This window comes from Bombina bombina, chromosome 8 (assembly GCF_027579735.1).
Source record: "Bombina bombina isolate aBomBom1 chromosome 8, aBomBom1.pri, whole genome shotgun sequence".
Taxonomy (NCBI): domain Eukaryota; kingdom Metazoa; phylum Chordata; class Amphibia; order Anura; family Bombinatoridae; genus Bombina; species Bombina bombina.
In genome coordinates, this window is record NC_069506.1 from 20726995 (window position 1) to 20996994 (window position 270000).

The 270000-nt window shown below is 38.5% G+C and overlaps 5 protein-coding genes across 5 annotated transcripts in view; 3 read left to right on the forward strand and 2 right to left on the reverse strand.

Annotated features, from left to right (window-relative positions):
- The first annotated feature begins 5884 nt into the window (after nt 1–5884).
- Nucleotides 5885–46328, forward strand: LOC128638773 (high affinity cGMP-specific 3',5'-cyclic phosphodiesterase 9A-like). Its single transcript, XM_053690910.1, has 14 exons — nt 5885–5909; nt 10552–10606; nt 11800–11870; nt 13382–13466; nt 13947–14028; nt 17524–17598; nt 19002–19088; nt 20955–21059; nt 30800–30882; nt 32913–33069; nt 34265–34378; nt 35087–35191; nt 44769–44897; nt 46173–46328. Exons 1-14 carry the CDS (start codon nt 5885–5887, stop codon nt 46326–46328), a joined length of 1329 nt encoding a protein of 442 aa, XP_053546885.1.
- A 35870-nt stretch (nt 46329–82198) lies between these two features.
- On the reverse strand, nt 82199–224450 carry LOC128638774 (uncharacterized). Its single transcript, XM_053690911.1, has 13 exons — nt 224188–224450; nt 193155–193312; nt 190605–190685; nt 188974–189075; nt 187378–188431; nt 177475–177486; nt 145547–145966; nt 103089–105757; nt 85721–85821; nt 85201–85305; nt 84819–84945; nt 84183–84296; nt 82199–83780 (listed from the first exon to the last, which is right to left on the reverse strand). Exons 2-13 carry the CDS (start codon nt 193198–193200, stop codon nt 82420–82422), a joined length of 6192 nt encoding a protein of 2063 aa, XP_053546886.1. The 5' UTR covers nt 193201–193312; nt 224188–224450; the 3' UTR covers nt 82199–82419.
- LOC128638301 (zinc finger protein OZF-like) lies at nt 116525–160401 on the forward strand. Its single transcript, XM_053690181.1, has 7 exons — nt 116525–116569; nt 139005–139106; nt 140315–140431; nt 142792–142851; nt 146072–146219; nt 157647–157742; nt 158607–160401. Exons 2-7 carry the CDS (start codon nt 139023–139025, stop codon nt 159521–159523), a joined length of 1422 nt encoding a protein of 473 aa, XP_053546156.1. The 5' UTR covers nt 116525–116569; nt 139005–139022; the 3' UTR covers nt 159524–160401.
- Nucleotides 224451–236969: 12519 nt separating the features above from the next.
- On the forward strand, nt 236970–238672 carry LOC128638775 (gastrula zinc finger protein XlCGF67.1-like). Its single transcript, XM_053690912.1, has 2 exons — nt 236970–237020; nt 237983–238672. Exons 1-2 carry the CDS (start codon nt 236970–236972, stop codon nt 238670–238672), a joined length of 741 nt encoding a protein of 246 aa, XP_053546887.1.
- Nucleotides 238673–254469: 15797 nt separating this feature from the next.
- ASPDH (aspartate dehydrogenase domain containing) overlaps nt 254470–270000 on the reverse strand; it is a 39138-nt gene continuing 23607 nt past the window's right edge. Inside the window, exons 4-8 of the mRNA XM_053689842.1 lie at nt 269333–269417; nt 263625–263774; nt 259480–259706; nt 255617–255774; nt 254470–254671 (exon numbers count right to left, since the gene is read on the reverse strand). Coding sequence (XP_053545817.1) covers nt 254634–254671; nt 255617–255774; nt 259480–259706; nt 263625–263774; nt 269333–269417 — 658 coding nt within the window. The 3' untranslated portion in view covers nt 254470–254633. The remainder of the gene's footprint in view (nt 254672–255616; nt 255775–259479; nt 259707–263624; nt 263775–269332; nt 269418–270000) is intronic.

Consider the following 270000-nt stretch of genomic DNA (forward strand, 5'->3'; position numbering starts at 1 on the left):
TTTAATGCTGATTTTAGTGTCACTTGTGCAATAGTATAGTAATAAAATGCTCTATATGAGTAATATACGTTTAATACTGATGTTATTGTCACTTGTGCAATAGTATAGCAATAAAATACTCTATATGAGTAATATACGTTTAATACTGATGTTATTGTCACTTGTGCAATAGTATAGCAATAAAATACTCTATATGAGTAATATACGTTTAATACTGATGTTAGTGTCACTTGTGCAATAGTATAGTAATAAAATACTCTATATGAGTAATATACGTTTAATACTGATGTTATTGTCACTTGTGCAATAGTATAGTAATAAAATACTCTATATGAGTAATATACGTTTAATACTGATGTTAGTGTCACTTTTGCAATAGTATAGTAATAAAATGCTCTCTAGCATTTTCTGTTTTTTGCACTTTTACTTTACTTTCCTTTAATTCTTGCAAAGCGGCAACCGCAATAGAAGTTTTTGTTTGTTTTGTTAACATTTCAGTGTCTGCATGTTATATACACCGTATTTACTTCTGTTGTAGCAAGAGAAGCTAGAGGTATAAATACGCCACAAAATGCTGTTTTATTTGTTTAACAATTTACTAATGAAATCTTGTTCTTTCAGGTTATTTTTAGTAAAAACAGCCGTTCTGCTGAGATAAAAGAGCTTCTCTGTGCATCTGCCGGTTTACCATGGTACTGTGACACTTCATTACTATTTATTTATTCAGAGAACTTACACCGCTGTGCTGTAGCTGTTTAGCTCTGATATAATACAGAATCACAGGTCATGTGCACGCTAAACAAAATGCTTGTTTTATTTTAATATTAATAAAGGCGGTAGCTTAAAAAAAATATGAAGAAAAAACAAAACTATGTGAAACTGCTTATTGACAATAGGATCTAAGCGATTGTAACGGCAAATTAAACAGCTCTCGCTTTTGCATAACAATTGTCCTTTGTCTCACGCTGAAGGACAAAACACAATTTTTATATAAAAACAAGGCGTTTGATTTCCTTGTAATGCAGAAACATGGGGGAAATAAAGACGGGAGAATCTGTTTATCACAGAGGTAGCCACGTGCACACTTTTCTCAGAAGCACATTTTCTAATGTAATTATATTAGAAAAATTAGTTTATGTTCCTCTAAACTTTTCATCTTTGATTTAATCAGCAACACCCTTTAAACAGTGTTCTGTGATTGCTGTTGTATAAAAGGCTTAGACTATATAGCCACACATAGAATAAAAAAGTCCTATGTGATCTGTTACTTGCAGCAAATTATAATTTTAAATGAGACCTATTAGGTTAAGTTTCTGAGTTATTACACTACTTAATTATTTACACAAATGTATGTTGATTAACAAAGCCGGTCATTTTTATCCTGTGTGCAATGTCCGAAACTTCCGATAGAAACTGTAGCAACACTAACAACAGTATCCTATGACCATTGGTACAATGCTGTGTTACTTGTATTACTGTCTCTAGTAACAGTATCCTATGACCATTGGTACAATGCTGTGTTACTTGTATTACTGTCTCTAGTAACAGTATCCTATGACCATTGGTACAATGCTGTGGTACTTGTATTACTGTCTCTAGTAACAGTATCCTATGACCATTAGTACAATGCTGTGGTACTTGTATTACTGTCACTAGTAACAGTATCCTATGACCATTGGTACAATGCTGTGTTACTTGTATTACTGTCTCTAGTAACAGTATCCTATGACCATTGGTACAATGCTGTGTTACTTGTATTACTGTCTCTAGTAACAGTATCCTATGACCATTGGTACAATGCTGTGGTACTTGTATTACTGTCTCTAGTAACAGTATCCTATGACCATTAGTACAATGCTGTGGTACTTGTATTACTGTCACTAGTAACAGTATCCTATGACCATTGGTACAATGCTGTGTTACTTGTATTACTGTCTCTAGTAACAGTATCCTATGACTATTGGTACAATGCTGTGTTACTTGTATTATTGTCTCTAGTAACAATATCTTATGACCATTGGTACAATACTGTGTTGCTTGTATTACTGTCACTAGTAACAATATCTTATGACCATTGGTACAATGCTGTGTTACTTGTATTACTGTCACAAGTAACAGTATCCTATGACCATTAGTACAATGCTGTGGTACTTGTATTACTGTCACTAGTAACAGTATCCTATGACCATTGGTACAATGCTGTGTTACTTGTATTACTGTCTCTAGTAACAGTATCCTATGACTATTGGTACAATGCTGTGTTACTTGTATTACTGTCTCTAGTAACAATATCTTATGACCATTGGTACAATACTGTGTTACTTGTATTACTGTCACTAGTAACAGTATTGTATGACCATTGGTACAATGCTGTGGTACTTGTATTACTGTCACTAGTAACAGTATCCTATTATCATTGGTACAATGCTGTGTTACTTGTATTACTGTCTCTAGTAACAATATCCTATGACCATTGGTACAATACTGTGTTACTTGTATTACTGTCTCTAGTAACAATATCCTATGACCATTGGTACAATGCTGTGTTACTTGTATTACTGTCTCTAGTAACAATATCCTATGACCATTGGTACAATGCTGTGTTACTTGTATTGCTGTCTCTAGTAACAATATCCTATGACCATTGGTACAATGCTGTGTTACTTGTATTACTGTCTCTAGTAACAGTATCCTATGACTATTGGTACAATGCTGTGTTACTTGTATTACTGTCTCTAGTAACAATATCTTATGACCATTGGTACAATACTGTGTTACTTGTATTACTGTCACTAGTAACAGTATTGTATGACCATTGGTACAATGCTGTGGTACTTGTATTACTGTCACTAGTAACAGTATCCTATTATCATTGGTACAGTGCTGTGGTACTTGTATTACTATCACTAGTAACAGTATCCTATGACCATTGGTACAATACTGTGGTACTTGTATTACTGTCACTAACAACAGTATCCTATGACCATTGGTACAATGATGTGGTACTTGTATTACTGTCACTAGTAACATTATCCTATGACCATTGGTACAATACTGTGGTACTTGTATTACTGTCACTAACAACAGTATCCTATGACCATTGGTACAATGATGTGGTACTTGTATTACTGTCACAAGTAACAGTATCCTATTACCATTAGTACAATACTGTGGTACTTGTATTACTGTCACAAGTAACAGTATCCTATGACCATTAGTACAATGCTGTGGTACTTGTATTACTGTCACTAGTAACAGTATCCTATGACCATTGGTACAATGCTGTGGTACTTGTATTACTGTCACTAACAACAGTATCCTATGACCATTGGTACAATGCTGTGGTACTTGTATTACTGTCACTAGTAACAGTATCCTTTGACCATTGGTACAATGCTGTGGTACTTGTGCTACTGTCACTAGTAACAATATCCTATGGCCATTGGCACAATGCTGTGGTACTTGTATTACTGTTACTAACAACAGTATCATATGACCATTGATACAATGCTATGGTACTTGTATTACTGTCACTAACAACAGTATCATATGGCCATTGGTACAATGCTGTGGTACTTGTATTACTGTCACTAACAACAGTATCCTATGACATATGGTACAATGCTGTGGTACTTGTATTACTGTCACTAACAACAGTATCCTATGACATATGGTACAATGCTGTGGTACTTGTATTACTGTTACTAACAACAGTATCATATAACCATTGGTACAATGCTATGGTACTTGTATTACTGTCACTAACAACAGTATCATATGGCCATTGGTACAATGCTGTGGTACTTGTATTACTGTCACTAACAACAGTATCCTATGACATATGGTACAATGCTGTGGTACGTATATTACTGTCACTAGTAACAATATCCTATGACATATGGTACAATGCTGTGGTACGTATATTACTGTCACTAGTAACAATATCCTATGACCATTGGTACAATACTGTGTTACTTGTATTACTGTCACTAGTAACAGTATCTTATGACTATTGGTACAATGCTATGGTACTTGTATTACTTGTGTTTACTATATAGGTGATATAAAAGAGTATAAACCCTATACACAACACCTCTTATATTGTAGTAAGCAAGTAAGTAATTCAAATCACTTATCATCTATATGACAGTACCTTAGGCTCTAAAAAAAAAGACAGTGGCACCCCTGTCTTAGCATCAAAATTGTATAATGGAGCTGCCCCTTTTACATTTGAGAAGGCATCTATCAGGTATTTGATATAGCAATGGCAAACTTATAATAGAACTATAATCACAAGAAACATAATCATAGGGGTTGGTATGGCTGATTAATTACCCACAAACTCAAAGATAACTGTAATACCCCTCTTTTAAAAGAAGAGATATCTCAATTTCAACTGAGTGTGCCACTCCAAATACCAATTGATTGTCATAACAATAACCTTACAAAAATTCAATTTTGAGAGGAGGGTTTGGGTCTCTAAAAATCCCTAAATTTCTATCAGTTAATTTGAAACACCAAGAACAAAACTAAAACTAATGAAATATGTTATATATTATGTTATATTTCCATCACTATTTACATTTTTTTTCTCTCTATAAGGCAATCATCTATTATGCTCATGGACCAAAATGGCACCATGCACGCCTGCGATCCAACAGTTCCCATGAACTCAAAAAGGTAAATTCTGATTTTTGGAGTATTACATTAAAATATAAAATGCGCATCTAATATTAGATTGTTACACATGTATCATAGAGCAAGACAGAAGAGGTTATAGAGGCTATAAATGTCACAGTGTTATTGGGCATTTGTGTTGTAATGTAAACTCATGATATAAGATTACAGCCTAAGATCATTTTATTTATTACTATTGTTACAGAGGAAACTCTAGAACTTACATATATTAGAGGAAAAACATCCTGCAGAGATGCATTCACATAGCCAGGAGAATGAATAAAAGAGGCCCATGGATAGAGATTATGGTGTTCCATGGGCACAGTCAGGGTGGCCGTTGGCACAGTTGCTAGTGCTCTGTTGGAAGTGTTGGATATTCCATAAGTGGAGCTGGCAGCCCAGAGGATTTACTGGGCAGTTTTATATTATTATATATAGACTCATTTCTGGTGTTCCATGAGCACAGTCAGGGTGGCTGTTGGAACAGTTGCTAGTGCCCTATGGGAAGTGTTGGATATTCCATAAGCGGAGCTGGCAGCCCAGAGGATTTACTGGACAGTTTTATATTATTATATATTGACTCATTTCTGGTGTTCCATGGGCACAGTCAGGGTGGCTGTTGGAACAGTTGCTAGTGCCCTATGGGAAGTGTTGGATATTCCATAAGTGGAGCTGGCAGCCCAGAGGATTTACTGGGCAGTTTTATATTATTATATATTGACTCATTTCTGGTGTTCCATGGGCACAGTCAGGGTGGCTGTTGGCACAGTTGCTAGTGCCCTATGGGAAGTGTTGGATATTCCATAAGCGGAGCTGGCAGCCCAGAGGATTTACTGGGCAGTTTTATATTATTATATATTGACTCATTTCTGGTGTTCCATGGGCACAGTCAGGGTGGCTGTTGGAACAGTTGCTAGTGCCCTATGGGAAGTGTTGGATATTCCATAAGTTGAGCTGGCAGCCCAGAGGATTTACTGGGCAGTTTTATATTATTATATATTGACTCATTTCTGGTGTTCCATGGGCACAGTCAGGGTGGCTGTTGGCACAGTTGCTAGTGCCCTATGGGAAGTGTTGGATATTCCATAAGCGGAGCTGGCAGCCCAAAGGATTTACTGGGCAGTTCAGGGGTGTGGCTAAGTGGAGTGCTTGTTCATCCCTGTAAAGCTGGCATTAATAAGAAAAAAAAAATCAACACAAAATGAGCATGACCATAACAAGGATAGGTTGTGGTAAGTTGCCAAATTGGTTGCAATTCAAATTATTATTATTTTTTCACAAATATTTTTTATTATATACAATTACAGTTTTTATAAATTTGTCTTTTTTTTTTTCTAATATAAAGAAGCGTGTAGAGAAACAGCACACACCATCAAGAGAATACCCTGGTGCTCTGCTATGTAGAATTGTATAATCAATGTTAAGAAACCTTACGCCCAGCAAACTGCGTCTCAAGGCTCCGAAAGCACGCAATGCAAACAGGGAATTTTAAACAAACAGCTTTTTTTTGTTTGCATTGTCTGCTTTGGGAGCTTTGAGATGCAGTTTGCTGAGCGTAAGGTTTCTTAACATTGATTATATATATAAACAAAAAACACAAATCCAGCGAACTCCCATCCAAAAAAATGAGGATTTAATGCATGAGGTACACTCAAAATATATAAGGGGTAAAAATATTAAGAAATAATGAGCAAAAACGCTATGGCTCAAAGCTCCTCCCAGTCTTACGCGTTTCGGCTGTAGGAAAAAGCCTTAATCATATACCATACTGCAATATCCGGTACTCACCTTTTTAATACCATCAGGGCTCCATAAGGATTAGCAGCTGTGAGTAATAGCGTATCAATATATCACTGAAAAATCTGTCATGTGACATCAACATGTGATTAGAGAATAACGATTCTTATGAATATGCTCAAACAAAATAAATAATAACATAAATACATGCGAACACTCACAGAGAAAGAAGAAAAAAACACTATTTAAATCCCTATATAAGCAATAGACTGTAATCCTGTAGGGAACCAATTATAATCCCCAGGATAGAAAATAATATAAAAATGTTATAAATATAAGTTAAATATACTATAATAAGCTGTAACAATATGGAATTAGTGAATTTGTAGTACTCTGCATGTGATCTGCAAGGTGATGATCAAGAACTCCACTAAATAAAACGAATGCAGAAACCCTTAATAGAAGAAAATTGTTATTGTATGATATAAATTGTATATTTCTAGATATCTGCAATTGGGAGAGTGCAGGCCCTGATACATTCCAAACACGCATATAAATAATATATTTGCCAACATTCATGTTGGATTGGTGTAGGTGACCCTAAACAATATATGTGATCAGAAATTGCACTATCCACATATAGTTCGTTAGAGTTTCCAGTGATTAATGATATCACCAGATGCATTAAAGCCTTGTGGACGTCTAGTCCGCAGAGTAAAAATCCAGAAGGATTCTCTGTGAAAAAGCTGTAGGGTTTTATCTCCTCCCCTGGGGGCATTCATATTAGTTTCGATCACCTGCCATTTGAATGTTTTGACTATTTTATTGTGGACCGTTAGTAAGTGATGTACCAAGTCAGAGACATCAATATCTTTATCAATATTATTAAGATGTTCTCTGATTCGTGACCTCCCCTCACGTGTGGTACATACTGCATATTGCAGTCAGTACATTCTATCAAGTAGATAGCATAATTGGTCCGACAATTGGTACAGCCCTTTGGGTGACTTTCAATTGGAACCTGTTGGTGACACTGGTATGGCTGCAAGCAATGCAGCCAGAGAAGTGGCACTTAAAGTGACCCTTAACTGTTAGCCAACTGCTCCCACTTGAAGTGGCTTTCTTTAACATACTGGTTGCCAAGATATTGCCTAAAGTGCGGCCTTTTCTAGAGACATAATTGCAGCCTTCTGAGACCAAGTTTTTGAGACTATCTTCTCCTGTCAAAACGGGAAGGTGTTTGTCTATGATACTACAAATTTCTGAAAACTGAGAACTAAAGGTAGTAATGAAGCTTGGTTTCAGACTATCAAAGTTACTGTTAGGATAAACCTTAGTTTGTTGAAGCATCGTCTCCCTATCCATTCTTTCCACTTCTAAATAAGCTCTCTTAATTCTTCTGGAGTGATAACCTCTATCCTGGAGTTGTTTCTTAAGGATATTTGCTTCTTTCTGGAATATATATATATATATATAATCTTCTTGTGCATTGGTAACAATGTATATGGAGTTTTACGGGGTAAAGGCAAGCGGGGATACTTGCCTAGATGTGCTAATTGTCTGTGCAATCATTTCTATTGAGATATATATATATTAAACAAAAAATTACAAAATTATTAAAACTGTAATTTCATCTCATAAAAATATTTTATATTATTATATATAGACTCAGATCCACTTTATCAGTTGAAACTTTTTAAAAATGTATGGCCTCAAATTGAATGCCATTAATATGAACTTGACCAAACAGTTTTGTTAAGTCTCCTCTTTTAGCTTTGAGGTTGGCAAATTATATATGTAGAGCCTAGAGAGGTACTGATTGGTGCATATGTGCAGAGGACCAACTTGCCTGTTAACAAAGCTGCCGCACTACATCATATTGACCAATCAGCAGCTAAGATTGGCATGTGGGGGTGCGTGTGATAGGTGCCATTCTCTATGTTGAAAAAAAAGCTTAAGCTTTTAAACTTATATTGATACGTGAGATACAAGGTATATAGTGACTGCAGAGCCTCAGCATATTATTACCATGTATATCCTTTTAACTCTATGAAAATAATTAAAATCAACATCCATGTGATTTTTGTATTTGTCTCGCTGGTTTCAGTTCTCCATATCGTCTAATCCTTCAATTAACATCTCAAAGATCAGGTAATCTCTTCAGTAAATTTAATTGCATTATTTTTTATTTTTTTTAAATGTGCCTGAGATAAGATATTAGCACTAAGATGCAAAACTGTTGTAATTTACAAGCTTGTGTATGTTAAAGGGACAGTCTAGTTAAAATGAAACTTTCATGATTCAGATAGAACATTCAATTTAAACAACTTTCCAATTTACTTTTATCATCAAATTTGCTTTGTTCCCTAGGTGATATTTTTGAAAGCTAAACCTAGGTAGTCTCAAATTGATTTCTAAACCGTTGAAAACCACCTCTTAGCTCAGAGCATTTTGAAAGTGTTTCACAGTTAGACAGTACTAGTTCATGTGTGTCATATCGATAGCATTGTGCTCACTCCAATGGAATTATTTAGGAGTCTGCACTGATTGGCTAAACATGTCTGTCAAAAGCACTGAGATAAGAGGGCAGTCAGCAGAGGCTTAGATACAAGGTAATCACAGCAGTAAAAAGTGTATAAATATAACTGTGTTGGTTGTGCAAAACTTTGGACTGGGTAATAAAGGGATTATCTATCTTTTTAAACAATAAAAATTCTGATGTAGATTGTCCCTTTAAAGGTTCATCAAATACATTAGAATTTCATTGTAAAGAAATGCATAATAAAAAGAAAGACGACACAAAAAGTGATTACTCAATGTCAAATAAGAAGTGTTTTTTTTCTGACAATTTTCAGAAAGTTCCATTTTCCTTCCCATTGCATCATGTGACAGCCATCAGTCAATCACAAACACATGTGTGTGTATATACTGTGAATTCTTGCACATGCTCAGTAGGAGCTGGTGCTGCAGAAAGTGTGGATATAAAAAGATTGTGCACATTCTGATAATGGAACTGAACTGGAAAGCTGTTTAAAACCATGTGCTATATCTGAATCATGAAAGTTTAATTTTGACTTAATTCTTTCTTTAACAGGGCATGGAAGTTAAAAGTTCAAGTATCATGATTCCGATTGTACAAATTTAACAACATTTCCAATGTTTTTCTCTTATCAAATGTACATATTCCTCTAGGTATTGTTTGTTACAACTTAGCTCTTTGTTAGTACAGCATACTGAGGTAGGCCCAAGATTTTGCATCTCAGTATAAAAGTTTATATTGGAAAGATAACAAGCTTTAGTTTGTTAGATCATGTGATTTTAACACTAGAGACCCTACAATGCTATGTGTTTAACCCACCAAAAGGAGGGGTACCTCTGTAACCCAGCTCCATGACTGACCGGCTGTTTCAACTCAGCCCAGCTGAGTGCTAATTTAACGCAAAGGGGTTAAGCACATAGCATTGAAGGGTCGCTAGTGTTAAAATTCCATGCTCTAAGGAACTAGATCCTGTAAGTTTCCCACCAAAATGGCCCTTTAGTTTTGCCTTTCATGTTAATTTAACTAATACATATTACTCATGTTTTCAGTATAAAAAAGCCTTATCACCTCATTCAAAAGCTAATCATCATTATACACTTTATAGTTAAATTCACATTGTTAAAGGGATATGAAACCCAAAACTTTTCTTTTATGATTCAGATAGAGCTTGTGATTTTAAACAACTTTCTAATTTACTTCTATTATCAATTTTGTTACTTCCTTTGGTATCTTTTGTTGAAAAGCAGGGACATATGCTTTGGAGACGGACCATTGATGCTATCCATTTGCAATAGCACTAGGTGGAACTATGTCCTGCCGTGTAGTACTCCAGATGGCTACCTAGGTATCTCTTCATCTCGGATTAACATGGGGACAAAGCAAGTTTGATAATAGAACTAAATTAGAAACTTTTTTTTAAAATGGTTTGTTCTATCTGAATCATAAAATACATATTTTTGGGTTGCATATCCCTTTAATATGATTCAATGTTGTTAATTTTGCTATTAATGGGACCTTCAGGCTGTACTCACAATGTATGAATCATGATTTTTGGAACGTTAATGTCTTTTTTTCCAACGTGTAAATTCTATTTCCAGAAAAAGAAGACTTTTTTCAAAATATACTTTCACGAGTTACTGAAGAATTTTCAAGGTATTTAAAAAAAATAAAAAAAATAAGACTTTTACATTTGTGCTCATTTAAATAATAATAATCATGTAGGAATACAATACTTATAATCTGAAAATAATTCTGAAAACTTGTTAACAGCTGTTTTAAAATATTATTGTATCTTCTTTTATTTATATGTACAGTGTAATATATAAATACATTATACTGTAAGAGACCTGTCATTTCTATCATCAATGCACTAGAGAGCCAACTGGTTATTGGTGGCTATACACATATGCCCCTCGTCATTGGCTCACCAGATGAGTTCAGTTAGCTCTTAGTAGTGCATTGCTACTCTGGAGTTGACTTTAATTATGTGTTTAATCCATTTGCAAGGGTACAACACACAGTTAAAAGCAAGTAACAGAGCATTTTATTATTGCACTAACGCACTTAAAGGGACATTAAACACTTTGAGATGGTAATATAAAATCATATATAAAGTCTGCAATATACTTTAATTATTTATTTTGTCCCCTTTTTCTCTAATCCCATTCTGAAATTGTAAGCGTTTCAGTTCCTGTTAACAATTGAAGTGCAGAACACTGTTATATTCCACACAGCCATTGGCTGCACACTCTAGTGACCTATTTATAACTGTCTCTAATTGGCCACAGCAGAGAATGTAACCTAAGTTACAACATGGCAGCTCCCATTGTTTTATAGACACTAAAATGTTATGCTTATTTTGTCAATATTTAAACAGCTAATGAAACTTTATAAAATACATCTACATGTTATTCTCAGACTTATCTTTTGTTTGAATACATCATTCTATGTAGCATTTGTTTAGTGTTTTATGCCCCTTTAAGCATGCTATTTTTACGTTTGTATGTCCCTTTAATTATGCTGCAAATTGCCTGACCCTGATTGCTTAGAGCAGGGCATAAGGCCACTTACAGTCCTAATTGGTTATTATCATGGGATATAACATATGTAGCTCAGACAATTTGCGTCATTATGCGGCATACAGAGGTTACAGAAGTCTCTTATTGACCTCTCTAGGATAAGAGCAATTGTTACAGTAAAAACAAGGTATTTTATAGCAAAATAAATCATCATCCTCTATTGCAATGTTTTTGTTTTCAGTTTCATTCATGAATTCATTTATAGGGAATTAAATTTGGAGTTTTAAAGCACAAACTAAATAGCTGAAATCTAAGTTTTCCCCACAGAGCGTTCCGTATTAGTGAACTCAAGAGAGAGGTTCTGGAAAGGCTGACTGCATTGGAAAGAAGACTTGAAGGTGCGTTTGATTGCTTTTAATTAGCCTGGTATCCATGCGCGCATAGCATTGCAACAAATTCTACCCCAGCTCAAGCTTATCACAAAATTAATCTACAAATATACCCAGAATTCAAATGAAAATTTTATAAAAAAAAAAAAAAAAAGGTTAAAGGGACATTCCAGCCAAAATTGGTATCCACATGGATTGAATAGAAGCTTTTTTGTAATATACATGTACTAGCAAAATGCTTCTAATAAAAGCTATAGCTGTTACAAATGTGTATTTAAGTATGCACCGTGCACCAGCATTTTAAATACAGCACTTATTCAGAGTACCTAAGGTGCTTGTACCATCTGGTAATGACTCAATTTGTTAATTGCTTACATAATAAAATCCCCACTGGTGCTTGGAGTAGCTGCAGTATTTAAAATGAAAGTGCACTGAGAATATCTAGCTATGCTTCACGTGCACATGCAGAGAAAAAGTACAGTACATTGCAAATATGTTTCCATTCAAAGATGTAATTCATCTATGTGTATTTAACTTTTGACTGGAATGTCCCTTTAATCTAAAATAGTATGTACTGCATGTCTGGATTTTCAATATAAAACGGTGTACATTTTTTTTTCTTCTAATTTAATAAAAAATAAAACACAAATACAATAACAAGACTAGGAAATAAAAAAGCACCATTATTGTGGCTATGTCAGATTTTGCTAAACAATGACAGCAAGAACACATTTAAAACTGTTATTTTGTGCATAGATGTTTTGCAGTGCAGTGTTTAATCATGTGTAGCATAAAGGGGCAGGTACCCCTCTAAGATTTTGCTTCTAAACATAAGCACCTACGTCAGTCACTTTATTGGTCACAATATGTCACTATGTATAAAATGATGGCCATGTACTGTATATACAACAAGCTGCTACTGATAGTTTTAAGTTTGCAGCATTTTATTGATATATAATTTATTTATATAAAATTGTGCACACGTGCGTAGTTGCTGTATATGTTATGCAGATATAAAAAGTTGACTTTAATGTCCCTTTAATTAAAGGGAAATAAAAATACTATAAGAAAATGCTCTTATGCATTAGAGCATTTTTTTTTGCTCTGCTATTGCTTGACCATATCTATGTATTTAATTCCCGCAAGGCATTTAAAGACACAGTTAAACTCAGTTCCGGAGAAGCAATGCACTACTGGTCTGACACTGAACATGCCGCTGAGCTAATAAAACACAGCATGAGAATATTATTTTATTAGAAAGTGCAGATATGAGTAAACCACTTTATTTTATTATATATATGTTGTGTTTTTTTTATACTTACACTTTACGCAAGGTCTTCACTCATGCTAACTCGACAAGTGCAAATTTTACTTTCAACTAGTAATACGTGCGCAAGTTAGCGCGATTGCTATATTGCTTATCGTGACTCGCACAAAAAATAGCACACCACTTGTATTCTAGTCCAAAGTGTGCTAATCCATTATTTATTCTTATTTAATTCCTTGTTTTCATTTTTCAGTTGAAGGTCAGAAAGTCATTGAAATAGACAAATTTAAAAAAGACTTGAAGAAACTTCGAGATGATATGGATACAAAAAGCAGCAGGTTAGATGTAGAAGAATAAAAGTTATGTGAATTTAATTTACTTACTGTATTTTCTTTATTTAGTTCATCTTAGGTATTTGAAGAAAATAATCTTTTACATTCGTATTTCCTCACTCTTGTGACAGGCTCTGCTCTATATAATGTGTATTCAGCATTTATTTAGTGTTTGTTTATAATTAATACAACATGGTGCAGAGATATATCCATAAGACTTGGACTGTGCACTAAATTTAATAGAGCTACAATTGTATCATTCATGGGAAACAGTAGTTAGTAAACAGCATTTAATACAAAGTGTTGTTTGATAGTTTTAATACTAAAAAATACTTTCTACCCAAAAATGTAGCTTACCAGTTGTTTACAGTCTTTTCATTAGAGAGGCTCTTTTTTCTATCCTTATATTTCATCATATGAAACAAGTAAAATGCTATATTATAAGTTTAATGTAAAGGAAACTAAAAGAAAATACTTTTTTTTTAGGCTCAACTGCCCTTGTAAATATTACTACTCAAATGAAATGATAAACGTGAATCCACGTAGAGATGTCCCAACATATCCAAAGGTAAGAAGGAGAATAACAAAAGTTGTTTTGGATCTATGTGCGTGATTGTATATCGTGTGTATAGTGTGTGTGTATATAAATAAATATATATATATATATAAACATAGTAACATAGTAGATAAGGTTGAAAAAAAGACAGAAGTCCATAGAGTTCAACCTATACAAATCTAAAATACTTACAAAAAGCTCCAGTTAAGCTTAAATAACCCCACTAAAAGATGACCCATTTAATACTAGCAATCATATCCATGAATTTTGTTTATAAACAGAAATGTATCCAGACTATTTTTAAATGTATCTAGGGTATTGGCATTCACTACCTCTTTCGTAATGAGTTCCACAATGTGTATGTATATATATATATATATATATATATATATACATACACACTGTATAGTGTAGTATGTTTGGGTGTACACTGTGTATGTGTGTATATTGTGTCTGTGTGTGTGTATATGTATATATAGTGGCAGTTATCTATCGCCCCCCTGGACCAACCTCCCAATTCCTTGACAACTTTGCTGCCTGGCTTCCTCACTTTCTCTCTACAAATACACCTACCCTAATTCTGGGGGACTTCAACATCCCTATTGACAACCCATCTGCCCCTGCTGCCTCTAAACTTCGTTCACTCACTAACTCCTTCGGCCTCTCACAATCCACCCTATTCCCTACCCACCGTGATGGATACTCGATTGATCTGGTATTCTCCTATCTATGCTCTCTCTCTGATGTTGCCTGTCGACCATTTCCCATCTCTGACCACCATCTGCTCACCTTTAATCCCAATATAGATGCTAAACCTACTTCCCCCTCTCGCCCCCGCACCAGTAGAAATCTGCACACTGTGGACCCTCCCCAACTCTCCAATCTTATTAATATACCCCTCTCCCACACGTCCACGATATCCTGCCCTGACCTTGCTATAACCCACTATAACAATACTCTCTCTGCTGCTCTTGACACTCTCGCTCCGCCCCAACTTCGCAAAGCCCCACGTCGTCAGCTCCAGCCCTGGCACTCCCAACAAACACGCTACCTACAAAAAATGCTCACGCACTGCTGAACGTGCCTGGAGGAAATCCCGCTCTGAACCTGATTTCCTGCACTAAAAGTTCACTCTTTACTCTTACACCTCTGCCCTTTGCTTAGCTAAGCAAACATACTTCTCTTCTCTTATATCCACTCACTCTTCAAACCCTAAAAGACTCTTCTCCATCTTCAACTCTCTTCTCTACCCACCTGCACCACCCCCCTCATCTGCATTCAGTGCTCAAAACCTTGCTGACTATTTTTTCAATAAAACACTTGCCATCCGAAGAAACATCCCAACACAAACCTGCAATCTCTCAACTTCACTCCCAGTCACCCCCTCTGCCACTCTCTGCACCCTCCTCCCAACCACTGAGAGCGAAGTGGCTTCCCTTTTTTCTTCCTCTCACCTCACTACCTGTCCACTTGACCCTATTCCTTCACATCTAATTCCCCCTCTGTCTCCCACCCTCACTCCGGCTCTTACTCACATATTCAACCTATCCCTTTCTACCCGCTCATTCCCTGCCTCCTTCAAACATGCAAAGGTCACCACCATCCTCAAAAAACCCTCCCTTGACCCTAACTCCCCTGCAAACTACCGCCCCATATCACTGCTCCCGCTAGATTCAAAATTACTTGAAAAACTAGTTTTCGATCGCCTAAACCAATTCCTGTCCTCCAACTCATTGCTCGACCCCCTGCAATCTGGCTTCCGTCCCCAACACTCAACTGAGACTGCCCTCACCAAGGTTACTAACAATCTCCTTTCTGCTAAAAACAAAGGCTGCTGCTCTATACTCATTTTACTGGACCTCTCTGCTGCTTTTGACACTGTTGACCATCCCCTTCTCCTACAGACTCTCGGCTCTCTTGGGGTCTGTGACACTGCCCTCTCCTGGATTCACTCTTATCTCTCTAACAGATCCTTCTCCGTCTCTTCTGCTGGTGACTCCTCCTCTCTTTTGCCTCTGTCTGTTGGAGTACCTCAAGGCTCTGTCCTGGGTCCTCTACTCTTCTCTATTTACACTTCTTCACTGGGTAAACTTATCAACAGCTATGGCTTCAGCTATCATCTCTATGCTGACGATACCCAGATCTACCTTTCCACCCCTGCACTCTCTCCTTCTGTCAATTCTCACATCAGCGACTGCTTATCTGGCATTTCCTCCTGGATGGCCTCTCACCACCTAAGTATAAACATGTCCAAGACCGAACTACTTCTAATTCCCCCCCCCCCCCCCTCTAACTCTACTCCAGTTTCTAATTTTTCCATCACTGTTGGCGACATCACTATCTCCCCATTACCCCAAGTCCGCTGCCTTGGAGTCATGCTTGAATCAAATCTGTCCTTAATTTCCCAGATCCAATTGCTCTCTTCATCCTGCCACAACCACCTACGCAATATCTCCAAAATTCGTCCGTTTCTAAGTGCGACTTGACTACTGTAACAACTTACTAACTGGCCTCCCTCTCTCCCGCCTCTCTCTCTCCCCTCCAATCCATCCTTAATGCATCTGCCAGACTAATCCACCTCTCTCGAAGCTCTGTTTCTGCTGCACCTCTCTGTGAGTCCCTTCACTGGCTTCCCATTCACAACAGAGTTAAATTCAAAATTCTCACCCTGACCTACAAAGCCCTCACCAATGCTACCCTACCTGTCCTCACTTATCAACAAATACACTCCTGCCCGTCCCCTAAGATCCAACAATGACCTGCTCCTTGCGTCCTCTACCATCACCTCCTCTCATGCTAGACTACAGGACCTCTCTCGGGCGGCACCAACCCTCTGGAACGCACTTCCTCGTGCTGTCAGACTTGACCCTAACCTCTCCTCCTTTAAACGTTCCCTAAAGACCTTTCTGTTCAGGGAAGCTTATCACCCGACTTATTAACAAACTAACTTCACTTAACTAACAGCTGCCCTCTATCTCCTCACTAATATCATTCTCACCTTTGCAGTCCCCACCTCCTGTTTCCGATCCTCCTACCCCTCTAGATTGTAAGTTCCCACGGGAATAGGGACCCTAAATCCCCCTGTTTTTGTCTGTAAAATGTTGTCGTATTGTTTCTCCATTGTACTGTTATCCTTGTACCCATGGGCAGAGCTGCGGAATCTGTTGGCGCTTTATAAATAAAGAATAATAATAATATATATATATATAGTATATATATAGTGTTGCATGTATATGTGTGTGTTATCAGCCAATGAGCTTCAATACCATGGACCAGTTGTGTACAGTTTGTACTTCCAGTTAGTTTAAAAACAAAACAAAATAAACAGCTTTAATTGCAACTTGTTCATGGACAAATATAAATTGTAATACAATTGGTGCTTTTTCATGTGCATGATAGAAAATTACTGAGCTAACGTAAATGGTTTGTAGCTCTTATGTAAGATGTTCGGTAACAGTACCCTTGTCTGACTGTGATATAGTGTGAATGTGAGCCGTCTCTTTGCAGTACACTCTGTCCTCTGAGACCATAGAGGCACTAAAGAAACCCACGTTTGATGTCTGGCATTGGGAACATAATGAGGTAAAACTGAATAAAACCGGCTCTTTCATATGTAAAGCTTTATGTTTTGTTCTACTATCATTTTGTTTTCATCTCTGTGTATTCTTTGTAGAAGTGTCAGTCTCTGCTCTGCACCTGTAGCAATGTAATGGCTCCTGGCTGTGTAAGGAAAAGGAATAAACAGTTTATGGGACATGAAGCCAATCAGATAGGGCAGCAATTTTAAGACAAAATTAAATTTACGTCTGTTATCAACTATGCTCTGTTCTCTTATTGAAAAGCATACCTAGGTAGACTCAGGAGAAGCAATACACTACTGGGAGCTAGCTGCTGATTGGTGGCTACACATATATGCCTGTTGACATGTCATTGGTTCACCAGATATGTTCACCATAGGTTCCGGTAGTGCAGTTATATCCAAGCAACAGTGCAATAAGCAAATCCTTTAGCACATTAGTTACAGTTAAAGGCAGCTCCAACGTAGCAATACACTACTGGGAGCTAGCTGAACACATCTGGTAAGCGAATGGCACGATACAAATGTGTGTAACCACCAATCACCAGCTAGCTCCCAGTATTATAGGATATGTAAACAAAGTCAGTTTGATAGCAGAAGTGCCTTAAATAAAATGTCAGGCTCTGAATCTGGGGTATAGTGATTACATAAAGACAAAAACAAATAGGTAAATTATGCAATACTATTGTTAAATGTCCCCCTCCAAGATCTTTTCCTAGCCTTTATTACCCCCCTCCAACTCTAGGATCCCCCTGTACCTCCTTCTCTCTCCTCCCCCTCCCTCCTTCCACCTCCCTGCCGCTCTTAGCATAAATTTATCCTGTAGTGTAGCAGTCCCACCTGTTCCCGCTCCCCCTCCAGCAATGGACCGCCCACCCTCCTCCCTCCTAACCCTTCCACGCCACCAATGATCGGCACCACCGCTGCCTGATGCAGAGAGGGACACAGAGTGCTTCAGTACCTCTGCAAAACTATTTCTGCACTGCCCCACTCGTGGGCATGCAGAATCAGCATGATCTTGCTACTTTTAGCGAGATTGCGGCAGAGAAAGGCCGCCGTCCTCGCATTTGTCTCGCACAGTCTCTACTGTACATCGGCGCTGGTCGTTAAGTGGTTAAGGCCAGGTATGTTTGTCTTGCGCAGTCTCTACTGCGCATGACTGCATCGGACAAACATACTTGGCCTTTTATTATATAGGATTTAGACACCTTGTTTGTGTAGAAGTCACACTCAATAGTTTACTGATTTATCAACCGTACATGAAAGGGGTTCACTTTTTTTTTACACTGTACTAGTTTAATCCATCTACAAATAAACCACCAAACTTCTATTTGAGATAAAATGAGAGACATTTAATAGAAATAACTATATTTCTGCTTAAGAAAAAAATCATATTTCCTGTTCATAGATGCTAAGCTGTTTGGAATACATGTATCATGATCTTGGGCTTGTTCAAGAATTCAATATGAACCCGATTATTTTAAAACGTTGGTTGGTAAGTATACAAGTTGGTTGGTAAGTATACAAGTTGATTGGTAAGTATACAAGTTGGTTGGTAAGTATACAAGTTGATTGGTAAGTATACAAGTTGGTTGGTAAGTATACAAGTTGGTTGGTTGGTAAGTATATACACTAAGAAATATTTTGGCTGTGGTTTTGTGTGTTTGTGGCAGATATTTTCTTCTTAAAGGAATATATCTATTTTTTTATGTAGACTGACATATATGGGCTCTGTTTATCAATCTGCTTATACAATTTTGGAGGCCTTCGCTGCAGCTGATAGTTAAGACTTCTGCTTCTGAACCTTTACATCAACTCTTAGCTGGCGGATTAAAATCACCCCGGAGCCCGGACATGTTTGCCTGGGGTGATTGACAGCCCCTGCTCTTGCACCATTGGGTTAGCGTGAGCAGGGGGCGGGAGGCGGCATTGCATGAGCAGACACTTGTTCAGTGTTACATGCAGGCAGCGTATTGCTGCCCGCTTTCTGTGATCCCGGGCGGACAAGTTCGCGGAAAACCCTGTCTGTTTGGCCTTTGTTAAATTGGCTCCATAGTATCAGTAGTTAAATACTTCAGTGCAAATTACCAATATACACAATAAATGTTTTAAAAGCAATTAAAATTATTGCTATCTTAATGATCTGCTAAACTACTTTAAAACCCTGTTGTCTTTAGCTTATCTCCCTTAAAGGGACAGTGTACTGATGGCAAATGACTGATTTTTAAATAGTAGCAAATGTTAATCAGTCTGAGTCTGCTTTTAAAATTCTGTGTCCTTAATACTACAAATTAGTATTGAACAGCTGCATGCAGCACATAACTTGCTGTCGGAAATTCATACAGAGGCACAGAGACATGTTGGTTACCATAGCAAATGCAACACCTGTCTTCTGTTCTTGGACCACATTGGTGTGTGCATGCCTGTGTACTAACTTGCACATGCGCTCATAGCTACATACGCATGAGTCCACAGCAGCACATGCCTATATGGTTTGAATGTACACTTGGATTAGTTACAGGACATGCATACTCTGCCTGCTTGCTCAGCCCATATTAAAGGGCAGATGTGCATCACCTGATGAAAAGTCTTATACTGGGGGACTTAGTGGTAAATATTTATATAGTTATAAACTATATCATTGTATGATTATCTGTGCATTGTATTATTAGTTTCATTATGTTGTTTGTGCAGCTTTATTTCATCTGAGCACACTGTCTCTTTAATTGTGACCAATTAGGACTGGCTGTAAATGTGTTTTCCTACTGCTCAAAGCAATCACATAGCTGATTTAGGCAATTTGCAGCATTTTAAAGAAATTAACTTTTTAGCCAAAAAGGAAATGAGGTACAAGGCACAGTTTTTACAAAAAAAGCACGTGGTACTTAAAGGGACATTACAGCCAAAATTGGATTTCACATGGGTGCATTTCAGTTTTGAATAGAAGCATTTTTGTAATATACAGGTATTAGCAACAATGCTTCTAATAAAAGTTGTAGCCATTTCAAAACACCATGCACCAGCATTTTAAACACAGCACTCACTCAGAGAGCCTAAAGTGCTTGTAGCATCTGTTAATGACTCAATTTGTTAATTGCTGACATGACACAAGCCCCACTGGCACTCTGAGCAGCTGCAGTATTTAAAATGCTGGTGCACTGAGAATATCTAGCTGTGCTTCACATGCACGTGCAGAGAAAAATGCTAACACTAAAACAGTGATAACTTTTACTAGAAGCATTTTTGCTAATACATGTGTATTGCAAATAATATGTGCATGCAGGGTTTTTGCTGATTGGTCGAGTCTTTTGAAATGTAAATATTGGGAAAGATGAGTTGATGTAATTTTACTTTTTCTCAGTTAAGCATCCAGGAGAATTACCGCACCAACCCCTTCCACAACTTTCGTCACTGCTTCTGTGTGGCGCAGATGATGTACGGAATGATTCACCTCTGCAATCTGCAGGTTTGACAATATATATTAGTATAGCAGACTATGGGATATAGTATACTACTCTCAGTGATTATATATTAGTATAGCAGACTTTGGGATATAGTATACTACTCTCAGTGAGTATATATTAGTATAGCAGACTATGGGATATAGTATACTACTCTCAGTGAGTATATATTAGCATAGCAGACTATGGGATATATACATTACCGAGCTACTACTCTCAGTATATATTAGTATAGCAGACTATGGGATATAGTATACTACTCTCAGTATATATTAGTATAGCAGACTATGGGATGTAGTATACTACTCTCAGTACAGTATATATTAGTATAGCAGACTATGGGATATATACATTACCGAGCTACTACTCTCAGTATATATTAGTATAGCAGACTATGGGATATAGTATACTACTCTCAGTATATATTAGTATAGCAGACTATGGGATATAGTATACTACTCTCAGTATATATTAGTATAGCAGACTATGGGATGTAGTATACTACTCTCAGTATATATTAGTATAGCAGACTATGGGATATAGTATACTACTCTCAGTATATATTAGTATAGCAGACTATGGGATATAGTACACTACTCTCAGTATATATTAGTATAGCAGACTATGGGATATAGTATACTACTCTCAGTATATATTAGTATAGCAGACTATGGGATATAGTATACTACTCTCAGTATATATTAGTATAGCAGACTATGGGATATAGTACACTACTCTCAGTATATATTAGTATAGCAGACTATGGGATATAGTATACTACTCTCAGTACAGTATATATTAGTATAGCAGACTATGGGATATATACATTACCGAGCTACTACTCTCAGTATATATTAGTATAGCAGACTATGGGATATAGTATACTACTCTCATTATATATTAGTATAGCAGACTATGGGATATAGTACACTACTCTCAGTATATATTAGTATAGCAGACTATGGGATATAGTACACTACTCTCAGTATATATTAGTATAGCAGACTATGGGATATAGTACACTACTCTCAGTATATATTAGTATAGCAGACTATGGGATATAGTATACTACTCTCAGTATATATTAGTATAGCAGACTATGGGATATAGTATACTACTCTCAGTATATATTAATATAGCAGACTATGGGATATAGTATACTACTCTCAGTATATATTAGTATAGCAGACTATGGGATATAGTATACTACTCTCAGTATATATTAGTATAGCAGACTATGGGATATAGTATACTACTCTCAGTATATATTAGTATAGCAGACTATGGGATATAGTATACTACTCTCAGTATATATTAGTATAGCAGACTATGGGATATAGTATACTACTCTCAGTATATATTAGTATAGCAGACTATGGGATATAGTATACTACTCTCAGTATATATTAGTATAGCAGACTATGGGATATAGTATACTACTCTCAGTATATATTAGTATAGCAGACTATGGGATATAGTATACTACTCTCAGTATATATTAGTATAGCAGACTATGGGATATAGTATACTACTCTCAGTATATATTAGTATAGCAGACTATGGGATGTAGTACACTACTCTCAGTATATATTAGTATAGCAGACTATGGGATGTAGTATACTACTCTCAGTATATATTAGTATAGCAGACTATGGGATATAGTATACTACTCTCAGTATATATTAGTATAGCAGACTATGGGATATAGTATACTACTCTCAGTATATATTAGTATAGCAGACTATGGGATATAGTATACTACTCTCAGTATATATTAGTATAGCAGACTATGGGATATAGTATACTACTCTCAGTATATATTAGTATAGCAGACTATGGGATGTAGTATACTACTCTCAGTATATATTAGTATAGCAGACTATGGGATGTAGTATACTACTCTCAGTATATATTAGTATAGCAGACTATGGGATATAGTATACTACTCTCAGTATATATTAGTATAGCAGACTATGGGATATAGTATACTATTCTCAGTATATATTAGTATAGCAGACTATGGGATATAGTATACTACTCTCAGTATATATTAGTATAGCAGACTATGGGATATAGTATACTACTCTCAGTATATATTAGTATAGCAGACTATGGGATATAGTACACTACTCTCAGTATATATTAATATAGCAGACTATGGGATATAGTACACTACTCTCAGTATATATTAGTATAGCAGACTATGGGATGTAGTACACTACTCTCAGTATATATTAGTATAGCAGACTATGGGATGTAGTATACTACTCTCAGTATATATTAGTATAGCAGACTATGGGATATAGTATACTACTCTCAGTATATATTAGTATAGCAGACTATGGGATATAGTATACTACTCTCAGTATATATTAGTATAGCAGACTATGGGATATAGTATACTACTCTCAGTATATATTAGTATAGCAGACTATGGGATATAGTATACTACTCTCAGTATATATTAGTATAGCAGACTATGGGATATAGTACACTACTCTCAGTATATATTAGTATAGAAGACTATGGGATATAGTACACTACTCTCAGTATATATTAGTATAGCAGACTATGGGATATAGTACACTACTCTCAGTATATATTAGTATAGCAGACTATGGGATATAGTATACTACTCTCAGTATATATTAGTATAGCAGACTATGGGATGTAGTATACTACTCTCAGTATATATTAGTATAGCAGACTATGGGATATAGTACACTACTCTCAGTATATATTAGTATAGCAGACTATTGGATGTAGTATACTACTCTCAGTATATATTAGTATAGCAGACTATGGGATATAGTATACTACTCTCAGTATATATTAGTATAGCAGACTATGGGATATAGTATACTACTCTCAGTATATATTAGTATAGCAGACTATGGGATATAGTACACTACTCTCAGTATATATTAGTATAGCAGACTATGGGATATAGTATACTACTCTCAGTATATATTAGTATAGCAGACTATGGGATATAGTATACTACTCTCAGTATATATTAGTATAGCAGACTATGGGATGTAGTATACTACTCTCAGTATATATTAGTATAGCAGACTATGGGATATAGTATACTACTCTCAGTATATATTAGTATAGCAGACTATGGGATATAGTATACTACTCTCAGTATATATTAGTATAGCAGACTATGGGATATAGTACACTACTCTCAGTATATATTAGTATAGCAGACTATGGGATATAGTACACTACTCTCAGTATATATTAGTATAGCAGACTATGGGATATAGTACACTACTCTCAGTATATGTTAGTATAGCAGACTATGGGATTTAGTATACTACTCTCAGTATATATTAGTATAGCAGACTATGGGATGTAGTATACTACTCTCAGTATATATTAGTATAGCAGACTATGGGATATAGTACACTACTCTCAGTATATATTAGTATAGCAGACTATTGGATGTAGTATACTATTCTCAGTATATATTAGTATAGCAGACTATGGGATATAGTATACTACTCTCAGTATATATTAGTATAGCAGACTATGGGATATAGTATACTACTCTCAGTATATATTAGTATAGCAGACTATGGGATATAGTATACTACTCTCAGTATATCTTAGTATAGCAGACTATGGGATATAGTATACTACTCTCAGTATATATTAGTATAGCAGACTATGGGATATAGTATACTACTCTCAGTATATATTAGTATAGCAGACTATGGGATATAGTATACTACTCTCAGTATATATTAGTATAGCAGACTATGGGATATAGTATACTACTCTCAGTATATATTAGTATAGCAGACTATGGGATATAGTATACTAATCTCAGTATATATTAGTATAGCAGACTATGGGATGTAGTATACTACTCTCAGTATATATTAGTATAGCAGACTATTGGATGTAGTATACTACTCTCAGTATATATTAGTATAGCATACTATGGGATATAGTATACTACTCTCAGTATATATTAGTATAGCAGACTATGGGATATAGTATACTACTCTCAGTATATATTAGTATAGCAGACTATGGGATATAGTATACTACTCTCAGTATATATTAGTATAGCAGACCAGTGGCGTAGCGTGGGGGGGGCCACAGGGGCGGTTGCCCCGGGCGCAAAATTCTGGGGGGCGCAAAATGCTTGGCTCCCAGCCTCCCCAGTCCCCACCATCTCAAGACAGTAGACAGTCACAGTCCCACTCCCAGCGGCGCTACAGGGAGGCTAAAAAATCTGACAGGCGCCTGCGCCCAGCCGTTCTGTCTCTCAAGTGAACTGTCTACTACTCTGAAGTCAAGACGTGCTGTGTAATGATTTAATTATCATAATTTTATGAGTGTAATCCTATCCGACCATTACCTGCTGCTAGACTAGTGTTTATGCCACTAGTTAGCACGGTCCACTCCCACTCCCAGCGCACAAGTCAGGAGGGAGGAAGAAGTCAGAGCAGCAGAGCCAGAGTGGAGTCAGACTGACTAGTACGCCGCGCCCGCAATGATAAGGTAAGTAGTGTCAACAGAAATTACCAAACTCATCACCGGGACCGTATCAGAACCAGACCACCAGTGCCACTGCCAGCCAGAATTATAATTAAATTATTATAGCCCCTGTTTTTGCCAGGGCCCTGGGGAATAGGGATTGGAAATGGCAACGCACGCAAAATGCAGCTTAGCCTCTACCGTTACCCAGGTGACGTCGCAGGGCCAGCCAGCCAAGTTCCAAAGGACCCAGAGTCACTCTGAGCCAGCCAGCCAAATTCCAACTTCCAAAGGACCCAGAGTCTGAGCCAGCCAGCATGCCAGAGTGTGAGAGTGATCTATGCTGCTTTAAAGTGAAAGCTGGTTATTTTATTTCAAATTCATTTTTAACCTGGGTAAAATAAAACATACAAGATGTAAATGATCTACATCTTGTATGTTTACCCAGGTTAAAAATGAATTAAAAAAAAATAACTGGCTTTCACTTTAAAGCAGCATAGATCACTCTCACACTCTGGCATGCTGGCTCAGATGTATTTAAAAATTAAATCCCATGTTTAAATATTAAACCATAAAAAATTTAATTGTTAAGTTATATAATGTACTTACTTAATGTATATAATAAAGTAATGGTTGCCTTCAACCATATTGAATCCTAATTTTTAAGGATGAATGTAGAGTTTAGAATTCTATATATATATATAGTATGTATTTTTGTTGTTAAAATAAAGCTTTGTTTGTTTTAAAACAAAAACCTGTCTCCTAAGTTGTTGAGCTGTCTCCTATATTCAAAGCAAATTTGCCAATCCCTACTGTACTGGTGGAAGAGACTCAGTCAGTGCTAATGGATTAGGGGGGCGCAATTCTTGCCTTGCCCTGGGCGCTGAGAAGCCACGCTACGCCACTGTAGCAGACTATGGGATATAGTATACTAATCTCAGTATATACAGGGAGTGCAGAATTATTAGTCAAGTTGTATTTTTGAGGATTAATTTTATTATTGAACAACAACCATGTTCTCAATGAACCCAAAAAACTCATTAATATCAAAGCTGAATAGTTTTGGAAGTAGTTTTTAGTTTGTTTTTAGTTTTAGCTATTTTAGGGGGATATCTGTGTGTGCAGGTGACTATTACTGTGCATAATTATTAGGCAACTTAACAAAAAAACAAATATATACCCATTTCAATTATTTATTTTTACCAGTGAAACCAATATAACATCTCAACATTCACAAATATACATTTCTGACATTCAAAAACAAAACAAAAACAAATCAGTGACCAATATAGCCACCTTTCTTTGCAAGGACACTCAAAAGCCTGCCATCCATGGATTCTGTCAGTGTTTTGATCTGTTCACCATCAACATTGCGTGCAGCAGCAACCACAGCCTCCCAGACACTGTTCAGAGAGGTGTACTGTTTTCCCTCCTTGTAAATCTCACATTTGATGATGGACCACAGGTTCTCAATGGGGTTCAGATCAGGTGAACAAGGAGGCCATGTCATTAGATTTTCTTCTTTTATACCCTTTCTTTCCAGCCACGCTGTGGAGTACTTAGACGCGTGTGATGGAGCATTGTCCTGCATGAAAATCATGTTTTTCTTGAAGGATGCAGACTTCTTCCTGTACCACTGCTTGAAGAAGGTGTCTTCCAGAAACTGGCAGTAGGACTGGGAGTTGAGCTTGACTCCATCCTCAACCCGAAAAGGCCCCACAAGCTCATCTTTGATGATACCAGCCAAAACCAGTACTCCACCTCCACCTTGCTGGCGTCTGAGTCGGACTGGAGCTCTCTGCCCTTTACCAATCCAGCCACGGGCCCATCCATCTGGCCCATCAAGACTCACTCTCATTTCATCAGTCCATAAAACCTTAGAAAAATCAGTCCTGAGATATTTCTTGGCCCAGTCTTGACGTTTCAGCTTGTGTGTCTTGTTCAGTGGTGGTCGTCTTTCAGCCTTTCTTACCTTGGCCATGTCTCTGAGTATTGCACACCTTGTGCTTTTGGGCACTCCAGTGATGTTGCAGCTCTGAAATATGGCCAAACTGGTGGCAAGTGGCATCTTGACTTTTCTCAGTTCATGGGCAGTTATTTTGCGCCTTGGTTTTTCCACACGCTTCTTGCGACCCTGTTGACTATTTTGAATGAAACGCTTGATTGTTCGATGATCACGCTTCAGAAGCTTTGCAATTTTAAGAGTGCTGCATCCCTCTGCAAGATATCTCACTATTTTTTACTTTTCTGAGCCTGTCAAGTCCTTCTTTTGACCCATTTTGCCAAAGGAAAGGAAGTTGCCTAATAATTATGCACACCTGATATAGGGTGTTGATGTCATTAGACCACACCCCTTCTCATTACAGAGATGCACATCACCTAATATGCTTAATTGGTAGTAGGCTTTCGAGCCTATACAGCTTGGTGTAAGACAACATGCATAAAGAGGATGATGTGGTCAAAATACTCATTTGCCTAATAATTCTGCACTCCCTGTATTAGTATAGCAGACTATGGGATATAGTATACTACTCTCAGTATATATTAGTATAGCAGACTATGGGATATAGTATACTATTCTCAGTATATATTAGTATAGCAGACTATGGGATATAGTATACTTATCTCAGTATATATTAGTATAGCAGACTATGGGATATAGTAAGTATACTACTCTCAGTATATATTAGTATAGCAAACTATGGAATGTAGTATACTACTCTCAGTATATATTAGTATAGCAGACTATGGGATGTAGTATACTACTCTCAGTATATATTAGTATAGCAGACTATGGGATATAGTATACTACTCTCAGTATATATTAGTATAGCAGACTATGGGATATAGTATACTACTCTCAGTATATATTAGTATAGCAGACTATGGGATGTAGTATACTACTTGCAGTTTATATTAGTATAGCAGACTATGGGATGTAGTATACTACTCTCAGTATATATTAGTATAGCAGACTATGGGATGTAGTATACTACTCTCAGTATATATTAGTATAGCAGACTATGGGATATAGTAAGTATACTACTCTCAGTATATATTAGTATAGCAGACTATGGAATATAGTATACTACTCTCAGTATATATTAGTATAGCAGACTATGGGATGTATACATTACCGAGCTACTACTCTCAGTATATATTAGTATAGCAGACTATGGGATGTATACATTACTGAGCTACTACTCTCAGTATATATTAGTATAGCAGACTATGGGATGTAGTATACATTACCGAGCTACTACTCTCAGTATATATTAGTATAGCAAACTATGAGATATGTACATTACCAAGCTACTACTCTCAATATATATTAGTATAGCAGACTATGGGATGTAGTATACATTACCGAGCTACTACTCTCAGTATATATTAGTATAGCAGACTATGGGATGTATACATTACCGAGCTACAACTCTCAGTATATATTAGTATAGCAGACTATGGGATGTAGTATACATTACCGAGCTACTACTTTCAGTATATATTAGTATAGCAGACTATGGGATGTATACATTACCGAGCTACTACTCTCAGTATATATTAGTATAGCAGACTATGGGATGTATACATTACCGAGCTACTACTCTCAGTATATATTAGTATAGCAGACTATGGGATGTATACATTACCGAGCTACTACTCTCAGTATATGTTAGTGTAGCAAACTATGAGATGTGTACATTACCGAGCTACTACTCTCAGTATATATTAGTATAGCAGACTATGGGATGTATACATTACCGAGCTACTACTCTCAGTATATATTAGTATAGCAGACTATGGGATGTATACATTACCGAGCTACTACTCTCAGTATATATTAGTATAGCAGACTATGGGATGTATACATTACCGAGCTACTACTCTCAGTATATGTTAGTGTAGCAAACTATGAGATGTGTACATTACCGAGCTACTACTCTCAGTATATATTAGTATAGCAGACTATGGGATGTAGTATACATTACAGAGCTACTACTCTCAGTATATATTAGTATAGCAGACTATGGGATGTATACATTACCGAGCTACTACTCTCAGTATATATTAGTATAGCAGACTATGGGATGTAGTATACATTACCAAGCTACTACTCTCAGTATATATTAGTATAGCAGACTATGGGATGCATATATTACCGGAGCCACTACTCTCAGTATATATTAGTATAGCAGACTATGGGATGCATATATTACCGGAGCCACTACTCTCAGTATATATTAGTATAGCAGACTATGGGATGTATACATTACCGGAGCCACTACTCTCAGTATATATTAGTATAGCAGACTATGGGATGTATACATTACCGAGCTACTACTCTCAGTATATATTAGTATAGCAGACTATGGGATGTATACATTACCGAGCTATTACTCTCAGTATATATTAGTATAGCAGACTATGGGATGCATATATTACCGGAGCCACTACTCTCAGTATATATTAGTATAGCAGACTATGGGATGTATACATTACCGAGCTACTACTCTCAGTATATATTAGTATAGCAGACTATGGGATGCATATATTACCGGAGCTACTACTCACAGTATATATTTTTATATATATATATATATTTATTATGACAGCTTTGAGGTTTACCAAGATGTGTTGCGCTGGCTTTGTGAAAAACAATTTACAATGGCATTATATAGATTGATTTTGTTTTCTAAGTTCCCCTTAAAGGTACATTAAAGGAATATGAAACCCAACATTTTTCTTTTGTGATTCAGACAGAATATACAATTTTAAAAAAGATTCCAATTTACTTTGATCATCAAATTTGCTTTGTTCCCATGATATTCTGTGTTGAAGAGCTTCCTAGGTAGGCATGTGGAGCACTACATGACAGGAAATAGTGCTGCCCTCTAGTTCTCTTGTAAATAGAGAACATTCTTACAAAACTGTTATAATATAGTGCTGCAGAAATAAGCCAGTTCCTTAGCATATGCTCCTGCTTTTCAACAAAATATACCAAGAGAGCGAAGACAAATTGATAATACAAGTAAATTAGAAAGTTGTTTAAAATTGTATGCTGTATCTGAATCATGAAAGAAAACAATTTGGGTTTTGTATCCCTTTAATGTTATTTTTTGAATGTGAAAGGTATATATGAGCAGTTAAGCACTGTAATGATATAACAACAAGTCATTTTTGCACTAGAATATCCCTTTAAGTAAGTCATGGTAAATCTGCAGGTAAAACACGTGTATTTCATTTTACACAGGATCAAATAAGCCTGATTGATTTAGGAGTTCTCATGACTTCTGCTGTGTGTCATGATCTGGACCACCCTGGATATAACAACACGTGAGTAAATTACCCCCATAAGCCTCCATTACAGTATTCCAATCCAATTATAGTAGCTGTGCACTTGTATGCAAAAATAATAATAATAATAAAAAAATACTTTCTCCAAAGCAGTAATGTTAGTTACTTAAAGGGACATGATACCCAAATGTTGAAGTACATAAAAGGGATGCAGCATAGCTGTAAAAAGCTGACTAGAAAATATCACCTGAACATCTCTATGTAAAAAAGGGAAGATTTTACATCAAAATGTCCTCAGTAGCCACATCCCATTGTAAAGGGTCTTTAACCAGCCAATCAAGATGCTAGTCCCAGGACTTGCAAGGAAGAATGTTATTTCCCTCCTCAGTTTAAGGAAGTTTACTATAAAATCATGTGAAATCTTGTGAAATCACAGTAAAGTGTGAACGCAGCATTGGTGAAGCTGATTGGCTGTTTTTTTCAACATGCAGCTGACAGTTGCTGAAGGATAACTGTTCACAGAGCACTTATATTGTAAGCTGAAAACATTTCAAGGCAAAATATCTTCCTTTTTTACATAGAGATGTTCATGTGATATTTTCTTGTCAGCTTTTTACAGTTATGGAAGCCGCTTCCAGCCTCAGTCTCGCCTAAAACCCGCAATATTAACTTCCTGAGGATGTATCTTCCCAGGAGAGACGTGATGAGCTCTTTTGATGATTTCTTAGGAAAGAGAACCAGGAATAGTGCGATATCAGGATGGATGTGAATAAACAGTGTATTTATTTTGTTCCTCCACCCAACAACCTGATACTTAAAGGATTACTTTCTGTTATAATTTTTAAGCTAAACAACTAACATATTAAAGTTAATAAACATTAATTAAAACCTACTGACCTATATTTTCTCCAAAACGAAGTTTCATAACGTTCTAAAAGTTATATCTTTTATTCGCCGATGATGTCACATTATCCTGCCCACTATTTTCAGCACTGCATGTTCAAAATACTTAAACCAATAACTTTGTGTTTAAAGCGCCATTTTGAAACCTAGGTATTGTAAACGGATTGGTACAGAGCAAAGGATACCCACGGAGTGGGTTTGGAAAACAATTAAATTTGCAGACAAGATTTCTGATATACGGTAGAGATATGTTAATGAAATGCTATTGATAAAAAGCGTATTTGGGGTAGTTAGTTAGTAACAGGCATAGAAAATATTTACTTACAGTGGCCCTTTAAAGTTTAGGATTAAAGGAACTCAAATTTTAAAATCAGTTAAACTTTCATTAAAGGTTAAAATGCTCTACGCATTTTGATGGTAACATCAGCCTTTTTCAAAAGCAGAATATAAAATTACTAACAAACAAGATGAATCCTTGCATAAATACACATTTTATTCACATCCATTCTGTGAGTATTTTCCTTTAAGTAGTATAGGATGATACTGCATTATTCCTGGTATTCTTTCCAAATAAATATTCAAATAACTCATCACTTCTTATTCTGGCACCACCATACTTCATCAGGAGGTTAGAGAACTTGTAGGCATTGGCCAACTGGTATTTTGTGTACAGGACCATGATGGGAGTCTTGGGCCTTGGCTGGGTTGTGTCGGGGACTAGGCAGTTCTTGGGCGTGGCATGGAAGGTAGTGGGCCACGCCTCTCAACCTTTTACTATCCAATAGGATCTGGGATGGTCTGTTTTTTAATATATTTTGAGTAATTTTTAATTAACAAAATCTTTGCAATCATAACGTAACTTTTTGGTTATCATAATGAAAAGAACTACACATTTAGTAGTTTTAAAATTTGACTTGAGCAATATATATATATTTTTTATTAAATATATTGTCAATGGAAACCGAAGAATTTCTTTGGTGGTATGAATGGTTTCTTCTAGTTTATGTATATGATATATGTCTAAAGAGATCAATAAAGTACAACACATACCAGTATTATTGTGAGCATTTCTTATAAAAAAAAAAAACTTTTGTGTACAAATAAATACATGTTTCTCAATATTTTAATCTTTTGTTTATACTTTTAATTTTGGTTTTGCATGTTAGGTATCAGATCAATGCCCACACCGAGCTTGCAATCCGGTACAACGATATCTCTCCTTTGGAAAACCATCACTGTGCCATCGCCTTTCAGATTCTCGCTCAGCCTGAGAACAACATTTTCTCAAATGTCAGCCCTGAGCTCTTCAAACAGATCAGACAGGTGATGATATATAAGGCTGAACAGAGTCTGCTGACTTTATAGAGAAGTAGCGCGATTCACAATTTTAGATTTTTTTGTTCAAGTCCACTAGTCACTCAAAAATGTTTTGTAATTGCGTTTTTTTAAAAGAACATGAAGATGAAATGATTCTTGTTTAAAATGTTTTATTAATCCTGTGGAGTTATTTATGAGTCAGCACTGATTGGCTAAAATGCATATATGTCAAAAGAACTGAAATAAGTGGGCAGTCTGCAGAGGCTTAGATACAAGGTAATCACAGAGGTAAAAAAAGTGTGTTGATTATGCAAAACTGGGCAATGGGTATTAAAGGGATTATCTATCTTTTTAAACAATCAACATTCTGGAGTAGACTGTCCCTTTAAGGAAACATATAAACAAACTCCTGTACATCAACCAATAACTGGACAGCATTTAGGTACAGAATGCACACTACAAATTTCAGTTAAAAAGCAGGCAAAATAAATAATGAAAGTGCATTGAGAATATTTTTAATCATGCATAAAGGGACACTAAACCCAAATGTTTTCTTTCATGATTCAGATACAGCAGCAAGTTTAAGCAACTTTCTAATTTACTTCTATTATCAATTTTTCTTCGTTCTCTTGCTACCTTTATTTAAAAAGCAGGAATGTGATGCATAGGAGCCGGCCCATTTATGGTTGAGAACCTGGGTTATGCTTGCTTATTGGTGGGTAAATGTAAGCCTCCAATAAGCAAGCGCTATCCATGGTGCTGAACCTAAAATGGGCTGGCTGCTAAGATTTACATTCCTGCTTTTAAAATAAAGATAGCAAGAGAATGAAGACAAATTGATAATAGGAATAAATTAGAAAATTGCTTAAAATTTCATGCTCTATCTGAATCGTGAAAAAAATTGGGTTCAGTGTCCCTTAATGTAGCATTTTATGGGGAATGAAATTATGATTTGAATGTACCATTAATAAAACAAGTTGTATTGTTATAACTATTATCTTCATGCGCCAACAGATTATACAGCGGATACAGGTGTGTACAATAAAGGCAAAACAAAGACCACAAGAAAAGAATTTAAGCCCCTACTCACTAGAGATCTTACAATCTGAATAGTGCGTTGTGAAACAAAATAAGGCGCTTCCAACAAGGTCTTGTACTCCTTTTTAGTCTTTCACTTAAGAGATTTTATTTTTACCAACAGGCAATTATTCGCCTAATTTTAGCAACAGACATGGCAAGGCACGGGGATATCTTGGAATCATTTAAACAGGTCACGCCGATCTTTGACTTCAGTAATGAAGACCATGTGAAAACTGTGAGTATAAGATTATTTGTGCACGTTATATCAAAAAACAAAACTAAATTCCTCATATATCTATGAAGGTTGTGTGTCCTGCAAGTTGATGTTTTTAATCAAATCAGATGGTGTACTGTAATATTTGTTTTATTGTTTTTTTTTTGTATAAAATGTTTGGGAAATAGCTCCTTTCGATTTATTTTTGTATTTGAAATAACTGGTCCCTTTAAAATATAAATATACAGTTTTATGCATAATCTTGCCTGCCCGTGTTTGGCTTTTCTGGCCAGATCAAACAGCAACAAATGTGGTTTTGTGAGTTTTTGGCTGCTGTCTTACATAAATAAATTAGCAATAGTCTCTGATACTAAAAGTGAGGTTACTCCGTATTCATTTTTAGTGAGGCTGCTTTGATCTATGTATGTTTGAGCAACAGTTGTAATGTAGATTTACTAAGGATGGTTGCTGTATTGTGATGCTGCATTGCATAAACCATTTGGCAACTAAAGGATAATGATTTTTATAGAGAACTTTCTGTTATCAGATTTACTTCTTTCATTTGGTAGCCTTTGTTGAAAACCTTATACATTCATTTTGTATTTTAGTAAACTCGGATATTTCTATATGAGCATCCTGGTAGACCTAATCACTGATTGGCTGAACAGCATAATCTAATATTTAACCAGTTCTGTATTAGCTCTTAAACATCCCTTCTAATTCTTACAGCTGCAGATGATGTTGATAAAATGCTGTGATATCTCCAATGAGGTCCGACCCACTGAAGTTGCAGAACCGTGGGTTGATTGTTTATTGGAGGAATATTTCATGCAAGTAGGTGAACTTCTGCACTTCCCTTTAAATTAACTCCAAAGGCACAGTAGATTCTATTCCCTTTAAACAATCGTGACATTAACCCTTTGGCTGCTAAGCCATTTCCCACCTGGGTGCTAAGCTGGTTTTGAGCTTTTTTTTTTTTTTTTAAATATATTTATTTTTAACTTCTTTTTTTCCAGATCTCCAAGACTTATACCGTTGGAAAGGTTAGGCGATTAGGGTCTTGGGGGTCTGTAGCTGCTTAGATGCCCGAGATACAGGCTTCCAAGCAGCATGCCCCCATCTCCCTATATTTGTCCATTTTAAATAAAGTTGCACGGTTATCACGTCATTGCACGTGACGTCACCATGCGAAACGTGAAGGGGGTGGGAGTAGGTGGGAGCCCCCAGATTGCCCTCAAGGTGGGTGAGTGCTAGCGGCGGCTCTGAGCCATTGTCAGCACCTGACTGAGAAAATTTGCAACGGTTCAGAGCTGTTTTTTTTATTTCATTATTCAGACAGAGAATACAATTTTAAACAACTTTCCAATTTACTTCTATTATCAAATTTGCTTTGTTTGCTTGGTATCCTTTATTGAAAAGCATACCTAGGTAATCTCAAGAGCTTCTAATTGGTGGCTGCACATATATGACTCGTGTTATGTTGGCTCATCCATGTGCATTGCTGTTTTTTCAACAAAGGATACCAAAGAATGAAGCAAATTAGATGATAGAAGTAATTTGGAAAGTTGTTTAAAATGGTATTTTCTATCTGAATCATGAAATAAAAAATTGGGTTTCATGTTTCTTTAAGATATAGAACCAGACTGCCCACTGTCCATGAGGGCTAGAAACAGACCAGGTATTACAGTAAATACCTTTGTGAGAACATTTAAATGACCTAAACACGGATTGACCCACTTGTGCCGTTTCTGGTCCTTAAATACAATTTTAACCCCTTAACGACCAACGTCGTACTGGGTACGTCATACAAAAACTATTTGTTAATGACCAACGACATACCCTGTACGTAGTCAGTGGTTTCAAGCGGTGGAAGCGATCCTGATCGCTTCCAGACGCTTTCAAGGTATTGCCGTGATGCCTTGATATTGAGGTATCACTGCAATACCTTTTTTAACACACCGATGCAGAGAGAGCCACTCTGTGGCCCTCTCTGCATCGGCCAGCGATGGTGCGATCGTTGGTGAGTGGGAGCCGTTGCAGGGAGGTGGGTGGGTGGCCATCGCTGGTGTAAAAACACGTCAGAGGGGGGCAGGATCACCCGTGGGGATGCCGGGAGTGCGCACGAATGCGGGGGCGGGAGCGCGCACGGGGCCCCTAAACTATGGAACAAAGTGTAAAGTGAAGGAGGGAGAGAGGAGGGGGGACAATTTTATCTAAGGGATCTGGGAGGGGGTGGGGGTTGGTTATTGATGGGGGAAGCTACACTACAGAAAAATAAATAAAATACTAAAAAAAAAAAGGCTAATTGTATGTAAACTGGGTACTGGCAGACAGCTGCCAGTACCCAAGATGGCGTACAATAAGGTAGAGGGGGTGGGTTAGAGAGCTATTTGGGGGGGATCAGGGAGGTTGGGGGCTAAGGGGGGATCCTACACAGCAGAATGTTTTTTTTGTTTAAAAAAAAAAAACATAATTTATGCTTACCTGATAAATTCCTTTCTTCTGTAGTGTGATCAGTCCACGGGTCATCATTACTTCTGGGATATTACTCCTCCCCAACAGGAAGTGCAAGAGGATTCACCCAGCAGAGCTGCATATAGCTCCTCCCCTCTACGTCACTCCCAGTCATTCGACCAAGGACCAACGAGAAAGGAAAAGCCAAGGGTGAAGTGGTGACTGGAGTATAAATTAAAAAATATTTACCTGCCTTAAAAACAGGGCGGGCCGTGGACTGATCACACTACAGAAGAAAGGAATTTATCAGGTAAGCATAAATTATGTTTTCTTCTGTTAAGTGTGATCAGTCCACGGGTCATCATTACTTCTGGGATACCAATACCAAAGCAAAAGTACACGGATGACGGGAGGGATAGGCAGGCTCTTTATACAGAAGGAACCACTGCCTGAAGAACCTTTCTCCCAAAAATAGCCTCCGATGAAGCAAAAGTGTCAAATTTGTAAAATTTGGAAAAAGTATGAAGCGAAGACCAAGTTGCAGCCTTGCAAATCTGTTCAACAGAGGCCTCATTCTTGAAGGCCCAAGTGGAAGCCACAGCTCTAGTAGAATGAGCTGTAATTCTTTCAGGAGGCTGCTGTCCAGCAGTCTCATAAGCTAAACGAATTATGCTACGAAGCCAAAAAGAAAGAGAGGTAGCGGAAGCTTTTTGACCTCTCCTCTGCCCAGAGTAAACGACAAACAGAGAAGACGTTTGTCGAAATTCCTTAGTTGCCTGTAAGTAAAATTTTAGAGCACGGACTACATCCAGGTTGTGCAGTAGACGTTCCTTCTTTGAAGAAGGATTTGGGCATAAAGAAGGAACAACAATCTCTTGATTGATATTCCTGTTAGTAACTACCTTAGGTAAGAACCCAGGTTTAGTACGCAGGACTACCTTATCCGAATGAAAAATCAAATAAGGAGAATCACAATGTAAGGCTGATAATTCAGAGACTCTTCGAGCCGAGGAAATAGCCATTAAAAATAGAACTTTCCAAGATAACAACTTTATATCAATGGAATGAAGGGGTTCAAACGGAACGCCCTGTAAAACATTAAGAACAAGGTTTAAACTCCATGGTGGAGCAACAGTTTTAAACACAGGCTTAATCCTGGCCAAAGCCTGACAAAAAGCCTGGACGTCAGGAACTTCTGACAGACGTTTGTGTAACAGAATGGACAGAGCTGAGATCTGTCCCTTTAATGAACTAGCAGATAAACCCTTTTCTAAACCTTCTTGTAGAAAAGACAATATCCTAGGAATCCTAACCTTACTCCAAGAGTAACCTTTGGATTCACACCAATATAGGTATTTACGCCATATCTTATGGTAAATCTTTCTGGTAACAGGTTTCCTAGCCTGTATTAAGGTATCAATAACTGACTCAGAAAACCCACGTCTTGATAAAATCAAGCGTTCAATTTCCAAGCAGTCAGCTTCAGAGAAGTTAGATTTTGATGTTTGAAGGGACCCTGTATCAGAAGGTCCTGTTTCAGAGGTAGAGACCAAGGTGGACAGGATGACATGTCCACCAGGTCTGCATACCAAGTCCTGCGTGGCCACGCAGGTGCTATTAGAATCACTGATGCTCTCTCTTGTTTGATTCTGGCAATCAATCGAGGAAGCAACGGGAAGGGTGGAAACACGTAAGCCATCCTGAAGTCCCAAGGTGCTGTCAGAGCATCTATCAGGACTGCTCCTGGATCCCTGGATCTGGACCCGTAACGAGGAAGCTTGGCATTCTGTCGAGACGCCATGAGATCTATCTCTGGTTTGCCCCAACGTCGAAGTATTTGGGCAAAGACCTCCGAATGAAGTTCCCACTCCCCCGGATGAAAAGTCTGACGACTTAAGAAATCCGCCTCCCAGTTCTCCACTCCCGGGATGTGGATTGCTGACAGGTGGCAAGAGTGAGACTCTGCCCAGCGAATTATCTTTGATACTTCCATCATAGCTAGGGAGCTTCTTGTCCCTCCCTGATGGTTGATGTAAGCTACAGTCGTGATGTTGTCCGACTGAAACCTGATGAACCCCCGAGTTGTCAACTGGGGCCAAGCCAGGAGGGCATTGAGAACTGCTCTCAATTCCAGAATGTTTATTGGCAGGAGACTCTCCTCCTGACTCCATTGTCCCTGAGCCTTCAGAGAATTCCAGACGGCACCCCAACCTAGAAGGCTGGCGTCTGTTGTTACAATTGTCCAGTCTGGTCTGCTGAATGGCATCCCCCTGGACAGATGTGGCCGAGAAAGCCACCATAGAAGAGAATTTCTGGTCTCTTGATCCAGATTCAGAGAAGGGGATAAGTCTGAGTAATCCCCATTCCACTGACTTAGCATGCACAGTTGCAGTGGTCTGAGGTGTAAGCGTGCAAAGGGTACTATGTCCATTGCCGCTACCATTAAGCCGATTACCTCCATGCATTGAGCCACTGACGGGTGTTGAATGGAATGAAGGGTGCGGCAAGCACTTTGAAGTCTTGTTAGCCTGTCCTCTGTCAGGTAAATCTTCATTTCTACAGAATCTATAAGAGTCCCCAGGAAGGGAACTCTTGTGAGTGGAACGAGTGAACTTTTCTTTTCGTTCACCTTCCATCCATGTGACCTTAGAAATGCCAGCACTAACTCTGTATGAGACTTGGCAGTTTGAAAGCTTGAAGCTTGTATCAGAATGTCGTCTAGGTATGGAGCTACCGAGATTCCCCGCGGTCTTAGTACCGCCAGAAGAGCACCCAGAACCTTTGTGAAGATTCTTGGAGCTGTAGCCAATCCGAATGGAAGAGCCACAAACTGGTAATGCCTGTCTAGGAAGGCAAACCTTAGGTACCGATAATGATCTTTGTGAATCGGTATGTGAAGGTAAGCATCTTTTAAATCTACAGTGGTCATGTACTGACCCTCTTGGATCATAGGTAAAATTGTCCGAATAGTCTCCATCTTGAACGATGGAACTCTTAGGAATTTGTTTAGGATCTTTAAGTCCAGGATTGGTCTGAAAGTTCCCTCTTTTTTGTGAACCACAAACAGATTTGAGTAAAACCCCTGTCCCTGTTCCGATCGTGGAACTGGATGGATTACTCCCATTAACAAGAGCTCTTGTACGCAGCGTAGAAACGCCTCTTTCTTTGTCTGGATTGTTGACAATCTTGACAGATGAAATCTCTCTCTTGGAGGAGAGTATTTGAAGTCCAGAAGGTATCCCTGAGATATTATCTCTAGCGCCCAGGGATCCTGAACATCTCTTGCCCAAGCCTGGGCGAAGAGAGAAAGTCTGCCCCCCACTAGATCCGATCCCGGATCGGGGGCCCTCAATTCATGCTGTTTTAGGGGCAGCAGCAGGTTTCCTAGTCTGCTTGCCCTTGTTCCAGGACTGGTTAGGTTTCCAGCCTTGTCTGTAGCGAGCAACAGCTCCTTCCTGTTTTGGTGCAGAGGAAGTTGATGCTGCTCCTGCTTTGAAATTACGAAAGGAACGAAAATTAGACTGTCTAGTCTTGGCTTTGGCTTTGTCCTGAGGCAGGGCATGGCCTTTACCTCCTGTAATGTCAGCGATAATCTCTTTCAACCCGGGCCCGAATAAGGTCTGCCCTTTGAAAGGTATATTAAGCAATTTAGACTTAGAAGTAACATCAGCTGACCAGGATTTTAGCCACAGCGCCCTGCGTGCCTGAATGGCGAATCCTGAATTCTTCGCCGTAAGTTTAGTAAGATGTACTACGGCCTCCGAAATGAATGAATTAGCTAGTTTAAGGACTCTAAGCCTGTCCGTAATGTCGTCCAGAGTAGCTGAACCAATGTTCTCTTCCAGAGACTCAATCCAGAATGCCGCTGCAGCCGTGATCGGCGCAATGCATGCAAGGGGTTGCAATATAAAACCTTGTTGAACAAACATTTTCTTAAGGTAACCCTCTAATTTTTTATCCATTGGATCTGAAAAAGCACAGCTATCCTCCACCGGGATAGTGGTACGCTTAGCTAAGGTAGAAACTGCTCCCTCCACCTTAGGGACCGTTTGCCATAAGTCCCTTGTGGTGGCGTCTATTGGAAACATTTTTCTAAATATCGGAGGGGGTGAGAACGGCACACCGGGTCTATCCCACTCCTTAGTAACAATTTCAGTAAGTCTCTTAGGTATAGGAAAAACCTCAGTACTCGTCGGTACCGCAAAATATTTATCCAACCTACACATTTTCTCTGGTATTGCAACTGTGTTACAATCATTCAGAGCCGCTAACACCTCCCCTAGTAATACACGGAGGTTTTCCAGTCTAAATTTAAAATTTGAAATATCTGAATCCAGTCTGTTTGGATCAGAACCGTCACCCACAGAATGAAGTTCTCCATCCTCATGTTCTGCCACCTGTGACGCAGTGTCTGACATGGCCCTAATATTATCAGCGCACTCTGTTCTCACCCCAGAGTGATCACGCTTACCTCTTAGTTCTGGTAATTTAGCCAAAACCTCAGTCATAACAGTAGCCATATCCTGTAATGTGATTTGTAATGGCCGCCCAGATGTACTCGGCGCTACAATATCACGCACCTCCCTCTGAGCGGGAGATGTAGGTACTGACACGTGAGGCGAGTTAGTCGGCATAACTCTCCCCTCGTTGTTTGGTGAAATTTGTTCAATTTGTACAGATTGACTTTTATTTAAAGTAGCATCAATACAGTTAGTACATAAATTTCTATTGGGCTCCACTTTGGCATTGCAACAAATGACACAGGTATCATCCTCTGAATCAGACATGTTTAACACACTAGCAAATAAACTTGTAACTTGGAAATACAATTCAATTAGAATAATATTAAAACGTACTGTGCCTTTAAGAAGCACAGAAGATCTATGACAGTTGAAAATTAATAAATTGAAACAGTTATAGCCTCAATCCTTGTAAATAACACAACTTTAGCAAAGGTTTAATCCCATTAGCAAAGATAACAAATTCTGAAAGCAGGAAACAAATTACAGAATAAACGTTTTTTATCTCAGTCAAACTATAATTCTCACAGCTCTGCTGAGAGAAATTACCTCCCTCAAAATAAGTTTTGAAGACCCCTGAGCTCTGTAGAGATGAACCGGATCATGCAGGGAATACAATGAGTTGCTGACTGAAATATTTGATGCGTAGTAAAAGCGCCAAAAAACGTCCCCTCCCCCTCACACACAGCAGTGAGGGAGAACAGAAACTGTCAGAAAACAGATTAAGCAACTGCCAAGTGGAAAAATAGTGCCCAAACATTTATTCACTCAGTACCTCAGTAAATGAAAACGATTTTACATTCCAGCAAAAACGTTAAACATAATCTCTAGTTATTAAACAGCTTTATGTATTTCTTACAGTGTAATTCTAGTGAAGTACCATTCCCCAGAATACTGAAGTGTAAAGTATACATACATGACATTATATCGGTATGGCAGGATTTTCTCATCAATTCCATTGTCAGAAAATAAAAACTGCTACATACCTCTATGCAGATTCATCTGCCCGCTGTCCCCTGATCTGAAGTTTACCTCTCCTCAGATGGCCGAGAAACAGCAATATGATCTTAACTACTCCGGCTAAAATCATAACAAAAACTCTGGTAGATTCTTCTTCAAACTCTGCCAGAGAGATAATAACACACTCCGGTGCTATTTTAAAATAACAAACTTTTGATTGAAGATATAAAACTAAGTATAATCACCATAGTCCTCTCACACATCCTATCTAGTCGTTGGGTGCAAGAGAATGACTGGGAGTGACGTAGAGGGGAGGAGCTATATGCAGCTCTGCTGGGTGAATCCTCTTGCACTTCCTGTTGGGGAGGAGTAATATCCCAGAAGTAATGATGACCCGTGGACTGATCACACTTAACAGAAGAAAAAGGTCTTATTTTAGTACTGGCAGACTTTCTGCCAGTACTTAAGATGGCGGGGACAATTGTGGGGTGGGGGGGGGGGGAAAGAGAGCTGTTTGAGAGGGGTCAGGGAAAGATCAGGGGGTGGGATGTGTCAGGTGGGAGGCTAATCTCTACACTAAAACTAAAATTAACCCTACAAGCTACCTAATTAACCCCTTTACTGCTGGGCATAATACAAGTGTGGTGCGCAGCAGCATTTAGCGGCCTTCTAATTACCAAAAAGCAATGCCAAAGCCATATATGTCTGCTATTTCTGAACAAAGGGGATCCCAGAGAAGCATTTACAACCATTTGTGCCATAATTGCACAAGCTGTTTGTAAATAATTTCAGTGTGAAACCTTAAGTTTGTGAAAAAGTGAAACATTTTTTTATTTGATTGCATTTGGCTGGGAAATGGTGGCATGAAATATACCTAAATGGGCCTAGATCAATACTTTGGGTTGTCTACTATACTACACTGAAGCTAAAATTAACCCTACAAGCTCCCTAATTAACCCCTTCACTGCTGGGCATAATACACGTGTGGTGCACAGCGGCATTTAGTGGCCTTCTAATTACCAAAAAGCAACACCAAAGCCATATATGTCTGCTATTTCTGAACAAAGGGGATCCTAGAGAAGCATTTACAACCATTTGTGCCATAATTGCACAAACTGCTTGTAAATAATTTCAGTGAGAAGCCTAAAGTTTGTGAAAAAGTGAACGATTTTTTTTAATTGATCGTTTTTGGCGGTGAAATGGTGGCATGAAATATACCAAAATGGGCCTAGATCAATACTTTGGGATGTCTACTAAAAAAAAATATATACATGTCAATGGATATTCAGGGATTCCAGTGTTACAATGTAACTAGCGCTAATTTTGATTTTTTTTTTATAATTTTGGGAATAGCAAAGTGCTACTTGTATTTTTTGCCCTATAACTTGCAAAAAAAGCAAAGAAGATGTAAAGATTGGGTATTTCTAAACTCAGGACAAAATGTAGAAACTATTTAGCATGGGTGTGTTTTGATGGTTGTAGATGTGTAACAGATTTTGGGAGTCAAAGTTAGAAAAAGTGTGTTTTTTCCATTTTTTCATCATATTTTATATTTTTTTTATAGTACATTATAAGATATGATGAAAATAATGGTATCTTTAGAAAGTCCATTTATTGGCGAGAAAAACGGTATATAATATGTGTGGGTACAGTAAATGAGTAAGAGGAAAATTACAACTAAACACAAACACAGCAGAAATGTAAAAATAGCCTTGGTCCTTAAAGGTACACTAAACCCCAATTTTTTATTTCATGATTCAGATAGATAATACAAATTTAAACAACAATCAAATGTACTACTTTTATTTATTTTGCTTCATTTTTTAGATATCCTTAGTTGAAGAAAAAGCAATGCACATGGGTGAGCCAATCACATGAAGCTTCTATGTACAGCAACCAATCAGCAGCTACTGAGCCTATCTAGATATGCTTTTCAGCAAAGAATATTAAGAGAATAAAACAAATTAGATAATAGAAGTAAATTAGAAAGTTGTTTAAAATTGCATGCTCTTTCTAAATCATGAAAGAAAAATTTTGGGTTTCATGTCCCTTTAAGGGTAAGAACATTGAAAAATCATCTGGTCCTTAAGGGGTTAAACAACACTTCTATTTTCTAATTTGTTTAATTTTTTAGATATCCTTTGTTGAACAAATAGCAACGCACAAGGGTGAGCCAATCACGCGAGGCATCTATGTGCAGCCACCAATCAGCAGCTGAGCCTATTTAGATATGCTTTTCAACAAAGGATATCAAGAGAATGAAGCAAAATAGATAATAGAAGTAAATTGGAAAGTTGTTTAAAACTGCTGCTCTTTCTAAATCGTGAAAGAAAAAAATTGGGTTTCATGTCCCTTTAACTATTACTGATGGACAAGGTATATGGGATTTATAACTATATTTGTGCACTTGGTTTGCTTTTTATATAAGTGCAATATAGTCTTAGCCATTTAGTGACAGAGTTTTTTTTATACCTTAGAGTGACCGTGAAAAATTAGAAGGTCTTCCAGTCACTCCGTTTATGGATCGCGATAAAGTCACAAAGCCCAAAGCTCAGATTGGATTCATAAAGTTTATTCTAATCCCCATGTTTGAATCTGTAATGCAGGTACAAAATCTTTTGTTTTGTGTTTACTTTGTGTACTGTGTCACTTACTGAACTGAATATATCTGTGTCGTTTTCATAGGAATCTGTCGTTAGAACATTTACTTATCCAGCGGCTCTCTGTGCCCACTGTAAGGTGCTGGTGAAATCAGCTTTATACAGTTTATTTAAAGGGACATGAAAAACATTTGTTTTCTTTCATGATTCAGATAAAACATATCATTTTAAATATCTTTACACTTTACTTCTATGTGCTTCATTCTATTGGTATCCTTTTTTGAAAGAGCAGCAATGCACTCTTGGGAGCTAGCTGTATACACCACCAATGAAAAGAGGCATATACACTATATAGCAAACGTATGGACACCCCTTCTAATTATTGAGTTCAGGTGTTTCAGCCACACCCATTGCTAACAGGTGCATAAAATCCAGCACATAGCCATGAAATCTGCATAGACAAATATTGGCAGAACAATGGGCCATACTAAAGAGCTAAATGACATTAAACAAAGCACCTTTGCCAAAAGTCAGTTTGTGAAATTTCTGTCCTACTAGATTTGCCCTGGTCAACTTTTATGATTTGCTTTGTTCTCTTAGTATCCTTTGTTGAAAAAGCATACCTAGGTAGGCTCAGGAGCAGCAATGTACTACTGGGAGCTAGCTGCTGATTGGTGGCTGCACATATATGCCTCTTGTCATTGGCTCACCCAATGTGTTCAGCTAGCTCCCAGTAGTGCATTGCTGCTCCTTGAACAAAGGATATCAAGAGAATGAATTCTATTTGATAATATTAGTAAAGTGAATCATGGAAGACAAAATGTGGGTTTCATGTCACTTTTATTATACTACGCCCTCTAGAGAAATTTACCTGAATCTACAACATGCTACACACAGTGATTGGTTAGATCAGAGCACAATTTCATGTATTGCTGTTCCTAATTGGCTACAGCAAAAGGAGACCAGGAACATGGATTCCACTAGGCTATTCAAGAGGTGTATCTCTTAACTGCTCTTCATTTGCAAAACAGTGTAAACTAACAGCATAAGTGTTTCTTTTGCACCACAGTGCTTTATTGCTCACAAACTCAAGTTGAAAATGTTCCATAGTCCTGAAGGAAATGACATTGAACAAGAAATCTGTGTTTTCCCCTATATTTAGTATCGTGTGCACTAGTAATTCTTGTACTTTGTAGTATCAGCATGTTAGTGTCAGTCAAATAAACAAGATTGTGCCGGACCTAAGTAAAGAAATGACGCTCCGTACAACTTGTCCCATAGCTCTTTCCGCAGATAGAAGAAGTAATGGTTCTGCCTTTACGGGAAGCCCGAGATCACTACGAGCAGCTGATGGAAATAGAGGAGGCCATGGCTGAGGTATTTCTAGGGGACATTACACTAAAAAGAGAAATGAATGTTGTTTTTATTCTGTTTTGAAAAGAAGCATTTTTCCAATAGACTGGGATTAGCAACAATGCTTCTAGCAAAAGTTACTGTGCACAGCGTATATGTACATATGCGATGTGCACTCTCATTCAAACACGCCAGCAATAATGCAAATTAACGGGTCATTTCAGGGCAAATGTACATGCTGTAAAAAGATAGAACTTTAATTTTAGTAATTATAGCACTACTGTCCCAGCGAATCTGTGTTTTACACTAAAGGCAAAAGTAAAGTTTCATAATTCAGATAAAGCATGCAATGCAAACACTTTAAATATACTTCAATTATCAAAGCATGCACATTCTTTTTATATATTCACTTTGTGAGGCTCCAGTCCAGTTCCTTCTGAGCATGTGCAAACGTGCACAGTATATAAGTATATGTATTTTGTGTTGTGATGCAAGGGAAGAAAGCATAATTCTGTCACAATATAAATCCCCGGTAAGACCTCACCTTGAGTATGGAGTGCAGTTCTGGGGACCAATCACAAAAAAAAGATATTGCAGAACTAGAAAAAGTTCATAGAAGGGCCACAAAGCTAATAAGGGGATTGGAGAATTTAAATTATGAGGAGAGGCTAGCCAAACTGGGTCTGTTTTCTCTAGAAAAAGAGAGGTGACATGATTACTTTATATAAATATATTCAAGGCCCATATACAGAGATGGCAGATGCTCTGTTTATTCAAAGAAAATTGTTTGTCACAAGCGTTCACAATTTAAGGCTGGAGGAAAGGAGATTTAATCTCCTGCAACGGAAACATTTTTTCACTGTAAGAGCAATAAAATTGTGGAACTCATTACCAAAGCAGGTAGTGAATGCTAATACTTTACATACATTTAAAAATGGTTTGGATACATTTCTGTCTAGAAACAGAATTCAGGGGTATGATTGCTTGTGTTAAATGGGTCATCTTTTAATGGGATTAATTTAAGCACACCTGGAGCAGCGCTTTTTTGTAAGTATATTAGATTGTATAGTTTGAACTTGATGGACTGTCTTTTTTTCAACCTCATCTTCTATGTTACTATAATACAGGGGAGGGAAAATGGGATTCATTTTAAAATTTTGTCAGAAAATATTTTACTGCTCATTTCAAATTCAAAGTGCTGTGGCATTGTCCTTGTATTGTGTATTTGTCAATTATTCGATTCTACTGTATTTAGTGCTCCTTTAACCCCCCTCATATTTTTGAGCAGGCCATATCAAGTACATAGGTTAATGGGCTCAATTTTTAAGCTTCCTCTTCTAGGAGTAAATATTCAGAATGCCCTTTACAACTAGTATTACTAAATATTAGACATTTTAAAACAATGTAAAACACACATGGGGTATATTTATTAGATGCCGGGCGGACATGATTTGCTGTAGCAAATCATGTCTTCATGACATCGCTAAATCATACGCTGTCAGCATTTAACATTGCACAAGCATTTCTTGTGAAATGCTTATAAAACACGTAGATGGTCCACAGCACTTTATAAAAGTAATCACTTTATTGGGAACAGCATACAAATGAATAAGTAACGTTTCAGGGTCTCCCCCTTAATCATACCTAGTGTGCAAACATTTCAAACAAGCTTATAAAGGCATTTTGGCGCCAGATTTTCCATCGCTAGATTTCTACTGCCATCTTCTGGTCTTTACAAGTAACTGCAGTTATACAAACATTTTATGCAATAGCCCTGCAAAATATCAATTGTGCTGGCTCAACCTATCTCCTATTCTTCTAGTAGTTTCACCTAAGTAGATTAGCGAACAAGGACATTTGATCAAATAGATTACAAATTTCGATTCACATGTGAAAAAACGGTTTATTTTGTACTTTTTTCCATTTTGCGGATGATTAAAGGAATCCCCTTTGATAATGGAGCTGCAACTCAAGCAGATAAGGCAAGGGTAGCTGCCTGTCACCTTTTCCCCTATTTGGATTTGTTCTGATTTTTTCTTGGATCCTATATAGGAACTGACTAGATGATCCCTCAAATGTTTAACCCTTCTATGGGCTGTGAGGGGGGTATTTTAAAGGCAGGAATGTCCTCATGACAGCCATGTAGTATACTCCAATGTGTGTTAACTATGTGTTTGATTTTTGGACTGAACTGGGTAACAAACACCATACGGTCTGTATCCTCCTTTTTCTTGTGTGTGACTTCCACTCCTATAATTTCAGTCATTTTTTGTAATAGCAATTTTTTGACGTATCACCGTGTGATGAACTTTTGTTGCATCTCTTCAAGTCTAAGCTCTGCTCCGTTGCCCTCACTGACAATTCTTTTTACCCTCAGTAATTGGCTCTTGGGCAGTGAGTCTCTAAGTTTCCTAGGGTGGAAGCTGTTATAGTGCAACAAGGTGTTTCTATCGGTTTCTTTAGTGAAGAGATCAAATGTGAGAGTATGTCCCTTTTTATGTATTACTGTATCTAGAAAAGATATAGACTCAATGTAAGTCACAGAAAACTCCAATCCCCTCCCAGCAGAGTTAAGTTCTTGCACAAAGTTTTAAAGGGATCCAATGTCACCCCACCATATGCCAAAGGCGTCATCTATGAAACGCCACCAAACTGCTCCCATTTCTTTAAAAATCTTATTTTCATAGATGACTCTCTCCTCAAATTCATTCATGAACAAATTGGCATACGATGATGCGACATTGGACCCCATAGCTGTACCTTTAACTTGAACATACCAGTTATCCTGGAAAAGGAAATAGTTGCAGTACAGTACCAGTCTTAATAGGTTCTCAATAAAATAACATTTAGGATCAGTGTACCCCTTATTATTCCTAAGGTTTTTTACTATGATCCCTATTCCTGTTTGTGTGTGTTTGCTGTATACAGGCTTTTTACATCCATAGTATACAGAATAAACTTATCAGAATTAAATTCTAGATTCCTAGCTTTGTTTAAGAAGTCCCCAGTATCCTTCAAATAAGAGGACATCTTGATAACCTCTGACTGCAGGATTTTATTTAGAAATATTTGTGTACACTGAATCTACACTGGAGACTATTGGCCTACCAGGTGGTCTTTCTACATCCTTGAGGATTTGGAGTACCGTGTAAAATATTGGGGTTCTTGGACTTTTACAAATAATCCATCAATTGTTTGTCAACATGTCCTTGTGCAAAACCTCTATCAAGGACATTTTTTTATTTATTTTTGTATTTCAATTATTGGATTATGTGGCAAGACCTTATATGTTTCAGTGTCAGTTGTGCAATGATCTCAGAAATATAATAGGATTTGTCCAGAACCACTGTGGCTCCACCCTTGTCTGCCCCCTTAAGTATAATGTTAGAATTTTTCTTAAGGTTCAGTAATGACTATCAGGTTTAGTGAAGTTATTGTTACATTTAAAATCAGATTTACCAAAAATTTTTTTATGCTTAACCTTTTCCTTTAATTGATACAAATCTTTGTTAACCCATTTGATAAAGGTATTCACACTATGGTCAGTTACTACAGGATTAAAGGTATTTTACTTATACAAGCCTGAAATGGAATATTTTTTACCGTTTCTAGGGTGGAAAAAGTTATCACCTTTGATAAGGCTGTGGCAATTGCAACAACCCAGACATGGGAAGCAGCCATTTCTTTTGGGGCCCAGAAAGGTTTGTTTTGAGATTTTTTGAGGCCCTATATCGGATTTAATAAGTTGGTCTCTCAGATTTTTGTCTCTTGCCGCCATGTTTTTTTTATTCTAGTATATGTGGATTACTCAGTTTTAATATATCCCAATGTTTATTTATCAAATGCATTATTTTGCCACTCTGCCTATTATATTGGGATACAAAAAGCAATCTGTGTTTACCTTTAATACCCTGTCGGGCGCTTTTTGTAATTTGTTAATGGATTATCATACATTTCCAAAACGTGCTTTGTTTCATCTTGAATTAGATCATCCGGGTAACCCCTCTCTTTGAATAAATCTGCCATTTCATGCAATCTGGACTCCAATCTGTCTTTCTTAGTCACAATCCTACATACTCTTAGAAATTGACTCCTGGGTAAAGATTTTTTGAGGGGTGCAGGATGAACACTATCATACCGTAATAAATTATTATGATCTATACTTTTTTTTAATATAAATCTATTTTAATAACCTCATCATTCTTATATACCCTGGTATCCAGGAAATTAATTTCCTCCTCACTGTACTCCAGAGTAAACTTAATATGGTCAGTAGCCTCATTTAACTGAGACACAAATTCCAATAGGTTTCCAATGTTGCCCAACCAGATACCAAAAATGTCATCAATGTAGAGCCACCAGGTGCCGCCACATTGATTATATAAACAATTCTCATAGACAAAAAGTTCTTCATAACAATTCATAAAAAAATTGGCATAGGTTGGAGCGACGTTGGAACCCATAGCAGTACTTTTTAACTGCATTTAAAATTGATCCTGGAAGTTGTACTCACAGCCATATGTTTGTATCTCTTCTTGACAGACAGATGTATCACTTGTTAATTTGTGTAATGTATCATATGCACAGCTGCTTCTGTCATTTTCACAATGTACCATGGCTCAATTATATTGTTTCCTCTTCTCTCTCAATAAAAAGAATTTAAAAAAATAAAAATTGATCCTGGAAGAGGAAGTAGTTCTGATACAAAATAATTTCCAAAATTTGTATAATGAAGTCACATTCTAATTGCCCATATAACTTTGATTGAATCAATATTTTATTAATAACGCCTAAACCGCTGGAGTGGGGAACTGGGGAAAAGTATATAAACTTGATACGTCCAAAATATATAGGATACATTTCCCAGTAGGCAGGTTCAAATCCTGTAATTTACCCAGAAAATCTCCTGTATCCTTAATAAAAGAATTGGATTTCTCCACAAAGGGTCTAAGTATTTTGTCTAGGTAAATGGCGATATTTGAAAAGACAGACCTCACCCCAAGGACAATGGGGCACCCAGGGGGTCTCTCTTGTTTTCGTGCACCTTTGGTAGTGTATAAAAAACGGGTGTCTTGGGGTATGAAACTGTTTAAAAGTTTACAACTTCTTCTGGAATAATCCCAACCTTATTGGCTCTGCGGAGGCATGTTTTATTCTCCTGTTGAATCTTGGACAGTGGATTATTATTCAATGGTAAATATACATTCTGGTCAGATAATTGCATTTTAATCTCCTTAATATAATAAACCCTGTCCAAGATAACGACCGCCCCACCCTTGTCCGCCTCCTTTAACATTATCATTTTATTTTTCTTCAGACCATCAATAGTTAATCTGTCTATTTTGGAAAAATTAGAAGTGACCAAATTCCTAGCCATTTCTCTGTTCTTATGTAATGTTTCCACATCCTGTAAAATTAGTTTGCTAAATGTATCAATGCTAACATCATATTTATTTGGTATAAATTGACTCTTATTCTTTAAACCAAACTTTTTTAGGGACAGATTATCATTTACACATACATTTTGTGTAGATACTATGTCTGACTGTTGAAAGCATATATCAGAAAAAAAATATTTTAACTTGAGAGTCCTGAAAAAGTGATATAGATCTTGTAATTGGGAAAAATTAGTCAGAGCCCGGACAAAAAGATAATCCTTTATCTAGAGTCTCTAATTTGTTTGATGTTAGTGTTTGCTTTGATATATTTACCACTAACGCTTCTGTTGTCTTCGTCTGAACCTGGTCTCCGGTTTGCGCCGTTTGCTGGCTTCGATTTCTTTTCCATTGTTGCTTCACCCCTCTCCTGATCCGCTACCGTGCTCTGAGTCCCCCGACGAGATATCCGTCATTGTATCCAATGTTTCTGCACTCTTTTTGGTCTGCTGGTATCGTCTGTGACCTGGACCGGAAGTGTTGCATCTTTGACATCCGGTTTTCCCCCGCCAGCAATAGACTTCCCCAGAAGTGTAATCAACCTTATCACGCTGGAATTTTTTTACGATCTTGGATGGTTTTCTTGAGGTCGGAAATCATCTTATTAGTCTCAGCTAGAAACTTATCCATTTCCTCCATCAACATGCCAGATTTTAGCTCTGTCCCCATCCTTGTCAAATCAGAATCAATCTGTGTCAACTCCAGCTACAGATATTCAACCGTAGATACGATTAAATCGAATGAGCATTTATTTAGAATAAACTGGAATTTCTCACAATATTCTCTATTGTTGCACATTAATGTTGGTCTTGTGTACATTCTCAATCCCTGTGGGATGCGAGCCACTCTTTGGTACTCCGCCAAGGTAGTCGAGTGCAGTTCAAAAGCAATTTGTTTTCTCACCAACTTCTCATACTCCTTACTGACCGTTTCAGAGGGGGAAGTTTTCAGGAATTGCAGCTAGTGAAATAAATACAAAGTTTCGGATCTACCGATCCTTAATCATGTATACATTAAAACACAATGAGTGTCCTAAATAGCCTATACTAAACTCCTCTTACTGTGACATCATACAGGTAATTGATTGCCACCCCCTAAACTTAACCCTTATCACCACTGGTATAGAGAAATTGTATCCAAGTGCAATAAACAACTAATATAGAAACCATAATGCTAAAAGATTAGACATTAAAAACTTGCTTGTTGATATTCCACAAATGGCAATAAGAGGCACACTATATCTTACTGTTCAAATTTACATATAGACAATTATCTTATTAAATGTGCAATTACAGAAATACAGGTAGATCCCAATTCCTATTCATACTTAGTGGGCCTGCTGTACTCTTTTCTTTGGATACTTGCTTGAGGCTTTGGTGGTGTGAAGCCTGTCAGTATGTACGTTTTTTGCTACCCTGGTGTGCTATAGGTTCTTGGATTTAGGATATTACAAGAACCCATTTCCCTGACAGTGTCGCATGCTCTCTTGAACCAGAAGCTTACACCCTACAATATGGCAATTAACACATTCATTAAAACTCTCTGCACAGCAACTAGAATATGTATTGCCAGACACTGGAAGATGGGAGCCCCGACGTGGCAGGAGGTGTTAGATAAAATAGAATATACATATAACATGTCAGAATTATCTGCAGCAATACAGAGGACCAAAGAGCAGTTTACTAAGATCTGGTTTTACCGGATCATGCAGGAGGAGGGAATAGATATACGAATAGGGGAATACTGCAACTACCGGCAAAGACCTTGAGAAAGGAATGGCTTAAGTAAGAGAAGGGACACTATCAAAAGTTAAACACCCTAGAATAAGGAAAGGGATCAAACATACCTCACCACCACCTCGATATACAATTGAATAGGTACTGTTGGATCGGAATGTAGATGACCACGAAAAGGACCATTAAGCTGTTTAGAATTGTTTTATTTGTTACACAGATTGTTTAGAAATTTAAATGAAAATAATTAAAAAATGTATATTTTAGGGGGAAATATGAGGATTGCAATGTGACACTTTAATGTAATTGTGCTGGACAAGGCAATGTCTTTGATATTTGATAAAAATTAATGTAGAAGGAAGTATACATGTACACCTATGTAAGAGGGGATAGGAAATCTCAAGGACTAAAATGACATTAATTCTCTAGACCAGGATGATTGAGAGACTTTATTACAGTATGCCACAGGAGACTCCTAAAAATCAAACTAGGACACTTCCTTCTTTACGCAATAAGACCGGGGCGGGATCTAAGCTTTGTACAGAAGGCAAAAAAAAAAAAAAGATTTTGATTGTCATGTATTTAAATCTGTTATGCTGTAATCTTATGTTTATGCTTCAAATAAAGAAATATGTCAACTTAAAATAAGCCATTATAAAATATTTCCAACATTTCTAGTATCTAAAAGAGTGGGGGGTTCGAGAAGTTGAAAGTTGCAGCAGACTACGCACATTAGTTGCCATTACTACTGAATATAGATCAAGATCTCAATAAATAAAAAATGTGCTACTCATTTTTCCTCCTACCTTTATTGCAGTAAAAGAACCATCTTTTACACCAGGGGTCAGCAACCTTGGCACCTCAGATGTTTTGGAACTACATCCCATGATGCTCAGACAGTCTAAAGAATTTTTCAGCATCATGGGAAATGTAGTTCCAAAACATCTGGACAGCCAAGGTTGCTGACCCCTGGTTTACACAATGTAACTAAAACTTTTTTCTGCAGGTACAAAAGAAAGAGAGAGAAATTCTATCTAGCGGACGTAAGGTGAAATAACAGAAAACATTTGTAAGTATTATTTTATATATATATATATATATATATATATATATATATATATATATATATATATATACACAGTTAAGTCCAGAAGTAATTGGACACTGACATAAGTTTTGTTATTTCGGCTGTTTCCCAAAATAAATGAGCCCCTGAAATAAGGGGACTGTGTATGAAAATTGTTGAAATTCCTAAACGTTTCCTACGATATTTTTGTTAAACCCCTTGAATTAAAGATGAAAGTCTGCACTTCAATTGCATCTCGGTTGTTTCATTTAAAATCCATTGTGGTGGCGTATGGAGCCAGAATTATGAAAATTGTGTCGGTGTTCAATTATTTACAGACCTAACTGTGTGTGTGTGTGTGTGTGTGTATGTGTATATATATATATATATATATATATATATATATATATATATATATATATATATATATATATATAATGACTTTGCCATCATGATACACATATTCTTATAGTTTTTTCTAGTGATTTTACTAATTCAAACCACAACTCTTCCAATGAATTGAAATTGTTTAAAAAAAAAAACAAAGCAGAAAAATAATCCCAATTTCATACAATGTCCTCGCACTCTTGATGGATTAGAATGGGAACGACAGACTTTTATAAAGCTCTCTCCCCCTTTTTAAAACATTGGACCTGACGATGAAAAACTTGTTAGCTCAGAGAAAAATCTCGCCAAATCTTTTGGGGCTTTTTTTGAGAATTATATTGCAATGTCAATTTTTATCCTTCACATCCAGGACTCTACATAGTGAGAGAAACACTTCTCAAGCTAAAACGTGCATTTCTAAAATTATTTATGTTGAAATAGTTTTTATTAACCTTTTCCCAACGTTAGGGCTGGGCTTTAGCGCCCTTAGGACGGCATGGAACGTCCTACACATTTGGCTGTACTGAAGCCAACGGCGCTTCCAGAATGGGATTGGGACCTGGTGGGTGTGCTTAGTGTTGTAGGCTCGCCCCCCTGACCCGATCCCATCAATGAAATCTCGCGATCGCATAATTTCAATTTGTGTACATTACAACGTTGTTCCGATGTAGACAAATCAAATTCGTCACAAAAGGGTTAAAGTAAAGTTTTACAAACTGTATACACAAATTTACATGTGCAGTACACATAGAATACCATTAAAATCTTTATTTTAAGTCCCAACCAGCCCATTACTAATGTTAAAAATATGCACTCTTTGAGATGAATAATAAGGAGAAACTAATAAGAAATTAGAAGGTAGTCTCTGGATCAATCTTGGTTTAGGTCAGTGGGCTTCTTGACGAATCATTGCATTCAAACTACCCCAAGGATCCCTTTATCAGGACCAAAAATAGTCACATTGCTCTAGATATTTTCATAAGTTGTTAGTACAAGGTATACTGTCTAAATATATCTTCGGTTAAATACAACTAAAGTTGACTTAAAAACGGAAAGCATAATAACAAAGATTTTGGTTACTTAATAGGGATGGGCGAATGTGTTTATATCCGAATTCGATTGTTAGAACGAATGTTATTATAGAAATTCGATTTATGTAATAGAATGTTGATAAGAACGAATATTCTTAAAAATTCGATTTTCGAATGTTATTTACAGTTTTCGAATGTCACATTCAAATTCGAATATTACATTTATAAAACACGATTGTAGACTAGAAACACTATTTCGAATGTCACATTCGAATCGAATGTCACATTCGAATTCGAATATTACATTTATAAAACACAGTATTAGACATTAAATACTATTTCGAATTCGAATGTCACATTCAAAACACAGTATTAGACTAGAAATACTATTTCAAATTCAAATGTGACATTCAAATTCAAATGTAGCATTCGAATTCGAATATTACATTTATTAAACACAGTTGTAGACAAGAAATACTATTTCAAATTTGAATGTCACATTTGAATTCGAATGTCACATTCGAATATTACATTTCGAAATTGAATGAATACATAGCTAAACATTCTATTATTCGAACAAATATTTTCGAATTTTATTGAAAAATTAGAAAATAGAATGTTAGAATGTTATATAAACATTCTAAATTTGATTTGAACGAATGTATCAAAATTCATTTTAAATTTCGAATTTTTAGAAACATTTGCCCATCCCTATTACTGAATATTAAGAGTGTGTGTCAGTGTTTTTCTTATCACTTTTTCTTGTTAAACAAGTGTAGGAGAATGCTATTTCATTTATAGAGTTTATAAGTAGAAGAAAACTCATCTTAAAGCTACTCAAGTGTCTCTACCCTTAACAAATCTACAACCTTTTTGACCCTACTGAATACATTTTAGGTGTCTTGCATCATCCAGTAGAACCATATTTTATGGAATGTATCTACTGTATCTAGAATCCTTCTAAAATTATTTAAAGGACCTCACAGTGCTGACGAGTTATTTAATCATCTTGCGAGAGCGGAGAACTTTAGATCCTCAGACCTTTTGGCTGAACAAAATCTAATAATTATTATCGCATGTTTACGTTAAACATTCAGTTTATTAATAGATCTTTGAAAGTTTAATTTTTAACAGATTATTCTTTCTATTCTGCAGAATCATTCATAGACCAAGGAAACAACTGTATGAATCTATTCTATAAAGACAAACTCTTCTGAAGAACATTCTGGCATATACTCAATAAAAGCCATTGGTGAAACTAATATCTCCCAGAAAAACTTATTGCAACAACGTAACTCAAAGAGATTAGTACCCAACTTTTATCAAAGCTGTCATCAATCTATCTCGCAACTGTTCACTACGCCACATAGAACGGTTCCATTGTCAAGGACACTGTTATCACAAATATGTCTTCAAAACTTTATTAAACAAAATACACCCTCTATAAAACAGGCTGCTCTAACATATGCACAAATCTTTGAAAAAAAAGTAAAATAAAATAAACAACAACAACCTCAACAGGTTTGAAGTAGCAAGAGATGACTGTGAGCTATGTTAATTTATTGCAATACAACACAATTAGAAGGTGACGAACCTGAATTCAAACATATTAGGTAGTCCTTATCAATACTGAATCAACTAGGTTTACCTACCCATAGACCACATATCCGTTAAAACACCCTTGAAAAGCCTGGAAACATCTGTTCTTATAGTTTTTTTGTGTTTGGGAAAAACATTGAAAAATAAAAATCCTTGTCAGCTTGAGGAGTTATAGAGGCACTGAATTAATTCTGGTTTAGGTGAAAACCCACAATCACACCCCTAAAACACCTGTGCTCAGCTCATACTCAGCTGTCTGGAGAGTTTCCTTTTCTATCTAGCAAGAATATTTTTCTATAACAAAATAAACAAACATTTACATTTACCATGTTTTGAGCGTGTTTTTTTAATTTGTTGAGGTAATGACCGTTTTAACCACGTAGCAATAGGTTCTTGTCTCATGTACACAATTTCATGTATTTGGCGCCCACTAACTATATGCTTGGTAAGGTAGGTGAAGAGAGGCTCAATAAATTCTGACCATGATCTCGCCTTTACGAGGTCACTCAGCAATCTTACAAGTACCAATGAATCTAGCCCAATGGTTTTAATTATTACTGTGTGCATTTTTGAAAATGAAATAATATGTTTCATGTTAAATAGTTCATAAAAAAAAACAAAAAAAACAAAAAAAAACTTTGAAACACCACATTTTATACTAAGCAATGAAATGCATATTTGAAATTTTTTTGTATTAAAAAAAGAAAAGAAAAAGATATACATAGAAAAACCCTACATCTAAAAAACTGCTTAGCCTCCTACTTCCGCATTCAAAGTGAACAAAACTGATGAATGCACATCTCTAATAGCCATTTCAAATTATCACATTTTTTTCTGACAAATTTCAAAATATCTTCCATTTCCCTGCCCTCCTGTATCATGTGACAGTCATCAGCCAATCAAAAACTCATATGTAGACTCAAGTATAAAGGGAAAGTAAAGTCTAATTTATGTGGGAGAGAGAAGATGAAAGTAAGAGAAAAGAAAGCAGAATTTGTGGGGAGAGAAAAGATGGAGAGGGAGAAAAAGACAGAGAAAGAGGGGGAAACCAAATGGTACGAGAGAGGACTGAGTAGAAGAGAGATTCTGTAAGAAGAGAGGAAAATGAGAAAAGGGTATGTGGTGCTGCCCCCACATAAAGATGTTTGATTCAATCAGTGTTTGAAGCTCAAGAGAATGAGAATAACGAATGGGGAGTATAGTGAGAATGCTGAGCGGGGACAGAAGGGTGTGTTTCCATTAGTTAACCATATAATTATATACAAGCCAATAGTGCAATACTGCAGGGCTCGAACACATTAAATTGTCTACCTTTTGCACTTTATAACTCTTTAACTAGTCATGATGCTGTTTACAGAGGTTTCTGTCTGATATGGTGATATTTAAGGGTCTTGAGGGTATGTAATAATATTGTGCTGGGTCACGGAAAGACATCAGAGATCATTGACCTAACCATATCCACTTGTACTCAAACAATGACATACATACCCTCCCCTACACATGTTATAGCCTTATTCTCACCTTCAAGCATAATATACCCTAGAATTATTACACACACAGCACATGGGTTATGAATAATATAAATATACAGGATGCATGCCCTATAATTATCCCACACAGTATACAGGTTATGAATAATACACCATATAATTATCACACACAGTATACAGGTTATGAATAATACACCCTATATATTATCATATAATCATTATTTTAGTCCTTAAAAAACCTAACACTAACCCCCGAAGATCCACTTACAGTTTTTGAAGATCCTACATCCATCCTTAACGAAGCCGGCAGAAGTCTTCATCCAACCGGGCAGAAGTCTTCATCCAACCGGGCAGAAGTCTTCATCCATCCGGCGCGAAGCGGGTCCATCTTCAAGACATCCGGCGTGGAGCATCCTCTTCTCTTGACGTCTAACGAAGAATGAAGGTTCCTTTAAGTGACGTCATCCAAGATGGCGTCACTTGAATACCGATTTGCTGATAGAATTCTATTAGCCAATCAGAATTAAAGGTGAAAAAATCCTATTGGCTGATGCAATCGGAATTCAAGTGACTCCATCTTGGATGACGTCACTTAAAGGAACCTTCATTCTTCGTTAGACGTCAAGAGAAGAGGATGCTCCGCGCAGGATGTCTTGAAGATGGACCCGCTCCGCGCCGGATGGATGAAGATAGAGGATGCCGTCTGGATGAAGACTTCTGCCCGGTTGGATGAAGACTTCTGCCCGGTTGGATGAAGACTTCTGCCGGCTTCGTTGAGGATGGATGTCAGGTCTTCAAAAACTGTAAGTGGATCTTCGGGGGTTAGTGTTAGGTTTTTTTAAGGGTTTATTGGGTGGGTTTTATTTTTAGATTAGGGCTTTTTGGCGGAAAAAGAGCTAAATGCCCTTTTAAGGGCAATGCCCGTCCAAATGCCCTTTTCAGGGCAATGGGGAGCTTAGGTTTTTTTAGTTAGGATTTTATTTGGGGGGTTGGTTGTGTGGGTGGTAGGTTTTACTGTTGGGGGGTTGTTTGTATTTTTTTTACAGGTAAAAGAGCTGATTTCGCAAAGGCCCTTTTAAGGGCTATTGGTAGTTTAGTTTAGGCTAGGATTTTTTTTTATTTGGGGGGGCTTTTTTATTTTGATAGGGCTATTAGATTAAGTGTAATTAGTTTAAATATCTGATAATTTCTTTTTTTAATTTGTGTAATTTAGTGGTTTTTTTTGTAATTTAGGTAATTGTATTTAATAAATGTAATGTATTTAATTGTAGTGTAAGGTTAGGTGTTAGTGTAACTCAGGTTAGGTTTTATTTTACAGGTAAAGTTGTATTTATTTTAGCTAGGTAGTTAGTAAATAGTTAATAACTATTTAGTAACTATTCTACCTAGTTAAAATAAATACAAACTTGCCTGTAAAATAAAAATAAACCCTATGCTAGCTACAATGTAACTATTAGTTATATTGTAGCTATCTTAGGGGTTATTTTACAGGGTTTTAAATAGGAATTATTTAGGTAATGATAGTAGGTTTTATTTAGATTTATTTTAATCATATTTAAGTTAGGGGGTGTTAGGGTTAGACTTAGGTTTAGGGGTTAATACATTTAGTATAGTGGCAGCGACATTGCGGGCAGCAGATTAGGAGTTAATAAATGTAGGTAGGTGGCAGCGATGTTAGGGGTGGCAGATTAGGGGTTAATAATATTTAACTAGTGTTTGTGATGCCGGAGTGCAGCGGTTTAGGGGTTAATATGTTTATTATAGTGGCAGCGATGTCCGGAGCGGCAGATTAGGGGTTAATAAGTATAATGTAGGTGTCGGCGATGTCGGGGGCGGGAGATTAGGGGTTAATAAGTGTAAGATTATGGGTGTTTAGACTCGGGTTTATGTTAGGGTGTTAGGTGTAAACATAAATTTTGTTTCCCCATAGGACTCAATGGGGCTGCGTTACGGAGCTTTACGCTGCTTTTTTGCAGGTGTTATGCTTTTTCTCAGCTGGCTCTCCACATTGATGTCTATGGGGAAATCGTGCACAAGCACGTAAAACCAGCTTACTGCAGCTTTCAGCAGCGCTGGTATTGGAGTGCGGTATGGAGCTCAATTTTGCTTTACGCTCACTTCTTGCCTGCTAGCGCCAGGTTTTTGTAAACCTGTAATACCAGCGCTGTAGGTGAGTGGTGACAATAACTTGCAAGTTATTACAGCACCGCTCATAACGCAAAACTCGTAATCTAGCCGTTTATTAGTTATTGCGGAGGGGGTTGGCGGTTGACAGGTAGATAGATATAGCGCATGCGTTAGGTGTTAGTTTATTTTTGCAGGCAGTTTCAGGAGTTACGGTGCTCCCATACTCAGCACAAGGCCTGCTGCGGCTGCCTTAGTATGACGAGGTGAAAATGGAGTAAGTCCTTGCGCTGAATATTGGATACCAATTTGTGACGTGGTCCCATGTTAGCTTATAGGAGTAAAAATTGCGGTGAACGGGTAAAATATACGCGCGTAACTTGTATGCTACGCCGTATATGTAATGCCAAAATCGCGTAAAAACAGGCGTCGACGGCTTTTGCGGGCACGCCGCATATGTAATTGGGCCCATTGTTGCAAAACAAGTTATATAGTGCTCTGGAATATAGGACTGATTTTCAGTTTTGCATTCCTGTAACTCCCACAAACCATTCACAGCTGGTAACCACCCAACTCATTGGTTTTCACACAAGGACCTCTGTGATGTCGGCCTCTGAACAAATCTAGCATTTTAAATGTAATAAAATTAATAGTACGTAATAGGGTGGTGCGTTCAGTTAATCCGCGTCACCTTCTCTGAATATTTTTGTTGCGCTTTCCATTAACCTCTTCCTAGGAAACAGTAATACAGAATTATAGTAAGGGGCGCTTTGTCGTAAATTCTGCCTACCAATAGGTGTCTTTAAAATTTTAGATTGGTCAATATTCTACAATTATATTCCATTTAAAATGAAGGCATCATGGGATTTGTGGTGTTCAGTTTATAACAATGACAGGGCATGCGCTTTAAAAAGGCCATCGACAAATCTGATGGCTAGAATGTTTTTTCAGAGACATACAGCGATTGGAATATGGTGAAGCAGGGAGCGCATGCACAGTGAGTTCATTTTTGGTGAAACAGCTGATTTCACGTCACCGGTAGTGACGTGATTTGCTAATCTGTAAGAACACCGGCACGTCTTTCTTACACTACATTCCAGTACTGACCTGTTTGCACATGTGCAGCAATTCTCCTTCAGACACCTGCACTGTAACCTAGGTTTCAAAATGGCAGCACCATGATTAGAGGGAGGTGCATGAAATGTGTTTAGTGTCATATACAATATCAGTAACTGCAGGTAAAATAAACACTGTATAACCCAGAGTAAGCAAAACCATTTGTCTATACTAAATATGGCGCACACTGTTTCATCTAAGGGATGGGAAAAAGATGCTTAGAACTTTTTTATGCAATATTTTTTAAAATAGTTTTATTCTATAGGGTTATTATGAGTGTAACTGTACTTTGTAATGTACTTTTGATGTTTTGTGACACTTTTTGTTTAGCGAAACAATTAAGCAGAGCTCTGAGGTTGCAATCACGCATTTACTTTCAACTTCTATTACAAGCGCTCCTTCTAACACGTGCAAACAGCCGCAATAAACCCGATATCGTTTGCACGTAACTGTTAGCACGCCACCACAGTAATCTGGCCCATAGTGTATGGGGTAGTATATCTATATGTACAGATAATACCTATATACCTGGAAACAGCCAACGAGCCAATTGGCAGTTGTAGTCACATAACCTAGCTGCAAAGCACACACACACACATTTTGTTTAAAATAAAAACTTACCTTAAAGTGCCATAAAACATGTTGAGATTTGTGCATATCCTAAAAGGTCTAATTAAGTAAAAATAGTTTGCCTAAAAAAATGTTTAAAAATTGCTGGCAAGTATTTTAAAATAATTTTCAAAAATGAGCAAAAATAATTACATAGCTATGCTGTCTGAATTAGTCAGATCCACTCCACTTATCAGTAATTAGCATCAGAAACACAGGCATTGTATTTTAACTGAGTTCACATTAGCTTATTTGCTTCTAGGCATGCTCCAGCAGATAATGAGTGTTAAAGTCTGCATTCTACCAAATCAAAGGTGGATATAGATACAGCCATAGAAGAAATTGTGTGTGGGGGGAGTTGGAGCTGTACAATTGGATACTTAAAAGAAAGGGTTAATGGTGAGGCACTGCAGTATAGATTTGCAGGTAAAGTAATTAAAGTGCATATTATTATATTTTGTCTCTATCCCAACTTCTTTTATGTCCCTTTAATTTCATTGCTTGCGTTCCGATTCGAACAGTAAGATATTATGCATTATATATATATATATTGTGTGTATAATATATATATATATATATATATATATATATATATATATATATATATATATATATATATATATATGTGTGTGTGTGTGTGACTTTAAGATCCTTTTAACACTTTGAACAAAAATAGTGGTACTTCTAAATGTTTGACCTTATTCTACATCGCATGAATATTTATGTTTTGATGTTCTAATCTGACCATATAGCATGCGTGAAACCTTCACTTGTCTCAAAGCTTGAGTGAGGAGAATCAGCGTACTTGAGTGAGTTCCAGGTCAACAAGCAGAGAATTGACAGAACACCAAATATTTATAATAGCTCGAAGATAGCCCGTCCCACCCTGAGATTCTGCTGATTTCAGGAACTATCATTCTGTTTACCATTTTCTACATAGATAGATACATTAAAGGGACATTCTAGGGCAAAAATTGCAAGCTTTCATAAGTTATCATATTATTTGTGTATTACTATGTGTTTATCCCCTGACGGGTTCTGGAAACAGCCAACGAGCCAATTGGCAGTTGCAGTCACATGACCTAGCTGCAAAAGCACACACACACAGATTTTGTTTATAATAAAAACTTAACTTAATGTCATTACTTACTTTCCCAATCGAACAGTAAGATATGCATTTTATCTTTTTATTTGCAAATCAGAATTGCTGATGTGAAAGGGAAGAAATATAAGGTTAATCATGACGTTTGTTCTGTTGATAAACCGTGTTTAGAATAAACATAGTGACTCATGTATTAATTATAATAAATATATAGGAAGACTAAAAAAAGTACTTATTGTTAAGCACTCTTGCCTCAAACCTTTAAACATCAAAAAAAGATGGCTACAGATAAACATAACCATCCATACTGGTAGAGATAAACACAGAAACAATGGAAATCAGTGTCTAAGAAATTTATTAAGCATAGTAGGAGAGTAAAACCCTCAAACATGAAATGATGAAATTGCTAGTAACACAATAATCAAACAATCAATCAAATTGAAAATAACAAAAAATAAGCTAGCAGTGAACTTATCATACTAACGGCTAGATTTAGAGTTCTGCGGCCAAAGGGGTGCGTTAGCTACGCATGCTTTTTTCTGGCCGCACCTTTTAAATACCTCTGGTATGATCTTGGATGTTCACAGGCGGTCATTACAAGAGAGTGCAGAAGCCACCCAGCTGTAAATAGCCTTGTTTCCTGCTCACCGCTCACACGCAGCTTTCTTCTGCCGGGGCCAGGGGAAAGGACTGTCCCTTAAGCTCCTTCCAGCTCACTAGAAAAGACAAGAGCAGCTCGGCTACACTTCTGCCTGCAGACACAGATGTTCCGGTCAGCACTTCCAGATACGTTTGTAAGTGACTGTCACACTACACGCTCCTACTCTGAGCGCATATCAGAGGCCATTATCCCTCTCAAGTACAACTAACACAGCAGCTCCCTCAATACAGTAGGCTTGATACCTTAGTCACAACCATATCGTATTACAAAGTGACTTGACGCTATATCGTATCAGACTGACCTCAAAGTTACATTGCAACACTGAAACTACTATATACAGACAGAGAGGGGAAGCATTACCATATTTGAAACTACTCACTAAAAAACTGCACAATTTTAAAGAACTGAGCTGCTAAAGTGTGGATAGCTGTGGTGTCCCATAGGTTGTTCCCTGCCCCCTCCATTTCCCGCTGGCCCGAGCCAGCGGGTCATATCCCAGTCTCCCTCACCGACTTCGTCCAGTGTGGACATCTGCCCTGGGGGTAGGGGACAGTGTGGATGCTTTGGCACATATGATGAGGAGGGATGCTGTCCGCTTTAGTTATATTGGGCTATCATAATGACTGATAATATAAATGATGGCCGTGTGAGATGATTGGAATGGATGGTCTGACAGAGAATTGAAGACATAAAAGAGTTGAAAACTCTCCATATACCACAACAAAATTTTCACCCTCAATAAACATCCACTATGCCCCACAAATGCAAATATACATGTAAATAACAGATGAGGGTGCCACAGAAAAAAATAAATAAGAGGCTTGAATAGATGACGGATAGCCGCTGAGAAAATCTCTATGTCTGTGCATACACAAAATTAACTGGCAGAGGTCTGGAATACAGCTAGCCTTTTACCCTTAGCAAGGAAAGAAAGGGAAACTATATACATACTATAAAGGAGAAGGCTGCATACTCTCAACATCTCGTATTAGCAAAACTATTTTACTACTGCCAACACTCAAGGCGAGTAGGAGGGAGAAAAAACTGACTTTATATATATATATCTTTGGCTGCCTGCAATATTTGTATATACCACAGTGTACTTTTGTGCACCATTGACACCTACTATGTCTACCAGAAAAGGCCCCAAACATGACAAAGGGGCAAAACCCGTCTCAGTCGATACATTCTTTAAGGCATCTAAACTAACTAGGTCTCAAGATCCAGTTGCAGATGAAATAGAGGATGACATGGAGTCTGAGACTGAGGAGGAATCTAATGGTATGACACCAGTAACCAGAGCAGATCTTCAATCCCTAGTCTCTAAACAGGACATTACAACTAATTTTGAGAAACTATGGGAGAAAATGGACAGTTTTCAGGCGACAATAACCAGCAGCCTTACTACAATCAAAAATGAGATATCAGAACTGGGAAGCAGAGTTGACTCTTTAGAAACAGCTGCAGATGAGATGGGAGAGGACGTGGTTGCAGCCTCGGAAACTCTAGCCACACAACAACAGGCTATAACGGAATTAGAAGAGAAAATTGAGGATATGGAAAATAGAAGCAGAAGATCCAATCTTAGACTCAAAGGAATACCAGAGGCCGTAACGGCTGAAGAGCTTCATACATATCTCCAACAGCTATTTCACGCAATCCTGGGAACACCTGCTGACTCTGATTACCCAATAGAAAGAGCCCATAGAGCCCTTAAACCCAAGCCTAAGCCAGATCAACCACCAAGAGATGTGATTATTAAATTGTTGAGATTCCCGGATAGGGAGAAGATACTCCTAGCAGCCAGACAAAATCCCATGTTTAAATTTCAAGGAAACATTGTTCAATTTTTCCAAGACCTCTGCGTTAAAACTTTACAAAGGCGATATGCACTACGCCCTCTTACTCTACTACTGAGGAAAAATCAGATCCCATATCGATGGGGCTTTCCCTTTGCACTACATGTAATCCGGAATGGGAGAACTACATCCATCAAGACAAAGGAAGAAATCCCAGATATCTGTAAAGTCCTTGGCCTAGAAGCTCCGGACATTTCAATGGGGGAAACATCAGGGCCCCCGCCAAATCTATCCCAAACTCGCCCGAAGCCTCAAAGATCTAAGTGGAAGACAGTGACTAAGAAGAAGACAAAGAGCTGAACCTATCCAAAGAGAAATATGGAAGGTAAAGTGCAATACCTAGACTATGGTAAGACACACTTGGAGCTTAACCATATTAGATGATCTTTAGTTACCTGTAAAGAGTAACTATATGGACGTGCTCCAGGAAATTTGGTATGAATAAAACTCTTACTAAAAAAGACAACCTGGTGTGAACTCTGGTAAGACTATCTGTTTGCTATTGTTTATATTAGTTTTGACACATGTTTATCCTCAGGATATATCAATACTGGTTAATGTTGATTTTATGTTTGTTTTTGTTTATGTTATATAGAGTTGTAGGGCATTGTGTATTAAACTGTTGCTCACTGGGGGAAGCTGACGTAACGACAAATAGGAGACAGGAAAGAATCCCAGGACTCTTAAGACACTGGACAAGATATCATACAGACCCAAAAGACGATCGACTGACACACTGTTTATTGAGACAGACTATAAGGGGAAAGAGATTAACATACACACACATAAGGGATAATGACATTGCCTAGAATTGTGTTACTCTCGCATAATGCGAGAGGTCTCAATACAGACATTAAAAGGAGGACAGCTATGACCACTTACAGACGACTAAAGGCCACTGTTATTTATCTCCAGGAGACCCACTTTCTCAAAAGCACTATCCCAAAATACTGGGCAAAAGACTATCCACAACAATTTCACTCCACCTTAGACTCCAAAAAAAGAGGTGTTTCTATTTTAATACATTCATCTATATCATTCACACATAGTGAGACCATTTCGGATAGGGAGGGTAGATATTTATTAGTGTCAGGGAAGATAGGGGACACAGATGTGCTTTTGTGTAATGTATACGCACCAAACGAGCAACAAGACAAATTCTTTGAAAATATCTCACACTTACTGACTAGCTGGTCCAGAGTGCGAATATTGTTGGCAGGTGATTTTAATATTGATCTTCAAGCATTAACAAAACAGAATCTTACCCTGTCATCAATGAAAAAGCAACGCCAAAAAACAATTGCTAAGAATATTCTGGGCCTCCTAGACCAACACTCTTTACACGACACCTGGAGGGTTCTAAATGGGGGGTCAGGGGATACAACCTATTATTCGTCGGCCCATGATAGTTATAGTAAAATAGACTATATGTTCACTAGCCAGATCCTGCAACCAGTAACTCAATCAATAGACATACATCCGTGCGTGTGGTCTGACCACTCTATCACACAAATGTGCCTTGGTAACCTCTCAGACCCCAAGAGAATAAAGACTTGGACATATGACCCCAACTGCACGAAAAACCCCTTAGTGAAGAATAATATAATTAGACACTTAAAAGAGTATTGGCAACTTAATATAGACTCCACAACTAATCCAATTATGCCATGGGCAGCACACAAGACAGTATTGAGAGGGATTCTTATTAAGGAAAAAACTCAATATAAAAAACAAAGGGACTCCGACATAAAACAGATGGAGACAGAAATTAAATCGTTAGAAACACTACACAGACAGAATCAATCAAAAACTACTTTGAAGCTGCTCACTAACAAAAGGCAGGGTCTACACTCGCTACTAAATGAACACTCTTTAAGAGCGGCACACAAGTTAAAAACGAACTACTTTATTTTTTCTAACAAACCAGATAGATACTTAGCGAAGAAAATTAGGGACAACTATCAAGCCCTTGCCATAGCACAGATACAAAAGTCCAATGGACAGATGACCTCCCACCCTCAGGAGATTGTTGATATATTTGCACAGTTTTATAGTGAACTGTATGACGGTACAAAGACACAGCACAGCCCCTCAACGCAAAAGATATTTGATTCCTTTTTGGTAAAAGCGAATTTGCCACAGATCACTGAGGAAGATAGGGAGGCCCTAAATACCAAAATAACACATATGGAGGTGTTAACGGCTATCAAAGAACTTAAGCCAGGTAAAGCTCCAGGACCCGATGGGTTTCCAGGAGAATATTATAAAGCATTCAAAGAACTATTAGTGCCCCACTTGGTAATGTTGGCAAACCATATTATGGAGGGAGGGACGATACCTAAGGATCTCCTGAGGGCTAGAATAGTGGTCATACCAAAACAGGGGAAAGATCCCACAAAATGTACTAGCTATAGGCCGATCTCTCTTATCAACCAGGACCTCAAAATTATAACGAAAATTATGGCCAATAGATTAAAACATATCTTACCCTCTATTATACACGCAGATCAGGTCGGGTTCATTAAAGATAGGGAAGCCCCAGACAACATTCGCAAAATGGTTTCGGTAATAGATTATCTACGAGACAAAGGAATGCCTTCTCTGGTCCTTTCACTGGACGCGGAGAAGGCATTCGATAGGGTGGATTGGAAATATATGTTAGCGATTCTTACAGAAATGGGATTTAATGGGGGATTTTTACAGGCTATTAAGGGATTATATTCAAAACCTACAGCACAAGTCAGGGCAATAGGACACCAATCTAAAGAAATATGTATACTTAACGGTACGAGACAGGGATGCCCGCTCTCACCTTTAATCTTTGCACTATGCATTGAACCGTTGGCAGCATATATTCGGAATTGTCCGGATATATCAGGAGTGGAGATAGGGAAGATAAATCATAAAATAGCTCTATTTGCGGACGACGTGCTGCTTACGATTACAAACCCGTTAGTATCCCTACCCTTCCTCTACCAAGCTTTAGATCTGTTTTCGCAAATATCGGGCTATAAAATCAATGCTGATAAATGCGAAGCATTGCCTTTATCTATCCCAAAACATACGATTAAATTGATCGAAGCCAATTTTGATTTTCAATGGGCACCAGAAGGGTTGAAGTACCTGGGGATTAAGCTAACTACACACTCCTCGAAATTATATATGGCAAATTACACTCCCTTGTTTAAGGCAATCCGATCTGAGTTAGGGAAATGGAGAAAGATGGGCTTTTCCTGGTATGGTAGAATGTCTGCGGTGAAGATGACAATCTTGCCCAGAATTCTATATTTATTCCGTGTACTCCCTATTAAAATCAATACTTCAGACCTAGACGACCTTCAGAAGGATATATGTAGATTTTTGAGAGATTATAAGAAATCGAGGATATCCCGACATATCTTACAAAGACATAGACAATTGGGAGGAATAGGCGTCCCTAACTTACACGACTATTATACAGCAGCCCGGTTGGCTCAGACTGCGATACTGGGGAGACGACAGACTGATATACTTTGGCCTGCTTTGGAAGCAGAAATGCTGAGGCAAGAGACACCGGATGGTATTCTCTGGAATAAGAATCTGAAAGACTCAGACGCCCTCTACCAAAATAAAATCACGATGCTCACTAGAAAACAGTGGATAGCTGCCAACCGGGAGGGAGGGATAGTTTCTACACACACACAAGCAATGCCACTAAAATATATAGTGAATGAAGACTCCAAATATAGAATTAGGAAATGGGAAAACAAGGGGTTATACAGGGTGGCAGACCTGCAGACCCAAGGCAAAGTACTGACTTATACCCAACTTCAAGAAAAAATAAAACCCACTCATCTGCAGTGGTTTCTGTATCTCCAGACGATGTCAGCCATACGGAATTACTTAGGGACAGCCATGACGCAAAGACAACAGTCCACCTTGGAATGGCTATGTACTTCTCCTAACAGACCCAAAAAAGCAATCTCTAAATTATACATCTCCATACAACAGACCAAGAACCAGACTAAATCCTCAGTAATGATACAATGGGAAAGAGATCTAGGCAAAGAGGTTGAGATAGACGACTGGGTTGAAATGTTTTCTCAGGCTAGTAAAGGACTTATTAGCGCAGATCTTAGAGAGAATATTTTGAAGACATCCTTCAGATGGTATTTGACGCCAATGAAAACCGCTCATATGATTAAGGGGAGCGGTAATCATTGCTATAGAGGATGTCAAGTAGTGGGCTCCTATATCCACATGTGGTGGGAATGTACTAAGGTAAGTGACATATGGCAGAGATTGTCCAACCTATTGAGTAAGGTGCTAAATGAACAGATAACTCTCACCCCAGCCCAAGCACTACTACACGAGAACATAGCTAGATACAATACACACATAAACGTGTTTATTAGGATTCTCTGTACCGCAACGAGAATAACCATTGCCAAATACTGGAAGACGGAAGTGCCGTCATGGACGGAGGTCCTATCCAGAATTCACATGACATTCACATTGTACGAGTCAGCAGCAAGAGAGTTAGATATAGAGCCCTGGTTCCAAAAAGTCTGGTTCTACTGGATAATGGAAAATAATAGAGAATGACACTTTGTAATAGGGAGAGGAGACTCAGATAAGAAGGAGATGAAAAGGTATATTTTATAAAGAGGCAATAAATATGGGAAATGGGTTGAGGATAGAGGATGAAGGCGACCCAGACGGAGGCTCCCCCTGATGAGTTAATAATCTTTAGATGCTGTAAAGATAAAATGTGTAGTGCCTGAACATAACTCTATGAAAAAAACATATATATTGTTGATTTGTTGGTTTAATATGTTTACATTTAAAGTTGTTGATAGTTTATGTTGAAGATGTAAAGGAAAAGACCCCCCAAAAATTACCCGATCCCTCACTAAGAACGCTAGTCTGAATGAGATTGCAAAGGAGAAATAAAAGGGGGAGGACTTACTACTGAAAATATCTCCACACTTCAGCATGATGACCTCTAGTTCAAGACTCTCACCTCAGAGAAAAGAAGAAAAATACGTACATCTCCCAAACTCTTTATGAGAACAAATAAAGAGTGCAATACATGAACTCTAAATAAGGAGAATACCCTAGAATCGGGGATACTTTTGTTAAGTAAATGTTATGTTATGTTACCTGATGTATTTCAATTGGTGAAATGTACATATCTGTTCTAAGAAAGGTGGAAGTGATGTGGAGTTAATTAATAAAAATTATTTCAACTAAATACCTCTGGTATTGAGAGTTCACAGAATGGCTGCGTTAGGCTCCAAAAAAGGAGCGTAGAGCATATTTACTGCAACTTCAACTTTCGATACCAGCGGTGCTTACGGACGCGGCCAGCTTCAAAAACGTGCTCGTGCACGATTCCCCCATAGAAAACAATGGGGCTGTTTGAGCTGAAAAAAAACCTAACACCTGCAAAAAAGCCGCGTTCAGCTCCTAACGCAGCCCCATTGTTTGCTATGGGTAAAACACTTCCTACGTCTGCACCTAACACTCTAACATGTACCCGAGTCTAAACACCCCTAACCTTACACTTATTAACCCCTAATCTGCCGCCCCCGCTATAGCTGACCCCTACATATTATTTTGAACCCCTAATCTGTCGCTCCGTACACCCCCGCCACCTACATTATCCCTATGTACCCCTAATCTGCTGCCCTAACATCGCCGACCCCTATATTATATTTATTAACCCCTAATCTGCCGCCCCCAACGTCGCCTCCACCTAACTACACTTATTAACCCCTAATCTGCCCTCCCTAACATTGCCGACACCTAACTTCAAGTATTAACCCCTAATCTGCCGAAAGGAGCTCACTGCTACTCTAATAAATTTATTAACCCCTAAAGCTAAGTCTAACTTTAACCCTAAAACCCCCCTAAATTAAATATAATTTAAATCTAACGAAATAAATTAACTCTTATTAAATAAATTATTCCTATTTAAAGCTAAATACTTACCTGTAAAATAAACCCTAATATAGCTACAATATAAATTATAATTATATTATAGCTATTTTAGGATTTATATTTATTTTACAGGTAACTTTGTATTTATTTTAACCAGGTACAATAGCTATTAAATAGTTAAGAACTATTTTATAGCTAAAATAGTTAAAATAATTACAAAATTACCTGTAAAATAAATCCTAACCTAAGTTACAATTAAGAGGAAAAAATCAATTGCTGAACGCAGTTGAAAGAATGTACATAAATAGCACTCAACAGCACAGAGTCAAATACTAACTAATAATACCTTGGGTAAGGAAGCCCAAAAAAGAAAGGGCGGTTTTAAAACTTAACTTTTAATTTGCGTATTAAAATAAATGAAAAAGGTTAAAAAGTCACAGACAGTGTGGTAGTGAAGGAATGCTGCCCAGAGGGAGGGTAATTCCTCCGAAATCAAATAGTATATATTGGAAATTCCCAGTATATTCTCCATTAAATACACCTGAAATTTAATGGGTTTGATATCAATCAGATACTCAGGTATAAAATATTTTTTTTATCAGGGTACTTGGGTATCTATGCACACTAGATTGCAACACTTCTAGACAGTTGAGTGCTGTTGTATAGTAGTTGAAGTGTGATTTACTTGGCTACTCTATGTATTGGGGACCACCCTTAGGTAAGTTACAATTAAACCTAACACTACACTATCAATAAATTAATTAAATAAAATACCTACAATTATCTACAATTAAACCTAACACTACATTATCAATAAATAAATTAAATACAATTCCTACAAATAAATACAATTAAATAAACTAACTAAAGTACAAAAAATAAAAAAGAACTAAGTTACAAAAAATAAAAAAATATTTACAAACATTAGAAAAAAATTACAACAATTTTAAACTAATTACACCTACTCTAAGCCCCCTAATAAAATAACAAAGCCCCCCAAAATAAAACAATGCCCTACCCTATTCTAAATTAAAAAAGTTCAAAGCTCTTTTACCTTACCAGCCCTGAACAGGGCCCTTTGCGGGGCATGCCCCAAAGAATTCAGCTCTTTTGCCTGTAAAAAAACACATACAATACCCCCCCCAACATTACAACCCACCACCCACATACCCCTAATCTAACCCAAACCCCCCTTAAATAAACCTAACACTAAGCCCCTGAAGATCTTCCTACCTTGTCTTCACCATGCCAGGTTCACCGATCGATCCAGAAGAGCCTCCGATGTCTTGATCCAATCCCAAGCGGGGGGCTGAAGAGTGACGTCCATCCTCCGGCTGAAGTCTGGATCCAAGCGGCGGCTGAAGAAATCCATCATCGGGCTGAAGTCGGAAGTCCATCATCGGGATGAAGTCTTCTATCAAGCCGCATCTTCAATCTTCTTTCTTCAGGAGCGGAGCGGAGCCATCTTCTTCCAAGCCGATGCGGAACATCCTCTTCAACCGACGCCTACTAGCCGAATGACGGTTCCTTTAAATGACGTCATCCAAGATGGCGTCCCTCGAATTCCGATTGGCTGATAGGATTCTATCAGCCAATCGGAATTAAGGTAGGAAAATTCTGATTGGCTGATGGAATCAGCCAACCAGAATCAAGTTCAATCCGATTGGCTGATCCAATCAGCCAATCAGATTGAGCTCGCATTCTATTGGCTGATCAGAACAGCCAATAGAATGCGAGCTCAATCTGATTGGCTGATTGGATCAGCCAATCGGATTGAACTTGATTCTGATTGGCTGATTCCATCAGCCAATCAGAATATTCCTACCTTAATTCCGATTGGCTGATAGAATCCTATCAGCCAATCGGAATTCGAGGGACGCCATCTTGGATGACATTATTTAAAGGAACCGTCATTCGGCTAGTAGGCGTCGGTTGAAGAGGATGTTCCGCGTCGGCTTGGAAGAAGATGGCTCCGCTCCGCTCCAGAAGAAAGAAGATTGAAGATGCGGCTTGATAGAAGACTTCATCCCGATGATGGACTTCCGACTTCAGCCCGATGATGGATTTCTTCAGCCGCCGCTTGGATCCAGACTTCCGCCCGAGGATGGACGTCACTCTTCAGCCCCCCGCTTGGGCTTGGATCAAGACATCGGAGGCTCTTCTGGACAGATCGGGACCTGGTGAGGTGAAGATAAGGTAGGAAGATCTTCAGGGGCTTAGTGTTAGGTTTATTTAAGGGGGGTTTGGGTTAGATTAGGGGTATGTGGGTGGTGGGTTGTAATGTTGGGGGGGGTATTGTATGTGTTTTTTTTACAGGCAAAAGAGCTGAATTCTTTGGGGCATGCCCCGCAAAGGGCCCTGTTCAGGGCTGGTAAGGTAAAAGAGCTTTGAACTTTTTTAATTTAGAATAGGGTAGGGCATTTTTTTATTTTGGGGGGATTTGTTATTTTTTGTAACTTAGTTCTTTTTTATTTTTTGTACTTTAGTTAGTTTATTTCATTGTATTTATTTGTAGGAATTGTATTTAATTAATTTATTGATAGTGTAGTGTTAGGTTTAATTGTAGATAATTGTAGGTATTGTATTTAATTAATTTATTGATAGTGTAGTGTTAGGTTTAATTGTAACTTAGGTTAGGATTTATTTTACAGGTAATTTTGTAATTATTTTAACTATTTTAGCTATTAAATAGTTCTTAACTATTTAATAGCTATTGTACCTGGTTAAAATAAATACAAAGTTGCTTGTAAAATAAATATTAATCCTAAAATAGCTATAATATAATTATAATTTATGTTGTAGCTATATTAGGGTTTATTTTACAGGTAAGTATTTAGATTTAAATAGGAATCATTTATTTAATAAGAGTTAATTTATTTCGTTAGAATAAAATTATATTTAACTTAGGGGGGTGTTAGGGTTAAAATTAGCTTTAGGGGTTAAAAAATTTATTAGAGTAGTGGTGAGCTCCGATCGGCAGATTAGGGGTTAATACTTGAAGTTAGGTGTTGGCGATGTTAGGGAGGGCAGATTAGGGGTTAATACTATTTCTTATAGGGTTATTGAGGTGGGAGTGAGGCGGATTAGGGGTTAATAACTTTATTATAGTAGCGGTGCGGTCCGCTCGGCAGATTAGGGGTTAATAAGTGTAGGCAGGTGGAGGCGACGTTCAGGGGGGCAGATTAGGGGTTAATAAGTGTAGGCAGGTGGAGGCGACGTTCAGGGGGGCAGATTAGGGGTTAATAAATATAATATAGGGGTCGGCGGTGTTAGGGGCAGCAGATTAGGGGTACATAGCTATAATGTAGCTGGCGGCGGCGTGCGGACGGCAGATTAGGGGTTAATAATAATATGCAGGGGTCAGCGATAGCGGGGGCGGCAGATTAGGGGTTAATAAATATAATATAGGGGTCGGCGGTGTTAGGGGCAGCAGATTAGGGGTACATAGGGATAACGTAGTTGGTGGCAGTGTACGGAGCGGAAGATTAGGGGTTAAAATATTTAAATAGAGTGGCGGCGATGTGGGGGGACCTCGGTTTAGGGGTACATAGGTAGTTTATGGGTGTTAGTGTACTTTAGAGCACAGTAGTTAAGAGCTTTATAAACCGGCGTTAGCCCAGAAAGCTCTTAACTACTGACTTTTTTCTGCGGCTGGAGTTTTGTCGTTAGATTTCTAACGCTCACTTCAGACACGACTCTAAATACCGGAGTTAGAAAGATCCCATTGAAAAGATAGGATACGCAATTGACGTAAGGGGATCTGCGGTATGGAAAAGTTGCGGCTGGAAAGTGGGCGTTAGACCCTTTCCTGACTGACTCCAAATACCGGCGGTAGCCCAGAACCAGCGTTAGGAGCCTCTAACGCTGGTTTTGACGGCTACCGCCAAACTCTAAATCTAGGCCTAAGATAAGAACCCTGAAAATAAAAGGTTCCAAATGAAATGTCCATTCATAAAACCACACTGGCTATTGAAGATCCTCAATTGCTCAAAGGAATTCCCCAAGAGAAAAAAGTTGAATTGTGAGTCAGAGTCCTCTGACACGTTTCATTTAAGAAGGCTTATGGTGCTGAGAGGAAAGAAATCCTTGTCTTGGATGTGTCAATTTACTGTTGAGCGAGAGTTCCTCTCCTGCGATTGCAATCTCGCTAGGCAAACATAAGGTCTAGATAATTCAAACCTAGCTCAACATCTGTACCCAAAAGGAAAAACTGAGAAGCAAAGCTCTGCTACTTACGATGTAGAGCTAGCAGTAAAAAAACGCCAGACAGAACACCTGATAAGCCGGAGTGATTCCGGAACGCTAACACCTGACAGTATTAAACTTCAAGCGATTCGTATCGGAATCAGTGAGCAGGTTACTAGAACCTTTAATTGCTGAGTATACCTTCCCTAAATGACAACTTATTGAGCGATTCACTCTGCAGGATATAGTGTCCCAATGTGGAACTGTGTTTTCTTCCTCCTCTAGAAACCTTATTCAGTGCGGTTAGTAAAGGTTACTCCAACAATTCAGGGAACTAATAGCGGAATGCCATCATGTATTATGTTGTTTTAAATATTTTCCAGACTTACATTTTGCCTAAAAAGAGGATCGTTTATGCTTTTAAGATATTCCAGCATTTGAAAATTGTGGATTTATGAATTATGTTATTCAGTAAACTTTTATCAGGAGTTTCCCTCATCCAGAGATTTTGCTTTCTTTTTTTTTTTCTCTCTCTCTCTCTATATATATACAGTATATATGGCCTTTTAACTCTGGACCTTACAGGGCAAGGTAAAAACTTTAAAACAGTAGAAAAGGTTTATTTTTACACATGTTGCTAAGTAGAGAGGGTTAACCATTTTTTATTTCAAGTAGTTTGGATCATTATATTTTTCTAAATATATTCTAGAAAATGGAGAAATAAAGTCTTAATTTTCAAAACAACAAACCACTCCTTTTGATTGCACCACATTTGAGGTTCTCATGAACAGGAAAGCAGAAGCAGTCCTGAGAGAAAAAAAAAGTTGTTTTAGTTTAGGTCACTATTCACTACTATTTATGTGAGACATGCATTTAATTTTGGCTAGGATCACCAAGGCCTTTTCTGTTGCAGTTTGTGTGGTTATTAATTAAAAAGGGTCTCCATTTTTTCCAAAAAGAGTTTATTATGAATCAATATATGTTAATAATAAGAGAAAGATTTACAGGTATATATACACATCTATTTTACAGCAAAACAGTCCAAATAATTAAGACAGGGCAATACTGCTACACAGAATATTATCCCAGAAATACTTAGCCAGATTCTCTGTGTCCAATATCATCCATCTTTTCAGTAGGAGCAGGATAAGAAAGAGAGATAGTGTTCCAGTTTTTATACTCCAATTCAATAGGGAGTGGTTAATCAAATGCCAGTCAAAGGCTATTGGGGGTGTCTTTAGTTCAGAGAGAAAGGTGTATCTGGGTAAAGGAATTTTAATAACAGCTAGGTCAGTAAGCTATGTCACCACATTCCCTCACTTTTTCTTCTCCTAATTTGCCCGGTTTTCTAGTTATACCCACTAGTACAGAGGAACACAGTGGGAGCGAAAACCTTACAGGGAAAATTCTCTCACCATCCCTTAGGAATCATTCCCTCGGCGATACAAGCTCTTCTGTACTTTCCTAGGACTGTCAATTCCTAGTCTAACTTTATACAATTCATTAAAAAAAATTGCACTCAATATTATATAGACACAAATTCCTATGCTAAACCCCATTAGCAACATTTATACAATGGTCTTAAAATTGGGAAAAATTAAAAGTTCATGTATAAGTGCGTGAGTGTGGGTACACTAGATGGGTATGCGTGTAGTAAAATCTTTATTAATAAAGTGTGAATTGTGCCTGTAAAACAAAAGGTATAATGGTTCACTGAAGTTCTTTGTTGTCATCTTTTGGCATCTGGTCCTTGCTTTTGCTTTACCAATTGTCTCTCTCTTTGAACCACTTTGTTTTTTTCCAAGACCCTCAAAGGAATGAAAAGAGATTAAAACCAGGCATATATTTACTTCACACTACAACACTACAACTACAACACAGTAGAAACCACATTCACAGTTATTAACTTCAAGTTGGGATGTGCCTCTATCATTGCATCATGCCACTCGCCCCCTTACTTAAACTTATGTTGCTTGTCCTATATTATTATTTACCCCTTTATGCTATATATTATTTTGGCCTAATGCCCCATTTTACATCTCCATTGTGATACATTTTATACTTAATTAATTTATCCAACGCCACCATCATAGATTCTTGGTTAGATCAGTCCTGATGACACCTGAAAAACAACAATCTATAATATGTGTTATTGGGAAAAGCTGGGAGGAAAGGTGAGAAGGCTCTGTCTTCATTGGTTTTCTTCCTGCAAGATAAGACTTCAGACAGTTTACATGGAAATTGTCTTGCATGTGGCCTCCTAAAACTAATCACAATGGAGGTATCTGTTTTTTTAGAAGGAAAATGCATCAATTAACTATGCATTCTAAATATTAGCATATTTAAAACTTAATAATGAAAACACTTAAAATTATTACTTGAACTTAAAGGGACACTGAACCCAATTTTTTTCTTTCATGATTCAGATAGAGCATGCAATTTGAAGCCACTTTCTAATTTATTCCTATGATCAATTTTTCTTTGTTCTCTTGCTATCTTTATTTTAAAAAGAAGACATCTAAGCTTTTTTTATTCAGAACTCTGGACAGCACTTTTTTATTGGTGGATGAGTTTATCCACCAATCAGCAAGAACAACCCAGGTTGATCACCAAAAATGTGCCGGCAACTAAACTTACTTTCTTGCATTTCAAATAAAGATACCAAGGGAATGAAGAAAATTTGATAATAGGAGTAAATTAGAAAGTTGCTTAAAATGTCATGCTCTATCTGAATCACGAAAGAAAAAATTTGGGTACAGTGTCCCTTTAAACTAAAGTACACATTACATGATACAAATGCACTGCAAACAAATATGCTTATAAACAAAATGTAATTATTTAATCTGAGCACTCCAGCTCTGTCTCCTGTTTTGTTGTGTGAGTTCCCAATAACTTAAGTTGGCCTTATTGCTTATCTCATTTGGCCTCAGCCTCCAATTTTTATACATATTTTCTCCTCTGTTAATATTGCCCAAAATGTGGTTATTCATTAAAAAGGGTCTCCATTTTTCCCCAAAAGAGTTTACTAGGAATCAATATATGTTAATAATAAGAGAAAGATTTACAGGTATATATACACATCTATTTTACAGCAAAACAATAAATAATTAAGACAGGGCAATACTGCTACACAGAATATTATCCCAGAAATACTTAGCCAGATTCTCTGTGTCCAATATCATCCATCTTTTCAGCAGGATAAGAAAGAGAGAGAGATAGAGAGTGTTCCAGTTTTTATACCCCAATTCAATAGGGAGTGGTTTATCAAATGCCAGTCAAAGGCTATTGGGAGTGTCTTTAGTTCAGAGAGAAAGGTGTATCTGGGGGGAAGGGATTTTAATAACAGCTAGGTCAGTAAGCTATGTCACCACAGTTTGCAGAACTTTGTTGCTTAAAACCTGGACTATTGACAATGATTTATAGTACAATTTCCTAATATTGCTTTTTAGTATATTTGTAAGAAAATGCCAGGTGGGTATTTTGTTTATCAGAATAACAAGTGCAAAATCTCTGTGTAATGAAACTAATTGAAAATTAAAAAAAAAAGTTGTAAACTATGACTACATCATCAACAATAAGTTCCTAAGACAAAATTGAAGGATCCCTGAAGTTCAAACCATCACTGCAATATTAGATCCTCTAATACGACTGCTAATTTATTACCAAATAGTACTGTTACCCAGTTTTATCTGATCCCTTATGTATATATTTTTTTCTAGGGTAGAGGATACTTTTTTTTCCCCCCCAAAGGCATGTAAGGTCTCTTTGCTCCTAAAACCATTTGCGCAGTATCCCACAATGAAAGCATAAAAGTCTATTACACAGACCAAACTGGTCCAAATATGCTGGATATAAAAGTGCACACACCCAGGACAGCTCCTCCTTTACAGGCCAAGTTATGCTTAAAACCTCAGAACTGGAACAGAAACATAGGGCATTATATCCAATATATGCCAGTAAGTAAATAAAATGGCCACACTCTCAAGATAAGAAGCAGTGGGCGCTATTATTATATGATGGAAATTTGCAGTCCTCCAGGTAAGTTAACCCACCACATCTGGCTCACAATGATACGTCAGAAGAACCTCCCCATATAATGTACTTCCAAAAAAGAAATCATTGGCAGGGGAAATGGTATAAAAGCAAGTCTTAAAGTGAATTAAAAGGCAAAAAATAGAGCTAAGATTTCTTAGCCAAGGTTGTGTTCATTTCCTATTGGATATATACATTTTTGCTTAATTATGATGTTACATATGGTGCCTATGCTCTTGAAAAAGCTGGGCCGTTCAACCGGCGAAGCGTGTTGAGTTTTCTGTCCAATACAAGCTTCCATAGGAGGCTTGGTGAGACTGACGTTGGTGATATCCCGTGTGCCGTAAGCCGAGAGCTGAACATTGAACTCTTAGGCATATCCTGAATACGGATGCTCACTGTTCAGATGCTGACCACCTCTCGCTACACAAAGACTTGTGATTTGGGGCTTGTTTGTTTTGCACGTCTAGTAATTGTGTATTTAAAACTATTTGTTTTTATATTATTAAAATACTACCTTGAATCGAGGATTGCACTGTCTCCCTTTTCTTTTGTAGCTACCTGTCTGTCTGCCTGTGGAGGAGGAACCAACGGACTTGTGCACAGATTCAGTGGTATAAACGACTTTTGAGGGATTTCGTCCATTTCAAGGAACATTTTGTATGTAATTAATTAGCGTTGCTTATTTTTGTTGTTTTAATCTGCCTATGGTATGTTAACTTGAATTGCTTATTCATTAAAAACAATGGCCAGATCACTGCTCTTGTCTCAAGCAATCAAAGAGCTAAAAGGCATTCTGCTAAAACCCTTGTTGACCGGTTTTGTCCAGCCCTGTATTATAAAATCCCTTAATGGGACATACAACTATTGAAATGTTTAATTATCCATCTATTATCTAAATATCCTTGCAAACTTCACTTAAAATGAGTACAACTGAATTCTGTAAAAGCTTTACAAGCTTTTGGAAATCTCAAACCATCCCCACAATCCAGATGTGGATTGCACATATGGATAACATACTAACATTAGAGAGAAAAAGGCTATTTTAGAACCAATAAACTAGACATGTTTTATATCAAATTCCATTGGGAGACTAGTAAACAGAATTTAGGAAATACATTAACCCTTAATCCTGACAGGACTTTAGTTAGTTAGGACAACTGGTAGCTTCTGCCATAACTGAAACTCCTCTGCTGTCTACCACCTTCCTCTATAACAACCTGCTTCTTATCTTACTCTTTATCTTCTTTCCTATCTCATTTAGAAATAGTGAACACCTTTATATACCTACAAATACAACAATAATTTGTTGTCTCTATTTATGATGTGACGTCTGCCAGTGATATTATGTTAAACAATATTTTCTTGATGTGATCAGTATAGCTTGTATTTGTTTTGATTGTAATATTACTATTAACAGTACAATTCTAGACTTTTATATTGTATATTTAAAAAGCCTGTTTTTGTACTCCTTATTTTCACAATAAAGTTTATAAAAATTAAACGAAAAAAAGAAAACATTTTTAGGCAGCTAAATACTACACATTTAAAACAATTACTTTAACTAACACAACCGTTGAAAAAAAAAAAACACACACAAATGTAAAATTTTATCTTATTGTGTTAATTTATACAGCAGATACATATTTTACACAACTGAAACCAGTAGCACTTTTTTTAAAGTTTCTGAAGAATTCTACTTCTGAAATGCAATCCGATAAATTTTACAATGAAAAAAAAATCCCACATTTATTTATATCATTACTTTTCTTCTGCATTTAAATATGTACAATAATCAATTGCTGGACATAAAACTTCCTACATTCAGGACGTTTTATCTCCAACAATTTCCAATTGTACACAGTTAAATGTTTTACTTTGATTATGAGTTTTCTGATGCCTAATAAGGTTCGCCTGACGATTAAAATATTTTCCACATTCCAAACAAAAAAATGGTTTCTCTTCACTGTGAATTCTCTGGTGTGTAATGAGGTTTGATCGCCAGGTAAAACATTTGCCACATTCAGAACATGAATATGGTTTCTCTCCTGTATGAATTTTCTGATGTTTACTGAGTGACTGTTGCAGGCTAAAGCATTTGCCACATTTAGAACATGAAAAAGGTCTTTCTCCTGTATGGGTTTTATGATGTTTGATAAGTGATTGCTGCAGGCTAAATAATTTTCCACATTCACAACATGAAAATGGTTTTTCTCCTGTATGGATTCTATAATGTTTAATAAGGCTTGTTTGCCGGGTAAACCGTTTCCCACATTCGGAACATATAAAAGGTTTATCTACTGAATGAGTCCTCTCATGTGAGGTGAGTGACTGTTGCAGGTTAAAACATTTCCCACATTCGGAACATAAAAATATTTTTTCACCACTATGATAATTTTTCTGATGTGTAATAAGCGATTGTTTCCAGGTAAAACATTTGCCACATTCAGAACATGAAAATGGTTTCTCTCCAGTGTGAATTTTCTCATGTGTAATAAGCGACTGTTGTTGACTAAAACATTTCCCACATTCGGAACATGAAAATGTTTTTTCAACAGTATGACTTATCTGATGTCTAATAAAGGATTGTTTCCAAGTAAAACATTTTCCACATTCAGAACATGAAAACAGATTTCCCTCTATATGAGTTTTCTCATGAGTAATAAGGGAATGTTGCTGGCTAAAAGATTTCCCACATTCAGAACATGAAAACGGCTTTACACCAGTATGCGTTTTCTGATGCGTAATAAGGGAGTGCTTCCAGGTAAAACATTCCCCACACTTTGAACATGAAAATTTTTTCTCTCCTGTATGAATTTTTTCATGTGTAATAAGTGATTGTTGCAGGCTAAAACATTTTCCACATTCAGAACATGAAAATGGCTTTTCACCAGTATGAGTTATTTGATGTCTAATAAACGATTGTTTCCAGGTAAAACTCTTCTCACATTGTAAACATGAAAATGGTTTCTCTCCTGTGTGAGTCCGCTTATGCCTAAGAAGGTCTGATTGCTGGATAAAACATTTCCCACATTCAGAACATGAAATCGATTTTTCTCCTGTTTGACTCTTATGATGCTGAGAGAGACTATCAGCAGACAATGTTTTATTTTGTTTCATACATTTCTTGTTAACAGTAACAGCATTCTTATGTTTTCCTGGTGTATCCCAGCTCACAAATTCATCTGTTGGAAAGAAAATATGGGGAAATTATACAAGTTTTAAAAAAATATATACATACAATTAAGCTGAGCAGCTATAAATGAATGTTTCAGATATAATCAAACATATTTCAACAATGAACCCATTGAGCAGTAGTCAATTGGTGGTGCTCTGAGGCTTTTATTCTCCACAATTATCCACTCTGATCTGCACAAACACACAATGTATGTAAAAATGTCTTCTGTTTAACTATATGTATTCTGACCATCTTCACATTTACTTGAAATCTACCAATATGCTGAATAAAAAAAACATACATTATAAACTGTTTCCCCACTTAACAGTTTGAACACAATGTCACTGAAAAAAACAGCAACAATCATAAAACATTTAATTTATATACAAATGTAGGTACCATTACTCACCTTTGTTGGTGTTCAAGAACATTTCCTTGTGACTTATCTTTCGACCCCAGCATAGATAAGGATCTTCCCCTTGCTCGATCTTTGAGACAACTGAAGGCTTTATTTGAATATGTCCTATAATAAATAATATGCAATTGGTAATACTTAATTTGTAGTTTCATCACCTGGCAAACCACATGGCTCGTATCATTCAATGGCATTACAGAAGCGACCCTAAGCAGTGAGTTGACCAATGTTGGTTACCAACTAAAGAAATACCCACACATATTTTTTAACCTACTAACTAAAATGACCCTCACAGTGTGGAATTAAATCTTAGTTTGGCACCTGGTGTATCTACTATACCCCCTCCCCTTGACAATCCTTCTAGCCAATCCAAATTCCACTTTCTATTCTCTTCATAGGCTGGGTAAGGTAAACAATAGAGACTAATGGGAACTAGCTGCTGATTGGTGGCTATGCGCATATGCCTCATGTCATTAGCTTACCAGATGTGTTCAGCTAGCTCCCAGTAGTGCATTGCCCCCCCCCATTTGCAGTGGTTAAACACAGTTATATACAAGAGCTAGTGCAATAATACAATCTCTAACATATTATTGGTATCTATACTTAAGAGTAATAAAAATACATTCTTACCTAGAAACCTGAGAGTCTGGTAATTCTCCAACATCACATCCTTATAAAGCTCCTTTTGCTCTTCATGTAAACAGCACCACTCATCTTTAGAGAAGTAAACTGCAACATCGTCAAATTCCATTTGTTCCTCAAAATTAAAAAATAAATAATAAATCAGCCAATATATAATCACAACCTAGAATTAACTAAAGCGTTTTAAAAAAAAGATGCCAATTCAAATGATAAAACCCAACAAAGTGAAAATAAGCTCTAACTGATCATTCTGACAACAATCTTGTACTATTCACATGTTCCATCAGTTCACTCCCTATGGAATGTTGCTGTGTTTCTGTTTTTTATAAATGCTATAATCACACACCACAGCGTAACTTATTTCCCTTACCTCCCCAGTCATGTAGGCCTCTGAGATACGATTTCTCACTTCTCTGTAATCTTCTTGTTCATCAAAAGTGAAAAAGTCAGATACTCCAAGAGACTGATTATGGTTCTGCAATGAATGTGTAGTTAATTTTAGCTCATCATTGACAAAAACCTAAAAACAGAGAGTCTAAACTGGGAAATAACATACAGAGTGTCTCATCTACAAAACAGAGAGTCTAAACTGGGAAATAACATACAGAGTGTCTCATCTACAAAACAGAGAGTCTAAACTGGGAAATAACATACAGTCTACAGGAGAGCTACAAAATCAAAGACTTCCAATGTGAAACAGTATTTACACTATGTACCTGCAGTAATATTAATGAGTCGTTTATTTACAATACAATATATTAGTTTAATTACTTAAAAACAATTAAAAACACAAACAGTTTAAAATCCATTCTATATTTCTTTTTATTGTAGGCACCACTAAAAGAACACTAAATCCCTCTAATCATGAGTGCCGCCATTATAAAACTTACGTTACACTGCAGGTGTCTGAAGGAGAGTTGCTGCACATGCGCAAAACAGGTCAGCAGTGGAATGTAGTGACAGATAGATTTCAACATGATGGCACCCATGTCTAGAGGGAGGCAGGGAATAAACTTAATTCTATGCTTATAAAATGTGTTTAGTGTTTAATGTCCCTTTAATCAGGCAAACAAGCTAACTATATATATATATATTTGTTTTAAAAGATACAAACCATATATATATATGATAAATATACCCCCAAGTCTGAAGTTTATATTTGTAACACTCAGTATGTGAATTTTATTTTAAATACAGGAAAAAAATATTGATTTTTTTAATCCCATTTGTCGCTTAATCGAAAAAATAATCGTCCGATTACTCAATAGTGAAAATATTCGTTAGTTTCTGCCCTAATATATATATAAAATAATCGTCCGATTACTTAATAATGAAAATATTCGTTAGTTTCTGCCCTAATATATATATATATATATATATATATATATATATATATATATATATATATATATTAGGGCAGAAACTAAAGAATATTTTCATTATTGAGTAATCGGACGATTCTTTTTTCGATTAAGCGACAAATGGGATTAAAAAAATCAATATTTTTTTCCTGTATTTAAAATAAAATTCACATACTGAGTGTTACAAATATAAACTTCAGACTTGGGGGTATATTTATCATAGTGCGAGCGGACATGATACAATGTAGCATATCATGTCCTCCGCAAATCGATAAATGCCGAAAGCATATGCTGTCAGCATTTATCATTGCACAAGCAGTTCTTATGAACTGCTTGTGGAATGCCACACCCTGCAGATTCGTGGCCAATCGGTCACTAGCAGGGGGTGTCAATCAACCCGATTGTATTTGATCGGGTTGATTTCTGTCCGCGGCATCAAAGCAGTCGGGCAAGTTATGGAGCAGCGATCTTTAGACCGCTGCTTCATAACTTCTGCTTCCGGCGAGCCTAAAAGCTTGCACGGAAACAGGGGCATCAAGCTCCATACGGAGCTTCATAAATCGGCCCCTAAAACTTTACATTAAAACAATTGTTTTTCCAATTTTTAAGCAGCAGAGCACATTTTTATAATTAAGCAAAATAACCACTACATTTTTTAAAAGAGGTAGAACTAGAAAGAGGTAGACGATCACTGTTTATAACATTCTGTTATTCACTCTTCCAGAAACTTTGCATTGAAATGCAAAAATGACAACATGTCCACATGCTCCTAGCAGAGGCTGGCTCGCTTTTTGCAGCTATTTTGCCTGCAGCAGAGAAGAAGAACTCAGATGGTGTTGAGATGTCTGAGATGCATAAGTAAGGTTTAACCAGTTTTTCCAAGGTGGGATATTTATCTTTGTTAGCACATACAATGCAAAGTGTTTTCCTCCAATAAAGTAAGCCTGGACTTCAGTAAAAAATAGCTAGTCTGCTCTTAAAAACAGAATTTATGCTTACCTGATAAATTACTTTCTCCAACGGTGTGTCCGGTCCACGGCGTCATCCTTACTTGTGGGAATATCTCTTCCCCAACAGGAAATGGCAAAGAGTCCCAGCAAAGCTGGCCATATAGTCCCTCCTAGGCTCCGCCCACCCCAGTCATTCGACCGACGGACAGGAGGAAAATATATAGGAGAAACCATATGGTACCGTGGTGACTGTAGTTAGAGAAAATATTTCATCAGACCTGATTAAAAAACCAGGGCGGGCCGTGGACCGGACACACCGTTGGAGAAATTAATTTATCAGGTAAGCATAAATTCTGTTTTCTCCAACATTGGTGTGTCCGGTCCACGGCGTCATCCTTACTTGTGGGAACCAATACCAAAGCTTTAGGACACGGATGAAGGGAGGGAGCAAATCAGGTCACCTAAACGGAAGGCACCACGGCTTGCAAAACCTTTCTCCCAAAAATAGCCTCCGAAGAAGCAAAAGTATCAAATTTGTAAAATTTGGAAAAAGTGTGCAGTGAAGACCAAGTCGCTGCCTTACATATCTGGTCAACAGAAGCCTCGTTCTTGAAGGCCCATGTGGAAGCTACAGCCCTAGTGGAGTGAGCTGTAATTCTTTCAGGAGGCTGCCGTCCGGCAGTCTCGTAAGCCAATCGGATGATGCTTTTAAGCCAAAAGGAAAGAGAGGTAGAAGTCGCTTTTTGACCTCTCCTCTTACCAGAATAGACAACAAACAAAGAAGATGTTTGTCTGAAATCTTTTGTAGCCTCTAAATAGAATTTTAGAGCACGGACTACGTCCAAATTGTGTAACAAACGTTCCTTCTTTGAAACTGGATTCGGACATAAAGAAGGAACAACTATCTCCTGGTTAATATTCTTGTTAGAAACAACCTTTGGAAGAAAACCAGGCTTAGTACGCAAAACCACCTTATCTGCATGGAACACCAGATAAGGCGGAGAACACTGCAAAGCAGATAACTCAGAAACTCTTCTAGCAGAATAAATAGCAACTAAAAACAAAACTTTCCAAGATAGTAACTTAATATCTATGGAATGTAAAGGTTCAAACGGAACCCCTTGAAGAACTGAAAGAACTAGATTTAGACTCCAGGGAAGAGTCAAAGGTCTGTAAACAGGCTTGATCCTAACCAGAGCCTGAACAAATGCTTGAACATCTGGCACAGCTGCCAGTCTTTTGTGTAGTAAGACAGATAAAGCAGAGATCTGTCCCTTTAGAGAACTTGCAGATAATCCTTTCTCCAAACCTTCTTGTAGAAAGGAGAGAATCTTAGGGATTTTTATCCTTTGGATTCACACCAACAGATATATTTTTTCCATATCTTATGGTAAATCTTGCTAGTTACTGGTTTTCTGGACTGAACCAGAGTATCTATCACAGAATCTGAAAACCCACGCTTTGAAAGAATCAAGCGTTCAATCTCCAAGCCGTCAGCTGGAGAGAGACCAGATTTGGATGTTCGAATGGACCCTGAACAAGAAGGTCCTGTCTCAAAGGTAGCTTCCATGGTGGAACCGATGACATATTCACCAGGTCTGCATACCAAGTCCTGCGTGGCCACGCAGGAGCTATCAAGATCACCGAGGCCCTCTCCTGTTTGATCCTGGATACCAGCCTGGGAATGAGAGGAAACGGTGGAAACACATAAGCTAGGTTGAAGGTCCAAGGTGCTACTAGTGCATCTACTAGAGTCGCCTTGGGATCCCTGGATCTGGACCCGTAACACGGAACCTTGAAGTTCTGACGAGACGCCATCAGATCCATGTCTGGAATGCCCCATAATTGAGTCAGTTGGGCAAAGATCTCCGGATGGAGTTCCCACTCCCCCGGATGGAAAGTCTGACGACTCCGATAATCCGCTTCCCAGTTTTCCACACCTGGGATGTGGATCGCAGATAGATGGCAGGAGTGTTCCTCCGCCCATTGTATTATTTTGGTCACTTCTTTCATCGCCAGGGAACTCCTTGTTCCCCCCTGATGATTGATATACGCAACAGTCGTCATGTTGTCTGATTGGAATCTTATGAATCTGGCCTTTGCTAGTTGAGGCCAAGCCCTGAGAGCATTGAAAATCGCTCTTAGTTCCAGAATGTTTATCGGGAGAAGAGACTCTTCCCGAGACCATAGTCCCTGAGTCTTCAGGGATTCCCAGACCGCGCCCCAGCCCACTAGACTGGCGTCGGTCGTGACAATGACCCACTCTGGTCTGCGGAAGCTCATTCCCTTGGATAGATGGTCCAGGGTCAGCCACCAACGGAGTGAATCTCTGGTCTTCTGATCTACTTGAATCATTGGAGACAAGTCTGTATAGTCCCCATTCCACTGTTTGAGCATGCATAGTTGTAATGGTCTTAGATGAATTCGTGCAAAAGGAACTATGTCCATTGCTGCAACCATCAACCCTACTACTTCCATGCACTGAGCTATGGAAGGACGTGGAACAGAATGAAGAACTTGACAAGCGCTTAGAAGCTTTGATTTTCTGACCTCTGTCAGAAAAATCCTCATTTCTAAGGAATCTATTATTGTTCCCAAGAAGGGAACTCTTGTTGACGGAGACAGAGAACTTTTTTCTAGGTTCACCTTCCATCCGTGCGATCTGAGAAAGGCCAGAACAATGTCTGTATGAGCCTTTGCTTTTGACAGGGACGACGCTTGTATTAGAATGTCGTCCAGGTATGGTACTACTGCAATGCCCCTCGGCCTTAGAACCGCTAGAAGGGACCCGAGTACCTTTGTGAAAATCCTTGGAGCAGTGGCTAACCCGAATGGGAGGGCCACAAACTGGTAATGTTTGTCCAGAAAGGCGAACCTTAGGAACTGATTATGTTCTTTGTGGATAGGAATATGTAGGTACGCATCCTTTAGATCCACGGTAGTCATAAATTGACCTTCCTGGATAGTGGGTAGAATCGTTTGAATGGTTTCCATTTTGAACGATGGTACCCTGAGAAATTTGTTTAGGATCTTCCAAAATTGGTCTGAATGTTCCCTCTTTTTTGGGAACTACGAACAGATTTGAATAAAATCCCATTCCCTGTTCTTTTATTGGGACAGGGTGTATCACTCCCATTTTTAACAGGTCTTCTACACAATGTAAGAACGCCTGTCTCTTTATTTGGTTTAAGGATAAGTGAGACATGTGGAACCTTCCCCTTGGGGGTAGTTCCCTGAATTCCAGAAGATAACCCTGAGAAACTATTTCTAGTGCCCAGGGATCCTGAACATCTCTTGCCCAAGCCTGAGCAAAGAGAGAGAGTCTGCCCCCTACTAGATCCGGTCCCGGATCGGGGGCTACTCCTTCATGCTGTCTTGTTAGCAGCAGCAGGCTTCTTGACCTGCTTACCCTTGTTCCAGCCCTGCATAGGTTTCCAGGCTGGTTTGGGCTGTGAGGCATTACCCTCTTGCTTAGAGGATGCAGAATTCGAGGCCGGTCCGTTCCTGAAATTGCGAAAGGAACGAAAATTAGACTTATTCTTGGCCTTGAACGGCCTATCTTGTGGAAGGGCGTGGCCCTTTCCCCCACGCCCTGGTCCGAAGAGAGTTTTACCTTTGATAGGGATGTTAAGCAATTTTGTCTTGGATGATACATCCGCTGACCAAGACTTTAGCCAAAGCGCTCTACGCGCCACAATTGCAAACCCTGAATTTTTCGCCGCTAATTTTGCTAATTGCAAGGCAGCATCTAAAATAAAAGAGTTAGCCAACTTAAGTGCGTGAACTCTGAATAAAATCCCATTCCCTGTTCTTTTATTGGGACAGGGTGTATCACTCCCATTTTTAACAGGTCTTCTACACAATGTAAGAACGCCTGTCTCTTTATTTGGTTTAAGGATAAGTGAGACATGTGGAACCTTCCCCTTGGGGGTAGTTCCCTGAATTCCAGAAGATAACCCTGAGAAACTATTTCTAGTGCCCAGGGATCCTGAACATCTCTTGCCCAAGCCTGAGCAAAGAGAGAGAGTCTGCCCCCTACTAGATCCGGTCCCGGATCGGGGGCTACTCCTTCATGCTGTCTTGTTAGCAGCAGCAGGCTTCTTGACCTGCTTACCCTTGTTCCAGCCCTGCATAGGTTTCCAGGCTGGTTTGGGCTGTGAGGCATTACCCTCTTGCTTAGAGGATGCAGAATTCGAGGCCGGTCCGTTCCTGAAATTGCGAAAGGAACGAAAATTAGACTTATTCTTGGCCTTGAACGGCCTATCTTGTGGAAGGGCGTGGCCCTTTCCCCCACGCCCTGGTCCGAAGAGAGTTTTACCTTTGAAAGGGATGTTAAGCAATTTTGTCTTGGATGATACATCCGCTGACCAAGACTTTAGCCAAAGCGCTCTACGCGCCACAATTGCAAACCCTGAATTTTTCGCCGCTAATTTTGCTAATTGCAAGGCAGCATCTAAAATAAAAGAGTTAGCCAACTTAAGTGCGTGAACTCTGTCCATAACCTCCTCATATGGAGTCTCTCTACCGAGCAACTTTTCTAGTTCCTCGAACCAGAACCACGCTGCAGTAGTGACAGGAACAATGCACGAAATGGGTTGTAGAAGGTAACCTTGCTGTACAAAAATCTTTTTAAGCAAACCTTCCAATTTTTTATCCATAGGATCTTTGAAAGCACAACTATCCTCGATAGGAATAGTAGTGCGCTTGTTTAAAGTAGAAACTGCCCCCTCGACCTTAGGGACTGTCTGCCATAAGTCCTTTCTGGGGTCGACCATAGGAAATAATTTCTTAAATATAGGAGGGGGAACAAAAGGTATGCCGGGCTTCTCCCACTCCTTATTCACTATGTCCGCCACCCGCTTGGGTATAGGAAAAGCGTCGGGGTGCACCGGAACCTCTAGGAACTTGTCCATTTTGCATAATTTCTCTGGAATGACCAAGTTGTCACAATCATCCAGAGTAGATAACACCTCCTTAAGCAGTGCGCGGAGATGTTCTAATTTAAATTTAAATGTCACAACATCAGGTTCAGCTTGTTGAGAAATTTTTCCTGAATCTGAAATTTCCCCATCTGACAAAACCTCCCTCATAGCCACTTCAGATTGGTGTGAGGGTATGACAGAACAATTATCATCAGCGCCCTCCTGCTCTTCAGTGTTTAAGACAGAGCAATCGCGCTTTCTCTGATATGCAGGCATTTTGGATAAAATATTTGCTATGGAGTTATCCATTACAGCCGTCAATTGTTGCATGGTAATAAGCATTGGCGCGCTAGATGTACTAGGGGCCTCCTGCGTGGGCAAAACTGGTGTAGACACAGTAGGAGATGATGTAGTATCATGTCTACTCCCCTCATCTGAGGAATCATCTTGGGCAATTTCAATATCTGTGGCAGTACTGTCCTTACTTTGTTTGGACGCTATGGCACAATTATCATACAAATTTAAATGGGGAGACACATTGGCTTTCATACATATAGAACATAGCTTATCCGAAGGCACAGACATGTTAAACAGGCTTAAACTTGTTAATAAAGCACAAAAACCGTTTTAAAACAAAACCGTTACTGTCTCTTTAAATTTTAAACAGAAACACTTTATTACTGAATATGTGAAAAAACTATGAAGGAATTGTTCAAAAATTACCAAAATTTCACCACAGTGTCTTAAAGCATTAAGAGTATTGCTCAGAGCTTTAACCCTTAAAATAACGGAACCGGAGCCGTTTACAAATTTAACCCCTATACAGTCCCAGCTACAGCTTTTGCTGAGATCTAACCAAGCCCAGAGGGGAATACGATACCAAATGACGCCTTCTAGAAACTTTTCCAGCTATTTTCAGGTCCTCACACATGCATCTGCATGTCTTGCTCTCAAAAACAACTGCGCAGTAATGGCGCGAAAATGAGGCTCAGCCTACAACTGGGAAGGCCCTCCCTGACTGGAAAAGGTGTCTAACATAGTGCCTGCCGTTAAAAAACGTTCCCCAAGCTTATAAATGTGAAATATCATCATAAACATGTATAAAATGCCCAAATAAAGCAATCGATTTAGCCCATAAAAGTGTCTACCAGTTTTATAGCCCATATTAAGCCCTTTATTCTGTTTGAGACTAAGAAAATGGCTTACCTACCCCCATGAGGGGAAAAAATGACAGCCTTCCAGCATTACACAGTCTTGTTATAATTATGGCTAGTCATACCTTAAGCAGAAAAGTCTGCTAACTGTTTCCCCCAACTGAAGTTACTTCATCTCAACAGTCCTATGTGGAAACAGCAATCGATTTTAGTTACTGTCTGCTAAAATCATCTTCCTCTCACAAACAGAAATCTTCATCTTTTTCTGTTTCAGAGTAAATAGTACATACCAGCACTATTTTAAAATAACAAACACTTGATAGAAGAATAAAAAACTACATTTAAACACCAAAAACTCTTAACCATCTCCGTGGAGATGTTGCCTGTGCAACGGCAAAGAGAATGACTGGGGTGGGCGGAGCCTAGGAGGGACTATATGGCCAGCTTTGCTGGGACTCTTTGTCATTTCCTGTTGGGGAAGAGATATTCCCACAAGTAAGGATGACGCCGTGGACCGGACACACCAATGTTGGAGAAATGACAAGTATATACTTAAAAAAACCAATTAAATAAAGTAAAAAGTTTTAAGGAGTATATATCAATAACAGGGCAAAGTCTTACACACTTATCTATACAGTACATATAATCAGCAATAGCAAGCAATCAGCTAATAATTGTGCAAACGGATAATAGTGAACATCAATTCAAATAACTCCCATCAATCTAGGGTTAGGTGTAAATAACAAGCTCTGCACTATAACATGCAAAGCATTGTCCAAAATCACCTGATTTAATACAAACAATCCAAATGATGACTGCTATTATTTCTGGGTTGTACATAAGCCAGGAGTAGTTGTAAACGTATACTGTCCTGAAACCCTGAAAATTAAACGTCTGTAGACGTCCTTTAGGCTAAGGAAATAACCATTAAATACAATACCATGGGCAGGAATTCATTGGAGTGAAGCAGCAGGTGCTGTGTGCAAACCGACTAATCGCAGACCAACTAATCGATGATGAGATTCGTTGACAACTATTTTCATAATCGATGATATCGATTAGTTGTTGCAGCTCTAATATATATATATATATATATATATATATATATATTTAGAGTAGTATTGTAGTATATGCACTCTCACCAACACACTGCAACTTGCCAGGGTGCTGTAGCCAGGTATGTAGAAAATGAAAATTGTAGAAAGCACTCACTGGACTGTAGACAGCAGTTTAAATCAAAAATTTATTGTGACGTTTCGGGACCAACAACGTCCCTTCCTCTGACAAACAGCTAGTGAAAAAACAAACATTTATAGACCCATAAAACACTCCCCTTGGTGAACTGCCAATCAAAATGTGCCGTGTGCAAAACAAAAATGAGCCGTGTGCAAAACAGGCATAGATCCCTGTAATTAGGGTAAAGACAATCATAACATGGTGAAAAATATATGAATTGTGTAAATGTATATGAATACATACGTGACTCTGTAAGTGTCAAATGTAAGTGCATCTGATAGCCCCCAAAATATAACTGATCTAATACATGCTAAATGAAATCCGTAGCGCACATATGATGATAACAAAGACAACAAAAGCCTGATAAGTAGGATATTACATACCCCCTCTCATTGATTGGCTAGACGAATTCGTCATGCATAGCCACGCCTGCATCAACATTACAGGCCTAGTGTATCAATGGAGTGCATTGCATAGAGAATGACAACCAATAATCTGATTGAAGGCTAAAGAGACGCCGACAAGCACGTCACAAGTTATTCATTGAGGCTTTACATACATCCCTCGCATCTGTTCAGCAAGTCTGTAAAAACCACACCAAACCTAACAGTCCAATGTGTCAGGATACACAGCATCCGTGCACCCCGCATCATATGCCCATAGCGTTGCCGTAACTCACAACAACTACTCGGGCGGTTGCCATAGCAACCAATGTAAACAACTCCATGTACAATAGTGGCCGAATATCGCCGCGTCTAAAACAACTGTAACACAGTCAAATACCACAGCACCCGAGGTCCCACCACCTTGTATGTCCTAAAAAATATATAAATAGGGCCAAGACAAGGAATCCACCAGCAAGCTGAGCACATCGCCGTATCCATCAACCAATCGGATTACTGCAACCCCCCATACACCCGACTGAGAGGCTGTCATGAAAACATGTGTATACAAATCAAGACACGATCGTGGTCTCACACTGCCCTATATAAAAACATAAATGGTCTAAAGACTCCAACCTGGCCACATCTCTAGACATACAGATAGGCGGCTGTATCAATCATCATATAAAAATGTCCACACCTACGAAAATGAAAAAAATCTAAAATATAGATTAGTCCTTCACAGGTCCATCTACTATGCACTCCCAAGTGACCACAAACCTATCATAAAATATGCCCAATCTAACAAACGCTAGGTAAATTGTCATAAGAAAACAAGAAAATAATAATAATAAAAAATATATCGATAGAACCTCCCTAACAAATGGCAAAATACCCTAGGGAAAAATATAATCTCAGTGTACATAAAAAGGAGCATGCCACTATACTCATAAGTACATCCCCAAAAAAGAAAAAAGCTTACCACTAACTGACCATCACCACCTGACAGATATAAAAGGGAACATCAAACCATATCGCCAAAATTGCAGATATATACAATCCGTGCTATAAAAAAAACAAACATAATCTACAAAATAACAATAAAAGTATGACCTCATCAGGGATACTCAAAAAAGAGCCTACCCAGATTGGCGGTCCATTGTTTAAGACGTGAACCCAATTGTCAGATTCAGCTGTCTCAATACCTCCTCTCCTAGCCACACCTATTATTTCCTGATTGGTTGCCCCTTCCTTAAATAAGCTGTTCACCTTTCATTCCCTGCTCAGTATTGAAGTTTTCTGCCACAGTGAGGATTGATTGCCAAAATCTCTCCTAATTCTCCTTGAAGAAAGGATTCTCTGAGCCTCCGGTTCTACTACTGAATTACACTGGATTCCTTACTCAGGACACTCTCTCACATTCATGGGGTAAAGTACTTTGTCTAACTTTGCATAATTCTCCTCCTTGCCTCTTGCCGCAGCTGCAACCTTCTCTCTTACGCTTGTGCCTGTCAGCAAGATTCAACGCTGCTCCCAAAACCACCGGACGTCACTTCCGGTTTCTCCGGTTTCAAACTTACTTCACTCAGACGCCACCGAAGGGATTGCTGCTAGCTCTCCACACTTTACTTTGCTCCAAGGTACTTTCTACTTGTTTATGCAAATACCATATCTACCTCAGGCACTATATTGCTACATGTTCGCTAAGCACATACCGTAACCTTTGTTCTGGCTCTTTCCTGCTATCTGCATATTTTCTCTGTGAATCTGCCTGTTTTGAAATCTCTATCTGTCTCCGCATATGCTGTTGTTATCTGAGTGTGATAATAACAGTTGTAGTCCACAATATCCAGTACCATTCTGTATGAACTTACCATACTTGATATAGTATATCTAATCACTACACTGAAGGAAGCCTTTCCAGCGATAAGGGTTTTCATACAGTTTCGTGATACATACATACATTTATTTAGTATTCTGCAGTTGTGTTCCAGTCCTACTTTTATAGACTGAGTCTGATATATATTGTTTCTAACATAATACTGAGCCTAAAAAAAAAAATTATGGAACCAGCAGACTTACGTCAAATAGTATATAATCTTTCTCAAAAGGTTGAGCAGCTTGCACAAGGCCTGCATGACTTACAAATTGAGAATGCTGCTCTAAGGAAAGTAATTACTGAATCTATTGCCATAAAGGGTAACCAGTCTGAAAATGTAATTGAGCCTCAAGTGTCCCTGCCTGATCTTTTTTGTGGTAATAGAAAAGCATACAGGCAGTTTAAAAATGCCTGTCTGTTACTCTTCTCTTTGAAACCTAGGACTTACCCCACTGAGAGAGTGAAAGTCCTCACTACTATCTCCTTTCTCAGGGGGGATCCGAGGAACTGGGCTGATAAATTTATAGAGAATCAGGATCCCATTTTAACATCTCTTGTGGATTTCTTTACCAGTATGGATCAGATGTTTCAGGACACAGACCTTCAGCTTACTGCTGAGATGAGTCTGAGGAGTCTCAAACAAGGAAAGAGACCTGTGGAAGATTATATCACAGACTTCAAACAGTTCTCCACAGATGCTCTCTGGACCCCTGTTGCCCTTCGTAACCAATTCCGGTTAGGGCTTTCAGAGTCATTAAAAGACGAATTCGCCAGAATCGAACTACCTACAACCCTTGAAGCTTTCATGAAGACGGCTATTCAGATAGACCGCCGACTACGTGAAAGAAAGGCTGAAAAATATGCCTCTGATATTAAACCTAAACCCTTTTATTCTTCCACGGCCTCCGCCTCTCTTTCTCCTACAAAACCCTGTGTAGAACCCATGGAAATTGGTTTCCTCAGAGGTCCCCTCTCCCAGGAAGAGAAGCAACGCAGACGCATAAGGAATTTATGCATGTATTGCGCTAGTTCAAATCACGGCGTTCAGGAATGTTCACTACTCTTAAAGAATAAAAAATGTAAGTCCACTTATTTGTATACCTCACTACATTCACCTGAACAACCGCCTTACTGTACTATGTCTGTCTCTCTACAGCTGGAGCAAAGTCATCTGAGGATCAGTGACGCCATTATTGACTCTGGTGCTTCAGGGAACTATATAGACCATGATTTTTGTATCAAGAAGAACATACCTCTTGTCAAGAAAACCACCCCCATACCTATCAGAGTCATAGACGGTTCACTTATGTTCTCTGGTCCAGTAACTCATCAGACTACACCTATAATGCTCAATATAGCTGGACATTTTGAACTTCTTTCTTTTGATGTTCTTCCTTCTCCTCATTTTTGTTTAGTTTTGGGTTTGAAGTGGCTTCAACTTCATAATCCCACTATTGTTTGGCACCCTTTTCAAATAAAGTTTTGTTCCACTTATTGCAGAGAAACATGTTTTCCTAGTCCCATTTTGTTACACACTACCAATTACTCTGAAGGCTTACCCTCTCAGTATATCGAATTCAAGGATGTTTTCAGTAAAACGGAAGCAGAGAACCTGCCACCCCATAGGACATATGATTGTCCTATCGATCTCCAACCAGGTGCCCGTATACCTTTTGGACACCTTTACCCTCTAAGCACTCCTGAGTTAGAACAACTTAAAATATATCTCGACGAAAATCTAAAGAAAGGGTTTATTAGGCCATCCACCTCACCAGCTGGCGCTGGGTTTTTCTTTGTTCGTAACAAAGATTCCAGCCTCAGACCAATCATTGATTATCGTGAACTCAACAAATGTACGGTTAAAAACCGCTATCCCTTGCCCCTGATCCCAGAGATGCTTGAGAGGCTTTCTGAAGCAACTGTGTTTACTAAACTTGATCTCAGAGGGGCATACAACCTCATCAGGATTAAGGAAGGTCACGAGTGGCTGACGGCATTCAGGACCAGATACGGTTTGTTTGAATATCTTGTAATGCCGTTTGGTCTTTGCAATGCCCCAGCCACCTTTCAATACTTCATTAATGATGTATTCCGAGATCTTCTAGATATATGTCTTGTCATCTATCTCGACGATATACTCATCTATTCCAGATCCTTGGTAGAACATGTCAGGCATGTCCGTCAGGTCCTTGCACGTCTCAGAGCGCATAAACTCTATGCTAAATTGGAGAAGTGCAATTTCCACACATCTGAAGTATCCTTTCTCGGATATGATATTTCTCCATCTGGTATTCAAATGCAGAAAGAGAAAGTTGAAGCAGTTCTGGATTGGCCTGAACCAAAGAATAAAAAAGACTTGCAACGTTTCCTTGGTTTTTCAAACTACTACAGGAAATTTATTAAAGGGTTCTCTAAAATCGTAAAGCCACTCACACTCTTAACAGGCTCAACAACACCCTTTACATGGGGAACAGATGCTGTACAAGCTTTTCATTATTTGAAATCCAGATTTACCTCTGCACCCATTCTCCAATTTCCTAATCCTTCCTATCAATACACCTTAGAAGTTGACTCTTCCGATTTCGCCATTGGTGCTGTACTCTCACAACAAAAATCTCCTACTGATCCTCTCCATCCAATCTCTTACTTTTCCAAATTAATGACATCTGCTGAACAGAATTACGCCATAGGAGATAAGGAGTTACTGGCCATAAGACGCTCTCTTGAACATTGGAGACATCTCCTTGAAGGCACTTCTCAACCTATTAATATTTATACAGACCACAAGAATCTACAATATTTGCAATCTAACAAGACGTTATCTGCTAGACAGGTACGTTGGAGCCTGTACTTTGACCGCTTCAATTTTGTTATTATCTACAGACCAGCTAATAAAAACATCAAAGCTGATGCCTTATCCCGCATACCTGAAAGACCATCCCATATTCCTACCAGAAAGGACATTGTATCTCCACAATGTTTCATTGGACTGACCACCCCAATCTTAACCGACCTTCGCAACTATTGTAAGCAGCACCCAATTCCTCCTGACCTAGTTTTGAGTAAAGTGCATGGTATCTATTTCCATGGTGACAAATTGTTTATACCTCCTTCCTTAAGGACACAAATTATACGGACCTGTCATGACGTTCCTTTAGCAGGTCACCCAGGTCTTCAACGTACTCTGGACCTCATCTCCCGAACGTATTGGTGGCCACACATGAAATCTACCATTTCAGATCATATTGCCACTTGCGCTGTCTGTGTCACCTGCAAACCGGAAAGAAAACCACCATTTGGACTGCTTATGCCTCTACCAGTCCCCAAGAAGCCGTGGCAACATATTTCCATGGACTTCATTGTTGATTTACCTCCGTCCAAAAATCAAACCACTATCCTTGTGGTCATTGATTTATTTACCAAAATGGCCCATTTCATTCCTTACCATAAACTCCCCACATCCTCTGAAACAGCGACTCTCTTCTTAAACCACATCGTCAAGTTGCATGGGTTTCCCTCTATTTTGACAACGGATAGGGGCACACAATTCACCTCAAGATTCTGGAACAAGCTATGTCAACTGGTCAGTATGGAACATCGTTTTACCACAGCTTTTCATCCCCAAACTAATGGGCAATCGGAAAGGTTAAACCAATGGCTTGAACACTTTCTCAGATGTTATTGTTCTTATCAACAGAACGATTGGATGAAATATCTCTCTATGGCAGAGTTTGCCTACAACAATTTAACCAATGCCTCCACTAAATTATCACCATTTTTCGCAAACTACTCCTATCACCCCACTTTGGCCTTCTCTACACCTGCTTCGTCAGATTCACCTGCGCTGGATGAACTCCACTCCTCTCTCCAGGAGAATTTCAATCTTATTCAGGAGAACATTCGGAAGGCTCAGGAAACTCAGAAACATTACTACGACCTCAGGAGACGTAAACCTCCTGATTACATCGTTGGAGATTTAGTCTGGCTCTCCACCAGAAACTTAAAATTGCAAGTTCCTTCAAAGAAATTGGCTAGTCTTTTCATTGGTCCCTTCACTGTCCAAAAGGTTATCAATGCCAATGCTGTCAGACTAAACCTTCCCAGTTCTCTTAAAATACATCCAACCTTTCACGTTTCCCTGTTGAAACCCTATGTTCCCACAAGGGATGGACAAGTTCTTCTACCTCCAACAACTTTTCCTTTAGCACCAGATGAATACGAAGTTGACTCCATATTGGATTCTAGGATCTCCAAGGGTGTTCTTCAGTACTTGGTCAGGTGGAAAAACTATTCAAGCGATGAGGATTCCTGGGAACCTCTTTCCAATCTAAACTCACCCAGGCTTCTGTCCCTATACCACCGCCGTCATCCTGACCGCCCACGTCCTGCCGCTGTGGAACAGCGTCCTTGAGGAGGGGGTTCTGTCAGATTCAGCTGTCTCAATACCTCCTCTCCTAGCCACACCTATTATTTCCTGATTGGTTGCCCCTTCCTTAAATAAGCTGTTCACCTTTCATTCCCTGCTCAGTATTGAAGTTTTCTGCCACAGTGAGGATTGATTGCCAAAATCTCTCCTAATTCTCCTTGAAGAAAGGATTCTCTGAGCCTCCGGTTCTACTACTGAATTACACTGGATTCCTTACTCAGGACACTCTCTCACATTCATGGGGTAAAGTACTTTGTCTAACTTTGCATAATTCTCCTCCTTGCCTCTTGCCGCAGCTGCAACCTTCTCTCTTACGCTTGTGCCTGTCAGCAAGATTCAACGCTGCTCCCAAAACCACCGGACGTCACTTCCGGTTTCTCCGGTTTCAAACTTACTTCACTCAGACGCCACCGAAGGGATTGCTGCTAGCTCTCCACACTTTACTTTGCTCCAAGGTACTTTCTACTTGTTTATGCAAATACCATATCTACCTCAGGCACTATATTGCTACATGTTCGCTAAGCACATACCGTAACCTTTGTTCTGGCTCTTTCCTGCTATCTGCATATTTTCTCTGTGAATCTGCCTGTTTTGAAATCTCTGTCTCCGCATATGCTGTTGTTATCTGAGTGTGATAATAACAGTTGTAGTCCACAATATCCAGTACCATTCTGTATGAACTTACCATACTTGATATAGTATATCTAATCACTACACTGAAGGAAGCCTTTCCAGCGATAAGGGTTTTCATACAGTTTCGTGATACATACATACATTTATTTAGTATTCTGCAGTTGTGTTCCAGTCCTACTTTTATAGACTGAGTCTGATATATATTGTTTCTAACACCAATATACAGATAATTCCAAAACCCAGACAGTATAGCTCCCCATGCAAAAACAATACATGTCATAAATTAACCACCACCAAATCCTAAAAACAACAAAAACATATGGCACCCACTGTGCTAGTGATATCCAAAACCACCAAATCTCAAAATACCCAAAATCATAAACATCTAACTGTCTGCAGCAGCTACCATACACAGGGCCTTCCGCCACATGTGATAACCAAATTCCATCTCCAACAGGGCGCTTAGTCATCCCACCGCACTATAAAATCAGGACCGTAACTCATGTATAGGAGGCATATCAGAAGCACAGAACCCATAGTGTGTGTGAAATGTGATGTATAACTCTTATAAAAAACAGATTAAAAACAAAATTAAAACAAAACACACCTCATATTTACACATTTAGAAATTGCTAACAACTAATGAGAAATGGAAAAATATGGAAAACAATATACTAAGAAAAGGACTTAGATACTAAATCATGATATCATAATCAGGGTATGGTAAGGCAACCACAAGAGAATAGGATTCGATTGGGCAAAACCAAAGATTATTCGACAATAAAAATTGGACTCTCATTTTCACCATCACTATATAATGCTAAGTGATAGATACAGGATCAAAAGATCAATGGACTCTCATAAGACCTGATCCTTATAAGAAATTCTGCCATCCCGTTTGGATGTTGAGGCCTCTCTGGGCCAGTGTACATAGTTCATGAATCCAACGTGCTTCTTTTTGTAACAGGATCTTGGCTCTGTTTCCTCCTCGTCTTAGCACTGGCACGTGGTCAATGATTCTAAATCGCAGATCGCTCACTGTGTGTCCTGCTTCTAAGAAGTGGCGTGCCACCGGATGTTCAGCCTTCCCAGAGTTTATTGCCGCTCTGATGCTCGACCGATGATTCGCCATTCTCACTCTGGCATCGTCAGTAGTCTTTCCAGTATAGAATTTCCCACAGGGGCAATTCAGAAGATATATAATAAACTGGGTTGTGCACGTCAGGAAATACTTGATCTGATATCTTTTGCGACGATCTGGATGTTGAAATGTCGTGCCAGTGTGCATGCTGTTGCAAGTTACACAACTAATACATTTGTAGCATCCCACTTTTTTCTTCAACCAAGTTTGTTTCTCATTTCTTGAAGAGATATCGGTCTTCATTAGCATATCCCTCAAGCTCTTGCCTCTACGATATGCCAATCTGGGTGCCGACCATTCAGCAAATGGCAATGTAGGATCACTCTGAAGAATTTTCCATTCCTCCTTAACTGCTTGAGCAATCTGATATTGGTCTGGATTATACGTTGTCACAAATGTGAGTTGGAGATTGCTTATAGTATTTTGAATTTGTTGCTTATTTTGAGATGAGAGAGCCAGTTCCAATTGTTTCTCTAGGTTCTTTTTATTATAACCTCGTTGGAGAAATCTTTGTGTCATTTCTGACATTTGTGTCTGCATCAGGTCATCATCGGTATTATATCTTATTACCCTTTGGTATTGTGCTTTCGGAATATTACGTATGAGTGCTGGCTGGTGGCAACTTTTAGCGTGTAGCAGTGTGTTGCGGTCCGTTTTCTTCCTAAACAGTGTAGTACCAAGTCCATTGGAGGTTTTGAAAACTCTGACATCAAGAAAATCGACTGTGGCATTATTCGACGTATGTTGGAATTTGATGGTGCTATCCATCCCATTGAGGGTATGGATCCAATTATTCAGCTCTTGTTCCCCATTTCTCCATATCAGGAACACGTCATCTATGTAACGACAATAAAAAGAAATTGCATCCATTTCATACACCTTCATCTGGATAGATTCATAGTCCGCCATGAACAGATTGGCCAACGAGGGGGCCATATTTGACCCCATCGCGGTCCCTTCCATCTGTAGATAAAAATTGTTCTCAAAACGAAAGAAATTATTTTCCAAGCATATTGTTAGGAGATCTACCATGACCTCCTCAGGAGGCCCCACATATGGACTCTTTCGCAGATGGTTAACTACAGCTGCAATCCCCAGTTTGTGGGGGATTACCGTATACAGGCTGCATACATCCATCGTCACAAGAAGGTCAGTTGGCTGTATGTCATTTAGTTGAATGATGGATCGGATGAAAGCATTAGAATCTTGTGTGTAAGATTTCATTCTCTTGACCATTGGTTGTAAATGAAAATCCAGGAATTCAGCAAGTGGTTGTAGGAGTGATCCCCTCGCCGAGACGATAGGTCTCCCCGGGGGATTGTTGGGATCCTTATGGATCTTCGGTAATGTGTAGATGGTCGGTGCTATTGGATAGTCCCTTTTTAAGAATTTTTGCTCTTGTATGGTAATGCTCCCCATCTCACACCACCTGTCAAGTTTCTCGTCAATGTATCTTTTCAATTGATTCGTTGGATCTGTTTGTAAAATCCTGTAGGTCTTTTGATCTGTTATTTGGCCCAGGAGTTCTGATCGATACTGTTGTAGATCCATCACAACCACCGCCCCACCCTTATCTGCCGGGCGTATTACAATGGTCGTGTCTTCAGTTAGTGACTTCAATGCCTGTCTCTCATCCTTGGTTAAGTTATCCATTCTTCTCCTTTTGGGGATGTTTTTGGAGACTTGACTCAGATAGTTTGTGTATGCGGTAATTGATGGATTCTGTGATCTTGGATCAAATGCCCCAGGAGTACGGAAAGGTGTGATCTCACTGCTGTCCGTCTTGTAGAATTCTTTGAGTCTCAAATTCCTGCCGAATTTTTGTATATCAATGTATGTGTCAAATGAATTAAACTTCGTTGTAGGAACAAAAGATAAACCTTTGTTCAATAGGGAGGTTTCCGATTGTGACAGTGGTCTAGAGCTGATATTAAATACATTGTTCATCTCCTCTGTCTCGGAGGGCGGCGTGACATGCCCCCCCCTTCCTCGTATGTGGCCTGTGCCTCGTCCTAAAAAATGGACCGAGGGAGTATGTGATGAACTATATGGGGTACTAGTATTACTTGCTCCCCTCATGTTGTCCCACTGTTGACCTCTATTCGCCCCTCTGGATCTTGTGGTGATGCCTCTGTATATAGACTCTCCACTTGTTGTTGCCATCTCAGGATCTGAACTGTCGCCAGAGCTGGTGTCCACCGTATTTATGTTTCTTTTTGTGAACCTTCTGTCCCGTCTGGATCTGAAGTTCAGTCTTTCATCGGGAGATAACATCCAGCGGTATACACTCTTATATGTGTAGTCTTGAGTTACTGTTTGAAGCTTCCGGTTTTTAAAGGCAATGAGTTCTTGTTTGTATAACTTGATTTGTAGTGTCAATTTATCAATCCAATCCACAGATTTATCTGCTCTGAGTGTATTGAGTTGTTCAGCTTCAAAATTTTGAATTTCAATTCTCACTTCTTGGAGTAAACGTCCAGCTTCTCTAATCACAAGGAGCATAAGGTCGAAAGAACATTTGTTGAGAATTTTGCACCAATTATTACAAAATTCAGCATTAGATCTCCCAATCGTGGGGATGTTCTTTACCCTAAAGCCCCTTGGTAATAGTCTTTTTTTATGATAATCTGATAAATATATTCCATGGAGGTTTAGATCTATTTCTCGTTGCTTCAATTTCGCCAGGGTGTTATATAGAGACTGGCACGACTCCTCTGTTTGTTGTTCTTCAATGGAGCCAAATCTGATAGCTTCTGCATCTTCATCTGTAAAAGTGAAGATATCTTCATGTCTCTCCTCAGTGTTCTCACTCTGAGACACATTAGATGTTTCCATATTTCCACTGTTTAATTCAGTCATAATAATAGATAATGAGGCACAAATGATGAGAAAAGGGAATAGATATGAGCTAATTCAGCCAAGTTGTGGGTGCACTGTACTGTGGGAGCATAGGTAGAGTAGTATATTAGTATATGCACTCTCACCAACACACTGCAACTTGCCAGGGTGCTGTAGCCAGGTATGTAGAAAATGAAAATTGTAGAAAGCACTCACTGGACTGTAGACAGCAGTTTAAATCAAAAATGTATTGTGACGTTTCGGGACCAACAACGTCCCTTCCTCTGACAAACAGCTAGTGAAAAAACAAACATTTATAGACCCATAAAACACTCCCCTTGGTGAACTGCCAATCAAAATGTGCCGTGTGCAAAACAAAAATGAGCCGTGTGCAAAACAGGCATAGATCCCTGTAATTAGGGTAAAGACAATCATAACATGGTGAAAAATATATGAATTGTGTAAATGTATATGAATACATACGTGACTCTGTAAGTGTCAAATGTAAGTGCATCTGATAGCCCCCAAAATATAACCGATCTAATACATGCTAAATGAAATCCGTAGCGCACATATGATGATAACAAAGACAACAAAAGCCTGATAAGTAGGATATTACATACCCCCTCTCATTGATTGGCTAGACGAATTTGTCATGCATAGCCACGCCTGCATCAACATTACAGGCCTAGTGTATCAATGGAGTGCATTGCGTAGAGAATGACAACCAATAATCTGATAGGCTAAAGAGACGCCGACAAGCACGTCACAAGTTATTCATTGAGGCTTTACATACATCCCTCGCATCTGTTCAGCAAGTCTGTAAAAACCACACCAAACCTAACAGTCCAATGTGTCAGGATACACAGCATCCGTGCACCCCGCATCATATGCCCATAGCGTTGCCGTAACTCACAACAACTACTCGGGCGGTTGCCATAGCAACCAATGTAAACAACTCCATGTACAATAGTGGCCGAATATCGCCGTGTCTAAAGCAACTGTAACATAGTCAAATACCACAGCACCCGAGGTCCCACCACCTTGTATGTCCTAAAAAATATATAAATAGGGCCAAGACAAGGAATCCACCAGCAAGCTGAGCACATCGCCGTATCCATCAACCAATCGGATTACTGCAACCCCCCACACACCCGACTGAGAGGCTGTCATGACAACATGTGTATACAAATCAAGACACGATCGTGGTCTCACACTGCCCTATATAAAAACATAAATGGTCTAAAGACTCCAACCTGGCCACATCTCTAGACATACAGATAGGCGGCTGTATCAATCATCATATAAAAATGTCCACACCTACGAAAATGAAAAAAATCTAAAATATAGATTAGTCCTTCACAGGTCCATCTACTATGCACTCCCAAGTGACCACAAACCTATCATAAAATATGCCCAATCTAACAAACGCTAGGTAAATTGTCATAAGAAAACAAGAAAATAATAATAATAAAAAATATATCGATAGATATAGGGGCTATCAGATGCACTTACATTTGACACTTACAGAGTCACGTATGTATTCATATACATTTACACAATTCATATATTTTTCACCATGTTATGATTGTCTTTACCCTAATTACAGGGATCTATGCCTGTTTTGCACACGGCTCATTTTTGTTTTGCACACGGCACATTTTAATTGGCAGTTCACCAAGGGGAGTGTTTTATGGGTCTATAAATGTTTGTTTTTTCACTAGCTGTTTGTCAGAGGAAGGGACGTTGTTGGTCCCGAAACGTCACAATAAATTTTTGATTTAAACTGCTGTCTACAGTCCAGTGAGTGATTTCTACAATTTTCCTTTTCTACATACCTGGCTACAGCACCCTGGCAAGTTGCAGTGTGTTGGTGAGAGTGCATATACTACAATACTACTCTACCTATGCTCCCACAGTACAGTGCACCCACAACTTGGCTGAATTAGCTCATATCTATTCCCTTTTCTCATCATTTGTGCCTCATTATCTATTATTATGACTGAATTAAACAGTGGAAATATGGAAACATCTAATGTGTCTCAGAGTGAGAACACTGAGGAGAGACATGAAGATATCTTCACTTTTACAGATGAAGATGCAGAAGCTATCAGATTTGGCTCCATTGAAGAACAACAAACAGAGGAGTCGTGCCAGTCTCTATATAACACCCTGGCGAAATTCAAGCAACGAGAAATAGATCTAAACCTCCATGGAATATATTTATCAGATTATCATAAAAAAAGACTATTACCAAGGGGCTTTAGGGTAAAGAACATCCCCACGATTGGGAGATCTAATGCTGAATTTTGTAATAATTGGTGCAAAATTCTCAACAAATGTTCTTTCGACCTTATGCTCCTTGTGATTAGAGAAGCTGGACGTTTACTCCAAGAAGTGAGAATTGAAATTCAAAATTTTGAAGCTGAACAACTCAATACACTCAGAGCAGATAAATCTGTGGATTGGATTGATAAATTGACACTACAAATCAAGTTATACAAACAAGAACTCATTGCCTTTAAAAACCGGAAGCTTCAAACAGTAACTCAAGACTACACATATAAGAGTGTATACCGCTGGATGTTATCTCCCGATGAAAGACTGAACTTCAGATCCAGACGGGACAGAAGGTTCACAAAAAGAAACATAAATACGGTGGACACCAGCTCTGGCGACAGTTCAGATCCTGAGATGGCAACAACAAGCAGAGAGTCTATATACAGAGGCATCACCACAAGATCCAGAGGGGCGAATAGAGGTCAACAGTGGGACAACATGAGGGGAGCAAGTAATACTAGTACCCCATATAGTTCATCACATACTCCCTCGGTCCGTTTTTTAGGACGAGGCACAGGCCACATACGAGGAGGGGGGGGCATGTCACGCCGCCCTCCGAGACAGAGGAGATGAACAATGTATTTAATATCAGCTCTAGACCACTGTCACAATCGGAAACCTCCCTATTGAACAAAGGTTTATCTTTTGTTCCTACAACGAAGTTTAATTCATTTGACACATACATTGATATACAAAAATTCGGCAGGAATTTGAGACTCAAAGAATTCTACAAGACGGACAGCAGTGAGATCACACCTTTCCGTACTCCTGGGACATTTGATCCAAGATCACAGAATCCATCAATTACCGCATACACAAACTATCTGAGTCAAGTCTCCAAAAACATCCCCAAAAGGAGAAGAATGGATAACTTAACCAAGGATGAGAGACAGGCATTGAAGTCACTAACTGAAGACACGACCATTGTAATACGCCCGGCAGATAAGGGTGGGGCGGTGGTTGTGATGGATCTACAACAGTATCGATCAGAACTCCTGGGCCAAATAACAGATCAAAAGACCTACAGGATTTTACAAACAGATCCAACGAATCAATTGAAAAGATACATTGACGAGAAACTTGACAGGTGGTGTGAGATGGGGAGCATTACCATACAAGAGCAAAAATTCTTAAAAAGGGACTATCCAATAGCACCCACCATCTACACATTACCGAAGATCCATAAGGATCCCAACAATCCCCCGGGGAGACCTATCGTCTCGGCGAGGGGATCACTCCTACAACCACATGCTGAATTCCTGGATTTTCATTTACAACCAATGGTCAAGAGAATGAAATCTTACACACAAGATTCTAATGCTTTCATCCGATCCATCATTCAACTAAATGACATACAGCCAACGGACCTTCTTGTGACGATGGATGTATGCAGCCTGTATACGGTAATCCCCCACAAACTGGGGATTGCAGCTGTAGTTAACCATCTGCAAAAGAGTCCATATGTGGGGCCTCCTGAGGAGGTCATGGTAGATCTCCTAACAATATGCTTGGAAAATAATTTCTTTCGTTTTGAGAACAATTTTTATCTACAGACGGAAGGGACCGCGATGGGGTCAAATATGGCCCCCTCGTTGGCCAATCTGTTCATGGCGGACTATGAATCTATCCAGATGAAGGTGTATGAAATGGATGCCATTTCTTTTTATTGTCGTTACATAGATGACGTGTTCATGATATGGAGAAATGGGGAACAAGAGCTGAATAATTGGATCCATACCCTCAATGGGATGGATAGCACCATCAAATTCCAACATACGTCGAATAATGCCACAGTCGATTTTCTTGATGTCAGAGTTTTCAAAACCTCCAATGGACTTGGTACTACACTGTTTAGGAAGAAAACGGACCGCAACACACTGCTACACGCTAAAAGTTGCCACCAGCCAGCACTCATACGTAATATTCCGAAAGCACAATACCAAAGGGTAATAAGAAATAATACCGATGATGACCTGATGCAGACACAAATGTCAGAAATGACACAAAGATTTCTCCAACGAGGTTATAATAAAAAGAACCTAGAGAAACAATTGGAACTGGCTCTCTCATCTCAAAATAAGCAACAAATTCAAAATACTATAAGCAATCCCCAACTCACATTTGTGACAACGTATAATCCAGACCAATATCAGATTGCTCAAGCAGTTAAGGAGGAATGGAAAATTCTTCAGAGTGATCCTACATTGCCATTTGCTGAATGGTCGGCACCCAGATTGGCATATCGTAGAGGCAAGAGCTTGAGGGATATGCTAATGAAGACCGATATCTCTTCAAGAAATGAGAAACAAACTTGGTTGAAGAAAAAAGTGGGATGCTACAAATGTATTAGTTGTGTAACTTGCAACAGCATGCACACTGGCACGACATTTCAACATCCAGATTGTCGCAAAAGATATCAGATCAAGTATTTCCTGACGTGCACAACCCAGTTTATTATATATCTTCTGAATTGCCCCTGTGGGAAATTCTATACTGGAAAGACTACTGACGATGCCAGAGTGAGAATGGCGAATCATCGGTCGAGCATCAGAGCGGCAATAAACTCTGGGAAGGCTGAACATCCGGTGGCATGCCACTTCTTAGAAGCAGGACACACACTGAGCGATCTGCGATTTAGAATCATTGACCACGTGCCAGTGCTAAGACGAGGAGGAAACAGAGCCAAGATCCTGTTACAAAAAGAAGCACTTTGGATTCATGAACTATGTACACTGGCCCCGAGAGGCCTCAACATCCAAACGGGATGGCAGAATTTCTTATAAGGATCAGGTCTTATGAGAGTCCATTGATCTTTTGATCCTGTATCTATCACTTAGCATTATATAGTGATGGTGAAAATGAGAGTCCAATTTTCATTGTCGAATAATCTTTGGTTTTGCCCAATCGGATCCTATTCTCTTGTGGTTGCCTTACAATACCCTGATTATGATATCATGATTTAGTATCTAAGTCCTTTTCTTAGTATATTGTTTTCCATATTTTTCCATTTCTCATTAGTTGTTAGCAATTTCTAAATGTGTAAATATGAGGTGTGTTTTGTTTTAATTTTGTTTTTAATCTGTTTTTTTATAAGAGTTATACATCACATTTCACACACACTATGGGTTCTGTGCTTCTGATATGCCTCCTATACATGAGTTACGGTCCTGATTTTATAGTGCGGTGGGATGACTAAGCGCCCTGTTGGAGATGGAATTTGGTTATCACATGTGGCGGAAGGCCCTGTGTATGGTAGCTGCTGCAGACAGTTAGATGTTTATGATTTTGGGTATTTTGAGATTTGGTGGTTTTGGATATCACTAGCACAGGGGACCAGATGGTTTATAATCTGGCACTATGGATACAGTGGGTGCCATATGTTTTTGTTGTTTTTAGGATTTGGTGGTGGTTAATTTATGACATGTATTGTTTTTGCATGGAGAGCTATACTGTCTGGGTTTTGGAATTATCTGTATATTGGGTTCACGTCTTAAACAATGGACCGCCAATCTGGGTAGGCTCTTTTTTGAGTATCCCTGATGAGGTCATACTTTTATTGTTATTTTGTAGATTATGTTTGTTTTTTTATAGCACGGATTGTATATATCTGCAATTTTGGCGATATGGTTTGATGTTCCCTTTTATATCTGTCAGGTGGTGATGGTCAGTTAGTGGTAAGCTTTTTTTCTTTTTTGGGGATGTACTTATGAGTATAGTGGCATGCTCCTTTTTATGTACACTGAGATTATATTTTTCCCTAGGGTATTTTGCCATTTGTTATGGAGGTTCTATCGATATATTTTTTATTATTATTATTTTCTTGTTTTCTTATGACAATTTACCTAGCGTTTGTTAGATTGGGCATATTTTATGATAGGTTTGTGGTCACTTGGGAGTGCATAGTAGATGGACCTGTGAAGGACTAATTTATATTTTAGATTTTTTTCATTTTCGTAGGTGTGGACATTTTTATATGATGATTGATACAGCCGCCTATCTGTATGTCTAGAGATGTGGCCAGGTTGGAGTCTTTAGACCATTTATGTTTTTATATAGGGCAGTGTGAGACCACGATCGTGTCTTGATTTGTATACACATGTTGTCATGACAGCCTCTCAGTCGGGTGTGTGGGGGGTTGCAGTAATCCGATTGGTTGATGGATACGGCGATGTGCTCAGCTTGCTGGTGGATTCCTTGTCTTGGCCCTATTTATATATTTTTTAGGACATACAAGGTGGTGGGACCTCGGGTGCTGTGGTATTTGACTGTGTTACAGTTGCTTTAGACACGGCGATATTCGGCCACTGTTGTACATGGAGTTGTTTACATTGGTTGCTATGGCAACCGCCCGAGTAGTTGTTGTGAGTTACGGCAACGCTATGGGCATATGATGCGGGGTGCACGGATGCTGTGTATCCTGACACATTGGACTGTTAGGTTTGGTGTGGTTTTTACAGACTTGCTGAACAGATGCGAGGGATGTATGTAAAGCCTCAATGAATAACTTGTGACGTGCTTGTCGGTGTCTCTTTAGCCTATCAGATTATTGGTTGTCATTCTCTACGCAATGCACTCCATTGATACACTAGGCCTGTAATGTTGATGCAGGCGTGGCTATGCATGACGAATTCGTCTAGCCAATCAATGAGAGGGGGTATGTAATATCCTACCTATCAGGCTTTTGTTGTCTTTGTTATCATCATATGTGCGCTACGGATTTCATTTAGCATGTATTAGATCGGTTATATTTTGGGGGCTATCAGATGCACTTACATTTGACACTTACAGAGTCACGTATGTATCCATATACACAATTCATATATTTTTCACCATGTTATGATTGTCTTTACCCTAATTACAGGGATCTATGCCTGTTTTGCACACGGCTCATTTTTGTTTTGCACACGGCACATTTTGATTGGCAGTTCACCAAGGGGAGTGTTTTATGGGTCTATAGATGTTTGTTTTTTCACTAGCTGTTTGTCAGAGGAAGGGACGTTGTTGGTCCCGAAACGTCACAATAAATGTTTGATTTAAACTGCTGTCTACAGTCCAGTGAGTGCTTTCTACAATTTTATATATATATTTATATATATATATATATATATATATATATATATATATATATATATATATACTGTATATATACATATATATATATATATATATATATATATATATATATATATAGATATATATATAAAATTGTCACACAAAGTATATAATATAGAACAATCATAATAAAACAGATCAGATAGTGCAGTTAAGAAGGGATTCGGATCACAAAGTAACATTGTATTAAAAAAAAGCTATTTACTTAAAGGGACAGTCTAGTATAAATTAAACTTTCATTATTCAGATAGGACTTTTAATTTTAATCAACTTTCCAATTTACTTTTATCATCAAATTTGCTTTTTTTCTCTTGGTATTCTTAGTCTAAACTAAACATAGGTAGGATCATATGCTAATTTCTAAGCCTTTGAGGGCTGCCTCTTATCACAGGCTTTTTAAATCTCTTTTCAACACAAAGAGACAGAAAGTACACATGGGCCATATAGATAACACTGTGTTCAGGCACAGAAAGTTATTTAAGATCTAGCACAAAACAATGCTAAATTTAAGACAATAGATAATAAACAGTCACAGTCATGTGATCAGGGGGCTGGAAGAAGGTTCCTAGATACAAGGTAATCACAGAGGTAAAAAGTATATTAATATAACTGTGTTGGTTGTGCAAAACTGGGGAATGGGTAATAAAGTGATTATCTATCTTTTAAAACAAGAACAATTCTAGGGTAGACTGTCCCTTTAAAGTGAATGTAAAGTTTGAGGAATGAGTGCCCGGTTTTTAATAATCCTATTAAAAACAGGGGCACTTTCATTCATCAAACTTTAAATTACACTGCTTTTCTTAAAATACTTACCTTTTCTTTCTGCAAGCTGCTCCAACGCTTCTCCAGCCCGTCGCAAGCCTCTTCTTACGTCAAGAATGACGATTTTGGCATCCTCCAATCACGGCTTCCCCCGGGGGAATCATTGCCTAAAGCAACGCCGTGATTTCTGACGTCGGCAGAGGCTTGCGACGGGCGGAGGAATCGCTGGAGCTGCTTGAAGAAAGAAAAGGCAAGTATTTTTAAAAAAGCAGTGAAATGTAAATTTTGATGAATGAAAGTGCCCATGTTTTTAATAGGATTATTAAAAATCGGGCACTGATTCATCAAAATTTACATTCACTTCAAAGTTTCCAGAAAAAATAAATAAAACAAATCCTAATCTGTATATAAATAGGACTACTGCTAAAGTAGTTTAAATGAGTTTATAAAACATTATTGGCCAAAAAAGAACACTGTAATGAGTCCTGATGACATCCGTACCGCTTGGCAACTTAGAGTTGGTTTATACAGTTAGTCTTGCCACTTACCAAGGTAGAAATTCTGTCAGTATTCCATCTCATATAGAATTGTCTCAAAGTTCTCACAGTTCATATATAATACTTTTTAAATTATATATAACAATGTTTATTCACATACAGATTAATTCCTTATTAATCTTAGCTTAAAGGGACATGAAACCCAATTTTTTCTTTCATGATTTAGAAAGAGCATGCAATTTTAAATAACTTTCTAATTTACCTCTATTATCTATCCTTCATTCTCTTGATATCCTTTACTAAAAAGCATATCTAGATAGACTTAGTGTCTGCTGATTGGTGACTGCACATAGATGCCTCGTATGATTGGCTCACCCATGTGCATTGCTATTTCTTCAGCAAAGAATATCTAAAGAATGAAACAAATTAGATAATAAAACTAAATTGGAAAGTTGTTTAAAATGTTGTTCTCTACCTGAATAATGGAATACATTTTTGCGTTTAGTGTCCCTTTAAGGTCATTAAAGCTGATATATGTAGCCAGTACTGAGACCGTTTCAAGTTCCATTGTACTGAGAATCTTTTCCACTTCTGCAATGTGCTTTACGTACGGTGTGCTGTGTCACTCTGCATGCATTTTTTTTTGTAAGATGGATGACTTTAATTATTGGAAACAAATCTAGAATGAATCTAGAACTTTGCCAGATATAAACAGAAGAAGTCACTAATACTGGGTGCTTGCCGGTAGGACTCCATTTAGAAAGCATAAGTGTACAAGGGTTACAAATGCTCAGGAAAATATCATATTCCCCAACTTTTAGTGTATGAAAATATTCTCCAGCACAGATAATACTTTTTTAAACTTTAGACCACCATAGACCTATGGCTGCAGTCTGTGTTTTTAAACTTACTTTATATTCTACTTTATAATTACTTAGTGACCAAATATATTCCCCAGAATACTTTCTGTTTTCTAAATTAATTTTACTTTCATCGGTAAATAATAAAGATTAGTTTTTACTTCTGCAGTACTTAAAGTGACATTCCCCTCAAAATTAGAGAACACAAGGGCATTTCAGTTTTGAATAGAAGCATTTATGTAATATACATGTACTAGTAAAAATGCTTCTAATAAAAGCTATAGATGTTTCAAGAGTGCATTTAAGTATGCTCCATGCATCAGCATTTTAAACACAGCACGTGCGCATAGAGCCTAAGGTGCTTGTATCATCTGGGAATAACTCCATTTGATAAGCTGCAGTATTTAAAATACTGGTGCCCTTAGAATATTGAGATATGTTTCACATGCACATTAAAATGCAAACAACTTTTACTTGAACCATTTTTATATATGTATACTGTAAATATATTTCTATCTAGCAGCATTATACAACTGAATGATAATAATAATATCCCCAAAAGTATTTCATCTATGTGCATTTCAGTTTTGAAATATCCCTGTAATATAATTTAGCCACATTATTATTCTATTGTTAAATGAAATGCTAGTTTTTGTGCATGGTGGATATAAATATTAATCTATGCTAATAACTGGTGACCATAAAGGTACATAAAGTGCAATAATAAAATGATTATATTATTATAATAGACCCTCACCCAGTACCTTGTGATTATTGACAGATGAGCCCTATGTGTCAGACATAACTACAGCTTTATGCACATATTACTAACACATGCAATGCTTATCCCAGTACATACATATAACTGTAGCTGGCCATACTGTGGTCATAATTATTACCTAACTGGAGCGGCCATTTTGACAGCAGGAAGTAAAAACCATGTCAAATTAAACTCCCACAATGCCTTGCGAGAATATCATACAGTCATAGGTGACGCAGGCATCTGCACTGTATTATATGTAACGATAATGCTGCAAATATATTGCGCTGTGCGCAGAAAGTGAAGGCAAATTAAATTCTAATTTATAGTGTGTATAGGTCTATCTGACAGCTCTCCAAACACAAAGATGGCGTATTTGGCGACATGCCGAGTAATACGTTTCTGGCGCTGACTTCTGACGTCAAACATACTTGCGACAGGAACATTATAACCCGGAAATAGCTACAGGGTAAATTCTAATAGTGGTGAGTTTTTCTGTTATTTAGTTTTCTCGTATTAATTTACCTGATGTATACAAGTTCTGCTGTATATTGCACACCATACGAATGTACCTGATGTATACAAGTTCTGCAGTATACTGCACATCATACTAATGTACCTGATGTATACAAGTTCTGCAGTATACTGCACATCATACTAATGTACCTGATGTATACAAGTTCTGCTGTATATTGCACACCATACGAATGTACCTGATGTATACAAGTTCTGCAGTATATTGCACATCATACTAATGTACCTGATGTATACAAGTTCTACAGTATATTGCACATCATACTAATGTACCTGATGTATACAAGTTCTGCAGTATATTGCACATCATACGAATGTACCTGATGTATACAAGTTCTGCAGTATATTGCACATCATACTAATGTACCTGATGTATACAAGTTCTGCAGTATATTGCACATCATACTAATGTACCTGATGTATACAAGTTCTACAGTATATTGCACATCATACTAATGTACCTGATGTATACAAGTTCTGCAGTATATTGCACATCATACTAATGTACCTGATGTATACAAGTTCTGCAGTATACTGCACATCATACTAATGTACCTGATGTATACACGTTCTGCAGTATACTGTACATCATACTAATGTACCTGATGTATACAAGTTCTGCAGTATACTGCACATCATACTAATGTACCTGATGTATACAAGTTCTACAGTATACTGCACATCATACTAATGTACCTGATGTATACAAGTTCTGCAGTATACTGCACATCATACTAATGTACCTGATGTATACAAGTTCTGCCGTATACTGCACATCATACTAATGTACCTGATGTATACAAGTTCTGCAGTATACTGCACATCATACTAATGTACCTGATGTATACACGTTCTGCAGTATACTGTACATCATACTAATGTACCTGATGTATACAAGTTCTGCAGTATATTGCACATCATACTAATGTACCTGATGTATACAAGTTCTGCAGTATACTGCACATCATACTAATGTACCTGATGTATACAAGTTCTGCAGTATACTGCACATCATACTAATGTACCTGATGTATACACGTTCTGCAGTATACTGCACATCATACTAATGTACCTGATGTATACAAGTTCTGCAGTATACTGCACATCATACTAATGTACCTGATGTATACAAGTTCTGCAGTATACTGCACATCATACTAATGTACCTGATGTATACAAGTTCTGCAGTATACTGCACATCATACTAATGTACCTGATGTATACAAGTTCTGCAGTATATTGCACATCATACTAATCTACCTGATGTATACAAGTTCTGCAGTATACTGCACATCATACTAATGTACCTGATGTATACAAGTTCTGCAGTATATTGCACATCATACTAATCTACCTGATGTATACAAGTTCTGCAGTATACTGCACATCATACTAATCTACCTGATGTATACAAGTTCTGCAGTATACTGCACATCATACTAATCTACCTGATGTATACAAGTTCTGCAGTATACTGCACATCATACTAATCTACCTGATGTATACAAGTTCTGCAGTATATTGCACATCATACTAATCTACCTGATGTATACAAGTTCTGCAGTATACTGCACATCATACTAATGTACCTGATGTATACAAGTTCTGCAGTATACTGCACATCATACTAATGTACCTGATGTATACAAGTTCTACAGTATATTGCACATCATACTAATCTACCTGATGTATACAAGTTCTGCAGTATATTGCACATCATACTAATGTACCTGATGTATACAAGTTCTGCAGTATATTGCACATCATACTAATGTACCTGATGTATACAAGTTCTGCAGTATATTGCACATCATACTAATCTACCTGATGTATACAAGTTCTGCAGTATATTGCACATCATACTAATCTACCTGATGTATACAAGTTCTGCAGTATATTGCACATCATACTAATGTACCTGATGTATACAAGTTCTGCAGTATACTGCACATCATACTAATGTACCTGATGTATACAAGTTCTGCAGTATACTGCACATCATACTAATGTACCTGATGTATACAAGTTCTACAGTATACTGCACATCATACTAATGTACCTGATGTATACAAGTTCTGCAGTATACTGCACATCATACTAATGTACCTGATGTATACACGTTCTGCAGTATACTGTACATCATACTAATGTACCTGATGTATACAAGTTCTGCAGTATACTGTACATCATACTAATGTACCTGATGTATACACGTTCTGCAGTATACTGCACATCATACTAATGTACCTGATGTATACAAGTTCTGCAGTATATTGCACATCATACTAATGTACCTGATGTATACAAGTTCTGCAGTATACTGCACATCATACTAATGTACCTGATGTATACAAGTTCTGCAGTATATTGCACATCATACTAATCTACCTGATGTATACAAGTTCTGCAGTATACTGCACATCATACTAATGTACCTGATGTATACAAGTTCTACAGTATACTGCACATCATACTAATGTACCTGATGTATACAAGTTCTGCAGTATACTGCACATCATACTAATGTACCTGATGTATACACGTTCTGCAGTATACTGTACATCATACTAATGTACCTGATGTATACAAGTTCTGCAGTATACTGTACATCATACTAATGTACCTGATGTATACAAGTTCTGCAGTATATTGCACATCATACTAATGTACCTGATGTATACAAGTTCTGCAGTATATTGCACATCATACTAATGTACCTGATGTATACAAGACGTGCAGTATACTGCACATCATACTAATGTACCTGATGTATACAAGACGTGCAGTATACTGCACATCATACTAATGTACCTGATGTATACAAGTTCTGCAGTATATTGCACATCATACTAATGTACCTGATGTATACAAGACGTGCAGTATACTGCACATCATACTAATGTACCTGATGTATACAAGTTCTGCAGTATATTGCACATCATACTAATGTACCTGATGTATACAAGTTCTGCAGTATATTGCACATCATACTAATGTACCTGATGTATACAAGTTCTGCAGTATATTGCACATCATACTAATGTACCTGATGTATACAAGTTCTGCAGTATATTGCACATCATACTAATGTACCTGATGTATACAAGTTCTGCAGTATATTGCACATCATAATAATGTACCTGATGTATACACGTTCTGCTGTATATTGCACATCATACTAATGTACCTGATGTATACAAGTTCTACAGTATACTGCACATCATACTAATGTACCTGATGTATACAAGTTCTGCAGTATATTGCACATCATACTAATGTACCTGATGTATACAAGTTCTGCAGTATATTGCACATCATACTAATGTACCTGATGTATACAAGTTCTGCAGTATATTGCACATCATACTAATGTACCTGATGTATACAAGTTCTGCAGTATACTGCACATCATACTAATGTACCTGATGTATACAAGTTCTGCAGTATATTGCACATCATACTAATCTACCTGATGTATACAAGTTCTGCAGTATACTGCACATCATACTAATGTACCTGATGTATACAAGTTCTGCCGTATACTGCACATCATACTAATGTACCTGATGTATACAAGTTCTGCAGCATACTGCACATCATACTAATGTACCTGATGTATACACGTTCTGCAGTATATTGCACACCATACGAATGTACCTGATGTATACAAGTTCTGCAGTATACTGCACATCATACTAATGTACCTGATGTATACACGTTCTGCAGTATACTGCACATCATACTAATGTACCTGATGTATACAAGTTCTACAGTATATTGCACATCATACTAATGTACCTGATGTATACAAGTTCTGCAGTATACTGTACATCATACTAATGTACCTGATGTATACAAGTTCTGCAGTATACTGCACATCATACTAATGTACCTGATGTATACACGTTCTGCAGTATACTGCACATCATACTAATGTACCTGATGTATACAAGTTCTGCAGTATACTGCACATCATACTAATGTACCTGATGTATACTGTACATCATACTAATGTACCTGATGTATACAAGTTCTGCAGTATATTGCACATCATACTAATGTACCTGATGTATACACGTTCTGCAGTATACTGCACATCATACTAATCTACCTGATGTATACAAGTTCTGCAGTATACTGCACATCATACTAATGTACCTGATGTATACAAGTTCTGCAGTATACTGCACATCATACTAATGTACCTGATGTATACTGTACATCATACTAATCTACCTGATGTATACAAGTTCTGCAGTATATTGCACATCATACTAATGTACCTGATGTATACACGTTCTGCAGTATACTGCACATCATACTAATCTACCTGATGTATACAAGTTCTGTAGTATACTGCACATCATACTAATGTACCTGATGTATACAAGTTCTGCAGTATACTGCACATCATACTAATCTACCTGATGTATACTGTACATCATACTAATCTACCTGATGTATACAAGTTCTGCAGTATATTGCACATCATACTAATGTACCTGATGTATACACGTTCTGCAGTATACTGCACATCATACTAATCTACCTGATGTATACAAGTTCTGCAGTATACTGCACATCATACTAATGTACCTGATGTATACAAGTTCTGCCGTATACTGCACATCATACTAATGTACCTGATGTATACAACTTCTGCAGTATACTGCACATCATACTAATGTACCTGATGTATACAAGTTCTGCAGTATACTGCACATCATAATAATGTACCTGATGTATACACGTTCTGCAGTATACTGCACATCATAATAATGTACATGATGTATACAAGTTCTGCAGTATACTGCACATCATACTAATGTACCTGATGTATACAAGTTCTGCAGTATACTGCACATCATACTAATGTACCTGATGTATACAAGTTCTGCAATATACTGCATATCATACTAATGTACCTGATGTATACAAGTTCTGCAGTATATTGCACATCATACTAATGTACCTGATGTATACACGTTCTGCAGTATACTGCACATCATACTAATGTACCTGATGTATACAAGTTCTGCAGTATATTGCACATCATACTAATGTACCTGATGTATACAAGTTCTGCAGTATACTGCACATCATACTAATGTACCTGATGTATACAAGTTCTGCAGTATACTGCACATCATACTAATGTACCTGATGTATACAAGTTCTGCAGTATACTGTACATCATACTAATGTACCTGATGTATACACGTTCTGCAGTATACTGCACATCATACTAATGTACCTGATGTATACAAGTTCTGCAGTATACTGCACATCATACTAATGTACCTGATGTATACAAGTTCTGCAGTATACTGTACATCATACTAATGTACCTGATGTATACAAGTTCTGCAGTATACTGCACATCATACTAATGTACCTGATGTATACTGTACATCATACTAATCTACCTGATGTATACAAGTTCTGCAGTATATTGCACATCATACTAATGTACCTGATGTATACACGTTCTGCAGTATACTGCACATCATACTAATGTACCTGATGTATACAACTTCTGCAGTATACTGCACATCATACTAATCTACCTGATGTATACAAGTTCTGCAGTATACTGCACATCATACTAATGAACCTGATGTATACAAGTTCTGCAGTATACTGCACATCATAATAATGTACCTGATGTATACACGTTCTGCAGTATACTGCACATCATACTAATGTACCTGATGTATACAAGTTCTGCAGTATACTGCACATCATACTAATGTACCTGATGTATACAAGTTCTGCAGTATACTGCACATCATAATAATGTACCTGATGTATACGCGTTCTGCAGTATACTGCACATCATACTAATGTACCTGATGTATACACGTTCTGCAGTATACTGTACATCATACTAATGTACCTGATGTATACAAGTTCTGCAGTATACTGCACATCATACTAATGTACCTGATGTATACTGTACATCATACTAATCTACCTGATGTATACAAGTTCTGCAGTATATTGCACATCATACTAATGTACCTGATGTATACACGTTCTGCAGTATACTGCACATCATACTAATCTACCTGATGTATACTGTACATCATACTAATCTACCTGATGTATACAAGTTCTGCAGTATATTGCACATCATACTAATGTACCTGATGTATACACGTTCTGCAGTATACTGCACATCATACTAATCTACCTGATGTATACAAGTTCTGCAGTATATTGCACATCATACTAATGTACCTGATGTATACACGTTCTGCAGTATACTGCACATCATACTAATCTACCTGATGTATACAAGTTCTGCAGTATACTGCACATCATACTAATGTACCTGATGTATACAAGTTCTGCCGTATATTGCACATCATACTAATCTACCTGATGTATACAAGTTCTGCAGTATATTGCACATCATACTAATGTACCTGATGTATACAACTTCTGCAGTATACTGCACATCATACTAATGTACCTGATGTATACAACTTCTGCAGTATACTGCACATCATACTAATGTACCTGATGTATACAAGTTCTGCAGTATACTGCACATCATAATAATGTACCTGATGTATACACGTTCTGCAGTATACTGCACATCATACTAATGTACCTGATGTATACAAGTTCTGCAGTATACTGCACATCATACTAATGTACCTGATGTATACAAGTTCTGCAGTATACTGCACATCATACTAATGTACCTGATGTATACACGTTCTGCAGTATACTGTACATCATACTAATGTACCTGATGTATACAAGTTCTGCAGTATACTGCACATCATACTAATGTACCTGATGTATACAAGTTCTGCAGTATACTGTACATCATACTAATGTACCTGATGTATACAAGTTCTGCAGTATACTGTACAATCATACTAATGTACCTGATGTATACTGTACATCATACTAATCTACCTGATGTATACAAGTTCTGCAGTATATTGCACATCATACTAATGTACCTGATGTATACACGTTCTGCAGTATACTGCACATCATACTAATCTACTGATGTATACAAGTTCTGCAGTATACTGCACATCATACTAATGTACCTGATGGATACAACTCTGCAGTATACGGCAACTATTAATTCATACTGATGTATACAAGTTCTGCAGTATACTGCACATCATACTAATGTACCTGATGTATACAACTTCTGCAGTATACTGCACATCATACTAATGCTACCTGATGTATACAACTTTGCAGTATACTGCACTCTACTAATGTACCTGATGTTACAAGTCTGCAGTATACTGCACATCTTTATATGTACCTGATGTATACAAGTTCTGCAGTATACTGCACATCATACTAATGTACCTGATGTATTCAAGTTCTGCAGTATACTGCACATCATAATAATGTACCTGATGTATACGCGTTCTGCAGTATACTGCACATCATACTAATGTACCTGATGTATACACGTTCTGCAGTATACTGTACATCATACTAATGTACCTGATGTATACAAGTTCTGCAGTATACTGCACATCATACTAATGTACCTGATGTATACAAGTTCTGCAGTGTACTGTACATCATACTAATGTACCTGATGTATACAAGTTCTGCAGTATACTGTACATCATACTAATGTACCTGATGTATACGCGTTCTGCAGTATACTGCACATCATACTAATGTACCTGATGTATACACGTTCTGCAGTATACTGTACATCATACTAATGTACCTGATGTATACAAGTTCTGCAGTATACTGCACATCATACTAATGTACCTGATGTATACAAGTTCTTCAGTATACTGCACATCATACTAATCTACCTGATGTATACAAGTTCTGCAGTATTCTGCACATCATACTAATGTACCTGATGTATACAAGTTCTGCCGTATACTGCACATCATACTAATGTACCTGATGTATACAAGTTCTGCAGTATACTGCACATCATACTAATGTACCTGATGTATACAAGTTCTGCAGTATACTGCACATCATACTAATGTACCTGATGTATACAAGTTCTGCAGTATACTGCACATCATACTAATGTACCTGATGTATACAAGTTCTGCAGTATACTGCACATCATACTAATGTACCTGATGTATACAAGTTCTGCAGTATACTGCACATCATACTAATCTACCTGATGTATACAAGTTCTACAGTATACTGCACATCATACTAATGTACCTGATGTATACAAGTTCTGCAGTATACTGCACATCATACTAATGTACCTGATGTATACACGTTCTGCAGTATACTGCACATCATACTAATGTACCTGATGTATACAAGTTCTACAGTATACTGCACATCATACTAATGTACCTGATGTATACAAGTTCTGCAGTATACTGCACATCATACTAATGTACCTGATGTATACAAGTTCTACAGTATATTGCACATCATACTAATGTACCTGATGTATACAAGTTCTGCCGTATACTGCACATCATACTAATGTACCTGATGTATACAAGTTCTGCAGTATACTGCACATCATACTAATGTACCTGTTGTATACACGTTCTGTAGTATACTGCACATCATACTAATGTACCTGATGTATACAAGTTCTGCAGTATATTGCACATCATACTAATGTACCTGATGTATACAAGTTCTGCAGTATACTGCACATCATACTAATGTACCTGATGTATACAAGTTCTGCAGTATACTGCACATCATACTAATGTACCTGATGTATACAAGTTCTACAGTATACTGCACATCATACTAATGTACCTGATGTATACAAGTTCTACAGTATATTGCACATCATACTAATGTACCTGATGTATACAAGTTCTGCAGTATTCTGCACATCATACTAATGTACCTGATGTATACAAGTTCTGCCGTATACTGCACATCATACTAATGTACCTGATGTATACAAGTTCTACAGTATACTGCACATCATACTAATGTACCTGATGTATACAAGTTCTGCAGTATATTGCACATCATACTAATGTACCTGATGTATACAAGTTCTGCAGTATATTGCACATCATACTAATGTACCTGATGTATACAAGTTCTACAGTATATTGCACATCATACTAATGTACCTGATGTATACAACTTCTGCAGTATACTGCACATCATACTAATGTACCTGATGTATACAAGTTCTACAGTATACTGCACATCATACTAATGTACCTGATGTATACAAGTTCTGCAGTATACTGTACATCATACTAATGTACCTGATGTATACAATGTTCTGCAGTATACTGCACATCATACTAATCGTACTGATGTATACAAGTTCCTGCAGTTAATGACATCTTACTAATAGTACCTGATGTATACAAGTTCTGGCAGTATACTGCACATATACTAATGAACCTGATGTATACAAGTTCTGCAGTATACTGCACTTCATACTAATGTACCTGATGTATACAAGTTCTGCAGTATACTGCACATCATACTAATGTACTGATGTATACAAGTTCTGCAGTATACTGCACATCATACTAATGTTACCTGATGTATACAAGTTCTACAGTATATTGCACATCATACTAATGTACCTGATGTATACAGCTTCTGCAGTATACTGCACATCATACTAATGTACCCTGATGTATACAAGTTCTGCAGTATACTGCACATCATACTAAATGTACCTGATGTATACAAGTTCTGCAGTATACTGCACATCATACAAGTTCTGCAGTATACTGCACATCATACTAATGTACCTGATGTATACAAGTTCTGCAGTATACTGTACATCATACTAATGTACCTGATGTATACAAGTTCTGCAGTATACTGCACATCATACTAATGTACCTGATGTATACAAGTTCTTCAGTATACTGCACATCATACTAATCTACCTGATGTATACAAGTTCTGCAGTATTCTGCACATCATACTAATGTACCTGATGTATACAAGTTCTGCAGTATACTGCACATCATACTAATGTACCTGATGTATACAAGTTCTGCAGTATACTGCACATCATACTAATGTACCTGATGTATACAAGTTCTGCAGTATATTGCACATCATACTAATGTACCTGATGTATACAAGTTCTGCAGTATATTGCACATCATACTAATGTACCTGATGTATACACGTTCTGTAGTATACTGCACATCATACTAATGTACCTGATGTATACAAGTTCTTCAGTATATTGCACATCATACTAATGTACCTGATGTATACAAGTTCTACAGTATACTGCACATCATACTAATGTACCTGATGTATACAAGTTCTGCAGCATACTGCACATCATACTAATGTACCTGATGTATACAAGTTCTGCAGTATACTGCACATCATACTAATGTACCTGATGTATACAAGTTCTACAGTATACTGCACATCATACTAATGTACCTGATGTATACAAGTTCTGCAGTATATTGCACATCATACTAATGTACCTGATGTATACACGTTCTGTAGTATACTGCACATCATACTAATGTACCTGATGTATACAAGTTCTGCAGTATACTGCACATCATACTAATGTACCTGATGTATACAAGTTCTTCAGTATACTGCACATCATACTAATGTACCTGATGTATACAAGTTCTGCCGTATACTGCACATCATACTAATGTACCTGATGTATACAAGTTCTGCAGTATACTGCACATCATACTAATGTACCTGATGTATACAAGTTCTGTAGTATACTGCACATCATACTAATCTACCTGATGTATACAAGTTCTGCAGTATACTGCACATCATACTAATGTACCTGATGTATACAAGTTCTGCAGTATATTGCACATCATACTAATCTACCTGATGTATACAAGTTCTGCAGTATATTGCACATCATACTAATGTACCTGATGTATACACGTTCTGCAGTATACTGCACATCATACTAATGTACCTGATGTATACAAGTTCTGCAGTATACTGCACATCATACTAATCTACCTGATGTATACAAGTTCTACAGTATACTGTACATCATACTAATGTACCTGATGTATACAAGTTCTGCCGTATACTGCACATCATACTAATGTACCTGATGTATACAAGTTCTGCCGTATACTGCACATCATACTAATGTACCTGATGTATACAAGTTCTGCAGTATTCTGCACATCATACTAATGTACCTGATGTATACAAGTTCTGCCGTATACTGCACATCATACTAATGTACCTGATGTATACAAGTTCTGCAGTATACTGCACATCATACTAATGTACCTGATGTATACAAGTTCTGCAGTATACTGCACATCATACTAATGTACCTGATGTATACAAGTTCTGCAGTATACTGCACATCATACTAATGTACCTGATGTATACAAGTTCTGCAGTATACTGCACATCATACTAATGTACCTGATGTATACAAGTTCTGCAGTATATTGCACATCATACTAATGTACCTGATGTATACAAGTTCTACAGTATACTGCACATCATACTAATGTACCTGATGTATACACGTTCTGCAGTATACTGCACATCATACTAATGTACCTGATGTATACAAGTTCTACAGTATACTGCACATCATACTAATGTACCTGATGTATACAAGTTCTGCAGTATACTGCACATCATACTAATGTACCTGATGTATACAAGTTCTACAGTATATTGCACATCATACTAATGTACCTGATGTATACAAGTTCTGCAGTATACTGCACATCATACTAATGTACCTGATGTATACAAGTTCTGCAGTATACTGCACATCATACTAATGTACCTGTTGTATACACGTTCTGTAGTATACTGCACATCATACTAATGTACCTGATGTATACACGTTCTGCAGTATATTGCACATCATACTAATGTACCTGATGTATACAAGTTCTGCAGTATACTGCACATCATACTAATGTACCTGATGTATACAAGTTCTGCAGTATACTGCACATCATACTAATGTACCTGATGTATACAAGTTCTACAGTATACTGCACATCATACTAATGTACCTGATGTATACAAGTTCTACAGTATATTGCACATCATACTAATGTACCTGATGTATACAACTTCTGCAGTATACTGCACATCATACTAATGTACCTGATGTATACAAGTTCTACAGTATACTGCACATCATACTAATGTACCTGATGTATACAAGTTCTGCAGCATACTGTACATCATACTAATGTACCTGATGTATACAAGTTCTGCAGTATATTGCACATCATACTAATGTACCTGATGTATACACGTTCTGTAGTATACTGCACATCATACTAATGTACCTGATGTATACAAGTTCTGCAGTATACTGCACATCATACTAATGTACCTGATGTATACAAGTTCTGCAGTATACTGCACATCATACTAATGTACCTGATGTATACAAGTTCTACAGTATACTGCACATCATACTAATGTACCTGATGTATACAAGTTCTACAGTATACTGCACATCATACTAATGTACCTGATGTATACAAGTTCTGCAGTATACTGCACATCATACTAATCTACCTGATGTATACAAGTTCTGCAGTATACTGCACATCATACTAATGTACCTGATGTATACAAGTTCTGCAGTATACTGCACATCATACTAATGTACCTGATGTATACAACTTCTGCAGTATACTGCACATCATACTAATGTACCTGATGTATACAAGTTCTGCATTATACTTCACATCATACTAATGTACCTGATGTATACAAGTTCTGCATTATACTTCACATCATACTAATGTACCTGATGTATACAAGTTCTACAGTATATTGCACATCATACTATTGTACCTGATGTATACAAGTTCTGCCGTATACTGCACATCATACTAATGTACCTGATGTATACAAGTTCTGCAGTATACTGCACATCATACTAATCTACCTGATGTATATAAGTTCTGCAGTATACTGTACATCATACTAATGTACCTGATGTATACACGTTCTGCAGTATACTGCACATCATACTAATGTACCTGATATATACAAGTTCTGCAGTATACTGCACATCATACTAATGTACCTGATGTATACAAGTTCTGCAGTATACTGCACATCATACTAATGTACCTGATGTATACAAGTTCTGCAGTATACTGCACATCATACTAATCTACCTGATGTATACAAGTTCTGCAGTATACTGCACATCATACTAATGTACCTGATGTATACAAGTTCTGCCGTATACTGCACATCATACTAATCTACCTGATGTATACAAGTTCTGCAGTATACTGTACATCATACTAATGTACCTGATGTATACAAGTTCTGCAGTATACTGCACATCATACTAATGTACCTGATGTATACAAGTTCTACAGTATATTGCACATCATACTAATGTACCTGATGTATACAAGTTCTGCAGTATACTGTACATCATACTAATGTACCTGATGTATACAAGTTCTGCAGTATACTGTACATCATACTAATCTACCTGATGTATACAAGTTCTGCAGTATATTGCACATCATACTAATGTACCTGATGTATACAAGTTCTGCAGTATACTGTACATCATACTAATGTACCTGATGTATACAAGTTCTGCAGTATACTGCACATCATACTAATGTACCTGATGTATACAAGTTCTGCAGTATATTGCACACCATACTAATGTACCTGATGTATACAAGTTCTGCAGTATACTGCACATCATACTAATGTACCTGATGTATACAAGTTCTACAGTATACTGCACATCATACTAATGTACCTGATGTATACAAGTTCTGCAATATACTGCATATCATACTAATGTACCTGATGTATACAAGTTCTGCAGTATACTGCACATCATACTAATGTACCTGATGTATACAAGTTCTGCAGTATACTGCACATCATACTAATGTACCTGATGTATACAAGTTCTGCAGTATATTGCACATCATACTAATGTACCTGATGTATACAAGTTCTGCAGTATACTGTACATCATACTAATGTACCTGATGTATACAAGTTCTGCAGTATACTGTACATCATACTAATCTACCTGATGTATACAAGTTCTGCAGTATATTGCACATCATACTAATGTACCTGATGTATACAAGTTCTGCAGTATACTGCACATCATACTAATGTACCTGATGTATACACGTTCTGCAGTATACTGTACATCATACTAATGTACCTGATGTATACAAGTTCTGCAGTATACTGCACATCATACTAATGTACCTGATGTATACAAGTTCTGCAGTATACTGTACATCATACTAATGTACCTGATGTATACAAGTTCTGCAGTATATTGCACATCATACTAATGTACCTGATGTATACAAGTTCTACAGTATACTGCACATCATACTAATGTACCTGATGTATACAAGTTCTACAGTATACTGCACATCATACTAATGTACCTGATGTATACAAGTTCTACAGTATACTGCACATCATACTAATCTACCTGATGTATACAAGTTCTGCAGTATACTGTACATCATACTAATGTACCTGATGTATACAAGTTCTGCAGTATATTGCACATCATACTAATGTACCTGATGTATACAAGTTCTACAGTATACTGCACATCATACTAATGTACCTGATGTATACAAGTTCTGCAGTATACTGCACATCATACTAATGTACCTGATGTATACAAGTTCTGCAGTATACTGCACATCATACTAATGTACCTGATGTATACACGTTCTGCAGTATACTGCACATCATACTAATGTACCTGATGTATACACGTTCTGCAGTATATTGCACATCATACTAATGTACCTGATGTATACAAGTTCTGCAGTATACTGCACATCATACTAATGTACCTGATGTATACACGTTCTGCAGTATACTGCACATCATACTAATGTACCTGATGTATACACGTTCTGCAGTATACTGCACATCATACTAATGTACCTGATGTATACACGTTCTGCAGTATACTGCACATCATACTAATGTACCTGATGTATACAAGTTCTGCAGTATACTGCACATCATACTAATGTACCTGATGTATACAAGTTCTGCAGTATACTGCACATCATACTAATGTACCTGATGTATACAAGTTCTGCCGTATACTGCACATCATACTAATGTACCTGATGTATACAAGTTCTGCAGTATACTGCACATCATACTAATGTACCTGATGTATACAAGTTCTGCAGTATACTGCACATCATACTAATGTACCTGATGTATACAAGTTCTGCAGTATACTGCACATCATACTAATGTACCTGATGTATACAAGCTCTGCAGTATACTGCACATCATACTAATGTACCTGATGTATACAAGACGTGCATTATACTTCACATCATACTAATGTACCTGATGTATACAAGTTCTGCAGTATACTGCACATCATACTAATGTACCTGATGTATACAAGACGTGCATTATACTTCACATCATACTAATGTACCTGATGTATACAAGTTCTGCAGTATACTGCACATCATACTAATGTACCTGATGTATACAAGCTCTGCAGTATACTTCACATCATACTAATGTACCTGATGTATACAAGTTCTGCAGTATACTGCACATCATACTAATGTACCTGATGTATACAAGCTCTGCAGTATACTTCACATCATACTAATGTACCTGATGTATACAAGTTCTGCAGTATACTGCACATCATACTAATGTACCTGATGTATACAAGTTCTGCAGTATACTGCACATCATACTAATGTACCTGATGTATACAAGTTCTGCAGTATACTGCACATCATACTAATGTACCTGATGTATACAAGACGTGCATTATACTTCACATCATACTAATGTACCTGATGTATACAAGTTCTACAGTATATTGCACATCATACTAATGTACCTGATGTATACACGTTCTGCAGTATACTGCACATCATACTAATGTACCTGATGTATACAAGTTCTGCAGTATACTGCACATCATACTAATCTACCTGATGTATACAAGACGTGCATTATACTTCACATCATACTAATGTACCTGATGTATACAAGTTCTACAGTATATTGCACATCATACTAATGTACCTGATGTATACAAGTTCTACAGTATATTGCACATCATACTAATGTACCTGATGTATACAAGTTCTGTAGTATACTGCACATCATACTAATCTACCTGATGTATACAAGACGTGCATTATACTTCACATCATACTAATGTACCTGATGTATACAAGTTCTACAGTATATTGCACATCATACTAATGTACCTGATGTATACAAGTTCTACAGTATATTGCACATCATACTAATGTACCTGATGTATACACGTTCTGCAGTATACTGCACATCATACTAATGTACCTGATGTATACAAGTTCTGCAGTATACTGCACATCATACTAATGTACCTGATGTATACACGTTCTGCAGTATACTGCACATCATACTAATGTACCTGATGTATACAAGTTCTGCAGTATACTGCACATCATACTAATGTACCTGATGTATACAAGTTCTGCAGTATACTGCACATCATACTAATCTACCTGATGTATACACGTTCTGCAGTATATTGCACATCATACTAATCTACCTGATGTATACAAGTTCTGCAGTATACTGCACATCATACTAATGTACCTGATGTATACAAGTTCTGCAGTATACTGCACATCATACTAATCTACCTGATGTATACAAGTTCTGCAGTATACTGCACATCATACTAATGTACCTGATGTATACAAGTTCTGCAGTATACTGCACATCATACTAATGTACCTGATGTATACAAGTTCTGCAGTATACTGCACATCATACTAATGTACCTGATGTATACAAGTTCTGCAGTATACTGCACATCATACTAATCTACCTGATGTATACAAGTTCTGCATTATACTTCACATCATACTAATGTACCTGATGTATACAAGTTCTACAGTATATTGCACATCATACTAATGTACCTGATGTATACAAGTTCTGCAGTATATTGCACATCATACTAATGTACCTGATGTATACACGTTCTGCAGTATACTGCACATCATACTAATGTACCTGATGTATACACGTTCTGCAGTATACTGTACATCATACTAATGTACCTGATGTATACACGTTCTGCAGTATACTGCACATCATACTAATGTACCTGATGTATACAAGTTCTGCAGTATATTGCACATCATACTAATGTACCTGATGTATACAACTTCTGCAGTATACTGCACATCATACTAATGTACCTGATGTATACAAGTTCTGCAGTATACTGCACATCATACTAATGTACCTGATGTATACAAGTTCTGCAGTATACTGCACATCATACTAATGTACCTGATGTATACAAGTTCTGCAGTATACTGCACATCATACTAATGTACCTGATGTATACAAGTTCTGCAGTATACTGCACATCATACTAATGTACCTGATGTATACAAGTTCTGCAGTATACTGCACATCATACTAATGTACCTGATGTATACAAGTTCTGCAGTATATTGCACATCATACTAATGTACCTGATGTATACAAGTTCTGCAGTATACTGCACATCATACTAATGTACCTGATGTATACAAGTTCTGCAGTATACTGCACATCATACTAATGTACCTGATGTATACAAGTTCTGCAGTATACTGCACATCATACTAATGTACCTGATGTATACAAGTTCTGTAGTATACTGCACATCATACTAATGTACCTGATGTATACAAGTTCTGCAGTATACTGCACATCATACTAATGTACCTGATGTATACAAGTTCTGCAGTATACTGCACATCATACTAATGTACCTGATGTATACAAGTTCTACAGTATATTGCACATCATACTAATGTACCTGATGTATACAAGCTCTGCAGTATACTGCACATCATACTAATGTACCTGATGTATACAAGTTCTGCAGTATACTGCACATCATACTAATGTACCTGATGTATACACGTTCTGCAGTATACTGCACATCATACTAATGTACCTGATGTATACAAGTTCTGCAGTATATTGCACATCATACTAATGTACCTGATGTATACAAGTTCTACAATATACTGCACATCATACTAATGTACCTGATGTATACAAGTTCTGCAGTATATTGCACATCATACTAATGTACCTGATGTATACAAGTTCTGCAGTATACTGCACATCATACTAATCTACCTGATGTATACAAGACGTGCATTATACTTCACATCATACTAATGTACCTGATGTATACAAGTTCTGCAGTATACTGCACATCATACTAATGTACCTGATGTATACAAGTTCTGCAGTATACTGCACATCATACTAATGTACCTGATGTATACAAGTTCTACAGTATACTGCACATCATACTAATGTACCTGATGTATACAAGACGTGCATTATACTTCACATCATACTAACCTACCTTTTGCAGGGCCAGAGCTCTAGATCTTATAGGTGCTAAGTTTTGGTCCCTGCAGGATCCACTCTGGATTTTTTGGGGGGCAGTGGGTAAACCACAATAGAGGTAAAATTGAAGGTTGAACATCATAATAAATAATACAATTAAATGACAATGTTTCTTTATTACACATAAAACAAACATTTTTTGGGGGATTCCATGTTTCGTTTGATGAGACACTGTACTCCTGTTGTTGCTTTGGCTATTGTGAACACACAATGGGCTAGTTTACCAGTGGAGAGCTATTTTGCACTCCTGCTCGCACCTTAACTTTGCTAGACGCAGGCTTTTTGCGTGCGTCAGGTTGCGCTTGTATTAAAAGTAAAAGGTTTGCGCGTGAGCGAAAACCTGACACCCTTAAAAAGTTTAACTTTGAAAATCGCTACCGCTTTAACTTTTTCTCCTATAGATTTCAATGGAGTGTGAAAACTGTAACAAAAAAAAAATGACCTTGTTTATTCAAGAACGCTAAACCAACATAAAAAATGAATATTTCACATTCAAATGTTCTTCACATAGAAGAATATTTTCTTTTTATTCTTAAATACATATTTATATATATATATATACAGTATATATATATTTTTTATATGATTTTTTGTAAAATATCTATATATATATATATATATATATATATATATATATATATATATATATACAGTATATATGCATTGGGGCCCTTTGTGGTCAAATACCTGAAACATGAAAAAGCATTTGTATTTAATATTAATTTTTAATAATGGTTTTATCTGTATTTAGTTATTTCACACTCCAATGTTTTTCACATAGGTGAATATGTTCTAAATATTTTTAAATAGAAATTCCTATATACTGTATATCTGTATATACAGTTATATGCTAAAGTTTAGGCACCCCTGACAATTTCCATGATTTTCATTTATAAATAATTGAGTGTTTTTTTTTCCAAAGTAAATTTTTATTAATAAATCGGTTACAGAAACCATAAAACAACACAAATAGCATTTGACATAAGTTGAAGTGGGGTTACACGCAGTCAGGCAGAGGAGGGATGATTTACAATGAGGATCAGTGTATTCAGTATAAGAATCATAAATATTATAGAGACATTTCCCAATGCGTGTCTGAACATATCGGTTGTTATGTTTTGGTTATTCTAAGGGTACATTCAAATTTTTACATTTTAAATAAAGTATCGCAATGAATGCCATACTTAGGATGTCTGACAGTCGTGTGTGGCAGCTAGTAGGTGTACATAGTATACATGTATAATAGTTGGGGTGCGAGGATCTACTCTTTATATCTTCACAAGGAGGGGGGGGAAAGGGAAAGGAAAGGCATCAGGGGTGGGAGGGGGGGGGGGGAGTATTTTATGTCTCAGCATCACAGCTCAGAAACAGCGGGGCACGTCTCCCAGGACGACCGGGGTCACAAGCTAGGACAGGTCAACAGCAGTCAGGGGAAGGAACAGTTACGTAGCCAATTTGAGGAGTGTCTCCCAGGGTTCCCAGATTTGGCTAAAGGTAGCAGATTGGTTGTTCATCCGAAAGACATAGTCTTCCATAGATTTGATGTAGTGCAAATGGTCAACCACCGCTTGCCATCTTGGGGGTTGTTGTTTCTTCCAATTTCTGGCTATCAACATCTTTACAGATGTCAGCAAGTAGACCAACAGATATCTCTTATACTTCGGAATCTTTTTTACCCCTATATGCAGGAGGGCTAGGCCCGGGGCATCAGGCGTCGGGAGTTCCAGTGCTGCACAAATCGCAGAGGTCTTAGACCAGAGCGGTCTCAGTCGATCACACGACCACCACACATGTAGTGGTGTGCCGATCTCGCCACATTCTCTCCAACACAGGGGAGAGTGGCTAGGGTATAGAGTGCGAAGCTTAGTCGGCACCAGGTGCCATCTTGTAATGATCTTGAAATATAATTCATACAGCGTGACACAATGGAGAGCAGTTTTGGTTAATTGTATCGCCCTAGACCAGTCCAGGGGAGTGAAGGTCAATCTCAACTCTGTTTCCCAGGAGATCATATGTCTTGTCTTTATAAGGGTGGGCGGCCCTAGAAGAGATTTGTAGTGAGCAGCCAGGGGCTTGTATAGTTGTTGGTTAGTTTTCCACCTGATCTCCCAGGTGGTGGGGGCCCTGATCTTGTCGGTCAGGAATCCCCAGGCCTTCATAAGGGATCTAAGTCTCGTGAGATCAAATTCTAGTTGACGAGGGATGTCATACCTAGCTTGTCTTGGTTTGAGAGAAGGTTTTCGTTCCGGTAAAAGTCTCCCAAGGAGACAATTCCATGGGTCCTCCAGAGGGTAAGCCTGACATTAGGCAGCTCCCGTAGGAGGGACAAAACTGGATGAATGGGGGACGGATGTGGGGCTATCAATTGGTTGTGCCTCAGTTGGAACCAGGCTGTTTGACAGCCTTTGATAAGTTGATTTGAGACAGGTATTCGTGCAGCTAAATGTTGGGGGACCCATAATATGTCTGAGAGATCAATGTATGCCGGAAGGGAAGCTATAATTGAGTGTTTTAATCAGCAATTTAATTTCAATCTATCAAATAACTGAAGGACACAGTAATATTTGAGTAGTGCAATGAGATTTGGTGGATGTTCCATCATGCTGTGGGGCTGTGTGGCCAGTGCTGGTACTGGGAATCTTGTTAAATTTAAGAGTCGCATGGATTCCACTCAATATCAGCAGATACTTGAGAATAATATTGATGAATCAGTCACAAGTTGAAGTTACGCCGGGGCTGGATATTTCAACACGACAACGACCCAAAATACTGCTCAAAATCTACTCTGGCATTTATGCAGAGGAACAAGTACAATGTTCTGGAATAGCCATCCCAGTCCCAAGACCTGAATATCATTGAAAATCTGTGGGGTGATTTGAAGCGGCTGTCCATGCTCAGCAACCATCAAACCTAACTGAACTGGACATGTTTTGCAAGGAGGAATGGTCCAAAATACCTTCATCCAGAATCCAGACACTCATTACAGGCTATAGGAAGCGTCTAGAGGCTGTTATTTCTGCTAAAGGAGGCTCTACTAAATATTAATGCAATATTTCTGTTGGGGTGCACAAATGTATGCACCTGTCTAATTTTGTTTTAATGCATATTGCACATTTTCTGTGATCCAATAAACCTCATTTCACTACTGAAATATTACTGTGTCCTTCAGTTATTTGATAGATCAAAATGAAATTTGCTGATCCAAACACCCAATTATTTATAAATGAAAATCATGGAAATTGTCGGGTGCCTAAACTTTTGCATACAACTGTATATATATACTTAAATATAATCATCCATATATAAATATATATATATATATGTGTGTGTGTGTACATGTGTATGTATGTGTTTATATGTGTATAAATACATATATACACATATAAATACATGGATTGTATGATATACATACATACAAACATATTTAGACATATAAATACATGGATTGTATGATATACATACATACATACATATATATATATATATATATATATATATACATACATACATACATATTTAGACATGTATATGTATGCATATATATGTTAAAGCCCTTTGCGGGCCCTTTTTTGTAAAACACCTTATACCATCTATCTTTGATCCCTTATAACTTTTTAAATATATTTTTTGAAGTAATTTTTATCAGACAGTGTTTATATGAGTGTAACTGTACTTGCACATGTATTTGTTGTGTTTTATGCAACTTTTATTCTTCCCGAACCCTTTATACGATCTCTGAAGCTGTACTAACCGGACACGCATTCAATTCGATTGCACTCAAGCAAACGTGTTTACTTTCAACTTGTAATACGCGCGTTATTTCCATTGTGAGTAAAAAGCCAAGAAATACCCCATATCGTTTGCGCGCTACAGTTAGCGCACCACTAGCCAAATATATGTCATTCGGTGCAAAAATTGTATTTTTAATTTCTCTTATTCGCTGACATTATCTTTCTTTTTCTGTTTCAGTATCTGACTAATTCAGTGATGTTAACTGAGATGGATCAAATAAAAATGTCTGAATTGATATTGACTCATGCCCTGGAGATCATTTACCTGCTGGCTGGGGAGGTGAGATGCCGGATACAGGGTACATGTCATTAAGGGGTTAATCTCTTTGCAATAATAACTTACTCCGACGTATTAGAGCATTTCCTTATTTGGCACTTTTATATCGCATGTGTCAGATCAAGCATACAATTTTATACAACTTTTCAATTAACTTGTTCCCAAATTTGCTTTGTTTTCCTGGTATCCTTTGTTGAAGGAGCTGCAGTGCAGTACTGGGAGCTAGCTGAACACATGATTAGGCATATATGTGCAGCCACCAATCAGCAGCTAGCTTCTATCAGTGCATTGCTGCTCCCGAGCATACCTAGGTATGCCTTTTGACAAAGAATAACAAGAGATTCTATGATAGAGAATAGAGAGATTATATAATAGCAGTGCATTGGAAACTTTGCATTTAACAGTTGCTGCACATACTCTCTGCACCCTCATCCTCCACCTATCTTCACAGCGAGTGGGAAAGGCAATAGGAAGCTATCAGCTGCTGTAATGTAGGATAGCTGTGCACATGTAAATGCACTTAGTATGGCGCTGCACAGTAAGCAGTACTAGCTGTAGGGACATTTTGGGGCCTATCTATGAATCTCCGTACGGAGCTTGAGAGCCCCTGCAGGCTCTCCAGAAACACCAGTTATGAAGCAGCGGTCTAAAGACCGCTGCTCCATAACCCTGTCCGCCTGCTCTGATGAGGCGGACAGGAATCGCCGGAATTCAACCCGATCGAGTACGATCGGGTTGATTGACACCCCTCATCTGCAGGGGGCGGCGTTGCACCAGCAGCTCACAAGAGCTGCCGGTGCAATGCTGAATACGGCGAGCGTATTGTTCTCCGCATTCAGCGATGTCTGTCGGACCTGATCTGCACTGTCGGTTCAGGTCCGACAGACATTTCATACATAGGTCTCATAGTAGGTGAGTGAAGGGTGTGAGCGACTCTGATATCCTACATTACAGCTGCTGGTATCTCACGATTCCCTGTACCACCCCCTGTCTTATAGGGGTTCTAAAGAATTGATAGAGGGTCAGTTGAAGTCTCAGATTGGGATGGAGAATACAGATTTTGGTTGTATATTGGAATGGAAAATAAAGTAGACGATTGTGTTTAATCCTGATGCACAGGGAACAGGAAAGCTTCAGTTGTACAGTCTCGTTCTTATAATACACACGTTTAGCTCATCACTTCATTCGGTCATATCATATTTGTTTTGTAGGTCTCAGTCTTTCAGGATTTGATAAACTCACTGATGATGCGAGAGATGAACAAGGACAAAATGACTGAGAGAATCTTGGTTCGCGTCCTGAGGATCATCTGTCTGCTGACCGGAGAGGTGAGAGCTGCGTGGTATAAGCAGCCCGTCAGTGGGACAGTGCAGGATGTTTATACTGTGCCGCCTCATCTTATTATTGTGCATGTGTTTGCAACACTATTTATTCATTGTTTTAATGTTGCGATTAGCACCATGTGCACATGCGAGATATGAAATCTGAATTTATGCAGGCACTGATTGGTGGGTACTCTCTGTGCGCTGGTGCTAGTCAAACCAGTTATTGCACAAGAGCATACTTACCAGTCAAGAGCCAAGTAAGCTCTCAGATTAACACCTGCCAATAGAAACATAAATAAGCACTATAGGCTCAATATGTCTGCCAATATTTCCTATAATTTTAGTTATTATATCTATAGAGTGTATGTCTGCGCTAGGACTGATTATTCAGAAAGCAGCTTAGTATAAAGGGAGAGCCCTCTTCTCTCCGTATAAAAGTTTAACTAGCTAAAATAAACGAACAAAGTTCAAAATCTGAATAAGTCTGAAAATAATATACAAAATAGATTTAATCCATATACAGGTAGCCCTCAGTTTACGCCGGGGTTAGGTTCCAGAAGGAATGGTTGTAAATCGAAACCGTTGTAAATTGAAACCCAGTTTATAATGTAAGTCAATGGGAAGTGAGAGAGTTAGGTTCCAGGCCCCTCTCAAAATTGTCATAAGTAACACCTAATACATTATTTTTAAAGCTTTGAAATGAAGACTTTAAATGCTAAACAGCATTATAAACCTAATAAAATTATCACACAACACAGAATATATAATTAAGCTAAGTTAAATTAACAAAAACATTTGCTAAACAGCATTATAAACCTAATAAAATAATCACACAACACAGACTTCACTTGCATTTTCCTGCAAACAGTTCTTTCTATGTATTCCAATCTGGACTGATGTATAGACAGGAAGATCTTGTTCCTTTGAAATCTGCTTGATAGCTCAGGTCTGGTTAAACTGATTAATTTCAGCTTGCTTGGCTTTGCGGAAACGCAAGCAGACAGCGCCACCTACTGGCTATTTTAATAAATGCACTGCTTCTCAATGCTTTTCAATAGCAGTCACATGACTTGGGAAAAAGGTTGTTATTCTGAAACGGTGTAAATTGAACCGTTGTAAAACGAGGGCCACCTGTACTCAAATAAATGCATAAAAACATAAAATATGTAACATAATATTAAAAAATATCAAAGTAAAACCATATATAAAAGAAGATCCCCGCGAACCAATATGGATTTGGACAAATTAATTAAAAAGCCATTTGGAATTCTTTGACATCAAAGGCTACAAAATATTTTTATGTGCGATCAAGTTTTATATATGGTTTTATTTTGATATTTTGTAATATTATGTTACATATTTTATGCATTTATTTGAGTATATGGATTAAATCTATTTTGTAATATTATGTTACATATTTTATGCATTTATTTGAGTATATGGATTAAATCTATTTTGTAATATTATGTTATATATTTTATGCATTTATTTGAGTATATGGATTAAATCTATTTTGTAATATTATGTTATATATTTTATGCATTTATTTGAGTATATGGATTAAACCTATTTTGTAAATTATTTTCATTCTTATTCAGATTCAACTTTTTAGCCCAATTTTGTTCACTTTTATTTTTAGCTAGTTCAAGCTTAAAGGGATATAAAACCCAATTTTTCTTTCATGATTGATAGAGCAGCAATTTTAAGCAACTTTCTAATTTACTCCTATTATCAAATTTTCTTCATTCTCTTGGTATCTTTATTTGAAAAAGCAGGAATGTAAGCTTAGGAGCCGGCCCATTTTTAGTTCAACACCCTGGGTAGCGCTTGCTGATTGGTGACATTCCAGTGCTTCTGTCCTCACCAACATATTTAACAGCCATGCTTGGTTCTCTGTAAAAACTGTAGAAATCTGCCCCAGCGGTTCATACTGGCAAAGAATGTAAAATCATAAGGAACAGCTGATAAATAAAATGTTATGAAAAGTTGCATTTTAAAGGGACAATGAAGCCATGTTTTCTCTATGCACAGTACATCACTGCATTGCAAAAGATGATCAGCTCATATAATAAATGTTTTAAAGCATTTTAAGTTGTCATTGACATTGTTTTGCAGTACAGTAGCATACCCTTTAATTCCTGTACTGCGGCCAGTTATACACTAGCTTTTGCACTGATCAAGCAAGCACTGTGTATAATGTCGGAGGGTTTGGGGTGAAGTGAGGGAAAAAGTATGCAAAATAAATAATGAAAGTATGTTGCAAAGTGCTATTTTATGTGGAGATCATTTTGAATTTAATGTCCATTTAATTTACATGTGATACATTTTAGCATGATAACGTGTGATCTCTTCTGATTCTGTAGGAATACACCATTGTGAAGAAGAACTCACCCCATAGCAGCATTCATCAGCTGACTGGAGAGGTGAGCACTGCTAGACAATGACTCCCCCTTCCCTTTACTGAGTTATAGCTTCTTCCTGTTACTATCTCTGAGTCTCTGTACGGTCTCAGTAACGTTATCCTTGCTTGCTCACTAACAGAATGAGTCTCTGTACGGTCTCAGTAACGTTATCCTTGCTTGCTCACTAACAGAATGAGTCTCTGTACGGTCTCAGTAACGTTATCCTTGCTTGCTCACTAACAGAATGAGTCTCTGTACGGTCTCAGTAAAGTTATCCTTGCTTGCTCACTAACAGAATGAGTCTCTGTACGGTCTCAGTAAAGTTATCCTTGCTTGCTCACTAACAGAATGAGTCTCTGTACGGTCTCAGTAACGTTATCCTTGCTTGCTCACTAACAGAATGAGTCTCTGTACGGTCTCAGTAACGTTATCCTTGCTTGCTATCCTTGCTAACAGAATGAGTCTCTGTATGGTCTCAGTAATGTTATCCTTGCTCACTAACAGAATGAGTCTCTGTACGGTCTCAGTAACGTTATCCTTGCTTGCTATCCTTGCTAACAGAATGAGTCTCTGTACGGTCTCAGTAACGTTATCCTTGCTCACTAAAAGAATGAGTCTCTGTACGGTCTCAGTAACGTTATCCTTGCTTGCTATCCTTGCTAACAGAATGAGTCTCTGTACGGTCTCAGTAACGTTATCCTTGCTTGCTCACTAACAGAATTAGTCTCTGTACGGTCTCAATAACATTATCCTTGCTTGCTCACTAACAGAATGAGTCTCTGTACGGTCTCAGTAACGTTATCCTTGCTTGCTCACTAACAGAATGAGTCTCTGTACGGTCTCAGTAACGTTATCCTTGCTTGCTCACTAACAGAATGAGTCTCTGTACGGTCTCAGTAACATTATCCTTGCTTGCTATCCTTGCTAACAGAATGAGTCTCTGTATGGTCTCAGTAATGTTATCCTTGCTCACTAACAGAATGAGTCTCTGTACGGTCTCAGTAACGTTATCCTTGCTTGCTATCCTTGCTAACAGAATGAGTCTCTGTATGGTCTCAGTAACGTTATCCTTGCTTGCTATCCTTGCTAACAGAATGAGTCTCTGTATGGTCTCAGTAACGTTATCCTTGCTTGCTCACTAACAGAATGAGTCTCTGTACGGTCTCAGTAACGTTATCCTTGCTTGCTCACTAACAGAATGAGTCTCTGTACGGTCTCAGTAACGTTATCCTTGCTCACTAACAGAATGAGTCTCTGTACGGTCTCAGTAACGTTATCCTTGCTTGCTCACTAACAGAATGAGTCTCTGTACGGTCTCAGTAACGTTATCCTTGCTTGCTCACTAACAGAATGAGTCTCTGTACGGTCTCAGTAACGTTATCCTTGCTTGCTCACTAACAGAATGAGTCTCTGTACGGTCTCAGTAACGTTATCCTTGCTTGCTCACTAACAGAATGAGTCTCTGTACGGTCTCAGTAACGTTATCCTTGCTTGCTCACTAACAGAATGAGTCTCTGTACGGTCTCAGTAACGTTATCCTTGCTTGCTCACTAACAGAATGAGTCTCTGTACGGTCTCAGTAACGTTATCCTTGCTTGCTCACTAACAGAATGAGTCTCTGTACGGTCTCAGTAAAGTTATCCTTGCTTGCTCACTAACAGAATGAGTCTCTGTACGGTCTCAGTAAAGTTATCCTTGCTTGCTCACTAACAGAATGAGTCTCTGTACGGTCTCAGTAACGTTATCCTTGCTTGCTCACTAACAGAATGAGTCTCTGTACGGTCTCAGTAACGTTATCCTTGCTTGCTATCCTTGCTAACAGAATGAGTCTCTGTACGGTCTCAGTAACGTTATCCTTGCTCACTAAAAGAATGAGTCTCTGTACGGTCTCAATAACGTTATCCTTGCTTGCTATCCTTGCTAACAGAATGAGTCTCTGTACGGTCTCAGTAACGTTATCCTTGCTTGCTCACTAACAGAATGAGTCTCTGTACGGTCTCAGTAACATTATCCTTGCTTGCTCACTAACAGAATGAGTCTCTGTACGGTCTCAGTAACGTTATCCTTGCTTGCTCACTAACAGAATGAGTCTCTGTACGGTCTCAGTAACGTTATCCTTGCTTGCTCACTAACAGAATGAGTCTCTGTACGGTCTCAGTAACGTTATCCTTGCTTGCTCACTAACAGAATGAGTCTCTGTACGGTCTCAGTAACATTATCCTTGCTTGCTATCCTTGCTAACAGAATGAGTCTCTGTATGGTCTCAGTAATGTTATCCTTGCTCACTAACAGAATGAGTCTCTGTACGGTCTCAGTAACGTTATCCTTGCTTGCTATCCTTGCTAACAGAATGAGTCTCTGTATGGTCTCAGTAACGTTATCCTTGCTTGCTATCCTTGCTAACAGAATGAGTCTCTGTACGGTCTCAGTAACGTTATCCTTGCTTGCTCACTAACAGAATGAGTCTCTGTACGGTCTCAGTAACGTTATCCTTGCTTGCTCACTAACAGAATGAGTCTCTGTACGGTCTCAGTAACGTTATCCTTGCTTGCTCACTAACAGAATGAGTCTCTGTACGGTCTCAGTAACGTTATCCTTGCTTGCTCACTAACAGAATGAGTCTCTGTACGGTCTCAGTAACGTTATCCTTGCTTGCTCACTAACAGAATGAGTCTCTGTACGGTCTCAGTAACGTTATCCTTGCTTGCTCACTAACAGAATGAGTCTCTGTACGGTCTCAGTAACGTTATCCTTGCTTGCTATCCTTGCTAACAGAATGAGTCTCTGTACGGTCTCAGTAACGTTATCCTTGCTTGCTATCCTTGCTAACAGAATGAGTCTCTGTACGGTCTCAGTAACGTTATCCTTGCTCACTAAAAGAATGAGTCTCTGTACGGTCTCAGTAACGTTATCCTTGCTTGCTATCCTTGCTAACAGAATGAGTCTCTGTACGGTCTCAGTAACGTTATCCTTGCTCACTAAAAGAATGAGTCTCTGTACGGTCTCAGTAACGTTATCCTTGCTTGCTATCCTTGCTAACAGAATGAGTCTCTGTACGGTCTCAGTAACGTTATCCTTGCTCACTAAAAGAATGAGTCTCTGTACGGTCTCAGTAACGTTATCCTTGCTTGCTATCCTTGCTAACAGAATGAGTCTCTGTACGGTCTCAGTAACGTTATCCTTGCTTGCTCACTAACAGAATGAGTCTTTGTGTCACCACTGATCAATACCTGTGTTTCAGGTCCCTATAAAGTGTGGTGATGTTGCAGTGTACTTCTCTATGGAGGAGTGGGAGTATATAGAGGGACACAAGGAACTTTACAAGGACGTCATGAACGAGTATCAGCAGTCGCTTAACATTGTGAGGATCCCAGGAAACAGGAGCGCAGGTGACGTATTTTTATAATGTATTAGAAGAGAACGTCATCAATTCTGGATTGCTGGGAACCTGAATTTTTCACCACACACATTTCTGGAAAAAGCTTGGGAGAGAATTGAAATCTTGCTGTCTTTCCAATGGCATGGAGAGTCCGCAAATCCATTCAATTACTAGTGGGAATTCAACTCCTGGCCGTCCGGTGGAGGCAAAGAACAACCCAGCAAAGCCTTAAGTATCCTCCCATTACCCACCATCCCCAGTCATTCTTTGCCTGTGTAACATTGTAGGTGATGTGCGAAGAAGGTGTCTGAAGAAATCAAGTTGATAATCCTTTAATGGGTACTTTTCCCTGCAAGCAAGGATAGGGGTTGTAATTCTCTTTAGTAAGAGTAATTGTGGCTTTTAGCAGTTGGAAGACGGCGAGGTGGTCTTTGTTTAGCTTCCAACATTTTTGCTACCCCTATATAGAAAACCAGGGTTGGTTACTCTGTTTTTTCTTTATCTACAGGTCTATGGCAGTGAGGATTCTGTCACACCTGTTTGCTGTACCTGCCCAAAATGCGGATCCACAGGTAAGTGCTTTTACCTTCTAGGTGAGAAGGATGCAGCACAGGTAAGTGCTTTTAACTTCTAGGTGAGAAGGATGCAGCACAGGTAAGTGCTTTTACCTTCTAGGTGAGAAGGATGCAGCACAGGTAAGTGCTTTTAACTTCTAGGTGAGAAGGATGCAGCACAGGTAAGTGCTTTTACCTTCTAGGTGAGAAGGATGCAGCACAGGTAAGTGCTTTTAACTTCTAGGTGAGAAGGATGCAGCACAGGTAAGTGCTTTTACCTTCTAGGTGAGAAGGATGCAGCACAGGTAAGTATTTTACCTTCTAGGTGAGAAGGATGCAGCACAGGTAAGTATTTTACCTTCTAGGTGAGAAGGATGCAGCACAGGTAAGTGCTTTTAACTTCTAGGTGAGAAGGATGCAGCACAGGTAAGTATTTTACCTTCTAGGTGAGAAGGATGCAGCACAGGTAAGTATTTTACCTTCTAGGTGAGAAGGATGCAGCACAGGTAAGTATTTTACCTTCTAGGTGAGAAGGATGCAGCACAGGTAAGTATTTTACCTTCTAGGTGAGAAGGATGCAGCACAGGTAAGTGCTTTTACCTTCTAGGTGAGAAGGATGCAGCACAGGTAAGTATTTTACCTTCTAGGTGAGAAGGATGCAGCACAGGTAAGTATTTTACCTTCTAGGTGAGAAGGATGCAGCACAGGTAAGTGCTTTTACCTTCTAGGTGAGAAGGATGCAGCACAGGTAAGTGCTTTTAACTTCTAGGTGAGAAGGATGCAGCACAGGTAAGTATTTTACCTTCTAGGTGAGAAGGATGCAGCACAGGTAAGTGCTTTTACCTTCTAGGTGAGAAGGATGCAGCACAGGTAAGTATTTTACCTTCTAGGTGAGAAGGATGCAGCACAGGTAAGTGCTTTTACCTTCTAGGTGAGAAGGATGCAGCACAGGTAAGTATTTTACCTTCTAGGTGAGAAGGATGCAGCACAGGTAAGTATTTTACCTTCTAGGAGAGAAGGATGCAGCACAGGTAAGTGCTTTTACCTTCTAGGTGAGAAGGATGCAGCACACGTAAGTATTTTACCTTCTAGGTGAGAAGGATGCAGCACAGGTAAGTATTTTACCTTCTAGGTGAGAAGGATGCATCACAGGTAAGTGCTTTTACCTTCTAGGTGAGAAGGATGCAGCACAGGTAAGTGCTTTTACCTTCTAGGTGAGAAGGATGCAGCACAGGTAAGTGCTTTTACCTTCTAGGTGAGAAGGATGCAGCACAGGTAAGTGCTTTTACCTTCTAGGGGCGCGATCCAATATCGATCGCAGTTTGCGGCGCAAGCGAGGGAACCGGCGTCGCCCGCAGTTTCAGCTCGCAACTCGAGCCATCCCATATAGGTCGCCGTCAGATGCTAACGTGCCGTAAGTCTGACAAACCAGCGATGTCCAGAAATCTGCGTAAGTACAAATTTCTGGCGTCGCCAGTGACTTGCGCCACGTTAGAATCTGCCGGCGCCTATAAAACCTGACTAAAGTTTAAAACACCCGCACTGTCTAACACGCCTCCCTAACATAGCCCGCACTGTCTAACACGCCTCCCTAACATAGCCCGCACTGTCTAACCCTCTATCCGCTATCCCCCCTCACTAGCCTAACAATAAAAAAGCTATTAACCCCTAAACCGCCGCTCCTTTACCCCGCCGCAACCTAATAAAATTATTAACCCCTAAACCGCCGCTCCCGTACCCCGCCGCCAGCTATATTATATCTATAACCCCCTAAAGTGAGCCCCTAACACCGCCGCCATCTCTATTAAAATGATTAACCCCTAATTTAATCTACCTACCCCGCCGCCAGCTATATTATCTATATTAACCCTAAGTATATTATAGTTAATATAGGTATTACATTATATATATTAACTATATTAACCCTAATTATATTAGGGTTAATATAGTTAATATAGTTACTATAGTATTTATATTAACTATATTAACTCTATCTAACCCTAACTAAATTTATATTAAATTAATCTAATTCATTTATAAACTAAAATGTTCCTATTTAAATCTAAATACTTACCTATAAAATAAACCCTAAGATAGCTACAATATAATTAATAATTACATTGTAGCTATGTTAGGGTTAATATTTATTTTACAGGTAAATTGTTAATTATTTTAACTAGGTATAATAGATATTAAATAGTTATTAACTATTTAATATCTACCTAGTTAAAATAATTACCCAATTACCTGTAAAATAAATCCTAACCTAAGTTACAAATACACCTACACTATCAATAAATTTAATAAACTACTAACATCTATCTAAAAATACAATTAAATTAACTAAACTAAATTACAAAAAAAAACAAACACTAAATTACAAAAAATAAAAAAAAGATTACAAGATATTTAAGCTAATTACACCTATTCTAAGCCCCCTAATAAAATAATAAACCCCCAAAATAAAAAAAATTCCCTGCCCTATTCTAAATTCAACAAATTTCAAAGCTCTTTACCTTACCAGCCCTTAAAAGGGCCTTTTGTGGGGCATGCCCCAAAGAATTCAGCTCTTTTGCATACAAGAAATACAATCCCCCCCCCCCCATTACAACCCACCACCCACATACCCCTATTCTAAACCCACCCAAACCCCCCTTAAAAAAGCCTAACACTACCCCCCTGAAGATCTCCCTACCTTGTCTTCACCACACCGGGCCGAACTCCTGATCCGATCCGGGCGATGTCTTCCTCCAAGCGGCAAAGAAGAATTCTTCCTCCGGCGACGTCTTCCTCCAAGCGGCAGCAAAGTTTTCATTCTTCCGACGGCATCTTCAATCTTCTTTCTTCGCTCCGCCACCGCGGAGCATCCATCCCGGCCGACTGCTGAACTTGGAATGATGTACCTTTAAATGACGTCATCCAAGATGGCGTCCGCCGAATTCCGATTGGCTGATAGGATTCTATCAGCCAATCGGAATTAAGTTAAAAAAATCTGATTGGCTGATTGAATCAGCCAATCAGATTCAAGTTCAATCCGATTGGCTGATCCAATCAGCCAATCAGATTGAGCTCGCATTCTATTGGCTGTTCCGATCAGCCAATAGAATGCGAGCTCAATCTGATTGGCTGATTGGATCAGCCAATCGGATTGAACTTGAATCTGATTGGCTGATTCAATCAGCCAATCAGATTTTTTTAACTTAATTCCGATTGGCTGATAGAATCCTATCAGCCAATCGGAATTCGGCGGACGCCATCTTGGATGACGTCATTTAAAGGTACATCATTCCAAGTTCAGCAGTCGGCCGGGATGGATGCTCCGCGGCGGCGGAGCGAAGAAAGAAGATTGAAGATGCCGCCGGAAGAATGAAGACTTTGCTGCCGCTTGGAGGAAGACGTCGCCGGAGGAAGAATTCTTCTTTGCCGCTTGGAGGAAGACATCGCCCGGATCGGATCAGGAGTTCGGCCCGGTGTGGTGAAGACAAGGTAGGGAGATCTTCAGGGGGGTAGTGTTAGGCTTTTTTAAGGGGGGTTTGGGTGGGTTTAGAATAGGGGTATGTGGGTGGTGGGTTGTAATGGGGGGGGGGTATTGTATTTCTTGTATGCAAAAGAGCTGAATTCTTTGGGGCATGCCCCACAAAAGGCCCTTTTAAGGGCTGGTAAGGTAAAGAGCTTTGAAATTTGTTGAATTTAGAATAGGGCAGGGAATTTTTTTTATTTTGGGGGTTTATTATTTTATTAGGGGGCTTAGAATAGGTGTAATTAGCTTAAATATCTTGTAATCTTTTTTTTATTTTTTGTAATTTAGTGTTTGTTTTTTTTTGTAATTTAGTTTAGTTAATTTAATTGTATTTTTAGATAGATGTTAGTAGTTTATTAAATTTATTGATAGTGTAGGTGTATTTGTAACTTAGGTTAGGATTTATTTTACAGGTAATTGGGTAATTATTTTAACTAGGTAGATATTAAATAGTTAATAACTATTTAATATCTATTATACCTAGTTAAAATAATTAACAATTTACCTGTAAAATAAATATTAACCCTAACATAGCTACAATGTAATTATTAATTATATTGTAGCTATCTTAGGGTTTATTTTATAGGTGAGTATTTAGATTTAAATAGGAACATTTTAGTTTATAAATGAATTAGATTAATTTAATATAAATTTAGTTAGGGTTAGATAGAGTTAATATAGTTAATATAAATACTATAGTAACTATATTAACTATATTAACCCTAATATAATTAGGGTTAATATAGTTAATATATATAATGTAATACCTATATTAACTATAATATACTTAGGGTTAATATAGATAATATAGCTGGCGGCGGGGTAGGTAGATTAAATTAGGGGTTAATCATTTTAATAGAGATGGCGGCGGTGTAAGGGGCTTACATTAGGGGTTAATCATTTTTATATAGGTGGCGGCGGTGTAAGGGGTCAGATTAGGGGATAGATAAGGTAGATGGCGGCGGTTTTAGAGGCTCACAGTAGGGGGTTAGTTTATGTAGATGGCGGCGGGGTCCGGGAGCGGCGGTTTAGGGGGTAATAACTTTATTAGGGATTTCGGGGGGGGGGGGGGATCGCGGTTGACAGGTAGATAGACATTGCGCATGCGTTAGGTGTTAGGTTTATTTTAGCAGATCGCGGTTGACAGGGAGATAGACATTGCGCATGCGTTAGGTGTTAGGTTTATTTTCTAGTTAGTTTAGGGAGTTACGGGGCTCCAATAGTCAGCGTAAGGCTTCTTACGGCTGCTTTTTGTGGCGAGGTGAAAATGGAGTAAGTTTTCTCCATTTTCGCCACGTAAGTCCTTACGCTGCATATTGGATACCAAACTGCGCGGGTTTGGTATACCTGCCTATGGCCCAAAAAACTACGGGCGACGGCAGAAATATACGCGCGTAACTTCTAGGTTACGCCGTATATGTGATACCAAATCCGCGCAAATATTGGCGTCGCCGGCTTTTGCGGGCGACGCTTTATATCGGATCGACCCCTAGGTGAGAAGGATGCAGCACAGGTAAGTGCTTTTACCTTCTAGGTGAGAAGGATGCAGCACAGGTAAGTATTTTACCTTCTAGGTGAGAACGATGCAGCACAGGTAAGTGCTTTTACCTTCTAGGTGAGAACGATGCAGCACAGGTAAGTGATTTTACCTTCTAGGTGAGAAAGATGCAGCACAGGTAAGTGCTTTTACCTTCTAGGTGAGAAGGATGCAGCACAGGTAAGTGCTTTTACCTTCTAGGTGAGAAGGATGCAGCACAGGTAAGTATTTTACCTTCTAGGTGAGAAGGATGCAGCACAGGTAAGTATTTTACCTTCTAGGTGAGAAGGATGCAGCACAGGTAAGTGCTTTTACCTTCTAGGTGAGAAGGATGCAGCACAGGTAAGTATTTTACCTTCTAGGTGAGAAGGATGCAGCACAGGTAAGTATTTTACCTTCTAGGTGAGAAAGATGCAGCACAGGTAAGTGCTTTTACCTTCTAGGTGAGAAGGATGCAGCACAGGTAAGTGCTTTTACCTTCTAGGTGAGAAGGATGCAGCACAGGTAAGTGCTTTTACCTTCTAGGTGAGAAGGATGCAGCACAGGTAAGTGCTTTTACCTTCTAGGTGAGAAGGATGCAGCACAGGTAAGTATTTTACCTTCTAGGTGAGAAGGATGCAGCACAGGTTAGTATTTTACCTTCTAGGTGAGAAGGATGCAGCACAGGTAAGTGCTTTTACCTTCTAGGTGAGAAGGATGCAGCACAGGTAAGTATTTTACCTTCTAGGTGAGAAGGATGCAGCACAGGTAAGTGCTTTTACCTTCTAGGTGAGAAGGATGCAGCACAGGTAAGTGCTTTTACCTTCTAGGTGAGAAGGATGCAGCACAGGTAAGTGCTTTTACCTTCTAGGTGAGAAGGATGCAGCACAGGTAAGTGCTTTTACCTTCTAGGTGAGAAGGATGCAGCACAGGTAAGTGCTTTTACCTTCTAGGTGAGAAGGATGCAGCACAGGTAAGTATTTTACCTTCTAGGTGAGAAGGATGCAGCACAGGTAAGTATTTTACCTTCTAGGTGAGAAGGATGCAGCACAGGTAAGTGCTTTTACCTTCTAGGTGAGAAGGATGCAGCACAGGTAAGTATTTTACCTTCTAGGTGAGAAGGATGCAGCACAGGTAAGTATTTTACCTTCTAGGTGAGAAGGATGCAGCACAGGTAAGTATTTTACCTTCTAGGTGAGAAGGATGCAGCACAGGTAAGTGCTTTTACCTTCTAGGTGAGAAGGATGCAGCACAGGTAAGTGCTTTTACCTTCTAGGTGAGAAGGATGCAGCACAGGTAAGTATTTTACCTTCTAGGTGAGAAGGATGCAGCACAGGTAAGTATTTTACCTTCTAGGTGAGAAGGATGCAGCACAGGTAAGTATTTTACCTTCTAGGTGAGAAGGATGCAGCACAGGTAAGTGCTTTTACCTTCTAGGTGAGAAGGATGCAGCACAGGTAAGTGCTTTTACCTTCTAGGTGAGACGGATGCAGCACAGGTAAGTGCTTTTACCTTCTAGGTGAGAAGGATGCAGCACAGGTAAGTGCTTTTACCTTCTAGGTGAGAAGGATGCAGCACAGGTAAATATTTTACCTTCTAGGTGAGAAGGATGCAGCACAGGTAAGTATTTTACCTTCTAGGTGAGAAGGATGCAGCACAGGTAAGTGCTTTTACCTTCTAGGTGAGAAGGATGCAGCACAGGTAAGTGCTTTTACCTTCTAGGTGAGAAGGATGCAGCACAGGTAAGTGCTTTTACCTTCTAGGTGAGAAGGATGCAGCACAGGTAAGTGCTTTTACCTTCTAGGTGAGAAGGATGCAGCACAGGTAAGTGCTTTTACCTTCTAGGTGAGAAGGATGCAGCACAGGTAAGTGCTTTTACCTTCTAGGTGAGAAGGATGCAGCACAGGTAAGTATTTTACCTTCTAGGTGAGAAGGATGCAGCACAGGTAAGTGCTTTTACCTTCTAGGTGAGAAGGATGCAGCACAGGTAAGTGCTTTTACCTTCTAGGTGAGAAGGATGCAGCACAGGTAAGTGCTTTTACCTTCTAGGTGAGAAGGATGCAGCACAGGTAAGTATTTTACCTTCTAGGTGAGAAGGATGCAGCACAGGTAAGTATTTTACCTTCTAGGTGAGAAGGATGCAGCACAGGTAAGTGATTTTACCTTCTAGGTGAGAACGATGCAGCACAGGTAAGTGCTTTTACCTTCTAGGTGAGAACGATGCAGCACTTAGGAGTTCCTTGTTTAAAAAAAAAAAAAAAAAGAGAGCAAAAAAGGATACTTAGAGAAGAAGGTGGATCCTTATGGGACTGAATATCCCTTTTAAAGGTTGGGGATTTATTGGGCAGCAGTTCAGCCTCTCCAGCATGGCTGCTTTGTAGAGCTGCAGGTTTTCAATAATTATTTATCTATGCTTAGAATTCTATTCTAATTTTCTATATTGAAAATAGAGTATAAGGGAAATAAAAGGCTATTTTATTTACTATGTAAGCCGATTCCAAGCTTTCTCTGTCATTTGTTAAATGTCTTTATTGTGCTGTTGCCCAGGTTATACCTCCTGAGCAATTTTGTTCCCCTTGCCTTAAAGGGATACTGAACCCAAATCATGCAATTTTAAGCAACTTTCTAATTTACTCCTATTATCAATTTGTCTTAATTCTCTTGTTATCTTTATTTGAAAATCATGAATGTAAATCTTAGCAGCCAGCCCATTTTAGGTTCAGCACCATGGATAGCGCTTGCTTATTGGAGGATTACATTTACTCACCAATAAGAAAGCATAACATAGGTTCTCAACCAATAATGGCCGACTCCTATGCATCACTTTCCTGCTTTTTCAATAAAGATAGAAAGAGAACGATGAAAAGTTAATAATAGGCGTAAATTAGAAAGTTGATTAAAATTGCATGCTGTATCGGAATCATTAAAGAAAAAATATGGGTTCAATGTCCCTTTTAATAAGGTTTTATTATCTAAGGATAAGGATTCCTTATCTGGACCTTCTTTTTCTCAAGATAATACTGTTCAGGGGTTCTCTTAGCCTTCTGCTAACATGTCCCAGTCTTTGACAGATTCACATGCAGTGCCCTGCAGTTCCTCTCAGTCAGTCTCTGAGAGTGTTTGTTTGCCTAAAGAATTTTGCTGCACAGTTGACTTCTGTAGTTTTTGCAGCCCTAAGTGCTTTACCTAGTTCTGGTAAAAGGAATAGGAAATCTAAGAACATTTCTATGGGTGAATATAGGGAAACGTTCCTTGGTGACAAGTATGTTTTCTGGGGATTATATTAGACTCAGTATCTATGAAGATTTTTTTGACCAAGGTCAGAAATGTCAAGCTTCTGGAGGCCTGTCGTTCTCTTCAGTCCTCTGTTCGTCCATCAGTAGCTGTATGTATGGAAATAATTGGCCTTATGGTGGAATCCATGGACATTATTCCGTTTGCTCGCTTCCATCTGAGACCTCTACAGTTATGTATTCTCAATCAATGGAATGGAGACCACTCGTATATCTCTCAGAGGATAGTTTTAGACTCTCAGACAAGGATGTCTCTGTCTTGATGGATCTCCCAGGACCATTTGTCTCAGGGCACTTGTTTTTTGAGACCTTCTTGGGACATTGTGACCATGGATGCCAGCCTAAGAGCTCAGGGACTTTGGATTCAGGAGGAGTCTGCCCTCCCTATAAATATCCTAGTATAGTATTGAGAGCAATTCTCTATGCTCTATCAGTATTGCCTCAACTGAGTTTTGTCCTGTTTATCAGGTTTCAATTGGATAACATCTCTTCGGTGGTGTATATCAACCACCAAGGAGGAACTCAGAGCATGTTAGCTGTGAAAGAGGGGATTCGCATTCTTCAGTGGGCAGAGTCTCACAATTGCCATCTCTCTGCCATTAATATCCCAGGGGTGGACAACTGGAGAGCGGATTATCTGAGCAGGCAGATGTTTCATCCAGTCGAATGGGCTCTCCATCCGGAAGTTTTCCCGATGTTAACCCTCTAGCAGGGAGTCCCGGAGCTGGATCTGATGGCATGTAGTCTAAATCGCCAAGCTTCCAAAATACGGAGCAAGATCAAGAGATCCTCAAGCAGCTCTGGTTGATGCCCTGGCAGTGCCATGGGATCTCGTCTATTCCTTCCTCGGGTGATAGCTCGTTTCAAATAGGAGCAGGCTTTGGTGATCCTAATAGCTCCAGCGTGGCCTCCCAGAACTTGGTTTGTGGACCTAGTGAGGATGTCGTCATTTCCCCCGTTGAATTTGCCTCTGAGGAAGGATCCTTTACTTCAGGGTCCCTTCCTCCATCCGAACTTAGTCTCTCTGAAGCTGACTGATTGGAGATTGAACGCTTAGTCTTGTCCAGACAAGGTTTTTCTGTGAAGGTTATTGAGACTATGATTCAGGCTGGTAAGCCTGTTACTTGCATGATTTATAAGGTATGGCGTAGATACCTTCACTGGTGTGGATCTAGGGGTTTTCTTGGAGTCAGGTGAGAATTCCCTGTATTCTGTCCTTCCTTCAGGAGAGCCTGGAGAAGGGTTTATCAGTCAGTACCCTAAAGGGTCAGATTTTCGGCTCTGTCGATTCTTCTGCAGAAGCGCCTGGCAACTTTGCCAGATGTTCAATCTTTTGTCCAGGCTTTGGTTAGAATCAGGCCTGTGTTTAGGTCGATTGCTCCTCTTTGGAGTCTTAATCTGGTTCTTAAAGTTCTGCAGCAGGCTCCATTTGAGCCTATGCATTCTTTTGATATCAAGTTATTGTCCTGAAAGGTTTTGTTTCTGCTGGCAATTTCTCCTGCCCATAGAGTTTCAGAGCTTTTGGCTCTACAGTGTGATTCTCCTTATCTTATTCTTCATGTGGATAAGGCGGTTCTCCGTACTAAATTAAGTTTTCTACCTAAGGTGGTCTCGGAACGCAATATTAACCAAGAAATTGTTGTTCCTTGATTTTGTCCTAATCCTAAGCGGTTATTGCACAATCTGGATGTTGTGCGTGCTTTAAGATTCTATTTACAGGCTACGAAGCATTTTCGTCAGTTTTCTGCTCTTTTTGTTGTCTTTTCAGGTTAACAGAGGGGTCAGAAGGTCACTTCTAATCCATTCTACTGGTTGAGAAGTGTTATTCGACTTATGAGACAGCTGGACAGCAGCCTCCAGAGAAAGTTACGGCTTACTCCACTAGGGCTGTCGCTTCCTCTTGGGCCTTTAAATGATGCTTCTGTGGAACAGTTTTGCAAGGCGGCCACTTGGTCATCATTGCATACTTTTTCCAAATTTTCCAAATTTGATACTTTTGCCTCAGCTGGGGCTTCTTTTGGGAGGAAAGTTCTTCAAGTGGTGGTGCCTTCTGTTTAGGTTTGCCTGTCTTGTGTATCCCTCCCTTCCATTCTGTGGACTCTAGCTTTGGTATTGGTTCCCACTAGTAATTGAATGGATTTGTTGACTCTCCATGCCATTGGAAAGAAAACATAATTTATACTGATAAATTATTTTCTTTCCTGGCATGGAGAGTCCACGACCTGCCCTTATTTTTCAGACGGCTTTTTGTAATTTTTCTAAACCTCAAGCAACCTTTCAGGTACCCTTTGTGTCTTCTTCTCTTTCCATAATTCCACGGCTGAATGACTGGGGGTTGTGGGTAATGGGAGGATACTTAAGGCTTTGTTGGGTTGTTTGCCTCCACCTGGTGGCCAAGAGTTGAATTCCCACTAGTAATTGAATGGATTCGTGGACTCTTCATGCCAGGAAAAAAAATAATTTATCAGATAAGTATAAATTATGTTTTTGCCGTTATTTCTTGTAGTTTTGTCAGCTTAGATCAATGCTAACACCATCTGCTTTATTTCTACAGGTAACGTTCCATCCAGTTTTAAACAGACAGAAGATTCATATGTTAGAAGTCACCAAAAAACCACAGAGCAAAAAACCTATAACAATATTAGCACAGGTTGGTACTTATAGAACATCTGAGCGATTTGTACATTAACCTGCAGAATGCAAACCACAAAGCTCTATGTAGCCGTGTGATTTGTGAGAGAGTGAGTAAGCCATTTATATTGCTCTTACCCAATAAAGATTCATCCCTTTTATAGGGGTCATACAAAAGTACCAAGCCTAAAACCTCTTCTTGTTGCATGAGTGTAAGACCCCTCCCCTTTCACCAGCAGATTATTCTATCATCAGAAAGAGACAAGATATTTGGGAGCTTTTTATAAACATACCAAGGAACACAAATGGTTAAATAGTACCTTTTCATATTCAGGATAGAACATTTTAGAGTTTGATATCTCATTAACCCTTTAATTACGGCCACTTACCCTGTACGACGGCCGTCTCTAGCACTTCTAGGACTGTATAAGTGTGGGTCTTGCTGACAGGGAGGGGTTAATGATCTTTGTGACTGAAGACTTAGGCTTGATTATTAAAAATTCAGCATGGAGAGAAATAACACGAAATCTTTAGGGCCGTCTTTGAGCGTTATACTGTAATGTAGGTGCCTGTCACTCACATCCATAACCCTATATAGGTATATAAACCTCTTAAGCCAACATTTGTGTTCCCAAAATTCTTTTTAGGGACCTTGCAATACTAACTAGACTGCTTTGATAATCTCACCAGATCAGATAGCTTTAGATCATTGGGCCCTTAGTTAGATGACTACTAAAAAATGAGTTCTGTATCGAAATAAAAAATGTGAGCACAGTTTGATAAAGTCACATCTTTATTGGATGTATTGATTTGAAATTGATCAGAAAGAGAATGTATTCAAACTGATGAATGTTCTAATTCTAGCTGTATTTTATTCCAACAGAATTATCTGCATGCTGGAATATCTCTGGAAAACATCAGAATGCAGTCCCTTGTATCAACAAGCCAAGCCAAGAAATCAACAACATATCGGATGTCCACCAAAAAGATTCTGTAAAGAAGTGTTACAATGATTGTGCTCTACAAGAACACAACAAACAAATCATTCACTTGAAAACGAAAAAATATGATGAAAAATGCAACTTTCTTGACAAAAGCCCAGAAATTGTTACCCATCAGACAACTGACAGTAGAAATAAACCATTAGAACATCGTTTTTATGGGAAATTGTTTAGCCACATAGCAAACCAACGTTCAACTGGTAACACAAGAGAAAAGACGTTTTCTTGTTCCGCATGTGGGAAATGTTTTGCCCAGAAATTAGGTCTAACTAGACACTGGCCCATTCATACGGGAGATAAACCATTTTCATGTTCTGAATGTGGGACATGTTTTAGCCGTAAATCACAACTTATTATACATCAGAGAAAACATAAAGGAGAGCGACCGTTTTCATGTTCTGAATGTGGTAAGTGTTTTGTCCAGAAATCAGACCTTAATAGACATCAGAATATTCATACTGGAGAAAAACCGTTCTCTTGTTCTATTTGTGGAAAAAGTTTTAGCCAGAAAGCCATCCTTAAAAGACACCAAAACATTCATACTGGGGAGAAACGATTTTTATGTTCTGTATGTGGGAAATGTTTTACCCAACAATCTGACCTTTCTAGACATCAGAACATTCATAAAGAAGAGAAATCATATTTTTGTACAGAATGTGGGAAATGTTTTACTCGGCAAACAAACCTTATAGAACACCAGAAACTTCATAAAGGAGAAAGAATATTTTCATGTACGAAATGTGGGAAATGTTTTACTCGGCAAACAAACCTTATAAGACATCTGAGAATTCATAACTGATAAAAAATAGTTTTTATGTTATGACAGTAACAAGTGATGTCATTAAGACACCCTTTAGCCTAGGGGTGGGCAATTATCGGCCCTCCATATGTTATGGACTACATCTCCCATAATGCTCTTTCAGCCATAATGCTGGCAAAGCATCATGGGAGATGTCCATAACATCTGGAAGGCAGATAGTTGCCCACCCCTGCTTTAGCCCTACACTATAAAGTTATTAAATGGATGATAAAGTCAAACTTAAACTCTCATGAATCAGATAGAGGATTTCATTTTAAATAACTATCCAATTTACTTCTATTATTACATTTGACTTCATTCTTTTGCTATTCTTTGTTTAAAAGCACACCTAGGTAGGCCCATACTTGTGTCCTGAGCACTACATTGCAGTAGTGTTTATTACAATGTTTTCAACAATGTTGTACATAGTTGAGCATTTGATGGCATCAGTGTTTATAATAATGTATAGCAATGTTACAAATATTGTTGCCTTAGATGTGGAGGCTCCTGAATCTACATAGGTATGCTCTTCAACAAAGAATACCAAAAGAATAGAGTAAATTTGATACTAGAAGTAAATAGGGCATTTGTTAAAATGATGTGCTCTATCTGAATCATGATAGATGGGAAAAAACCTCATCAAATCATAATGAAATACTTCTGACAAAATCGTATTTAAAAAAATAAAAATAAATTTGTATTGAAATTGTGCAGGAATAACCACTTTAAGATACACAATAGAAATCATGATATAACTACACTGCACGTGTAAAAACCGCAGTGAAACTCGTAATTATAATACGAAATTAAAATGCGTATTTCTTTCATGTAATTAGCAAGAGTCCATGAGCTAGTGACGTATGGGATATACATTCCTACCAGGAGGGGCAAAGTTTCACAAACCTCAAAATGCCTATAAATACACCCCTCACCACACCCACAAATCAGTTTTACAAACTTTGCCTCCTATGGAGGTGGTGAAGTAAGTTTGTGCTAGATTCTACGTTGATATGCGCTCCGCAGCAGGTTGGAGCCCGGTTTTCCTCTCAGCGTGCAGTGAATGTCAGAGGGATGTGAGGAGAGTATTGCCTATTTGAATTCAATGATCTCCTTCTACGGGGTCTATTTCATAGGTTCTCTGTTATCGGTCGTAGAGATTCATCTCTTACCTCCCTTTTCAGATCGACGATATACTCTTATATATATACCATTACCTCTGCTGATTTTCGTTTCAGTACTGGTTTGGCTTTCTACAACATGTAGATGAGTGTCCTGGGGTAAGTAAGTATTATTTTCTGTGACACTCTAAGCTATGGTTGGGCACTTTTTTATAAAGTTCTAAATATATGTATTCAAACATTTATTTGCCTTGACTCAGGATGTTCAACATTCCTTATTTTCAGACAGTCAGTTTCATATTTGGGATAATGCATTTGAATAAAACAATTTTTTTCTTACCTTAAAATTTGACTTTTCCCTGTGGGCTGTTAAGCTCGCGGGGGCTGAAAATGCTTCATTTTATTGCGTCATTCTTGGCGCGGACTTTTTTGGCGCAAAATTTTTTTTCTGTTTCCGGCGTCATACGTGTCGCCGGAAGTTGCGTCATTTTTGACGTTCTTTTGCGCCACAAATGTCGGCGTTCCGGATGTGGCGTCATTTTTGGCGCCAAAAGCATTTAGGCGCCAAATAATGTGGGCGTCTTTTTTGGCTCCACATTATTTAAGTCTCATTATTTATTGCTTCTGGTTGCTAGAAGCTTGTTCACTGGCATTTTTTCCCATTCCTGAAACTGTCATTTAAGGAATTTGATCAATTTTGCTTTATATGTTGTTTTTTCTATTACATATTGCAAGATGTCCCACGTTGAAGCTGAGTCAGAAGATACTTCTGGAAAATCGCTGCCTGGTGCTGGAGCTACCAAAGCTAAGTGTATCTGCTGTAAACTTTTGGTAGCTGTTCCTCCAGCTGTTGTTTGTATTGAATGTCATGACAAACTTGTTAATGCAGATAATATTTCCTTTAGTAAAGTTACATTACCTGTTGCTGTTCCATCAACATCTAATACTCAGAGTGTTCCTGATAACATAAGAGATTTTGTTTCTAAATCCATTAAGAAGGCTATGTCTGTTATTCCTCCTTCTAGTAAACGTAAAAAGTCTTTTAAAACTTCTCATTTTTCGGATGAATTTTTAAATGAACATCATCATTCTGATTCTGATAATGGTTCTTCTGGTTCAGAGGATTCTGTCTCAGAGGTTGATGCTGATAAATCTTCATATTTATTTAAAATGGTATTTATTCGTTCTTTACTTAAAGAAGTCCTAATTGCATTAGAAATTGAGGATTCTGGTCCTCTTGATACTAAATCTAAACGTTTAGATAAGGTTTTTAAGTCTCCTGTAGTTATTCCAGAAGTTTTTCCTGTTCCTGGTGCTATTTCTGAAGTAATTTCCAGGGAATGGAATAATTTGGGTAATTCATTTACTCCTTCTAAACGTTTTAAGCAATTATATCCTGTGCCATATGACAGATTAGAATTTTGGGACAAAATCCCTAAGGTTGATGGGGCTGTCTCTACTCTTGCTAAGCGTACTACCATTCCTACGGCAGATGGTACTTCCTTTAAGGATCCTTTAGATAGGAAAATTGAATCCTTTCTAAGAAAAGCTTACTTGTGTTCAGGTAATCTTCTTAGACCTGCTATATCTTTGGCGGATGTTGCTGCAGCTTCAACTTTTTGGTTGGAAGCTTTAGCGCAACAAGTAACAGATCATAATTCTCATAGCATTATTATTCTTCTTCAACATGCTAATAACTTTATTTGTGATGCCATCTTTGATATCATTAGAGTTGATGTCAGGTATATGTCTCTAGCTATTTTAGCTAGAAGAGCTTTATGGCTTAAAACTTGGAATGCTGATATGTCTTCTAAGTCTACTCTGCTTTCCCTTTCTTTCCAGGGTAATAAATTATTTGGTTCTCAGTTGGATTCTATTATCTCAACTGTTACTGGAGGGAAAGGAACTTTTTTACCACAGGATAAAAAATCTAAAGGTAAATTTAGGTCTAATAATCGTTTTCGTTCCTTTCGTCACAACAAGGAACAAAAGCCTGATCCTTCATCCTCAGGAGCGGTATCAGTTTGGAAACCATCTCCAGTCTGGAATAAATCCAAGCCTTTTAGAAAATCAAAGCCAGCTCCTAAGTCCACATGAAGGTGCGGCCCTCATTCCAGCTCAGCTGGTAGGGGGCAGATTACGTTTTTTCAAAGAAATTTGGATCAATTCCGTTCACAATCTTTGGATTCAGAACATTGTTTCAGAAGGGTACAGAATTGGCTTCAAGATAAGGCCTCCTGCAAAGAGATTTTTTCTTTCCCGTGTCCCAGTAAATCCAGCGAAGGCTCAAGCATTTCTGAAATGTGTTTCAGATCTAGAGTTGGCTGGAGTAATTATGCCAGTTCCAGTTCTGGAACAGGGGCTGGGGTTTTATTCAAATCTCTTCATTGTACCAAAGAAGGAGAATTCCTTCAGACCAGTTCTGGATCTAAAAATATTGAATCGTTATGTGAGGATACCAACATTCAAAATGGTAACTGTAAGGACTATCCTGCCTTTTGTTCAGCAATGGCATTATATGTCTACAATAGATTTACAGGATGCATATCTGCATATTCCGATTCATCCAGATCACTATCAGTTTCTGAGATTCTCGTTCCTAGACAAGCATTACCAGTTTGTGGCTCTGCCGTTTGGCCTAGCAACAGCTCCAAGAATTTTTACAAAGGTTCTCGGTGCCCTTCTGTCTGTAATCAGAGAACAGGGTATTGTGGTATTTCCTTATTTGGACGATATCTTGGTACTTGCTCAGTCTTCACATTTAGCAGAATCTCATACGAATCGACTTGTGTTGTTTCTTCAAGATCATGGTTGGAGGATCAATTTACTAAAAAGTTCATTGATTCCTCAGACAAGGGTAACCTTTTTGGGTTTCCAGATAGATTCAGTGTCCATGACTCTATCTTTGACAGACAAGAGACGTCTAAAATTGATATCAGCTTGTCGAAACCTTCAGTCACAATCATTCCCTTCGGTAGCCTTATGCATGGAAATTCTAGGTCTTATGACTGCTGCATCGGACGTGATCCCCTTTGCTCGTTTTCACATGCAACCTCTTCAGCTCTGTATGCTGAACCAGTGGTGCAGGGATTACACAAAGATATCTCAATTAATATCTTTAAAACCGATTGTACAACACTCTCTGATGTGGTGGACAGATCACCATCGTTTAGTTCAGGGGGCTTCTTTTGTTCTTCCGACCTGGACTGTAATCTCAACAGATGCAAGTCTTACAGGTTGGAGAGCTGTGTGGGGGTCTCTGATGGCACAAGGGGTTTGGGAATCTCAGGAGGTGAGATTACCGATCAATATTTTAGAACTCCGTGCAATTTTCAGAGCTCTTCAGTCTTGGCCTCTTCTAAAGAGAGAATCGTTCATTTGTTTTCAGACAGACAATGTCACAACTGTGGCATACATCAATCATCAAGGAGGGACTCACAGTCCTCTGGCTATGAAAGAAGTATCTCGAATTCTGGTTTGGGCGGAATCCAGCTCCTGTCTAGTTTCTGCGGTTCATATCCCAGGTATAGACAATTGGGAAGCGGATTATCTCAGTCGCCAAACGTTGCATCCGGGCGAATGGTCTCTTCACCCAGAGGTATTTCTTCAGATTGTTCAAATGTGGGGACTTCCAGAAATAGATCTGATGGCCTCTCATCTAAACAAGAAACTTCCCAGGTATCTGTCCAGATCCAGGGATCCTCAAGCGGAAGCAGTGGATGCATTGTCACTTCTTTGGAAGTATCATCCTGCTTATATCTTTCCGCCTCTAGTTCTTCTTCCAAGAGTGATCTCCAAGATTCTGAAGGAATGCTCGTTTGTTCTGCTGGTAGCTCCAGCATGGCCTCACAGGTTTTGGTATGCGGATCTTGTCCGGATGGCCTCTTGCCAACCGTGGACTCTTCCGTTAAGACCAGACCTTCTGTCGCAAGGTCCTTTTTTCCATCAGGATCTCAAATCCTTAAATTTAAAGGTATGGAGATTGAACGCTTGATTCTTAGTCAAAGAGGTTTCTCTGACTCTGTGATTAATACTATGTTACAGGCTCGTAAATCTGTATCTAGGGAGATATATTATAGAGTCTGGAAGACTTATATTTCTTGGTGTCTTTCTCATCATTTTTCCTGGCATTCTTTTAGAATTCCGAGAATTTTACAGTTTCTTCAGGATGGTTTGGAGAAAGGTTTGTCTGCAAGTTCCTTGAAAGGACAAATCCCTGCTCTTTCTGTTCTTTTTCACAGAAAGATTGCTAATCTTCCTGATATTCATTGTTTTGTACAAGCTTTGGTTCGTATAAAACCTGTCATTAAGTCAATTTCTCCTCCTTGGAGTTTGAATTTGGTTCTGGGGGCTCTTCAAGCTCCTCCGTTTGAACCTATGCATTCGTTGGACATTAAATTACTTTCTTGGAAAGTTTTGTTCCTTTTGGCCATCTCTTCTGCCAGAAGAATTTCTGAATTATCTGCTCTTTCTTGTGAGTCTCCTTTTCTGATTTTTCACCAGGATAAGGCGGTGTTGCAAACTTCTTTTGAATTTTTACCTAAGGTTGTGAATTCCAACAACATTAGTAGAGAAATTGTGGTTCCTTCATTATGTCCTAATCCTAAGAATTCTAAGGAGAAATCATTGCATTCTTTGGATGTAGTTAGAGCTTTGAAATATTATGTTGAAGCTACTAAGAATTTCCGAAAGACTTCTAGTCTATTTGTTATCTTTTCCGGTTCTAGGAAAGGTCAGAAGGCCTCTGCCATTTCTTTGGCATCTTGGTTGAAATCTTTAATTCATCATGCTTATGTCGAGTCGGGTAAAACTCCGCCTCAAAGGATTACAGCTCATTCTACTAGGTCAGTTTCTACTTCCTGGGCGTTTAGGAATGAAGCTTCGGTTGATCAGATTTGCAAAGCAGCAACTTGGTCTTCTTTGCATACTTTTACTAAATTCTACCATTTTGATGTGTTTTCTTCTTCTGAAGCTGTTTTTGGTAGAAAAGTACTTCAGGCAGCTGTTTCAGTTTGAATCTTCTGCTTATAATTTCAGTTTTTTTCATTATAAAATTTAAACTTTATTTTGGGTGTGGATTATTTTTCAGCGGAATTGGCTGTCTTTATTTTATCCCTCCCTCTCTAGTGACTCTTGCGTGGAAAGATCCACATCTTGGGTAGTCATTATCCCATACGTCACTAGCTCATGGACTCTTGCTAATTACATGAAAGAAAACATAATTTATGTAAGAACTTACCTGATAAATTCATTTCTTTCATATTAGCAAGAGTCCATGAGGCCCACCCTTTTTGTGGTGGTTATGATTTTTTTGTATAAAGCACAATTATTCCAATTCCTTATTTTTTATGCTTTCGCACTTTTTTCTTATCACCCCACTTCTTGGCTATTCGTTAAACTGATTTGTGGGTGTGGTGAGGGGTGTATTTGTAGGCATTTTGAGGTTTGGGAAACTTTGCCCCTCCTGGTAGGAATGTATATCCCATACGTCACTAGCTCATGGACTCTTGCTAATATGAAAGAAATGAATTTATCAGGTAAGTTCTTACATAAATTATGTTTTTCCTTATTGTAAAATGAGTTTCCCTACCTCTGCTAGTGGCCTGAACAGGGGCATTCCATGGGTGTAGCTAACATTTCTCTGCTAGGTCTGTGGTTTTCTGTAAATATTTCTCCTGTTTTTTCTCACAAACGTAACCCCTTGAGTGCTAATGACGGTTCTGAGCCGTTGCAAATTATCCTAGTCAGGTGCTGACGACGGCTCAGAGCCGTCGCTAGCACTCCCCCACCTTGAGGGCAATTTGGGGGCTTCCAATGACTCCCACTCCGGCGATCTGGCCTGTATAGTGACAGACATCACCGGGGCGTCACGTTTCACATGGTGACGTCACGCGCAATGACGTGATGACGTCACCACACAACTTTATTTAAAATTTACAAAGAACAATATAGGGAAATGGGGGCATGATGGCTTAAAAGCCTGTATCTCAGGAATCTAAGCAGCTACAGACCCCCAAGTCCCACCATTGGAAATATAATCGCCTAACCTTTCCAACGTTATAAGTCTTGGGGATCTGGAAAAAAAAATAAAAACGTAAAAAATATATATATTTAAGAAAGAAAAAAAAAGCTCAAATCCAGCTTAGCACCCTGGTGGGAAATGGCTTAGCACTAAGGGTTAAAGGAGGCAAGATTGTGTCAAAATTCACAAAACACTTATTACTCTAATATAAAAATACATGTATACAAAAACAGGCGATTGTAAGGTACTGTATGCTGAAAGCAGAATAATCTGGTATCTATTGGCTTCGGGATCTAATTTTTAAAGTGTGCCCCCTGCTTCCTGCTAACTTTGCTCTGGCTGGTGAAGTTTTCCTTTCTAGCGAGCTCCATTACTTTTTATGGGAGACATCTCGCCACTTGTAGGGACAGCCTCTTTTTTTATAGAATTACATGAGGGCTGCCCCTGCGAGTGTCGGTGACAGAAAACCATGTCTAGAATGAGGCCCCATGCCAGTGAGTTTTCATCAGACCCTAAGTATTTGTCTCACTATATATACAGTGAGAAATAAGATAAGACTGTGTAATGTAAATACATAAGATAACGAGGTTTGCCCTCCTTATAGGCCTATTTGAATGGGTTGTGGTTTCAATGAGTAGAAACATGTAAAAAAAAAAATCCCATACATTTTTATAATTTGCAACTGGTATAACAAGTCACTGGAAAGGCATTAAGGTTTAAGTAATTTAACAGTATACTGTCCCTTTAACTCATAGTGGAGGAGTTTTTTCTGCATCTTTTTTACTAACATAATCTAAACGGAGACTGTATTTGGAGGTTGATGATATGAGTTAATGTTTAAAGGGACAGTTAGGCTTGTTTGTTTTTTAGATCTGAATAAAAGTCATTAAAATTCATGATTTCTAAAACGTGCCTGTGCTGAAAAATAAATTTTTTTAGTGTTAAGCTTGTTGTGTGTTACTGTTTACTAATAAAGCAACAGAAGTCTGCTTATAGGCCAGTGAGCAATCAGCTTTTAAAGGGACATTCAACACTTTGACATAAAAAATGTTTAACCGCTTAAGGGCCAGATTACAAGGGGTGCACTATTTAGTGCTCCCGTTTGAGTGTAAAATTCACTAATCTTTTTACGCGCATTGGGTTGCGCTGGCAATACAAGTTGAAAGTAAAAAGTTTGTGTGTGAGCAAAACCTGACGCATGCTAACTCCTATTGATTGTATATATATATATATATATATATATATATATATATATATATATATATATATACCGTTAAAATAAGCACTCACTGGACTTTAGCCAACTGTGACAAAAATGTTCTTTATTGTGACGTTTCGGGACACAGAAACAGTCCCTTTCTCTTCCCGAAACCTCACATTAAAGAACATTTTTGTCACGGCTGAAGTCCAGTGAGTGCTTATTTCAACGGTATATCACAAATTTTTATAGCACCCTGGTTGATGTGGATTGTTGGTCAGAGTGCACACACCTGGACTGTGTATATATATATATATATATATATATATATATATATACACATATTTAGACACGTCATATCTTTTAAGCCTTAGAACTTTAACAAAAAAAAATATTTATGTGACTTATTTTTATCAGATAGTCTTTATAAGAGTGTAACTGTAGTTTTAAATTTGTTTATATTGTGTTTAGTGCAACTACCCTCTACGCAAGGTTTTCAGTTGCGCAAACCCGACAAGCTTGTAATACGAACACTTTTTCCATTGTGCACAAAAAAAAGTTGAAAAAAAGATTATCTCTAGCGTGCAACGGTTAGCGCACCACTTGTAATCTAGCCCCAAATGTTTTAAGTGGCGATGATGACCACATATTGTCATCTGGGAGGGGGGGTGCTCTTTCTAACCTTTTGATGACCCTTACTGCACTTACAGCCACATACGAGGTGGCCTGGCAGTGCTGGAGGAATCCAGAGATGCTGGTAACATCAACAAACCCCGGAAACCCGGAAGTGCCGGGCTGCTACAGGGAGCTGGATAAGGGGTAAGTATCTAAGCCCCTCGATCTTAGCTTCTTTAAGCCCTAGAAACCTCAGCTCTTTCAAACGGTTTGTATCTTGGGGGTATAAAGTGTAAGCAAAATGTTTAAAAAATAAAAATACACAAACATTTTTAATAAGGGGGTGTCTACGCACTTATATTAGGCAGTATATAAGGCTTGACTCAAACTGTGGCAATCATCATACAGGGGACCGGCACAGGCTGTACAGGACGGGGAAGGAGGAGCGAGCATGCATATTAATTAATATGCGAATGCTCATTATGCATAGCATAGGTATTGGATAGTTCCAATCCTCTCCTGCTTTTGAGTATGTGGTATGGAGCACATGGACGTATATATACGTTGTGCGGCACTTTGCTTATCGTACCACATGAAGTATATATCCGTCTGAGCTTCAGGAAGCACCAGCCTCGGCTGTTGAGTTACAGCCGAGAGCTAGAGTTCCTGAGCTACAGGCATCCAATTGGTGCTCTGGGTTCATATGAGGGCAGATGCCAGATTGTTTCCGACAGTGACACTGTGTTTGTCATTTCTGTAACGATCATCTGCTGGTGCCAGCGTGAGCTGTGGGAGGGAATCTGGGAGGCAGGTGGCAGTCTAGCAGCAGAGGTGGAGGAAGTGAGAGGGCCCTACAATAAAAAAATAAAGCGAGGGAAGGGGTGTTATGCTACAGAAAAAATGTGGGGTGGGGATGAGGGGGGCCCATTTAATAATCACGGAGGGGGGACCACTACACTACAGAAAATAATAAAAAAAAGTTTACTGGTCCTTTAGACAGTAAATACGTAATTATAAGATTGTACTGCAGGTTTACAATACTAGGAGAGTGAAAAAAAATATGAATGCATTAACACCTTCAAAAATAAAGAGCTTTTTTCCATACCAAAATATTTTGAATATTTGTCAATAGTTATCTGTCATATGCATGATACTTTTTTTTTTACTGTCCCTTTAAATGCACATTATTATCACCCAGCATTGTGAATGCCAAAATCACTTAGGGCTTGATTCTCTAAAGCTCTATAAGATGCCTCGTCAGTATTACACACATTGCCTTAAAGGTGATTTTTTTCCTAGGGAACTAAGAATCTGATTAAAGGGACAGTACAGTCACAATTAAACTTTCATGATTCAGGTAGAGAATGTGATTTTAAACAACTTTGAAATGTACAGCTATTATCTCTTATTTACTTTGTTCTCTTGGTATCGTGTTGAAAAAATACATGGGTAGTAGCAGCAATGCATTACTAGGAGCTGATTGGTGGCTGCACATATATGCCTCCTGTCATTGGCTCACCAGATGTGCTCAGCTAGCTCTCAGTAGTGCATTGCTGCTCCTTCAACAAAGGGGTACCAAGAGAATGAAGCAAATTTGATAATAGAAGTAAATTGGAAAGTTGTTTAAAATCACATGCTCTATCTGATCATGACAGAAAAAAATATTGAATTGTATGTCCCTTTAAATGAGTTACCATAATGATAATAAAGTATTCAAAAAAGTAACAGCCTTCTTCATGTAAAGAATTGCATAAACCCTTAATGGCAAAACAATGACAATATCCTAAATGAAGGACCATACTTTCTCCCACTGTGTACACACTGTCAACATTCCTCTGTGTAATGTTGCAACAATGTGTTATTTACCTCCACTTTGCAATCTTCGTTCCGCCCTGAAGCTCTAATCATGTGATCCGGAATTCCCTCATTAGGGTATAGGAGTGTCTTATATATGCATTATAGATGCATCGTTCTAAATATTTGGAGTTTGGCTTCAAACGTATACATACACAGCTGATTCTGATACACGCTGTCCAACACACAAAGAACACTTTTTTCCTTAAATGTATTTACACGCTTACTTAGTTATTTCTTGATTTTAAAACCAGTATTGACTCTTTACAAATCTTAAACAAACCAGTCAAGCAACGTTTGATAAAGATCTTCACACGATCTCTCTAACAAACCGCACATGAATACTGGGTTCTCAGAGGATATCTGACTGTCTCTGCGCCAAGGATACAGTGTGCTGGACCACTGTGAAGTTTCAGCCCGCTCCACTAGCACCAGTTGGGTGCTTTATGTTTGTGAGTATTCACATTCTCCTGTGCTGCTGTTTTTATCTGTATTGGCGATATTAGGCCATGGTGGCGCCTCTTTTTTTTACTCTCTTTTACATTCACAGTGGTTACCTTATAAGGAAAGTAACAATCCGCATAAACCACCGCAAGTGAACATTAAAGGGACAGTCTGCACCAGAATTGTTATTGTTTAAAAGATAGATAATCCCTTTATTACCCATTCCCTAGTTTTGCATAACCAACAGTTATATTAATACACTTTTTATCTCTGTGATTAACTTGTATCTAAGCCTCTGCAAACTGCCCCCTTATTTCAGTTCTTTTAACAGACTTGTATGTTAGCCAATCAGTGCTGACTCCTAGGTAACTCCACGTGCATGAGCACAGTGTTATCTATATGGCACACATGAACTAACACGCTCTAGTGGTAAAAAACTGTCAAAATGCCCTGAGAGAAGAGGCGGCCTTCAAGGGCTTAGAAATTAGCATATGAACCTTCTAGGTTTAGCTTTCAACTAAGAATAGCAAGAGATCAAAGCAAAATTGGTGATAAAAGTAAATTGGAAAATTGTTTAAAATTACATGCCCTATTTGAATCATGAAAGTTTATTTTGGACTAGACTGTCCCTTTAAGAACAAAAAAAAGCTGCAAAATGTTTAGTTTTCAGAATGATTGTCTATTGTTTGTTACATTAAAGTTGATTATAAAAAAAACTTTGAGTGGAGGTCACATTTCCAGTCTAGAGTGGAGCTCCGGTCTGCAGCTAGACTCCTTTGTAAGCACTGGAGCAGTCCCTGTTTTGTTGCATGTTATGACGCAATATATTAATCATCTGCAGTGGAACGGGTCCGCCATCTTGGATACTGGCAAGAACGTTGTGTGAGGTTGTTTTCGGTTAGCTACACTTTACCTGAGCTTATACCCTTATTTGACATCTGTATACTAAACACCCTGTCAGCAACAGAAACAAGACACAAACAGCTAAACCCAAATATAAGTAGGAAAGCAAGTGTTATTATTCCCTTTCCTCATTGGAAGGGGCATGTCACGTGATACCAAGTAGGCGATGCTGGGTATTGTAGTCTTATTAACACACTGCAGTAGTTTCCCAGTACTACTTTGCAAACCCACGTGAGTCGGACAGATGTGATTAATTATAAATTGTACCGACCTCTCACGTATGGAATAAACCACGTGTCCTCTCCTTCCAGCAGTTTATTTATTTCCTAGCAATTATTAATCCGATTACGTAAAGTATTTGCTATACACTTTGCTGCTGATTTTTTTTTTTTTTTTAAAGTTTCTTTAACAATCGTAGCTATAAAATCTACATAAAATGCCTCAAATGTTTTGGCACGTGGCACCCATACAAAAAAATGCCTAAAATCTTATTTCCTATTGACACCTGTTTCCTTTCATCATCTTATTAAATGAGTAATAAACAGATGCAAGTGGGTAAAATATGCAGGTTTTATTTATACAAATTTTAAGTTAAAACGTACCTTGTACTTGCAACCTCCTGGTAGTCCTACAGAAAACAAAAGTCACATTGTCCACGCAATTGCCAAAGCTGACACGTTACTTACTGCTTCACTTAAAGGGACATTGTACTCTAACATTTTCTCTCCTTTTAAAGGAATACTAAACCCATTTTTTTTCTTTAAATGGACATAATACTCATAGGCTAAATCACTTGAAACTGATGCAGTATAACTGTAAAAAGCTGACAGGAAAATATCACCTGAGCATCTCTATGTAAAAAAGGAAGATATTTTACCTCACAATCTCCTCAGCTCAGCAGAGTAAGTTCTGTGTAAAAAGTTGTACTCAGTTACTGCTCAGCTGCAGGTAAAAAAAAATGAAGAAATGAACAGCAGCCAATCAGCATCAGCAGTGCTGAGGTCATGAACTCTTACTGTGATCTCATGAGATTTGACTTAACTCTCATGAGATTTCATAGTAAGCTTCCTTTACCTGATTGGTGAAATAATATGAGAGTGCACGATGCTAGTCCCTTCAGATGTCCCAGGACAAACACACTAAAATGCTGCTTAGAAATCCTTTACAAAGGGAGGTGGCTACTGAGGAACTTTTGAGGTAAAATATATTTCTTTTTTACATAGAGATGTTCAGGTGATATTTTCTAATCAGCTTTTTACAGCTATGCTGCATCACTTTCAAGTGTTTAAACATTTGGGTATTATGGCCCTTTAATGAATCAGAGCAGCAATTTTAAGCAACTTTCTAATTTAGTCCTATTCTCAAATTTTCTTCATTCTCTTACTATCATTATTGAAAAAGCAGTAATGTAAAGATTAGGATCTGACCTATTTTAGGTTCAGCAACTTGGATAGCGCTTGCTTATTGGTGACTACATTCAGCCAAACAATAAGCAAGCATAAACCAGGTTCTGAACCAAAAATGGGCCAGCTCCTAAACTTTACATTCCTGCTTTTTAAATAATGATAGCAAGAGAACAAAGAAAAAATTATAATAGGAGTAAATTAGAAAGTTGCTTGAAATTGCTGCTCTGTCTGAATCATGAAAGAAAACAATTGACTAAATCTATGCTTACCTGATAAATTCTTCTCTTTCCTGGCATGGAGAGTCCACAAATCCATTCTAATTACTAGTGGGAATTCAACTCCTGGCCACCGGGAGGAGGCAAAGAACACCCAGCAGAGCTGTTAAGTATCACTCTCACTTTCCATAAACCCATAGTCATTCAGCCGAAGGAATATGGAAAGAGAAGATGACACAAAAGGTATAGAGGTGCCTGAGGTTTATACAAAAAAGCCGTCTTAAATCAAATTAAGGACAGGTCGTGGGCTCTCCATGCCAGGAAAGAAAATAATTTATCAGGAAAGCATAAATTTTGTTTTCTTTCCAATGGCATGGAGAGTCAATGAATCCATTCCAATTACTAGTGGGAACCAATTGCTAAGCTATAGGACACATAATGGAAGAGAGGGAGAACAAGACAGGCGGACCTAAACAGAAGACACCACCTCTTGAAGAACTTTCCTCCCAAAAGAAGCCTCAGCTGAGGCAAAAGTATAGAATTTGTAGAATTTAGGAAAACTATGCAACAAGGACCAAGTGGCTGCCTTGCAGATTTATTCTACAAAATCTTAATTTTTGAAGGCCCAGGAAGAAGATACAGCCCTAGTGGAATGAGCGGTAATTCTCTCAGGAGGCTGTTGTCTAGCTGTCTCATTAGTTAACCGAATAACACTTCTCAACCCGAAAGAAAGAGTAGAAGTGGTCTTCTGGCCTTACGCTTACCAGAGAAAACAACGAACAGGGCAGTAGATTGCCGAAAATCTTTAGTTGCCTGTAGATAGAATTTCAGAGCATGCACAACATCCAGGTTATGCAACAGACGTTCCTTCTGAGAAGGAGGATTAGGACAAAATGAAGGAACAACAATTTCCTGATTGATGTTGCGATCCGACACTACCTTAGGAAGAAATCCCAACTTAGTACGAAGGACCACCTTATCCACATGAAAAATAAGGTAAGGGGGATCACACTGCAGAGCCAAAAGCTTGGAAACTCTGCGAGCAGAAGAAATAGCAAGGAGAAACAAAACTTTCCAAGATAACAACTTAATATCAACAGAGTGCATAGGCTCAAACGGAGCCTGTGGCAGAACTTTAAGAACAAGATTAAGGCTCCATGGGAGGAGCAACAGGTTTAAACACAGGCCTGATTCTGACCAAGGCCTGAACAAAAGATTGAACATCTGGTAGGTCTGCCAGTCGTTTATGCAAAAGAAAAGACAGTACAGAGATCTGACCCTTCAGAGTACTGACTGACAAGCCTTTCTCCAGGCCCTCCTGAAGAAAAGACAAAATGCGGAGAACCCTCACCTGACTCCAAGAGAAACCCCTCGATTCACACCAATAAAGGTATTTACGCCACAACTTACGAGCCTGAAGCATGGTATCAATGACCCTCTCAGAAAAAACACCTAGACAATACTAGGCGTTCAATCTCCAAGCAGTCAGCTTCTGAGAATCTAGGTTTGGATGGAGGAAGGGACCCTGAAGTAGAAGGCAACCTCCAAGGGAGTAGAAATGACATCTTCACCATATCCGCAAACCAGATTCTGCGAGGCCAGGCTGGGGCGATTAAGATCACAGACGCCTGCTCCTGTTTCATAGGAGCTATCACTTGAGGAAGAAGGGCAAACAGAGGAAACAGGTACATGAGACCGAAGTCCCAAGGAACCGCCATAGCGTCGATCAAAGCTGCTTGCAGATCTCTTGATCTTGACCCGTACTTTGGAAGCTTGGCATTTAGATGAGATGCCATCAGATCCAACTCCGGAACTCCCCACCTAAAAGTTTTCATTGAGAATACATTCGGATGAAGGGCCCACTCCTCTGGATGAAAAGTCTGCCTGCTCAGATAATCTGCTTCCCAGTTGTCCACCCGTGGGATGTGGATGGCAGAAAGGAGACAACTTTGAGACTCTGCCCACTGAAGAACGTGAGCCACTTCATAGCTCAGGAGCTCCGAGTTCCTCACTGGTGGTTGATATACGCCACCGAAATGATGTTGTCTGATTGGAATCTGATAAACCGGACCAAACTCAGTTGAGGCCAAGCTGTTAGAGCATTGAAGATTGCTCTCAAGTCTAGGATATTTATTGGGAAAGAAGATCTCGAGTCCAAAGACCCTGAGCTTTTAAAGAACCCCAAACTGCTCCCCAGCCCAACAGGCTGGCATCCGTGGTCACAAACTCCCAAGATGTCTCAGGAAGCATGTGCCCTGGGACAGATGGTCCTGGGAGATCCACCAGGACAGAGAGTCTCTCGTCTGGGTGTATAGCACTATCCTCAGAGAGGTCTGAGTGGTCTCTGTTCCATTGTCTGAGCATGCATAACTGTAGAGGTCTCAGATGGAAACGAGCAAACGGAATAATGTCCATGGAAGCAACCATCAGACCAATTACTACCATACACAGAGGCACTGATGGACAGATAGAGGACTGAAGAGAAAGACAAGAAGCAAGAAGTTTAAAATTTCTGACCTCTGTCCGCAAAATCTTCATGGACATCGAGTCTATGACCGTCCCCAAAAAACATACCCTGGTGTTTGATACCAGGAACTCTTTACCAGATTTACCTTCCACCCATGGGAACGTAGAGTTGACAACAGAAAGTCCGTATGGGATCTTGCTAAATGAAAAGATGGCGCCTGAACCAAGATATCTGACCACCGCCAAAAGAGCCCCTAGAAACTTTGTAGAGATTTGAGGAGCAGTGGCAAGGCCAAAGGGAAGGGCAACAAACTGAAAATGTTTGTCTAGAAAGGCAAACCACAGGAATTGATAATGTACCCTGTGAATAGGAACATGAAGGTACACGTCCTTCAGGTCTATGGTAGTCATAAATTGACACTCCTGAACCAAAGGGAGAATAGAACGTATAGTCTTCAAGAAATTTGAACCTTGAGAAATTTGTTGAGACACTTGAGGTCCAAAATGGGTCGAAAAGTTCCCTCTTTCTTGGGAACCACAAATAGGTTGGAATAGAATCATTGACCCTGTTCCGCCAGAGGAACTGGGACAATCACTCACAGAGAAGCTAGATCCTTTACGCAGCTTAAGAAAGCCGCTCTCGTTTACAGATAACCTTGACAGGAGAAATCTGACCCTGGGAGACTACTTCCACTGCCCAATGATCTGGGACATTGTGGATCCAAGCCTGCTGAAAGAAGGAAAGCCTGCCCCCTACTTGATCCAAAACAGGATCGGGGGCAGCCCCTTCATGCTGACTTAGACTCAGAGGACGGTTTCTTGGATTATTTCCACTTATTCCATGGTTGACTAGACCTCCATGAGGTCTTAGATTGCTCTGTCTTGGAAGAAAAGGAGGACGACTTTTCAGGACTATGGTAGTCATAAATTGACACTCCTGAACCAAAGGGATAGAAATAAAACTGCTGATCACATACAAAATATGCATAGCGTATAACCATATTTAAGTGCACAAAACATACCCCACATAAGTTTAAGAGGGCAAATAACAAATAGCCCTAGGGAAATACCACTCCGAGTGCCAGCCTCATAATATTCAGTAACCCGTAACTACCAGTTACTTTTAACCCCTTGCCCTGACAGAGCTGCCCTTAAAGGGACATAATACTCATATGCTAAACCACTTGAAACTGATGCAGTATAATTGTAAAAGCTGACAGGAAAATATCACCTGAGCATCTCTATGTAACAAAGGAAGATATTGTACCTCACAATTTCCTCAGCTCACCAGAGTAAGTTCTGTGTAAAAAGTTATACTCGGCTGCTGTCCAGCTGCAGGTAAAAAAAAAAATGAAGAAATGAACTGCAGTCAATCAGCATCAACAGTGCTGAGGTCATGAACTCTTTTACTGTGACCTCATGAGATTTCACTTAACTCTCATGAGATTTTATGGTGAACTTCCTTAAACTGAATGGGGAACTAACATGAGTGTGCATGAGGCTCACTCCCTTGCCTGTCCTGGGACAGACATACTGATTTGCTAATTAAAGTCCTTTGCAATGGGGTTTGATTACTTAGGACATTTTGATGTAAAATATATTTCTTTTTTACATAGAGATGTTCAGGTGATATTTTCTAGTCTAGTGAGTCCACTGAGGATTAACCCCTATAGTGCTGAAACCTTCTCATCTAGAAGGGGAAGCACTTACCTGTGGATCCAGCTGCAGGGCAGGAAACAGCGTCTTAGGTATGACAGATTTAACCGACCTCTGACAGGGACCTGTAGAAAAACAGAGTAACCAACCCTGGTTTTCTATAGAGGGGTAGCATAAATGTTAGAAGGTAAGCAAGGACTACCTCGCCGTCTTCTAACTGCTAAAAGCCACCATTGCTCTTACTAAAGAGGATTACTTGGACACAGCATAGCCCCAATCCTTGCTTGCATGGAAAAATACCCATTAAAGGATTAAATATCTTCAAACACCATCTTCGCACATCCTCCTGATGTACAAGGCAAAGAATGACTGGGGGTTTATGGGAAGTGGGAGTGATACTTAACGGCTCTGTTGGGGTGTTCTTTGCCTCCTCCTGGTTGCAAGGAGTTGATTTTCCACAAGTAATTAGAATGGATTTGTGGACTCTCTATGCCTTTGGAAAGAAATTGAGTTTAGTTTCCTTTTAAGTGAAAGTGTACTGTAAAATTGTTATTGTTTAAAAAGATAGATAACGCCTTTACTACCCATTCCCCAGCTTTGCACAACCAACATTTTTATATTAATATACTTTATAACATTTAAATCTCTAAATTTCTGCCTGTTTCTAAGCCACTACAGACAGGATCTGATCACATGGTTTTTAATTTGCTTTTCACAACAGGAGACTACTAGTTCATGTGGGCAATATAGATAACATTGTGCTCACGCCCGTGGGTTGTGAACAACACAGCACTAATTGGATAAACTAAGTCAATAGATAATAAATAGCCATGTGATCACAGGGCTGTCAAAAGAGGCTTAGATACAAGGTAATCACAGAGGTAAAAAGTATATTTATATAACTGTGTTGGTTATGTAAAACTGGGGAATGGGTAATAAAGGGATTATCCATCTTTTTAAACAATACAAATGTTGGAGAAGACTGTCCCTTTAATGTGTTCTAATTACTTGATATACCAGCTGCAGAGTATGAACTGTATGAGAAATTGCTTGTATGTCAAAGCCAAATAAATTAGAACAATTGAAAATGATTCATGGAGAATAAATTTAAGCTCTGCCTGAATTGTGAAAGTTTAATTTTGATTTACATATCCCTTTAGTAAAATTAACAAGATGAATTGTGTATGAAATGTCAGATACAAACAGGTGGTATTATCAAGTATTTCCCCTGCTGTTTACTGAAATATATTTTATTTCCCATTAAAGCCACATAAGAAAATGTTGTGTGTTGTTACATTTCTAAACTTTTACTGTATCTGAAGTAAGGAATAGATGTTAAAGGGACAGTCTACGCTAGAATTTTTATTGTTTAAATAGATAATCCCTATATTACCCATTCCCCAGTTTTGCACAACCAACACTGTTATATTAATACACTTTTTACCTCTGTGATTACCTTGTATCTCTGCAGACTGCCCCCTAATTTCAGTTATTTTGACAGACTTTCATTTTAGCCAATTTCTGCCCTCTCATAAGTAAATCCATGGGCATAAGAACAAGGTCATCTATATGGCACACATGAACTAGGGCTGTCTAGCTGTGAAAAACTGACAAATGCATTGAGATAAGAAGCGGACTTTAAGGGTTTAGAGATTAGCATATGAGCCTACCTAGGTTTAGCTTTCAACTAAGAATACCAAGAGAACAAAACAAAATTTGATGATAAAAGTAAATTAGAAAGTTGTTTAAAATTGCATGCCCTATTTAAATCATGAAAGATTAATTTTGACTAGACTGTCCCTTAAAATTAAATTACTGAATGTAGAAAATATATCTAATTTTAATATTTTTGTCCTGGTTAATAGACAAAGCAAATTTGTCAAGATGTAATATATGATAAAACATACACACATTATATATATCTCACGTAACTTATGTCATAGTTTCTCAGGTTTTTTTTATTCTTGCGTTATGCTTAGAAGGCACACCTGTAAAGGTACGTCCTACTGAAAAGACAGAATTATTTGGAGCTTGTTTACCCCATACTGTAAAGTCAATAAGCAAATGACTATCATTTGTATTTCAATCACTATCATCAAGCATAAGATATCTCACTGCATAAAGAGAAAAAAAAGAAAATGACCATATTACTGTGATCAATGCATCTCTCATGTATATGGGACCCTACAATGGAATGAAAAGACATTTTATGGAAACATTTTATGTCTATCTTCATTGCCAAGGAGACAAGAGTGCCACCCACCTCTTGTGTATAGTAGTGCAGGCGATTACCTACATCCCAATGGGGAATGTGATAACTCCTCTTTCAAACTAGACATCTACTATTCATATTACTCTGCTTGGTGCTAGAAAGGCTCCCACTGAAGCTTTCTCCATAGCCTTCATCATTAATGTTAAAGGGAAATTTTAATCAAACATTTTCTATCAAGCATGAGAGAATAGCAATGAAAGAAGAAAATGTTTTTTTTTTTTTTAAATCTTTTAACTTGATACTGAAATGAACATGAAATGCTTGTGCACAACTGATCCCTAAAGATCCTTTTCTTACTGGCTGATAAGCATTCCTCTATTGGTGGGCAGGGACAAGCCTCCACAAGCATTACACTGCAGCAGTGACTGCAACAATATCTGTAACAATGTTATACATTCTTGGAGACACTGCTGCTCTCCAGTGCTGTCAATGTTTAAAGGGACAGTCTAGTCAAAATTAAACTTTCATGATTCTGTGAGGGCATGCAATTTTAAACATCTTTCCATTTCACTTTTATCATCTAATTTGTTTTGTTCTCTTTGTATTCTTTATGGAAAGCTGAACCTAGGTAGTCTCATATTCTAATTTCTAAGCCCAGGCTGCCTCTTATCTGAATGCATTTGACAGTTTTCACTGCTAGAGGACGTTAGTTCATATGTGCCATATAGATACCATTGTGCTCACTCGTGTGGAGCTATTTATGAGTCAGCACTGATTGGCTAGAATGCAAGTCTGCCAAAAGAACTGAAATAAGGGGACAATCTGCAGAGGCTTAGGTACAAGGTAATCACAGAGGTAAAATATATATATATTAAAAAAAAACGTCTTGGTTATGCAAAACTGGGGAATGAAGGAATTATCTATCCTTTTAAACAATACAAATTCTGGAGTAAACTGTCCAAAGACAGCTGTAATATTGTGTTTAAAGCAGATGTATGCTCCTGCTCTTCAATAAAGGAAACAAAGAGTACAAAGTAAATGGTTGTTTAAAACTGCATGCTCTGTTTGAATCACAATTTCACTTTTATGTCCTTTTATGCGGTTTAACATAACTTTTTAAATACAAACCCTGCATCTGGGAAGGATATGTAACTAACATAAAAAATCTATTTCAGATGGGGGGTTACATTCCCCTGTTACAGAAGCGGAGACCATGGAAAGCTAGAAAGGAAAAGCCTCTACGTTTGAGCACTTATTGCCCATAATCTCACATGTATCACCGAGTCAGGTAGAATGAACAATTAGTATAGAGATGCAAATATTCATTGTTATTTGTTGTACAATCAAATCAGTTATCTTGTGAATATCTGCACACGTCTAGATATAACGAACATGTGACAGGAGCTCCCAGATAAAGCACAGGCAGTGCCCCGCAGCACTGACAAATTGTGTTCTGCACCCAGCAAATACGCAGCGGACAACTCTCTGCTTTAAACTGCCCAGATGATTATGACAACTCTGTGTTACCTGCTCTATTGGAAAAAATACATTTGATATAAAACAATGAAGTGAATTGCAATCCATTAGAAAATACGTTTCTTGTAGTGTTCCATATTTTATTTATTTTTACAACACACCACAAAACACTCCAGATACACAGGAAAAAGGATGGCCCTCCACACCGGTATTTTAGGTTTTGTTTTGTTCATATGATGTGTTTATTGTATAAATATATATTTGCTTTAAGTACATTGGTGCCTTATAAAGAAAAGGGACTTTCTTTTCTTAAAATGCTTTATATCCCATTGCCCTGTCTAAATCTCCTAAACAGATTGAGAAAGATGTGTCAGGGGTGGAGGATCAGCCATGGTTACATTATTTCTTTCTTAAAGGGACAGTACACTAAAAACTGTTATTGTTTAAAAAGATAGATAACGCCTTTACTACCCATTCCCCAGCTTTGCACAACTAACACGGTTATATTAATATAATTTATAACATTCAAACCTCTACATTTCTGCCTGTTTCTAAGTCACTATAGACAGCCCCTTATCACATGCTTTTCACAACAGGAGACACCCGAGGAGTTAAGATTTAGCACAACACAGTACTAAATGCAAGTCAATAGATAATAAATAAAAAGTCATGTGATTAGGGGCGGTCATAAGAGGCTTAGATACAAGGTAATCACAGAGGTAAAATATATATTAATATAACCGTGTTGGTTATGCAAAACTGGGGAATGGGTAATAAAGGGATTATCTATCTTTTATACAATACAAATTCTTATGTAGACTGTCCCTTTAATATGGTGAGAGCCCAGGATTAAAGTCCAGTCCTACAGGAGAAGGCAAAAAAAAACCCCACACAACAGAGCCTTAATCCTCCCTTCCAGTTTGATTCCTTAGACCGTTTTCTTGTCTCCAGCAAGTAGTGATGGTGAAATGAGAAGTGCCCTAGCAATGGAAGAGGCGCAGATCGCCATCATTGCAGCAACTCACATTCTGGGTGTGTATAGTTCTGAAGTGAACTCCGCCAGTTGTTAGCACCCGGAGGCCAAACTTTTTTTCACTTTCTGCGATGAGTTTTTTTTTTTGTGAAAAATTTTCTGCATGTTTTTTTTAAATGAAATTCATTTTCTATTAGGCAGTTACACTAAATCGCCATTTCAATGTGTTGATTAACTGGAGAATAAACTATTTTTAAAGTTGTATAATATATTACAGCACCTGAAAATCTGAGATTTTAAAATGTCTCTTGAATAAGTTTGTTTCCTTTGCTCGTGGTCTAATATATATTTATAAGGTAAACATGTAGTAACAAAAGTGTCTTATATTCAGGAGTCACAGATTTTCAGACCAGAAAGAGGCTAGGGGTGTGGTTTAAAAATTCCATGAGAACCAGTGCTGCTCCATATTTGACTGTTCTCCTCAAACAGTGCTTCACTCTGTTTGCTCTTTGTTAGGAAAACTTACACAGTGCAGCCAGAACACAGCACTGTTTGAAGAGACCAGCCTGATGCGGAACAGCTCTGCAAAGCGAAAGAGCTAACAGTTCCTGCACATGTTCCATTCTTTCTGCTGACATGCTGCAATAACATCTCAGATCACAGCATGTTCTGCCTTGGGGGTTAGTACCATCACCCCAGAGAATGGTCCTTGAATTAGGCGGAATTCAAACAAATTGTGAATCTTTGGGAAAGGCCAGACAAAGGCCTCATAGCCTCTAGATATAATTACAAGCTACCCCAGTATTGTGCAAGACCATGAAATCCAAAGGCAACTCTAATAAGGGCACTAGCGGTTCACTGGGCATTCAATATGATTTAAGGGTTTCCTCTTTTTAATATTGAATAGCCAAGATAAAACAGGAAATGGCTTCAGTCATTCTAATTGCTATGGCATGGCCTCACAGATCTGGTACCTTCTCCCTCAAGGTCCCTTCTTCCATTAAAACCTACAATCTCTCAATTTGACAGCATGATGATTGTACGCCTGACTTTGTTTTAGAGAGGTTTTTAGATCCAGTGTTAGACAATTTGATTAAGGCCAGAAAACCTGTTTCAAGACATATTTATCACGAAATCTGGAAAGTTTTCCTTTCCTGATTCAAGTCTAAAAATTAATGTTGGAACCCTTTTAGAATACCTGACATTCAAGCCTTGTTCAAGCTTTGGCCAGGACAAGGGACATAAAACCCCCATTTTTTTTTCACTATTCAGATAGAGAATACAATTTTAAAAAACTTTCCAATTTACTTTGATTATCAAATTGGCTTCATTCTCATGTTATTCTTTGCTGAAGAGATATCTAGATAGGTTTCTTCTGAAAACATCAATCAGGATATTGTAGTCCCATCTCTCTGCCCAGAGCCAAAAAAAAACACTAAAGAGAGATTACTTGGCTGTAGTAAGGGCCTTGAAACGTTTTCTTCAAGCTACCAAATAATTTAGAAATTCTTCTTCTTTGTGAGAACCTTTTGCAGGTCCCGCAAGGCACAGAAATTTACTGCAATCATTCTACCAGAGCAGTCGCCACCTCATGGGCCTTTAGAAATGAAGCTTCCTTTGAAGGCAGCTACCACTTGGTCATCTTTACCAAATTCCACCATTTTGACACGTTTGCCTCTTGTGAGGCTCCTTTTGGTAGGCAATTCCTGCAGGCCGCAGTGTCTGTTTAGTAGCTCTATCTTCCATAAAGGGACAGGGTACTATATTTTCTCCCATTTAAAGAGTTTCTAATCAACCATTCTACCTTCTGGAGCTTATTACATTGTTTACAAATAGCTCCTTTAACTTAGTTTTCTCATTTTAAATAGAAGATTTTGCATACTGTATCCCCACCTATATTGAACATATCTGAACTTAAGTTCTAATTATAAAAACAAAACAAAAACATGTAAACAAGAAGGTTAAAATAAAATAATCCTCAAAGTGGAGGTGTGTGGCAAAGAGGTACTAATATGTTCATTTCCCATTGTTCTCTAAGTATTGGCCTTTGAATAAACAGTAATGCAGACGATAAGGAGGACAAAGTAAATATTTACACAGATAAGATGAGGTATTCTCTTCCTGCAAGATCAGCCCATTGGGTTGTGGTTTCAATTTGCAACCCCCACAGATATTTCATATACAAAAACATACCTAAAGGAACATGTATATAACAAGTCATTGGAAACATATTAAGGAGAACCCAATTTTATTACAAGGACAGAGACTCATATTTTGCATCACTTTTCCTTTCACTGCTCAAATAGCATTTTTAAAGTTAAAACAGTTAAACAGAAAAAACTAACATAACCAATAACATGTAAATAACATATAGGCAGTTAGTACATATCCAATCAGATCATGTCCATAAAGTACACCGAAAACCGTTATTAGTCCTTTTTTCTTTTTGCTGCTCTGAGATAAGTATATTCATGTTTTAATAAAATTAATATTATTTGTTTTATTATTTATATTAGTTTTTCATCAATGAGGTTTGTTTATTTTGTTTTCTAACATCACTTTGTGATTTGTTTTTCTTTTTAAATTGTTTTGTCTATTTTATTCCAGTTTGGTTCCGTTTTTTTCTCTCTATTTTTATTTATCTCTTTTATTTAATTTATTTTGTTTAGTTTTTTTCTCCTAATCTCGGTGTTGTTTCCTGCCTTAAAATATATGAATCTAAAACTCTTCTTTTGAGATCCTCTGAGTCTAAATAACTTAATTTATTTTTCTCCTCCTCATTTACCTGTTACTTCCTCTACTATTAGTAGGTGGGTTTAGTGGATCATGTTGCAAGGTGGTGTGGATCCTGTTTTTTCCTCTCATTCCCTTAGAGCAGTGCTTTCCAAACTGTGTGTCGGGACACACTAGTGTGTCGGCAGCAGTGTGTAGGTGTGTCCCTGCTTCAGCACACATTTTTAAAAAAAAATTTTTTTTTTGGGTCTCTGACTTTCCGCCTACCTGCTACGCATATCACATGGTTGACACGTGATTGATACCTAGTGGGTCACAGATCATCTTAACCTATTGGCGCAGCTCAGTGGGGACTGAAACTATTCCCATTGGCTCCTGACTGCACGTGTAGTCTCCTTAATTGGCTCGTGACTGCATGTATAGTCAGTGAGTGGGACAGCAGTGTGTATGCATCACGGGCAGTAGTCAATTGGACTCACCGAGCTCTGAGGGCGGCAGCTTAAATGATGAGCTGAAGTCATTGGGGTTTTTTTTTGCAACTAACTCCCAGTAGTGCATTGCTGCTCCTGCTCTTGATATATGGATAAGAAGTGGAAGCTTAACAATGCTTGATGATGAAATGCAAGTGTCTTTATCTAATATTCCACCAAATATTCAGAAACTGTGTTCATCTGATCAACCTCATACATCCCATTAAAATAGTAAGTAGCTATTGGTGTTATTAAACTTTTTGTTTAATTCTTGCACATACATACTGTTACTTGTAAATACATTTTGTTATTATATAATTTATGTATGTGTCCGTATCTCTTAAAACAAGTTAGTTTAACGTCCTGTTTGCTACTCCAACTGAATTACTGTGTCGCAAAATGATGTAGGTCTAAAAAGTGCGTCACCAACATGAAAAGTTTGGAATGCTCTGCCTTAGAGGAGCGTCAGCTTCTAAAGCTTTTTCCAAGTCTGCTTCATTACAAGATATTTTAAAAGCTGCAGATTGGTCTTCTGATTCCATTTTTCATCAGTTTTATTTTAAACCTATTTCTTCCATTCTACACCATATAGCAAAATATGAGTCTCTGTCCTTGTAAAAAAATTCCGATTTTCCTAATAAAATGTCGGAATAATCTAGATTTTATTAAAGAGACAGAGACAAGTGTTTTCCCTCCTCTTATATCAATATCCCTCCCTTATTTAAGGTTCTTGTTTAGACAACGTTTAATTGTCTATTATATTAACTTATTTAATATATTTTATATATATTTCAGCTCAACCTCCTTCCAATCCAGGGATGTAAGGAAGATTTTGGATCTCAAGCTTTCTATGAATTTCCACGACAAAGACCCTCTTCTTCAGCTCCAGATTCTTTCATCAGCTTCAAGAGTTTCAGCTTTTTCAAGTTTCCAGGATTTTCTACAGTTTACCTTTCTTATGTGGTTCTCCTGCTTTTCAGTATTTTTTGCCTCCTTTCGGAGTTTTGTTTTTTCTTATTTCCTATGCTGATTTTTCTTCTTTCAGCAAATAGAAAAGAGCACTAATCACGGTTTTCGGTGTACTTTATGGACTCTGTCATGATCTTAATGGATATGTACTAACTGACTATATGTTATTTACATGTTATTGGTTATGTTAAAGGGACACGAAAGCCATTTTTTTTCTTTCGTGATTTAAAAAGAGTATGTCATTTTAAACAACTTTCTAATTTACTTCTATTATCTAATTTGATTAATTCTCTTGATATTACTTGCTGAAAAGCTGCTGATTGGTTGCTGCACCTAGAGGCCTTGTGTGATTGGCTCACACATGTGCATTGCTATTTCTTCAACAAAGGATATCTAAAGAATTGAGCAAATTAGATAATAGAAGTAAATTGGAAAGTTGTTTAAAATTTCATGCCCTATCTGAATCATGAAAGTTTAATTTTGACTAGACTGTCCCTTTAAAGTTTTTTTCTGTTTAACTGTTTTAACTTTAAAAATGCTATTTAAGCAGCAAAAGGAAAAGTAATGCAAAATACTCGTCTCTGCCTCTAATAAAATCTAGATTATTCCGACATTTTATTAGGATAATCGGAATTTTACAGTACATGGCCCTTTTAACTGTTTTTCCCGCCCTATTTCATGGTGGTCACATGGACTTCACAGCTTGGGTATAGGATTCCACATGTGATAGCTTGTGGACTCTCACCATCTTGTAAAAGAAAACAAGATTTATGCTTATCTGATAAATTCATTTCTTCCATGATGGTAAGAGTCCACAAAACACAACCTTGTTTTTCAACAAATGGTGGCAGTACCAGTTTGCACTTTTTTACCTTTCTTTTACTTTCCTGCTTTTTCTTATTTTTTCCTTTCTCTTGGCCATAGGTATAACTAAGGAATCTAGGAAAGTGGGAGGTAGGGATTACAGTTCTGTTGTATGGGGTGTTTTGCCTCCTCCGGTAGAACTGTACTTTAATCCCACTTGATGGCTCATAGACTCTCACTATTATGAAAAAAAAAATTTTTATCAGGTAACCCATACATTTTGTTTTTCATAAACAAAACAGGTCTAAACTGGCCCTGACTAAGAGGAAAGCAGATCTCCTGAATGGCTCTTTTGGTGTTTAACCAGATGGGACCGGTCATAAAAATCTTTTCCACATTTAAAGCAGACATACGGCCTCTCCCCTGTATGTAATCGGTGGTGAATAACTAGATGTGATTTCTGAGAGAAGCCTTTGCCACAGTCAGGGCAAACATACGGTTTGTCCCCTGTATGAGTTCGCTGATGATGCCGTAAACTTGACATCTGAGAGAAGCTTTTTCCACATTCTGTACAGGCATATGGCTTCTCTCCAGTGTGTGTTCTAAGATGTACAGCCAGGGCTGATCTTTCACAGAATCCTTTACCGCATTGCTGGCAAACATATGGTTTCTCCCCTGTATGGATTCTATGGTGGGTAATCAGACTGGATCTTTGTGTGAAGCCTTTCCCACATTCTGGACAAACATACGGCTTTTCTCCTGTATGCGTCCTGTGGTGTGAAACTAGAGTAGAACTTTCATTAAAGCCTTTCCCGCATATATGGCAAACATATGGCTTATTGCCAGTGTGTGTTCTAAGGTGGTAGATCAGACCAGACCTATAAGAGAAACATTTCCCACATTCAGAGCAAACATGTTGCTTTTGCTCGGTGTGAGTTCTCTGGTGTCTAATTAGTTGCGACTTTCCACTGCAAACCTTGTCACAAGAAGGGCAAGGGTATGACTTTTTTTCCTTGGATGTTAAATATTGTTCATCAAGGAACTCTGGATTAACAGTAGATTTTTCACTATTTTTATCAAGTATCTCACTTGTCTGTGGACTGTGGATAACTTCTGGATGTACCATTCCTTGGACCTCTTTTCCAAAGTCTGCGATCAAAATATTTTGGCTTCCCTGGTCATTGCATGTTGCATCACTACAATCGTTAACACGTTTCTCCTTTAAAACACACACATTTTGTCCATTCTGAGCCATTAAAACAAGTGGGACATTTTCTCTCTTACAAGAGGCCTCTTCTTTAACTCCCACTGTTGCACCTGATGAACAAATTGAGCATTGGGATTCCTTGATCTTACATTTGTGTATGGATCCATCTGAAAATAACAAATGCACAAAGATATATCATTTACAAAAGTTCAACCCAACCTTTTATAAAACTTGACATAACTGTCAAAAAGCACAAACATCAGGACCAAGTCAATGGATATATATTGTTACTAGGTGAGCATTTTTCATAATTTGTTATTCATTTGAAAAACAAATGAGAAATTTGAATGCATTTTCACAGTATTTGATTATTAAACATATGAACAAATCAGCTAATTGTTAATTTAATTTTCACTAAACAGAAAAAATAATTGAAAAATTCATTTAAATTTATTTCTTTTTCAAATATGCACCTGTTTACTTGCTATAACCTGCGTCGCTAAGTCACCATGCGTTTACATTTATCTGTGACTTGCATCTCTCAAATATCACATTTTACGCTTGATTACGAGTGAAGTAGCACAGGGTGTGTTATCTTTCGTGGGACCTCGTGCAAAGAATAAAGCACATTCTGTTATAATTTTAATGGATAGTGAAGGGAGCTGCATCTCACAGAGGTGTCACAAACAGATCACACACGTGCACTCACCTGTACTGATGTGATCAAACATGTCGTTTTCTGGACCCCCTAGCTCACTACTCGAGCACAACTCGTCCGTTATTTCAACTTTTATGTCAGCATTAACTCTATCTGTGGAAATTCAAATAAACAATCATTACACTTTCTGTTTTATATTTTCATAAATTTCACACAAATCTGCTTGACATCTTCCAGACAGATATTATTAAAGCATTTCATCTTTTCACCCATTAATCTTCCTTCTTTAAAAGGCCATAAAGCTCAAGTATAAATGTATTATTTCTTTATTAAAAAAAGAGGGAGGTTGTGGGAGGGGCTAAAGCTCTGTGAGGGTTCTTGACCTCCTCCTGATAGGCTGGAATATGAAGCTATGGACTCTCATCAGCTAAGAAGGAAATATAATATTTATAATACCACCTTAATGTCTTTAGTAGCCGGGTGAGGGCAGTGTAATACTTTGTAATATTATAACATTTTCTGCAATACAAAACACAAATTAATAGCATCATTTAACAAATGTATTTAAGGATATTCTGTGCAATAAAATGTTATTAGCTAATTTTATCTTAAATTTTAGCCAGGTGGTCAGTAAAATTAGTCGGGTAGTGTGCCTAATAAAAAAAGTCCTGGGAAGAACACTAATTTTCTTTTAGTGCAGGCCTGGGAGGGGAGCGCTATGCTTCCTATTAGAGCAGCAAAGCTCTGTAAAGAAGAGGAGCAGGTTGTCTCCAGCGTTCTAAAGGTAAGTTTTAACCCCTTAAAGGTAATTTAAAGAAAATGAATGAATACTGACGTATTCACCAACATTTTTTCCTTTTCTTTAAATTTTGTTAGTGCATTGATTCTGATACTCTTTTCATTCTAGCTACAAAAAAATGTTTTTGTGTGAGAGCACCAACTGGAAAACAGTCAAAACAAAGTAAGTTTGGATAACAAAATGACAGTGGCTAGCCGTCTCTACGCCAACAAGCATGAATTAGTTCCAAATAAGCCAAGTAATGTGTCAAGTTTACCTTCTGAATAACAACAAATGCCACAAAATATGTTTTTTAAAGTCCCTTAAGCATAAAATGTGAGCATCATCCAGCACAATTTTCAGAGGTATGTGACAGCAAAAGCAGGCAAGACAAGATCATATTGTAATTTTGTTCTATTTACATTAAAGGGACACTGAACCCAATTTTTTTCTTTTGCGATTCAGACAGAGCAACAATTTTAAGCAACTTTCTAATTTACTCCTATTATCAATCGTTCTTCGTTCTCTTGCTATCTTTTTTTGAAAAATAACTTTGGACAGCACTTTTTTTTTTTTATTGTTGGATGAATTTATCCACCAATCAGCAAGAACAACCCAGGTTGTTCACCAAAAATGGTCCTGCATCTAAACTTACATTCTTGCATTTCAAATAAAGATACCAAGAGAATGAAGAAAATGTGATAATAGGAGAAAATTAGAAAGTTGCTTAACATGTTATGCTCTATCTGAATTATGAAAGAAAAAAATTGGGTTCAGTGTCCCTTTAAGTGACCATTTTATGGGGGATTCATAAATATTATTCATCCATGTTTGAGTCTTTCCTAACAATACAATGATGCGATGATGTTAGGCGCAGGCCCTTTGTTTCGCACGTGTTACTCGCCTTTACTGTAAACGATAGCAATTTCCTCCTCTTCAGTCTTCCATTCTTCACTCACATAGGAGTCCTCTTCTTGCTCAGTCCCTAAGACAATTTGAAACCTCACGTTAAAGGAACACGAATGTCAACATTAAACGGCATGAATCAGGCAGAGCAGCAGTTTTAAGAGACTTTTCAATTTAGGTTTATTTTTTAATACATCTAAAAAAAAATAAAAAATATGTTTAATAACCCTTTAAGATGTGTCATAGAATTAAAGGGACATAAAACCCAAACATTTTCTATGATGATTCAGATAGAATACACCATTTTAAACAACTTTCCAATTTACTTCTATTACCAAATTGTCTTTGTTTTCATGTTATCCTTTGTTGAAACGTAGGAATGTAAGCTTAGGAGTACGCACGTGTCTGCAGCACTATATGGCAGCACTATTTCCTGTCATGTAGTGCTTCAGGCATGTGCATGCTACCTATCTGGGTATCTCTTCAACAAAGAATAACATGTGAATAAAGCATTTTTTTGTTTTTTTAAATTGTATTCTCTATTTTTGGGTTGCATGTCCCTTTAAGGCCGGGAAAACAGTTTTCAGACCTGTCCCAAGGCCTCCCCTACAGCCCAGATTTTCAGGATTACCTTGGGTGAGAGCAAGTAAAGTAACCATGTTTACCAAGCAGCTGATTATTTCACCTGTGCGCCAGTTCAGATATCCTCAAAATCTGGCCTGTTAGGGAGGCCTGGGGACAGGTTTGAAAACCAATGGTATAGACCAAATACATCATTTTGATTACTTTTTGCTACATACCAGAGAAGCATCCTGCAACTGGTCCCACCACATCTATATGATTGTAAGAATTACGTGAAACATTTAAATATTGATAGTTTCTTAGGAGCCGAAAATTGCTGCCAAGCTCCACCCACCTATTGCGTGTATATTTTGGTATGTTAAGTTTCTTTAATTACGATCGACTCTTAAATAACTTTTCCTTTTCGCACTCGCTGATTTGTGCATGTGCAATTTGAAATCGCTAACTGAGCAATTAAAATTAAAGGTGCACTGCTAAACTGTCACACAAGAAAACAGCTAACTGGACAAGAAGAATGCTGTGGGCGGAGCTTGGCGGTCATTTCCAACTGCTAACAAATGATAATTATTTAAAAGTTTCATGTACTTCTTACAAGCTTATAGATGTTGTAAGATGCTTGTCTATGTAACAATAAGTAAATAAAAATAAGTATTGGGTCTATGGCAGTATGTTTATAGCCTACCTAGATTTAGCCTACAACAAAAGGATATCAAAAGAACAAAGCACACACACACCTGCCCACACTGCAACCTTTACCCAGCTAAAACTCAAACAAAGACTAGGGATTGTACAATGTGCATGAAACTTAAAGGGACACTGAACCCAAATTTTTTCTTTCATGATTCAGATAGAGCATGAAATTTTAAGCAGGAATGTAAATCTTAGCAGCCATGTTAGGTTCAGCACCATGGATAGCTCTTGCTTATTGGAGGATTACATTTACCCACCAATAAGCAAGCATAACCCAGGTTCTAAACCAAAAATGGGCCGGCTCCTATGCATCACATTCCTGCTTTTTAAATAAAGATAGCAAGAGAATGAAGAAAAATTGATAATAGGAGTAAATTAGGAGTAAATTAGAAAGTTGCTTAAAATTGCATGCTCTATCTGAATTATGAAAAGAAAATTGGGGTTTACTGTCCCTTTAAAAGGGACAGTCTACTTGAAAATGTTTATTGTTTAAAAAGATAATCTTTTTATTGCCCATTCCCCAGTTTTGCATAACCAATACTGTTATATTAATACACTTTTTACCTCTGTGATTACCTTGTATCTAAGCCTCTGCAGACTGCCCCTTATCTCAGTTCTTTTGACAGACTTGCATCTTAGCCAATTAGTGCTGACTCATAAATAACTCTACAGAAGTGAGCACAATGTTATCTATATAGCACACACAAACTAGCGCTGTATAACTGTGAAAAACTGTCAAAATCCACTGAGATAAGAGACGGTTCAACTGCTTAGAAATCAGTTTATGAGCCTACCAGGTTAAGCTTTCAACAAAGAGTACCAAGCGAACAAAGCAAATCTGATGATGAAGGTAAATTGGAAGTTGTTTAAAATTGCATGCCCTAACTGAATCCTGAAAGTTTATTTTTGAGTAGACTTTCCCTTTGAATGCCATCAAGAAACAAAGGATCTGATCATACATTTTTTTAAGTGAAAATGAAAAAAATCTATGTATGAAAGTAAGGGCTCGACAAACCCAGGAATTTTACCCTTGGCTACTAACTTTTTGGGTTATTCTTCATATATCTATATAGAAATAGCACTGACTAGCTCCTACAAGTATGTCTGGCACCTAAATTTTAACCATATTTGTTGATCCCTGATGAAAGTTCCTATCTGTAAAACACACTCCAAACTAATGTCTTTTTTTTTCTGGTTAAACAAGTCTCTTTTATGCACGCAAACTCTTTTCTTTATGAAACACCAGACTGCAGGAAAGTTTGATATTCTTCCTTACCTTCAGATTCATCATGACGTTCTGATTTCTCGTTCTCCTCAGACATTGTGTTGTTAAATCAATACTGGACTGGTCATATATTCTCAGAATTAGTTCTGTTATTTTAGTGTCACATATGAGTAGCATGGATTAAATATTCCCTTAAAAGTAAGTGAAACCTAAAAATAGAGAGTAAAATCTCAGTATCAAAATACAGTTTTAATGGGCTGATGTTAGTTCACATCCTCAAAGTGAGTATAAGGGACACCGGTCACATGTACCCGAGGACGACAGTCATGCCAGAATTTAAGAAATCTGCTTAGGTAGAAGCGACTTAAAGCAAAGACTGACAAATGTATTTCATAATTAAATAACATATTTACATGAATGTGTGTGTTTGTTTATATAATGTAGAATAATCCAAAAAGTTAGTAAGCACAAGTAATTTTAAGACCTGCAGCTCACTGGCTCATAATTTCTAGAGCCCTGGTCTAAAGGGGCACTTTAGACGAGGGTGGATAAAAATAATGATTGTTTTTAAAAAACATAAAATAAAAATGCTTTAAAAAACAAATGCTTTTCTACAGATAGTTTCTATTTAAGATACATTATTATATAAAAGGTTATTCATCCTGAAATATATTAGTTTTTAATTATATAGCAAGATGCTGTATATTAATGGCTGTAATGTTTAATCCATTCACTATGTAACGCTCTCACAGAGGTTACGGTCAGATCATTTGGGGCAATATATTATCACATATCTTCAGAGTTGAGAAATGGACCTCAAATGGACATAATTATGAAAGAAAACGTTTGGGTTTCAGATAGAGCATACAATTTTCAGATTTCCTTCAATTATCCCATTTGCTTCATTCTCTTGGTATTGTTTGTTGAAGGAGAGCAATGCTCTACTAGCTGAATTATAGTGGGTGAGACAGTGACAAGCAGCTAGCTCACAGTAGTGCACTGCTTCTGAGCCTACCTGTGTATGCTTTTAAACAATGGATACCAAGAGGACGAAGCAAATTAGATAAGAGAAGTAAAAGAAAATTTATGCTTACCTGATAAATTTGTTTCTTTTTAGACACAATGAGCCCACGGATCATCATCCTTGTGGGATATCACCTCCTGGTCAGCCGGAGGAGGCAAAGAGCACCACAGCAGAGCTGTTAAATAGCTCCTCCCTTCCCTCCAACTCCAGTCCTTCGACCGAAGTTAGGAAGAGAAAGAAAAAGCCAAGGTGCAGAGGTGTCTGAAGTTTATAATAAAAAAAAACAAAAAAACAACCTGTCTAAAAGAACAGGGCGGGCAGTGGACTCATCTTGTCTAAAAAGAAACAAATTTATCAGGTAAGCATAAATGTTCTTTTCTTTTTAAAGACACGATAAGTCCACAGATCATCATCCTTACTTGTGGGATACAATACCAAAGCTAGAGTACACTGATTATAAGGGAGGGACAAGACATGGAACCTAAACGGAAGGCACCACTGCCTGAAGAGCCTCTCTCCCAAAAGCGGCCTCAACTGAGGCAAAAGTGTCAAATTTATAGAATTTTTAAAAAGTATGAAGAGAGGACCAAGTTGCAGCCTTGCAAATCTGTTCCACGGAAGCTTCATTTTTGAATGCCCATGAGGAAGCAACAGCCCTAGTGGAATGAGCCGTAACCCTCTCAGGAGGCTGCTGTCCAGCAGTCTCATATGCAAAACGGATGATACTCTTCAGCCAAAAAGAGAGAGATAGCCGTAGCTTTCTGGCCCTTACGTTTTCCAGAGAAAATTACAAACAGAGAAGAAGACTGACAAAAGTCCTTAGTCGCTTGTAAGTAAACTTTTAAAGCAACGGACTACGTCCAAATTGTGCAGAAGACGTTCCTTCTGAGAAGAAGGATTAAGACACAAGGAAGGAACAACAATCTTCTGATTAATGTTCCTGTCTGAAACAACGTTAGGAAGAAACCCTAGTTTAGTACGTAAAACTACCTTATCTGAATGGAAAATAAGGTAAGGCGAATTGTATTGCAACGCCGATAGCTCAGACACTCTTCAAGCTGAAGAAATAGCAACAAGAAATAAAACTTTCCAAGATAACAACTTAATATCTAAGGAATGCATAGGCTCAAACGGAGCCCCTTGAAGAACTTTAAGAACTAAATTTAGACTCCATGGAGGAGTAACTGGTTTGAACACAGGCCTGATCCTAACCAAGGCCTGACAAAAAGATTGTACATCTGGGACATCTGCCAGACGTTTGTGTAACAAAATAGATAAGGCAGAGATCTGACCCTTTAGGGAACTTGTCGATAAACCCTTCTCCAAACCTTCTTGGAGAAAAGACAGAATTCTGGAAATCCTAACTCTACTCCATGAGTAGCCCTTGGATTCCCACCAATAGAGATATTTACGCTATATCTAATGATAAATCTTTCTAGTTACAGGCTTACGCACCGAATCCGAAAAACCCCGTTTGGATAGGATTAAGCGTTCAATCTCCAAGCAGTCAGCTTCAGAGAAACTAGATTTGGGTGAAGGAAAGGTCCTTGAATGAGAAGGTCCTTCCTCAATGGAAGTCTCCAAGGTGGCAGGGATGACATGTTCACCAGATCAGCATACCAAATCCTGCGAGGTCAAGCAGGAGCAATGAGGATCACAGATGCCCTCTCCTGCTTGATTCTAGCAATGACCCGAGGCAGAAGCGCAAACGGGGGAAACAGGTATGCTAGGCTGAAGGACCAAGGAACTGCCAGAACATCTATCAGTTCCGCCTGGGGATCCCTGGACCTCGACCTGTATCTCGGGAGCTTGGCATTCTGACGAGATGCCATGAGATCTAACTCCGGCCGACCCCATTTGAGAATCAGGTTGGAGAACACTTCCGGATGGAGTTCCCACTCTCCCGGATAAAAAGTCTGTCTGCTCAGAAAGTCCGCCTCCCAGTTGTCCACCCCTGGGATGTGGATCGCTGACAGATGGCAAGAATAGGCCTCCGCCACTGGATTATCTTGGCTACCTCGGTCATCGCTAAGGAACTCCTCTCGTTCCTCCCTGATGATTGAGGTAAGCCACTGACGTTATGTTGTCTGACTGGAATCTGATGAACTGTGCCAAAGCCAACTGAAGCCAGGCCAGAAGAGCATTGAAGATCGCTCTTAGTTCCAGGATGTGTATAGGAAGAACAGACTCTGTCTGAGTCCATACTCCCTGAGCCTTTAGGGAACCCCAGACAGCTCCCCACCCTAGAAGGCTGGCGTCTGTTGTCACAATCACCCAGGACGGTCTGTGAAAGCAGGTCCCCTGTTACAGATGATCCGGAGACAACCACCATTGAAGAGAGTCCCTCGTCTCCTGTTCCAGGTTTATTCGAGGAGACAAGTTTGCATAATCTCCATTCCACTGCCTGAGCATGTCTAACTGCAGAGGCCTGAGGTGGAACCGAGCAAATGGGATGATGTCTATTGCCGCCACCATCAGTCCGATTACCTCCATGCACTGAGCCACTGACGGCCGAGGAGTGGACTGAAGGGCTCGACAGGAATCCAGAATCTTTGATTTTCTGACCTCTGTCAGAAAAAGTCTCATGGATATAGAATCGATTAGAGTTCCTAAGAAGGTCACCCTTGTCTTCGGAATTAAGGAACTCTTTTCCAGATTTACCTTCCACCCGTGAGTCCTTCGGAAGGATAGCACAATGTCGGTATGAGATCTTGCTTGTTGACAAGATGGTGCCTGGATTAGAATATCATCCAGATAAGGTGCCACTGCAATGCCCCACGGTCTTAGAATCGCCAGCAGAGACCACAGAACCTTTGTGAAAATTCTGGGTGCCGTGGCCAGGCCGAAAGGAAGAGCCACAAACTGAAAGTGTTTGTCCAGAAAGGCAAACCTCAGGAACCTGTGATCTCTGTGGATAGGAACATGTAGATATGCATCCTTTAAATCCACTGTCGTCATAAATGGACCCTCCTGGATCAATGGAAGAATGGTACGAATAGTCTCCATCTTGAATGACGGAACTCTGAGAAACTTGTTTAGACTCTTGAGGTCTGAGATAGGTCTGAAGGTTCCCTCCTTTTTGGGAACCACAAACAGATTTGAATAAAAACCCTGCCCCTGTTCTTGTACTGGAACGGGAATAATTACTCCCAGGAAGGAGAGGTCTCTTACACAATGTAAGAACGCCTCTTTCTTTATCTGGTTTGCAGATAATCTTGAAAGAAGAAATCTTCCTCGGGGAGGAAAACTTTTGAACTCCAGTTTGTATTCCTGAGACACTATTTCTATTGCCCAGGGATCCTGAACGTCCTGAATCCAAGCCTGAACGAAGAAGGAAAGTCTGCCCCCTACCAGATCCGGTCCCGGATCGGGGGTGGATTCAACAGCAGGCTTCTTGGATTGTTTACCTTTGTTCCAAGACTGGTTGGGTCTCCAAGTAGGCTTAGACTGTTCTGGTTTAGTGGAGGAAGAGAAAGAATTTCCTTTGAAATTTCGAAAGGAATGAAAATTACTCTGTCATCCCTTTTGTCTATTTCTCTTATCTTGGGGGAGAAGATGACCGTTACCTCCCGTGATATCAAAAATAATCTCCTTCAACTCCGGACCAAACAAGATTTTCCCCTTGTAAGGAATAGCTAAGAGCTTAGACTTAGATGAAACATCCGCAGACCAAGGCTTTGGCCATAAGGCCCTGCAAGCTAAAATAGAGAAACTGGAAATTTTTGCTCCCAGTTTAATAACTTGAAGGGAAGCGTCCAAAATAAATGCATTAGCTAACTTAAGAGCTTTTATCCTGTCTTGGATCTCATCCAAGGAAGTTTCTCTCCTGAGGGCCTCAGATAGAGCGTCAAACCAATAAGCTGCCGCACTCGTAACGGTAGCTATGCACACAGCTGGTTGCCACTGCATACCCTGGTGTACATAAATCTTCTTGAGTAATCCCTCCAACATCTTATCCATCGGATCCATAAAGGCACAACTATCTTCTATAGGAATAGTAGTTCTCTTAGCCAAGGTTGAAACAGCTCCTTCCATCTTAGGAACAGTCTGCCAAGCCTCTCTAACGGAATCAGCTATTGGAAACATCTTCTTGAAGAGAAAGAGAGAAAGGGATACCCGATCTCTCCCATTCCTTAGCAATGATTTCAGAGGCTTTCTTGGGAACTGGAAAGACATCCGTAAAGGAAGGAACTTCAAAATATCTGTCTAGTTTACTAGACTGGGGGGGGGGGGGGGCACCACCATGGAGTCACTATCATCTAGGGTAATTAAAACCTCCCTAAGTAAGAGACAAAGGTGTTCTAATTTAAATCTAAATGATACCACCTCCAAATCTGTCAAAGATAAAATATCCTCTGAATCTGAAACTTCACCTTCAGATGCTAGAACGTTAACTTCCTCTTCCGATTGGCGAGAATAGACTTTTGAAATAGGCACGACTGCATCAGAGACTTCGCTGACTGCAGGAATGGTCTTCCTTTTGCGATTGTCCTGCAACATGGGAAAGGCAGACAAGGCATCAGAGATAGTGGAAGACATGAGAGACGCTATGTTGCGGCATAAATTGACCCTCATCAGAAGACTCTTGGACAACATCTGTCTGAAAGGAGATTGGCTCAGTAAAAATGTTATCCCTAAAACTTACAGTCCTTTCAATACATGTAGGACAGAAGGGGATTGGTGGTTCCATATTTGCATCCAGACACAAAGCACATGTAACATATTGCACACCCTCTTGGTCCATCTTTCAATACAATTTATCAAATAATCAACAGAAAAAAAAATGATAAATATTAACAAAAGAGAAGTATAAAAAAAAAAATGTTACTGTCCCTTTAAATATAAATTGTTTCGAGGCGGAGCCTGGAGCCGAGCAGAGATGGAGGTCTGATCCTTTAGCTCTGTGAGACGTCGCCATAAAAAGCTAATTAAACTGTCAATAGAACACTGCAGACTTAGCCACATGAACCCTTGGCTATAGAAGAGGCACAGGACTGCCCGGCACAAAAGTTTAAACGGCGGAGTAAAAGGAGAAACTTTCAAACAGGTGCGGCACTAATATGTAACGGCCGCCATATTAACCACGCGGCACTACTCCACACGGCTACCAGGGACCGGAATGCATCCTGAGTGCCCATTGTGAAATGTGGAACTGAAATAGGAGAAGTGGAGAGAATCGGAGAGTAACAGGCTTCAGGTACTGTGAACTGTGGTTATAAACTTTCACGAAAGTTGGCGGACATTTTTCTAAATGTACACAAAGATGCATCATGCTAAAGTAGCAGCTCAGTGAGCTGCAGGGCCGCACAGAATATCAAACAAACACAGCATTACTACTCACGCAAGTAACAACTCCTGCATATATAAGATGAACAGAGGGGAAAACTTTATTCTCTTATTCTGGGACTTCAGGTATATAACATATTAGCATAACGCCATGCTGCAGTGAAAAGCAACACACGATACACAATGATGCTGCATGATATAAAGATCCGGTTCTGAGGGAACATTAGCATTACTAATATAACGAACAGAGTCACTACCACTCCAGGCTGATACTTTAGATCCAAGTAAGGGTCAAACATATATAAGGCCTCTGTAATATAATTCCTTATCATCTTGACAAGGGGACTCTTATACATTCCCTGCAAACCCACAGCGGAAAGATTGCTGCTAATAGTTTTCCGAAACTAGCTTTGTCCCACACTGCCGTATTCACAAGAGATCTAAGCCATTAAAGGCATATACCCTCACTTACAGTAAAATGTCTGCCAGGAAACAGAATAAACCACCTGCAACAAGCAAATCTCAGGTCTCAAGCCTCTTTTTCAAATCTAAAGGAGATAAAGTAGCAGGACAACAGCAATCTACTATAGAGGAAGATGCAGGATCAGACTCAGACTCTAGATCAGCAGAGGGGGATGCCACGCCGGTGACTAAGGCAGATCTCAAATTACTTGTCTCAAAACAGGACATCAACTTAAATTTTGAAAAATTATGGGACAAATTTGACAGCTTCCAAACTACTATCACCAATAATCTTGCCGAAATTAAATCTGACATGCTAGATTTGGGTAACAGAGTAGCCTCGCTAGAGGAACATGAAGATACTACCACAGAAGAAATTTCTGCATTGAACCAACAAATTAACTCCCAACAACAAGTAATAACTGAAATAGAAGATAAATTGGAAGATATTGAAAACAGGAATCGGAGGAACAACTTGAGGATCAAAGGGATCCCAGAATCAGTATCTTCTTCAGAATTACAGAACTATTTACATCAACTATTCCAAGCTATCACGGGAGAAACGGGTGATGAGAAGCACCAAATGGAGAGAGCCCACAGATCACTTAGAGCAAAACCTAAAGAGGACGCCCCACCAAGGGACGTGATAATCAAGATGTTTCGATTCCCTGAGAAAGAGGCAATATTATCTGCAGCAAGGAAACACCCAACCTTCAAATTCCAGGGATATATTATTCAATTTTACCAAGATTTGTGCCTGCGCACACTACAGAGGAGAGGTACACTGAGACCACTGACTTCTTTACTGAGAAAACATCAGATAATTTATAGGTGGACTTTCCCATTTGGCCTGCATATCCAGTTTGAAGGCAGATATATCACTCTCAAAGATCCATCAGAAATACCAGATGTCTGCAAGAGGCTCAGACTGGAGGTACCTGACATGCCCTCCAATACATTCCCCGAAGAGGATCTACAAAAGAAGCACAAAACTCCTCATATTCAGAATCAGAAATGGTCCAGAGTATCAAAGAGGGGTACCAAGACCTGAGAAATATCGATTTTCATCATACATCTCTCTGCTTTCACAGCACTCTAGGAGGTGCTGACACGAGGAAAATTCTTTTCTAATTTAGAAGAATGTCAAAGCTCAGTTTTGTTTATATCAAAGGGGAAATTAGATGGTTACAACCATATCGAGCTCCCATCTCTTACATCATCAATGAGGGAACTTTCAACAAAGGGTAGCTGGACATAGATATCACTCCCTTTTCTCCAAGAACTGTTGGACACAATATTTCTTTCAAATACATTATGAAAACCTTGGAGTAAGGGTCACAGTGACTCACATAGGTTGGTTACTTAAACATGTAAGACATAAGTTAACGTCTCCACAAAGCTTTGAGGTTCATTATTGATGATATGTTCAAGTCAAAATAATGCTTTAACCTGCTTTTCTTTACAGTTATAGAAATTCATCATACAGTATATTATAGTACAGTTGATATGAGGCGATGTCTCGCATTGCTTATTGATAATTGTTCTTTGTTTTTTTCTTATTACCAAAGTTTTGTTTCAGAATCGGATAAATGGCGAATAGCATTTACCGGTTAAAAGTTACAAATTTCTCACTAGTTAAATTTTGTTTTTTTTTGTTATTATGTCGCCATATCTAATTATGTTTGCAATTGCCTTATTATCCAGAAGGAGGGTCAGGGTCAGCAGAGCCGGGGGGGTGGTACAGAACTACGTCTAGGATCTCAGGATACTCTTGGAGGAAGGAGCATGTATAGCGACGACACCAGGGTAAGATAACAATGACTAATCATATACACCTAATATCACATAATGTAAGGGGTCTCAACACAGATGTTAAACGCAGATCAGCCATGACCCAATATGATAGACTAAAAGCAAATCTGATTTTCCTCCAGGAAACGCACTTCACCAGCTCCATTATTCCTAAATACTGGTCTAGACAGTTCCCCCAACACTTTCACTCGGTAACAGATAGCAAGAAAAGAGGGGTCTCCATACTAATACACCACTCACTAAACTTCAACACAGAAGAGGTACTGAAAGACGCGGAAGGTAGATACTTAATAGTCAGGGGGTCAATTCAAGGGACAGAGATAACGCTTTGTAACATTTACGCCCCAAACGAAAAGCAAGACATCTTCCTGACTCACATAGCACACCTACTCACACAATGGTCCCAATCAAGAATTATATTGGGGGGGGACTTTAACTTGCCTATTCAAATTATTGAGACAGAGGGGTCGTCTGTACTAACACACAAACAAAGACATCACAATGCTATGGTTAGATCAATTAAAAGAGCCTTGTCGGCCCAAAATGTTATTGACTCTTGGGAGTCATTATATGGCAAGACTAATGACTATACATTCTACTCCTTTGCTCACAAAACATACTCCAAGCTAGATTATGTATATCTTAGCCAAATACTTATACCTAACTTACAGTCCTCCTCCATACATGCATGCGCATGGTCTGACCATTCTATTGTTAGTATTAAATTGACAGGAATTCTTAGACATTGCAGTAATCGTTCATGGACATTTGACCCAAATATACTTAGAAATCAGACTACACAGGACTCAATATTAAAAGCCCTAACTGAGTATTGGTCTATAAACACAGACACAACTAATAATCCACTTTATACTTGGGCAGCACATAAACCATTTATTAGGGGTTTGCTCATACAAGCAAAAGCCACTTATAATAAAATGACGAGATCAAAAACAGATAAATTACAAACAGAGATAAACGACCTGACTACACAACATCAACGTACTTCTTCTACAAAAACATTCAAACTCCTCCAGGAGAAGAGAAGGGAACTGTCTGGGATCATGTCAGCCGCCTCTCTTAGAGCAGCACAGAGACTAAAGGCACATTACTATATTTACTCAAACAAACCAGACAGATACCTAGCACATAAACTACAGGAAAAAATTAGATCTTTCTCGATCCCCTCTATCCAGACCCACATTGGTTCATACACATCAAATCCACAGGAAATTACAGATACTTTTGCAAAGTACTACCAATCACTATATGATGGTAAAAAAACTAATCCATCTGCACATACTAAAGTACTTAGAGAACAATTCTTAGCAGCAGCCCACCTCCCAGTAATCGATAAGGAGGCCTTAAAGGAATTAAATGCAAATATAACGACAAAAAAGATCTTAGAGGCAATTAAAAGTCTAAAGCCAGGAAAAGCAGCAGGCCCGGATGGGTTTCCAGGGGAATATTATAGATTATTTAAGATGGCATTGGTACCACATCTCCACAAATTTTGTAATGATATTATGTTAGGTAAAAACATCCCTATGGATATACTGCGTGCTAAGATAATAGTTATCCCCAAACCTGGTAAGAACCCGAATTTATGTAATAGCTACCGCCCTATTTCATTAATAAATCAGGACATAAAGATCTTTACTAAGATACTGGCCAACAGACTGAAAATACATCTCCCCTCTCTGGTGCATCCAGACCAGGTGGGATTTATTATAGACAGAGAAGCACCTGATAACATTAGAAGGACAGTGGACCTGGTTGATCACCTAGATAAGACCAAAACGCCTTCTCTGCTCCTTTCACTGGATGCAGAGAAGGCGTTTGACAGAGTGGACTGGGAATACATGTTTGAGGTATTAGCTGGTTTTGGACTCAGGGGCCCCTTCGTGAAGGCCATCAAAAATATCTACTCCTCCCCTACAGCGGTGATTAGAGCGGCGGGGTATCAATCGAACCCTATTGATATCCGTGGAGGTACTAGGCAAGGTTGCCCCCTTTCTCCGCTGATCTTTGCACTATGCATAGAGCCCCTAGCGGCAACAATCAGACTTTCCCCAGATATACATGGAGTTAAGATAAACCAAAAAGATTATAAACTCTCGCTTTTTGCGGATGATATTCTTTTGACACTAACGAAACCCCTGATTTCACTACCAAATTTGTATAAAATTCTGCAAGACTTCTCAGATGTGTCGGGATATAAAGTCAATTTAGATAAGTGCGAAGGACTGCCCATAGCTCTCCCGACCCATACTTCTAAATTAATAGAAACGAATTTCACATTTACCTGGGCTAGAAAAGCGATACAGTATTTAGGAGTCAAAATACCTAAAGACTATAAAGATCTGTATAAGATTAACTATATCCCTCTTTTTAAAAAAATTAGGTCAGACCTACACAGATGGAAGAGTAAACAATTCTCATGGTTTGGACGCCTTTCGGCAATTAAAATGACTATTCTTCCACGCATATTATACCTCTTTAGGGCTTTACCTATCAAAGTCCCAGCCCCAGATATAATCAAATTACAACAAGACCTGACGGGATTTCTAAGAGGCAGTAAGATAGCTAGAATTGCTTCCAGAACTTTACAACTACACAGACAGGTGGGGGGGGTGGGTATGCCGAACTTGATGGAGTACTATCAAGCAGCTAGATTAGCTCAAGATCTACTACTGAACAAAAACACAAATGACATTATATGGACTACACTGGAGGCTGAAGTAGAAAAAACGGATAAGTCTTCTGATATACTATGGAGACCCACTAAGGGATACACAAATACCAACACCACCTTATCAACCTCTGGGGACTCGGTAAAGACCTGGACAGCGTTGACCAGTTCTCTTCACCTATTACCAATAGACTCAATAGCCAGACCGATTAAAACTCTGCTCCCGAATGATCTACATTTACAACTGGAAAAATGGGAGAATAAGGGACTTTACAGAGTGGCCGACTTTCTAGTAGATGGTAAATTCATTACATTCGCACAAACCCAAGATAAATTAGCTCCCTACAGGGGGCGGAGCTAGCCAGCCTGAGAGATGGCGGCTGTCTGACTGAGCTCTTAGGCCCCAGCTAGGTGAAAACGCCTTAGGCATTAGCCATCCTGCACTTTAAGGCCATAAACCGCTAGATAAATGAGCGACTAACCTCAGACATAGGTTCTGCTTGACCTGTGTGCCTCGCTACAAGAGATCTGCCTTTTGGGAGAGAGCGCACTGAGCGCACATACACACCTCGCTTCAAACTCTGAGGGCGGCATGGTAAGGGAAGATCAGGATCCGGAGACACCTACATTAAGGGATACCCAGAGACAAATCATCCGGAAAGCACATAGACCTACCAGAACTCCGGTAAATGCCACCCCGGAACGTACTGAAGATAATGCAGCGACGGGCCGCAGCCTGTACTAAAGTTTTGATGCGCACTTAAATTACCATCCACCGGGAGCAAGCTACAGCAAATAGACCACTGCAACAAGGGGGTAAGAAAAACGGATCATATAATATTCACCCTGCTATAAAAGAAAAGTTGTGCTTCATCACCCTCACAGTGTTATAGACTTATTATAGCAAGCGGTGCACTAAAACCTTTGACAGCTAGATTAAAGGTGTTATAAACATCCCCTCAAGTGCATTTGACAAAATGAAAGCTTACATACCCTGCTATAATTAAAACTTACGCTGCTGCATGTGGAAAAGTCTCATAGAAACAAACACAGCCCTCCAAGCACAGACAACCAAATACAAGGTGTCACACATTATATGGACATTTGTACAAGCTTCTGCACATGGAAAACTTGATCACACCTTAACCACTAACAGCTGCAGTGTGCTCACTCTTTATGGGCCAGATTAACAGATTATACTTCTTATAAAGAACCTGCAACGACAGTATAAACTTAAAGAACTTTGTACTCAGCACCAAGATCTTTATTTATCTTTTAAGGATTTAGTGAAGGCAGAGGGGCAAAATCCATCCAAAGATGTCTCCAAAAAAAATTAATAAACCAAGCAAGAATGCTAAACCCCTGAAAACATCCACTCATACAGTAAACAACTTTTTCAAGACGCTTGAGACAAAAAACATAGCGCCTACAGAAGATGCAATGCCAGACCTTAGGTCTGAACATAGTTCCTCAGAATCTGAAAGTGACCTCGCTTCAGAAAGCATTACCATCCCCACAGCTCTCTTCAAAACAATCCCTTCAAAAAAGGACTTTTCTTCTCTTATTTCACAGGTCAAGCAATGCATCAAGGAGGAAATCTCAGACCTCAAAAAGGACATCTCTGACATTGGTCACAGAGTAGAATCACTCGAAAACACCCAGGATCTACATGCAGACACTATCACAGACCTGCAAAGCACCGTTCAGAAACAAGATACAACTATCAATGAGCTGGAGGATAAGATAGATGATATCGAAAATCGCAGCAGACGTCATAATATTAGACTACGGGGAATCCCTGAAACCATTTTACCACCAGATATTGAACAATATCTCCAAGACTTCTTCAGCACGTTAAAAAAAGAAGAATCACCCTCAAAAATCTGCATAGACAGAGCTCACAGAGCCCTACGACCTAAACCACTAGCAGGACAAGCACCAAGAGACATCATAGCCCGCATCACTAATTTTCAAGAGAAAGAGGAGCTAATGAAGTTAGCCAGAGAACAACAGCCCATAAAATATGACAACATGGACATTCAAATGTTCGCCGATTTGTCACAAAGAACCCTTTCAAAAAGACGAGAACTTAAACCACTCACGTCGCTGTTGAGAAAACTAAACATCCCCTACAGATGGGGGTTCCCCTTTCATCTGTTAATCCTTTGGAAAGGAAGACGCATCACTTGCACATCTACTAAAGATATACCAGACATATGCAGGGATCTGGACATCCCTATCCCTCAGCTAGAGGAAAATGTTGAGCCTCAAGAGAAACACACAAGTCCAAGCAAACTGAACCCTCTACCACAAAGGAGTGAGTGGAGACAGGCGTCTCAGAAGAAACCCCGCAAATCTGTACAATCCACATCTCCATCATTAGAAGAAAGGGGATGAAAAGTCTTTGCTGCACACAAGGACATATCCTGAACTCTCGAATAGTCCCCAATGGAGACCCCTAACTGCAAGTATTATCTATACTCCAGAACTCACGAGGCATACAGAACCTCAGAGATATTAAAATAGTGTCTTAAAGGTTAAATTGTTAACAGTTAACTAATGTTGACTTTATTTTTTTTTTCACCTAGCCGGGAGTTTATCTCCCTAGAATAGAATTATGTTGTTTGAACATGTGTTGAAATTATTGTGTTTTACTGTTCTTCTTCTTTACCTATTCTTCTCCCTTCCTTTCTTTTCTATTCTGTCCTGTTCTCTATTGAAGCATATGACACCACTTATATGTTCACCAGTATATAATCTATGTTCACACATACTACCCTCTCTGACACATATACAACATGTTGATTAATCACACTCCACAAAATTTAACTATCTTCACACAAAACGCTAAAGGAACCAATTGCCCTAACAAGAGAAGGCTAGCTATACTAGACCTCCAAAAAAAAGGAGGACACATACTAATGCTCCAAGAGACCCATTTCAAGGGGAAAAATATCCCCAAATATTTCTCCTCACATTACCCCCTACATTTCCACAGCACTAACCCACACAAAAAAATTAATGGAGTAAGCATTTTAATCCACAAATCTCTCCCCTTTGTTAAAACCCAAACCATAGGAGACAAAGAAGGCAGGTACATATGTTTAAAAGGTCTCCTATATGGTAAACCAGTAACTCTAATAAACGTCTACACCCCAAACTCACACCAAGATAAATTTGTATCCTCAGTTGCAGACCTACTCCTTAAAGAAGCAAAAGGCTCCTTAATCATGGCAGGAGACTTGAATCTCCCCCTAGACCCCACAGTCGACTGCTCAAACCCCTCTTCTAGAGCTAAAATCCCAAACCTCCCTATTATCTGGCAAAAATTTAAACTCCTCGGCTTACATGATGCCTGGAGATATTTCAACCCTCAAAAAATAGATTTTACCTTTTTTTCCCATCCAAAATGTAACTATTCCAGACTGGACTACATTATGGTTGATCACCTAATCCTATCACACACCACACACTCCTCCATACATCATACAACTTGGTCTGACCACTCCCTAGTATCATGCACCATAAAATGGCCAACGGCCCCCATAAGAACTTTTCAGTGGAGATTGGATGACACATTACTGCTAGACCCAAAGCAAACAGAGTTATTTTCAGAACAGATAAGCTCATACTTCTCTATAAACGAGACACCAGATGTAAATGTGGTCACCCTCTGGGAAGCCCACAAGAGTACTATAAGAGGGGAGTTTATTAAAACTGCCGCCCAAATAAAAAAGAAAAGACGTGAGGAAATAAATCTCTTGGCTAAAGACATATCAGACTTAGATTACAAACACAAATCTGACCCCTCTGACAGATCCACCCTAGAACAACTACAATCCAAAAGAGAACAAATGAACCTTTTATTACAGATAAAATCACAAAAACAGCTTCTACACCTCCAGCAAAATTTTTACAGGGAGGGTAATAAGTCAGGCAAACTCTTAGCTAGAGCATTAAAAAAGCAACAACAAAAAACCTATATCCACGCTATAAAGAACCCAGATGGCACACACCTAGAAGACACAAAATCAATAGCTAAAGAGTTCAAGAAATTTTACCACAAACTCTATAATCTTTTCCCATCTAGAGACCCTCACAGTCACGCCTCCCTCTGTAATCAATACCTAGAAAATCTTCCTATCCCCAAACTGAGCCAAGATCAATGCAACCAATTAGATCGTCCAATCCAATTGTCAGAGGTAACAGAAGCGATAAAGCAATTAAAACAAAATAAAGCTCCAGGCCCTGATGGCTACACAGGTTTATATTATAAAACCTTCGCTCCTCTGCTAGCGCCACATTTAACATCCCTATTCAACTCAATCCCAGAAAAATTCCCATTTCCTGACGAAATGTTGCAAGCCAACATTTCAGTTTTAACAAAACCTGGCAAACCCCCGAACTCACCGGCACATTTTCGTCCAATCTCCTTACTGAACATTGACCTCAAAATGTATGCGAAAATTTTAGCAACCCGACTTAATCAAATTCTCCCCTCCATAGTTCATCAAGACCAAGTAGGGTTTATCCCACAGAGAGAAGCAAAAGACAACACGGTCAAAGTATTAAATTTATTGGAATATGTTACACAGACAAAAACCCCGACTGTTTTCGTTTCCACTGACGCTGAAAAAGCCTTCGACCGACTAGACTGGACTTACTTACGCACGACCCTACAACACTTCCACTTCCCAGAACCCTTCATTTATAAAATCCTTGCCTTGTACTCAAACCCTACAGCACAGGTTAAAATTAATGGTACCCTTTCGGACCCATTTGAAATCCGAAACGGTTCTAGACAAGGCTGCCCCCTCTCACCACTTCTTTTTGTTTTATCCCTAGAGCCCCTGGCTATCAAAATACGGTTAAACAACCAAATTCAAGGTATATCTATTGCTAACCAGACACATAAACTAGCCATGTTCGCAGACGACATCCTCCTAACACTTACAAACCCTAAAGTATCTCTACAACAAGCTATCACTGAACTAACACAATTTGGCACAGTTTCAAATTTTCTAGTAAACATGACTAAATCAGAATACCTCCCTATAAACCTAACAACCCCCACCCTTAACAACCTGAAATCCACCTGTCCCCTAAAACAACAAACTAAATACCTCAAGTACCTTGGCATTCACATTACTCCAGATAAACAAGACTTGCGCAAATATAATTATGGTAATCTAATCACAGAGCTCCTAACCTTAACATCACATTGGCTCCCAAAAAATATATCGTGGATAGGCAGAATGCAAGCAACAAAAATGATCCTGCTCCCAAAAGTATTATACATTCTCCAAACAGTCCCCATCCCAGGCATACAAAAAGACCTAGACACTATGCAAAAGATCATAAACGGATACATTTGGAACCGTAGGCCCCCGCGAATTAATAGAGACACACTTTTTAAACCTCCATCAGAAGGAGGCCTTGGGGTCCCACATCTCCTATCCTACAAACGTGCCATATCGCTACAGAGAGTACAAGACTGGTACAAATTTAACACTTCCAACCACAAAAGCTGGGTGCAAATTGAAATCGATCTAGCTCCTAATCATGACCTCAGCACAGCATGTTGGAACCCTGTTTACCTTAACAGACATTCCATCTCTTCGTCCTCAATCTCCAATGAGACCTGGTCAGACTGGGAAAATCTCTGTAATACGTCAAATAAAATCTCTTCCAGATTCTCACCCCTCACCACGCTCTTAAATAACCCAGAATTCAGCCCCGGGAAAACCTCAGATTGCAAACTCCTTACAGACCCACAAAAACTCCTTCCCATGTACCTTATCACTCACGAGACTAAGTTTATTAAAGATAGAACCCAACTTGACCAATTAGAGCATCCTTTCTTATCATCTTGGCTCCATGTACACCAAACAAGACACTTCATAATGACACATAAATTTAAAAAAGACCTCACTCGGCCTCCCACAATATTTGAGCAAATGTGTATAACTACAGAGGAGATAAAAGGAGTCATTTCCAAATTGTATAAACTCATCTTAACATATACCTTTCCCGAACTCCCCTCCTACACTAAAAGATGGGATAATGAGTTACGCCTAAATACCCCTGCTAAAACTTGGTTGCTCAGGTTCTCATCTCTGTTACACTCCGCTCACTCAGCTCATGCAAAAGAAACCAACATCAAATTATTGATGAGGTGGTATTTAACGCCAGCCAGAATCAAGTACACAAACAATCCTCAGGTTCATGCTGGAGAGGTTGTCACAAAGAAGGCCACCTTTCCCACATCTGGTGGGAATGTGAACATATTAAACCATATTGGTCCATTATTTTCTCGAGTATTAATAAAACACTGCACACTCAAATAACACCTGGCCCAGAAATAATAATGTTAAGGCACCCACCATCAATCACATGCAAAATACGGCAACATTTATTCCATATCATGCTAAATGCAGCTAACCAGCTAATACCAAGAAAATGGAAATCATCTGTAGTGCCCACAATGTCGGAATGGATAGAATTAGTTAATAGAAACCTACTCCTAGAGAGACTATATTACCTCAAACTAGGTCAAATTACACTACACCAGGACATGATGTTCGTGTGGGAATCCTTCAAATTTAGTGATCTAGACACATAAACCCATCTCAGAGATATATACTCATACTCCTAACAATTTGGTCTATGCTTTTTTCCTCTTTCTCCTCTTTTTCTCTTTCCTCTCTCCTCTTCCTTTCCATATTTTCTATTTCTCTCTCCAAATGTAACATGGAACAAGTTAAATTGGATTCATGAAATTCATAATAGAACTGCACTAGAAATAAGAGAAAATAATTTTCTGATGTCCCCCCTTAACGGAACATGGAGAGGCTCACATACCATTCTCCTCAACTCAATTACCTTGAGCCTACCATAACATTTGCAAAACTGTGAAAAGACTTTGAACCACGGGACAAAGAAGAAAAGACTCTAATTAATAATATGTGCAACATTTACTGTAACAAAATCCTATTTACCTGTAAGAATTCTGAACCACTCTCTGGTTCTATTGTTTTTTTTTCATGTTAAAGTTTTACTCCAAACTATAATAAAAATAATATAAATAAATAAAAAAAAAAAATTAGCTCCCTACAAACTTCACTGGTTTCTATACCTGCAGATCTCATCTGCGGTACACAAATACCTACATTTTCCTCTTACAAGAAAATTAACAACATTGGAACAATTTATAATTAACAAGAAAAGGGATAAAAAGATGATTTCCTATCTATACATAGCTATACAAAAGGCAAGATACACCTCAAACACTCCAATAGTTGATAGATGGATAAAAGATATAGGTGCAGATTTAAAAATAGAGGACTGGATAGCCATCACACGTGACGTTGGTAGAGGTATGATTATTGCTGACTTCAAAGAGAACTGTATTAAAACCACTTTCAGGTGGTACTTGACCCCGACTAAAACCTCTCACTATTCGCGTGGTTCCACCAACCACTGTTATAGAGGGTGTCGAGAAGTAGGTACATACATTCATATGTGGTGGGAATGCCCTAAAGTGCGGCTGATATGGTCTGAGCTATCGTCTCTACTGAGTACTTTGCTATCAGAAAATATCAATCTCTCGATGGCGCAGACCTTACTGAACGAACACATCCCAAGATTTAACTCTGCCATAAACACTTTTATAAGAACACTATGCACAGCCACAAGGATATGTGTAGCAAAGTATTGGAAGGTGGGGGTACCAACTTGGACTGAGATAATGGAAAAGTTTAAAGTTACATACTCCATGTCGGAGCAAGCTTCCTTGATTCAAGGTTCGACAGAGAGTTTTCAGAAAATTTGGTTTTATTGGATTATGGGAGACAGAGGAGTGAGAGGAGGTATAGAGGAAGCCGAATCTACTTAGAAATTAAGACAGGAGGGGTGTGGAGGGGACTGACAGGGAGAAGGGATCTAGCCTTCCCCGGCTCTGCTAAACTCTAATAATGTAAAAAAAAAATTATTTTTTTTTAAATATTGTTACTGACCTTACCTTTTTTCCTTCTTGTTTACAAGCTATAAGTATTATGTCAAAGATAGGCAAAATGTATAGGCTAAGACATATGCATTGGTTACAGGTTTCTGTTATGTTGATTTTTACTTTTGGGTTCTTAAGTTTAAATATCTACTTTGGTGGTCATATATACTAGATAGCAAAGAGTAACTTGACCACAGAAGACAACAACTTATTGAGACTGGGCTTCCAGAGCCCCAGGAATTGCTGGACTTAATTATCGAACATGCCCTAGTGCTCCATCAGTTATATGGCAGGACAAGAGTGTATAGGAGCCAATTCAGCCAGATATTTTGTAAGCTATACTTTACATGTCAATGTTGTTGTACATTTTATGATGTTAATTACTTGAAAACTAATAAAAATTATTTCAACCTAAATATAAATGGTTTCACTATTTTTCTGCAAAGTGTCAGATTCTTTCCTTAAGAACAGCGGTTAGAAAATAGACTTAATGAATGAACCTCTGCACCACAGCAGTCTGCCGAGGTGCTCCTAACGTGCTAAATGACACCGGATCCCCTGCTTGTGATGATCCGTTCAGTAACACTGTCAGCAAATTCCGGACCGGGCTCAATGTATCTGTACTAGAAGCGCATTAAATTACACTACATGCCGCTCTAGAACAGATAATCAACTAGCCAGCTAAATGTCACACTAATCCTGTCAGGAAAACAGCGCTCTACTAAGTGGCGCGCAAATACAGGAAGTCCCGCCCATTGTGGGCGTACCCAAAGTCCAATGTCTCCCGTCTGGGAAAAAAACAAAGTAAAACCACCGGAGCCGTCCACAAATAATAACAACATATCTCCAGCCCCAGTGCCTGCTATATGTCACTGCCCAAAAACTTTCGCTTGAAAGTTGAAAAAGAGTCCCAACATAAAAAGGCTTTTATCATCAACCCCTTATGTTACATAGTGCTGTTTTTAAATAATGTACTGAGTCTGCTTAGGTCCCAGAAAGGCAGCACTTACCTTAACCACTGCCTGGCAGGAAGGCAGTTCCCAAGCTTGAGAGGTCCTCTCCCTCATATTGCCCTGAGAAGGAAACAAATGCTGAGTCAGTGAGTACCTCAGACTGAAGGATATAGGGCAGCACAAATATGGGAGGCGCAGTGAGAAATATGCCCCACAGGTTCCCATTGCTCTAAAGCCACCAAAGCTCTACTGTAGAGACTGAAATGCAACCAGGCTACACCCCAGGACAAAGTAGCACTCTCTGGCACTACTTTAAAATAACAAACTCTTGATTGAAGAATCTAAAACTAACACCTCACTTTACCTCTTCCTATCACTAACGTAGGCAAAGAGAATGACTGGAGTGGGAGGGAAGGGTCCTCCTGCTGACCAGGAGGTGATATCCCACAAGTAAGGATGATGATCCGTGGACTCATCGTGTCTTTAAAAAGAAATGGGAAAATTGCTACAAATTGTGTATTCTTTCTCAATCATAAAAGTTTAATTTTGACTTTACGGTCTATTTAATGCTATTGCTCATCTGCAAATCTATGAACACAGAATCACCCCATACAAGTTTCAAGAAGCTCAGTGAATAGAAGATTGTTTGGGTGGAATAGATCAATTTGATTTAAATCAAATCCACACTGCTGTAGTGAACAGCCCTGCAGCACCTCCTGAAGCTAAAACTTTACTACAGCCTTGTAGCACCTCCTGAAGCTAAAGCTTTACTACAGCCGTGTAGCACCTCCTGAAGCTAAAGCTTTACTACAGCTTTGTAGCACCTCCTCAAGCTAAAGCTTTACTACAGCCCTGCAGCACCTCCTCAAGCTAAAGCTTTACTACAGCCCTGCAGCACCTCCTCAAGCTAAAGCTTTACTACAGCACCTCCTCAAGCTAAAGCTTTACTACAGCCCTGCAGCACCTCCTCAGGCTAAAGCTTTACTACAACCTTGTAGCACCTCCTGAAGCTAAAGCTTTACTACAGCCCTGCAGCACCTCCTCAAGCTAAAGCTTTACTACAGCCCTGCAGCACCTCCTCAAGCTAAAGCTTTACTACAGCCCTGCAGCACCTCCTCAAGCTAAAGCTTTACTACAGCCTTGTAGCACCTCCTGAAGCTAAAGCTTTACTACAGCCCTGCAGCACCTCCTAAAGCTAAAGCTTCACTACAGCACCTCCTCAAGCTAAAGCTTTACTACAGCACCTCCTCAAGCTAAAGCTTTACTACAGCACCTCCTCAAGCTAAAGCTTTACTACAGCACCTCCTCAAGCTAAAGCTTTACTACAGCACCTCCTCAAGCTAAAGCTTTACTACAGCCCCTCCTCAAGCTAAAGCTTTACTACAGCCTTGTAGCACCTCCTGAAGCTAAAGCTTTACTTCAGCCCTGCAGCATCTCCTCAAGCTAAAGCTTTACTACAGCCCTGCAGCATCTCCTCAAGCTAAAGCTTCACTACAGCCCTGCAGCATCTCCTCAAGCTAAAGCTTCACTACAGCCCTGCAGCATCTCCTCAAGCTAAAGCTTCACTACAGCATCTCCTTAAGCTAAAGCTATACTACAGCCTTGAAGCACCTCCTCAAGCTAAAGCTATACTACAGCCCTGCAGCATCTCCTGAAGCTAAAGCTTTACTACAGCCTTGTAGCACCTCCTGAAGCTAAAGCTTTACTTCAGCCCTGCAGCATCTCCTCAAGCTAAAGCTTTACTACAGCCCTGCACATCTCCTCAAGCTAAACCTTTACTACAGCCCTGCAGCATCTCCTCAAGCTAACGCTTCACTACAGCCCTGCAGCATCTCCTCAAGCTAAAGCTTCACTACAGCATCTCCTTAAGCTAAAGCTATACTACAGCCTTGAAGCACCTCCTCAAGCTAAAGCTTTACTACAGCCCTGCACATCTCCTCAAGCTAAACCTTTACTACAGCCCTGCAGCATCTCCTCAAGCTAAAGCTTCACTGCAGCATCTCCTCAAGCTAAAGCTTCACTACAGCATCTCCTCAAGCTAAAGCTTCACTACAGCATCTCCTTAAGCTAAAGCTATACTACAGCCTTGAAGCACCTCCTCAAGCTAAAGCTATACTACAGCCCTGCAGCATCTCCTGAAGCTAAAGCTTTACTACGGCCCTTTAAAAAAAAAAAACAGAACAGGTAAAGAGCCCACTAGTAGAGAACACACATATAGCACTCTAGAGTCATAGATATAATGTCGTATCACAGTTTGAATTTTATTGGGTACTGAAAACAGATAATCCCAACGACCAGGAAGGGGAAAAATCCAATGTTAAAACATAACCTTTAAATGAGTTGACCTAAAATATAAAGGGAAACTATTAAAAACACACACTTATGTATAGCCCTGCATATGCTTGGGTTCACTTTTATATTGGATTCTTGCTTGTATGCCATTGTTGACAGGGAGAGTAAATGTGATTGATATCAGATTTTAGAGTTCAGTATCATGCCCTTAGGCAAAATGTAAACGTTTTTTGTGTAGACTCGTAAAGAGTTAGTGTAAATGTTTGCTGATAAGATTTTAGAATCAATAGATTGTGAGAATGATTCAGTAATTAGGATTTCAATAGTAGCACAATATGGCAGTTATACAAGTGTACACTATGTCAATACACAATCTGCCTGTTAAATAATTGATCAGGTTTGCAGAGGATCCTTACAATCATCAAATGACTACAAATAATAGTATTAGTAAAACCTGATGTTTTCCCGGAAAATAAATGGCAGGCTTATGGCTTATAACAGGTGTAACCAAGTTTTAGTAAACTGAAAAGGAATACTGTAGCCCATGTAATAGAGTACTATCTGCGTGTAACAATAAGTGCACAATCTGAAAAACGTTTATAAAATGAAATGCTAGTGGTAGCTGTTAAGTATAACAGGTTTTCCTTAAAGTGAATGTAAATTTTGATGCTAAAGTGCCCGGTTTTTAAAAATTTGATTAAAAACAGGGGCACTTTAATTCATCAAAATTTACATTTCAATCCTGTTGTGAAAAAAAAAACAAAAAAAAAAAAACTTAACTTTTAAACTTGACAGCTGCTCCAGCTTCCTCAGGTCGTCGCAAGCCATTTCTGATGTCAGAAATGATGGATAGGTCATCCTCCAATCACAGTTTCCCCCCCGGGGGAATCAGTGTCTGATTCAACGCCATGATTGGAGGAAGCCGGATTCATCATTTTAGACCCATGAAGAGGCTTTGCAATAGGTGGGGAAAGCTGGAGCTGCTGTCAAGAGTAAAAGGTAAGTTGTTTTTTTCACAACAGGAGTGAAATGTAAATTTTGATAAATTAAAGTGCCCCTGTTTTTAATCAAATTTTTAAAAACCGGCACTTTAGCATAAAAATTTACATTCACTTTAAGTATAGCTTTGTGTTAGTCTGAGACAGAAATAACAAACATTTCAGTATTGCTATGATTACTATATAACCATACGTAGTGCTAGTAATGATTGTACTCTTCCTGCCTATTGTCATAGATGGTCAGGTTAGTAAAAGGTATATTAATTAGCTGGTCAGTTTCTGAAAGTAATACCGATTACAAAATATGTAGTTGTCTAGTGTTTACATTTGAAAATTATGACAGGCTTGTGGTTTGCAACTAACGTTGCCTTGCTTAAGTTAACTGCCAAATATGTTTAAAATAAGTAGTAAATGAACTATAACAATTCAAGCATGTGTAAATACTTCCGGACTAGGTAAATAGATAGAATATCCACTTTCATTAGAATATGTGAATTGCTATCTGAGAATTTAGCTCACTTGAGCTCTGTTTGCCGAATTTGCTGACATAATAGTTCTCACAGATAACGTTTAAGTTAAATTCAATATCATATCCTTGTTTCCAAGTCAGCATTAAAGTAAGCTAGTAATCGTTCATTATTGGTTATGTAGCATGTGCAGTAATACTTCAAGTGGCCGTTAAAAAGCAGATGTTCCCAGTAACTCCTCAACACCAAGTCCCTAACATGTGTCACCGTGTGAACTGCGTTCTCAAAAGGGTATTTGATCTCTGCATCTCCTCAAGTTAAAGCTTTACTACAGCCCTGCAGCACCTCCTGAAGCTAAAGCTTTATTACAGCCCTGCAGCACCTCCTGAAGCTAAAGCTTTATTACAGCCCTGCTGCATCTCCTCAAGCTAAAGCTTTATTACAGCCCTGCTGCATCTCCTCAAGCTAAAGCTTTATTACAGCCCTGCTGCATCTCCTCAAGCTAAAGCTTTATTACAGCCCTGCAGCACCACCTCAAGCTAAAGCTTTATTACAGCCATGCAACATCTCCTCAAGCTAAAGCTTTATTACAGCCCTGCTGCATCTCCTCAAGCTAAAGCTTTATTACAGCCATGCAACATCTCCTCAAGCTAAAGCTTTATTACAGCCCTGCTGCATCTCCTCAAGCTAAAGCTTTATTACAGCCCTGCTGCATCTCCTCAAGCTAAAGCTTTATTACAGCCCTGCAGCACCACCTCAAGCTAAAGCTTTATTACAGCCATGCAACATCTCCTCAAGCTAAAGCTTTATTACAGCCATGCAACATCTCCTCAAGCTAAAGCTTTATTACAGCCCTGCTGCATCTCCTCAAGCTAAAGCTTTATTACAGCCCTGCAGCACCACCTCAAGCTAAAGCTTTATTACAGCCATGCAACATCTCCTCAAGCTAAAGCTTTATTACAGCCCTGCAGCACCTCCTCAAGCTAAAGCTTTATTACAGCCCTGCAGCACCACCTCAAGCTAAAGCTTTATTACAGCCATGCAACATCTCCTCAAGCTAAAGCTTTATTACAGCCCTGCAGCACCTCCTCAAGCTAAAGCTTTATTACAGCCCTGCAGCACCACCTCAAGCTAAAGCTTTATTACAGCCCTGCTGCATCTCCTCAAGCTAAAGCTTTATTACAGCCCTGCTGCACCACCTCAAGCTAAAGCTTTATTACAGCCATGCAACATCTCCTCAAGCTAAAGCTTTATTACAGCCCTGCTGCATCTCCTCAAGCTAAAGCTTTATTACAGCCCTGCAGCACCACCTCAAGCTAAAGCTTTATTACAGCCCTGCAGCACCTCCTCAAGCTAAAGCTTTATTACAGCCCTGCAGCACCACCTCAAGCTAAAGCTTTATTACAGCCCTGCAGCACCACCTCAAGCTAAAGCTTTATTACAGCCCTGCAGCACCACCTCAAGCTAAAGCTTTATTACAGCCATGCTGCACCACCTCAAGCTAAAGCTTTATTACAGCCCTGCAGCACCACCTCAAGCTAAAGCTTTATTACAGCCATGCAGCACCACCTCAAGCTAAAGCTTTATTACAGCCCTGCAGCACCACCTCAAGCTAAAGCTTTATTACAGCCATGCTGCACCACCTCAAGCTAAAGCTTTATTACAGCCCTGCTGCATCTCCTCAAGCTAAAGCTTTATTACAGCCCTGCTGCATCTCCTCAAGCTAAAGCTTTATTACAGCCCTGCTGCATCTCCTCAAGCTAAAGCTTTATTACAGCCCTGCTGCATCTCCTCAAGCTAAAGCTTTATTACAGCCATGCAGCACCACCTCAAGCTAAAGCTTTATTACAGCCCTGCAGCACCTCCTCAAGCTAAAGCTTTATTACAGCCCTGCTGCATCTCCTCAAGCTAAAGCTTTATTACAGCCCTGCAGCACCTCCTCAAGCTAAAACTTTATTACAGCCATGCAGCATCTCCTCAAGCTAAAGCTTTATTACAGCCATGCTGCACCACCTCAAGCTAAAGCTTTATTACAGCCATGCTGCACCACCTCAAGCTAAAGCTTTATTACAGCCATGCTGCACCACCTCAAGCTAAAGCTTTATTACAGCCCTGCAGCACCTCCTCAAGCTAAAGCTTTATTACAGCCCTGCTGCATCTCCTCAAGCTAAAGCTTTATTACAGCCCTGCTGCATCTCCTCAAGCTAAAGCTTTATTACAGCCCTGCTGCATCTCCTCAAGCTAAAGCTTTATTACAGTCCTGCTGCATCTCCTCAAGCTAAAGCTTTATTACAGCCATGCAGCACCACCTCAAGCTAAAGCTTTATTACAGCCCTGCAACATCTCCTCAAGCTAAAGCTTTATTACAGCCCTGCTGCATCTCCTCAAGCTAAAGCTTTATTACAGCCCTGCTGCATCTCCTCAAGCTAAAGCTTTATTACAGCCCTGCTGCATCTCCTCAAGCTAAAGCTTTACTACAGCCCTGCAGCACCTCCTGAAGCTAAAGCTTTATTACAGCCATGCAGCACCACCTCAAGCTAAAGCTTTACTACAGCCCTGCAGCACCTCCTCAAGCTAAAGCTTTATTACAGCCATGCAGCACCACCTCAAGCTAAAGCTTTATTACAGCCATGCAGCACCACCTCAAGCTAAAACTTTATTACAGCCATGCAGCACCACCTCAAGCTAAAGCTTTATTACAGCCATGCAGCACCACCTCAAGCTAAAGCTTTATTACAGCCATGCAGCACCACCTCAAGCTAAAGCTTTATTACAGCCATGCAGCACCACCTCAAGCTAAAGCTTTATTACAGCCATGCAGCACCACCTCAAGCTAAAGCTTTATTACAGCCATGCAGCACCACCTCAAGCTAAAGCTTTATTACAGCCATGCAGCACCTCCTGAAGCTAAAGCTTTACTACAGCCCTGCTGCATCTCCTCAAGCTAAAGCTTTATTACAGCCATGCAGCACCACCTCAAGCTAAAGCTTTATTACAGCCATGCAGCACCACCTCAAGCTAAAGCTTTACTACAGCCCTGCAGCACCTCCTGAAGCTAAAGCTTTATTACAGCCATGCAGCACCTCCTGAAGCTAAAGATTTACTACAGCCTTGCAGCATCTCCTGAAGCTAAAGCTTTACTACAGCCCTGCAGCACCTCCTCAAGCTAAAGCTTTACTACAGCCCTGCAGCACCTCCTCAAGCTAAAGCTTAATTACAGCCCTGCTGCATCTCCTCAAGCTAAAGCTTTATTACAGCCATGCAGCACCTCCTCAAGCTAAAGCTTTACTACAGCACCTCCTCAAGCTAAAGCTTTACTACAGCCTTGCAGCATCTCCTGAAGCTAAAGCTTTACTACAGCCCTGCAGCACCTCCTCAAGCTAAAGCTTTACTACAGCCTTGTAGCACCTCCTCAAGCTAAAGCTTTACTACAGCCCTGCAGCATCTCCTAAAGCTAAAGCTTCACTACAGCACCTCCTCAAGCTAAAGCTTTACTACAGCCTTGCAGCATCTCCTGAAGCTAAAGCTTTACTACAGCCCTGCAGCACCTCCTCAAGCTAAAGCTTTACTACAGCCTTGTAGCACCTCCTGAAGCTAAAGCTTTACTACAGCCCTGCAGCACCTCCTCAAGCTAAAGCTTTACTACAGCCTTGAAGCACCTCCTCAAGCTAAAGCTATACTATAGCCCTGCAGCACCTCCTCAAGTTAATGCTTTACTACAGCCCTGCAGCACCTCCTCAAGCTAAAGCTTTACTACAGCCCTGCAGCACCTCCTCAAGCTAAAGCTTTACTACAGCCCTGCAGCACCTCCTCAAGCTAAAGCTTTACTACAGCCCTGCAGCATTCTCAAGCTAAAGCTTTACCAGAGCCTTGCAGCACCTCCTCAAGCTAAAGCTTTACCACAGCCCTGCAGCACCTCCTCAAGCTAAAGCCCTGCAGCATTTCCTCAAGATAAAGCTTTGCTACAGCCCTGCAGCACCTCCTCAAGCTAAAACTTTACCACAGCCCTGCAGCACATCCTCAAGCTAATGCTTTACCACAGCATTGAAGCACCTCCTCAAGCTAAAGCTTTACTACAGCCCTGCAGCACCTCCTCAAGCTAAAGCTTTACTACAGTCCTGCAGCATCTCACGTTAAAATTTACTACAGCCCTGCAGTATTCTCCTCAAGCTAAAGCTTTGCTACAGCATCTCATGTTAAAGCTTTACTACAGCCCTGCAGCACCTTCTCAAGCTAAAGCTTTACTACAGCCCTGCAGCATCTCCTCAAGTTAAAACTTTACTACAGCCCTGCAGTATTCTCCACCATCTAAAGCTTTACTACATCATCTCCTCAAGCTAAAGCTTTGCTACAGCCCTGCAGCACCTCCTCAAGTTAAAACCTTACTACAGCCCTGCAGCACCTCCTCAAGTTAAAACTTTACTACAGCCCTGCAGTATTTGACTCAAGTTAAAGCTTTACTACAGCATCTCCTCAAGCTAAAGCTTTACTACAGACCTGCAGCATCTCCTCAAGTTAAAGCTTTACTACAGCCCTGCCTGCAGCAGCTCCTCAAGCTAAAGCTTTACTACAGCCCTGCAGCATCTCCTCAAGCTAAAGCTTTACTTCAGCCCTGCAACATCTCCTCAAGCTAAAGCTTTACTTCAGCCCTGCAACATCTCCTCAAGCTAAAGCTTTATTTCAGCCCTGCAGCACCTCCTCAAGCTAAAGCTTTACTACAGCCATGCAGCACCACCTCAAGCTAAAGCTTTACTACAGCCTTGCAGCATCTCCTGAAGCTAAAGCTTTACTACAGCCCTGCAGCACCTCCTCAAGCTAAAGCTTTACTACAGCCCTGCAGCACCTCCTCAAGCTAAAGCTTTATTACAGCCCTGCTGCATCTCCTCAAGCTAAAGCTTTATTACAGCCATGCAGCACCTCCTCAAGCTAAAGCTTTACTACAGCACCTCCTCAAGCTAAAGCTTTACTACAGCCTTGCAGCATCTCCTGAAGCTAAAGCTTTACTACAGCCCTGCAGCACCTCCTCAAGCTAAAGCTTTACTACAGCCCTGCAGCATCTCCTAAAGCTAAAGCTTCACTACAGCACCTCCTCAAGCTAAAGCTTTACTACCGCCTTGCAGCATCTCCTGAAGCTAAAGCTTTACTACAGCCCTGCAGCACCTCCTCAAGCTAAAGCTTTACTACAGCCTTGTAGCTCCTCCTGAAGCTAAAGCTTTACTACAGCCCTGCAGCACCTCCTCAAGCTAAAGCTTTACTACAGCCTTGAAGCACCTCCTCAAGCTAAAGCTATACTATAGCCCTGCAGCACCTCAAGCTAAAGCTTTACTACAGCCCTGCAGCACCTCCTCAAGTTAATGCTTTACTACAGCCCTGCAGCACCTCCTCAAGCTAAAGCTTTACTACAGCCCTGCAGCACCTCCTCAAGCTAAAGCTTTACTACAGCCCTGCAGCACCTCCTCAAGCTAAAGCTTTACTACAGCCCTGCAGCATTCTCCTCAAGCTAAAGCTTTACCAGAGCCTTGCAGCACCTCCTCAAGCTAAATCTTTACCACAGCCCTGCAGCACCCCCTCAAGCTAAAGCCCTGCAGCATTTCCTCAAGATAAAGCTTTGCTACAGCCCTGCAGCACCTCCTCAAGCTAAAACTTTACCACAGCCCTGCAGCACATCCTCAAGCTAATGCTTTACCACAGCATTGAAGCACCTCCTCAAGCTAAAGCTTTACTACAGCCCTGCAGCACCTCCTCAAGCTAAAGCTTTACTACAGTCCTGCAGCATCACAAGTTAAAATGTACTACAGCCCTGCAGTATTCTCCTCAAGCTAAAGCTTTGCTACAGCATCTCCTCATGTTAAAGCTTTACTACAGCCCTGCAGCACCTTCTCAAGCTAAAGCTTTACTACAGCCCTGCAGCATCTCAAGCTAAAGCTTTACTACAGCCCTGCAGCATCTCAAGCTAAAGCTTTACTACAGCACCTCGTCAAGCTAAAGCTTTACTACAGCCCTGCAGCACCTCCTCAAGCTAAAGCTTTACTACAGCCCTGCAGCATCTCCTCAAGTTAAAACTTTACTACAGCCCTGCAGTATTCTCCACCATCTAAAGCTTTACTACATCATCTCCTCAAGCTAAAGCTTTGCTACAGCCCTGCAGCACCTCCTCAAGTTAAAACCTTACTACAGCCCTGTAGCACCTCCTCAAGTTAAAACTTTACTACAGCCCTGCAGTATTTGACTCAAGTTAAAGCTTTACTACAGCATCTCCTCAAGCTAAAGCTTTACTACAGACCTGCAGCATCTCCTCAAGTTAAAGCTTTACTACAGCCCTGCCTGCAGCAGCTCCTCAAGCTAAAGCTTTACTACAGCCCTGCAGCATCTCCTCAAGCTAAAGCTTTACTTCAGCCCTGCAACATCTCCTCAAGCTAAAGCTTTATTTCAGCCCTGCAGCACCTCCTCAAGCTAAAGCTTTACTACAGCCCTGCAGCACCTCCTCAAGCTAAAGCTTTATTTCAGCCCTGCAGCACCTCCTCAAGCTAAAGCTTTACTACAGCCCTGCAGCACCTCCTCAAGCTAAAGCTTTACTACAGCCCTGCAGCATCTCCTCAAGCTAAAGCTTTACTAAAGCCCTGCAGCACCTCCTCAAGCTAAAGCTTTACTACAGCCCTGCATCATCTCCTCAAGCTAAAGCTTTACCACAGTCCTGCCGCACCTCCTCAAGCTAAAGCTTTACTACAGTCCTGCCGCACCTCCTCAAACTAAAGCTTTACTACAGCCCTGCAGCATTCTCCTCAAGCTAAAGCTTTACTACAGCCCTGCAGCATTCTCCTCAAGCTAAAGCTTTACTACAGCACCACAACGTTACAACTGCGCTACAGTTCTGTATCAGGCTACACCTGCATTACAGTACATGGCTGGAACAAAACCTTAAACAGAGTTAAGGGGCAGAAATATTAACTGCTCAATTATCTATCAAATCCGCAGCACTGCAACTATTGCTCCATAACACTCTCAAAAACGCTTTGGGTGTATCAGGTCCCCATCACACAAATAAATAATGTGCATAGACAGGTAAACAATAAAGACAGACGCCACTGCTCACCCACTTCCGGTGTTCCACTGTCAGCTTCTGACATCATCAAGCAGCACCCTAACCAACGTGACGGAACGGGTGTTCTATCAGACCAGGGAATTCATCAGAGTAGCCAATCACGTGGCTTCTCGACCATGTTATTTACGGGCATGCTGTTGCTCACTTCTTGATACGCCATAGTATTTACTGGCATGTACACTTGCAATGCTGTTTATGGGTATGGGAGTCAGTGCAGTGCTGTATCAGGAAAGCGGCACACTCATAGTCACGGAGTTTTGAACACACACTAATAGCGGTACAGAATAAAACGCCTACACTCCAGTACTTATATCTACAGACCACGCCCTATATCTGATGGACAGCGCTCTAGTGGGCGGTATCAGCAAAGCACTTTGGAAGTTGTAGTCTGTTGATTCCGCAATTCACATTCGCTTCCGCCTTTTCTGTGCAGTATATTTTACTAGCATTATAAGACTGTAGGTGTACCAGCCTGTCTCTGTATGTCAGTGATGTGCGGTGAGGTCAGAGGCTGGTGAGGCAGTGGCTAGGAATCGGATACGCCTTCATTATTTAGATATCCTTTGTTGAAGAAATAGCAATGCACATGGGTGAGCCAATTGCATGAGGTATGTATATGCAGCCACCAATCAGTAGCTACTGAGCATATTAAGATATGATTTTCAACAAAGGATATCTGATTTTCTTCATTCTTTTGATATCCTTTGTTGAAAATCATATCTAAATATGTGCAGTAGCTACTGAGCATATTTAGATATGATTTTCAACCAAGGATATCAAAAGAATGAAGAAAATCAGATATCCTTTGTTGAAAATCATATCTAAATATGTGCAGTAGCTAATGAGCATATTTAGATATGATTTCCAACAAAGGATATCTGATTTTCTTCATTCTTTTGATATCCTTTGTTGAAAATCATATCTAAATATGCACAGTAGCTAATGAGCATATTTAGATATGATTTTCAACAAAGGATATCTGATTTTCTTCATTCTTTTGATATCCTTTGTTGAAAATAATATCTAAGTATGCGCAGTATCTAATGAGCATATTTAGATATGATTTCAACAAAGGATATCAAAAGAATGCAGATAATCAGATATTAGATGTAAATTGGAAAGTTATTTAACACTATTTCCCTAAAGTTTTCAGGAAAAGCTTATAGAAGCAGAAGCAGCTACTTCAATGTCTTAGGACAGCATAGCTTGGGAGGTTTGTTCAGCACAGCAAGCATATCATAATAGTTTACCTCCCAACATTTCCAGGAAAGGAAGCAGGTGAGGGAGACTTGTGCACAGCCACAGAGAGAGTGTGTGGGTGTCTTGTAGGTGGGGCTAAAATTCCCACGCTTTACAGGCCTGACTGTTTATGTTTTGACGTTTTGATCTCAACTGCACTCATGGCTGCTGCACTGCACTGACTGCAGCCTTATTTTACAAAATATACAACTTAGCCACCCGACCCGGTCCCACGTTCAGAACGTCTTACTCTTACTATTTTTTTTAGTAACTGTTTTTGTCAGTGCTAGCCGCTATTATACTGTGTATTTTTCAAACCAATTTATAAGTTATGACATTTATTAAAATAACCGCATTAAACGAGGTTAATAAATCTCATAACTTATAAATTGGTGTGAAAAACACCACAGTATAACTATAGCTGCCACTGACAAAAACAGTTACTAAAAAATAGTAAAAGTAAGACGTTCTGAAGTCTGTCTGAACTTGTCACGACGAGTACATTTTGCTGCTGCAGTGCTGCTGCCTAACTGCCAAGTTTGCCAACAATCATCTGCCAATGCCTTAACCAATTCCAATAACCATACCACAATTCCTGTGTTATACATAACACAATTTACATGACAGATTTACATGACAATTTTGCATGACAGAGAGAGTAAGTGTGTGTGTGTGCATGACAGAGAGAGTAAGTTGGTGTGTGTGCTGTGCATGACAGAGAGAGAGAGAAAGTGTCAGTGAGTGTGTTTGTGACAGAGAAAGAGAGAGTAACAGAGATCCAGCTAGAATGTAGTAGTCATTCAATTTATTTTATAGGCATGGCTGGAAATTTCCATTTTACACTAGTCCAATGTTTATAAAAAATTGCAGAGACAGGACACATACACACACACACAAATATACAGTGATACTCTGATACACACACTCATACACACACACACACTCACTCATACACACAGATATACACTGAAACACACACACACACTCATACCCACACACTCACTCATACACACACAGATATACACTGATACACACACATATATACACTGATACACGCATACACACACACACAGATATACATTGATACACACACAGATATACACTGATACACACACATATATACACTGATACACACGCATACACACACACACAGATATACTCTGATACACACACATATATACACTGATACACACGCATACACACACAGATATACATTGATACACACACAGATATACACTGATACACACACGCATACGCACACACACTCATACCCACACACACTTACTCATACACACACACAGATATACACTGATACACACACAGATATACACTGATACACACGCATACACACACACATAGATATACACTGATACACACGCATACACACACTCACTCATACACACACAGAGAGCCAGAAGGTGAAGGAAGTTAATGAAAACAGCTCTTTTACTTTTTTTAAATCCAGTAGCTGTCAATGAGTGTCCACGCCAAGATACTATGGTGATAGAGAGAGTCTGTGACATTGTGTCTGGGCACTCTGTGTCAGTTACTGAATTTAAAAAAAGTAAAACAGCTGTTCTCATTATTGAGAATATGAGGTAGGATGTTCCTTGGAAGTTCATAAGTTAGTGAAAGAGTTCAGTCATTTAACTCCTTACTTATTTCACTCATTAGTAATATGATAAAAAAAAAACAAAGTGTGATTGACTGGACCTGACAACCTCAGAACTATGATCTTATTTTTAGGTAGAGGGTGAATGGAGGCTTCAGAGCATTTGGCATATGATTCAGGTGCCCATTAGTGCACAGTTCAGAGGTTCCTGATCTGTGCACTGATTGGCATCTCAATGCCAAATGCTCTGAAGTCTACAAGGGTATAATTTGATCACATTTTGGAACTACTTCAAATGTCCTGCATTCAATAAATATATACTTGTATATGTATTTATTTATGCAGAACACATTTTATTTAGAAAAAAGGTATATGATACATTTTGATATGTGTGCTAAACTTAATATAAATAAAATGTGCTGCATAATAAATATATTGGGGGGGGGACATTTTTCAGATTGAAAGGGGGACAAAATAAATCATGAAAGTAAATTTTTATTTTTGTGTTTTATTAAGCATTGCATGCATGCTGCTGTGCCACTAGAAGAACTGTTCAAGGCTAGAAGATTTAGAACTGTTTGTTTTTTGGAATGCCCCTTTAAAACATATATTTTGCCTAATGCCTATATATATATATAGTTAGTTATTATTTACAGTGTTTATGGTGAGATGGATTAGGAATATAGTTTTGCTAATTTAAACATTTCTTTTCATAGCCTCACTGTCCTAAATCAGTTGCAGATTGATTTCTAACGATTAACAGGGGCCATTGCTGGGCACAGTTTGTTGGGTCCTGGTGTACAAATTTCAAAAAGTAAGGGAGATCTATTTATGTTTGCAATGCAACCCAACTCATACAAAAATGTCCTTTTTTTTTAACCTTTTTAAGCTTAAGCCTATAAGTGTGGGTGACTGACTGGGAGGCAGACGGCAGTTCATCCTTTAAGGCTAGCTTGGATATTTCAATGGCCCTCTCCGGCAGCATTCAGCTCCTTCACTTACCTTTGTCGTTGTCGTTGTCGTCGTCGCATCGGGCTGCCTGACTCAAATCCACACCGGCCGCATCAACCTGACCACCAATGCGGCTGCGCAACAATTTCCCGCCCGGCAACTCAGCCTAGAGACTCAGACATACTGATGCCTGATTGGCTGAGCGGCCGGGCAGGCAGGGCTCAGGGCTCCCGAGGCTAGCCTCCGGTGGGAGCAGTTATGGGCTGCATTAGAGACTGCTGCATTAGTTTTTATTCCCCACTGGGTGGCAGTCTTTAAAGCAGCCCATAACATAATTACATTCATATTGCGCAATGGAAGGACAGCTGGCCTCATACCTTCTTGCGCAATATGAATGCAATGTAGTAAGTAAAGTTAAATTAAATAAACAATAAAATTGCATTGCAATAAGAAGCATAATTTGGTGGAGGGGTGGGGGGGTAGGGGGGGTCACCTTTCATATGTAAAAAAAAAAAAAAGAAGAAAAAAAAACAACATTTTTTTTTTTTTTTTTTAATGAAAAAATAGATGTAATTCCCACATTGGCCAGGGGAGGCGCTGCCTCCCCTGCCTCTAATGAATGCACGTCACTGCTGTATGTGTATGAGAGACATAATGATCAGATGTGTGGATATACATATGTATTTCTGTATTATGTAGGAGTATATATATATATATATATATATATTAAAATTATGGGGGGGAAGATAAAAAACTGAAATTAAAATTCTCCATATCTTAAAATTAAACCAATGTAAATAATTGCATAGGAAATTAGTACATCTAGGCAAGTATCCCTGCTTGCTCTCCCCCATAAATTCCTAATATGCAATGATTCCAATGCACAAGAGAATTGTGGGTAAGATATGCAAATTCTCAGTTTTTTTGCTTTAAAAATACTGTTTTAACACAGCGATCCTTTTAAACAGGATTTTGACAGCAAACCAGAAATTACTCACTAGACAAGCCTGTTTGGTTCTTTTTAGAACTCATTAGTAGAAGATAGATTTCTGGTTGCTGCATTGGAAAAGCTATTTTCATGGTTAAACCAAAATTCATTAAAATTATGGGGGGGGGGGGGGGGGGGGGGAAACTGAAATTAAAATCCTCCATGTCTCAAAATTAAATCAATGTAAATCATTGCATAGGAAATTAGTACATCTAGGCAAGTATCCCCGCTTGCTTTCCCCCAGAAATTCTTAATATGCAATGTTTCCAATGCACAAGAGAATTGTGGGTAAGATATGCAAATTCTCAGTTGTTTTGCTTCAAAAATACTGTTTTATCACAGCGATCCTTTTAAACAGGAATATGACAGCAAACCAGAAATCACTCACTAGACAAGCCTGTTTTGTTCTTTTTAGAACTCATCAGTAGGAGATAGATTTCTGGTTGCTGCATTGGAAAAGCTATTTTCATGGTTTAACCATAATTCATTAAAATTATGGGGGGGGGGGGGAGATAAAAAACTGAAATTAAAATCCTCCATGTCTCAGAATTTGCATACCTAATTTGCATATCTTACCCACAATTCTCTTGTGCATTGGAAACATTGCATATTAAGAATTTCTGGGGGAAAGCAAGCGGGGATACTTGCTTAGATGTACTAATTTCCTATGCAAATATTTACATTGATTATATATATATATATATATATATATATATATCACCCCCACTCAAATTAATAGTGTACGTGATCCTACTCTCCTTCATTTAAATGTGCCTTTACTTTTTTGTGTTATAAGAACATTATACATTCATTTTTTCTTTGCATAAATGTTTTGTAGATGATCTATTTATAAAGCCCATAAAGTTTTTTTTTTTTTAAATGTATAAATTTGCTTATTTTTTTAAATAACATTGCTCTGATTTTCAGACTCCTAACCAAGCCCCAAACTTGTATTTGTATACCGTCAGCTACCTTCTCCATCTTGTTCCTGTTTGTGCAAAGGGTCTTTTCATATGGAGAAGAAGAGGAAAGGGGGGGAGTGTCTTATTTCCCACTTGCAGTGGGCTTTCCATCTGCCTTTTCAACAGAGCTAAACTGAAAGCTTCTAAGTACATTTTTAAACCATTTTATACTGGATTTTTAATATCAGTATCTGTGCATCTTATTCTTTATAGTAGTGTCCATTACATGCAGTTATATGAAAATTAGTGTATACTGTCCCTTTAAGGCAATTCATCAGAGTAATTAGAGTGTATTTTTGTGTGTGGGTATATATATATATATATATATGTGTGTGTGTGTAGATATATATTTATCAATGTAAAAATTTGCACAGTAAAGGAGTACATCTAAGCAAGTATCCCCACTTGCTTTCCACCAGAAATTCTTAATATACAATGTTTCCAATGCACAAGAGTATTGTGGGTAAGTTATGCAAATTCTCATTTTTTTTTTGCTTCAAAAATACTGTTTTGACACAGCGATCCTTTTAAACAGGATTATGACAGCAAACCAGAAATCACTCACTAGACAAGCCTGATTCATATATATTTAAAATTATTATTATTTTTTTTTTTTTTTTTTTTTTTTTTTATTTAACTCATCAGTAGGAGATAGATTTGTGGTTGCTGCACTGGTAAAGCTATTTTCATGATTAAAGCAAAATTCATTAAAATTATGGGGGGAGATAAAAAACTGAAATTAAAATCCTCCATGTCTCAAAATTAAATCAATGTAAATATTTGCATAGGAAATTATTACATCTAGGCAAGTATCCCCGCTTGCTTTCCCCCAGAAATATATACAATGTCTCCAATGCACAAGAGAATTGTGGGTAAGATATGCAAATTAGATATGCAAATTCTAATTTTTTTTTGCTTCAAAAATACTGTTTGACACAACGATCCTTTTAAACAGGAATATGACAGCAAACCAGAAATCACTCACTAGACAAGCCTGTTTCGTTCTTTTTTTTTTGTTACTGTCATATTTCTGTTTAAAAGGATCGCTGTTTCAAAACAGTATTTTTGAAGCAAAAAACTGAGAATTTGCATATCTAATTTGCATATCTTACCCACAATTCTCTTGTGCATTGGAATTATTGTATATTAAGAATTTCTGGGGGAAAGCAAGCGGGGATACTTGCCTAGATGTACTAATTTCCTATGCAAATATTTACATTGATTTAATTTTGAGACATGGAGAATTTTAATTTCAGTTTTTTTATCTCCCCCCATAATTTTAATGTATTTTGGTTTAACCATGAAAATAGCTTTTCTAATGCAGCAACCAGAAATCTATCTCCTACTGATGAGTTATGAAAAGAATGAAACAGGCTTGTCTAATGAGAGAATTCTGGTTTGCTGTCATATTCCTGTTTAAAAGGATTGCTGTGTCAAAACGGTATTTTTAAAGCAAAAAAACTGAGAATTTGCATATCTTACCCACAATTCATTGCATTGGAAACGTTGTATATTAAGAATTTCTGGGGGAAAAGCATGCGGGGATGCTTGCCTAGATGTACTCATTTTCTGTGCAAATATTTACATTGATTTAATTTTGAGACATGGAAGATTTAAATTTCATTTTTTTTTAGCACGCACACACACAATTATTATTTATATTGTAGCTATATTAGGGTTTATTTTACAGGTAAGTATTTAGTTTTAAATAGGATTAATTTAGTTAATAAAAGTTATAATATTTAGATGTATTTAATTAATATTTAAGTTAGGGGGGTGTTAGGGTTAGGGTTAGACTTAGGTTTAGGGGTTAATAATTTTATTATAGTGGCGGCGGTGTAAGGGGGGCAGGATAGGGGTTAATAGGTATTATGTAGGTGGCGGCGGGTCTGGGAGCGACGGTTTAGGGGTTAACATATTTATTATAGTGGCGGCGGGGTCTGGGAGCGGCGGTTTAGGGGTTAATCAGTTTATTAGAGTGGCGGTGGGCTCCGAGAGCGGCGGTTTAGGGGGTAATACATTTATTTAGTTGCGGCGGTGTAAGGGGGGACAGATTAGGGGTGTTTAGACTCGGGGTACATGTTAGGGTGTTAGGTGTAGACAGCTCCCATAGGAATCAATGGGATGTCGGGCAGCAGTGAACATCAACTTTCGCTATGGTCAGACTCCCATTGATTCCTATGGGATTGAAAACCAGGTACGCTGGGCTGGAAAAGTGCCGAGCGTACCTGCTAGTTTTTTGATAACTAGCAAAAGTAGTCAGATTGTGCCGAACTTGTGTTCGGAACATCTGTAGTGACGTAAGAATCGATCTGTGTCGGACTGAGTCCGGCGGATCGAAGCTTACGTCACTAAATTCTACTTTTGCCGGTGTGTAGGGCTTGATAACTAAGGCGAATCAGCCTCGCCACAAATACGCTGCGGAATTCCAGCGTATTTGAGGTTGACTGCTTGATAACTAGAGGCCATGGTCATGTTCAAGAAACCAGCTTGATATGATTTGAGCTTTGTGACATGGTGCATTATCCTGCTGGAAGTTGCCATCAGAAGATACAATACTCAGGAAGGCTGTGGCATCTAAACAATGTTCAATTGGTACTAAGGGGCCCAAAGTGTGCCAAGAAAATATCCCCCACACCATTACACAACCACCAGCCATATCCTTTGATACAAGGCAGAATGGATCCATGCTTTTATGTAGTTTACGCCAAATTCTGACCCTACCATCTGAATGTCACAGCTGAAATCGAGACTCATCAGACCAGGCAACGCTTTTCCAATCTTCTATTGTCCAATATTGGTGAGCCTGTGTGAATTGTAGCCTCAGTTTCCTGTTCTTCACTGACAGGAGTGGCACCCGGTGTGGTTTTCTGCTGCTGTAGCCCATCTGCTTCAAGGTTCAACGTGTTGTGCATTCAGAGATGGTATTTTACATACCTTAGTTGTAACAAGTGGTTATTTGAGTTACTGTTGCCTTTCTATCATCTCAAACCAGTCTGTCCATTTTCCTCTGACATCAACAAGGCATTTCCGTCCACACAACTGCCGCTCACTGGATATTTTCTCTTTTCAGACCATTCTCTTTAAACCCTAGAGATGGTTGTGCGTGAAAATCCCAGTAGATCAGCAGTTTTTGAAATACTCAGACCAGCCCGTCTGGCACCAACAATTATGCCACGTTCCAAGTCACTTAAATCCCCTTTCTTCCCTATTCTGGTTCTCGGTTTGAACTTCAGCAAGTCGTCTTCATTGAGTTGCTGCCATAAGATTGGCTGATTGGCAATATGTTTTACCAAGCAATTGAACAGGTGTACCTAATAAAGTGGCCAGTGAGTGTATATACACACACACACACACATATATATATATATATATATATATATATATACAGTATCTCACAAAAGTGAGTACACCCTTCACATTTTTGTAAATATTTTATTATATCAACACTGAAGAAATTAGACTTTGCTACAATGTAAAGTAGTGAGTGTACAGCCTGTAGAATACTGATGTACAGTATGTAGGAGGCATATACAGGCTCCTACACACACAGATATATATATGTGTGTGTTACAACTATCCAATAGTGACATCACTATCTATAGTAACCTCTACTCTTCACAGTCAGTATATAAATACAGTGCACGGGAGAGGGTGTCGTCACCACCCCTAATAATATTGAAAATAATGTAACAAATCCCAGCACTATGATACAGAATATTGTGATTGAACAATATACAATATATACACTTGGTCCTAGACAAAAAATGTGTCAAGAGGCCCCAAACATTTACACAATTACCCAACCATCATGCATACATACAAGATCAAAACACCCCCAAGGCGTCCCAAAGGGAGACTTCGGTCATCAACTGTCGAGTGTTAGTAAAGGAAAATAAGAATGTTAGTCTGCAATGCAGTAAATAGACTAACATGATTATTTTCCTTTATTAACTCTGGACAGTTGATGACTGAGGTCCCCCTTTGGGACGCTTGGGGTGTTTTGATCTTGTATGTATGCATGATGGTTGGGTGATTTTGTAAATGTTTGGGATCCCTTGACACATTTCTTGTCTAGGACCAAGTGTATATATTGGATATTGTTCAATCACAATAAATATTCTGTATCATAGTGTTGGGATTTGTTACATTATTTTCAATATTATTAGGGGTGGTGACGACACCCTCTCCCGTGCACTGTATTTATATACTGACTGTGAAGTGTAGAGGTTACTATAGATAGTGATGTCACTATTGGACAGTTGTAACACACACATATATATTTGTGTGTGTAGGAGCCTGTATATGCCTCCTACATACTGTATATCAGTATTCTACAGGCTGTACACTAACTACTTTACATTGTAGCAAAGTGTAATTTCTTCAATGTTGATATAATAACATATTTACAAAAATGTGAGGGGTGTACTCACTTTTGTGAGATACTGTATATATACTGTATATATATGTGTGTGTGTGTATACACTCACTGGCCACTTTATTAGGTACACCTATTCAATTGCTTGGTAAAACAAATTGCCAATCAGCCAATCTTATGGCAGCAACTCAATGAAGACGATGTAAAGGAAATAACAGAAGTATATTGCAAAGTTGTTTTATTGCGCATAACGAAACATGTTATATAAAAATCTGAAGATGTTTACATTCCCTTTAAATGTGAGCAGCTCAGCATAGGGGTGGAAATGACTCAGTAGTTAAGAGGTTAAAATCATAAAAGTTTAATTTCTCTTTTGACTTACATATCCCTTTAACCACAATGACTTTAATAAACTGGATGACAACATTTTGGGATCCTTGTGTTTATATTTATGTTGCTGTCTCTGTGTAGGGCAAGTTCACTGCAGATCACTTGTCTGTCTGTAAAGAAGCAGATGTTAAAAGATCTGCCTGGTTCAGTTACAGTGAGACTGAAGAAGACCTCTGGTAAGATCTGTAATGAAACATCAGGGATCCTCATAATGAATAAAGAGGTGAGCGAGATATAAATACACATATTTTATCTTCCTTTGTGTTTGTAAAAGAAACCAAATATCTCAGTGATTTCTTATGGTGAACACTAAGTCACGCCAAAATGTGTCAGCTAGAATGCAGTGACAATACTTAAAGGGACAGTCTACACCAGAATTTTTATTGTTTTAAAAAGATAGATAATCCCTTTATTACCCATTCCCCAGTTTTGCATAACTAACACAGTTATAATAATGTACTTTTAACCTCTGTGATTATCTTGTATCTAAGCCTCTGCAAACTGCCCCTTTATTTCAGTTCTTTTGACAGACTTGCAGTCTAGCCAATCAGTGCCTGCTCCCAGATAACTTCACGTGCACGAGCACAGTGTTATCTATATGAAATACGTGCACTAACACCCTCTAGTGGAGAAAAACTGTTAAAATGCAATCTGAAAAGAGGTGGCCTTCAAGGTCTAAGAAATTAGCATAAGAACCTCCTAGGTTAAGCTTTCAACTAAGAATACCAAGAGAACAAAGCAAAATTGGTGATAAAAGTAAATTGGAAAATTGTTTAAAATCACATGCTCTATCTGAATCATGAAATTTTATTTTGGCCTAGACTGTCACTTCATGTATTTTATGCTGCTACTTTTGTTAATACAAATTACATTTTGTTGCTCCTTCCTTCATTGCTTATATAATAAAATAACTAACTACATTGACTTTTTAAGACTTTGGCGTATTTTCTGTTCATGTTCTGTGGTTTGTGGGTTGTACTGGATAAAGACTGAAAATCGTAAATTGGTTTAGAGACGAAAACTACAGAATATGTGACCATTTCATATTTCTTTTTAGAAATACTCAGTTTGATGACATTGCAGTTTATTTCGATGAGGAGGAATGGGGCTGTATAAATAAAGAGCAAAAAGATCTTTATAAGGAAGTTATTATGGAGAATTGCTGGACGCTTAGATCTCTAGGTAAGAATTATTTACTAATTGATTTTATTAAAGGGACATGAAATCCAACATTTTTAATTCATAATTCAGATAGAAAATAAAATTTTAAACACATTTCAAATTTACTTCTGTTATCAAATTAGCTTCATTCTCTTGGTATTATTTGTTGAAGGAGCAACAATGCATTACTGGGCGCTAGCTGAACACATTACGTGAAACAATGACAAAAAAGCATTTTTGTGGATCATGAAAGAATTTTTTTGAGTTACATGTCCCTTTAATATGACAGAATAGATATGACACTTGTGTCCCACTTCAAGGGATTAAATAAATGCTATGGATACTGATTTATTAAAAGAAAAAATTAACCTGATATAATATGCAGATGTATTTTTTAAAATTATGTTAGTTGTCTTAATATTGAAGAAATAAGTGTAAAGTTTTACTTTATAAAACGAGTTTATCTTACCTAATTTCTGTCTGATGACATTTGGGGACACATATAAAACAGGCAGTACAGTGTCCAAACACCGAACAGGGAAAAAAACAACAATAAAAGTATCCACACATCTTATTAAAGACAAATAAAATAATGGTTTGAAAGTTGCTATTTTGTAAGCTATGATTTGTTCACCCATTTAAAGAAAATCTGCTTTAAATCTCAAACCAGAATCCCATTGCTTAAATGGTCATTAAACACAATTTTTTTCTTTCATGATTTAGATAGATAATACCATTTTAAACAACTTTCTATTTTACTTCTATTATCTAATTTGCTTCATTCTCTTGATATTCTTTCCTGAAAAGCATATCTAGATAGGCTCAGTAGCTTCAGATTGGTGGCTGCACATATTTGCCTCATGTGATTGGCTCACCCATGTGCATTGATATTTCTTTAACAAAGGATATCTAAAGACTGAAGCAAATTAGATAATAGAAGTTAATTGATATGTTGTTTAAACTTGTATTATCTATCTGAATCATGAAAGAAAAATGTGAGTTTAATGTCTCTTTAAGTTGTTTTGTATACATGTTTGTAGGACTTGTCCATGTGAAACCTTCAGTTGTCTCAAAGACAAGGAGAGGACCCATATGTGTGCAACCAGCAATAAAAGGAGGAAACTTCCACAAGTATCATCAAAAGTAAGTAAAGGGTTAATTCCCCTTTAAAATAACCTCTTTTAGCTGGTGCAAAGAATACATTTAACATCCCTTTAAAACAGTATCAATTAATATAAGTTTCTAAATATATAATGCAGCCAAAGCTTACCTGCAAAACGGTTTCTGTTTTAACCCCCATTAACCCCTTTAATTTAGGCATAGTTTTGTATGTATATTTCCATATATGGAAGGTGCTATCCAGGCCATAGCTTCAGCAGAATGCACTTGTGCACATGCACGGTAGGTGGCAGAGTCACATGACACTTGACTAAAGCAGTGCACAGTATAATGCTGAAGCTTTCACAAAGCATGTGACATTATCCCCATGGAAACAAGCAAGCTCTTAGCAACAAACAATAGCAATACCTGCTGTCCCTCCTCAACCCCCTTGCTTGCATAAGTAATTATCCTCATGTGCACACTTGTTACATAATACCACAAGTTTTGGAGTAGAACACTGGTAAGGGGGTGGAGCAGGCAAAATTGGCAACACCAAAGTGTAAGTAATTTTTCAGATTTTTGGAAATTTTATTAAAATACTTCTAAGCTTTTTTATACTTTTTTTTTAATTATTACACTGTTTTACCTTAGTTGACCTTTCTATAATATGCACATAACTCAAAATGTTTTATGGCTTTTTATCTGATGAAATTATATAATCTCTGTTCTATTTCTAGTCAGGTTAAGCATTGACTTGGAACACCTGTGGAGATATTCACAGAGCACCTGACTGTGGGTTGGAAGCTACCTGTACTATACAATTTTATGGAGAAGTTAGCCAGATAATCATAAAACCAGCAAACAATAACCAGAAGAGACACATAGATATATCAGAGGAATCATCTGAAGAGGAAACTTGTAGAGATCCACCCCTGTACGATAATGAGACACATCAGATCTATTGTTCAGGTCAATGACCATTTGTGTGTTCTGATTGTGGGAAGAGTTTTACTAGTAGATCAAATCGTATTATACATCAGAGAATTCACACTGGAGAGAAACCATTTGTCTGCATGGAATGTGGGAAAAGTTTTGTCAGTAACAGGAATCTTGTAATACATAAGAGAGTTCATACTCATGAAAAAACGCTTGCGTGTACTGAGTGCGGGAAAGCTTTGTCTAGTAGTGGAAATCTTGTTCAACATATGAAACTCCATACAGTAGAAAAGCAAGTAACTTGTACCGATTGTGGGAAATGTTTTATTAGTAGCTCACGCCTTAATGTACACAAGAGAATTCACACAGGAGAAGCACCATATGCCTGTTCTGATTGCGGGAAACGGGTTAAACAGCTAACTTCTCATAACATACATAGGATAAGTCACACCGGAGAGAGATTTCCATGTCCTGAATGTGGGAAATACTTTGTTCATAAAATATTGCTTAAGGCTCATAGGAAGATTCATACAGGAGAAAAACTATTTTCATGTTCTGATTGTGGGAAATGTTTTATTCATTGGTCAAGTTTTATTTTACATACAAGAACACATACGGGGGAAAGGCCATTTGAATGTTCTAATTATGGCAAATGTTTCAAGCGGGCATCTGCTCTGGCTGTACATAAGAGATCTCACACAGGGGAAAGGCTGTTTGTATGTCTTGATTGTGGAAAATGTTTTATTCAGTTTGTCTAGTAGTGGAAATCTTGTTCAACATATGAAACTCCATACAGTAGAAAAGCAAGTAACTTGTACCGATTGTGGGAAATGTTTTATTAGTAGCTCACGCCTTAATGTACACAAGAGAATTCACACAGGAGAAGCACCATATGCCTGTTCTGATTGCGGGAAACAGGTTAAACAGCTAACTTCTCATAACATACATAGGATAAGTCACACCGGAGAGAGATCTCCATGTCCTGAATGTGGGAAATACTTTGTTCATAAAATATTGCTTAAGGCTCATAGGAAGATTCATACAGGAGAAAAACTATTTTCATGTTCTGATTGTGGGAAATGTTTTATTCATTGCTCAAGTTTTATTTTACATACAAGAACACATACGGGGGAAAGGCCATTTGAATGTTCTAATTATGGCAAATGTTTCAAGCGGGCATCTGCTCTGGCTGTACATAAGAGATCTCACACAGGGGAAAGGCTGTTTGTATGTCTTGATTGTGGAAAATGTTTTATTCAGAAAACATCTCTTAATGATCATAAACAAATTCACGCAGAAGAGAGACCATTCTCATGTTCCCAATGTGGGGAATCTTTTGCCAACAATGGAAATCTTGTAAAACATAAGAGAATTCATAATGGTGATGAACAGATTTGCATATTATAAATGTGGGGAGTCATTTTCCAGAAAGTTTTATTGCATTACAAATAAGGAATCCTATCAGAAAAATACAGTTTGCATGTGCAAAATGCAGAAAAAGTTTCTGCTTCTAATTCACTGAGTGAGAGTTTTCTGATCTTTTTTAAGAAGTGTTGAAACCCAGGTACATTCTCTTTGCTATGCATTGGTGTAGCTCTGCCAGTCTAGTATAGTATTGGGCATGGGGCTACAGATGCACCTATATTTATGTGTTGTACAGAGGAAATTTTCAGCAATGTGAAGATCTCAAAGCACCAGCCCCAGGGCCATATGCGGCCCTCAAGATAGTTTCACCTGGCCCTCCCTTGTTTAATAGGTAAAGTATTAATTTGGAAAAACCGTTGGTAACACAATCGTATCTGTGTCTTTCACAGATATTTTAAAGTATTAATTTGGGCTGTCAATTGTTGTTTTGTTAGGGTTCTAAGAGGTGTAACTAGTTGATGTTCTGTATAGGAACTCACAAAATAAATATAAAGACAAGTGTCCAGTGTAGACTCCCACCATGCACTGCTTGGATAAATGTATTTTTTTACACTTATACAGTTCCAGAATGATCACTTCACTTGGCACTTACAAGTTAGATATAGACAACTGTGTAGATCTATTGTGGGCTACAACTCCCACTATGCACTACTACTTGTGTAAATGTCACTTCCAGTTCTTAGTATATCCAGTTCTGAGGTTCAAGCGCCCCCATGGGAGAAGAACACTTAGCCAGTGACCCCCAGATACATTGAGCTTGATACCCCTGTACTAAACATAACAGATTCTTTTTGTACAAAAGGTGGTTTATTTCAGCAAAAACCTCAGTGCTTTACAAGCTAAAATTTAGTTCACAATGGTGGTGATTATTCATGCAGCAACAGTTACTGGATAAGCAGTTAGGTTAGTTGCTCTAAAACAAAATGATTCAAACATTTTATAAATACTGTAAAGTAAATGGAAGATATGTTGTTTTAATTTCTTTCCTCTGCAAATATGATCCTTTGTCTGTAAACGGTTGGTCTTTCATTGTATTATTCTCCAGTTAAAGGGGCATAATCATCAAAAATTGTGTGTTTAACAGCATTTCAATTTCTATTTGAAGCACTTTTGCAATAACTTTTGTTTTAGAGGTATATACACAGCTACATCGGGCCCGGATAAATGCCTATGTGAGGAGGGGCCAATGACCTCACTCTAGGCTTAGGGGCGATAATTACTTTCGGTGAGGAGGATGAGCAGCAAACGTCTACATCAGGACCAGTTTCAACGGAACAGGTAGGGGGGTTTGGATGTTTTAACACAATTGCTTAGGGCTTTAGTTCCTGAGGGTAGTAGTTTTAATGGTAATGTCTTAGAAAATAGGCCTGTTGTAGAAGCTGGGGATAGGGAGGAGTTGGGTAGAACTAGACTAGATAGGGGTTTTAGAGACGTTAGTTTAGCTGCTAATATTAGAGGGTTAGCTAACAGGGATTACGCATCCTCTCAGTCTCAGGATATTCAAGGTGAAAGGAAAAGGCAGGAAGGCAGATCCAGGATACCGGTGTCACGGCGGCGGGTAAGATCCCGTTCGCCTATTAATTACAGAAAGAGTCAGGAATCAGGAGAATCTTCAGTGTGGGGAACTCTGGATAGACAGTTGAGGGATAAAGGGAGATCCAGAAGGTCTAGAACCCCTGAGAAAAGGAGATACAAAGAAAGAGAGTGTCTGAGGCAGGGCAGTGAGTCAGTACCCCTGGACACAAGGAGTGAAACGGTCACATCAAGGGAGACCTCTAAAGTTCCCATTAATGCAGGTGAGAGTATCAGTGCCGTTTCTTTGCCTAATGTGAGTGTTTCTGATGCTAAGTGTGACGTTACGTTATGTTGAAAGGTTTAAAAGAAAGCTGATTTCTCAGCTGGAAAGTAGTTATCAATCCAGCGTTGGAGGCCCTTCGGGTCCTGTTGGTGTATGGGTAGCCCAGAATGTGGCTTCTGGGGGTGGTCCCCTGGAGCAAGCTAGTTCTGTGGTGTATGGTAACTTGAGTGTGGCCAGTCAGTTTAGGGTATCTGATCAAGCTTTTAGGTGTCCATGCCTGTGTTCGGTTGGTCCTTTGGGCATTCATTTAGCTAAGGATGTTAAAGAAAAGATTTGGAAGCGGGAGTTCGTGGAAATATTTTCACTTCTTCCTGTTGATCAAATTTTTGATATTATGGATGATTCCAAGAGTGAATCGGGTAAAAAAAGAGGAGGATGAGCGCAGGAGGAGGTTTAGGAAATTGCCGAAAACATTGTCTAATTGGTCGAAAGCTTTTTGCATTTTGGCTAGTGTAATCGGTGAGAAGAACCCAGAACTATGTTCTTCTTTATTTTGCTATCTGGATGAGATCGCAGGCGCCTGCCGTACATATGGCGGTCTCGCCTGGTGGAAATATGACGAGCAGTTCCGTCAGTGGATGTTGGTTCAGCCCGAAATGAGATGGGATGACAGGGACATGGGCATATGGTTGGAGCTTATGACTCCATTGAGGTCGGGTCAGCCCTTTCGGGGACAGGGGGGGTGGAATCAGTGCCCCCTCTACAGCATCCTCAGCAGTGGCCTTCAGAAAAGGGCTTTGCTTTCAGTTCAATGAAGGGATCTGTAAGTTCTGGTCAGCTTGTAAATACAAGCATGAATGTACCTTCTGTGGAGGAATCCATTCAAGTTCCAAATGCTTTAAGAAAGCTAAATCCTTCTCGAAAGGTGACAGCATTGTTCAAGGCCAAGACACCAGTGAGAGTAGGAAGGATGGCGCCTTGGTTAAAATTGTACGGTAGGAGAAGGGGTAGGGCAGTTGATGCGGAAATTCTGTACAAGGGTTTTAGTGACGGTTTTTGTATTCCTTTTATTGAAGGTATCGAATCTGTTTTTTCAGGTAATTTGAAGTCTGCTAGGGATTTGCCTGGTGTGATGGCGAAAAAAATACAAAAAGAGGTCTCTTTGGGCAGAATGGCGGGTCCTTTTTCAGTCCCTCCGTTTGAGAATTTAAGAGTGTCCCCTTTGGGTGTTGTTCCTAAGAAGGTTCCGAATCAGTATAGATTAATTCATCATTTGTCTTTTCCGAAAGGTTTTTAGGTAAATGATGGTATTGATCCTGAGTTTTCTGCGGTAATATATGCCTCTTTTGATAAGGCCTTGGACTTGGTAAAGGAAGCTGGTCCTAACGCTTTGTTGGCTAAAGTGGATATTGAGTCGGCTTTCAGGCTTTTGCCTGTTCATCCTTCTTGCCATCATTTGTTGGGCTGTTTTGTTGGAGGTTCATATTTTGTGGACTTATGTTTACCTATGGGCTGCTCAATTTCTTGTGCGTTCTTTGAGAAATTTAGTTGTTTTGTTGAATGGGTAGTCAAACAGATTTCGGGGCTGTCATCGGTCTTCCATTATTTGGATGCCTTCCTTTTTGTGGGCGCTTCTGGGCAGAATTTGTGTCAAATTCTTATGGATTCCTTTCTTACGTTTGCTAGGGATTTTGGTATCCCTATAGCTTGTGATAAAACAGAAGGTCCTTCCTCTGTGATTAGTTTTTTGGGTATTTGTATTGATGCTGTATCTATGGAATGTAGGCTTCCTGAAGATAAGATTCGGGATTTGGTTTGTTCGATCGATGAGGCTCTTATGAGGAAAAAACTTTCCTTAAGAGAGAATCAGTCTTTAGTTGGTAAGCTAAACTTTGCCTGTAAGATCATTCCACTTGGCAGAATCTTTTGCAGAAGGCTGTCACTAGCGACTATTGGAGTTAAGATTCCTCATTTTAGGATCTGTTTATCTGTTCAAGTGAAGGAAGATTTGAGAGATTTCAATGGTAGATCCTTAATTCAGTCTTCTGAGATTTTGAATAGAGAGCCTCATTTATTCACTGATGCTTCAGGGGCACATGGTTTTGGTGCCCTGTTTGGGAGTAAATGGTGTGCTGGTTCATGGCCTGAGTCTTGGGCGGCTTCTGGTTTAACAAAAAATCTTGTCTTTCTGGAATTATTTCCACTAGTGGTAGCTTTAAAAATTTGGGATGTTGAATTTGAAAACAGAAAGGTGGTTTTTCATTCGTATAATATGGGAGTTGTTTTTGCTATCAACCGTCTGTCATCCAGTTCTAAACCAGTGATTGGGTTGCTCAGAATGTTTGTTTTCGAATGTCTGAAGCATAATGTGTATTTTAGAGCTGTTCATGTACCTGGAAAGGAGAATGTGGGGGCTGACGCTCTTTCTCGTTTTCAGTGGCGGAGATTCCAGGAGGCAGTACCAAATGCAGAAAGGATTGGTTCTCCTTGCCCGGAAGAAATGTGGTATCTGAGTTTCCTAGAATCTTGAGGTTGGTGAGGGGAGAAGAGTTTGATTGACATGATAAAGCGGGATGTCATGAGGTTGAGGGAGTTATTTCCTCGCATCATTATAGTCTGGTCTGACATTGAATGCAGGCTATGCTGGAGATCAGCATGGGATGAAAAAAGATTGGATTCATCTAGAAAGAAGGTCAATAGGACGATAACTAGTTTTGTGTCCAGAATGGGTGGTTGTGCAATTCGGCATGTGGAATTTGAAGGGGAATCTGGTAGATGCTTCTTCTTAAAAGACGGTGTGCACCTTAATGAAATTGGACTCCATCTCTTTAATTTTAATATTAGCGAAGGGGTGAAAAAAGCCCTAGCCCTGTGGGTTGGTGCTCGAAAGTAATTTGAGCAGTGGCGGGATGCTAGCCTGAAAGTTTAAATGATTATTGTGGGTACCTCCTCATGTATGGGGAGAGGTTATGGCTGGGGGCGAGCCTAGCAGAGAGACAGTGGAAGGCACGTTATGTGGTTTAGTGCAAGCACCTTTAAGTGAAGTATTGTTGTTTTTTAATAAAGTTTAACTTCATTTAATTTAAATAATAAAGGCGGGCTGTGGCCTTTTTTCACCCATGTCTGTGTCTTTATTATATTTTATTATATGTTATAATGCCTAGATGTGTGGTCATGCTTGTGCACTGTGCGCACCCGCAATTAAACACTGTGCCTGCTCAGAGAGCTGTCAGTCGCTTACATGCGGCAAACTGAGTCACAAAGCACCAGTGGCATGGTGTTTGGATGTGGGTGCACAGGGCATGCACAGCATATGTGTGTATGCTGCTGAAATGGTAATACCTTTTACTAAAAGTGTTTTGGCTGATTCAGGTATACTGCAAAAATGCTTCTATTTAAAACTGAAATTCTCTCATGCACTTTTCAGTTTAGACTACCATGCTCCTTTAAGATTTACATTTCTATGGCATACCAAGCTTTTACAGTAAACGTATGAAGGAAAAAGACGGATAAAACACTGTAGGCTATATCACTCTGTGCCTCCCCGCTGTGTGTTTAACCCTTCCTTTCCCCTAAAGCTATGTTTTCTCTTTTATTGTACGTATCGCTTCGCGTGTACTGCACTGTATATATCTGTATGTGCGTTATTCTGCTAGATTCTGCTGTAGCACACAGGGGCATTACACAGGGACCTAGGGAGGCTTGCCAGCATCCATGCGCATACACAGATATGTTTCCTTGTGGACAAAGAAGAAAAAAGCCTGATTATAATAATGTAGACAATCCTACAAAATATAAATTTATAATTTAAACACTCACACTGTTTTCTGCTCTAAAGCAGGTATCTAGCGAGAGAAGTGATTGTCATTTTTATGTCCCCCATATGATATATTTTAAGAAAAGAGACACTGCTCCTTATTATGTGAAGATTTAAAGGGGCAGTATACACCAACATTCATATTACTGCATGTAATAGACACTACTATAAAGAATATGCTCAGATACTGATCTAAAAACCCAGTTTAAAACCTTTTATAAACTGACTTAGAAGCTCCCAGTTTAGCAATGTTGATGAGGTTAGGCTGGGAAACCCACTGAAAGGAGAAAGCAGAAAGAGGCAGACACTCCCCCTCCCCCCTCCTGTGCATATGAAAAGACCCATTACACAACTAGGAGTCTGTATACATCAGTATACATCTAAAACTTTGGGGCTTGGTTTGGAGTCTTAAAATCAGCACAATGTTATTTAAAAATAAGCAAAACTATACATTGTTACCAAAACACTCCCATATGGGCTTTATAAATGGATCATCTAAAAAGAAAAATCTAGTGTACAATGTCCCTTTAACTGTGTGTTGGTTTATTTTAATAGAGAGTGTGGTGCAGTCTGCGTAATCAATGCTAAGTGTCTAGTGGATTTAATATTCACTATTATTCATCAGTTATTGGGGGTCTCATAGATATAATGTGGATTTAACTTTTGGCCTGAACGGTTCCCTGTTATTTACATCAGTCACATGGTATTTAACTAGAGCATATTCTTCTCTTTACAGTAGTCCCATGGTTGTAAGGATTTACTTTTGGCTGAGAGAACAGTTTTAAGGCCATACTGGATTTATTAATCTAAACCCAGTGTCTAATAGACTTGCCCCTCATTATTGTATAAGGGCTGTTTTAGAGTCTCAATCCCCAGGGTCAGACTTTAACCCGACGAGCATCAGCTTTCTCTTTTTGCCCCTGTTCTACACAGTTTGCTCAGGTGTTGTCCCTCTCCATTGTAGCATTGGCCATACAATGAGTTGTAGGTTTTGATCACAGTGCTGTACACAGTTACGATGTTCCTATCAACACAGCCAGAACTTGGAACAGCACCGGGGTGTGCTGAGACACAAACTGAGTGAACTGGTGAGAGACAGTCGCTGCATGTTGTGGCATAGTCTGTATAGTGAGCATGTGCTGAGCACTTCAGAACATGCAGGTGAGTTGACTGGGCACTTACATACATTAGGTGCGTATAGCACACACAGCCTATATACCACCTTGTATAGGTTCCCAGCGGAGGTTGCGGCGCCCGGGGCAGGTATTGGAACAGATTGCTCTGTTCCAATACCTGCCCCGGGTGCCGCAACCGCCTCTGGGAACCTATACATGCCCCCCCCCCCTTATGTTGTACCTTTCTGAAGTACTTCCCACGTCCGGTACCAGGTAAAGTAATTTATGCAATTGCAATGGCAGATAGACTAAAAGGTTGAACACAAATAGTTGATGTAGGACAGGTAATAAGTTTGCAGCAGATAGCAGATGAAACATGGAATCTGAGCAGACTATTACCTGAAATTAACACAAATGAGCATTGCATGCAAAGGTTGGCAAAACGCAGACTCCTTATAAATACTTGTCTTTGCGATGTTTGTCAGAGACCATCATTGTTGGTTATGTATGCACAAGGAATAGATGGCAGTAGATGGTCTTGCAGGGGGTGCAACTACATGGTTTATAATTTGGCGACGCTAAACTCCACATTTACCTAAAGCTGCTTAGAGTGACACTACACTGCCATAATGGAATAAGTGTTAAAAACAGATACAGGAAGGAAAAAGGGTACTGGGGAGCTCATTAGCATATCTGTACCCAGAACTCCCTGTTCTATTGGAAACTCTTTGCTGAGGGTTTCTGTAGAGAGATGCGCATGCGCTGTGCAATGATCTTCAGTGTAGCACTCAGTAGGTGCAGAGCTGTAGAGGAAAAACACCATTGCACTGTATTGTCACTATATTTTGTACAATATTTGCTAATGCATTTTCCTCTAGTTTCAGTATTTGTTTAAACATCTCATAAAATAAAAGTTAATCAGTAACTGAGCAGATGCTGTTGACTCAGTAGTCATACCTGAGAGAAGCACTGCAGCAGAATGATAATACTGTTTGGTACAGGCTCTGCCAACCCTAATTCCTGCAGTGCTGGTCTCGGCTCAGTACAAGTCATATGACGGCATTTCTGCTGCTAGGCATCAAAACACTTCTCTGTGTATGAGGAGAAAATAAATACAGAAACGTGCAGCACCACCAGAGAGGGGTAGTATTTATATTATTATTGTAACCATTATTTATTTGTAAAGAGCCAACAGATTGCGCAGGGCTTTGTATAAAACTAACTAGTTAGTGCAAGAGGCTTTATACACAGTAATGGGGTTTAGAGACTGAAATCTATTTCCCCCACTAAGTAAAAAGACAAATTAGGGATATATGTGCAGCAGGACTGGACCACAAGGTATAGGAAATAAGACACCAAACAGAGGAAATTCAGCAATGATTTAATATCTCAATTCACCCTGTGAATGATCCTATATGGAAAGAGTTGGAAAATTAACTAAGGTCATCTTTACAACTTGTATTTCTGATGAGCAATATATTGCTGGTGAATAAGGGGTTAACTTGTAATGCCCTTTACACCCAACATCGCTGACCCCTATATTATATTTATTAACCCCTAATCTGCCATTTGAACAGGAAGCAAGTTGTTAGTATATCTAATGATTTACTGTCTCTGGTAATACATTAATCTGTAAGGTTCTTGTATATAATGACATCTTTTAATGCTGCAGGCATTTTATTTTGTACACACTGCAATCTTGCAGTTCTCTGGGCTCCCTTAAATGCGCCCTCATGTGGTGAAACTGAAGAATACACAACAGCTCTTGCATATATAGAACTTTCTTCGCTCCCATTTTAGGATTGGGAAGATTACTGAGGAATTTGGGTATAGTACCATATATTTTCTTATATAACTCCAGCAAAGAGCACCATATTTTTTATTTGTTTTTTAACTTATTCAAAGAGCACTTTTATTTGTCCTGCTTAACTCCACTCTTGCAAGGAGTACCACCCTTTTACCTGCATATCTCCAGCCTTGCAGCGCATCAATATACGTTTGTTTCCACATTAGGTCTCACTAAAAGCAAAGCACTCAAGAAATACAGAAAGATACTGTTAGAAATGATTTTATACATTTTGGTCTAGATTACAAGTGCAGTGCAATTGATAGAGCATGGATGCATTATTTTGAGATTTCTCTTGCTTAGTCAGTAAAGCACAATTGGTATTACAAGGTGTTAGTCAAATTGTTTAACCAAAGCATTTTTAACACAGCTGATATTTATATAGCACACCCTATACTTTTATACTTTTTCTATACATTTATTGGAAAGCGCTCATTGTGCTTGCAGTCACAAGCCTTTTAGCACTTTTGAAATACAGGTATTAACCACTAGACGCCGTTACTTTAACGCCTTTAGAATGAGTCGTCCTGCTCCCCTCCTTGTAGAAATGCAGGCTGTCTCACAGGAGCCAATCAGAGCCGTTTGGAGTCACGTGATGATCACAGTGACGATCACGTGACTTCCTGTAACCACTTTTGTTTAAGTTCCAAACTTAGATGGTTGCCTCCGTCCTGAAGGGGTTAAGTGATATCACTTGTCATGTTGCATTTACAAACATGGAAGGTGTAAAGTAAATAATTTGACCAAGAACTTCACTACTTGCACAGATTGTTTTAGTCACGTCAGCTTTGCACTTCAGTGTTATCCTGAATGAATTTAGTGTGGTCCCTCATAGATATCTATTATTTAAAGAAATTTGAAGCCCAACAATTTTCTTTTGTGATTCAATCAGAACAAAGTTTCCATTTTACTTATATTATACATTTGCTTCATTCCCGTGATATTTGGTGTTAAATAGATACTTAGGTAGGTATCTCGAGCACTTCATGGTAGGAAATAGTGCTCCAGATGCCTACCTAGTATCTCTTCAACACAGAATATCACGGGAATAAAGCACATTTATAATAGAAGTAAAATGGTATGCTCTGTCTCAATCACAAAATACATATTTGGGGTTTCATATCCCTTTAAGACCGCAGCTTCAAGAATGAAGCCCTTAGTGTCTACTTCCCATATTAGACAGATTTCTGACATCCCCATCTATTTTTATCTATTTATATCTTCTTTTTCTATCCAAATAGCCAATCTTTTCTCTTAAGCTTTAGGACCACTTAGGCTGTCATCACCTCTTCAGGATTTGAAATCGGTATTAGAGGTTTCTCATCATTATATGTTTGAAACTATACATAGCTTATCCTTACTTTTTTATGTTTTCTATAAAGAATAAAGAGACATTAAATTATGTCACGCACATAAAAGAGCACGGAAATAACTGCATTTTTGTTGGCATATAAGTCTTTTTATATGAGAATCATGTCTCAAAAATGTAGGCCGTTTAATAGCATGGTCAAAAGTCTGCTTATTTGTTGTGGAGATTTCCTCATCCAAATACAGGGACTATCTTAGTGCAGCCATGAGCTGAACAGCCATCGAAGCCTGTTGTCCCATCCCTAGATGCGTGACAAGGTGGTGTATAGGCTGTAACAACTAACAAAGTAATTGTAATGGAGTATACGATTAAGTATAAGTAGTTCTAATCTGCGTTTGAAATAATAACTCTGCTAAGTCGAAATACAGTAGTTAAATAAGTGATATAAAATAATGTTCCATATCATTCACACTATTATCTTTATTAAGAATTATATGTCACAAAAAAAAAGAAAAAAGGAATATCATGCATACAAATGGCTTGAGCTTAAATTAAAAACACTTAAACCAGGATGGAATAGTAGGATTCCCATCTAAGTTAATGCAGCTAGTGTAATATTAACCCCTTAATGACCACAGCACTTTTCCATTTTCTGTCCGTTTGGGACCAAGGCTATTTTTACATTTCTGCTGTGTTTGTGTTTAGCTGTAATTTTCTTCTTACTCATTTACTGTACCCACACATATTATATACCGTTTTTCTCGCCATTAAATGGACTTTCTAAAGATACCATTATTTTCATCATATCTTATAATTTACTATAAAAAAAATTATAAAATATGAGGAAAAATTGAAAAAAAACCCACTTTTTCTAACTTTGACCCCCAAAATCTGTTACATATCTACAACCACCAAAAAACACCTATGCTAAATAGTTTCTAAATATTGTCCTGAGTTTAGAAATACCCAATGTTTACATGTTCTTTGCTTTTTTTGCAAGTTATAGGGCAATAAATACAAGTAGCACTTTGCTATTTCCAAGCCATTATTTTTCAAAATTAGCGCTAGTTACATTAGAACACTGATATCTTTCAGGAATCTCTGAATATCCATTGACATGTATATATTTTTTTTTAGTAGACAACCCAAAGTATTGATCTAGGCCCATTTTGGTATATTTCATGCAACCATTTCACCGCCAAATGCGATCAAATAAAAAAAATCGTTCACTTTTTCACAAATTTTTTCATAAACTTTAGGTTTCTCACTGAAATTATTTACAAACAGCTTGTGCAATTATGGCTTAAATGGTTGTAAATTCTTCTCTGGGATCCCCTTTGTTCAGAAATAGCATACTTATATGGCTTTGGTGTTGCTTTTTGGTAATTAGAATGCCACTAAATGCCACTGCGCACCACACGTGTATTATGCCCAGCAGTGAAGGGGTTAATTAGGGAGCATGTAGGGAGCTTTTTGGGGTAATTTTAGCTTTAGTGTAGTGTAGTAGACAACCCCAAGTATTGATCTAGGCCCATTTTGGTATATTTCATGCCACCATTTCACCGCTAAATGCGATCAAATTAAAAAAAACGTAAAATTTTTCACAATTTTAGGTTTCTCACTGAAATCATTTACAAACAGCTTGTGCAGTTATGGCACAAATGGTTGTAAATGCTTCTCTGGGATCCCCTTTGTTCAGAAATAGCAGACATATATGGCTTTGGCATTGCTTTTTGGTATTTTGAAGGCCGCTAAATGCCGCTGCGCATCACACGTGTATTATGGCTAGCAGTGAAGGGGTTAATTAGGTAGCTTGTAGAGAGCTTGCAGGGTTAATATTAGATTTAGTGTAGAGCTCAGCCTCCCACCTGAAACATCAGACCCCCTGATCCCTCCCAAACAGCTCTCTTCCCTCCCCCACCCCACAATTGTCCCCGCCATCTTAAGTACTGGCAGAAAGTCTGCCAGTACTAAAATAAAAGCTATATTTGTTTTTTGGTGGTATTTTTAAAAGCATATTTAAATATGCTGCTGTGTAAAAGTCCCCCCTTAGCCCCCAACCTCACTGATCCCCCCCAAACAGCTCTATAACCCTCCCACTCTAACTTAATTGGCGCCATCTTGGGTACTGGCAGCTGTCTGCCAGTACCCAGTTTATAAGAAAAAATGTTTTTGTTGTACATTTTTTTAACGTTTCTGTAGTGTAGCTTCCCCCCACACAAAAACCAACCCCCCACCCCTCCACGATCTCTTTTTGTGTTTTTTTTTGTTGTGCTTATGCTACTTTTAACTTTTAACTTTTAATTCATTTTCCGTAGTGTAGCGGTTCCCACCCGCTCCCGCCCCGTGCACGCGCCCGCCCGCCACCCTCCGTGCACGCGCGCGCGTCCGTGCGCGCCCCCGACGGTCCCGCCCCCGATCCCGCCCCCCTCAACGTCACACGGCACACCGATGGCCGCCCACCCGCCTCCCAAGTCGGCTCCCACCCACCAACGATACCGGCCATCGATGTCCGGTGCAGAGAGGGCCACAGAGTGGCTCTCTCTGCATCGGATGGCCATGTCAGGTTATTGCAGGATGCCTCCATATCGAGGCATCACTGCAATAACCGGAAAGCAGCTGGAAGCGAGCAGGATCGCTTCCAGCTGCTTTCCACACCGAGGACGTGCAGGGTACGTCCTCAGGCGTTAACTGCCTTTTTTTTGAGGACGTACCCTGCACGTCCTCGGTCATTAAGGGGTTAAATTGTAACAGCCAGCAGTGAACTATCAATATAAACTACGCCCTTACAATCCGAGGGCTGAGATTAAATTATCTTTACAATTTTTAAACTGACTGTTAGGCTGAAATATTCATATGAGTAGTAGGGAATCTATTTTATACCATGGTAAGCTTAGTTAAAACAAAACGGAGAGACAAAGTTTCTCCTGAGGACCCCTGACGTGCGATTCGCAAAAACGCTTCCTCCTCAAGCCATTTGTATGAATGATATTCCTTTTTTCTTTTTTTTGTGACATATAGTCCTTAATAAAGATAATAGTGTGAATGATATGGAACATTATTTTATATCACTTATTTAATAATTTAGACTTAGCAGAGTTATTATTTCAAACGCAGATTAGAACTACTTATACTTAATTGTATACTCCATTACAATTACTTTGTATTTTTTTTTACAGGTAAAAGAGCTGTTTAACTTAGGACAATGCCCTACAAAAGTCGCTTTTTAAGGGCTATTGGTAGTTTATTGTAGGCTAGGGGGTGTTTTTATTTCGGGGGTCTTTTTATTTTATAGGGCTATTAGATTATGTGTAATTGTTTTTATTTTTTTTATTTTTTTATTTTCCGTAGTGTTAGTTTTAAAAAAAATTGGAATATAGATTTTTTAATAGGTAGTATTTTTTTTATTTTATTAGAATAGTTATGTTAGGTTAATTTATAGTTTAATGTTAGGTTTATGTTTATTTCACAGGTAAGTTTTTATATATTCAAATATAGTTATATTGTAATTTTAATTTAAAGTTAGGGGGGTGTAAGGTTTAAGGGTTAATAGTTTAATTTAGTGTTTTGCAATGTGGGGTGCCGGCAGTTTAGGGGTTAATAGGTTTATTTAGTGGCAGTGATGTGAGAGGCTGGAGGTTTAGGGGTTAATAGGTTTATTTAGTGGCAGCGATGTGGAAGGCCTGAGGTTTAGGGGTTAATAGGTTTATTTAGTGGTGGCGATGTGGGAGGCTGGAGGTTTAGGGGTTAATAGGTTTATTTAGTGGCAGCAATGTGGGAGGTCGGAGGTTTAGGGGTTAATAGGTTTATTTAGTGGCTGCGTTGTGGGAGGCCGGAGGTTTAGGGGTTAATAGGTTTATTTAGTGGCTGCAATGCAGGAGGCCAGAGGTTTAGGGGTTAATAGGTTTATTCAGTGGCGGCAATGTGGGAGGCCGGAGGTTTAGGGGTTAATAGGTTTATTTAGTGGCGGCGATGTGGGAGGCCGGAGGTTTAGGGGTTAATAGGATTATTTAGTGGTGGCGATGTGGGAGGCCGGAGGTTTAAGGGTTAATTGGTTTATTAAAGTGTCAGTGATTTTGGGGAGCGGCGGATTTGGGGTTATTAGCTTTTATTAGTGTTGGTGATGTCGCCACCGGCGGACTAGGGGTTAATAACCTTTATTTATGTGTTGGTGATGTCGGAGGTGGCGGATTAGGGGTGTTTAGATTAGGGGTTTATGTTAGGGTGTTTGATTAAACGTAGCTTTTTTTTCTCCATAGACATCAATGGGGTTGCGTTACACAGATTTTTCATTCCGCATTTCAGGTGTTAGGTTTTTTCTAACACTCTCTCCCCATTGATGTCTATAGGGGAAAGCGTGCACGAGCACGTCAACTCAGCCCTTGGATTTTGTGCGTTATGGAGCTTAATGCCACCATATCGCACGCACAAGGAGGCTTTTCAGTAACTCGTAATGGCAGCTCTATGGAGAGTGAAATAACGCAACTTTTGTGGCGTTAGTTTCGCACCCTGTTTTGCGTAAAACTCGTAATCTAGGTGTTAGAGAACAAATTAAATTTGATAATAGAAGTAAATTAGAAAGTTGTTTAACATTGCTTGCGGTATCTGAATCATGAAATGAAAATTGGGGGTTTTATGTTCCTGTGCTAACTGATATGAATAGTGTAGCGTGCACTATACTACCATGAGCATGTTAAATATTAACCATAGATTTGTTAGATATTTACGCTCTGTACTGCTCATACTTTTGTGCTCTAATTGTAATGTTTCCTTCCTCCCACCCCACACATGTATCCCACTTAAAAACACACAATTTTTTCTTTCATGCAATTTTAAATAACTTTTCAATTTATTGTCTAATTTGTTTCATTCTTTTTGTATCCTTTGTTGAAAAGTGTACCTAGGTAGGCTCAGACGCTGCTAATTGGTGGCTATACATATATGCCTCTTCCTGCTCTTTCAACAAAAGATGCTAAGAGAATGATTCAAATTAGATAATAAAAGTATGGACAGTTGTTTAAAGTAGTATGATCTATCTGAATGATGAAAGAAAAATGTTAGGTTTCCTGTTCCTTTAAATCATATCTTTATGACCTTTCCAACAGTCTGTAGGTGACAAAACAAATGTACCTAAAAAAAAGAATACAAATTAGAGAACCACTTATCATGATAAATCTGTACCATCTTGGACTTGAATAAATCAAAACGTTTTTAAATCCTTAAATTGAGTCTGGCAACATTGTTGTTGAAAATTCTATTTTATTTATTTGATGTATTTACTTAAGTGAATGTTGACATTTTTTTTTTCACTGCTGTAGATGCCGCAGAAAAAAAATACTGTATCTCCAAAGCAAAGGTGTTTTGAACAGGGCATAAAACTAAAATTCCAAGACACATCAGAAATTAATGTCAGCAGAGACAGATTTTTCCTCCATGACCTGAACAAGCTGGAGGCAAAAAATAAATATTGATTAGACAGATGTATCAAATATTTAAAATATTGCACAAGAGAAATTGTATTTCAAGGCAAAAAATATTATATAGATGTGCGTATTATATATTATCAATTAAGCACATACAAATGCAAAACAAATCTGTATACAAATGTCATTTAACACTGTCAATTTGTTAGCACAATTTACAAGGCTTTGTAAACAAAGAGCAGTTCAGGCTTTGAGAAGGCTGATGGAGTTCATATTCCTGGTCTGATTTAGTGTGGCCAATAATGTAGACAAGTAAGTGAGCTTGTGCTATCTAACCAGTGACTGTGTAGCGTGTTGTAGGACCAGGTATATTTTACTATACATAGAGGAATAATGTACTCAGACAAGCAGCTGATAAGAGTTAATTGTTTTCAAAGCTGCTGCAGGAATATTGTTTCATATGAGTTGGGCTTCCAGCACCCCACCAACTGTGAGGTTGATTTTTACTCCTACCTCTTGTTTATATATATTTACAAAAAATAATCCTGCTGTATGTGTATTTTCAATAGAGACAGGCAAAATCAGATATGTCAAATGACAAAACTAAGGTTAAGGTGCTGTTTATATACAATTTAATACACTACAACAGGCAAACACTGTTTTTAAAAAATATATCTTCTTTCTGAATCATGAAAGTTTAATTTTTTACTTCCATGTCCATTGAATTGGGGTGACAATGACAAGCGCTGGGGGAGGATAAAATTATGATTATTTCATCATTAAAAATATTTACAAAAGACAACATTTATTAGAAAAGTCCTTAGAGCAATAACCAATGGGAGGATACGTTGTATGTTTTCTTTTTTACAAAGGGCAAATTATTAATAACTTATTCAAAATGTTGTTGACCATCATTTTCATGATACATAGAAGAGGTAATGTATAGAACTTAATAAAGAAGTTTGTTACCCAGAACACTGCTCCAGAATGACATGAAAGTGGCACTGCCAGTGACCGAGCTGGGCGCTGCAGGGTTACGTCTGCTGGTTTGCACTGTAAACACTTGACCCGTTTTCTCATTGGTTGGTCCAGTGACTTCAATGTCCACATAGTGCCAGTCTGGTATACTGAAAACCCACACAGTTACTGTAGCAACTGGTATTGCAGGATGTTTTTATATGCAGAGAATCACAGATACCATTAATATTCACTTATATTAAATCTGACCTATACTAGAACAGGAGAAAATGACAGCGCTACACTGAATCAGGTGGGGCACCAGTAGAACTTCCCCTTTAAAAAAATAATCAACTTCAAACTAACTTCATTTGGATGACATGTGATGTTTCCGCCCTCTACACAAATATCCCCCATGATTTAGGTGTAGTTGCCTTTAGAGAGATGTGTGGAGGATGGAATATCCCAGAAATCCATGTAGATTTTCTGACAGAAGCTATTTATTTTATATTAGAATATAATTATTTTCAGTTTGAGGGAACTTTCTACAGGCAAATACAGGGTACGGCCATGGGTACCACGATGGCACCGTCATATGCCAACATCTATATGGCCTATTATGAGAATAAATGTATTTGGAAAAATAATCCATATAGAGATAATATACATAAGTTTTACAGGTATATAGATGATATAGTACTTATATGGAAAGGAACGGAAGAAGAAGCAAGTGAATTTTTAAAATACATGAATAACAATGCATATAATCTCACTTTCACGAGTTGTACTAACAGGGATTCTATCGATTTTTTAGATATTACCCTTTTCATAAAAGAAAATAAAGTGGCTGTTAGAAACTTTAGAAAGCCATCAGACAGAAATGGCTTTTTAAATGCCAGCAGTGGACACTTAAAAAGGTGGAAGGACAATATCCCTTATGGACAGTTTAGACGCATTAGGCGGAACTGTACATATGAGGATGACTATATGGACGAGGCCAAAGTTCTGGAAAATAAACTGTTAGTAAAAGGATATAACAGAGATTTAATTGAAGAGGCAAAGGAAAAGTGTAGAACTTTCCCCAGAGATTATAAGAGTACCAAGAATAACAACAGATTCCAGGATAACCACAGTCAGGTTAAATTTATCACCACATATAATGAGGGTGCTCAAGTAGTTAAGAACATTTTGAAGAAACACTGGGAAGTACTAAGGGGTGACCCTATTTTAAAAGATCAAATAGGAATGAATCCCCAGGTTATCTTTAAGAAAAATAGGAACTTAAAAAGTATGGTGGCTCCCTCAAAATTAAAAAGTAACATTATTCCCTCCTCCCACTGGCTGCAAGCACAAGCTGGTACTTTTAAATGTTTTAGAAAAAATTACAAACTGTAAATCCACATATGTGGTTTACCAATTGTTATGTAAATGTGGGAAAATATATGTAGGTCGTACAAAAAGATGTATAAAAAGAAGGTGGTACGAACACGTTGAGAACATTAAACCAGGGTATGATAAACATAGTGTATCTAACCATTTCAATTATGTACATAATAGGGATTTTAGTGATTTGAAGATTAGAATTTTGGAACAAATTAAACCTGGACCATGTCCTAATAGGAGATTGTTGCTACTTAGAAAGTGCGAAACCAAATGGATCCATCGCTTAGAGTGTTTGGAACCAAAAGGTTTAAATATTGATATTGACCTCCAGGCATTCATGGGTTAATATAAAATTTTTTCATCTATTTTATTTATTTAGGTTTTTAATAAATTTAATACTCCACATCCTCAATTTTATAGGTAATAAATATTAGGCTTATCTTATTATAAATTTTAGTATTCGGTCTACTAGAGATAGAGTTTTTTATAGAATTTTTTTTTTTTATAGATTTAGTATTGGGCTAGTTTTATATCTTGATTAATTCTTGTGGCTTTATACATTGTTTGCATTTATGTTGGTGTTTTTATATGGATCAAATGATTTTATGAATTATAATATAGCTATATATATCTATTTTTATACAGCTAAATGCATTTAATACTTGTTTAGATATGTTGCTATTTTAGTGTAGTTATATATGTGAGAGCCTTTTTTAACCACTAGTGCCCATATAATGCAAGTAATCTGTCAGATACGAGTGTATAAGGATGTATGTGGTAAAAAGGTAAATCCCTTCCTGAGAGGAAGTATGTCAGAGGTGTGTGTATAAATTGCAGTCCTACAGGTAGTTTGTTAGCTTGTATTTTCATGTACCCCTGAAGAAGTCTGCCCGTGTGCAGAGGAAACGCGTAGGGTAACTAACTCCTACCATCAAAGTGTTTAGGACTGCTGCTCTTTTGAGTTTCTCTTTGGCACCTGCCGTATGTGACAAGAAGCGGGTCTCTTGGTGCTGCTGGTCGGCGTCTGAGGTGTTCCCGCTGAGATTTGCTACAGGCGAAAGACAACTAGCCAGAGGGCATTACCGCTCATACATTACTGTCATCTTGTAAGTGTGCAATTTTCTGTGTGTGTCATTTACCTGAATAAACGCTGCTGTGATTCGTGGATGCGCCGTTTTCTTCTTGTCATGACCTATACTAGAACTGTAAAGTCATGCTTTTAGATGTCAACAATAGTTCATCCCTCAGTCATAGATCTGCACATACTAATGACATAGTGCCCATATAGTCCTTCAAATCTGTTTGTAAGACCACATATTCACACAGTAATTTGTATAGGGCAGAGGGGGAGAGCTTGCTTGGGCACGGTGGCACACAAAAATATGCCGTTGGTGTGAAACACATGCTGACTTAAAGGGACATTAAACACTAAATAAATGCTAGATAGAATGATATATTCAAAGAAAAGATTAGTGTGAGAATAATATGTAGATGTATTGTTAAAGTTTCATTGGTTGTTTATTGACAAAAAAATTGTAAAGTTTTAGTGTCTATAAAACAATGGGAGCTGCCATGTTGTAACTTAGGTTACCTTCTCTGCTGTGGCCAACTAGAGACAGTTATAAATAGGTCACTAGAGTGTGCAGCCAATGGCTGTGTGGTATATAACAGTGTTCTGCACTTCCATTTCTAACCGGAACTGAAAAGCTCACTATTTCAGAATGCAATTACACGAAAAGGGGACAAAATAAATAATGAAAGTATATTGTAGAGTTTTTTTATAGATATGATTTATCATTTTATATTACCATCTCAAAGTGTTTAATGTCTCTTTTCAGCAGCCTAGTTGCACAGCTGAGTCATACGACTACCATTGGCGCTCCAATAGTATGTGCCCCCTTTACAGACATAGCTACTTAGCGTCTGTGCGCGTGCACTGAGGTTGTGCATGCAGCACTGATATTTTGTAAAGTAAATAAGTAAATAAAGCAGCACTTTATTTTGATTTCCATGGGGCATATTTATCAAGCTCCGTATGGTCTAAAGACCGCTGCTCCATAACTTGTCCGCCTGCTCTGAGGTGGCGGACAGAAATCAACCCGATCGAAATACGATCGGGTTGATTGACACCCCCTGCTAGCTGCCGATTGGCTGCGAATGTGCAAGGGGCGGCATTGCGCCAGCAGTTCACAAGAACTGCCGGTGCAATGATAAATGGCGACAGCGTATGCTGTCGCCATTTAGTGATGTGCGGCGGACATGATATTCTACTTCGTATCATGTCCGCTCGCACATTGATAAATAAACCCCCATGTCTCTTTAAACTTTCCTGATCTATGCTGTTATTTTTTAATTGTATTCAATAATCACTCATTGATAATCTTCCAGTATTTTAATTGTGTTTTCTTAACCTTTTGTTAAATCCTAGTGTTTTTTGATAATCATTAAAATTCTAGCTATAGTATAGGGTTAATATCCTCACTTTGACTTACGTAGGATCGGCCACCAACACTCCAATTACGCCATCAAATCCCAGAGTATGTGCCGCCATGCAGGCAGCAGCCATTGTGTTTACGTTATTGGGAGCCCAAGGACACAAACCGCGTACAGGACCTTCATAAAGTACAGTCCTGCCATGCAACGCTTGCTGATTTCTCTCTGCCAATGGGCCTTCAACAAGAAAGCTGTTTGGATGTTTAGTCATGGTCACCCTAAGACCCTGGTGATAGAGAAACAATTTTGCTGGTTACATGGTACATGGGAAAGAAGACAAAATTCTATGAAGTTTAACATTTATACATTTTCTGTAGTCCCTGACATCAGATAACATCCCAAGGAGGCTAGCATTGTAACTAATAAATAAAGTGACTGCAGATATTTCTGTATATGTGTCCCCTCCTTACTGCAGTTGTACATTTTAGCTTCCTTTGGCTGCTTATTTAAAGGGACATTAAACACTAAATAAATGCTAGGTAGAATGATGCATTCAAAGAAAAGATTAGTCTGAGAATTGCATGTAGATTTATTTTTGACAGTTTCATTAGCTGTTTAAATATTGACAAAATAAGTTTAAAGTTTTTAGTGTCTATAAAACAATGGGAGCTGCCATGTTGTAACTTGGGTTACCTTCTCTGCTGTGGCCAATTAGGGACAGTTATAAATAGGTCACTAGAGTGTGCAGCCATTGGCTGTGAGGTATATAACAGTGTTCTGCACTTCCATTTCTTACAGGAACTAAAAAGCTCACAATTTCAGAATGGAATTACAGAAAAGGGGGACAAAATAAATAATGAAGTTATATAAGGTAAACCATTTTATATTAACATCTCAAAGTATTTATTGTCCCTTTGATGTGTTCACCAGACTCCCATAACCCTGAATCTGACAGTAAACCCAAAATTCAACTTTCATGATTCAGATAGACCATGCAATTAATTAACTTTCTAGTTAATTTTATTGTCCAATTTACTTTGTTATCTTAGTATCCTTTGTTGAAAATCATAACTAAGTAGGCTCAGAAGCAGCAATGCGCGACAAGGAGCTAGCTGCTGATTGGAGACTGCACATATATGCCTCTTGTCATTGGCTCACCCAATAAGGTCAGCTAGCTCCCAGTAGTGCATTGCTGCTCCTTCAACAAGGGATACCAAGAGAATGATAATAAGTATAAAAGTATAGAAAAAGAATAGCATACTATGTATGAATATATTTGTTATACCTTTCTGGGAGTACAAAATATTATTAGGTTATATCTTATAGATAAAGAGTTGCATACTATGTATGAATAAATTGAATACACTGGCCTCCAATTTTGGAGTTAAAAAATTAATATTACTTGGTATCTACGGTTTGAATAAAGAGACATATAGAAACTAGAATCAAAAATTATGCTACATTGTATCAATAGATAAAGAAATGCATACTATGTATGAATATAATTATTGCACTGGTCCCTAATATAAAACTTGAAAAAATTAAATTACTTGGTGCATTCAAATGAAAAACCCATATATAAACTGATATGACTAGTAGATATAAATGGATACACTGTACCAACTGATAATAAACACAATTTATTTAAATGACATAAGGTCTAAAAACATATAAAATGAATCAGGTACTAATGTGACCGGTCACTGTTCAAATTAAATATATTTAAAAAGACTTTTTAAATATATTTAATTTGAACAGTAATAAATAAATAATTGTAAAAACAGAGAAAAAGACAGATGCGCCACATGGCCCAATATTGTTTGATCCACAGAATTAGATTATCAGATTGTATTCTATCAAACTCACAATCTTGAAAGCACTCCAATTAGTGCAGTGGGAGCAGTCTGGGATCTATAACAGTCACCCAGCAGACCGACCTCTTGGGGTGAAGATGGATGTTCTGTAGTAAAACACAAGGGGACACAAAGGTGCCTATATGGCCTAGTACAGTCTTATACTAGAAGCAATAGTATGTGTGGTAAGATATATACTCACAAAAAGTAAAGCATCTCCATTGATGCTAATCAGACAGGATGGGGTCAATATAGTCAACCAACAGACTGTACCAAGGCTTCCACAGGAGGCAGACAGCAGAGGTCCAATGGACAATGTGTTGATCCAAATAAAACACAGTAGCAAGTGTTTGAGTTAAAAAAGTATTAAACTTTACTGATATAAATTAAAATACAGCGACGCGTTTCTCAGTCACAGACTGTTTCCTCAGACTATATTGACCCCATCCTGTCTGATTAGCATCAATGGAGATGCTTTACTTTTTGTGAGTATATATCTTACCACACATACTATTGCTTCTAGTATAAGACTGTACTAGGCCATATAGGCACCTTTGTGTCCCCTTGTGTTTTACTACAGAACATCCATCTTCACCCCAAGAGGTCGGTCTGCTGGGTGACTGTTATAGATCCCAGACTGCTCCCACTGCACTAATTGGAGTGCTTTCAAGATTGTGAGTTTGATAGAATACAATCTGGTAATCTAATTCTGTGGATCAAACAATATTGGGCCATGTGGCGCATCTGTCTTTTTCTCTGTTTTTAGATTACCCTCTTGGATCCAGGCCGGGTCCGCTACAGATTGCTGCCTCTCCATCACCTTTTTGTACAATCTAAAGACTTTCTTTATATAATTATTTATTATTTTATATCATATTTATTTTGTATTTAGTTTAATTATTATTTTGTCAATAGGTTTATCGAGATTGTCCTCCCTTGTACATCTTACCCATTAGTATTATATACACTATATAGCCAATTGAGTGCTAATCTTTAGGGCGCCCCCTATCTTATAGACAAATAAATCATTGTGTTTATTATCAGTTGGTACAGTGTATCCATTTATATCTACTAGTCATATCAGTTTATATATGGGTTTTTCATTTGAATGCACCAAGTAATTTAATTTTTTCAAGTTTTATATTAGGGACCAGTGCAATAATTATATTCATACATAGTATGCATTTCTTTATCTATTGATACAATGTAGCATAATTTTTCATTCTAGTTTCTATATGTCTCTTTATTCAAACCGTAGATACCAAGTAATATTAATTTTTTAACTCCAAAATTGGAGGCCAGTGTATTCAATTTATTCATACATAGTATGCAACTCTTTATCTATAAGATATAACCTAATAATATTTTGTACTCCCAGAAAGGTATAACAAATATATTCATACATAGTATGCTATTCTTTTTCTATATCTAAGTATCCCCGTGCTGTACAGTGCATTTACACACCTTTTATAATTGAACCACTTTTTACACTGTATTTCGGGAACAGAGTAGTGTTTATGCAGGGGTTAGATTTGCGCACCAAAATCTTTTTCACTTTTTTGTATACCAAGAGAATGAAGCAAATGCGATTATACAAGTACATTGGAAACATGGATGCTCTATCTGAATCATTGAAGACACATTGAACAATTTCTGTCATGCATGTGAAGGAACGGTAAGCACACAGATAACTTGCTCACAGGTGGGCTGCTGTACCAGAAAAAGATGAGTCCCTGAGCGCCAATTCTATTCATACTAGTGGCTTTGGGGGGTGTCACAGTCACTTAAAGGGACAGTCAAGTCCAAAAAAAACTTACATTTTTCAAATAGAGCATGTAATTTTAAACAACTTTCCAATTTACTTTTATCAACAATTTTGCTGTGTTCTCTTGGTATTCTAGTTGAAAGCAAACCTAGGAAGGTGCATATGATAATTTCTAAGCCCTTGAAGGCCGCCTCTATTTTATTTACTTTTCACAGCAGGGGAGAGCTAGCTCATGTAGGCCATATAGATAGCATTGTGATCACGCTCGTGGCTAGTGGCAGACACTGCACTAATTGGCTAAAATGCAAGTCAATAGATAATAACTAAAAGTCATGTGATTAGGGGCGGTCAGAAGATGCTTAGATACAAGTTAGTCACAGAAGTAAAAAGTATATTATTATAACTGTGTTGGTTTTGCAAAACTGGGGAATGGGTAATAAAGGGAGTATCTATCTTTTTAAACAACAAAAATTCTGGTGTTGACTGTCCCTTTAATGAACATACAGCATTATAAAATGAAAACCGATGTTAATTTGACCCTAATCATGCAGCCTGTATCTCACTGTTTCATGCAATTTAATCTTACTTTTAGTGTCCCTCTGTCTGACATTTTCTGGATATCTTCTCCACCCCAGAATGCTCCACTCGGGATGTAGAGAGTGTGCCCAGAATGCTTTGCTTTTTCTCTCAGTTTAATCTCAGTGTCATGATCTGCTAGTCCTGTGGGGGAGCCAACCTACATAAATAAACAAACGCCTAGATTATAAGTGGCGCGCAAACTGTTTTTTTTCCCGCTACCTAGAGCGACTTTAACCTCTCTAGCCTCACCAGTCCTTATGTTATTACATAATATTAGGCTGAAGACGCTCTAGGGAGCCAGAAAAAACTCCATAGCGCACTTGCGCTACAGTTTGCGCGCCATTCAGAATCTAGGAAAAATGAAGTAAATAAATAAACAGGATTGCAAAAAAAAATCCTTATTATACTTTGTTCACTTAGGGAGTGATGTATAAAGTGACATTTCTAGTGTGCTTTTCAATTCAGTCAGAAATTTGTATTGTAGAACATTTTTGAGTCTTCTCAAGAAAACTACATTGAAAATATGGTCATTGGATGCTCAGTCAAATTTCTCAGTAGCTTTTTTTTATTCTCTTACAGAGAAATTGATATTAACATTCAGCTAGATTATGAGTTATGCGCGCTATAGGAAAATTAACGAATGCAACAAAACCTCTACAGCGCAACCATTACAAGTTTTCCGCTAGATTACGAGTTTTGCGGTAAGAGCGGCTCGGTACTAACTTGCAAGTTATTGTCACCGCTCACATCCCTATAGCGCTGCTATTACAGGTTTCATAAACCTGGCGTTAGCAGGCAATATGTGAGCGTTGAGCAAAATTGAGCTCCATACCGCACTCCAATACAGCGCTGCTTTGATCTGGTTTTACGTGCTCGTGCATGATTTCCCCATAGACATCAATAGGGAGAGCCGGCTGAAAAAAAGCCTAACACCTGCAAAAAAGGAGCGCAAAGCTCCGTAACGCAGCCCCATTGATTCCTATGGGGAAAGAAAAGTTATGTTTACACCTAACACCCTAACATAAATCCAGAGTCTAAACACCCCTATTCTGCTGCCCCTGACATCGCCGACACCTACATTACACTTATTAAACCCTAACACCCTAACATAAACCCCGAGTCTAAACACATTCTAATCTGCTGCCCCCGACATCGCCAACACCTACATTACACTTATTAAACCCTAACACCCTAACATAAACCCCGAGTCTAAACACCCCTAATCTGCTGCCCCCGACATCGCCAACACCTACATTACACTTATTAACCCCTAATCTGCCGCCCCCAATGTCGCCACCACCTACCTACACTTATTAACCCCTAATCTGCTGCCCCAATGTCGTCGCTGCCTACCTACACTTATTAACCCCTAATCTGCTGCCCCCAATGTCGTCGCTACCTACCTACACTTATTAACCCCAACATCAGCGCCACTATACTGAAGTTATTAACCCCTAACCCTAAATCTAACCCTAGATTTTGATAGGGCTATTAGATTAGGTTTAATTAGTTTAAATATTTGATAATTTCTTTTTTATTTTGTGTAATTTAGTGGGGGGGGGGGTTGTAATTTAGTTAATTGTATTTAATTAATGTAATTTATTTAATTGTAGTGTAAGGTTAGGTGTTAGTGTAAGACAGGTTAGGTTTTATTTTACAGGTAAATTTGTATTTATTTTAACTAGGTAGCTAGTTAATAGTTAATAACTATCTACTAACTAGTCTACCTAGTTAAAATAAATACAAACTTGCCTGTAAAATAAAAATAAACCCTAAGCTAGATACAATGTAACTATTAGTTATATTGTAGCTAGCTTAGGGTTTATTTTATAGGTAAGTATTTAGTTTTAAATAGGAATTATTTAGTTAATGATAGTAATATTTATTTAGATTTATTTTAATTATATTAAAGTTAGGGGTGTTAGGGTTAACTTAGGGTTAGGTTTAGGGGTTAATAACTTTAGTATAGTGGCAACAATTTTGGGGGCAGAAGATTAGGGGTTAATAACAGTAATGTAGGTTGTGGCGATGTTAGGGACAGCAGATTAAGGGTTAATAATATTTAACTAGTGTTTGCGATGCGGGAGTACGGCGGTTTAGGGGTTAATATGTTTATTATAGTGGCAGCGATGTCCGGAGCAGCAGATTAGGGGTTAATAATTTTATTTTAGTGTTTGTGATGCGGGAGGGCCTCGGTTTAGGGGTAATAGGTAGTTTATGGGTGTTAGTGTACTTTTTAGCATTTTAGTTATGAGTTTTATGTTACGGCGTTGTAGCGTAAAACTCATAACTACTGACTTTCAGTTTACGGTATAGGCTGTACCGCTCACTTTTTGGCCGGACAGGCAAACTCGTAATACCGGCGCTATGGAAGTCCCATTGAAAAAGGACTTCTTAAAAGCTGCGGTAGTTACGTTGCGTTACTACCAAAAAAGTGTGCGGTACAGATATTCTGACAAGACTCGTAATACCAGCGGTAGTGAAAAAGTGCCTTAACGCTGCTTTTTCACTCATACAGCAAAACTCGTAATCTAGCCGTTTGAAACAGCCGGCTTATGAGTGTGATATGGTGTTTTTAAGCTCTATACCGCACACAATACAAGCTCTGTTTTGACGTGCTTGTGCATGCTTTCCCCACAGACATCAATGGGGACAGCGGGTCAGAAAAAAGACACCTGCGATCACGGAAAGAAAAGCTCCGTAACGCAGGCCCATTGATGTCTATTGGGAAAAAAAACTAACGTTTAAACCTAACACCCTAACATAAACCCCGAGTCTAAACACCTCTAAGCTGCCCCCCACCGACATTGCCGCCACCTACATAATGTTATTAACCCCAAATCTGCCGCCCCGATATCGCCACCACCTAAATAAAACTATCAACCACTAATCTGCCGCTCCCGATATCACTGCCACTATACTAAAGTTATTAACCCCTATTCCCCTGCACCCCAACATCGCCAACACTATAATAAATCTATTAACCCCTATTCCGCCGCTCACCGACATTGCCGCAACTAAATAAATCTATTAACCCGGGTAACAGTATAGTCAGGTGATCACTGCAGTAACAGTATAATCAGGTGATCACTGCAGTAACAGTATAGTCAGGTGATCACTGCGGTAACAGTATAATCAGGTGATCACTGCGGTAACAGTATAATCAGGTGATCACTGCAGTAACAGTATAGTCAGGTGATCACTGCGGTAACAGTATAGTCAGGTGATCACTGTGGTAACAGTATAGTCAGGTGATCACTGCAGTAACAGTATAGTCAGGTGATCACTGTAGTAACAGCACAGTCAGGTGATCACTGTGGTAACAGTATAGTCAGGTGACCACTGCAGTAACAGTATAGTCAGGTGATCACTGCAGTAACAGTATAGTCAGGTGATCACTGAGGTAACAGTATAGTCAGGTGATCACTGGTAACAGTATAGTCAAGTGATCACTGCAGTTACAGTATAGTCAGGTGATGACTGTGGTAACAGTATAGTCAGGTGATCACTGTGGTAACAGTATAGTCAGGTGATCACTGTGGAAACAGTATAGTCAGGTGATCACTGCAGTAACAGTATAGTCAGGTGATCATTTTGGTAACAGTATAGTCAGGTGATCACTGCAGTAACAGTTTAGTCAGGTGATCACTGTGGTAACAGTAAAGTCAGGTGATCACTGCAGTTACAGTATAGTCAGGTGATCACTGTGGTAACAGTATAGTCAGGTGATCACTGTGGTAACAGTATAGTCAGGTGATCACTGCAGTAACAGAATAGTCAGGTGATCATTTTGGTAACAGTATAGTCAGGTGATCACTGCAGTAACAGTATAGTCAGGTGATCACTGCAGTTACAGTATAGTCAGGTGATCACTGTGGTAACAGTATAGTCAGGTGATCACTGTGGTAACAGTATAGTCAGGTGACCACTGCAGTAACAGTATAGTCAGGTGATCACTGCAGTAACAGTATAGTCAGGTGATCACTGAGGTAACCGTATAGTCAGGTTATCACTGTGGTAACAGTATAGTCAGGTGATCACTGAGGTAACAGTATAGTCAGGTGATCACTGTGGTAACAGTATAGTCAGGTGATCACTGCAGTTACAGTATAGTCAGGTGATGACTGTGGTAACAGTATAGTCAGGTGATCACTGTGGTAACAGTATAGTCAGGTGATCACTGTGGTAACAGTATAGTCAGGTGATCACTGTGGTAACAGTATAGTCAGGTGATCACTGAGGTAACAGTATAGTCAGGTGATCACTGTGGTAACAGTATAGTCAGGTGATCACTGCAGTTACAGTATAGTCAGGTGATGACTGTGGTAACAGTATAGTCAGGTGATCACTGTGGTAACAGTATAGTCAGGTGATCACTGTGGTAACCGTATAGTCAGGTTATCACTGTGGTAACAGTATAGTCAGGTGATCACTGAGGTAACAGTATAGTCAGGTGATCACTGTGGTAACAGTATAGTCAGGTGATCACTGCAGTTACAGTATAGTCAGGTGATGACTGTGGTAACAGTATAGTCAGGTGATCACTGTGGTAACAGTATAGTCAGGTGATCACTGTGGTAACAGTATAGTCAGGTGATCACTGCAGTAACAGTATAGTCAGGTGATCACTGCAGTAACAGTATAGTCAGGTGATCACTGCAGTTACAGTATAGTCAGGTGATCACTGCAGTAACAGTATAGTCAGGTGATCACTGCAGTAACAGTATAGTCAGGTGATCACTGCAGTAACAGTATAGTCAGGTGATCACTGCAGTTACAGTATAGTCAGGTGATCACTGCAGTAACAGTATAGTCAGGTGATCACTGCAGTAACAGTTTAGTTAGGTGATCACTGTGGTAACAGTAAAGTCAGGTGATCACTGCGGTTACAGTATAGTCAGGTGATCACTGTGGTAACAGTATAGTCAGGTGATCACTGCGGTTACAGTATAGTCAGGTGATCACTGTGGTAACAGTATAGTCAGGTGATCACTGTGGTAACAGTATAGTCAGGTGATCACTGCAGTAACAGTATAGTCAGGTGATCATTTTGGTAACAGTATAGTCAGGTGATCACTGCAGTAACAGTTTAGTCAGGTGATCACTGTGGTAACAGTATAGTCAGGTGATCACTGCAGTTACAGTATAGTCAGGTGATCACTGCAGTTACAGTATAGTCAGGTGATCACTGCAGTAACAGTATAGTCAGGTGATCACTGCAGTTACAGTATAGTCAGGTGATCACTGTGGTAACAGTGAAAACCTTGCAAGAAAAAAAGTGCTTTTGTTTCTGTTCTGCACAATGAGGCCTCACTAATCTACATTATAACCTCCAAAAGCCCCTTGCATGGGCCCCCATTTCACATGTGGCTACCCTTGATGACAATTTAGTAAGGTGATCACAGTTACAGCAGTGACCACTGCGTCATTTTTTAATATTATTACTAAAATCTAACAAACAATTACACATTTGTTTTACAGTTTTAGCCACAGCTTTTTCACATGCCATGAATTATAAATATAATAATGATATATTGTGAATCTGCTGGGCCTGATAAAAAAAACAATATAGAATTTTGTGGGTCACTCACTGAAATTTAATTACAATAGGGTTTAAATATAGGTAGCAAAAAAAGCTCAGCACTGGGGTGAAAAAAAGGCTTGGCAGCTAAAGGGTTAAATACGTTTGAAGGCAACTAATATACTGTAGTTTACCATGAAATCTGCTGCAGCCAGAAATCTTTCTCCATATTCCTTCGTTATACAAGGATGCGCTACCTCTACAATCAAATCTGCAGCGCTACAAGGAGAATATGAACAGTTACAAATCGTACATGAACATATGTGAGAAATAAACTTTATGATTAAATGTAAAACCATATAAATCAACATTTCTTTCTTCAAACAGTTTTTATTATTTTTCTAATAACAAATATAAAAAAATAGTTAAAGGGACACTGAACCCAATTTTTTTTCTTTTGTGATTCAGATAGAGCAACTTTCTAATTTACTCCTATTATCAACTTTTCTTTATTCTCTTGGTATCTTTATTTGAAATGCAAGAATATAAGATGCCGGCCCATTTTTGATGAACAACCTGGGTTGTCCTTGCTGATCGGTGGATAAATTCATCCACCAATAAAAAATGCTGTCCAGAGTACTAAACCAAAAAAAAAAAAGCTTAGATGCCTTCTTTTTCAAATAAAGATAGCAAGAGAACAAAGAAAAATTGATAATAGGAGTAAATTAGAAAGTTGCTTAAAATTGCATGCTCTATCTGAATCACAGAAGAAAAAAATGTGGGTTCAGTGTCCCTTCAATAACTTCTGCACAAATGTGTGTTTTAAATTAATTTTGAAAGTTTACTGACTATTTGACAAAAT

Excerpts from the sequence above, each read along its gene's own strand:
- LOC128638773 (XM_053690910.1), top strand. The coding sequence starts at position 5,885 with ATGACCATAACAAGGATAGGTTGTG. Across the intron at positions 5,910-10,551 it reads CATAACAAGGATAGGTTGTG|AAAAAGAAGACTTTTTTCAA; the intron begins GTAAGTTGCCAA and ends TTCTATTTCCAG. Across the intron at positions 17,599-19,001 it reads GGCATTGGGAACATAATGAG|ATGCTAAGCTGTTTGGAATA; the intron begins GTAAAACTGAAT and ends TCCTGTTCATAG.
- LOC128638774 (XM_053690911.1), bottom strand. The coding sequence starts at position 193,200 with ATGTCTGAGGAGAACGAGAAATCAGAACGTCATGATGAATCTGAAG. Across the intron at positions 189,076-190,604 it reads TGCTATCGTTTACAGTAAAG|ATAGAGTTAATGCTGACATA; the intron begins GCGAGTAACACG and ends GAATTTCCACAG. Across the intron at positions 105,758-145,546 it reads ACCGTACAGAGACTCATTCT|TGGAAATATGGAAACATCTA; the intron begins GTTAGTGAGCAA and ends TGAATTAAACAG.
- LOC128638775 (XM_053690912.1), top strand. The coding sequence starts at position 236,970 with ATGTGTGCAACCAGCAATAAAAGGAGGAAACTTCCACAAGTATCATCA. Across the intron at positions 237,021-237,982 it reads TTCCACAAGTATCATCAAAA|AGTTTTACTAGTAGATCAAA; the intron begins GTAAGTAAAGGG and ends GATTGTGGGAAG.
- LOC128638301 (XM_053690181.1), top strand. The coding sequence starts at position 139,023 with ATGTTAACTGAGATGGATCAAATAAAAATGTCTGAATTGATATTGACT. Across the intron at positions 142,852-146,071 it reads TTCATCAGCTGACTGGAGAG|GTCCCTATAAAGTGTGGTGA; the intron begins GTGAGCACTGCT and ends CCTGTGTTTCAG. Across the intron at positions 157,743-158,606 it reads CTATAACAATATTAGCACAG|AATTATCTGCATGCTGGAAT; the intron begins GTTGGTACTTAT and ends TTATTCCAACAG.